Source organism: Triticum urartu, chromosome 6, assembly GCF_003073215.2.
Source record: "Triticum urartu cultivar G1812 chromosome 6, Tu2.1, whole genome shotgun sequence".
Lineage (NCBI taxonomy): Eukaryota > Viridiplantae > Streptophyta > Magnoliopsida > Poales > Poaceae > Triticum > Triticum urartu.
Genome location: NC_053027.1, coordinates 87,928,344 through 88,216,701, shown reverse-complemented (window position 1 = coordinate 88,216,701; position 288,358 = coordinate 87,928,344).

Here is a 288,358-nt window from a genome sequence, read left to right as displayed (position 1 = left end):
GCAAGAAAATCTGATAATTATGCATATCAGTAGCCCCTGAGACTTGAAATAGTTGACACAAATGATTTAAGGATCATTATTTGCGTAGGCTCTTAAGGAGAAGAATACCCAGTTGTCTCAAGAGCTGGAGGAGTGCAAAGCCCAACTACGGGTCGTAGTTGCCGCAATGAAGGAGTCCGCGAAGGCCCCATCTGGTAACACATGTTTCTATCAAAAAAGAAGGATATGTACGAGTTAGTATCCAGCATGTATGCAAATCAAACAATAGATTCTGCAGATGATCCCGGAGTGAATCTGAAGATCGTGCGAGGGGATGCTCAACGACAGCTAGAGGCTGGCGAGCGCGTGCTTACACGGGTTAGGCAGGAGAAAATGATCTCCAAGATGCCAATACCCGGCTGGGCGTCGAACTGAAAGATGTTCAGGCCCAGCTAGCCGACTCCGTAAAGGACAATAAGAGGCTTCGATGCGGCAATTTTAGTAAGTGCTTGAACGACCTTTTATAGAGTTCGGCGAAGAAACCGGCTAACAGAGTTATATCTGTAGGTATGCTGACGGGTCGTCCCAAGGAGGAGATGCCCGGGTCTGCGGGCGATCTTTTGCCAGAGCTCTCACAACTGGACGAACAAGTTTGGCAGGTGATGCAGGGCATTGCCCATGCCTTGTGGCCATCCGCATCCCTACCAGGAGGCATGTGGGAGCTCGTAGAGATGCTCCAGGGAGCGCGGCGGCGCTTCCGATTATGGAAGATATTTGCCTGCCCACAAGGTGCAAGGGAAGCCTAGGCCATGGTGAAGACACAATATACCAAGGCTGACCCGAACCACATGGCCGAGGTCGGACCTGTGGGGTCTGATGGGAAAGATATCCCCATTAGTCTGGTGTATGACTAGGTAAAATTAGCCGCAAAGTATTCCCGATAGGATTGTAGGCTAGACAGCTTGTTGGATGGTATAGAAGAAGAATTTAGTTAGTCTAAGTGATTGTGTACTTCAAGTGACATATATTGTCCCTAGCCGGATTGTAAATCATTTTTCATGGCGGACCTTTTCGCTTCGACCTCCGGACCCGACAGTCCGAAGTGTATCCGAATACCCGCTTAGTTATATAAAAACCGGGGTACGCATGGAAACCAGGCGTAGGGGTCATAAGTGCTTAAACAGACAAGTACCCAACTAGCTATGTTATATTACATGGATAGTAAGAAACATCTTACAGGGATAATAGTTCCGTTAAGGGTTCCTTTCCCTGGGTACGCATGCGTTAATGTGCATGTCCGAACTGCGAAAAGAGACGCAGGATATAAACATCTAGGGGCATGTATTGCAATAAGTAAAAGTCATCTTTTCTTCACCGACCGAATATTCCCTTAAGAACGCTAGCTTTCGGCTTCACCCAGTCTGACGTACACATCCGGCTGACCCGATAGTAACAATCGTAGAGGTGCTCCCCTTATACCCTAGCCGAATTAACGGGAACGTAGGGCATAAACACAAGAGCCAGGCAACCCAGCTTGGCCAAAACTTAAGTCATATCGATGCATATAATGGCGAAGAAAAGGTACATGTGGGAAAGTAACACATGTGGAGGGGGCACAGAACCCGGAACAGAATTATATTATGCTTCTGTATAAGAAGCCCCCAGGTATAATGAGCACGCCTAGCGTGTCAAGATTGTGTAGTTAAGACACAGTTTAACCTTTTAAGGTTGTGAAGAAAAAGGGAAAAAGGAAAGAAAGAAAAGGTAGATAACGGATATATATAAAAAATTAACGGAGATAAGGGGACGAACACAGAGTCCAGCACTAGGCGTAGAATCTTCGGAGTCTGGCTGCGTTCCATGGGTTTGGCTCGAGTCGATTGTCCGATCCATCCCGCAGATGGTACGCTCCACCGGTCAGAACTTTGTCAATAACGAAGGGGCCTCCCCATTTGGGCTTGAGCTTGTTCTTTCTCTTCTCCGGTAGGTGTAGAACGAGTTCGCCAACGTTATAAGTTTTGGCCCGTACTTCTCTGCTTTGATACCGTCGAGCCTGTTGCTGATAGAATGCGGAGCGGGCTTTTGCCACGTCATGCTCCTCCTCCAAGGTGTCCAAACTGTCCTGCCGATCAAGCTCGGCTTATTTCTCTTCGTACATGCACACCCGAGGTGAGCCGTGAATTATGTCACAGGGCAGTACCGCCTCTGCGCCGTACACCATAAAGAACGGTGTGTATCTGGTAGTGCGATTCGGTGTGGTCCGCAGCCCACATAGTATGGAGTCGAGCTCCTCGACCCAGTGCGTATCTGATTCCTTCAAGGATCGCACTAATCTGGGCTTAATGCTGCTCATGATAAGACCATTTGCTCGCTCGACTTGACCGTTAGTTTGTGGGTGATAGACAGATGCGTAATCGAGCTTAATGCCCATGTTGCTGCACCAAGTTATTACCTCGTCGGCTGTAAAGTTCGAGCCGTTATCGGTGATGATGCTGTGGGGGACGCCGTAACAGTGTACAACCCCGGATATGAAGTCTATCACTGGTCCGGACTCAGCCGTTTTAACTGGTTTGGCTTCTATCCATTTGGTGAATTTATCCACCATGACCAATAGGTATTTTTTCTTATGGCTTCCCCCTTTAAGGGGTCCTACCATATCAAGCCCCCAGACCGTGAAGGGCCAAGTAATGGGGATTGTTTGGAGAGTGGTAGGTGGCATATGGCTTTGGTTTGCAAAAAGCTAGAAACCGATGCATCGTTGAACGAGATTCTGTGTGTCTGCCCGGGCCATCGGCCAGTAAAAACCTGTACGGAAGGCCTTGCTTACAAGGGCCCGAGCTGCGGCGTGGTGGCCGCCGAGTCCAGCATGAATTTCTTCCAAAAGTTGTCATCCTTCCTCTTCGGAGATGCACCTTTGAAGCACTCTGGTAATGCTTTTCTTATAAAGATCTCCCTCGTGGACCTTGTAGGCTTCCGCACAATGCAAAGTGCCTCGTTTGGGTCATCAGGGAGTTTCTGCCTAGTTAGGTAAGCCAAGAAGGGTTCTGTCCACGGGGCGATGACAACCATAATCACGTGGGTCGAAGGCGTTATTTCGGGGGCAGAGCCTCCGATTACGTGAGAGTGTTCGGTATCGGGCGTTGTGGCCGGGTCCGAACTATTGTTGCCGGTCTCTCCTTCCCATACCACTGATGGCTTAAACAGCCTTTCCAAGAAGATGTTAGACGGGACAGGGTCGCGCTTAGCGCCGATGCGGCCGAGGATATCCGCCGCTTGATTGTTTTCTAGAACCACATGGTGGAATTCAAGCCCCTCGAACCGAGCTGACATTTTAAGACCGGCGTTGCGGTAAGCCGCCATTTTTGGGTCATTGGCGTCAAATTCTCCATTTATTTGAGATATTGCGAGGTTCGAATCCCCGCGCACCTCTAGGCATTGAATGCCCATGGAGACTGCCATCCGGAGACCATGCAACAGGGCCTCATATTCTGCTGCATTGTTGGAGTCTGTGTATAATATTTGGAGTACGTATTGGACTGTATCTCCGGTGGGGGATGTCAGGATGACGCCTGCCCCCAGACCAGCCAGCATCTTAGAGCCGTCAAAGTGCATGATCCAATTGGAGTACGCGGCATACTCTTTAGGGAGTTCGGCTTCTGTCCATTTGGCGACGAAATCAGCCAGTACTTGTGACTTAATGGCTTGCCGTGTTTTGTATGTTATGTCGAACAGGAGGAGCCCATTTAGCAATCCGGCCCGTGGCATCGCGGTTATTTATTATGTCGTTGAGTGGTACTTCAGAGGCCACCATAATTGAACACTCTTGAAAGTAGTGTCGTAATTTCTGGGATGCCATGAAGACTGTGTATGCTATCTTTTGATAGTGTGGGTACCGTGATTTGCATGGAGTGAGGACAGTGGATACGTAGTATACCGGCTTCTGTAGCGGGAACTTATGTCCGTCCGTTTCTCGTTCGACATCGAGCACTGCGCTTACAACTTGGTGTGTTGCTGCTATATATAACAGCATTGGTTCACAAACATTTGACGCGGCCAAGATTGGGTTGGTGGCCAAGACGGCTTTTATTTCTTCCAATCCGGCCGTGGCCGCATCCGTCCACTCGAAGTGTTCAGTGCGTCGAAGAAGGCGACAAAGGGGTAGTGCATTTTCTCCTAATCGGGAGATAAAGCGGCTTAAGGCAGCCACGCATCCAATTAATTTTTGGATTTGCTTGAGGTCTGTTGGGATAGCCAACTGTGACAGAGCTCGGATTTTAGCCGGATTTGCTTCAATTCTTCTACTGGAGACGATGAAGCCCATGAGCTTTCCGGCGGGCACGCCGAAAACGCATTTTTCCGTATTGAGCTTGATGTCATATGTTCGGAGATTATCGAACGTGAGCCTCAAGTCGTCTATTAAGGATTCTACATGTCTGGTTTTAATGACCATGTCGTCTATGTATGCCTCCACTGTTTTGGCGATTTGTGTTTCTAGGCATGTCGGAATCATGCGTTGATAGGTTGCACCGGCGTTTTTGAGCCCGAAAGGCATGGTGTTAAAATAGAAGGGGCAGTATGGAGTGATAAATGTTGTTGTGGCTTGATCGGACTCCGCCATCTTAATTTGATGGTATCCGGAGTATGCGTTGAGGAAACACAATGAGTCGCGTCCTGCGGTAGCGTCGATAATTTGATCGATGCGGGGGAGGGGGAAGGGATCCTTGGGGCAAGCCTTGTTAAGGTCCTTGAAATTGACACATCGGCGCCAGGATTTGTCCTTCTTTGGTACCATCACCAGGTTTGCTAGCCAGTCCGGATGTTTTATTTCTCTAATGAATACGGCCTCGAGTAACTTGGCTAGCTCTTCTCCCATGGCCTGTCGCTTAGGCTTAGAGAAATACCGAAGAGTCTGCTTGACCGGCTTGAACCCCTTTAGAATGTTAAGGCTATGCTCGGCCAGCCTGCGTGGGATTCCTGGCATGCCTGAAGGATGCCAGGCGAAGATGTCCCAATTCTCGCGCAAGAACTCTCGCAGTGCGGCGTCTGTTGTGGGGTTTAGCTGTGCCCTGATGGATGCTGTTTTTGTAGGGTCCGTTGGGTGGACCTGGAATTTGACTATTTCATCCGTTGGTTTAAAAGAGGTGGACTCGGGCCTTTTATCGAGTACCACGTCGTCCCTGTCCACTATGGAGCACAACGTAGTTAGTTCTTCGGCCGCAAGGGCTTCGGATAACGACTCGAGGGCTAGTGCGGCGGTTTTATTTTCAGCGCGGAGTGCTATGTCCGGATCACTAGCTAGAGTGATGATTCCATTGGGCCCAGGCATTTTGAGCTTCATGTACCCGTAATGGTGTATAGCTTGGAAGATCGCGAATGCCTCCCGCCCTAAAAGGGTGTGGTATCCGCTGCTGAACGGGTCCACTTGGAATGTGATTTCTTCGGACCTATAATTCTCCGGCATGCCGAATACCACATCTAGTGTGATTTTTCCCGCACATCGTGCCTCCCGACTAGGGATGATTCCTCTGAAGGTCGTGCTGCTTTGCTCAATGCGGCTCTTGTCTATTTCCATCTTGCTAAGAGTTTCCTCATAGATGAGATTTAATCCGCCGCCACCGTCCATGCGCACTTTAGTAAGATGGAAGCCATCCACAATTGGACTAAGGACCAAAGAGGTTGGTGCTCGGGCTATTCAGAATTGCGGTTCGTCACTGGCATTAAAGGTTATGGCCATGTCGTTCCATGGATTTATTGCTGCAACGTGGCAGACTTCGGCAAGGCTGCGGAGTGTTCGCTTGCGCCTATTATTTGAGGCGAAGGTCTCGAAGACTGTCAATACTGTATTGTTGTTTTCCACGGGATGGTGCTCTGTTGTATTGTTGGTGAGGATATCCTCGCCGCTCTTAGCCACCTGCCGGAGTATCCAACATGCTCTAAGGCTGTGTGTTGGCATGGTATCCGTTGTACTGTGAATTTTGCATTGCCCATTGAGCCATCCCTCCAATACAGTTCCACACCCTGTAGTGGGCTTTGGCTTCTTTGTAATTTGATCATGTGACTTACGAGAGTACACCCTTTTAGTTCGGATGGGGGGTCTAGTGAGAGCCGGAGGATCCTAGAATTTTGTTTGGGTTTTCCAGGCGCTTTCCATTGCATAGTACTTCTGTAATATGGCCGCCAAGTCCGCGAAGTGTGGTATGTCACGGCGACTTATGGCGTTGAGGATTCCCTTGTCCGTGCAATTTTTGCAAAAGAATGAAATTGCGTCTTCCTCGCGACAGTCCTTGACCTTGCTTATTACAAGGAGGTATCTGGCCCAATAGTGACGTACTGTCTCTTGGGGCTCTTGTCTAATGTGGGAAAGATCACTTATGTCTGGGTGGGTGGGTAGATTTATGTCCAAACCCTGACCCGATCTAAGGCCCAGGGGTGGAGGAGTTTCCGAGCTTAACAGTTTGGGCTCCGGGATGTTGCCCAATAGTTCTAGCCCACTGTCTGATTCTAGGTTCAAAGCTTGGGCCGTGTCCTCCCATGGACGGGTATCCGGCTCGGAGAGCTCAAAAATCCGGACATAGTTTGTCCTCAAAGTAGAGGAAGAATCGCTACATTGCTCCTCCACCACCGCTATCTGATGGGTGACCGGCGGAGAGTTAATCTCCCTTTGGTCGGGTTTAAGCCCGATCCGATCATAGTCTGTAGTGACTCCCAGGGCGGCGATGCGATCCAAGAGATCGTTCAAGGAAGAGAGCTCTATTGGTTCCATCTGCTCGGCGTATACTGAGCCGACGTGGAGGTTGTTTTTGATGACACGAGAAGTCATCTTCGGCGCGACGACCGAACGGGCGGTCATGACGAAGCCGCCTAGTCGGAGGGTTTGGCCTACAGCTAGGGCTCCCCCCGAGGTGATGTTGTCCTTGACAACAAGACGAGCCATCCAGCCTCATCGTGACGGCACAGTGGAACTCTCAATGAAAGCACCAATGTCGGTGTCAAAACCGGCGGATCTTGGGTAGGGGTTCCTGAACTATGCGTCTAAGGCGGATGGTAACAGGAGGCGGGGGACACAATGTTTACCCAGGTTCGGGCCCTCTCGATGGAGGTAATACCCTACTTCCTTCTTGATTGATCTTGATGATATGAGTATTACAAGAGTTGATCTACCACGAGATTGTAGAGGCTAAACCCTAAAAGCTACCCTATGATTATGATTGGTGTTGTCCTACGGACTAAACCCTCCGGTTTATATAGACACTGGAGGGGGCTAGGGTTACACAGAGTCGGTTACAAGGGAGGCGATCTACATATCCGAATTACCAAGCTTGCCTTCCACGCAAAGGAGAGTCCCACCCGGACACGGGACGAAGTCTTCAATCTTGTATCTTCATTGTCCAACAGTCCGGACATCCGAGGACCCCCTAATCTAGGACTCCCTCACCCACCACCTGAAACGCAGCCCTGACATGTCCTCCGGCGCCACCGATCTGTGATTCCAGAGCAATGGATCCCATCTAAAACACATGTGGGTTTCGCTCAAAGGCGGCAGCGCTGCGGGGCGCAGCGAGAGGGAAGCCCGCGGGATCCCGGGATCTAAGGGATTATCCATGGCGGGATCGTCCATGGCGGGATCTAGTGGGCGAGGCGGGGAGGCGAGCCTAGGAGCTGGGAGAGCCCTACGAGGCTTAGATAAAGATAGTACTACTCCACTCTGTCCATATTTAAATACAAAGGCCACCAACAGTAGCCCTGGCAAAAATCGATCATGCTGCCCGCGTCCTGGTTTATTGGCCCCCTTTTTTTGTGCCACTTTTTATGACATGCATAAATATTATGTTACTTACAAATATGGTCAAAAATTGGCACAAAATACGAAGGAGACCAATGGAAGTACTGGCACCCCATGATTTAACTACTCACATGCGCCCAGTGGAGTAGTAATGTCTTCTTCCACCCTACGTCCACTCAATTTTCATGCGTTGTATTAATTGACCATCAATGAAATGAAGGACTTACACGTGTCAAATTATCGCATGGGGTGGATCTTCGTACAAAAATGCGTCACCCCGTGTACCCGCATGTGCGTGCGAGGGAATGAGTGCGCGTGTGGCGGGCGTGCACATCTTCGCTTCGTGCATGTACCGCCAGTGTGGCTCAAAGAGGACGAGTACATTCTTCTGGAAGCAGCAGCATGTCACTATGATCAGTCCACACAGGGAGGTTGCGACAGCTCCTCCACATCTGCCACATGTTGGGGAACGCAGCAATTTCAAAATTTTCCTACGCACACGCAAGATCATGGTGATGCATAGCGACGAGAGGGGAAGAGTGTTGTCCACGTACCCACGTAGACCGTAAGCGGAAGCGTTATGACAATGCGGTTGATGTAGTCGTACGTCTTCATGATCGACCGATCCCTAGTACCAAAAGTATGGCACCTCCGCGATTTGCACATGTTTGGCTCGGTGACGTCCCATGAACTCACAATCCAGTAGAGTATCGAGGGACAGCTTCGTCAGCACGATGGCGTGATAACGATGATGATGATGCTACCAGAACAGGAATTCACCTAAGCACCACTATGATATGACCGAGGCGGATTATGGTGGAGGGGGGCACCACACACGGCTACGAGATCAATGATCAACTTGTGTGTCTATGGGGTGCCCCTGGCCACATATATAAAGGATGGAGGGAGGAGGAGGCCGGCCCTCATAGGGCACACCCAAAGTGTGGAGTCCTACTAGGACTCCCTAGTCCTAGTAGGATTCCACCTCCCACATGGAATAGGAAAAAGGGAAGGGACAAGGAGAAGGAAGGAAGGGGGCGCCCCCTTTCTCTAGTCCAATTCGAACCAGTCCATGGGGAAGGGGGGCGGCCACCCTTGAGGCCTTTCTCTCCTTTCCCGTATGGTCCTTTAAGGCCCAATACGAATTCCCGTAACTCTCCGTACTCCAAAAAATACCCGAACCACTCGGAATCTTTCCGATGTCCGAATATAGCCTTACAATATATCGATCTTTACGTCTCGACCATTTCGAGACTCCTCGTCATGTCCCTGATCTCATCCGGGACTCTGGACTACCTTCGGTATATCAAAACACATAAGCTCATAATACAGATCGTTACCAAATGTTAAGCGCGTGGACCCTACGGGTTTGAGAACCATGTAGACATGACCAAGACACGTCTCCGGTCAATAACCAATAGCGGAACCTGGATGCTCATATTGGTTCCTACATATTCTACGAAGATCTTTAACAGTCAAACTGCATAACAACATACGTTGTTCCCTTTGTCATCGGTATGTTACTTGCCTGAGATTCGATCGTTGATATCTCAATACCTAGTTCAATCTCGTTACCGGCAAGTCTCTTTACTCGTTCCGTAATGCATCATCCTGCAACTAACTCATTAGTCACATTGATTGCAAGGCTTATAGTGATGTGCATTACCGAGGGGGCCCAGAGATACCTCTCCGACAATCCGAGTGACAAATCCTAATCTTGATCTATGCCAACTCAACAAGTACCATCAGAGACACCTGTAGAGCACCTTTATAATCACCCAGTTACGTTGTGACGCTTGGTAGCACACAAAGTGTTCCTCCGGTATTCGGGAGTTGCATAATCTTATAGTCATAGGAACATGTATAAGTCATGAAGAAAGCAATAGCAATATACTAAACAATCAAGTGCTAAGCTAACGGAATGGGTCAAGTCAATCACATCATTCCCTAATGATGTGATCCCGTTAATCAAATGACAACTCATGTCTATGGCTAGGAAACTTAACCATCTTTGATTCAACGAGCTAGTTAAGTAGAGGCATACTAGTGACACTTTGTTTGCCTATGTATTCACACATGTACTAAGTTTCCGGTTAATACAACTCTAGCATGAATAATAAACATTTATCATGATATAAGGAAATATAAATAACAACTTTATTATTGCTTCTAGGACATATTTTGTTCAGTCTCCCACTTGCACTAGAGTCAATAATCTAGTTCACGTCACCATGTGATTTAACACCAATAGTTCACATCTTTATGTGATTAGTTTGCATCTCCATGTGACTAACACCCAAAGGGTTTACTTGAGTCGATAATATAGTTCACATCGCTATGTGATTAACACCCAAAGAGTGATCATGTTTTGCTTGTGAGAGAAATTTAGTCAACGGGTCTGCCACATGCAGAGCCGTATGTATTTTGCAAATTTTCTATGTCTACAATACTCTGCACGAAGCTACTCTAGCTAATTTCTCCCACTTTCAATATGTATCTAGATCGAGACTTAGAGTCATCTAGATCGGTGTCAAAAGCTGGCATCGACATAACTCTTTACGACAAACTCTTTGTCACCTCCATAACCGAGAAACATTTCCTTATTCCACTAAGGATATTTTTGACCGATGTCCAGTGATCCACTCCTGGATCACTATTGTACCCTCTTGCCAAACTTATGGTGAGGTACACAATAGGTCTGGTACACAACATAGCATATTTTATAGAACCTATGACTGAGGCATAGGGAATGACTTTTCATTCTCTTTCTATTTTCTGCCGTGGTCGAGTTTTGAGTCTTTACTCAACTTCACACCTTGCAACATAGGCAAGAACTCCTTCTTTGATTGTTCTCTTTTGAACAACTTCAAAATCTTTTCAAGGTATGTACGCATTGAAAATATATCAAGCGTATTGATCTATCTCTATAGATCTTGATGCTCAATATGTAAGTAGCTACATCGAGATCTTTCTTTGAAAAAATCCTTTCAAACACTCCTTTATGCTTTCCAGAAATTTCTTCACTATTTCCGATCAACAATATGTCACTCACATATACTTATCAGAAATGTTGTAGTCCTCCCACTCACTTTCTTGTAAATACAGGCTTCACCGCAAGTCTGTATAAAACTATATGCTTCGATCACTTTATCAAAGCATATATTCCAACTCCAAGATGCTTGCACCAGTCCATAAATGGATCGATGGAGCTTGCTCACTTTGTTAGCACCTTTAGGATCAACAAAACTTTCTGGTTGCATCATATACAACTCTTCTTTAAGAAATCCAAGGAATGTAGTTTTTGACATCCATTTGCCAGATTTCATAAAATGCAGCAACTGCTAACATGATTCAGACGGACTTTTAAGCATCGATAAGAGTGCGAAAATCTCATCGTAGTCAACACCTTGAACTTGACGAAAACATTTTGTGACTATTCGAGCTTGGTAGATAGTAACACTACTATCAGCGTCCGTCTTCCTCTTGAAGATCCATTTATTCTCAATGACTCACCGATCATCGGGCAAGTCAATCAATGTCCATAATTTGTTCTCATACATGGATCCCATCTCAGATTTCATGGCCTCAAGCTATTTTGCGGAATCTAGGCTCATCATCGCTTCCTCATAGTTTGTAGGTTCGTTATGGTCTAGTAATATGACTTACAGAACAGGATTACCGTACCACTCTGATGCGGACCGTACTCTGGTTGACCTACGAGGTTCGGTAGTAACTTGATATAATGATCATCATCATTAGCTTCCTCACTAATTGGTGTAGGAATCACTGGAACTGATTTCTGTGATGAACTACTTTCCAATTCTGGAGAAGGTACAATTACCTCATCAAGTTTTACTTTCCTCCCACTCACTTCTTTCGAGAGATACTCCTTCTGTAGAAAGGATCCATTCTTAGAAACAAAATATCTTGCCTTCGGATCTGTGATAGAAGGTGTACCCAACAGTTTATTTTGGGTATCCTATGAAGACGCACTACTCCGATTTGGGTTCGAGTTTATTAGTTTGAAACTTTTTCACATAAGCATCGTAACACCAAACTTTAAGAAACGACAGCTTTGGTTTCTTGCCAAACCATAGTTCATACGGTGTCATCTCAACGGATTTAGATGGTCCCCTATTTAATGTGAATGCAGTTGTCTCTAATGCATAACCCCAAAATGATAGTGGTAAATCGGTAAGATACAACATAGATCGCACCATATCCAATAAAGTACGATTACGACGTTCGGACACACCATTATGTTGTTGTGTTCCAGGTGGCGTGAGTTGCGAAACTATTCCACATTGTTTCAAATGAAGACCAAACTCGTAACTCAAATATTCGCCTCCGCGATTAGATTGTAGAAACTTTATTTTCTTGTTATGATGATTTTCCACTTCACTCTGAAATTCTTTGAACTTTTCAAATGTTTCAGACTTATGTTTCATTAAGTAGATATACCCATATCTTCTCAAATCATCTGTGACGGTCAGAAAATAACGATACCCACCGCGAGCCTCAACACTTATCGGATTGCATACATCAGTATGTATTATTTCCAGTAAGTTAGTTGCTTGCTCCATTGTTCTGGGGAACGGAGTCTTAGTTATCTTGCCCATGAGGCATGGTTCGCAAGCATCAAGTGATGCCAAAAGTCCACCGGCATGGAGTTTATTCATGCGCTTTACACCAATATGACCTAAACGGTAGTGCCACAAATAGGTTGCACTATCATTATTAACTTTGAATCTTTTGGCTTCAATATTATGAATATGTGTATCACTACGATCGAGATTCAATAAACCATTCACCTTGGGTGAATGACCCCAGAAGGTTTTATTCATGTAAACATAATAACAATTATTCTTTGACTTAAATGAATAACCGTATTGCAATAAACATGATCCAATCATATTATGCTCAATGCAAACACCAAACAACATTTATTTTAGGTTCAACAATAATCCCAAAGTTAAAGGGAGTGTGCGATGGTGATCTTATCAACCTTGGAATCATTTCAACACACATCGTCACCTCGTCCTCAACTAGTCTTTGTTTATTTTGCAACTCCCATTTCGAGTTACTACTCTTAGCAACTGAACTAGTATCAAATACCAAGGGGTTTGCTATAAACACTAGTAAAGTACACATCAATAACATGTATATCAAATATACCTTTGTTCACTTTGCCATCCTTCTTATCCGCCAAGTATCTAGGGCAGTTCCACTTCCAGTGATCATTTCCTTTGCAGTAGAAGCACTCAATTTCAGGCTTGGGTCTAGCTTTGGGCTTCTTCATGGGAGTGGCAACTTGCTTGCAATTCTTCTTGAAGTTCCCTTTCTTTGTCCTTTTAATTGAAACTAGTGGTCTTGTTGCTACCTCTTGAGCACTGCGTTGGTTTTCCCTCGAAGAGGAAAGGGTGATGCAGTAAAGTAGCGTAAGTATTTCCCTCAGTTTTTGAGAACCAAGGTATCAATCTAGTAGGAGATCATGCTCAAGTCCCACACATCTACACAAACAAATAAGAACCTCGCAACCAACGCGATAAAGGGGTTGCCAATCCCTTCATGGTCACTTACGAGAGTGAGATCTGATAGATATGATAAGACAATATTTTTGGTATTTTTATGATAAATAGAAAAGATGCAAAGTAAAATAAACGGCAATAGAAATACCTAAGTGTTGGAAGATTAATATGATGGAAGATAGACCTGGGGGCCATAGGTTTCATTAGTGGCTTCTCTCAAGAGCATAAGTATTACAGTGCGTAAACGAGTTACTATTGAGCAATTGATAGAATTGAGAAGAGTTGTGAGAATATCTAGGTATGATCATGTATATAGGCATCACGTCTGTGACAAGTAGACCGAAACAATTATGCATCTACTACTATTACTCCACACATCGACCGCTGTCCAACATGCATCTAGAGTATTAAGTTCATAAGAACAGAGTAATGCTTTAAGTAAGATGACATGATGTAGAGGGATAAACTCATGCAATATGATATAAACCCCATCTTTTTATCCTCGATGGCAACAATACAATACGTGCCTTGCTGCCCCTGCTATCACTGGGAAAGGACACCGCAAGATTGAACCCAAAGCTAAGCACTTCTCCCATTGCAAGAAAGATCAATCTAGTAGGCCAAACCAAACTGGTAATTCGAAGAGACTTGCAAAGATAACCAATCATACATAAAAGAATTCAGAGGAGATTCAAATATTGTTCATAGATAAACTTGATCATAAACCCACAATTCATCGGATCTCGACAAACACATCGCAAAAGAAGATTACATCGAATAGATCTCCAAGAAGATCGAGGAGAACTTTGAATTGAGGTCCAAAGAGAGAGAATAAGCCATCTAGCTAATAACTATGGACCCAAAGGTCTGAGGTAAACTACTCACACATCATCGGAGAGGCTATGGTGTTGATGTAGAAGCCCTCCGTGATCAATGCCCCCTCCGGCGGAGCGCCGGAAAAGGCCCCAAGATGGGATCCCACAGGTACAGAAGGTTGCGGCAGTGGAAATGGGGTTTTGGCTCAGAATCTGATGTTTCCAGGGGTATATGGGTATATATAGGAGGAAGAAGTACGTCGGTGGAGCAACGAGGGCCCCACGAGGTTGGAGGGCGCGCCTAGGGGAGTTGGGCACGCCCCCTGGCTCGTGCCTTCCTCGTTGATTGCTTTATGTAGACTCCAAGTCCTCTGGATCACGTTTGTTCCAAAAATCATGTTCCCGAAGGTTTCATTCCGTTTGGACTCCTTTTGATATCCTTTTCCTTCGAAGCACTGAAATAGGCAAAAAAACAGCAATTTGGGCTGGGCCTCTCGTTAATAGGTTAATCCCAAAAATAATATAAAAGTGTATAATAAAGCCCATTAAAAATCCAAAACAGAATATAATATAGCATGGAACAATCAAAAATTATAGATACATTGGAGATGTATCAAGCATCCCCAAGCTTAATTCCTGCTCGTCCTCGAGTAGGTAAATGAAAAAAAACATAATTTTGATGTGGAATGCTACTCAGCATAATTTTCAATGTAATTATCTTATTTCTGGTGTGAATATTCAGATTCGAAAGATTCAAGACAAAAGTTTAATATTGACATAAAAATAATAATACTTCAAGCATACAAACTAAGCAATTATGTCTTCTCAAAATAACATTGCCAAAGAAAGTTATCACTACAAAATCATATAGTCTGGCTATGCTCTATCTTCATCACACAAAATATTTAAATCATGCACAACCCCGATGACAAGCCAAGCAATTGTTTCATACTTTTGATGTTCTCAAACTTTTTCAATCTTCACGCAATACATGAGCGTGAACCATGGACATAGCACTATATGTGGAATAGAATGGTGGTTGTGGAGAAGACAAAAAAGTAGAAGATAGTCTCGCATCAACTAGGCGTATCAACGGGCTATGGAGATGCCCATCAATAGATATCAATGTGAGTGAGTAGGGATTGCCATGCAACGGATGCACTAGAGCTATAAGTATATGAAAGTTCAACAAAAGAAACTAAGTGGGTGTGCATCCAACTCGCTTGCTCATGAAGACCTAAGGCATTTTGAGGAAGCCCATCATTGGAATATACAAGCCAAGTTCTATAATGAAAAATTCCCACTAGTATATGAAAGTGATATCATAGGAGACTCTCTATCATGAAGATCATGGTGCTACTTTCAAGCACAAGTGTGGAAAAAGGATAGTAGCATTGCCCCTTCTCTCTTTTTCTCTCATTTTTTTATTTTTTTTCGTCCGGAGTCTCATCCGACTTGTGGGGGAATCATAGTCTCCATCATCCTTTCCTCACTTGGGCCAATGCTCCAATAATGATGATCATCACACTTTATTTACTTACAACTCAAGAATTACAACTCAATACTTAGAACAAAATATGACTCTATGTGAATGCCTCCGGCGGTGTACCGGGATATGCAATGAATCAAGAGTGACATGTATTAAAGAATTATAAACGGTGGCTTTGCCACAAATATGATGTCAACTACATGATCACGCAAAGCAATTATGACAATGATGAAGCGTGTCATAGTAAATAAAACGGTGGTAAGTTACATGGCAATATATCTCGGAATGGCTATGGAAATGCCATGATAGGTAGGTATGGTGGCTGTTTTCAGGAAGGTATATGGTGGGTGTATGATATTGGCGAAAAGTGCGCGGTATTAGAGAGGCTAGCAATGGTGGAAGGATGAGAGTGCGTATAATCCATGGACTCAACATTAGTCATAAAGAACTCATATACTTGTTGCAAAAATCTACAAGTTATCAAAGCAAAGTATTACACGCATGCTCCTAGGGGGTAGATTGGTAGGAAACGACCATCGCTCGTCCCCGACCGCCACTCATAAGGAAGACAATCAATAAATAAATCATGCTCCGACTTCATCACATAACAGTTCACCACACGTGCATGCTACGGGAATCACAAACTTTAACACAAGTATTTCTCAAATTCATAACCACTCAACTAGCATGACTCTAATATCACCATCTTCATATCTCAAAACTATTATCAAGCATCAAACTTCTCATAGTATTCAACACACATTTTTTTACTAATCTTGGATGCCTATCACTTTAGGACTAAATTTTATGATTAAAGCAAATTACCATGCTGTTTTGTAGGACTCTCAAAATAATATAAGTGAAGCATGAGAGAACAATAGTTTCTATAAAACAAATCCGCAACCGTGCTCTAAAAGATATAAGTGAAGCACTAGAGCAAACACTGTATAGCTCAAAAGATATAAGTGAAGCACATAGAGTATTCTAATAAATTCCAAATCATGTGTGTCTCTCTCAAAAGGTGTGTACAGCAAGGATGATTGTGGTAAACTAAAAAGCAAAGACTCAAATCATACAAGGCGCTCCAAGCAAAACACATATCATGTGGTGAATAAAAATATAGCTCCAAGTAAAGTTACCGATGGACGAAGACGAAAGAGTTGATGCCTTCTGGGGCATCCCCAAGCTTTGGCTTTTGGGTGTCCTTAGATTACCTTGGGGTGCCATGGGAATCCCCAAGCTTAGGCTCTTTCCACTCCCTGTTCCATAATCCATCAAATCTTTACCCAAAACATGAAAACTTCACAACACAAAACTTAACAAAAAATCTCATGAGCTCCGTTAGCGAAAGAAAACAAAACACCACTTCAAGGTACTGTATTGAACTCATTATTTAATTATATTGGTGTTAAACCTACTGTATTCAAACTTCTCTATGGTTTATAAATTCTTTTACTAGCCATAGATTCATCAAAATAAGCAAACAACGCACGAAAAACAGAATCTGTCAAAAACAGAACAGTCTGTAGTAATCTGTAACTAAAGAAAACTTCGGGAACCCCAAAAATTCTAAAATAAATTGATGGACGTGAGAAATTTATCTATTAATCATCTGCAAAAATAATTAACTAAATATCACTCTTCAATAAAAAATGGCAGCAAATATCGTGAGCGCTAAAGTTTCTGTTTTTTTACAGCAAGATCGCAAAGACTTTCCCCAAGTCTTCCCAAAGGTTCTACTTGGCACAAACACTACTTAAAAGCATAAAACCACATCTAAACAGAGGCTAGATTAATTATTTATTACTAAAAAGAATCAAAAAGCAAGTAACAAAGATAAAATTGGGTTGCGTCCCAATAAGCGCTATCGTTTAACGCCCCTAGCTAGGCATAAGATTTCAACGATTCTCACATGAAAGACAAGAATTGAAGCACAAAGAGACCATAATAAAACACGTGACAAAAACATCTAAGTCTAACATGCTTCCTATGCATAGGCATCTTATAGGCAAACAAATTATCAAGGAAAGCAAAAACTAGCATATGCAAGAAGAAGAAAGAGACGATAGCAATCTAATCATGAAGATAGGTATTTTAGTAACATGAAAATTTCTACAACCATATTTTCCTCTCTCATAATAATTACATGTGGGATCACAAGCAAATTCAACAATATAGCTATCACAAAACATATTCTTAACATGATCCACATGTATGCAAAGTTGACACTCTTCCAAAATAGTGGGATTAACATTAACTAAAGTCATGGCCTCTCCAAACCCACTTTTACCAAAAACTTCACAAGATTGAACATTCTCCAAATATGTGGGATCTAAAGTCGACACTCTTCCAAACACACTTTCAATATTATTGCAAACATTATTATCAATTTCATATTCATCATGGGGCTTAAATAAATTTTCAAGATCAAAAGAAGAATCACCCCAATCATGATCATTGCAACAAATAGTAGTCATAGCAAAACTAGCATCCCCAAGCTTGAGGTTTTGCATATCATTGACACAATTGACAGTAAGAGAATTTATGATAACATCATTGCAATCATGCTTTTCATCGAAGGAAATATCAAGTATGGATGTAATAGCAATGATCTCATGTTTAATATAAGGAACTATAGCAAACTCATCTTCATAAATATTGGCATCATGGCCACAAGAATAGCAAGCATCATGTTCATCAAGGGATATTTCAATCAAATCATCGGAATCATAGTAATCTATAGATTCATGCATATCATTATTTTCTTCTGAAGCAACAGTCATTCTTTCAATTAATTCTTTGACATAGACATTATGAGCATAGTTTTCATAGCAATATTTAAGTATGTCAAGATTTTCATATTCATAGAAAGTAATATCATACTTTTCAAACAAAGAAGCAACTTCATAAGCACCCTTAAAAGCAACAAATTCTTCAGTTTGTTCGATATCATAGTAACTATAAACACCCTTTGCATAAGAAGATAATATTTCATTATCATTAAACTCACATAGGTAGGGGAGGTGTTTTTAGGGTTCTTAGAGCAACAAGTAAGATCACAAATTTCACAAAGATTCCAAGCATAACATAGCAATCTGTTTATTTGATCCCATAAGAGTCTCCCTTTTTCAGACAAACGGTGACGCACAAAATGAGCATGCTCATCTAAAGATTTCCCATCAACTAGGCTAGTTGGGGTTTCAGCACGAGTGCATAAGGATCGAAGATGATCCAAGTAGAACACTTTAAGTGGATCCATATCAATAGATTTTTAGCAAGAAAAGATGCAATCAAATAGAAGGCACATGGAAACATGAGCAAATAGAAGGATGAATGGAAAAGGGGCGAAGAAAACGGCAAGGGTGAAGTGGGGGAGAGGAAAACGAGAGGCAAATGGCAAATAATGTAATGCGAGGGATAAGAGTTTGTGATGGGTACTTGGTATGTCTTGACTTGTGCGTAGAATCCCCAGCAACGGCGCTAGAAATGGCTCGTTGTCGGGAGTCAAATCTTGACTTGACTTGGCACGAATCTCCTCGGTAACAGTGCCAGAAATCCTTCTTGCTACCTCTTGAGCACGGCGTTGGTTTTCCCTTGAAGAGGAAAGGGTGATGCCATAAAGTAGCGTAAGTATTTCCCTCAGTTTTTCAGAACCAAGGTATCAATCCAGTCGGAGATCACGCTCAAGTCTCACGCACCTACACAAACAAATAAGAACCTCGCAACCAACGCGATAAAGGGGTTGTCAATCCCTTCATGGTCACTTATGAGAGTGAGATCTTATATATATGATAAGATAATATTTTTGGTATTTTTATGATAAAGAGAAATAAAGATGCAAAGTAAAATAAATGGCAATAGAAATAGCTAAGTGTTGGAAGATTAATATGATGGAAGATAGACCCGGGGGCCATAGGTTTCACTAGTGGCTTCTCTCAAGAGCATAAGTATTACGGTGGGTAAACGAATTACTGTCGAGCAATTGATAGAATTGAGCATAGTTATGAGAATATCTAGGTATGATCATGTATATAGGCATCATGTCCGTGACAAGTAGACCGAAACGATTCTGCATCTACTACTATTACTCCACACATGGACCGCTATCCAGCATGCATCTAGAGTATTAAGTTCATAAGAACAGAGTAATACTTTAAGTAAGATGACATGATGTAGAGGGATAAACTCATGCAATATGATATAAACCCCATCTTTTTATCCTCGATGGCAACAATACAATACGTGCCTTGCTGCCCCTGCTGTCACTGGGAAAGGACACCGCAAGATTGAACCCAAAGCTAAGCACTTCTCCCATTGCAAGAAAGATCAATCTAGTAGGCCAAACCAAACTGATAATTCGAAGAGACTTGCAAAGATAACCAATCATACATAAAAGAATGTAGAGGAGATTCAAATATTGTTCATAGATAAACTTGATCATAAACCCACAATTCATCGGATCTCGACAAACACACCGCAAAAGAAGATTACATCAAATAGATCTCCAAGACGGTCGAGGAGAACTTTTTATCGAGATCCAAAGATAGAGAAGAATTCATCTAGCTAACAACTATGGACCCGAAGGTCTGAGGTAAACTACTCACAAATCATCGGAGAGGCTATAGTGTTGATGTAGAAGCACTCCGTGATCAATGCCTGAAGGAAATATGCCCTAGATGCAATAATAAAGTTATTATTTATTTCCTTATTTCATGATAAATGTTCATTATTGATGCTAGAATTGTATTAACCGGAAACATAATACATGTGTGAATACATAGACAAACAAAGTGTCACTAGTATGCCTCTACTTGACTAGCTCGTTGATCAAAGATGGTTATGTTTCGTAACCATAGACATGAGTTGTCATTTGATTAACGGGATCACATCACTAGGAGAATGATGTGATTGACTTGACCCATTTCGTTAGCTTAGCACTTGATCGTTTAGTTTGTTGCTATTGCTTTCTTCATGACTTATACATGTTCCTATGACTATGAGATTATGCAACTCCCGTTTACCGGAGGAACACTTTGTGTGCCACCAAACATCACAACGTAATTGGGTGATTATAAAGGTACTCTACAGGTGTCTCCGAAGGTACTTGTTGGGTTGGCGTATTTTGAGATTAGGATTTGTCACTCCGAATATCGGAGAGGTATCTCTGGGCCCTCTCGGTAATGCACATCACTTAAGCCTTGCAAGCATTGCAACTAATGAGTTAGTTGCGGGATGATATGTTACGAAACAAGTACAGAGACTTGCCGGTAACAAGATTGAACTAGGTATTGAGATACCGACGATCGAATCTCGGGCAAGTAACATACCGATGACAAAGGGAACAACGTATGTTGTTATGCGGTTTGACCGATAAAGATCTTCGTAGAATATGTAGGAGCCAATATGAGCATCCAGGTTCCGCTATTGGTTATTGACCGGAGACGTGTCTTGGTCATGTCTACATAGTTCTCGAACCCGTAGGGTCCGCATGCTTAAAGTTATAATGACAGTTATATTATGAGTATATATGTTTTGATGTACCGAAGTAGTTCGGAGTCACGGATGAGATCAGGGACATGACGAGGAGTCTCAAAATGGTCGAGACGTAAAGATCGATATATTGGACAACTATATTCGGACATCGGAAAGGTTTCAAGTGATTCGGGTATTTTCGAGAGTACCGGGGAGTTACGGGAATTCGTACTGGGCCTTAATGGGCCATACGGGAAAGGAGAGAAAGGCCTCAAAGGGTGGCCGCACCCCTCCCCATGGGCTGGTCCGAATTGGACTAGGGAGGGGGGATTCCTTCCTTCTCCTTTTCCCTTCCCTTTCCTTCCCTCCTACTCCTACTGCTTGGAAGGGCTCCTAGTTCTACTATGAAAGGAGGAATCCTACTCCCGGTGGGAGTAGGACTCCCCTAGGGCGGGCCATAGAGAGGGCTGGCCCTCCCTCTCCTCCACTCCTTTATATATGGGGGCAGGGGGCACCCCATAGACACAACAATTGATCTCTTGATCTCTTAGCCGTGTGCGGTGCCCCCCTCCACCATAATCCACCTCGATCATATCGTAGCGGTGCTTAGGCGAAGCCCTGCGTTGGTAGAACATCATCATCGTCACCACGCCGTCGTGCTGACGAAACTCTCCCTCAACACTCGGCTGGATCGGAGTTCGAGGGACGTCATCGAGTTGAATGTGTGAAGAACTCGGAGGTGCCGTGTGTTCGGTACTTGATCGGTCGGATCGTGAAGATGTACGACTACATCAACCGCGTTGTGCTAACGCTTCCGCTTTCGGTCTACGAGGGTACGTGGACACACTCTCTCCTCTCGTTGCTATGTGTCACCATGATCTTGAGTGTGCGTAGGAAATTTTTTGAAATTACTACATTCTCCAACAATGGCATCCGAGCCTGGTTTTATGCGTAGATGTCATATGCACGAGTAGAACACAAGTGAGTTGTGGGCGATATAAGTCATACTGCTCACCAGCATGTCATACTTTGGTTCGGTGGTATTGTTGGATGAAGCGGCCCGGACCGACATTACACGTACGCTTACGCGAGACTGGTTCTACCGACGTGCTTTGCACACAGGTGGCTGGCGGGTGTTAGTTTCTCCAACTTTAATAGAACTGAGTGTGGGTATGCCCGGTCCTTGCGAAGGTTAAAACAGCACCAACTTGATAAACTATTGTTGTGGTTTTGATGTGTAGGTAAGAACGATTCTTGCTAAGCCCGTAGCAGCCACGTACAATTTGCAACAACAAAGTAGAGGACGTCTAACTTGTTTTTGCAGGGCATGTTGTGATTTGATATGGTCAAGACATGATGCTAAATTTTATTGTATGAGATGATCATGTTTTGTAACCGAGTTATCGGCAACTGGCTGGAGCCATATGGTTGTCGCTTTATTGTATGCAATGCAATCGCCCTATAATGCTTTACTTTATCACTAAGCGGTAGTGATAGTCGTAGAAGCATAAGATTGGCAAAACGACAATGATGCTACGATGGAGATCAAGGTGTCGCACCGGTGACGATGGTGATCATGACGGTGCTTCGGAGATGGAGATCACAAGCACAAGATGATGATGGCCATATCATATCACTAATATTGATTGCATATGATGTTTATATTTTATGCATCTTATCTTGCTTTGATTGACGGTAGCATTATAAGATGATCCCTCACTAAATTATCAAAGTATAAGTGTTCTCCCTGAGTATGCACCGTTGCGGAAGTTCTTCGTGCTGAGACACCACGTGATGATCGGGTGTGATAGGCTCTACGTTCAAATACAACGAGTGCAAAACAGTTGCACACGCGGAATACTCAGGTTAAACTTGACGAGCCTAGCATATAACAGATATGGCCTCGGAACACGGAGACCGAAAGGTCGAGCGTGAATCATATAGTAGATATGATCAACATGGTGATGTTCACCATTGAAACTACTCCATCTCACGTGATGATCAGACATGGTTTAGTTGATATGGATCACGTGATCACTTAGAGGATTAGAGGGATGTCTATCTAAGTGGGAGTTCTTAAGTAATATGATTTTGAACTTAAATTTGTCATGAACTTAGTCCTGGTAGTATTAGCATATCTATGTTGTAGATCAAAAGCTCACGTTTAGCTCCCCTGTTTTATTTTTGATATGTTCCTAGAGAAAACTAAGTTGAAAGATGTTAGTAGCAAGGATGCGGATTGGATACGTGATCTGAGGTTTATCCTCATTGCTACACAGAAGAATTATGTCCTTGATGCACCGCTAGGTGACAAACCTATTGCAGGAGAAGATGCAGATGTTATGAACGTTTGGCTAGCTCAATATGATGACTACTTGATAGTTTAGTGCACCATGCTTAAATGGCTTAGAATCGGGACTTCAAAGACATTTTGAACGTCATGGACCATATGAGATGTTCCAGGAGTTGAAGTTCATGTTTCAAGTAAATACCCGAGTTGAGAGATATGAAGTCTCCAACAAGTTCTATAGCTAAAAGATGGAGGAGAATAGCTCAAGCACTGAGCATGTGCTCAGATTGTCTGGGTACTACAATCGCTTGAATCAAGTGGGAGTCGATCTTCCAGATAAAATAGTGATTGACAGAATTCTCTAGTCACCATCACCAAGTTAGTAGAACTTCGTGATGAACTATAATATGCAAGGGATAACGGAAACGATTCCCAAGCTCTTCGTGATGCTAAAATCAACAAAGGTAGAAATCAAGAAAAGCATCAAGTGTTGATGGTAAACAAAACCACTAGTTTCAAGTAAAGGGACAAAGGGAAGAAAAGGGAACTTCAAGAAGAACGGCAAACAAGTTGCTGCTCAAGTGAAAAAACCCAAGTCTAGACCTAAGCCTGAAACTGAGTGCTTCTACTTCAAAGGGACTGGTCATTGGAAGCGGAACTACCCCAAGTAATTGGCGGATAAGTAGGATGGCAAAATGAACATAGGTATATTTGATATACATGTTATTGATGTGTACTTTACTAATTTTTATAGCAACCCCTCAGTATTTGATACTAGTTCAGTTGCCAAGAATAGTAACTCGAAACGGGAGTTGCAGAATGAACAGAGACTAGTTAAGGGTGAAGTGACGATGTGTATTGGAAATGGTTCCAAGATTGATATGATCATCATCGCACACTCCCTATACTTTCGGGATTAGTGTTAAACCTAAAATAAATGTTATTTAGTGTTTGTGTTGAGCATAAATATGATTGGACCATGTTTATTGCAATACGGTTATTCATGTAAGTTAGAGAATAATTGTTGTTCTGTTTACATGAATAAAACCTTCTATGGTCATACACCTAATGAAAATGGTTTGTTGGATCTCGATCGTGGTGATAAACATTTTCATAATATTGAAGCCAAAAGATGCAAAGTTAATAATGATAGTGCAACTTATTTGTGGCACTGTCGTTTAGGTCATATTGGTGTAAAGAGCATGAAGAAAATCCATGCTGATGGGCTTTTGGAACCACTTGATTATGAATCACTTGGTACTTGTGAACCATGAATCATGGGCTAGATGACTAAGACTCCGTTCTCCGGAACAATGGAGCGAGAAACAGATTTGTTGGAAATTATACATACTGATGTATGTGGTCTGATGAATATTGAGGCTCGCGGCAGGTATCATTATTTTCTGATCTTCACAGATGATTTGAGCAGATATGAGTATATCTACTTGATGAAATACAAGTCTGAAACATTTGAAAGGTTCAAAGAATTTCAGAGTGAAGTGGAGAATCATCGTAACAAACATAAAAGTTTCTATGATATGATCGCAGAAGTAAAATATTTGAGTTACGAGTTTGGCCTTCAGTTAAAACAATGTGAAATAGTTTCACTACTCACGCCACCTGGAACACCATAGTGTAATGGTGTGTCCGAACGTCGTAACCATACTTTATTAAATATGGTGCGATCTATGATGTCTCTTACCGATTTACCACTATCGTTTTGGGGTTATGCATTAGAGACAGCTACATTCACGTTAAATAGGGCACCATCTAAATCCATTGAGACGACACCGTATGAACTATGGTTTGGCAAGAAACCTAAGTTGTCATTTCTTAAAGTTTGAGGTTGCAATGCTTATGTGAAAAAGTTTCAACCTGATAAGCTCAAACCCAAATCGGAGAAGTGCGTCTTCATAGGATACCCAAAAGAAAATGTTGGGTACACCTTCTATCACAAATCCGAAGGCAAGATATTCATTGCTGAGAATGGATCCTTTCTAGAGAAGGAGTTTCTCTCGAAAGAAGTGAGTGGGAGGAAAGTAGAACTTGATGAGGTAACTGTACCTGCTCCCTTATTGGAAAGTAGTTCATCATAGAAACTAGTTTCTACGACACCTACACCAATTAGTGAGGAAGTTAATGATGATGATCATGAAACTTTAGATCAAGTTGTTACCGAAACCTCGTAGGTAAACCAGAATTAGATCTACCTACGAGCTATGAGGAAGCGATGATGAGCCCAGATTCCGCAAAATGTCTTGAGGCCATGAAATCTGAGATGAGATCCATATATGAGAACAAAGTATGGACTTTGATTGACTTGCCCAATGATCAGTGATCCATTGAGATTAAATGGATCTTCAAGAGGAAGACGGACGCTGATAGTAGTGTTACTATCTACAAAGCTAGAATTGTCACAAAAAGGTTTTCGACAAGCTCAAGGTGTTGACTACGATGAGAGTTTGTCACTCGTATCTATGCTTAAGTCTGTCCGAATCATGTTAGCAATTGCCGCATTTTATGAAATCTGGCAAATGGATAAACAAAACTGCATTCCTTAATGAATTTATTAATGAAGAGTTGTATATGATGCAACCAGAAGGTTTTGTCAATCCTAAAGGTACTAACAAAATATGCAAGCTCCAGCGATCCATCTATGGACTGGTGCAAGCATCTCGGAGTTGGAATATACGCTTTGATAAGTTGATCAAAGCATATAGTTTTATACAGACTTGTGGTGAAGCCTGAGTGGGAGCACTACAGCATTTCTGATAAGTCTATCTAAATGACATATTGTTGATTGGAGATAAAGTAGAATTATTCTGCAAAGCATAAAGGAGTGTTTGAAAGGAGTTTTTCAAAGAAAGACCTCGGTGAAGCTGCTTACATATTGAGCATCAAGATCTATATAGATAGATCAAGACGCTTGATAAGTTTTTCAATGAGTACATACCTTGACAAGATTTTGAAGTACTTCAAAATGGAACAGTCAAAAAGGAGTTCTTGCCTGTGTTACAAGGTGTGAAGTTGAGTAAGACTCAAAACCCGACCACAGCAGAAGATAGAGAGAGAATGAAAGTCATTCCCTATGCCTCAGCCATAGGTTCTATAAAGTATGCCATGTTGTGTACCAGACCTATTGTATACCCTACCCTGAGTTTGGCAAGGGAGTACAATAGTGATCTAGGAGTAGATCACTGGACATTGGTCAAAATTATCCTTAGTGGAATAAGGATATGTTTCTCGATTATGGAGGTGACAAAAGGTTCATTGTAAGGGTTACGTCGATGCAAGTTTTGACACTGATCCAGATGACTCTAAGTCTCAATCTGGATACATATTGAAAGTGGGAGCAATTAGCTAGAGTAGCTCCGTGCAGAGCATTATTGACATAGAAATTTGCAAAATACATACGGATCTGAATGTGGCAGACCCTTGACTAAACTTCCCTCACAAGCAAAACATGATCACACCTTAGTACTCTTTGGGTATTAATCACATAGCGATGTGAACTACATTATTGACTCTAGTAACCCCTTTGGGTGTTGGTCACATGACGATGTGAACTATGGGTGTTAATCACATGGTGATGTGAACTATTGATGTTAAATCACATGGCGATGTGAACTAGATTATTGACTCTAGTGCAAGTGGGAGACTGAAGGAAGTATGCCCTAGAGGCAATAATAAAGTTATTATTTATTTCCTTATTTCATGATAAATGTTTATTATTCATGCTAGAATTGTATTAACCGGAAACATAATACATGTCTGAATACATAGACAAACAAAGTGTCACTAGTATGCCTCTACTTGACTAGCTCGTTGATCAAAGATGGTTATGTTTCCTAACCATAGACATGAGTTGTCATTTGATCAACGGGATCACATCATTAGGAGAATGATGTGATTGACTTGACCCATTCCGTTAGCTTAGCACTTGATCGTTTAGTTTGTTGCTATTGCTTTCTTCATGACTTATACATGTTCCTATGACTATGAGATTATGCAACTCCCGTTTACCGGATGAACACTTTGTGAGCCACCAAACTTCACAACGTAACTGGGTGATTATAAAGGTGCTCTACAGGTGTCTTCGAAGGTACTTGTTGGGTTGGCGCATTTCGAGATTAGGATTTGTCACTCCGAATATCGGAGAGGTATCTCTGGGCCCTCTCGGTAATGCACATCACTTAAGCCTTGCAAGCATTGCAACTAATGAGTTAGTTGCGGGATGATGTGTTACGGAACGAGTAAAGAGACTTGCCGGTAACGAGATTGAACTACGTATTGAGATACCGACGATTGAATCTCGGGCAAGTAACATACCGATGACAAAGGGAACAACGTATGTTGTTATGCGGTTTGACCGATAAAGATCTTCGTAGAATATGTAGGAGCCAATATGAGCATCCAGGTTACGCTATTAGTTATCGACCGGAGACATGTCTCGGTCATGTCTACATAGTTCTCGAACCCGTAGGTTCCGCACACTTGAAGTTACGATGACAGTTATATTATGAGTTTATATGTTTTGATGTACCGAAGGAGTTCGAAGTCCCGGATGAGATCAGAAACATGACGAGGAGTCTCGAAATGGTCGAGATGTAAAGATCGATATATTGGACGACTATATTCGGACATCGGAAAGGTTCTGAGTGATTCGGGTATTTTCGAGAGTACCGGGGAGTTACGGGAATTCGTATTGGGCCTTAATGGGCCATACGGGAAAGGAGAGAAAGGCCTCAAAGGGTGGCCGCACCCCTCCGAATGCGTTGGTCCGAATTGGACTAGGGAGGGGGGCGCCCCTGTAACGCCCCGAGACCGATGTGCTAGGCGTCCTCCGCTTATTTGCTATTGTTGGCTTGTCATTTGCTTGCGTGTTGCATCTTATCATGTCATCATGTGCATTGCATCATCATGTTTTCAAAACCTGCATCCGTCCGGGTTCCCTCAGTTCCGTCCGTTGTCCGTTCTGAGTTCAACCACACTTGCACGCGCCCGCGTCACGCCCGAATATTATTTTAGAAGTGGCCGGAAAATGTTCTCGGAATGGGATGAAAGTTGGCGTGTGGTGTTGTCATGATGTTAGTAGGTCGCCTGCCAAGTTTCATCGCATTCGGAGATCGTTTGATAGCCCAACTGTTAAACTATAGCGACATTATAGTCGGTCTTTTCGTCGGACGTTTTCGGTCTCCGGAAACCATGCCGGGCTGCATCTCTCCCCTCTTCTCTCAGACCAACCCGCTCTCCACAGTCCACTACCTAACCTCAGGTCCTACCTAACCCCTCTCGTCAGCCCGCGGCCCTCCTCGCGCGCGCGTCCGAAAAGTTGTCCCGGACCTGACTTGGTCTGTCGCCACCATTGTGTCCGGATCATCCCCAAACATCTACAAAACATCTCCGTTTTCCTATTTGGACTCCCTAGCCTATTTTCTCGACCGCCCGATTTAAATCGGAGGGTCCGATCTAGCCTCTTTTGGACCTTCTTACTATATATAATCCCACCACCTACCAAATCAACCCAACCCTAATTTCTAGGAGGTTTGTCCCATCGCAGCGCCGCCTCTCCACCAAATCCTCATCGGGATCTCCCCTGCCCGATCCACCCAACCAGCTCGCAGCCACCCACAAATCCATCCAGTCACCGGGACGCTCGTCGGCGCAAGCACCTCCCGTGCCCTTCCTGAGCCGAGCTCCATCTTCCACGCCCTCGTCCGCGAGCACCTGAGGGCCTGCCTCCTCGTTGCCTCACCCCTCCCCGAGACCCACCTCCGTCCCGAGCACCTGCAGATGCTCCCGAGCTGACCGGTCTCCGTCTTCCCGTTCGTGCGAGACGACGAGATGCCCAGGTCACGTCGTCGTTCCCGCACCGCCCTCTTTTCCTTCCTTCTCCCCTGTTTTCTTTTCCCTCGCTCATCGTTATGTTTTTCTCTCTCCGATCAGGAGGAAGCCGCAACTCCGTTGGTGCCTCTGCCTTTGACCAACGCCGTCGCGCCCCAAGCCCTCGTCGGCGAGCTACCGTACCAGCAGCAGGTCCGGGCTGCCCCATGCCTCCTCTTCCTTCCGTCTCCCCGTTTCCCTTTTCTTCTCCCAAGTCTCTTCCTCTCTGAAACTGCCGCGCCACCATTTTTTTCTTCAGGTACTAGCTTCGCCGTCTGCGACCTCTTCTCCGGCAAGATCTGCCCTGCCGGACCCGCTCTTTTCCTGGCCTCCTCGCTGCCGAACCGTAGGTTCTCCTCAGGCCGTCGCTCCCCTGCCATCTCCCTGCGGCCCCTCTTCTTTCCTTGTTTCCCCTCTGAATTTCTTTGTCTTTTTCCTTCAGACAACAGCAGCTTCCATGGCCTTGTAGCTCGCCGCCGGCCTCCACAAGCCAGGCGCCACCGGATCTGGAGGATCCGGGCCTCCCTTGCTTTCCCGTGTCCGTCCCCTGCCTCTCCGCTTGGGCGGAGTCCCGCGCGAGCCAGCGTCGCGAGCACCAACGCCGCTGCTCCTCTGTTTTCTGTTGAACAGAGGGCGACGCGCCCGTAGCCTCCCCGCCTCGCGCATCTGGGCCCAGCCAGTGCCAACTCAGCCTGCCCGGCCTCTTCACCAATGGGCCAAGCCCATGGTGAGCAGCGCCCTCCTGTTCCTCGCTGTGTGCTATTCTGCTATGCTGCGCCCTTCAGTTTCGGCCCATAACCTGTTTTTTTCTGTTCTGCCAATTTCCTAAGTATTCCGGAGACTGCAGTTTTACAGAAAAACCCTCCATGTTCATGCATATATTAACTTAATAACCGTGCACCATATTAAAATGATTTATATATGAAAGTTGCTTAGAATTTTGTGTAGATTCATATTGTGCAACTTTCATCTATGTTTAAAATGATGTTTGTTCATAATTTACCTAATGCCATGCTAAAATGATTTATTTCATAACTATATGACCGCGTAACTCGGATTTTAAATAAATTTTATATGTAAATGGGGTAGAAAAATGCCTAGTTTAACATGTGCACTACTTTGCATGTTTAATAACTCTAAAATTATGTTTAGGGCAGAACAGTACCAAACCTAATATATGCATATGGGATTTACCGGAATTGTTGTTCGTTGCTTCCGGCCTCATTTAAACTTGACTAGATAGGTAGTTTTACTTTGCTTCACCCTCTTGCCATGTTAATCAACATTTAATCTTGTTGGGTACAATAAACGAGAGAGAACTAAATAAGTCATGTAGTGTTTTCTTCAATATGCAACTCCGTTGCATAATGAGCTCCACTTAATTTGTAGGATTGTTTGTGCATTTTGCCATGCCATGCCTCATTAAACCGGACATGCATCATACTCGATTGTGCATCATGCCATGTTCATGTCGTGGTTGTTTACTATATTGTTTGCTTTCTTTCCGGTGTTGCTTCTTCGGGTTGGTTCCGATAACGTCGTGTGTGTGAGGATCCGTTCGACTACGTCCGTTTATCTTCTTCATGGACTCGTTCTTCTTCCTTGCGGGATTTCAGGCAAGATGACCATACCCTCGAAATCACTTCTATCTTTGCTTGCTTAGTTGCTCGCTCTTTTGCTATGCCTATGCTGCAATAACTACCACTTGCTTATCATGCCTCCCATATGGTTGAACCAAGCCTCTAACCCACCTTGTCCTAGCAAACCATTGTTTGGCTATGTTACCGCTTTGCTCTGCCCCTCTTATAGCGTTGTTAGTTGCAGGTGAAGATCGAAGTTTGTTCCTTGTTGGAACATGGAGATGTTGTTCCTTGTTGGAACCTGTTTACTTGTTGGGATATCACAGTATCTCTTATTTAATTAATGCATCTATATACTTGGTAAAGGGTGGAAGGCTCGGCCTTATGCCTGGTGTTTTGTTCCACTCTTGCCGCCCTAGTTTCCGTCATATCGGTGTTATGTTCCCGGATTTTGCGTTCCTTACACGGTTGGGCTATATGGGAACCCCTTGACAGTTCGCCTTGAATAAAACTCCTCCAGCAATGCCCAACCTTGGTTTTACCATTTGCCTTACCACCACCTACTTTTCCCTTGGGAGTCGCTCTCTTGAGGGTCATCTTTATTTTAACCCCCCCGGGCCAGTGCTCCTTTGAGTGTTGGTCCGAACTGAGCTGCCTGCGGGGCCACCTCGGGGAAACTTGAGGGTTGGTTTTACTCGTAGCTAGTCTCATCTGAGTGTGCCCTGAGAACGAGATATGTGCAGCTCCTATCGGGATTTGTTGGCACATTCGGACGGTATTGCTGGATTTGTTTTACCATTGTCGAAATGTCTTGTAACCGGGATTCCGAGTCTGATCGGGCCTTCCCGCTAGAAGAAATATCCTTCGTTGACCGTGAGAGCTTGTGATGGGCTAAGTTGGGACACCCCTGCAGGGATTTGAACTTTCGAAAGCCGTGCCCGCGGTTATGGGCAGATGGGAATTTGTTAACGTCCGGTTGTAGAAAACCTGAAGTTAACCTTAATTAAAATACATCAACCGCGTGTGTTACCGTGATGGTCTCTTTCCGGCGGTGTCCGGGAAGTGAACACGGTGTTGGAGATATGTTTGACGTAGGTTGTTCTAGGATCACTTCTTGATCATAGTTCTTCGTTCGTGCTTTGCCTTCTCTTCTCGCTCTCTTTTGCGAATATGTTAGCCACCATATATGCTAGTCGCTTGCTGCAGCTCCACCTCATACCTTCGCCTTGCCTATAAGCTTAAATAGTCTTGGTCGCGAGGGTGTGAGATTGCTGAGTCCCCATGACTCACAGATACTTCCAAAACCAGCTTGCAGGTGCCGATGAGTCCGTACAGATGATGCAACCCAGCTCAGGAGGAGCTCGATGAAAATCTTGTCCTTTGTGTTGTTTCATTCTAGTTGATCAGTAGTGGAGCCCAGTCGGGACGATCGGGGACCTTGTCGCATTTGGGGTTCTTCTTTTATTTTGGTTCCGTAGTCAGACCTTGATTGTATTTGGTTGATGTAATGCTTTATTCTTGTAATTGTGTGAAGTGGCGATTGTAAGCCAACTATGTATCTCTTTCCCTTATGTATTACATGGGTTGTGTGAAGATTACCTCACTTGCGACATTGCTTTCAATGCGGTTATGCCTCTAAGTCGTGCTTCGACACGTGGGAGATATAGGCGCATCGAGGGCGTTACAACTTGGTATCAGAGCCTTCCCCGACCTTAGGAGCCCCCACTGATTGATCGAATTATCGGCCGAGTTGAGTCTAGAAAAATGTTTTGAGTCATTAGGAATTATATATCGGAGAGTTTAGGAATTCATTTTACTCCCGAGTCCCTTCATCGCTCTGGTAAGGCATCCTGACGTAGAGTTTTGACTCTTCTCTTCTCAAATTTCACTAAAATTTTTTTAGGATCACGCGGGTATCTTGGAATCGTTCCGATGGTTTTGTGACGAGAACATTGTTCTTGGTGCCTCCTGTCATTTAGGGGTTGTGGCAGTGTCCCAGGGAGTTGAGCTCTGAGGTGTTGTCGTCACAATTTTATCGTTGCAGTTCCGGAATACCTGAGTTTAGTTCGTCGACATCGAAAATCTCTTTTATGCAGTTGTTGGTGAGATAACCTCGACGCCACCCAGTACTGGGGCGGGAGTTCGGGAGTATTGCCATAACTCGTATAACGGATGCTTTTCGAAGGTTGAGGTAGACGATTTCTGAAGGTTTCTTGGTTATGTGTTGAAGGATGGATACAACTGGATGTAGGATTTGCTAGTTTTGGGTGAGATATTATGCTTCCCCTGTATCCCCAACACCTGATTGCATAACCGGAAAATTTCGGGAGTTTATAAGTGGGAATTCAAGTAGCTCTTAGGATATCTTTCCGACAGGTGTATGATATGAAATTGGGGTTCGACGTCTAGTGGTCCGCCTATTCACGGTCGGTTTTACAGTGGTCTCGTTGTGTCTTAAAGAGTCCTTGGCTATGCCGACTCGGGGACGCTTCGTATGTCATGTGCACTACCTTGTACATGATGGTGTTGTACGATCGAGCCCGTGTAGGCCCCACCACGAAAACTTCGGACGAAATCTTTATCATATGTTTGTTCCGGCTTATTCTGCTAGCCAATCCTTTGTTTTGTTTTGAGTTGTGGTATTCGAGTTGCTTCAATGTCAAGTGTTGATTCCATACCTTCCCCAAATGGTGTTCTCATATTCCTATGTGAATACTAATCCTTCTCGATCATCGAGTTTGTCATTTCAATTTCTTTTCACCGGCATGTTTCTCTTCAAGTGGATCCGATCATTTTAACATCGCTAGATCACTTCTCGGTTTTCTCAACGGTGTTTGTTTCATCTGTCTCCAAGTTGCCTTTGTTTTTCCCCCCCCCCCCCCCCTTTTTTTTCAAGGACTAAGATTTCTTAATGAACTATCCATATTATTCATGTGAAGCCTCTTCTTTCTATTCAATCAATGTTCTTACCCGGTGATGCTCATGAAGATTTTAACGGAGTTTCTAGTTCACCATTATTCATTCTTTTTTCTTCTCCGATGGAACCAAGTCAAGCTTTGTGGATCATATCCTTTTTATTCGTTTCAAATACCTTTTCTTACCAGTGCACCTCTTTATCATTCCACTTCTCGCTATTTATTGTTCCGGAGTGTTCAAGATATCTCGAAGATTCGTGTTTCCACTCTACATTCATTCAAGCTCTTTCGAGGATGTTATCTCATTCAAGTCATTTAATTCAACCAGTGCAACCTCTATTTTAAATCGTTCAACGGTGTTTCTCTTGAGTGGGCCCTAACCCACAGGTCTTTTCCCAGGATCTTACCTGACTCTTCTTATTTTCCCGGAGCTTTTCAAATTCATTTCAAAGATTGACGTAAGAATGATTGTCATCAGTCTCATGTTTTTTCTCCAAGATCTTTCAAATTCTTTTCATCGTTGGTTCAACTTTTCCATTCTTCATTCCGGAGTGTCTAAATAATTCTTGGTGGCGTTTCACATTGTCATTCTCAACATTTGAAGACCGAAGAAGAGTTCCTCTTTAATCTTGCTCCATTCTCTTCAAGATTCGTGATTCTAGCTTGTTGCCATCCTCCCGTAATTGTTTTGATCGTGAGAATTCTTTTCACCTATCCAGAGAAATTCAAGAGTCTTCTCAGTTTGTTATCCGGAGTCCATCAATTCAGGTTTATTCATTCTCAGCTGTCAGTTATCATTCTCCTATCTTACCGGTGCTTCGTTCAAGTGATCTCTAATCGGCTCGTGATCTCTTCGTTCTCATGTATCTAAATCCTCTCAAGCATTGTCGTTCATTTGCTAATCCTTCCCGGTGTTTCTTCATGTTTTATTCTTTTTTTTAATTCTTACGGCGGTTCATTCAAGATTTCTCTTCCTTTGTTATCATATCAATTTATTCGATGTTCCAATCCTACCGGTGGTTCATCGAAGACCTTCTTAAGTTTGTGCTATATCTATCTTAATCCTTGCTACGAGAATAAGTAGTGTGCCAAATCCGTTGATTGTCATCAATTTAATTGGTGAAGGATAAGCATAATGTAATTCTTATTCTTGTTTCATCGAAGTGAGTAATTCCTTATTCTGGAGGCTCATCAAATTCTCGGTTTCAATTGTTGTCATCTTCTCTTTTTTTTCGGAGTTCCAAGTTCTCTCAATTATTTCATCATGAAGCCCCATCTAAATCATTGCAAGGCTTCAACCTTATTCTTTTCATTCTCCATTTCGATTGCTCATTTCTTTTATTACCGGAGTTCTCATGAAGGCTCTACAAGATGGTTCATCAAGGATTTAATTCTTTCTCAAAGTATTCATCAAGATTCTTTTCAGAGGATCTCTAGCATTCTTCTTCTTGCTATCCGGAGTGCAATTCTTTCTTCCGTATCATTGGTGGTGGTATTATGTCATTCTTGATAACTTGAGTTCATGTTTCATGATTCACATGTTGTTAAGAATGAGGTATTTTAAATCCACCAAGCTCTTCGTTGGAGTTATCTTGGGTTATATTTCACCTAAATCTTTCCATAAGGATTCTTGCTATTTATGGAGCTTATAATTGACCCAAGTTCTTCTTTTATCCTCTCGGTGAAATAGTTTCTCGTCTCTTTGTTCATATCAATCCAAATCTTTTTTTCCGTGAGTGGCAGGTTGTCACCTCATAATTTGAGATGTATTCTGTAAGACCATATCAAGATTGTTCTTTTCGTTGTTGGTTTTCCAACAACTCCGTTCTAGCATTTGTTGTAAGCGTGCTCTCTCAAGATCGTGTTTTCCCTTCGTTCATTCCATTCCATTCTTACTTTTGTTCCGGAGGCATTGTGATGTTGCTCTCTTCAACCCATCTTCTTGTTTTGTCAGGATCATGTTCTTTTCGTGCTTATCCATTTAACCGGAATGTCATGCCTTCTTTTCAACTTCTTCCCATTCTGTCAAGTTTTTCCTATCTTTTCAACCGGAGTGTTGTGCCCTCTGCTCAAATTCCCTCATCTTATCAAGTTCTTATTCAATCCCTTTCCTTTTCAATCGAAGTTCTGCCCGAAGTTGTTCTTCCTTGTTCATCTTTTCTAATGGAGCGTTTTCAACTTCACTTATCTCCGTTGTAATATTTTCTCGAGTTGGCTTAACCTTTTCAAGGTTCTTTGGTTTCACTCTTTTGTCAAAGGAGCAACTTAGTATTACCTCTTCTCTTTCTCTTCCGTTTTCCCTCCGGTGCCATTCTAGATCTCGGGACGAGATCCTCTCGTAGTGGCGGAGTGTTGTAACGCCCTGAGACCGATGTGCTAGGCGTCCTCCGCTTATTTGCTGTTGTTGGCTTGTCATTTGCTTGCGTGTTGCATCTTATCATGTCATCATGTGCATTGCATCATCATGTTTTCAAAACCTGCATCCATCCGGGTTCCCCCAGTTCCGTCCGTTGTCCGTTCTGAGTTCAACCACACTTGCACGCGCCCGCGTTACGCCCAAATATTATTTTAGAAGTGGCCGGAAAATGTTCTTTGAATGGGATGAAAGTTGGTGTGTGGTGTTGTTATGTTGTTAGTAGGTCGCCTACCAAGTTTCATCGCATTCGGAGATCGTTTGATAGCCCAACCGTTAAACTATAGCGACATTATAGTCGGTCTTTTCGTCGGACGTTTTCGGTCTCCGGAAACTCTGCCGGGCTGCATCTCTCCCCTCTTCTCTCGGACCAACCCGCTCTCCACAGTCCACTACCTAACCTCAGGTCCTACCTAACCCCTCTCGTCAGCCCGCGGCCCTCCTCGCGCGCGCGTCCGAAAAGCTGTCCCGGACCTGACTCGGTCTGTCGCCACCGTTGTGTCCGGATCATCCCCAAACATCTACAAAACATCTCCATTTTCCTATTTGGACTCCCTAGCCTATTTTTCTCGACCGCCCGATTTAAATCGGAGGGTCCAATCTAGCCTCTTTTGGACCTTCTTACTATATATAAGCCCACCACCTACCAAATCAAACCAACCCTAATTTCTAGGAGGTTTGTCCCATCGCAGCGCCGCCTCTCCACCAAATCCTCATCGGGATCTCCCCTGCCCGATCCACCCAACCAGCTCGAAGCCACCCACAAATCCATCCAGTCACCGGGACGATCGTCGGCGCAAGCTCCTCCCATTCCCTTCCTGAGCCGAGCTCCATCTTCCACGCCCTCGTCCGCGAGCACCTGAGGGCCTGCCTCCTCGTTGCCTTGCCCCTCCCCGAGGCCCACCTCCGTCCCAAGCACCTGCAGATGCTCCCGAGCTGACCGGTCTCCATCTTCCCGTTCGTGCGAGATGACGAGATGCCCAGGTCACGCCTTCGTTCCCGCACCGCCCTCTTTTCCTTCCTTCTCCCCTGTTTTCTTTTCCCTCGCTCATCGTTCTGTTTTTCTCTCTCCGATCAGGAGGAAGCCGCAGCTCCATTGGTGCCTCTGCCTTTGACCAACGCCGTCGCGCCCCAAGCCCTCGTTGGCGAGCTACCGTACCAGCAGCAGGTCTGGGCTGCCCCATGCCTCCTCTTCCTTCCGTCTCCCCGTTTCCCTTTTCTTCTCCCAAGTCTCTTCCTCTCTGAAACTGCCGCGCCACCATTTTTTTCTTCAGGTACTAGCTCCGCCGTCCGTGACCTCTTCTCCGGCAAGATCTGCCCGCCGGACCCGCTCTTTTCCTGGCCTCCTCGCTACCGAACCGTAGGTTCTCCTCAGGCCGTCGCTCCCTACCATCTCCCTACGGCCCCTCCTCTTTCCTTGTTTCCCCTCTGAATTTCTTTGTCTTTTTCCTTCAGACAGCAGCAGCTTCCATGGCCTTGTAGCTCGCCGCCGGCCTCCACAAGCCAAGCGCCACCGGATCTGGAGGATCCGGGCCTCCCTTGCTTTCCCGTGTCCTTCCCCTGCCTCTTCGCTTGGGCGGAGTCCCGCGCGAGCCAGCGTCGCGAGCACCAACACCGCTGCTCCTCTGTTTTCTGTTGAACAGAGGGCGACGCGCCCGTAGCCTCCCGCCTCGCGCATCTGGGCCCAGCCAGCGCCAACTCAGCCTGCCCGGCCTCTTCACCAATGGGCCAAGCCCATGGTGAGCAGCGCCCTCCTGTTCCTCGCTGTGTGCTATTCTGCTATGCTACGCCCTTCAGTTTCGGCCCATAACCTGTTTTTTTTCTGTTCTGCCAATTTCCTAAGTATTCCGGAGACTGCAGTTTTACAGAAAAACCCTCCATGTTCATGCATATAATAACTTAATAACCGTGCACCATATTAAAATGATTTATATATGAAAGTTGCTTAGAATTTTGTGTAGATTCATATTGTGCAACTTTCATCTATGTTTAAAATGATGTTTGTTCATAATTTACCTAATGCCATGCTAAAATGATTTATTTCATAACTATTATGTCGGTAACTCGGATTTTAATAAACTTTATATGTAAATGGGGTAGAAAAATGCCTAGTTTACCATGGTGCACTCATCTTTGCATGTTTAATAACTCTAAAATTATGTTTAGGGCAGAACAGTACCAAACCTAATATATGCATATGAGGATTATCGGAATTGTTGTTCGTTGCTTCCTGCCTCATTTAAACTTGACTGGATAGGTAGTTTTACTTTACTTCACCCTCTTGCCATGTTAATCAACATTTAATATTGTTGGGTACATAAACGAGAGAGAACTAAATAAGTCATGTAGTGTTTTCTTCAATATGCAACTCCGTTGCATAATGAGCTCCACTTAATTTGTAGGATTGTTTGTACATTTTGCCATGCCATGCCTCATTAAACCGGACACGCATCATACTCGATTGTGCATCATGCCATGTTCATGTCGTGGTTGTTTACTATATTGTTTGCTTTCTTTCTGGTGTTGCTTCTTCGGGTTGGTTCCGATAACGTCGTGTGTGTGAGGATCCGTTCGACTACGTCCATTTATCTTCTTCATGGACTCGTTCTTCTTCCTTGCGAGATTTCAGGCAAGATGACCATACCCTCGAAATCACTTCTATCTTTGCTTGCTTAGTTGCTCGCTCTTTTGCTATGCCTATGTTGTGATACCTACCACTTGTTTATCATGCCTCCCATATGGTTGAACCAAGCCTCTAACCCACCTTGTCCTAGCAAACCGTTGTTTGGCTATGTTACCGCTTTGCTCAGCCCCTCTTATAGCGTTGTTAGTTGCAGGTGAAGATCGAAGTTTGTTCCTTGTTGGAACATGGAGATGTTGTTCCTTGTTGGAACCTGTTTACTTGTTGGGATATCACAATATCTCTTATTTAATTAATGCATCTATATACTTGGTAAAGGGGAAGGCTATGCCTTATGCCTGGTGTTTTGTTCCACTCTTGCCGCCCTCGTTTCCGTCATATCGGTGTTATGTTCCCGGATTTTGCGTTCCTTATGCGGTTGGGCTATAATGGGAACCCCTTGACAGTTCGCCTTGAATAAAACTCCTCCAGCAATGCCCAACCTTGGTTTTACCATTTGCCTTACCACCACCTACTTTTCCCTTGGGAGTCTCTCTCTCGAGGGTCATCTTTATTTTAACCCCCCCGGGCCAGTGCTCCTTTGAGTGTTGGTCCGAACTGAGCTGCCTGCGGGGCCACCTCGGGGAAACTTGAGGGTTGGTTTTACTCGTAGCTAGTCTCATCTGAGTGTGCCCTGAGAACGAGATATGTGCAGCTCCTATCGGGATTTGTCGGCACATTCGGGCGGTGTTGCTGGATTTGTTTTACCATTGTCGAAATGTCTTGTAACCGGGATTCCGAGTCTGATCGGGCCTTCCCGCTAGAAGGAATATCCTTCGTTGACCATGAGAGCTTTTGATGGGCTAAGTTGGGACACCCCTGCAGGGATTTGAACTTTCGAAAGCCGTGCCCACGGTTATGGGCAGATGGGAATTTGTTAACGTCCGGTTGTAGAAAACCTGAAGTTGACCTTAATTAAAATACATCAACCGCGTGTGTTACCGTGATGGTCTCTTTCCGGCGGTGTCCGGGAAGTGAACACGGTGTTGGAGTTATGTTTGAGGTAGGTTTTTCTAGGATCACTTCTTGATCATAGTTCTTCGTTCGTGCTTTGCCTTCTCTTCTCGCTCTCTTTTGCGAATATGTTAGCCACCATATATGCTAGTCGCTTGCTGCAGCTCCACCTCATACCTTCGCCTTACCTATAAGCTTAAATAGTCTTGGTCGCGAGGGTGTGAGATTGCTGAGTCCCCGTGACTCACAGATACTTCCAAAACCAGCTTGCAGGTGCCGATGAGTCCATACAGATGACGCAACCCAGCTCAGGAGGAGCTCGATGAGGATCTTGTCCTTTGTGTTGTTTCGTTCTAGTTGATTAGTAGTGGAGCCCAGTAGGGATGATCGGGGACCTTGTCGCATTTGGGATTCTTCTTTTATTTTGGTTCCGTAGTCGGACCTTGATTGTATTTGGTTGATGTAATGCTTTATTCTTATAATTGTGTGAAGTGGCGATTGTAAGCCAACTATGTATCTCTTTCCCTTATGTATTACATGGGTTGTGTGAAGATTACCTCACTTGCGACATTGCTTTCAATGCGGTTATGCCTCTAAGTCGTGCTTCGACACGTGGGAGATATAGCCGCATCGAGGGCGTTACAACCCCCTTCCTTCCTTCTCCTTTCCCTTCCCTTTCCTTCCCTCCTACTACTACTACTTGAAAGGGCTCCTAGTTCTACTAGGAAAGGAGGAATCCTACTCCCGGTGGGAGTAGGACTCCCCTAGGGTGCGCCATAGAGAGGGACGGCCCTCCCCCTCCTCCACTCCTTTATATACGGGGCAGGGGGCACCCCATAGACACAACAATTGATCTCTTGATCTCTTTGCCGTGTGCGGTGCCCCCCTCCACCATAATCCACCTTGATCATATCGTAGCGGTGCTTAGGCAAAGCCTTGCGTCGGTAGAGCATCATCATCGTCACCACGCCGTCGTGCTGACGAAACTCTCCCTCAACACTCGGCTGGATCGGAGTTCGAGGGACGTCATCGAGTTGAACATGTGCAGAACCCGGAGATATCGTGCGTTCGGTACTTGCTCGGTCGGATCGTGAAGATGTACGACTACATCAACCGCGTTGTGCTAACGCTTCCGCTTTCGGTCTATGAGGGTACGTGGACACACTCTCTCCTCTCGTTGCTATGCATCACCATGATCTTGAGTGTGCGTAGGAATTTTTTTGAAATTACTACGTTCTCCAACAATGCCCCCTCTGGCGGAGCGCCGGAAAAGGCCCCAAGATGGGATCCCACACGTACAGAAGGTTGCGGCGGTGGAAATAGGGTTTTGGCTCCATATCTAATGTTTCTAGGGTATATGGGTATATATCGGAGGAAGAAGTACGTCGGTGGAGCAACGAGGGCCCCATGAGGGTGGAGGGCGCGCCTGGAGGAGGTGGGCGTGCGCCCCTGCCTCGTGCCTTCCTCGTTGATTGCTTTACGTAGACTCCAAGTCCTATGGATCACGTTTGTTCCGAAAATCACGTTCCCAAAGGTTTCATTCCATTTGGACTCTGTTTGATATCCTTTTCCTTCGAAATACTGAAATAGGAAAAAACAGCAATTTGGGATGGGCCTCCGGTTAATAGGTTAGTCCCAAAATAATATAAAAGTGTATAATAAAGCCCATTAAACATCCAAAACACAATATAATATAGCATGGAACAATAAAAAAATTATAGATACGTTGGAGATGTATCACTTGTCAACCATCAACACTTGATGCTTTTTTTTCTTGATTTCTACCTTCGCGGATTTCATCATCATGAAGAACTTTGGGAATCGTTTTCGTTATCCCTGGCATATTATAGTTCATCACGAAGTTCTAGTAACTTGGTGATAGTGACTAGAGAACTCTGCCAATCACTATCTTATCGGGAATATTAACTCCCACTTGATTGATTCTAGTATTCAGACATTCTGAGCACATGCTCACTCGTTGAGCTATTCTCCTCCATCTTGTAGGCAAAGTACTGTTAGAGGTCTCATACCTCTTGACATGGGCATGAGTATGAGATACCAATTTCAACTCTTGGAACATCTTATATGCTCCATGGCGTTCAAAACATTTTTGAAGTCCCGGTTCTAATCCGTAAAGCATGGTCCACTAAACTATCAAGTAGTCATCATACTGAGCTTGTTAAACGTTCATAAAGCCTGCATCTGCTCCTACAATAGGTCTGTTACCTAGCAGTGCATCAAGGACATAATTCTTCTATGCAGCAATGAGGATAATCCTCAGATCACGGACCTAGTCCGCATCATTGCTACTATCATCTTTCAACATAGTTTTTCTCTAGGAACATATCAAAAATAAACGGGGAGCTACATCGCGAGCTATTGATCTACAACATAGTTATGCAAATACTATCAGGACTAAGTTCATGATAAATTAAAGTTCAATTAATCATATTACTTAAGAACTCCCACTTAGATAGACATCCCTCTAGTCATCTAAATGATCACGTGATCCGAATCAACTAAACCATGTCCGATCATCACGTGAGATGGAGTAGTTTTCAATGGTGAACATCACTATGTTGATCATATCTACTATATGATTCACGCTCGACCTTTTGGTCTCCAGTGTTCCGAGGCCATATCTGCATATTCTAGGCTCGTCAAGTTTAACCCGAGTATTCTGTGTGTGCAAAACTGGCTTGCACCCGTTGTATGCGAACGTAGAGCTTACCACACCCGATCATCACGTGGTGTCTCGGAACGACGAACTGTCGCAATGGTGCATACTCAGGGAGAACACTTATACCTTGAAATTTAGTGAGAGATCATCTTATAATGCTACCGCCGAACTAAGCAAAATAAGATGCTTAAAGGATAAACATCACATGCAATAAACATATGTGACATGATATGGCCATGATCATCTTGTGCCTTTGATCTCCATCTCCAAAGTACCGTCATGATCTCTATCGTCACCGGCATGACACCATGATGTCCATCATCTTGATCTCTATCAACGTGTCATCATATGGTCATCTCGCCAACTATTGCTCTTGCAACTATTTCTATCGCATAGTGATAAAGTAAAGCAATTATTTGGCGCTTGCATCTTATGCAATAAAGACACAACCATAAGGCTTCTGCCAGTTGTCGATAACTTCAAAAAAACATGATCATATCATACAACAACTTATATCTCATCATGTCTTGACCATATCACATCACAACAAGCCCTACAAAAACAAGTTAGACGTCCTCTACTATGTTGTTGCAAGTTTTATGTGGCTGCTATGAGCTGAGCAAGAACCGTTCTTACCTACGCATCAAAAACCACAACGCAATATAGTGATTGCTTTTTGATCTTCAGAAAGAACCCTGTTTTTGAATCCGATTCAACTAAATTTGGAGAAACAGACACCCACTAGCCACCTGTGAGTGAAGCACGGTGGTAGAACCAGTCTCGCATAAGCGTATGCATAATGTCGGTCTGGGCCGGTTAATCCAACAATACCGCCGAATCAAGAATCAACTAGTAACGGCAAGCAATATGTATATACTCACGCCCATAACTCCTTTGTGTTCTACTTGTGCATATCACATCTATGCATAGACCTGGCTCGGATGCCACTGTTGGGGAACGCGATAATTTCAAAAATTTCCTACGCACACGCAAGATCATGGTGATGCATATCAACGAGAGGGGAAGAGTGTTGTCCACATACCCTCGTAGACCGTAAGCGGAAGCGTTATGACAACGCGGTTGATGTAGTCGTATGTCTTCACGGTCGACCGATCCTAGTACCAAAAGTATGGCACCTCTGCGATCTGCACATGTTCGGCTCGGTGACGTCCCATGAACTCATGATCCAGTAGAGTATCGAGGGAGAGCTTCGTCAGCATGAGGGCGTGATGACGACGTTGATGATGCTACCGGAACAGGGCTTCGCCTAAGCACCGCTACGATATGACCGAGGTGGATTATGGTGGAGAGGGCACCGCACACGGCTAAGATATCAATGATCAACTTGTGTGTCTATGGGGTGCCCACTGTCCACGTATATAAGGGATGGAGGGAGGAGGCGCACCCAAAGTGTGGAGTCTTACTAGGACTCCCTAGTCCTAGTAGGATTCCACCTCCCAGATGGAATAGGAAAAAGGGAAGGGAGAAGGAGAAGGAAGGAAGGGGGCGCCCCCTTTCCCTAGTCCAATTCGGACCAGTCCATGGGGAAGGGGGGCGGCCGCCCTTGAGGCCTTTCTCTCCTTTCCCATATGGCCCATTAAGGCCCAATACGAATTCTCATAACTCTCTGGTACTCTGAAAAATACCCGAATCACTTGGAACCTTTCCGAGTCCGAATATAGCCTTCCAATATATCGATCTTTACGTCTCGACCATTTCGAGACTCCTCGTTGTGTCCCCGATCTCATCCGGGACTCCGAACTACCTTCGGTACATCAAAACACATAAACTCATAATACCGATCGTTAAGCTTGCGGACCCTATGGGTTCGAGAACTATGTAGACATGAACGAGACACGTCTCCGGTCAATAACCAATAGCGGAACCTAGATGCTCATATTGGCTCCTACATATTCTACGAAGATCTTTATCGGTCAAACCGCATAACAACATATGCTGTTCCCTTTGTCATCGGTATGTTACTTGCCCGAGATTTGATCGTCGGTATCTCTATACCTAGTTCAATCTCGTTACCGACAAGTCTCTTTACTCGTTCCATAATGCATCATCCCGCAACTAACTCATTAGTCACATTGCTTGCAAGGCTTATAGTGATATGTGCATTACCGACAGGGCCCAGAGATACCTCTCCGACAATCAGAGTGACAAATCCTAATCTTGATCTATGCCAACTCAATAAGTACCATCGGAGACACCTGTAGAGCACCTTTATAATCACCCAGTTACGTTGTGACATTTGGTAGCACACAAAGTGTTCCTCTGGTATTCGGGAGTTGCATAATCTCATAGTCATAGGAACATGTATAAGTCATGAAGAAAGCAATAGCAATATACTAAATGATCAAGTGCTAAGCTAACGGAATGGGTCAAGTCAATCACATCATTCCCTAATGATGTGATCCCGTTAATCAAATGAAAACTCATGTCTATAGCTAGGAAACTTAACCATCTTTGATTCAACGAGCTAGTCAAGTAGAGCCATACTAGTGACACTTTGTTTGTCTATGTATTCACACATGTACTAAGTTTCCGGTTAATACAATTCTAGCATGAATAATAAACATTTATCATGATATAAGGAAATATAAATAACAACTTTATTATTGCTTCTAGGGCATATTTCCTTCACCACATAGCTTCATGAACTGTAAGAGAGACACTATGTAGCGTGCCATTGGAATTCTAATTTATGTGTTTGCACATACTTGAAGTACTAGTAAGGTACACGTGCATTGCACGCATCATATTTGGCAACCAAATTATGAATAAATACCACACTATAGCATGTAAGTTCTGAGTCATATATGCCTGATGTAGCCCTTCCTTTAATTCTTATCGTTCATCACATTCAAAATAAATTAGTTTTTATAAAAAAACTAAGGCCTCTTTGATTCATAGGATTTCCAAAACGGAATAGGAAAAACATGGGATTAGAATGGAATGTCATCTTGAATCCTACAGGATTGTACGAGTGTTTGATTGTGCACAGAAAAAAACGCAGGATTCTTTGGTTTGAGTGGATGGGATGTTTCCTATGAAATCTAGTGCAAATGAATCCTATGGAAAAATTTCTATGGTTTAGAATCCTATGAATCAAACAACCAAGATAGGAAAAATTCCTAAGGATTAGAATCCCCCAAAATTCCTTTGAGAATCCTTTGAATCAAAGAAGCCCTTAATCTATTTTATGATTCATGGAGTTGTGCATTGTAAAGCATCAAGTAAAAACAAATAATGGCAATTCAACTAGAAATTTTTTTGGGTAGTTGTGATACGGAAGATTCTAGAACAAAGGAGAAGCATTGGTGTTTTGAGGTTTGTGCATTATGCTTAAGTTCAACCATGGAGTCTGCTAGATTGTACACGTGGAAAAATTGGGTGGGGGCTAGAAGATGGTGCGAGGGGCCAAGTGGAGGGAGACTATGAAGGAGTGCACAAGTGCGAGATCGATATTTGAAGAGAGGGGGCGAGAACGTGCGCTGTTGCGCGCAGTGGCGGAGCCATGAAAAATAAATGAGCTAGGGGCCAAGCATTGCTAATCCTTTATGGGAAGGGTCAATTCATCAACTTTAACCATTTTACCAGCAATTGTCTAATGATCGCATTCATATTAGCCTTGATATATAGTGATGTTAGGGGGGCAGGGCCCTTGCTGCCCCCTGTCTTCGCCGGTGTGCGCGCTTCTAAGAGATGAAGCGAGGGCATGGATGATGAGAGGGGGGCATTGGATATATAATTAATGTGGGTGTATTAGCTATGTAATCCTATATAGAGAGGTATAGATTGATCGATGTGGACGTGGGAAAGAAAGTGAGACCTTACTAGATATATAGATTGATCGGTTTGTGTGGAAAATTGTGAAAGACCTAGCTATATACACACACACATAGAGGAACATCGATCGTTGCGCATGCACGTGAGAGATAAAGAATGCCTGATATGATGGGGAGGGGGAGGTGTGTGTGCATGTGTGACGCGCCAAGACCGGAGCTTCAGATGCCTTCCATGGGTTCCGAGTTTCGCCATGTATTTTGTTTGGTTCGTTGCATTCATCTTTGCATCATGTGCATTGCATCATGTCTTCATGCAACCCGTTTTAAAACTCAACCAAATAAACCGTATGGATCTTCGGTCCATTTAAATCGAGGGAGTTCACAAGGTGAAATTCTCTTTATAACATATAAAAGTATCCTACTATTTTAGGGAGCTATATTGAAATATTCCATTTGTGTGGTACCACCCTCAAACACACTTGCAGTTTAAATTATATATCTTCCATAATTTCCTTTCCAGCCTTCTCCAAACCCTATGCCCAATTATTTCCCTAACCGTTGCTCTTCTCTCTTTTTCTCCTTTCTTTTATTTCTATAAGAGTAGAGAAGTAAGGAGAGAGGGAGCCCAGCTACCAACCCTTTTGGCCAAGGCCTCTCGCAGCCCAGCAGCCACCTCCCACCAGTGGCCTTTAGGCCCATCCAGCCGCCGGCCCATCCTAACCCCACAGCCTTTAGGCCAAGGCCCAGCCGGCACCCCCCATCCTAACCCTAGCCCATCTCCCACACTCCCTCTCGTCCTCCCGTTATCGCCGCCACCCACGCATGCACGCACGTAGCCCCGATCCCATCTCTTCCTCACTCGTCTCCCTCTTCCTCACTCGTCTCCCTCTTCCTCCCGTAGCGCCGCCAGAGGAGTAGGGCAGCAGCGCCTCCTGCCTGATGCCCCAACGCCGCCCCTGCCAGAGTCCCTCGCCTCCACCACACGATCCGGCCGGCCTCTGCCGCCTTTGCCCGTTCCCGGCCGGATCCCGCCAGCAGGGCCCCGTCCCCGCCTCTGTTTCCTCCACCACCATCGCCTCCGGGTGCTGCACCGGTGTTCTACCTCGTCGGAGTAGCCCAGCGGACCAGGACACCCCTGCTGCACCTCTCCTTTTTCTTCCCCTGGTTCCCTTCCTCTTTGACTCTCTCTCTCCCGACTCAAATCCCTCCCTCTCTCGTCTCTGTAATAGGAAGCCCCGAGGAGCCGCCCTCATCCCTAACGACGGCAAGCTCGTTGATGCCCTTGCGCGGCAACACTGGTGCGCCCACCTCTGCACACCCACCTTGTCGGACCCCTGCCCCGGCTCCATCTCCATTCGAAGACCGTCCTCCTCTGCTCATGTCAAAGCTTCACATACAGCTCTGCATCACTTGTGCCTCCTTCCCGGGCAGAGCAGCTCTTGCCTGAGTCGTCCCCTTTGGTCAACCCGGTTGCTACCGCCACTGCCTTAAACTTCCCTGGTGCAGCTCGTTTTCAATGAATGGCGGCCTGAGGTTTACCTCCACGCCAAGTACCACGACTTGCAAGGCCGAGAACGCCAAGCACCCCTTCGAGCTATCAAGACCGCAAGCGCCAAGTAACACGATGACCCTCGAAGACTTCGGATTCGACAAGTCCGATGACACTCTTGTACAACTACGTTGCTGAGACCGGAACCGGCAAGACCGACGACACGGAAACGCCAAGTACCCCTACGCACGAAGACGCCTAAGACCGTTTCGGGTTTCATCAAGTACCACTACCGATGACTCGAACACCTATGAACACGTGTTCCACTACCGTCGCTGAGATTGCGAGAACCTCTACCGACGACCACGGAGCATGAACGACGACCGTTGTCGAATGCCCGTACCTCTACCGACGTCCCGAGAACGCCTACTTCCTCTAGTTGCACCGAACCCGAACCCAAACCGTCCCGCTTGCACGCTTCGAAGGTATAATTGCCGCGAATGACCGCCCGTGGACGAATGCATATGTTGTATGAAATGCTCGCGTTTGCACCGTGCCCAACGTGTTACTTGCATGTTCCCCGTTTCCATGCCGTCGTCTCATGGGAACCCGGTTACCGGGATCACCCCACCTTCTATCGCATGTCACGCTCCCGTCACTTTTCCTTTTGCACCGGTATCTCCGTGAGGTATCGGAACCGGAATGTTGCCATGGCACCATTTCCGCTGTCATTGTCGTGGCACCCCTTTTGTTTCCGCCACGATGACCAATGCTTCTTAATGCTCTTGTCAACTTTCAATAAAAATTGCATAAACTTGTTCATGTCATCCCCATCATGATAATAACAATTAAAATGTTTAAATTGTTGTTGCAATAAATTACTAATGCATATGGGGATTTACCGGATTCGTTATTTGTTATACCCGACCCCATTTAAATTGTTTAGATGGTGTAGTTTTGTTATGCCTCACCTCTTGCCATGCTTAACAACATTTAATATTGTTGACTACCTAACGAGAGAGAACTAAATAAGTCATGTGGTGTTTTCTTCAATATGCAACTCCGTGGCATATTGAGCTCCACTTAATTTTTAGTGTTGTTTGTTGCACTTTGCCATGCCATGTTTCATTAAACTGGACATGCATCATACTTGATTGTGCATCATGCCATGTTTATGTGATGGTTGTTTACTATGTTATTTGCTTCTTTCCGGTGTTGCTCCTTTGGGTTAGTTCCGATAACGTCGCGTTGTGAGGATTCGTTCGACTACGTCCGTTTGTCTTCTTCATGGACTCGTTCTTCTTCCTTGCGGGATATCAGGCAAGATGACCATACCCTCAAAATCACTTCTATCTTTGCTTGCTAGTTGCTCGCTCTTTTGCTATGCCTATGCTGCGATACCTACCACTTGCTTATCATGCCTCCCATATTGTTGAGCCAAGCCTCTAACCCACCTTGTCCTAGCAAACCGTTGTTTGGCTATGTTACCGCTTTGCTCAGCCCCTCTTATAGCGTTGTTAGTTGTAGGTGAAGATGAAGTTGTTCCTTGTTGGAACATGGAGATGTTGTTCCTTGTTGGAACATGATTATTGCTGGGATATCACAATATCTCTTATTTAATTAATGCATCTATATACTTGGTAAAGGGTGGAAGGCTCAGCCTTATGCCTGGTGTTTTGTTCCACTCTTGCCGCCCTATTTTCCGTCATATCGGTGTTATGTTCCCGGATTTTGCGTTCCTTACGCGGTTGGGTTATAATGGGAACCCCTCGACAGTTCGCCTTGAATAAAACTCCTCCAGCAAGGCCCAACATTGGTTTTACCATTTGCCACCTAGCCTTTTTCTTTCCCTTGAGTCGGCCGGCTCAAGGGTCATCTTATTTTAAACCCCCCGGGCCAGTGCTTCTCTAAGTGTTGGTCCAACTGAGCGATATCCGAGGCTACCAAGGGCAACTCTGGGCTGGCTTACCCGACGTCTGGCTCATCCGGTGTGCCCTGAGAATGAGATATGTGCAGCTCCTATCGGGATTTGTCGGCACATCTGGGTGGCTTTGCTGGTCTTGTTTTACCATTGTCGAAATGTCTTCTAACCGGAATTCCGAGCCTGATCGGGTCTTCCCGCTAGAAGGAATATCCTTCGTTGACCGTGAGAGCTTATGATGGGCTAAGTTGGGACACCCCTGTAGGGATTTGAACTTTGGAAAGCCGTGCCCGCGGTTATGGACAGATGGGAATTTGTTAATGTCCGGTTGTAGAAAACCTGAAGTTGAACTTAATTAAAATGCATCAACCACGTGTCTAACCGTGATGGTCTCTTCTCGGCGGAGTCCGGGAAGTGAACACGGTGTTGGAGTTATGCTTGACGTAGGTTGTTCTAGGATCACTTCTTGATCATAGTTGTTCGACCGTGCTTTTGCCTTCTCTTCTCGCTCTCTTTTGCGAATAGGTTAGCCACCATATATGCTAGTCGCTTGCTGTAGCTCCACATCATACCTTTACCTCACCTATAAGCTTAAATAGTCTTGATTGCGAGGGTGTGAGATTGCTGAGTCCCCGTGACTCACAGATACTTCCAAAACCAGCTTGTAGGTGTCGTTGAACCATGCAGATGACGCAACCAAGCTCAAGGAGGAGCTCGATGAAGATCTTGCCCTTTGTGTTGTTTCGTTCTAGTTGATCAGTAGTGGAGCCCAGTCAGGACGATCGGGGATCTGTGTAGCTTTTGGGGTAGTCTTTTATTTTGGTTCCATAGTCGGACCTTGTTTGTATCTGGATGATGTAATTCTTTAATCATGTATTGTGTGAAGTGGCGATTGTAAGCCATCTATGTATCTCTTTCCCTTATGTATTACGTGGGTTGTGTGAAGATTACCTCACTTGCGACATTGCTTTCAATGCGGTTATGCCTCTAAGTCGTGCTTCGACACATGGGAGATATAGCCGCATCGAGGGCGTTACAAGTTGGTAATCAGAGCCTTCCCCGACCTTAGGAGCCCCCTGCTTGATCGAATCGCTGGCGTTATTGATTCTAGAAATGTTTTGAGTCATTTAGGATTATATATATCGGAGAGTTAGGAAATCTTTTTACTCCTCAGTCCCTTCGTCGCTCTGGTGAGGCATCCTGACGTAGAGTTTTGACTCTTCTCTTCTCAAATTTCACTAAAAAAAAATTAGGACCACGCGGGTATCTTGGAATCGTTCCGATGGTTTTGTGACGAGAACATTGTTCTTGGTGCCTCCTGAGATTTAGGGGTTGTGGCAGTGTTCCGGGGAGTTGAGCTCCGAGATGTTGTGTCATCACAATTTTATCGTTGCAGTCCTGGAATACCTGAGTTTAGTTTCGCCGACGTCAAAAATCTCTTTTATGCAGTTGTTGGTGAGATAACCTCGACGCCACCTAGTACTGGGGCGGGAGTTCGGGAGTATTGCCATAACTCGTATAACGGATGCTTTTCGAAGGTTGAGGTAGACGATTTCCGAAGGTTTCTTGGTTATGTGTTGAAGGATGGATACAGCTGGATGTAGGATTTGTTAGTTTTGGGTGAGATATTATGATTCCCCTGTATCCCCAACACCTGATTGCATAACCGGAAAATTTCGGGAGTTTATAAGTGGGAATTCAAGTAGCTCTTAGGATATCTTTCCGACAGATGTATGATATGAAATTGGGGTTCGACGTCTAGTGGTCCTCCTATCCACGGTTGGTTTTACAGTGGTCTCGTTGTGTCTTAAAGATTCCTTGGCTATGCCGACTCGGGGACGCTTCTTATGTCATGTGCACTTCCTTGTACATGATGGTGTTGTACGATCGAGCCCGTGTAGGCCCCACCACGAAAACTTCGGACGAAATCTCTATCATATGTTTGTTTTGGCTTATTCTGCAAGCCAATCCTTTATTTGTTTTGAGTTGTGGTATTCGAGTTGCTTCGAAGTCAAATGTTGATTCCATACCTTCTCTAAACGGTGTTCTCATACTCCGATGTGAATACCAATCCTTCATGATAATCGACACTGTCATGTCAATCCTTTTCAACCGGTGTGCTTCTCTTCAAGTGGATCTGATCACTTCAACATTTACAAGATCAATTATCAGTTCTTCTCAACGGTGTTTGCTTCATCTGTTCCAAGTTGTCTTTGTTTTCTCGCCCACCCACCCTTTTTCTTTGGGGACTCAGATTTCTTAATCAAGTATCCATTTTATTCTTGTGAAGTCTCTTCATTCTTTCCATCAATGTCTTATCCGATGATTTCTCATGAAGATTCTAACGGAGCTTCAAGTTCATCATTCTTCGTTTGTTTTCTTCTCCGTGGTTTCAAGTCAAGCTTTGTTGATCTTACCTTTTCCTCATTTCAATGCCTTCTCATACCGGTGCACCTCATAATAATTCACTTCTCGCTATTCTGTTGTTCCGGAGTGCTGAAAACATCTCGGATGATTCGTTTCCATTCTCAATCTGTTCAAGTTATTTCGAGGATGTTATCTCATTCAAGACTTTTAATTCAATCGGCGCAATATCTCTTTAAATCATCAACGGTGTTTATTTTGAGTGGGCTCTAACCCACAGGTCTTTTCCCAAGATCTTACCTGACTTTTCTTATTTTTCCGGAGCTTCTCAAATTCTTTTCTAAAGTTTGACGTAAGAATGAGTTATCATCAGTCAAATGCCCTTCTCCAAGATTTTTCCAACTCTTTTCATCGTTAGCTCAATCTCTTTGCTTTTGATTCTTCCGAAGTGCCTAAACGATTCATGGTGGTGTTTCTCGTCGTCATTCTCGGATTTTGAAGACGAAGAAGAGCTTTTCCTCTAAATCTTGCTCCATTCTCTTCAAGATTCATGGTTCTAGCTTTGATGCCATCCTCTCTTTATTGTTTTCGATTATCATAATTCTTTTCATCTATCCGGGGCGATTCAGGAGTATTTTCAGTTTGATCATCCGGAGTCCATAAATTCAGGTTTATTCATTCTCAGCCTTCTGTTATCATTCTCCAAATCTTATCGGTGCTTCATTCAAGTGTTCTCTAATCATCTCAGAATCTCTTCGTTCACTTGTATCTAAATTCTCTCAAGTATCTTCGTTCTTTTTATAATTCTTCCCGGTGTTTCTTTATTTTTACTTCGTTCATTTTAGATTCTACCGGTGGTTCGTTGAAGACCTTCCTCAAGTTTGCGCTATATCTATATTAATCCTTTCTATGAGAATAAGTAGTATGCCAATTCCATTGCTTGTCATCAATTTGAATTGGTGAAGAATAAGCATAATGTAATTCTTATTCTTGTTTCATCCATATGTTAATCTTTTCTTCCGAAGTTTGTTCACGATGATTAAAGTCTTGGTTTCAAGTGCTCGTCTTTCTTTCCCGGAGTTCCAAGCTCTAATTATCACGGAGATCCATCTAAATCATTACAAGGTTTCACCTTGTGTTTCCGACTTCTCTTTATTTTCGTTATTCTTTTCGTTTACCGGAGTTCTTCATGAAGGTTCTACATGTTGGTTCATCAAGGATTTATATCCCTTCTCCAAGTGTTCATTGAGATTCTTTTCTAAGGAGCTCAATCATTCTTCATCTTGCTATCCGGAGTGCAATTCTTTCTTCCGTATCATTGAAGGTGGTATTATTTCATTCTTGTTAATTTGAGTCCATGTTTCATGTTTCACAAGTTATCAAGAATGAGATATTTTAAATCCATCAACCTCTGCGTTGGAATTATCTTGGGTTATTTCACCTAAAGCTTTCCCTAAGGATTGTTGCTATTAATGGTGATGATATATGATCCAAGTTCTTCATCTATCCTCCTGGTGAAATAAGTTCTCATCTCCTTGCTGATATCAATCAAATCTTTTCCGTAGGTGGCAAGTTGTCACCTCATATTGTTGAGAGGCCTTCTATAAGCACATGTCAAGCTTATCCTTTTTGTTGTTTGTTTTTCCAACAACTCCGTTCAAACCTTCTCCTAAAGATGCCTTTTCAAGCTCTTTTGTGGCAGAAGTTGGCATTGTCTTCTCCTTTCCCCTATTTCAATTACCTATCTTCTATTCTTTCTTCATCCGGAGGCACTGCGATGTTGTTCTTTTCACTCCTCATCTCGGTTTGTCAAGATCATGTTCAATTTCTTCCATTTACAGTCGAAGTGCTATCCAAATTATATCAGTCTTATTCCTCCTCTATCTTGTTTAACCGAATTGTTGTGCCTGCTGCTCAAGTTCCTTCATTTTTACCAAGCCTTGAATATCTTTCCAACCAGAGTGTTGTTCGAATTGGTTCTTCCTTGCTCCTTTTTCCTAGCGGAGTGCTTTCAACTTCGCCCTTTCTCGTTGCTTTCTTTCTTTCAATTTGTTCAACCTCTCAAGGCTCGTGGTTTCACTCGTTTGTCAAAGAAGCAACTTAGTTTTACCTCCTCTCTTCCTCTCCCTCTTCCTTTTCCCTCCGGTGCCATTCTAGATCTCGAGACGAGATCCTCTCGTAGTGGTGGAGTGTTGTCACGCCCCAAGACCGGAGCTTCAGAGGCCTTCCATGGGTTCCGAGTTTCGTCGTGTATTTTGTTTGGTTCGTTGCATTCATCTTTGCATCATGTGCATTGCATCATGTCTTCATGCAACCCGTTTTAAAACTCAACCAAATAAACCATATGGATCTTCGGTCCATTTAAATCGAGGGAGTTCACAAGGTGAAATTCTCTTTATAACATATAAAAGTCTCCTACTATTTTAGGGAGCTATATTGAAATATTCCATTAGTGTGGTACCACCCTCAAACACACTTGCAGTTTAAATTATATGCCTTTCATAATTTCCTTTCCAACCTTCTCCAAACTCTATGCCCAATTCTTTCCCTAACCGTTGCTCTTCTCTCTTTTTCTCCTTTCTTTTATTTCTATAAGAGTAGAGAAGTAAGGAGAGAGGGAGCCCAGCTACCAACCCTTTTGGCCAAGGCCTCTCGCAGCCCAGCAGCCACCTCCCACCAGTGGCCTTTAGGCCCATCCAGCCGCCGGCCCATCCTAACCCCGCAGCCTTTAGGCCAAGGCCCAGCCGGCACCCCCCCATCCTAACCCTAGCCCATCTCCCACGCTCCCTCTCGTCCTCCCGTTATCGCCGCCACCCACGCATGCACGCACGTAGCCCCGATCCATCTCCCTCCCCCGATCTCATCTCTTCCTCACTCGTCTCCCTCTTCCTCCCGTAGCGCCGCCAGAGGAGTAGGGCAGTAGCGCCTCCTACCTGATGCCCCAACGCCGCCCCTGCCAGAGTCCCTCGCCTCCACCACCCGATCCGGCCGGCCTCCGCCACCTTTGCCCGTTCCCAGCCGGATCCCGCCAGCAGGGCCCTGTCCCCGCCTCTGTTTCCTCCACCACCATCGCCTCCGGGTGCTGCACCGGTGTTCTACCTCGTCGGAGTAGCCCAGCGGACCAGGACGCCCCTGCTGCACCTCTCCTTTTTCTTCCCCTGGTTCCCTTCCTCTTTGACTCTCTCTCTCTCCTGACTCAAATCCCTCCCTCTCTCGTCTCTGTAACAGGAAGCCCCGAGGAGCCGCCCTCGTCCCTAACGCCGGCAAGCTCGCGGATGCCCTTATGCGACAACACTGGTGCGCCCACCTCTGCACACCCACCTCGTCGGACCCCTACCCCGGCTCCATCTCCACGCGAAGAACGTCCGCCTCTGCTCATGTCGAAGCTTCACCTGCAGCTCTACATCACTTGTGCCTCCTTCCCGGGCAGAGCAGCTCTTGTCTGAGCCGTCCCCTTTGGACAACCTGGTTGCTACCGCCGCTGCCTTAAACTTCCCTGGTGCATCTCGTTTTCAATGAATGGCGGCCTGAGGTTTACCTCCACGCCAAGTACCACAACTTGCAAGGCCGAGAACGCCAAGCACCCCTTCGAGCTATCAAGACCGCAAGTGCCAAGTAACACGATGACCCTCGAAGACTTCGGATTCGACAAGTCCGATGACACTCTTGTACAACTACGTTGCCGAGACCGGAACCGGCAAGACCGACGACACGGAAACGCCAAGTACCCCTACGCAGGAAGACGCCTAAGACCGTTTCGGGTTTCATCAAGTACCACTACCTATGACTGGAACACCTACGAACACGTGTTCCACTACCGTCGCCGAGATTGCGAGAACCTCTACCGACGACCACGGAGCATGAACGACGACCGTTGTCGAATACCCGTACCTCTACCGCCGTCCCAAGAACGCCTACTTCCTCTACTTGCACCGAACCCGAACCCGAACCGTCCCGCTTGCACGCTTCGAAGGTATAACCGCCGAGAACGACCGCCCATGGACGAATGCATATGTTGTATGAAATGCTCGTGTTTGCACCGTGCCCGACGTGTTACTTGCATGTTCCCCGTTGCCATGCCGTCGTCTCGTGGGAACCCGGTTACCGGGATCACCCCACCTTCTATCGCATGTCACGCTCCCGTCACTTTTCCTTTTGCACCGGTATCTCCGTGAGCTATCGGAACCGGAATGTTGCCATGGCACCATTTCCGCTGTCATTGTCGTGGAACCCCTTTCGTTTCCGCCACGGTGACCAATGCTTCTTAATGCTCTTGTCAACTTTCAATAAAAATTGCATAAACTTGTTCATGTCATCCGCATCATGATAACAACAATTAAAATGTTTAAATTGTTGTTGCAATAAATTACTAATGCATATGGGGATTTACCGGATTCGTTATTTGTTATACCCGACCCCATTTAAATTGTTTAGATGGTGTAGTTTTGTTATGCCTCACCTCTTGCCATGCTTAACAACATTTAATATTGTTGAGTACCTAATGAGAGAGAACTAAATAAGTCATGTGGTGTTTTCTTCAATATGCAACTCTGTGGCATATTGAGCTCCACTTAATTTGTAGTGTTGTTTGTTGCACTTTGCCATGCCATGTTTCATTAAACCGGACATGCATCATACTTGATTGTGCATCATGCCATGTTTATGTGATGGTTGTTTACTATGTTATTTGCTTCTTTCCGGTGTTGCTCCTTTGGGTTAGTTCCGATAACGTCGCGTTGTGAGGATTCGTTCGACTACGTCCGTTTGTCTTCTTCATGGACTCATTCTTCTTCCTTGCGGGATTTCAGGCAAGATGACCATACCCTCGAAATCACTTCTATCTTTGCTTGCTAGTTGCTCACTCTTTTGCTATGCCTATGCTGCGGTACCTACCACTTGCTTCTCATGCCTCCCATATTGTTGAGCCAAGCCTCTAACCCACCTTGTCCTAGCAAACCGTTGTTTGGCTATGTTACCGCTTTGCTCAGCCCCTCTTATAGCGTTGTTAGTTGTAGGTGAAGATGAAGTTGTTCCTTGTTGGAACATGGAGATGTTGTTCCTTGTTGGAACATGATTATTGTTGGGATATCACAATATCTCTTATTTAATTAATGCATCTATATACTTGGTAAAGGGTGGAAGGCTCGGCCTTATGCCTTGTATTTTGTTCCACTCTTGCCGCCCTAGTTTCCGTCATATCGGTGTTATGTTCCCGGATTTTGCATTCCTTATGCGGTTGGGTTATAATGGGAACCCCGTGATAGTTCGCCTTGAATAAAACTCCTCCAGCAAGGCCCAAAATTGGTTTTACCATTTGCCACCTAGCCTTTTTCTTTCCCTTGAGTCGGCCGGCTCAAGGGTCATCTTATTTTAACCCCCCCCCCCCCGGGCCAGTGCTTCTCTAAGTGTTGGTCCAACTGAGCGATGTCCGAGGCTACCAAGGGCAACTCTGGGCTGGCTTACCCGACGTCTGGCTCATCCGGTGTGCCCTGAGAACGAGATATGTGCAGCTCCTATCGTGATTTGTCGGCACATCTGGGTGGCTTTGCTGGTCTTGTTTTACCATTGTTGAAATGTCTTGTAACCGGGATTCCGAGCCTGATCGGGTCTTCCCGCTAGAAGGAATATCCTTCGTTGACCGTGAGAACTTGTGATGGGCTAAGTTGGGACACCCTTGCAGGGATTTGAACTTTCTAAAGCCATGCCTGCGGTTATGGGAAGATGGGAATTTGTTAATGTCTGGTTGTAGAAAACCTGAAGTTGACCTTAATTAAAATGCATCAACCGCGTGTGTAACCGTGATGGTCTCTTCTCGGCGGAGTCCGGGAAGTGAACACGGTGTTGGAGTTATGCTTGACGTAGATTGTTCTAGGATCACTTCTTGATCATAGTTGTTCGACCGTGCTTTTGCCTTCTCTTCTCGCTCTCTTTTGCGAATAGGTTAGCCACCATATATGCTAGTCGCTTGCTGCAGCTCCACATCATACCTTTACCTCACCTATAAGCTTAAATAGTCTTGACCGCGAGGGTGTGAGATTGCTGAGTCCCCGTGACTCACAGATACTTCCAAAACCAGCTTGCAGGTGTCGTTGAACCATGCAGATGATGCAACCAAGCTCAAGGAGGAGCTCGATGAAGATCTTGCCCTTTGTGTTGTTTCGTTCTAGTTGATCAGTAGTGGAGCCCAGTCGGGACGATCGGGGATCTGTGTAGCTTTTGGGGTAGTCTTTTATTTTGGTTCCGTAGTCGGACCTTGTTTGTTATCTGGATGATGTAATGCTTTAATCATGTATTGTGTGAAGTGGCGATTGTAAGCCATCTATGTATCTCTTTCCCTTATGTATTACATGGGTTGTGTGAAGATTACCTCACTTGCGACATTGCTTTCAATGCGGTTATGCTAAGTCGTGCTTCGACACATGGGAGATATAGCCGCATCGAGGGCGTTACAGCATGCATGGGAGACTGACCTGAAGAAAAAGATTACATGTGTGCGATGGATAATGCTGACTGGTACTGTGTGTGCATGCATGCATGAGAGAAAGTTAATGGTACAATTATAAAGAAAAGATGACTGTGTGGGTGTAAAAGACTAGGTGATGTCATAATCAATGTAAAGTAGAATTCAAATATTTGAATAAGAGATCATGATGTTTGAAACCCATGCATGCATGAATATAACTGAGATATGTGTGGTGTGGTTTGGAAACGAGCATGGTGTACTGTATACACACTGAACAAGGTCAGACGATTTGTATTTGAGATATAGATGGCAGACATCGTTTGGCCACATTGCATCCGTGCATGGACACACTATTCTAATTGGTGATGATGGGTGGCTTTTGCATCACATATCTATATCTATACCCCTATATATATTATATATTTTTTATATAGTGTGCGGATAACTTTAACTTTGAAAGATGGTCATTGGATGAGCCCAATCTGATGGTGCAGAGATGGAAAATTTGAGCATAACTGGCCGTTGGATATCATCTAGATTCCACCAGATTTTGCCACATGTACAATCTAGAAGACTCCATGGTTGAACTTAAGCATAATGCACAAACCTCAAAACACAAGCACTTCTTCTTTGTTATAGAATCTTCTGTATCAGAATTGCCCAAATGTTTTTCTACATGATTTGCCATTATTTGTTTTTTACTTTATGCCTTACAACGCACAATTCCATGAATCTTAAAATAGAATAGATCGTTGATGGCGCGTGTTGCCGCGCCCATCTATTTTACAATAGAATAATTGGATTTTTCAGAATTGATAAGCATAAATGAAGTGTCGAAAGATGGTTATAATTCATTTTATTAAAATATAGAAGTTGCAAATAGTTGAAACGTATTGCACCACTCCAGCGTACAAGATACAAAACCGGAAAAACAACATTAGCAATAAAAAATGAAGCAATATCTGACATAGCAACACTAAGTGGTAACACCCTAACATGACATGCCATATAAAAGAGTAGCAATATGTGCACCTGGTGAAACTAAGTGATACAACTTGGTTCAGGCTCCGTTCTAGTTCACTGGCCATACATCAACCCTAGCATAAAGTATTACAAATCCTACGCAACTACGAATAATAAGATGTGCGTAAGCATGGAATCACATAATTAGTTGGCGTTGTCTACTTTTATGCAAGACCCACAAGAAAGATCTTGTTGTTGTGCCCTTCCATATGTTCAATAAAATGGGAGAAATTTGTATAAATACTTTGAAGCATGAAGCATCAAAGATAAAATATTTGCAACATAAGCTAATTATTCTATTTACAACATAAAATAGAATAGGCTAATGGTTCTGATTCCTGGGTCATACCGGGAAAAACTGAGAAATGTTTAGTACATCAATATTGTTATAACTTCAAAAGGTGGCATTCAATCGAACTCAAGATATCATAGGAGGCCTCCACATCATAGTCCATCCATAATGCCTTATAAGGCAGTGCGGACACAAAACATCGAGGCAATTCACAATAAGAGGTCCTGCTCCTGCAAGATTATTCGATTTGAGTTAGCTCAAGAAACGTGTTTAGTAAACAATGATGTATTACAGTAATGATAAAAAGAAGCTTATATATTTGACCTATCTTATTAGAGAGCATGATTAACTTATATATAGTTAAAAGGCTGATCTAGAACTTGTAAGCAACTTTTGCATATCAGCCGCATTCCATATACATTTCATTGCTTCAACGAGCAAATGAAATCCTGGATATATGAGAATCATGCAGTCATAATATCATAAAAAAATTAACAAACACGTACATCTAGGTGGTGCCATCAGGTGAAGGCCTCCTAAATATAGTAGATCAGAGATGCAAGGACGACGACACTGGTATACTTGTGTTTTTATTGCACTAACAATATCAATTTTGAGGTACTTCTAGAACTCCCGAAGATTATGGTTTTGTGGACCCTCTTGGCGGCTTCACCGCACAAAGGCGTTGAGGATTTGCATTCTAATCTCTTAATTCAGATCATCCCCAGAACACAAATTGTAAGAAAAAACGCTTTAGAGATATAGTAGTCCTGCTACTCCCCACTCATCGAATAAAAAAAAGGCAACCTGGTGCATGTAGCTCCCGCTTGCGCAGGGTCCAGGGAAGGGTCCGACCACTTTGGGTCTATAGTACGCAGCCTTTCCCTACATTTCTGTAAGAGGCTGTTTCTAGGACTTGAACCCATGACCTCATGGTCACAAGGCAGCAGCTTTACCATTGCGCCAAGGCTCCCCACATCGAATACATAATATATTTTCTCCTTCTGTACCTGATGCTTTCAAAAATGAATGAATTGGAGAGCTGCAAGTGAGTGAGCTTATGAGTGCATAAGCATGATGCAGCTACTAAACCTTGAAAAAGAAACTTCAGATTTACAATGCAGCTACTAAACCTTGAAAAAGAAACTTCAGATTTAAGATAGTACGATTTAGAAGGTCTAAAGTGTAGCACTGATGGAAACATTACACTGCAGGCTACCATCATAAATAATCCTGAGTTTACAACAAAATTAAAATCTGAGGATTAAAATGGAAATATATTGTGGAAAATAAAAATTACTTTGTTTATTGGCACCTTATTACAGACTGGTCCTTATTAGGATGGGACGACCTACATGAAAAAAAAGTACATCCAAGTACTAGCATCATTGGTAAATGATAATACAGAGCCTAGTATTGACTGTTGGATGGTATGAATCATTCTATTTTTCAGTGCATATATGATATATCGATAATTGCCTTCTTCTCTTTTTAAATTTGATAATTTTCTCAGTGTAACTGTACTAACTTAACATATCTTCTCACACTAATAATGAGCACCGTATCTTCCAAATTAAAATGATATTTTTCACAATCACAATTGGTCCATCAATCCGTTCCTAAATCCTAATTATGTATAGACAAAATAAAAAGGGAATAAAGCATCTAGAGTACTTACCTGGAGCCCTATAACATTGATTCTGCCACACTGATTCTTGCAAGAGCAGAAGGTGCTAGCCTTTTGAAAGGGGAAATGTGCAAGATAAATAAACCTCAACATGTGTATCAGGAAATGGCAATTCAGAGTTATATTCAGTATTTTGGGTAACAGCAGGTTCCATAGTGTCAGGCAATGCACCATCGGATAGCGTACTATTAAGAAAAGAGCATATTCATCACTTCACTTGATAGATTCAGTCAAGTAAACAAAATTATGAATCCAAGAAAGAAAACATACCTACTACATCCACTGATCCACCAAAACCTGTCAAGAGCAAATACTACCATTAAGAACCAATAATGCTGAATCAACCAAAACCTGTCAAGAGCAAATACTACCATTAAGAACCAATAATGCTGAATCATAAGTACTCAATTATCCCATGAAAAAACGTCAAAATAAGCAATTGGCAACAATTGGTACCCACGGTCCCATTTTCTACTTAAGCTAAACAACTGTGCATAAACGTCAAATGAACATTGTTCGGTACATCCATAATTCTACATCCAAAGTCCTGAAAGTTGTATATGCCAAACTATATCACATAATTCCAATAATAGACTACTCCAACGCCATAGATCGTATCACACGAACGACCAACTCTTCACCCAGAGTTCCGATCTATCAACTGAATCTACCACAAAACCACTACAATTCCACATACCCACAAATCAGAGCAGGAACAATCAAATGAACATGCAACTGATTTGACGTGAGGAGTGAGATCTAAAACGGAGGGAGGAGTCGACTAATTATGTGGGGCGAAGAGGACGAGGCCGTCGTAGAGGTACTGCTATAGCGGTGGGCCGAGAGCTTGGGGTCATCGGTGAGGAGGGATTCCAGATCGAGCACGCGGGCCTGGAGCGAGTAGAAGAAGGCCAAGTGGGGTGAACGGATAACCAGATCGTCGACGAGCAGCAGCAGCTTGCGCCCGTGGGATTCATCGTGGCGACCTCGGCGGAGGCGTCATCCTCTATCCCACAAGTGTTCTTACAGAGTTTAAAGGGCGCAGTCAGGCGCGAGCGCCGCTGCTAGGGTTTTCGCCCAGACCTGGCAACACGGGTGATGCTTGGATTCAGCTCCACGCATGGCGGCGCCGGGGCGGGCGGAGGCGCAGGCGCAGAGGAACGGGCAGATTAGATACGTCGGGAGAGGAAGAATTACGGATTTTTTCCAAGCGTTCTGCCTAAATGGGCTTTACGTGGAAGACAAGGCCCAATTCACCACAGGCCTCCGAAATTTCCACCAGAATAGCTGCCCATAGGACAGCGGGTTCAATTTTTACCCTAATGCAGATCGAGAAAACGCTCCATACATAAGATCTGACGGTCAAAATCGCTGAGGTCGTGAGAGGGCAGAGAAGTGGCTCAGTTTTACTGTCCTTAATTAGCTTTTTTTATAAAAACTAGATGATTCCGAATGAAATTAACTATAAGAATTAAATGAACATCTATATCATGCATATATGACTCAAAGCTTACATGTTATAATGTGGTATTTATTCATAATTTGGTTGTCAAATCTCATGCATGCAATGCACATGTACCTTAATAGTCTAAATGGTGTTTGTGTGTGTGTGTGTTGTGCTTGTTAAACACATTGTACGTAGTATATCATACATGGTTTAGATTCCGAACATCTAGCTAGAGCGTACATGTACTATGATTTGAATTCAACATAAAATCTATACATATATTTGAATTTGAGATCGTATGTACATGTAGTTCGTATTTATATAGGAATTTACTTCTCCTATATTCATGTCATGTGTTGTGAAGATAATATTTAGATGGTTGTATAACTATCCCGAGTACAATCCCATTCAAACAGGGAAAATGTACTCAAATTTAGTCCATATGCTAGACGACACACATTGTTTTTTTATTGTTGAGGGAAGTGCAAATTGTTTTGGTACTGTACACGTTATGTCTGTTGTCCTGATTTTTTTAATTTTCTTGTTGTATTTGAATGCATTTCTAGTAATGTAGTAAAACGGGACATAGCTCTCTCTAGTGATGAGGTGGAATTGTCTTTTTTTGGGTACACGTTAAGCTTGTTCTCCCGAAATTTCAAGTCGCGCCTTGTTATGCCAAAATTTCAAGCTAGCGCCTCTGTCTATCGTGCTGCGAAACTCCCGCCTCTTCAACCCGAGCCTTGTTACACCGAAACATTTAAGATATATCTTTGTCACATTGTGCTCAGACAACTCCCTCCATCTCAACCCATGCCTTGCTATTCCAAAATTACAACGCGCGCGAAAACTCCCACCTCCTGTGAAATCCCGACATGCGAAATGCCTGTGATACCCCTAACCGAAAGAACCGCCTAGCTCAAATCGGTGGGGGTACTTTCGTAACTTACCCCACATTTCGGACAAGCCCGTCCCTAAGCCATGGTTCCCCACTCCTATCCTATACGCCCACCCATTCGTACACCGAGGCCGAGAAAACCCGTGAAGCCCCACACCCTCCTCCGTACACCACCCAACCGGAGCCTCTTCCCCGACGACATCATCCACAGCAACACCTCGACGTCCCTCATCCACCGTACCGGATGAGGATCCGTCGTCGATCTCGTCGTCCCGCCGGTTCAGCCACCCCGTCCTCCACCTCCAAGGAGCTGCCCCGATGTTCCCCTCGTCTTTCGCGCCACCTCCATTCCAACACCGCCATCTTCACCTGCACCACCAGAAGAGCATCATCATCACCGTTTCCTCGGATGAAGCTGAGGCCTAATCGGCGCCACCAAAGAGGTTGTACACTAATTGCCGCATTTTCTTCTTGATTCGATCTCACGGTGCTGCCGACGCTCGGTCCCGAGCCGACACGGCGCGGCTCCATCCACGGCGGCATCGCCGGCCACTTCCTCCACGACATCGCTCCCTCGACGGCGATGTCCACATCAGTAGGATCTGCTGCTGCTTTAGCTCTTGCTCTCGGCCCCCTTCTTGGTCTGCTCTTGCTCTTGCTCGTGATGCTACTCTCGCTCTTGCTCTTGCTTGCGATGCTGCTTCGATTTAGCTACACTTCAGTCGACTGAATCGACTTTCGGGTTAGTCGATTTTTAGGGGGTGGGGGGGCTCGCCGGAGTTAAGGAAGAACCAGCCGCAGCGGGGAGAGGGCTCGCCGGAGAGGTACCCTAGTATCTATCTTAGGGTTCAGGGTGGGGGCGGTGGTCGTGTAACATCCCAAATTTCCAATTTGGAATGTTATACATAGGTCATCATATGCATATCATATTTTATTTACGTTTGGTTTTGTGATCCTAAAATCCTAAGCAACTCAAGGACCCACAGAGAGAGTTGGGGATTTTATTATTTTCATATTTGATTTTTTAAAAAATATTGGAAAAATGGATCATTTTGGTTCTATTATTTTTCTCTCTGAAAATATTTCATATTAAAAGTATATGAGAGGAGATAATATGAATTCTCCAAAACAAATGAAATAGTGGAGGAAAAATGTTAAAATCAAATAAATTATTTGATTTGAATTTTGTTGTTAATTTATTTGGATTAGAAAAATATGCATTTTTCAAAATTGCATTTTTAGGCCAAGAAAATGTTCACTTTGTTCTAAATATTTTATTCAGACGGTGAAAATTTGTTTTGGCATTTTTAGATTTTTATTTATTTAGTTAGGATTTTTTTTCTCGGTGGAACCGTCTAAAAAAGGATCGAACCGACTTATGGGCCGTGCCCGAGCGGGACTCCATCCGGCCAAGCCTTTATAAGGCGAGGCCCAAGGCCACCCCAGCCCACCAGCCGCCACCGCCCAAACCCTAACCCTAGCCGCCAGCGCTGCCGCACACACCGCCGCCAGCCCGCGCCGCCGCCGCCGTTCCCCGCCGCCGCGCCGGATTTTTCCGGAGCCTCCGCCATTAACCCCGTTGACCGGTCGGTTTTCTCTTGGTTAACCCCGGTTTTTTAGTTTGCCGGTTTATTTTCTTAGATCGGTTTTTCGTCGGTTTATTTACTTAACGGACGTTCGTCCGTTCGTTCGTTTTAACGAACGTTGTTCGCCGGTTAGGTTTAGACAGCGAACATTTGTTCGTTAGTCATTTCTTTTTATTTTATTTTTCGGCCAGGGACCTATCTGTGATTATTACTTTTTGCAGATTAGCCCCTGATCTTCAAACCCTCGCCGTTTCTTAACCGTTTGTCCAAATCCAGTGAAACCAACGCCAAAATCTTCGTCTCGAATCCCTTTTTCTGTTTAATCAACTTGAACAAGGTTTTTGACAAATTAAAATTTGGTTGCAAGCAGATTTGTATTCAAAGTTCTTTTGACCGTAGTTTCAGTTCCGTACCTCCGTTTTGTTCGATTCTTTTTGCAAATCGAACCTCTTCAGTTGAACTTTCAGATTTGATCTTCTTATTTGAAGTTTTACACTTGCATATTTGCTTGAGTGCTTATGTATGCTATTGCTTGTTTGCGATAGAATTCCCGGAATGTGCAGCGTGCTACTACGAGTTACTAGGTTTTGCGGATCATCAGCAAGGCAAGTAACACATTGATCATACCCCTCTATTACCCAGTTTTTATGCATTAGTTACAACCCTCAAACATTGCATGAGTAGGATCTCTTAACATGTGGGTTGGGAAGTAGATGATGATGTAGAACCTATTGCCCTTTTATTATCAAACCCTTGGGAGTTACTTCTACGTTATGCTCATATTGCCATGCTATGCTTGTAGACGTGGTTTGAGTTTGAGTGTATCCATGACAGATGTGAGATTCTTAATTAATGGTTTACTTAAGGTGGCTACTGAAATACACATCTGGGTGGATTGGTTGCGAGCACTTGGAGAATCCAGTGTTGTCCTAGGATATCCCAGAGTACTTGTGTGATCATCCTATGGTTCGCCGCCCAGGCTCAAAGGGATCATAAGATTATTCATGCTAGAAACTTCCGTGTGCAGCCACAAGCTATTATGGGCTCTAGAATAGTTGAGTATTGATGACCCACAAGTATAGGGGGGTCTATCGTAGTCCTTACGATAAGTAAGAGTGTCGAACCCAACGAGGAGCAGAAGGAAATGATAAGCGGTTTTCAGCAAGGTATTCTCTGTAAGCACTGAAATTATAGGTAACAGATAGTTTTGTGATAAGATAATTGGTAATGAGCAACAAGTAACAAAAGTAAATAAAGTGCAGCAAGGTGGCCCAATCCTTTTTGTAGCAAAGGACAAGCCTGGACAAACTCTTATATGATGTAAAGCGCTCCCGAGGACACATGGATATATTGTCAAGCTAGTTTTCATCACGTTCATATGATTTGTGTTCGGTACTTTGATAATTTGGTATGTGGGTGGACCGGTGCTTGGGTTCTGTCCTTACTTGGACAAGCATCCCACTTATGATTAACCTCTATTGCAAGCATCCGCAACTACAACAAAAGTATTAAGGTAAACCTAACCATAGCATGAAACATATGGATCCAAATCAGCCCCTTACGAAGCAATGCATAAAGTAGGTTTTAAGATTCTGTCAATCTAGCAACCCATCATCTACTTATTACTCCCCAATGCCTTCCTCTAGGCCCAAATAATGGTGAAGTGTTATGTAGTCGACGTTCACATAACACCACTAGAGGAGAGACAACATACATCTCATCAAAATATCGAACGAATACCAAATTCACATGACTACTAATAGCAAGACTTCTCCCATGTCCTCAGGAACAAACGTAACTACTCACAAAGAATATTCATGTTCATAATCAGAGGGGTATTAATATGCATATAGGATCTGAACATATGATCTTCCACCATATAAACCAACTAGCATCAACTACAAGGAGTAATTAACACTACTAGCAACCCACATGTACCAAACCCGGACTTGGAGACAGGAATTGGATACAAGAGATGAACTAGGGTTTTGAGAGGAGATGGTGCTTGTGAAGATGTTGATGGAGATTGCCCTCTCCCGATGAGAGGAGCGTTGGTGATGATGATGGCGATGATTTCCCCCTCCCGGAGGGAAGTTTCCCCGGCAGACAGCTCCGCCAGAGCCCTAGATTGGTTCCGCCAAGGTTCCGCCTCGTGGCGGCGGAGTCTCATTTGGGAAGATTGCTTATGATTTTTTTCTCATTGAAAGACTCCATATAGCAGAAGATGGTCATCGGAGGGCCACCAGGGGGCCCACGAGGTAGGGGGCGTGCCTAGGGGCGTAGGGCGCGCCCCCACCCTCGTGGGCAGGGTGTGGCCCCCCTGGTGAACTTCTTGCGCTCAGTATTTATTATATATTCTGAAAATGACTTCCGTGAAGTTTCGAGACTTTTGGAGTTGTGCAGAATAGGTCTCTAATATTTGCTCCTTTTCCAGCCCAGAATCCCAGCTACCGGCTTTCTCCCTCTTTATGTAAACCTTCTAAAATAAGACAGAATGGGCATAAATTTTGTGACATAATGTGTAATAATAGCCCATAATGCAATAAATATCGATATAAAAGCATGATGCAAAATGGACGTATCAACTCCCCCAAGCTTAGACCTCGCTTGTCCTCAAGCGAAAGCCAAAATCGAAAAATATGTCCACATATTTAGAGATAGAGGTGTCGATAAAAATAAAATACAGACATGAGGGCATCATGATCATTCTTAGAACAACAACTTATATAATTCTTGTCATATGACCTCTTATGCTAGAGTAACAATTCAATCACAATTTCAAGTATGAATCATAAACTTCATTGAAAACTAAACTATAATCTCAGTCATTAGAGCAATTGCAATTTATCATAACATAGGAAAGAGTCAATATATAAGAGCTTTTCAGCAAGTCCACATACTCAACTATCATATAGTCTTTCACAATTGCTAACACTCACGCAATACTTATGGATATGGAGTTTTAATGGGACACAGAAAAAGATAGGGGCTTATAGTCTTGCCTCCCAACATTTTACCTCAAGGGTAATGTCAACAATAATAGTTCATGAAAACTCACATCCAATTAGCCATATATACTAGGATCTTTCCAACATATTGTGTTTGCCAAAGGATAAAATGTAAAAAGGAAGGGTGAAGATCACCATGACTCTTATGTATGGTAGGAGATAAAAGTAAAAGATAGGCCCTTCGCAGAGGGAAGCAAAGGTTGTCATGCGCTTTTATGGTTGGATGCACAAAATCTTAATGCGAAAGAACGTCACTTTTTATTGCCACTTGTGATATGGACCTTTATTATGCAGTCTGTCGCTTTTATTTCTTCCATATCACACGGTCCTATAAAGCTTATTTTCTCCCACACTAATAAGTCATACATATTTAGAGAGCAATTTTTATTGCTTGCACCGATGACAACTTACTTGGAGGATCTTACTCAATCGATAGGTAGGTATGGTGGACTCCCAAGGAAAAACTGGTTTAAGGGTGTTTGGAAGCACAAGTAGTATCTCTACTTAGTGCAAAGAATTTGGCTAGCATGAGGGGGAAAGGCAAGCTCAACATGTTGGAGGATCCATGACAATATAATTTATCTCAGATGTAAGAAAACATGACCCATTACGTTGTCTTCCTTGTCCAACGTCAACCCTTTAGCATGTCATATTTTAATGAGTGCTCACAATCATAAAAGATGTCCAAGATAGTATATTTATATGTGAAGACCTCTCTTTCTTTATTAATTCCTATTAATTGCAACGATGACCAAAACTATGTTTGTCAACTCTCAACAACTTTTATTCATCATACTTTTTATATGTGAGCTCATTACTCTCCATAAGATCCATATGATCTCTTTGTTTCTTTTTATTCTTTCTTTTTTATTTTATTCACTCAAGATTATGGCAAAACAATCAAGCCCTTGACTCAACACTAATCTTTATCGTATATAGCTCACGGACTCGATTACATGGAAGGATCATAAAGCAAAACTCACAACTAGATCATACTAAAAACTTTATGCTACTAGATCAAGATATTATTCAAAAGGATCGAACTAAGAAAAAGGTAAAGATAGAAGTGATGGTGATATGATACCGGGGCACTCCCCCAAGCTTGGCAGTTGCCAAGGGGAGTGCCCATACCCATGTGATTATGTCTCCTTTGTTGGTGAAGAAGGTGATGGTTTTGTTGATGGCGTAGGCTTGTCGTCCTTCTTCCAAGGCATAGGCTCACCATCATAGAAGGATGATCGAGTCTCCTGAAACCTCAAATCTGCAGCCAAACTCATCCTCTTGAATCTATATTCATACTCACAATTTTGATTTTGCAGGTCATAGATTTGGGCTTGGAGATGCTCGAGTTTCTCATGAAGCTTGAAGATGGCTTCCCCAATGTCCTTGACGTCTAGCTTGTGGTTGTTGGTGAACTCTGTGATCATAATGTGATTGGAATCAAGTCCACGCTCCACCATCTCCTGACACTTGAAAACTTCTTGCTCCAATGCCTCGAGCCTTGCCTCCATGCTTCCGGTCTTCCTTGGTCCCTCAACATCGCGGATGTGCAACAACCCTTCACGCATCTCAATGGTTTGCAGGTGTTGCAGCACTTCCGCGAGGTAGGGGTTGATGACCTTCTCGAAGAACTAGTCCTTGGGGGCACTTGAAGACGACATGACGACCTGGATCTGTCAGAAAAACAGCTTGAAACAAAGACAGGAAATTTTTGCGTGATACGGGAGTCAAAACCTCCGTGAGATTATATAATGAATTTTTATCGACCAAAATACGTGACGTGCAAGAAAACGGAGTCCGGAGAGCACACGAGGTGCCCACGAGGTAGGGGGCGCGCCCTCCACCCTCGTGGAGCCCTTGTGTCCTTCCCGGACTGCTTCTTATTTTTCTATTTTTCTAAATATTCCAAAACGGAAGAAAATTGCCATTAGAACTGTTTTGGAGTCGGTTTACTTACCGTACCACATACCTATTCCTTTTCGGAGTCTGAAACGTTCCGGAAAGTATCCCTTATGTATTCCTCCAGGGTTACGATTTCAAGAACATTGGTTTCAACATTTATAGGGTTACCTGAGATATAATGTTTAATTCTTTGACCGTTCACCACCTTCGGATTTGTGCCTTCGAAGTTGTTGATTTTTATGGCACCGGAACGATAGACCTCCTCGATAACATAAGGACCTTCCCATTTAGAGAGAAGTTTTCCTGCAAAAAAAACTTAAATGAGAGTTGTATAATAATACATAATCACCTACATTAAACTCACGCTTTTGTATTCTTTTGTCATTCCATCTTTTAACTTTTTCTTTGAATAATTTGGCATTTTCATAGGCTTGGGTTCTCCATTCATCAAGAGAGCTAATGTCAAACAACCTCTTCTCACCGGCAAGTTTGAAATCATAGTTAAGCTCTTTAATAGCCCAATAAGCCTTATGTTCTAGTTCGAGAGGTAAGTGACATGCTTTTCCATAGACCATTTTATATGGAGACATACCCATAGGATTTTTATATGCAGTTCTATAAGCCCATAATGTGTCATCAAGTTTCTTGGACCAATTCTTTCTAGATCTATTAACAGTCTTTTGCAAAATTAATTTGAGTTCTCTATTGCTCAATTCTACTTGGCCACTAGACTATGGGTGATAAGGAGATGCAATTCTATGATTAACATCATATTTAGCAAGCATTTTACGGAAAGCACCATGAATAAAATGTGAACCACCATCAGTCATTAAATATCTATGGACTCCAAACCTTGGAAAAATAACTTCCTTAAGCATCTTAATAGAGGTGTTATGATCAGCACTACTAGTTGGAATAGCTTCTACCCACTTAGTAATGTAATCAACAGCAACTAAAATATGTGTATATCCATTAAAGGCAGGAAAAGGTCCCATATAATCAAAGCCCCAGACATCAAATGGTTCAATAACAAGTGAATAATTCATAGGCATTTCTTGACATCTACTAATATTACCAATTCTTTGACATTCATCACATGATACAGCAAACTTACGAGCATCCTTGAAGAGAGTAGGCCAATAAAAACCAGATTGCAATACCTTATGTGCAGTTCTATCTCCAGCGTGGTGTCCTCCATAAGCTTCGGAGTGACACTTGCGTAGGATCTATTCCTGTTCATGCTCAGGTACACAACGTCTAATAACACCATCTACTCCTTCTTTATAAAGATGTGGGTCATCCCAAAAGTAATGTCTCAAATCATAGAAGAACTTTTCCTTTTGCTGGTATGTGAAACTAGGTGGTATAAATTTAGCAACAATGTAATTAGCATAATCAGCATACCATGGAGCAGTATGAGAAGCATTTATAACATTTAATTGTTCATCAGGAAAGCTATCATCAATAGGTAGTGGGTCATCAAGCACATTTTCTAACCTAGACAAGTTGTCTGCAACGGGGTTCTCAGCTCCCTTTCTATCAATAATATGCAAATCAAATTATTGTAGCAAGAGAACCCATCTAATAAGTCTAGGTTTAGCATCTTTCTTTTCCATAAGATATTTAATAGCAGCATGATCAGTGTGAATAGTTACTTTAGAATCAACAATATACTGTCTAAACTTATCACAAGCAAATACAACTGCTAAGAATTCTTTTTCAGTAGTAGCATAATTTCTTTGAGCATTGTCTAGAGTTTTACTAGCATATTGAATAACATTTAATTTCTTATCAACTCTTTGCCCTAGAACAACACCTAAAGCATAATCACTAGCATCACACATAATTTCAAAGGGTAAATTCCAATCAGGTGGCTGAACAATAGGTGCAGAGATCAATGCTTTCTTAAGTATTTCAAATGCTTCTACACAATCATCATCAAAGACAAAGGGTATATCTTTTTGTAATAAATTAGTTAGGGGCCGAGAAATTTTTGAGAAGTCCTTAATGAACCTCCTATAAAAACCGACATGACCAAGGAAGCTTCTTATACCTTTGATGTCCTTGGGACATGGCATCTTTTCAATAGCATCAACCTTGGCTTTATCAACTTCAATACCTCTTTCAGAAACTTTATGCCCCAAGAAAATACCTTCATTAACCATAAAGTGGCACTTTTCCCAGTTCAAAACAAGATTAGTTTCTTCACATCTCTGCAAAACTCGATCAAGGTTGCTCAAGCAATCATCAAAAGAGGATCCATAGATAGAGAAATCGTCCATGAAAACCTCAAAAATCTTTTCACAAAAGTCAGAGAATATAGCCATCATGCATCTTTGAAAGGTAGCAGGTGCATTACATAAACCAAAAGGCATACGTCTATAAGCAAAAGTACCAAAAGGGCAAGTAAAAGTAGTCTTTGATTTATCATTGGCTAACACAGGTATTTGAGAGAAAGCAGAATAACCATCTAGAAAGCAAAAATGAGTATGTTTGGATAATCTTTCTAGCATTTGATCGATAAAAGGTAAGGGATAATGATCTTTTTAGTAGCTTTATTTAATTTGCGAAAATCAATTACCATCCTATAACCTGTAATAATTCTTTGCGGGATCAACTTATCTTTATCATTAGGAACGACAGTAATACCTCATTTCTTACGGACATAATGGACAGGACTTACCCACCGACTATCAGCAACGGGATAAATTATACCTGCCTCAAGAAGCTTTAGTATTTCCTTTCTTACCACTTCTTTCATCTTAGGATTCAGCCGTCGTTGATGATCACGAACTGGTTTGGCATCTTCCTCCAACTTTATTTTGTGTTGACATAGTGTAGGACTAATGCCCTTAAGATCGTCAAGAGTATATCCAATATCAGCACGGTGCTTCTTCAGAGTTTTCAATAATCTCTCTTCTTCATGCTCTGAAAGGTTAGCACTAATAATAATAGGATATATCTTCTTTTCATCAAGATAAGCATATTTAAGAGTATCAGGTAACGGTTTAAGCTGAAACACGGGATCATCCTTGGGTGGAGGAGGATCCCCTAGGATTTCAACAGGCAAATTGTGTTTCAGGATGGGTTCATGTTTAAAGAATACTTCATCTATTTCCCTTCTTTCATTCATAAACATGTCATTTTCATGGTCTAGCAAATATTGTTCTAAAGGATCACTGGGAGGTACGGCAATAGAAGCAAGACCAATAATTTCATCTTTACTAGGCAATTCTTCTTCACGGTGTTGTCTATGAAATTTAGAGAAATTAAATTCATGAGACGTATCATCTAAACCAATAGTAACAACATCCTTTTTGCAATCTATCTTAGCATTAACTATGTTCAAGAAGGGTCTACCAAATATAATGGGACAAAATCTATCTTGAGGGGAACCAAGAACAAGAAAATCAGCAGGATATTTAGTTTTCCCACACAAGACTTCAACATCTCTAACAATTCTCATTGGTGAAATAGTATCTCTATTGGCAAGTTTAATTGTGACATCAATATCTTCTAACTCAGCGGGTGCAATGTCATGCATAATTTCTTTGTATAAGTCAAAAGGTATTGCACTAGCACTAGCACCCATATCACATAATCCATGATAACAATGATTTCCTATTTTAACAGAATAACAGGCATGCCTACCAAAGATCTAGGTTTATCTTTAGCACAAGGTTTAGCAATTCTAGCAGTCTCATCACGGAAATGAATAACATGCCCATCAATATTGTCAGACAATAGATCTTTAACAATAGCAATATTAGGTTCAACTTTAATTTGCTCACGAGGTGTATATGTTCTAATATTGCTTTTACGAACCACAGTTGAAGCTTTAGCATGATCTTTTATCCTAACAGGAAAAGGTGGTTTCTCAACATAAGCAGTAGGAACAATAGGATCATTATAAGTGATAGTATTTTTCTTCAACTTTAATAGGTGCAGCTACTTTTACTTCTATGGGAGGATGGTATTTAAACCACTTCTCCCTAGGGAGATCAACATGAGTAGCAAAAGATTCACAGAAAGAAGCTACTATTTCAGAGTCAAGTCCATATTTAGTGCTAAATTTACGGAAAACATCGGTATCCATAAAAGATTTAACACAATCAAACTTAGGTGTCATACCTGACTCCTTACCTTCGTCGAGGTCCCAATCTTCAGAGTTGCGTTTAATTCTTTCCAATAAATCCCATTTGAATTCAATAGTCTTCATCATAAAAGAGCCAGCACAAGAAGTATCGAGCATGGTGCGATTGTTATCAGAAAGCCGAGCATATAAATTTTGAATATTCATGATTGGGGCATGAATATAACATTGATTTAAGCCTCCCCCAAGCTTGAGCGATGCTTTCTCCTTCGTGAGGCCAAAAATTATATACTCCCTCCATTCCTAAATATAGGGTGTATAGTTTTTGGCAAGAAAATTAAAGAACAAACGTGGAGGGAAAATTTCACAACTTTTGGGCGAGATTTCACCTGACTAATTGACATGGGAAAACAGAAGACTTTGCCTAATATAAGGAAATGTAATCAAATCTCTAAAAAAATTATCCTAATGAGTGGTGCAATGCAATACACCTTATATTTCAGATTTTTTTCTCAAAAATCTATACACTCTATATCAAGGAACGGAGGGAGTATATAATTGCGATCACGATGAACAAGATGCATAGTATAAAACTTCTGATGAAATTCCAATTTCAATCATTTGTAGTTCCATGATCCCATATCATCACATAGCCTATACCATGTCAATGCATCTCCCTTCAAAGATAAAGGGAAGACCTTCTTCTTAATAACATCTCCGGGTACACCTGCAAGCTTAAATAATCCACAAACTTCATCCACATATATTAGGTGCTTATCAGGATGTAATGTTCCATCTCCTGCAAAAGGTTTAGCTAGTAGTTTTTCTATCATACCCGAATGTCGGGGATATACCCCGCGGTGTGATCCGGCCGGAGTTATAACCCGGCTGGGACTTGGTAAACCGGCAGGTGTTACGGTAGGTGGTAAACCGGCAGGTGTTAAGGAAGGTGGTAAACCGGTTGGTGTTAAGTTAGACGGTAAACCGGCGGGTTGTTAAACCGGCTGACAGTTAAGACAGCCAGGTAAAACAGGCGGTTAACCCAGACGGTAAACCGGCAGGTTGTTAAACCGGCTGACAGTTAAGATGGGAGTTAAGTCAGATGATAACTCAGCAGACATTTTTAAACCGGCAGACCATCTTAAACCGGCACTAGTTAACTCCCGGCTGACCATCTTAAACCGACACCAGTTAACTCCTGGCAGACTATCTTAAACCGGCATCAGTTAACTCCCGGCAGGCAGTGGTAACTGGGTTGCCAGGAGTTATGAAGCCCAAGATGTTAAGAAGCCCATGAAGATAAGTCATAATAGTTAAGTCTTAAGTCCGAGTTGAACTCTACATGTAACCCGCCCCTTCAACATATATAAGGAGGGGCAGGGCTCCCCAAAGAGGGACAAGGAATAAGAAACAATATTAAAGGGTTGGGATTAACTGGGAGAGCCAGTTTACGGCGACTTCCTCATGATCATAATGAGAGATAGTCTCAAACAGCACGTAGGGTTTTTACCGGATGATATTTCCCGGGGCCCGAAGCTGTCTAAACCTTTGTCTTGCGTTGCGACCCTCGATTCCACTCAACCCCTCTCAAGCTACCACATAGATGCGTTGGCCTCACGACTAAATCTTCACACTAGGACATCTGCCGTGACAATTCCACGACAGTTGGCGCCCACCGTGGGGCTCGCGCACGGTGGTGTTGAGTTCTTGAAGGAATCTTTCCAAGAATCGAGAAGGTCACAAATTTCCGGATGAAAAGAACTAGTTGAAAGGACCTGCATCAACTTCCGAGAGAATTGAATAATTGCTGCTGCTACACTCGCGGAAGTTACGGTCAGGTATTAGTGGTTGCACGGTTTACGAGATCTGATGGATTTTGGAAAAGTACTAGGTACTACTTCTAGTACATGAGCTCTAAGCAGAAGCAAGTATTGATTGATCAAACTCAGATGCATCACGTAAAGACTCAAGAAGCATCAAGGAGAGATTCCAGCGAAACGATATGGTATAAACCGGCCTAAAAAAACTGGTCCCGACAAGACCGGGTCTCAGAAGAAATCCAGCTTGTCCTGCACGATTGATTGGAGATTAAAAATTTGCTTTTCTAAGTTCGTCGCTCGAGATGGAAAAAGTTCTGCGGCGAGACAAAACTGATATACACCATGTGCAAACGCATGCACGGCGAAGAGTAGCGGCTGGAGATATTCAGATCAGCAGCGGCGACTCACCATACCAATCAGGAGATAACTGTTCTATGCTACAATTAGATGGGACATCTACTAGATAATCTAGTTGTTGGGCAGAGAGATCTAGCTGAATAATACTCGTGAAAAAAACAGGCTATGACCCGGAAGGAGATCTCTACACGGACTCATAGTACGTTGTTGACCCGTCTTGGCTGGTGTCCGGCTCGCTGTTGCCTTCGCTCACACGCCGACCCACCATGGCTGACCCCGAGTCACCACAGAACTTGCTGCCAACACCGATCTTGGTCAAGTCACCACACTTCGCAAGCCTCCCCTCGCTGGAACTTCCCGACGCGGTTGTCAGTACACCTTTCATTACTCTAGCCGAGCCATGAGCCGCCCTGCTGCCTTCACGACACTTGAACCCGCTGCTGTCGGTGTAATCCACACCTGTCGCTTTGACTCGTCATTACGGAGGAGGTGGGTGTGGACACGAACTTGGTCCTGTCCCGAGCTGCCGCCCGCCTTGACAGCAGCCGGGGAAAGCCGCCGCACGCCGGTTCGCCACTGTCCAAGCGCTAACGGCCACGGCCCGACCGCCGAGCCGCGCCAAGCCGTCCCTGAGTGACAGGCCTTTGGTATTGAGTCGCCGTCATTGAATCGCCCCGGATTCGTTCCACGCCATTTCGGCCGTTTCACGCCGCCGCACGTCTCTGTGGTGTCGTTCCGTCAGCGTCAGGTCATCCAGTTTCTGACTTCCGCAAGCTGCTACTGAGCCTTGTTGCGGCCACCGTTTCAACGTCACCACTGAGTCGCCGCCGGGTTAAGCCCCAGCGAGGCCCTATTTATTTGAGCCGCCGGATGCCAAACCGACGTCGCCTGAATCCTGGCCGAACCATATCCCACTGTCGTGGCCGAGTCAACCAGCGACAGCCGGGCAATCGTTCCACCGGCCTCCGAGTTACTTCTCCAATGCATTGACCCAACCTGGCCTCTGCCGCAAGTCACCGCGCCTCACTCTGGTCCGCCTCGCCAAACCGGACTCTGCCTCCAGATTGCCGCCTTGCCACTGCGGGAGTCTAGCGCTGAACGGCACCACGTTGAGTGGTCTCTGCTTGCAAGCCACCGCTGCGCTCAATCCGTTTCATGACGTGGCCACGCCTTCGTCCACAGTGCTCTGCCTCGGCCACTGCGGCCTCGCCTCACGGGCGCCTCTCTGCCACGCTAAACTGGCCAGAGTTCCACTCCACGACCCGGCCTCGCTGCTTTAAACCGGCGCCCCCGAGCTACCTCCACCCGAGGGCCGGGCCGGTCGCCGAATCGCCTCCGCCTCGCTGGATCACTTCATCAACCCGCCGTGTCTCTGGATCGCCGAGTGACTCGCCGCGACCCCTGCGGCATCGCCTCGCCCTTGTCAAACTCGCTAGCAACCCATTGCCGGCCGCCGAGCCGCCGCTGCGGGCCTGCCCTCACCTGTTTTTGCCGTCTCCACGACCGCTTTGACCCGCCGCTGCCGTCTCTGGCCCAGTCACTTTGATCCGCGGAGAGTCACTGTCGAGTGCCATGACCTGCATGTTTCTACTGCAGAAGCCGTCATCGAACGCCACTTTCGGCGACTTCCGTCGCTGCCGTCTTGAAGCTAATAAGACAGTAACACGCCGTTGCGGTGTAATCCGCCTCTACCGCGGGCCTGCAGCTCCGAGCCGCCCCGACCGGTGTTGCGCCTTGAACCGCCGACGGACTCCACTTCAAACCGACGTCAAACCGCCGGACTCTGCACTGCTAGAACGTAGCCCACTGACGGGAGATTGCTGAGCCGCTTTCTTTCGACCTCATTCCCAGAACGCCCTGGCTCGTGTGCTGCGAGAATTTCTGCAACCGCAACACCTGTTGGCTGTAAACCGCCGTTGTGGATTCAACCCGCCCGACCTCCGCTGTTGAATCCATACACGCGTGACCTCGCTTCCGAACCGCCGGTGGCCTCTCTTCTCCTACTGAGGCGCCCGCTTTGAACCGGCGATCACTTCGAGCTGCTTTGCTGGGATCCGCCGCTCAGATTCGCCATCGCGCCTCGCCTCCACCGCTGGTTCTGCCATGGTCAAGCCGCTGGCGCGTTGTTCCGCCGTCAGGTGTCGAATCGCCCTCACACTGCCCTTGAGCAGCCTCAACTGCTGCTACGAACCACTGGTCGTTGACCCGCTGCTCGAGCCTGCGATCTCCAATGTGTCGCGTGTTCGCGTCGTCTCCACTTCAAGCCGCTATGGTCCTGCCCGTGGAGCTGTCCTGGTGTTTGGCTCACCGTCCGTCCCACCGAGCGGCTTCGGCGAGTCAACCCGGCACACTGCGTCTTTTCTCTCTGACCTTGTGTATAGCTCCGCCTCCAGGCATGCGTGCGCGTCGGCTCCAGCAGTCAGCCCCGTCTGTGTTGCTCAGGGAAAGAAGCCTTGAATTGGCTGGGAAGTCGGTTTAAAACCACCGGCTGGCAAGAGGATACAAAAAAGGACAAGGATTCCATCGTTGCGTAGTCAGCTTGTATATGCATGTACGAATGACAAAGCACATTGCATGGGCAAACATATAAACCGGTTGCCATTCCAAATTGTCACTTCCAAGCCACTTTGACCAGGCCTCTGCTACTGTTGAGCTGCCACGGCCGCCCGGTGATTTTTTTTGCTATTGTGAGCCGACCACTGCTACTCCACTGTTCACGTTCATCTGACGAAAATACCAGGTGATATCCATCTAAGTTTACTTTATTAGCATATATTGTTTTTGTCAAAAAACAATTACTTTGGTCTGTGGTATGTTTTCATAGGATCATTATTCATTACAAAGATGTGAAAGGGGTGTGCGCCGAATTATTTTTACACTAGCGTTTGTCCGTACCGTGCTGCTCGACAGACACGTGCGCAAGTCGCGGCCCATGCTGCTCGACAGACACATGCGCAAGTCGCAGCCTCTGCTACATCAACCCAACACGATTGGCTCGCCCGTCCGTTCCGGTTTAAACCGCCGCGGCTGACTCATCTGTCTGCTCTCGCGGCCGACTCGGCCGTGGTTGATTTCAGCTTCACCATGGTGATCATCAAACACCGCGGTAGATATTAACTGGCCTGACATATCAAGTGAAAACCATCTAGTATATTTTTATATTATATATTGCTTTCTTTAAAAAGAGCAATTACTTCGGCTTGCAAAGTTATCTAATGCAGGATCCTAAACCGCCATATTGGTGCAAATTTAAAGGCCGTCGGAAAATTTCCGGCTTAAAAAGAAAGATTCCGGTTTAAATTACGGCTCAAGGGAAAGTTGTCTCCCACAAAGCTTTGAAGCTCTCAATATCTGGTTTAAGAATTTCCGGTTTAAAAAGAGTAAATCTCTCGCAAGTTCGAGTTTTTAGGAAAAATTAAAGGGACCAAAGAGAGTCTGCTGCACCGCACAGCTCAAACATAGGTACCCCTTGAGCACAGCTCACAGTATCATTTGGGGGCTTGGTCGTATTCGAACCATAGCTACACCTCTTGATCCGGCTATCAAGCCAATATTATCATAAGAGCAAAGCTCTGGTTATTTACGTAATCCGGCTATCAAGCCAATATATCATAAGGGGCCAAAGAGAGTCTGTTGCACAGCACAGCTCAAACATAGGTATCCCTTGAGCACAGCTCACAACATCACTTGGGGGCTATGTTCGAACCATAGTCATACCTCTTGATAGGCTTAAGGCCACCAGGGAAATCACTTGGGGGCTCTGGTCGTATCCGAACCATAGCTTATACCCTCTTGATAAGCATAAGGGCACCAGGGAAATCACTTGGGGGCTTGGTCATATCCGAACCATAGCTACACCTCTTGATAGGCATAAGGCCACCAGGGAAATTACTTGGGGCTATGGGTTCGAACCATAGTTACACCTCTTGATAGGCATAAGGGCACCAGGGAAATCACTTGGGGGCTTGGTCGTATTCAAACCATAGCTACGCCTCTTGATCAGCGCAATGCCACAATTATGACTACATGGGGGCTCTGGTCGTATCCGAACCATGGCTTAAACCCTCTTGATCATACATATACATCATCATATATTGCATCATACGTTGCATCATCATTACGTCATCATAGCATGTATCATATGTGCATGGATATACCGGTTTATATGACAGGAATCGGTTTTCAAACCAGGTTATATTATTCAAAATCTTTAATAGCCAACACGGCTGGATTTTATTATGGTTATCAATAGCTAGTATTATGATTAAGGTTTTCAAAATCGCTTTCATGCAATGACTATCATATTATCAATGGATATGATTTATTCTACAATTGAAGGAATAGTCCCGAATCGCTGCAGGCTTACGACCCGGCAACTGGGGGCTATATTATTCAAGTTAAGATTACATCACATACACAAGTCTCATGTCGCTGCAAGCATGCACCATGACACTTGGGGGCTAATGCAAATTCATTGTTGGCTCACCCTATTGAAGACCCGACTCATCACATCGTAATGAGCCGGCCCTTGGGGGCTACCAATTGCTCCTGTCAACAATTCAAGGTACAAAGCTTTTAATCCATTATATTGAAGGGTCCACTGCTCAGTTGGTAAAGCACAAGGCTCTTAACCTTGTGGACGTGGGTTCAAGCCCCATGATGGGGGTTACATCATATAATGTTATTCGCAATGAAGTATATATAAAGTCCCAGCTCAATATTATCTTACTGAGCCGGCCCTTGGGGGCTACATGTTGTTGTTCAAGTCTACATGATTGTATCTATAAAGTCCCTACTCATTATTGCATAATGACCCAGCCCTTGGGGGCTACACTGGTTGAAGTTTTTATAAGCATAAGGCAATTTCAAGTCCCAGGTTGCTGCAAGCATAACAACCCGGCACTTGGGGGCTACATATGTGGAATACTCAGTTCTGACTGGTGATTGACATGAATAACCTGGATTTCTTCAAGCTTGTGACATTCATATTGAAGCAAGTCTTAAGCTGTTGCTATGCTACCTTCTTAAGACTTGGGGGCTACAAGTGATAGGCATATAAGAGGTATATTTTCAAAACTGATGTTAACAAACAGTTCTGATCCGGTGCCGTCAATATTCTTAAACCGGCAATTTTGGCAATGGTAAACCGGTAAAGTTTTACATTCTTAAACCGGCAAGTTCTATATCTTAAACCGGCTGAAGATCAAATGAGTATTTCAAAGGCCAATATTTTTGTTAAGCATTGGGAGCTAAAGTCAAAGGAGTTATTCTTCACAATATTTCTCTGTGACAAACCAATGTCAGCAAATTGATTATGAAGCTGGTCTATTGACTCGAATTTTATAGAAGGAAGTGACAAGGACTTCAGGATAATCAAGATCAGTTTAACATGGATAAATCCAAATTAAACTGGGGGCTAATGTCGGGGATATACCCCGCGGTGTGATCCGGCCAGAGTTATAAGCCAGCTGGGACTTGGTAAACCGGCAGGTGTTACGGCAGGTGTTAAGGCAGGTGGTAAACCGTTTGGTGTTAAGTCAGACGGTAAACCGACAGGTTGTTAAACCGGCTAACAGTTAAGACAGACAGGTAAAACAGGCAGTTAACCCAGACGGTAAACCAACAGGTTGTTAAACCGGCTGACAGTTAAGACATGAGTTAAGTCAGATGATAACTCAGCAGACATTCTTAAACCGGTAGACCATCTTAAACCGGCACCAGTTAACTCCCGGCAGACCATCTTAAACCGGCACCAGTTAACTCCCGGCAGACTATCTTAAACCGGCACCAGTTAACTCCTGGCAGGCAGTGGTAACTGGGTTGCCAGGAGTTATGAAGCCCAAGATGTTAAGAAGCCCATGAAGAGAAGTCATAATATTTAAGTCTTAAGTCCGAGTTGGACTCTACATGTAACCCGCCCCTTCAACATATATAAGGAGGGGCAGGGCTCCCCAAAAAGGGACAAGGAAGAAGAAATAATCTTAAAGGGTTAGGGTTAACTGGGAGAGCCGGTTTACGGCGACTTCCTCATGATCATAATGAGAGATAGCCTCAAACAGCACGTAGGGTTGTTACTGGATGATGTTTCCCGGGGCCCGAAGCTGTCTAAACCTTTGTCTTGCGTTGCGTCCCTCGATTCCACTCAACCCCTCTCAAGCTACCACATAGATGTGTTGGCCTCACGACTAAGTCCTCACACTAGGACATCTTCCGTGACAATTCCATGACACCGAAGGAATTTCAAAGCAGACATTTTCATTTTCATTTTCAGTAGGTTCAGTAGGTTGAGGAGCAACTCTTTGCTCTACTGGTCGGGGTGAAGATACCCGGACAAGCCCCTCAGATGATTAATTTCCATAGTAACAAGTGACAGTAAATTTCAGCACACTATATAATTTTTTTCTTACCAAATTCCACCTACCAAAGGCGCTTCACTCCCCAACAACGGCGCCAGAAAAGAGTCTTGATGACCCACAAGTATAGGGGGTCTATCGTAGTCCTTTCGATAAGTAAGAGTGTCGAATCCAACGAGGAGCAGAAGGAAATGATAAGCGGTTTTCAGCAAGGTATTCTCTGCAAGCACTGAAATTATAGGTAACAGATAGTTTTGTGATAAGATAATTGGTAACGAGCAACAAGTAACAAAAGTAAATAAAGTGCAGCAAGGTGGCCCAATCCTTTTTGTAGCAAAGGGCAAGCCTGGACAAACTCTTATATGATGTAAAGCGCTCCCGAGGACACATGGGAATATCGTCAAGCTAGTTTTCATCATATTCATATGATTCGCGATCGGTACTTTGATAATTTGGTATGTGGGTGGACCGGTGCTTGGGTTCTGTCCTTACTTGGACAAGCATCCCACTTATGATTAACCTCTATTGCAAGCATCCGCAACTACAACAAAAGTATTAAGGTAAACCTAACCATAGCATGAAACATATGGATCCAAATCAGCCCCTTACGAAGCAACGCATAAACTAGGGTTTAAGCTTCTGTCAATCTAGCAACCCATCATCTACTTATTACTCCCCAATGCCTTCCTCTAGGCCCAAATAATGGTGAGGTGTTATGTAGTCGACGTTCACATAACACCACTAGAGGAGAGACAACATACATCTCATCAAAATATCGAACGAATACCAAATTCACATGACTACTAATAGCAAGACTTCTCCCATGTCCTCAGGAACAAACGTAACTACTCACAAAGCATATTCATGTTCATAATTAGAGGGGTATTAATATGCATATAGGATCTGAACATATGATCTTCCACCAAATAAACCAACTAGCGTCAACTACAAGGAGTAATTAACACTACTAGCAACCCACAGGTACCAATCCCGGACTTGGAGACAAGAATTGGACACAAGAGATGAACTAGGGTTTTGAGAGGAGATGGTGCTGGTGAAGATGTTGATGGAGATTGCCCTCTCCCGATGAGAGGAGCGTTGGTGATGATGACGGTGATGATTTCCCCCTCCCGGAGGGAAGTTTCCCCGGCAGAACAGCTCCGCCAGAGCCCTAGATTGGTTCCGCCAAGGTTCCGCCTCGTGGCGGCGGAGTCTCGTTCGGGAAGATGGCTTATGATTTTTTTTCTCATCGAAAGACTCCATATTGCAGAAGATGGTCATCGGAGGGCCACCAGGGGGCCGAGGTAGGGGGCGCGCCCCCATCCTCGTGGGCAGGGTGTGCCCCCCCTGGTGAACTTCTTGCGCTCAGTATTTATTATATATTCTAAAAATGACTTCCGTGAAGTTTCAGGACTTTTGGAGCTGTGCAGAATAGGTCTCTAATATTTGCTTCTTTTCCAGCCCAGAATCCCAGCTGTCAGCATTCTCCCTCTTTATGTAAACCTTGTAAAATAAGAGAGAACAGACATAAGTATTGTGACATAATGTGTAATAACAGCCCATACTGCAATAAATATCGATATAAAAGCATGATGCAAAATGGACGTATCAAGTATGTTGCATGACCTCTTTCAGTGGTGGGCTAGCAGATGTAGGGGAAAGTAGGTGTAACTGTCCACCCAGAGTTAATGGTAAATGTTTCTGAAAGACTGTGTCTCAGTCATCCGTTTCTCAAACATCATGCGGTGCAAGAAATTTAATGGAGGAGATCGAGTCTTGTGGGGGGAAATGCGCAAACCTCTGCAGAGTATACAAACTAATCATGGTTAGCCGTGTCCCCGGTTATGGACATCTTAAGTATCTGGTTCATGGATTATCATGTTGATCTCATCACTCTAAATTAATATGTTAGGTTTAATACTGTTTAATTGGGATTGAGTTGGAAGAACCTTCTCAATGTTTAACAACTACCATGATAGTTAAATAAATATATTCCTTTGTTGTAGGGGAAAATTCGCTTTTCGCAAAAACATTATAACCGTAGAGCCTCCACCAGCCTCATATGCATGTAGTGATAGTCTTTACTTGTTCATTGCTCTACTGTGTTATCTTGCCAGCATATTCCATGTGCTGACCCGTTTCTAGCTGCAACATATCATGTTGCAGACTTTTCAGATGATGAGTAAGGTGCGCTAGGTCGTTGTCATGCACTCAGCTATGCCATTGGAGTTGATGGGCTCACTTTATCTTCCAAGCCTTCCACTATTATCATATTTAGATGGCCTTAAGCCATATTATTGTATTAAGCTCTCTCTTGAGACAATCGATGTAATAAGTGTGTGATTGCTACTCTGTTATAAATCCTTCGAAGTACTGTGTGTGTCAGCATTACCGATCCAGGGATGACACTTATGCACAGAGATTTGACCATTTGAGGTCGGGTCGCTACAAAATGGTATCAGAGCACACGCTGAATGTAGGACACGACCACTAAGATAATCCATAGGTCACTCTTCTCTACCCATTTCTGACTTCTCTCCATTTTCGACTCTATAGGATGGCGGACACGAGGAACAAGTTTGCACAGCCGGATGAAGACACACCTTTTGGACGACACTTGAAGGAAGTCACTAGGTACCTGAACATTGGAATACCAAGATTCACTGGGACCTACACCGCCACTTTACCAGAAGAGGAACGTTGGATGATTCGATTTCAAGTTCCAGGAAGGACATTCACGCCAGTACCTGAGCCCATAGAGTTCTCCTTTGATGCACCCACCCGGAGTCTAGGAAAGAGCATGGCAACCCATATCGCCATAGGACGCATTGGCAAAGTTTATCACAAGGATCTTAAGGACACTATCTACCAGATATGTGGGCGCCGAGATGAGCAATGGGAGATGATCAGCACTAGGAAGGACAGGTCCATTGCAGCTTACATCCAGGAGTTAAACCAGCACATTCGTCGCCAGGAGAACCAAATGTGCGCAAGCATGATAGATCTGAAGAAGTTGATGACTAGGAACATGGAGCTGGAAGAGGAACTCAAGTCTACACGCGACGGATATGAGGAGGAAATCACCATACTAGTGGAGAAGAATGACGACCTGACAAGGAAGCTAGGAGTATTCATGGGAGACCCTGCGCCAGGAGGAGATGACGACCATCCCAAGGACTACATCATCATCAACGACACCGACTCCGACCCCAGTGATGATGATTATGAAGACGAAGCTGGAGCAGATATCATGGAGTCTTCTACCGATAAAAATTTCTAGTAGACCACCATATTATTAGTAGTATTTTCCCCCATGTACATATTAGTAGTCCGAGCACTGTAACGATAGTTAGATTGATTGTATGCCCTTGCTTGAAATTGTTTTGGAGTGATATGTTTGTGTTTGTCTCATGTGCATTTGGGTAGTGTTTTCTCACTAGACCTCATTCTATTCTAATTCTCTCCCCTCTAAACCCATCAGATGCCTCCAAGTCGTGACCCCGGATTTGCTTTCCCACCGGAGCTCACTCAGTTGATCCAACAGCAGAATACACTGATGCAGTTGCCAGTTCAGAATCAGGGCAACCACAACAACAATAACAACAACCCACCGCCACCACCACCAGTTGACAACTTAGCCCGTTTTCTGAGGTTACAACCCCCGGTGTTTTCCAGTAGCACCGAGCCCATAGTTGCAAATGACTGGCTATGCAGGATTGGAAGGGAGTTGATCACTGCAGGTTGCACAGATGCTGAGAAGGTGTATTTTGCCGCACACCAATTGGATGGACCTGCAGCCTCATGGTGGGAGAATTACACAGCCACCTTCCCTATAGCCAATGTTACTTGGGAGCAGTTCTAGCAAGCATTCCGCACTACTCATGTTTCAACTGGAGCTATGAGCATGAAGAAGAGTGAGTTTCGCAACTTACGCCAGGGCAACCATACTATAGGGCAGTATGTGGAGGAGTTTAGCAAGTTAGCTCGCTATGCCCCGGATGATGTGGCCACAGATGCCGTGAAGCAACAGAAGTTTATGGAAGGGCTGAATGATGAGATGAGTGTGTAGTTGATGGTGGAAACATTTAACAACTATCAGGAATTGGTGGATAAGGCCCTCATGATTGAAGGAAAGCAGCAGCAAATTGATAGCCGCAAAACAAAGTTGATACTTCAGGAAGCTCATGACTCGCCATACTCGATACACCCCGGAAACACCAAGATGTATTTGTATTTGAAGGAGCGTTTCTGGTGGACTGGTATGAAGAAGGATATTGCCGAGCATGTAGCCGTATGTGATGTATGTCAAAGAGTGAAGGCAGAATATCAGGAACCAGCATGATTACTGCAACCTATGCCGATTCCCGAAAGGAAGTGGGACAAGCTTGGCATGGATTTCATCACCGGATTGCCCAGAACTCGATCAGGATACGATTCTACTTGGGTAGTGGTGGATCGTTTGACCAAAGTGGCTCACTTTATCCCAGTGAAAACCACCTATACAAGTGCGAACTTGGCCAAGATATATATGACCAGGATTGTATGTCTGCATGGAGTTCCGAGAACCATTGTATTAGATAGAGGAACACAGTTCACTTCAAAGTTTTGGCACCAGCTACACCAGACCTTGGGCACCAGGCTATAGTTCAGTACAACTTTTCATCCAAAGACAGATGGACAGACCAAGAGAGTCAATCAGATTCTGGAGGACATGTTGAGAGCTTGTGCGCTAGATTATGGATCTAGTTGCGATGATAATTTGCCTTATGCAGAGTCCTCATACAACAACAGCTACCAAGCCAGTTTTAAGATAGCACCCTTCAAAGCCTTGTATGGAAGGAGGTGCAGGACACCATTAATGTGGGATGAAGTTGGAGAACGTCAGTTGTTTGGACCCGATTTGATCAAAGAGTCTGAAGAGAAGGTTAAGTTGATTTGAGATAGACTGAAGGTAGCTTAGTCCAGGCAAAAGAGTTATGCAGACTCAAAACGCAAAAAGGTAGTCTATGAAATCGGAGACAGAGCATATCTTCGTGTGTCACCTCTGCGATGAGTTAAACGTTTTGGAGTTAAGGGAAAGCTAGCCCCAAATTTGTAGGACCATACCGAGTTTTGGAATGTATGGGAGAAGTAGCCTACAAGTTGGAATTACCCGAAGGACTGTCAGGAATTCATGATGTGTTTCACGTTTCCCAGTTGAAGAAGTGCCACGCAGAGATGGCTGATATCCCCTGAGAGACACAGTGCCCCTGGAAACAATTCAGTTGGATAATGATCTGACCTATGAGGAGAAACCAGTCAAGATTCTTGAGTTTGCCAGCCGAGTCACACGCGGTAAGGTTATCAAGTTTTGCAAAGTTCAGTGGAGCCACCATACCGAGGATGAAGCCACCTGGGAACGAGAGGATGATCTACGCAAAGACCACCCACACCTATTTTCTTGCCAACCCGAATCTCGAGGGCGAGATTCACCTTAAGGGGGTAGGTTTGTAACATCTCAAATTTCCAATTTGGAATGTTATACATAGGTCATCATATGCATATCATATTTTATTAGCGTTTTGGTTTTGTGATCCTGAAATCCTAAGCAACTCAAGGACCCACGGAGGAGTTGGGGATTTTATTATTTTCATATTTGAATTTTTTTTCAAATATTGAAAAATGGATCATTTTGGTTTTATTATTTTTCTCTCGGAAATATTTCATATTAAAAGTATATGAGAGGAGATAATATGACTTCTCCAAAATAAATGAAATAGTGGAGGAAAAATGTTAAAATCAAATATATTATTTGATTTGAATTTTGTTGTTATTTTATTTGAATTAGAAAAATATGCATTTTTCAAAATTGCATTTTTAGGCCAAGAAAATGTTCACTTTGTTCTAAATATTTTATTTAGACGGCGAAAATTTGTTTTGGCATTTTTAGATTTTTATTTATTTAATTAGGATTTTTTTTCTCGCCAAAACCGTTTAAAAAAAGATCGAATTGACTTACCGGCCATGCCCGAGCCGGACTCCGTCCGGCCAAGCCTTTATAAGGCGAGGCCTGAGGCAGCCCCAGCCCACCAGTCGTTGCCGTCCAAACCCTAACCCTAGCCGCCCGCGCCGACGCCAGCCCGCGCCGCCGCCGCCGTTCCCCGTAGCCGCGCCGGATCTTGTCGGAGCCGCCACCGTTGACCCCTTTGACCGGTCGGTTTTCTCTCGGTTAACCACGGTTTTTTTAGTTTGCCTGTTTATTTTCATAGATCGGTTTTTCGTCGGTTTATTTACTTAGCGGACGTTCGTCCGTTCGTTCATTTTAACGAACGTTGTTCACCGGTTAGGTTCAGACAGTGAACGTTCGTTCGTTAGTCTTTTCTTTTTATTTTATTCTTCGGCCAGGGACCTATCCGTGATTATTATTTTCACAGATTAGCCCCTGATCTTCAAACCCTCACTGTTTCTTAACCGTTTGTCCAAATCCAGTGAAACCAACGCCAAAATCTTCGTCTCGAACCCCTCTTTCTGTTTAATCAACTTGAACAAGGTTTTTGACAAAAACTAAAATTTGGTTGCGAGCAGATTTGTATTCGAAGTTCTTTTGACCGTAGTTTCAGTTTCATACCTCCGTTTTGTTCGATTCTTTTTGCAAATCGAACCTCTTCAGTTGAACTTTCAGATTTAATCTTCTTATTTGAAGTTTTACACTTGCATCTTTTCTTGAGTGCTTATGTATTCTATTGTTTGTTTGTGATAGAATTCCCGGAGTCCGCAGCGTGCTACTACGAGTCACTAGGTTTTGCGGATCATCAGCAAGGCAAGTAACACATTGATCATACCCCTCTATTACCTAGTTTTTATGCATTAGTTACAACCCTCAAACATTGCATGAGTAGGATCTCTTAATATGTGGGTTGGGAAGTAAATGATGAGGTAGAACCTATTGCCCTTTTATTATCAAACCCTTGGGAGTTACTTCTACGTTATGCTCATACTGCCATGCTATGCTCCTAGACGTGGTTTGGGTTTGAGTGTATCCATGATAGATCTGAGATTCCTAATTAATGGTTTACTTAAGGTGGCTACTTAAATACACATCTGGGTGGATTGGTTGCGGGCACCTGGAGAATCCAGTGTTGTCCAAGGATATCCCGGAGTACCCATGTGATCATCCTATGGTTCGCCACCCATGCTCAAAGGGATCATAAGATTATTAATGCTAGAAACTTCTGTGTGCGGCCACAAGCTATTATGGGCTCCAGCGTAGTTGAGTATTTTGCATGACCTCTTTCAGTGGTGGGCTAGCAGATGTAGGGGAAATTAGGTGTAACTGTCCACCCAGAGTTAAGAGTAAATGTTTTTGAAAGACTGTGTCTCGGTCATCCGTTTATCAAACATCATGCGGTGCGAGAAATTTAACGGAGGCGATCGAGTCTGTCGGTGTTCTGGGAATGGGGGTCCCTAGACTTGCCTGCCTGCGTCCCACGGCGTGGCTCTGCGAGCGGGACCGTACGGCCCATCTTCACCAACAAGCATCCAAGACCCTCGTGAGGGGCCAAGCCTCGTGAGGCGGGCGACACAAGACCTCCTCAGGAGCGCCCTCACCAGGCTGGCTCGCGAGGGGCGGAGAGTTCAAGGTAAGGCAAACTTCGCGAGGTTCTCGTGACGTGAGCCATGACGATCAAGATCAGGCGGGCGCCAGTGCGCACAGTGTCCTTGTTTCCTCTTTGGTGCTAAGGGATCAAGCGCAGGCACGGAGTACCGAGGCGTCAAGCAAAGGTTTCCATATTGGTGCAAGAAGAACACGACTAGCAGGACGGCAGGACAGAGGTCATCGTGGAGCCCAAGACGGCGTCACCACCAGAGCCTTTAGCAGCCGAAGACTGCTTTTGTCAGGATCAGCTGTACTAGCTGTCCCCTTTCAAATTGGCGTTGTGGGATCCCTTCCCGCTCAATATTTGGGAAGAGGACCAGGGCCTCTATAAATAGGGCTAGCCACCACCATAGCTAGTCATCTCGTTGCGAGGCAACTAGTCTAGAGCTAGCTCATCCACACACCCTCCAAGCACAAGAACACCTCTCCTCAGGAGACTGTCCTTTCCCTTGTATTGTTCATCCTCAGCCCAAGAGGCAATCCACCACCACCACACTTGAGGAGGGTATTACACCACAACGGTGGCCCGAACTAGTATAAATCTTGTGTCTTTCGCGTTGCGAGTTGATCGAGTTAGCCCTTGAGATCTAGCGAAGCTAGGACGTGGATCGGTAGGGGGAGATCTTCGCACGCACCCCAGTGTTCGAACCTTGAGGATTTTGCCGGAACCCGTGATCCGACAGAGTCTTGTGGGGAAAAGTACGCAAACCTCTACAGAGTGTACAAACTAATCATGGTTAGCCGTGTCCCCGGTTATGGACATCTTGAGTATCTGGTTCTTGGATTATCATGTTGATCTCATCACTCTAAATTGATATGTTGGGTTTAATACTGTTTAATTGGGATTGAGTTGGAGGAACCTTCCAAATTTTAACAACTACCATGATAGTTAAATAAATATATTCCTTTGTTGTAGGGGAAAATTGGCTTTTCGCAAGAATATTATAACCGTAGAGCCTCCACCAGCCTCATATGCATGTAGTGATAGTCTTTACTTGTCCATTGCTCTACTGTGTTATCTTGCCAGCATATTCCATGTGCTGACCCGTTTCAGGCTGCAACATATCATGTTGCAGACTTTTCAGACGAAGAGTAAGGTGCGCTAGGTCGTTGTTGTGCACTCAGCTATGCCGTTGGAGTTGATGGACTCACTTTATCTTCCAAGCCTTCCGCTGTTATCGTATTTAGATGGCCTTAAGCCATATTATTGTATTAAGCATTCTCTTGAGACTATCGATATAATAAGTGTGTGATTGCAACTCTGTTATAAATCCTTCGAAGTACTGTGTGTGTCAGCATTATCGATCCAGGGATGACACTTATGCACAGAGATTCGACCATTTGAGGTCGGGTCGCTACAGGTCGCCGACGATGGTGGGGCAGTGGCGTGGGGATCGCCGGAGAAAAAGCTCAGCACGGGGAGGCCTAGAGGGATGGCCGAGGCAGCGGCGGACCGGCGGTGAGGAGTGGTTTCGGGGCGGGTGGGGCGGCGCACCGCCGGTCGCGGGCGGCGTGGGGCGACTATTTGGCCGGTGGTGGCTACCAGCTCGGGGTAGCCTCACCTGATGCTGCTACACGACCAGTTGCCTCGGCTCTCACACGCGATGCTGTTGCTGCTGCTACTGCTTTTCTGCTACTAGTGCGTTCAGTTTCGATAGAAAAATTCAGTTTCGACAGAAAAATTCAGTTTCGACAGTTAAGTTCAGTTTCGACAGTTAAATTCAGTTTTGACAGTTAAGTTCATAGATGAGCGGATGATGTATTTTACATCTAGCACTTTGTGGTTATGTATTTTATGTCATCTATTGGGGATGCTATTAGAATTCCACTCAGGTTAACGTTGTCTCTCTTGTCATGCTTCGGCCTCGGCGTCGTACAACTCACCGGAGCTGCTCCAACGATGAAATCCTCCATCATAGCGGAGCGGTACCCCGGGCTCCATCTCCAAACGTCTTAGATCTTCTTCCCCTCCTCCGACAGCCAAGTCAGAAGGATCATCCTCACCGACCGACCCAATCACGCTGAGATCGACATGGCTTCGCCAAAGAGGTTGTACACTTGTTACATCTATTTTTTACTCTACATGTTATATATATATATTTATATATATACACACATAAACACTATTCTGATCACGGGATCAGAATAATATTCTGATCACAACCTGACCTGCCCCGCTAGTAGTACGTTGAACTTCCCTGTGAACTAGGTTGAACTTCCGCCAACATTGCCAAAATGGGGCTTGCGATATACCGTTGGAAAGCTATGGACACCAATATCATGACCCAACTTATATTTTTGGCAAAATATAAGCGGTTTAAGAGCAGTTTTGAAAATCGTTTTTTCTCCGCACAAAAAACGTGAATCGTATTTTCGATCGCATTTCTAAACCGTTTATCGGAATAAGGCATATAATATGGCGTTGGAAAGCTGCTGCAAAACCGCTCCTTCCACATGTTGAAAGTTTTCTCTAATTCCCTATGGTTAAAGAGTAATTTGAAAAAACGTAAAATTTCATAAACCGAACAGCTGAGTTCGTTTTTTCGATGTCATTTCTAAACGGCTAATCCAATGGAGGCATATGATATGGCGTTGGAAAGCTTATGAAAATGCGCTACTTTTTCATCTTGAAAGTTTTTTTCTAATTTTGAATGGTTTAAGAGTAATTTAGAAAATGGTCCAAGTCCTACCGAGTTCGTATTTTCGAGCTAATGTTTTAACCGTGCGTCCGAATGCAGCAAATGATATGGCGTTGGAAAGCTTGAACAAATGCGAAACTTTTTGGTATGTATTGTTTCTCCCAATTCTTTACGGTTTTAAGTCAGTTTCGAAAATGGCGAAAAACGTATTTTTGCCATTATTTCTACAAACTTTATCGGAATTGGGCAAATAATATACCGTTGAAAAGCTACGGAAAATGAGAAACTTTTTCATGTTGATGGTTTTCTCTGATTCTTAGCCGTTTTCAAGTAATTTCGAAAACGGCAGGATCATTCGTTCTGCCTCTATCGCGAAACAGATTCTTTGAAAATGCACCGCGTGAAGAACCTGAACTTCTTGGCGCATGTACCTAAACTTCACTCTGTTTTTCACGTGATTTTTTTGCTCGTAGGTCTCCTTCCACTGCTCATAACTCTCCATCCACTCACCGGAATTGAGCAAGTGATATACCGGTGGAAAGCTGTTGTAAGCACATAACTTTCCCGTGTTGATCGTTTTTTCATGCTCGCGATGGTTTTAAAAGTTTTTCATCTGAAATTCATTCAGCGTAGTAGTTGAACTTCATGCTGTTTTCACGTTGAACTTCTGTGACGTATTTTCGTTTGTAATTTTCTCATACATTTCGTCAGTGCTACAAAAATGATATTCCTTTTATACAAACCCCTCACAATAAATTTTTTAACTTTCTCCGACCGAGGACTTGAACTTACACAAATGATATTCCTTGTCGTTTTGAAGTAATTAGAGAAATGGTGAGATCATGATTTTTGCCTTCATTGCGAATGGGAATGCACTGCGTGAAGTAATTAAACTTCTCGGGCATGTCTGTTTGAACCTCACTCTGTTTTTGACGTGTTGTTTTTTGCACTGCGTGAATTAGTTGAACTTCTGGGGCATGTCTGTTTGAACTTCACTCTGTTTCACTTTATTGTATTTTTCTTATATGAAATACACACCGTGTAGTACGTGAACTTCCGGTTGTTATCACTTTGAACTTCTCTCTGGTTTGAGAGAATTATTTTAAAACACAAAAAACTACATTTTTTATGTATTTTGGACATCTAAATATACGGTGAACCTCTCTCACAAGAATTTTTTGAACTTCTCCTCACCGAGCACTTGAACTTCTAGCAACCATTTTTTCGTTTATGAGTTGTTTTTAAAAGTGCAAAAAAATGGCGTTGTGTTTTTTTATATTTTGAATAGGTAAATCCTAGGTTTTAATAACCTCCGAACTTCTCTGTTATTTCAATATGAACTTCACCTTTTTATATTTTGAGTAAAGAATTGTATTTGATTTTTATACGGAAAAAATCGAACATGGAAATACAAGGTGAACCTCTCTCGCAAGAATTTTTGAACTTCCCCGGACAGAACACTTGAACTTCTTTCAACAAACCTTTTAAGCTTTTTTTCTATGCTTTTATTTCTCACCTAAAATGCATTTCTTGCAGTACTTGAACTTCTCTGTTATTTTAATTTGAACTTCTTAGTTTTATTCTTTAGTGACGAGGAAAATCGAGTTTTTTGAACTTCTATGTTTTAAAAATATAACTTCTTGGTTTTTTTAATATTGTGAAAAATCCGATTTTTTTATAAACATCGAACTTCACCACTTTTAAAATTTGAACTTCTTAGTTTTATTGGTTAGTAATAGGGAAAATGTTTTTTTATATAAACAATGATATCGCGTCGTTATTTTAATTTGAACTTCTAGTTTTTATACAATGGGGAAATCAGTTTTATACAATCTTTTTGAAATGCTACTCTTTTTTAATTTGAACTTCTCTAATTTATTTACAAACGGGGAAAATCCATTATAAAGATTTTTAAACTACTTTTTTTAACTTCTTTTGCTCAAATTTTTTGAACTTCAAATTTGTCTTTTAGATATTAAAAACTTCAATTTTTTTAACGTTGACCTGCTTCAGTTTTTTAATTTGAACTTCTTATAGAATTTTGTCACGATATTGTATGCATTTTTTGCTTTTTCGATGAAATGGCCTAGGCGGTCGCTTTTTTCAATTGATCATTTTTCTTCTGTACGTGATACACGTGAACTTCGAAATTTCTGAAACATGAACTTCGCGTGCTACTGAAAATCAAGAAAATTACACACAACAAAGCACATACACTTCGTGTGCTACATGCACAACCAACACATCAGCAAGCATTGTACCATCAAAATCAGTTTTTTCACAAGGATAAGGCTGATTTTTTTTACAAACATTCAAACTTTTTTTACAACAATTAATGCACTTTCTCAAACTTGACCTTCTCAGACACAACATTTTTGAAACTTTGGCAAAAACAACAATATACACTCACTAATTCGCCATGAAACCAAGTAATACACTTTTTGCTCTCCGACACATAGCCTCCGTTAATTAGCTCAATAATTCGGAATGGAACCACAAAGCCATAGCTTTGCTTTTTGAGAGTGTTAGTGTTCCAGAAAATATACTTAACATACTTTTGACCTTCTTGAACAAAACATTTGACCTTCGACCACTTTTTCTGTTCCAACAGGCGAGTGAACTAGAGAACAACATATAATGTTTCTTTTTTGCAGCTAAACTAACATATAATGCTCATTCAGTTGCTTTTTTTAGTGGAATTGTTTTTGCCGAGAAGAATTGAAAAAAATATGTTACAAAACACATGGGAGAGAGATGCATATGAGTTCTTCCTCGGCAGCAATACACGAACTTCACGACACATAATTACTTTCCTTTCACATAAACATGTGCATATTTGTTTTTGGCAAATAAATCCTACAAGGGGTGCAGCAGCATACAAATCCAGAATGGCAAGGCTGTTTACCGGGTCAGCCGAAAAATAATTTAGTTCCAGTCAGATTTTTCAGGGATTTAACATCCATTTTTTAATCACTCTCTTTTTGTTGACAAACTAGATGAACAACAAGAAGAACAACAGGAATCGAAATAGCAACATCAATATGAAACAACAACAGCAAGAAGACACGTGTTGGTGCTCCGTGTCTGTGCCGACGAAGCAGGAGCGCTAGAGGAGGGTACGCCTGAGGAAAGGGCAGGCCGCGCCGGAGCAGATGGAAGGTCGGGTCGTGCTGGTGGGCGGCGGTGGGCCGGGGTCTTGGTAGTAGTGGGCGGCGGCACTGCCGGATCGAGGCCGCGCCTGGGCGGTGGCGGTGACGCGTAGCGGAGGAGGGAGAAGGAGGCGGCCGGCATGGAAAAGGCACGGGCTAGGAGGAGGCAGGGGCGGAGGCGCCAGGAGGAGGCAGGGTCGGAGGCGCCAGGAGGAGGCAAAGGCGGTGCGTCAGGGGAGGCGGGGCGGGGCGGAGGCGCGCCGGGAGAAGGCAGGGCGGTGGCGCGCCGGGAGGAGGCGGTCGGCGGCCAGGAGAAGGCGGGGGTGGCGGCGCGCCTGAAGGAGCCGGGGTAGGCGGCGGCGGTGGATCGGGAGGATGTGGTGGGTAGCGGGTGGATCGGGGGAGTTGGGGAGAGGTACGGTAGTGGGGTAGGTGGTTTTGGATTTTTATCGAGTGCGTCGGTTCCGGTATGTGTCCATCGGACCATATATATAAGGGCACCGTGATCCATATAGTTATTCTAATCCTGAGATTAGAATAGTGCTATCCTATATATATATATATATATATATATATATATATATATATATATATATATATATATATATATATATATATATATATATATAGGGTCACGCTATTCGTCACCCTGGGTGAGGAATAGTTATTCTTCACCCCTTTTATTTTACCATCAATGCACCATAATTTTACGTTCCGTAAGTTTGTCTTATTTCCGACACAAAAAGGGACCGTAAGAAAATATATAATTGCCTAAAAAATATTTTATGTATGTAAAATTACAAACATAAAAACATAGTCTAAAATACACATAAACTGTAAATTTTCTTGTCTTATGACCTATATTTTTATTTTCTTATGTCAAATTTTACGTAGTGAATCAATAGGAATGTAACTATTTGAATTCGAAATGTAATTTAATTATGAAATGATCGTAAGATTACCTCAGATGAAGAATAACTTATTCTGCAGCCTGGGTGATGAATAGTAACACTATATACATATATATATATTGTCCATTGAGCACATGCAGTAACGTCAAATACGATTAGTTTCTCCTACTATATGACAAGCAGTGAGGTACCAGGCAATTTAGCTATCCGTGATGGACTCTCTTGAACACGATCATTATTAATCTCTGCGTGTTTGAGCTGTGCATTTGTCGATGGGCCTGGGAGTTGAGCTAGTAGGGCAGTGGCCTGGGTCCAAAGTAATAGAAGTAGCACAAAGACATTTTTTGAGTGTAGGCTTTTCCTTGCTCAAGCCGGCCTACTAGAATCGCTAGTGCTTGAAAGGAAAAGTGAAGGAAAAACATAGAAATTGAAAAGTTTCCTATGGTACTACTATTCATGAATTTGGTTTAAAGGAATGGAGCAAAGGAAAACTGTAGGATTTGTTCCTTTAGTGTCTCCTTGAAAGAAAAACCGTAGGAATTTTAATTTCCACTTGTCCTCATTTTCAAATTCTTATTCATGAAGCACAAGACTAAGAGATAGTAGCATAATAGCATTATAACCGTACATTTTCTTGTGGTTTGACCTAATCTCACCTTGCTTCTTTGCATCTTGTGATCTCCCAATTCTTGTGAATCAAACACCCAGATTAGCATAAATCCTGTGTTTTTAAATTCTCTGTTTTGCACGTGCATTCCTATTCTATTCTTGTCTATTTCCTATCCCTGCATTGTAGAATCCTCAAATTCAAACAAGCCCTTACACAATTACTTCTGTTCCAGATATGTGTCAAAGAAAACCTTGTGTGGTTTGCCCTGCTCCTGCTGTGCTCTGTTCCACCCCAGCTTAGCTGCTCCAACGACGGAAGGGTTCACCACGGCAGGGATCCGCTCTCCAGACTGTCTTTCGCCGCCTCAGATCTTCTTCCCCAACGCCTGCAGCCACGACAACTGCATTACCATCATCAACTGAGCAGATGACCTTGAGGACTACACGGGTCCGCAAGAGAGGTCGCACTCTTCCGTGTCTGCTTACGTTATGCATCGCTTAATATGATGGCATGCTACTTTATCGTCGTGTTCACCTATTAGACTCCGAGTCAAGTCCAAACTAATGCTGAAACTTGAGTTTTTAAATGGTTGTGGGGTACATATTGGGGTAGCAATCAGTACTATCTGTCTACTATCTGGTTAATCTCGTGTGTCTACTATGAGTTTCATGTTGGGTGCAAACAAACATTAAAGGAGCCATTATCTTTATTTTTTAACTAAAGCTATTATCTGCCTGCTATCATTGGTTTTGGGTCTATCCACAGTTTGCTACCATCATTCTAGATTTGTGCATGCACTCCTTACATAATCTCACTATGTTTTATTCCTATGCATGTCAGTTATTGTACACAATGGAACTAAACATGTAGAGCAAAAGAGACGAGCCTTACGTGGCAATAAATTTCATGCAGACGTCGCTCCATGGTGAGCACAAAGGCATCCCCCCTCCACCCATTTCGGATCGTAATCAAGAGGAAGATAACTGTTCTAAGGGGGATTCAGAAGGAGAAGACCACTCCTATTTACCCCCTGAGGTCTTCGCTCTAACTTGGCATGCTGATGTTGGTAATATCATGCATATAGTGCCTTGCATTGCTTATTGGATGCATCAAATATGTCATATGCTTAGTTTAGACATGCTTTGTGTTAATGCCATCTGTTTAGTTTCTTTATCGTATATGTGAATCACGCAATGCCATCTTGTTCAGCCAGGCATCATATATGTGAATTTTGCAATGCCACCATGGTTAGCCAGTCATCTTATATGTGAATTATATCATGCCATCATTTTTTATTATGTGTTAAATTTGTCGACAATTTTAGTACATTCAATTACTCTTCCTGTGCATGAGCCATTCGGCATGGTCATGGAAAAATCTGTAGTGGAAACAAGGTCTTCAGAGGAGACAATGCTATCTGACGAAGCGCATGTCTTGCTAGTTACGGATAGCTCCTCACAGGAGGATTCAGAGATAGATGACTAGTCCTATTCCCCCCCACCCCCGAGGTGCATGCTCTAACTTGGCAGGGTTATGTTGCTCATATCGTGCGTATGGTATCTTGCATTGCTATGTCATTTGCTTAGTTCAGACATCCTTTGTGTGAATGCCACCTGCTTAGTGTCTAATTACCATATATGTGAATTATGCGATGCCATCTTGTTGCAAGACATTATATATGTGAATTATGCAATGATATCTTGTTGCAAGGCATTATATATATGAATTATGCAATGCCATGCTGTTTAGCCAAGCGTCATATATGTGAATTATATCATGTCCTCCTTCTTTTTGTATTTCTCGTTGCATTTGTCGACAATGTTTGTATATTCAACTACACTTCCTGTGCATCAACCATTTGAATTGGTGATGGAGAAATCTGGAGTGAAAACAAGGTCTTCAGAGCAGACAATGCTACCTGCTGAAGCAGATATCTTGCTGGTTACAGATAGCTCTTCAGAGGAGGATTCAGAGGCAGATGACCAGTCCTATTATCCCCCTGAGGTGTATGCTTAAACTTGGCAGGGTTATATTACTCATATCATGCATATGTTGTATTGCAATACTTAGTTTTTACATCATATGCACAATATTGAATGCCATCTCCTTAGTTGACACATCATATATGCGATTGCCCTCTGCTCACTTGCTTACTATATAAATCATATATTTGAATTATATAATGCCAAGATGTTTACATAGACAGCATGTATCTGAATTATGGCATGCCAACCCATTTTCTAAAGACATAATATAGTTATATCATCTCATCCTGTTTACATAGTCATCATATTTTGAATTATGTCATTCTATCCTGTTTAGTTAGCCATCATACATTTGAAATTGTGTCATGCTATCCTGTTTAATTAGCCATCATATATGTGAAATTATGTCATGTTATTCTATTTGGTTAGACACATAAATGTGAAATATTTCATGCCCTGTTTTCTTCCCTACTATCCATTACACCTGTCTATCTTACAATGTCTGTACATTCAATTACTTTTCTTGTTTATCAGTCGTTTCAATTGGTGGGGGTGATGACAGTATCTGTGGGAGTAAAAACATGGTCTTTAGAAAAGATTGTGCTACCTATCGATGCAGATAGAACCACGGTTGTACTTGCCCAAGAACCAGCGCCACCACACATAACTCAGACTCATGCAGATTGTACCCCTACCCAGTTGGACAGAGAACCAGCTACACCCCTTCTAACCCCAACCCCAGCAGAAAGTAACCCAGTTCCAGTTGACACAGCACCGTCTCCACCATAGAGCACCCAAACACGAGCAGTTAGTAAGGCAACTACAGTGCCCAAAGCACGAGGACCACCACTCCGAACCCCAAGTCAACGCTTAAAGCAGAAGAGGAATTGTTCTTAGGTCAGGTTCCGTAGCTATGGTTCATTTTACTTTGCTCTTGCATCACTGTATTTACTCATACCAACTAATTTCTAATTGAAGGATGCAATTGAAACTCCAATGGCGCAACAGGTATGTTTTAAACCTGTTTCTTTAACGTGTTTGCTGTTGTAACTTGCTCTATGTTGATTTCAGTTTCAATTGAATAAACAGTTATGTTCTCATGCCATGCACATTACAAGTGTTGTTATTGTTGTGTAGTTTCCCACACTTATATTCTGTCTATGCTCCTTTGTCTTAAATAGATATGATTCAAACTGTTTCTATCTTGATTTGGCAACATAAACTAGAATGATATAGACCATATAGTGACCATACTACATAGATATATGTTTGTTTCATGTTGTTATCCTGTCCACCTTACTACTGAACTGGTTTACCAAAATGAGTTTCATATGCTACATTGTAAACCTGTGATGTGTTTGTTTGTTTCTCTTTTAGAACGCGGATAAAATATTGGAGAAGAGTACCCCGTTATGCAATGGTAAAGGAGGTAATGCAAATAAGGTTCAAGATAGTGAGACATCCCTATTGGAAGAAAGCTGATAAAAACTATATTGAAGACACTGAGACAACCCCAAAGTCCTGTCTTGATGTAGTGTTCGAGTTACTGGCTACTACAGTTGGCACCAGCTCTTCAAACTCGCTGCCTGAATCAGTTCGGCTTCTTGAATCTCAACTTCAAGTTGAATAACATCGATCAGATGTTATGCGACAGGAAGCAAAAGGACTGAGGAAGTCCTTGCAGAATTCAGATGCATACCTTATGGTGCAACAGCAAGTGCTGGAGGATTTAAGCGCCAAATAAGAGAAAGTTAATAAGCTTGCTAAGCATCTTGCCAGCATTATGGGTACCCAGGATATTGTTTCTTGAGCTCTTCTGAAGAGGTTTCAGTTCTGGACTTGTTTTGTTGCGGCGTTTATTTGCACTGGTCGCCAACTTTGACAACCAGTGTATATGATATGCTGCTTTGTTCCCTATATTTGCACTGGTGGTGAACTTTGATGCCCAGTGGATGTAATATGTATAATAGTCGTGATAGCCTAGCGTAAGTTGCTTGCTTATTTATTTCCTTGTTGTCTTGTTTATTTGTTTGCTTGTAGTCAGTGCAGTTCTTTTTCCGTGGTTTGCTAGTGGCCGCAATAACCTATTTTTTAAAACTAGGCCACAATAACCATGGGCTACATACTTACTGTAGTTACCATGGGCCTCCTACGGGCCGTAGAAACAATGGCCCTTCTTAGGGTCGTAGAAAGAATGGGCCTTCTACGGGCCATAGCATCAATGGGCCTTCTACAGGCCGTAGCATCAATGGGCCTCTTACATGCCGTATGATCGATAGGCCAAACATGGGCCAATAACAGAGCGCATTATGGGCCGTAAACGGGCTAGATTTGGAATCATCCATTCATGGGCCGACAATAATAAGTCGTCGTTAATCGGCCATATTTGATGATGTTATGAAAATGTCCCAACGGAGTAATGGGCCGCAAACAGGCCGATTGTAACCGCGGGCTGAATTTGGCCCACAGGCAGAAAAGGCCAATGACGGGCCGTAAGTAACCGAATGCTGGAAATGCGCCCAGGAATAAATGGGCCCTGAGAAGGCCAAAAGATAACACAGGTTGGAAACGGCCCAATGGAATAATGGGCCGTTAATGGGTATAAAGGGGTCCACTGTTCATTGCGGGCCAGATTCATCACGGGCCGTTAATGGACCAAGAGTTACAAATGGTCTCGTATGGGCCGAAAGACATCATGGGCCATACATGGGCCGGAAGTTACAACGGGCTGGAATCATATTGGAAGGCCCAGATGAAGCTACTGGGCTTAATTCGAATAGGCCGTAATGGGCCGTGAGTTAGCGGGCCGTAAATGGGCTATATACGAACAGGCCATTAACCAGCTTTCCATGGGCCGGCCCGTTACCTCTTGACCAAGTCAAACGGGCCGGCCTTTTCACCGGAATGGGCCTCTGTTGGGCCGTGCCACGTGTTGACGTATCATAGGCGCCTCCTGTCCAATGAATGGATGACATCTGTCCCAACGGTGAGCCAACACGTGTTTCCTCTGGCCAATGAGAATTTTACACGTGGAAAATCCTCATTGGTCCAGGCTGTTAGTGGGTTATCGGATCCAAAACCGGACCCGATAGCTTAACGGCGTCTCTTTACGGTGGATGCCACATGTTGGTCACCCTTGACGAAAGCACTTCCATGACGTGTGATTTATCGTCATGGAAGTGGATACTTCCGTGATGATAATTTTGGTAATGTCATGGAACACTTCTACGACAGCACAAGTATGACTATCTTGATTCTGTCATAAATTTGTCATGGATGTACATGCATGATAGAAAACGTGACCTACTGTGACAAACACGTATCATCACGGAAATGTCTTTTTTTGTAGTGGTGGGCAGTGAGGCCTGCAAGACAGCACAGCCGGCCACGGGAGGCAGGAGTAGGCGGTCCCGCCGTCGCTGGTTTGGGCGGCTAGAACATGAAGATCAAAGATTGAAGAAGCACGACGGCTGTTGGATTGACATCTAACGGTCTGATGCTAATAGAGTCGATTCTTGACTAAGTTTTTTTTAGAAAACTTGCATACACATCAACTTAATAGGCCCACAAGTCAACCTCCAAATATGCAATAGACAACATACAACTCATTAGCTATTTTTTAATAATTTACAGCCCATTTGCTAATTCTTAAGAAATTTATTATAGTATATTTTTGGCCCTGTTCCACGGTTAAAAAGTTCAAGTAATTTCGCATATTTCGATGGAGTCCGAAATATTTAAATCCAGAAATTTTGAGTAACAAACAATCTAATTAGAAAATATATAATTTGGTTAAAATGTAAATATGTAAAATCTAAAAATCCGAAGAAAAAGCTGAAACTTGAAACAAATTCCTAGTTTTTTAAGGGGTAATTGTCAGCTTGCTGTGTTTTTTACATTTACAACCCATTTCTTAATACTTATTACAAACCATTTCCTAATACTTATTACAACCCATTTTCTGGGAAAGCTGAATGCATCACTTCTTGTCTTCAAAGATTTGCAGCCCAGCAATTTGCAAAAAAAATAAAGATTTGCAGCACAGCACGGCTGGATCGAGCAATGTTAAAATAAACCTGGTGTGGGAATTTTATTATGAAGGTAGATAATTTGCACGTGAGTTGCGATGGGAGAAAAATGAACATTCTAGTAGATTGAGACGTCATTGCACGTCTATTATTACATTGGTCCATAAAATCTTAACACGTTTTATAATGATTTTTGTACGTAATCACCATGATTTACCTGCCAACTTATAATGATAAACAATTATTTTTTAAGAAGTTATATATTGATTTACCAAATAAAATATTTTTTAATTCCCAGTCAAAGAAAATATTTTTAAATTTTCATAAGGTAATAAAACGTGGGACAATTGAGTTGGTTTTAGAAAACACCAGTGATGAAAACTCAGGGATGTGAGGGAAAACAACAAAAATATATAAGGAAGTAAAGGTAAAAATGGAACTTTACGTGTTTTTAATATAACAATGTATAAATTGATAAAACTATAAGTAGAGGTTAGGAAACGAAAGTTGGACATGGTGTTTTTAGAGAAAAAATAGAACTGGCATTGTGTTTTTTTCGTAAAAAACTGGCATGCAAATGTTCTAAGAAAAAATAAAAGTAAGGTTGGGCGACGCAGAGGCGAGTTGATACCTGTTGGATCTTTGTGTCCGCATGTCTTCTTGGGTTGGGCCTGTTAAAAACAAAAGCTAGCCTGGGCAGTCTACAGCCCAGTTGGTACTTGCTCGACCTAAAAAACCCGCTGGATCCCAGTTGTCAATCTCTCCTTGTAGAATTCTTTTGTTTATTGACTACGTTGAAAATTTCATGGGTCTCACCGTCTCTGAGGTCAGCATTTTTTTTCGTTGTGATAATAAGTGCATGCACTTGCTTGCGTACAACCATGGACTTGTTGGGTCCGTACGGTTAGGCTCTACATGGACATCCCTCTTGTGGTTCCACATACAAGTTTCATGCAAACCAGATGATTTTCATTGAAAGTTGTGCCAATTCATTACATTTTACATATTTCTTTTTCTTATGGAACATTTATATATTTTAACTAAACAATAGCCTGCTAGGCCTTTTCGATCTAAAAATGATCACCAGAAGCGGCAGCACTCGTTTCCCACGCCTGTTATAAAATTTTGTTAACTGAGAACTCAAACAAGATAACATGTCGTATTTGGGTTTTTTCGGCGGTGGGAGGTGGCATGGGAGGCGCTCCACGCGATCGAGGTCCCGACACTTAACTGATCTTGAAGGCCCAAATCCATCGCTCCCGTCTTTAACAATTTGTAGCTGGGCTTGGCGTGCCACAGCCCAGTCCTCACAAGTTGCGTGCAACTGTCAGCCTATGTGCTGATGGATCCCATGTGTACTCAAAGATGTTAAAAAATAAGGTTCCTGAAGATTCGTTTCACAACAATTGATTTAGCTATATATCCACGTTGATCCTCGACATGATGGTTGGAAGCAAATGCCAAGTTCATACCAAAAGATTCTTAACAACAACAAGACCAGGTAGAACAAGTACCAAACTAACTTATAATATTTTTAGTCCTGGCCCTCGTGTTCTTCTGGTAGAAGATCTTGCACACGCCCAGCTCCCGCTCCTTCTCTTGCTCTAGGTCCCTGAGGTAGTACTGATTCATCACCTAGTTGGTCTGCTACTAGTCGAATTTCTTGTTGGTGTACATCACCAGAACCTTTTTTACTGCTCATCTGCCGTCTGTTGACCATCACCGGCATGGTATTGTCGGTCCTTGTGCCACATAGTGTGCATGCTGCATTCCGCTTGTATCTTGCGACGCATCCGTGTGGCCGTTTTGAATACCATGGAGTTGCGCTGGAAGAAATGCTTACTTAGGCCACTTAGTGTGATACCTGCAGTATTGACGAATATAAGTAGTAGGTTACATATAAATAGGTAGTACGAGTACTAGGTATTACTGGCAAGAAAGTAATCAAAAGTAGGAGTACTACGTAACGTGGGGTCAGTTCTCAAGATTAGGTGGGGTCACTTCTTAATTGAGGGGCAAATTAGTCATGAGGGTAATCCACTCACAATGCGCCGCCGCTCTCATCCAATCCAAAACCGTCGCCCTCTACTCCTCTTCATTGCAACACCGCCGACGCTCCTCTCCTCTTGCATTCGAAATCCACCACTACTCCTCTCGTTTTCCATTCAAACCAACACCGCCAATTGATAACCCACAAGTATAGGGTATTGTTTGTAGCCTTCTTCGATAAATAAGAGTGTCGAACCCAACGAGGAGCTAAAGATAGAATAAATATTCCCTCAAGTTCTATCGACCACCGATACAACTCTACGCACACTTTGAAGAAATTATGCCCTAGAGGCAATAATAAAGTTGTTATTTTATATTTCCTTATTCATGATAAAGGTTTATTATTCATGCTAGAATTTTATTGATCGGAAACCTTGATACATGTGTGAATGCATAAACAAACACCATGTCCCTAGTGAGCCTCTACTAGACTAGCTCGTTCATCAAACATGGTTAAGGTTTGACATGAGTTGTCATTTGATAACGAGATCACATCATTAGGAGAATGATGTGATGGACAAGACCCATCCGTTAGCTTAGCATAATGATCGTTCAATTTTATTGCTATTGCTTTCTTCATGTCAAATACATATTCCTTCGACTATGAGATTATGCAACTCCTGGATACCGGAGGAATGCCTTGTGTGCTATTGTAACATCCCAAATTTTCAATTTGGAATGTTATACATTAGATCATCATTGGATATCATATTTTATTGCATTTTGGTTGATCCTAGGAATTCTACGCAACTCAAGGACACACGGAGAGAGTTGGGGATTTCGCTATTTTCATATTCGAGTTTTTCTCGAATTTTGAGAAGAGGATCATTTGATTTTAATTATTTACTCTTTGATTATTTCTTTTACAAAAATAAAAGAGAGAGGATAAAATGACTTCCTCAAAATATAGAAATATCAAAGATTTAATATTAAAATCAAATAAGATTTTTATTCGGAGTTTTATTGCTATTTTATTTGAATTAGGAAAAAAGTGCGTTTTTCAAAATTGCATTTTAGGCCCAAATAAATGTTCACCTTGTCCACCTTATTTTTAGAGGACGGGGAAAATTTATTTTGGGATTTTTGGAGTCCGTTTAGTATTTTTTTTATTTTATTTTTTGAGCGTCGGATTTTTTTTTTAAAAAGAGGCGAACTGACTCCGGGCCGGCCCTTATAAGCCGTGGCCCCGAGGCCCTGACCAGCCCAAGCCGGCGCCGCACCCTAACCCTAACCCTAGCCCCGATCTGCCGCCGCCGCTTGCGCCGCCTGCCAGCCGCCACCGTGCCACGCCCCACACCGCCGCGCCGGAGCGCCGGACCCTCGCCGGACATTCACCGGACTCGCCGGACCTCGAGGTAGTTGCCTCGGTTTTCATGAGAAAACCGTTTGGTTTTTTTCGAAAACCCTAGATCCATTTTGTTATTAGATCTGGTTCGGTTTATTTTTTCTTTCGGTTTAGTTATTTAGCGAACGCCCGTTTTTACGTTCGTTTTAACAAACGGTTTTCAACGTTTAGCCATAGACATCGAACGTTCATTCGTTAGCCTGATCATCAGTTTTTCTTTTTCTCGGATTTTCCGCGATTATTTTCGATCGCGATTTCTGATCCGATTTTCGTTTTAGTATATCTTTTCGCTCGTTTGTCGGAATCACGTGATTCAAACGCCCAGAGTTTCGTCTCGAAACCCTCTTTCCGTTTAATGAACTTAAACAAGTTTTTGCTACTATAAAATTTGACTTTAGTCCAGATTAGTAAACGAGGCCTGTTTCTTTCGCCGTTTGAGTTTTGTTGCTTCGTTTGATTTGATTCTTTTTGCAAACCGGAGTTCTTAAGTTGAACTTTCTGGTTAGATCTCTTATTCAAGTTTTACCCGTGCCCTTTCTTGATTCCTTATTGTATGCTTTTTTGATTGTGATAGAACACCCGGAGTGCGAAGCGTGCTACTACGAGTCTCTTGGTTTCGTGGATCATCAGCAAGGCAAGTAACACTTTGATCATATCCCCTTTCATACCCAGTTTTATGCATTAGTTTCCACCCTCAAACATTGCATGGTTAGGATTTGATAACATGTGGGTATTGGGAAGTAGTTGATGAGGTAGGAACCTATTGCCCTGCATTCAAACCATGGGAGTTACTTTTAGTTATGCTATTATTGCCATGCTATGCTCGTAGACATGGATTGGGATTGAGTGTATTCCATGACAGATGTGAGATTGTTAATTAATGGTTAACTTAAGGTGGCAACTTTAATACACATCTGGGTGGATTGAGGCACCTGCAGAATCCAGTGATTGCCTGTATTTTTTGGAAATCCCGGGGTACCGTGTGATTCTCCTATGGACTGCCACCCAGGCTCAAAGGGATCATAAGATTATTCATACTGGAAACTTCCGTGTGTAGCCACATGCCATTATGGGCTCTGGCATAGTTGAGTAAGTTGTGGGATACCTTTCCATGATGGGCTACCAGATGTAGGGGATTGTAGGGGTACCGTCCTATCTATCGGTTAATGGGACCTCTTCGGAAAGACTGTGTCTCAGTCATCCGTTTCTCAAACATTATGTAGTGCGAGAAATCCAATGGAGGAGATCGAGTCTTGTGGGGAAAAGTGCACAAACCTCTGCAGAGTGTACAAACTAATCATGATTAGTCGTGTCCCCGGTTATGGACATCTTGAGTATCTAGTTCTTGGATTATCAGGTGGATCTCATCACTCTTAATTATATAATTTTGTTTGGGTTAATGATTACTTTTAATTGGGATTTAGATGGGGTTTACTATTCTCAATGTTTTCAACAAACTTTGTAGTTAAATAAAATATATCCCTTTGCAGTAGGGAAAAATTGGCCTTACGCAAAACATATCAACCATACAGCCTCCACCGGCCATATATGCATATAGTGATAGCTTTATTCTGTTCATTATTCTCTTGTGGTACCTTGCCAGCATATTCTATGTGTTGGCCCGTTTTCGGGCTGCAACGTATCATGTTGCAGACTTTTCAGACGACGAGTAAGGAGCCTTAGGTCGTGGTCTTTCACTCAGTGATGCCGTTGGAGTTGATGGACTCACTTTATCTTCCAAGCCTTCCGATGTTATCGTATTAGATGGCTTTAAGCCATATTTATTGTAATAAGTTCTCTTTTGAGACATTCGATGTAATAAGTGTGTGATTGCCACTTTGTTATAAATCCTTCAAGTACTATGTGTGTCAGCATTACCAATCCAGGGATGACACTTATACACAGAGATCAGATTGTTTGAGGTCTAGTCGCTACAGCTATCAAACGTCACAATGTAACTAGGTGATTATAAAGATGCTCTAAAGGTATCTCCGAAGGTGTTTGTTGAGTTGGCATAGATCGAGATTAGGATTTGTCACTTTGAGTATCGGAGAGGTATCTCTGGGCCCTCTCGGCAGTACACATCATAAACTTGCAAGCAAACGACTAAGGAGTTAGTCACGAGGTGATGTATTACGAAACGAGCAAAGATACATGCCAGTAACGAGATTGAACTAGGTATGAAGATACCGACGATCGAATCTCGGGCAAGTAACATACTGATGGACACAGGGAATTACGTATGTTGTCATAACAGTTCGACCGATAAATATCTTCGTAGAATATGTAGGAGCCAATATGAGCATCCAGGTTCCGCTATTGGTTATTGACCGGAGAGGTTTCTCGGTCATGTCTACATTGTTCTCGAACTCGTAGGGTCCGCACGCTTAACGTTCGTTGATGATATAATATTATATGAGCTATGTGATTTGGTGACCGAATGTTGTTTGGAGCCCCGGATGAGATAACAGACATGACGAGGAGTCTCGAAATGTTCGACAAGTAAAGATTCATATATAGGACAATGGTATTCTGACAATGAAAGTGTTCCGGAAGGTACCAGGTGCATATCGGGTCAACGGAAGGGGTTCTAGGCACCCCTGGCAAAACTTATGGGCCTTATGGGCCAAGAGGGGAAACACACCAGCCATAAGGGGCAAGTGCACCCCCATATGGGCCGAACCAGAGGATAAGGAAAGAGGGGAAGGGAGAAGGAAAGGTGGGATTCGGCCTCCCCCTTCCTTCCCTCCCCCTCTCTTTACTTCCCCCTCCGGCAAATAAGGAAGGGGGACGCGCCACTTGGGAGGACACCAAGTAGGATTCGGCCTACTTGGAGCGCCCTCCTGGATACTCCCTCCTACCCCATATATATATATCACCATATATCAGCATTACCATTCTCAATGTTTTCAACAAACTTTGTAGTTAAATAAAATATATTCCTTTGCAGTAGGGAAAAATTGGCCTTACGCAAAACATATCAACAATACAGCCTCCACCAGCCATATATATATATGTGTGTGTGTGGGGGGGGAGGGGGGTAGGGGCGCCTAGCACACCCAGACAATTGCATACCCATGTGCGGAGCCCCCCTCCACCGTTTACTTCCCCGGTCATATTTTCGTAGTGCTTAGGCGAAGCGAGATCACTTCACCATCACTGTCACCACACGTCGTGCTGACGAAACTCATCTACTACCTCGATGACTTGCTGAATCAAGAAGGCGAGGGATGTCACCGAGCTGAACGTGTGTAGAACGCGGAGGTGCCATGCGTTCGGTACTAGATCGGTTGACGTGAGAAGAAGTTTGACTACATCAACTACGTTGTGAAACGCTTCCGCTTACAGTCTATGAGGGTACGTAGACACACTCTCCCCCTCGTTGATATGCATCTCCATGGATAGATCATTCCGTGTCCTTAGAATTTTTTTTGCCATGCAACGTTTCCCTATAGTGGCATCATGAGCCAGGTCTATGCGTAGATGATATGCACAAGTAGAACACAAAGAGTTGTGGGCGGTGATAGTCATACTACTTACTGATACGTCTCCAGCGTATCTATAATTTATGATGTATTCATGTTGTTATTTTATCATTCTTAGATGTTTTACAATCATTTTATAGCAACTTTATATCATTTTGGGACTAACCTATTGACCAAGTGCCTAGTTCCAGTTGCTGTCTTTGCTTGTTTTTTACATCACAGAAAATCAATATCAAACGGAGTCCAAACACCGCGAAACTTTTTGGAGAATTTTTATGGACCAGAACACCCAAGATGGGCCAGAGCAGCACCTGGGGGTGCCCCGAGGGGGGCACAACCCACCAGGGCACGCCTGGGGGTCCAGGCGCACCCAGGTGGGTTTTGCCCACCTCGGTGGCCTCCCGCACCCCCTCTTTACCCTATAAATTCACAAATATTCCAAAAACCCTCGGGGTTAACCTAGATCAGAAGTTCCGCCGCCGCAAGGCTCTGTATCCACGAGAAACCAATCTAGACCCTGTTTCGGCACCCTGTCGGAGGGGTGAATCATCTCCGGTGGCCATCTTCATCATCCCGGCGGCCACCACGATGAGGAGGGAGTAGTCCACCCTCGGGGATGAGGGTTTGTACTATTAGCTATGTGTTTAATCTCTCTATCTCTCTCATGTTCTTGAGGTGTGACGATCTTGATGTATCGGGGGCTTTGTTAATATAGTCAGATCATATGGTGTTTTCCCCTCTCTATCTTGTTGTGATGAATTGAGTTTTTCCCTTTGAGATTTCGTTGTTATCGGATTGAACACTTTTATGGATTTGAGAACACTTGATATATATGTCTAGCAATTGAATACTCATGGTGACAATGGGGTATCGTATTGATTCACTTGATATATGTTTTGGCACTCAACCCACGGATTCCTGAGGTGACATTGGGGTAATCTATGCATAGGGGTTGATGCACGTTCTTGTCTTTGTTTCTCCGGTAGAAATCTTGGGGCACTCTTTGAAGTTCTTTGTGTTGGATTGAATATTATGAATCTGAATTTGCTTTGGTGCTATTTTAGTACGAACTCTTGGTTAGATCGATCGGAAAGAATAGCTTCGTGTTATTCTAGTACGAACTCTAGGATAGATTGATTGGAAAGAATAGCTTTGAGGTGGTTTCGTACCCTACAAACAATTCCGTCTTATGTTCTCCACTAGATAGGAACTTTGGAGTGATTCTTTGTTGCATGTGGAGGGACGGTTATATGATCCAATTATATTAGCACCGTTGAGAGATTGCACTAGCTAAAGTACGGACCCTAGGCCTCAATTTCAAGCATTGCAATACCGTTTTGGTGCCCATTTACTATTTGCTACCTTGCTATTTTATTTATTCGGATTATAAAAATATATTTCTACCATCAATATTACACTTTTATCACCATCTCTTCGCCGAACTAGTGCACCTATACAATTTGCCATTGTATTTGGGTGTATTGGGGACATAAGAGATTTCTTGTATTTGGTTGCAGGGTTGTTTGAGAGAGACCATCTTCATCCTACACCTCCCACTGATTGATAAACCTTAGGTCATCCACTTGAGGGAAAATTGCTACTGTCCTACTAAACTCTGCGCTTGGAGGCCCAACTCATGTCTACAAGAACAAAGTTGCGTAGTAGACATCAAGCTCTTTTCTGGCGCCATTGCTGGGGAGGTGAGTGCTTGAAGGTATATTTTTAGATCTTGCAATTGAATCTTTTAGTTTCTTGTTTTATGACTAGTTTGGTTTATAAAAGAAAACTACATAAAAATGGAATTGAGGTTGCATCATATTATTGATCATCTTTATAATATCTTCAAAATGACTGTAGCGACCCGACCTCGGACGATCAAGTCTCTGCGCTTAAGTGTCATCCCTGGATCGGTATGCTGACACACACAGTACTCGAGGATTTATAACAGAGGTAAATCACATGTATAAAGTATCGTAAATACTATTACCTCAATCCAAATAGCGGAAGTAACAACAAGGTTGTGGATTCCCATCAACACCAACGGCAAAGTTGAGTGTAGAAATCATAACCCTAACGTACTGGCAAAGGAAACCCTAACGTACTCGTTGTAAGAATCCTGCAACATGAGACGTTGCAGCCACAAAGGGCCGGTACATTGAATGTACTGGCAAATTCACACTATAGGACAAGGATGAATAATAGCTATCACTACATGCATATTTGGCTGGTGGAAGCTCTATGGTTATAATGTTTTTTCGAAAAGCCATTTTTTCCTACAACGAAGGAATATATTTTATTTACTAAAAAGTTTGTTGAAAACATTGAGAAGGTTCCTCCAACTCAATCCCAAATTAATAATCATCAACCCAATCAAATTAATTAAATAAAGTGTTGAGATCAACATGATAATCCAAATACCAGAGACTCAAGATGTCCATAACCGGGGACACGGCTAATCATGATTAGTTTGTACACTCTGCAGAGGTTTGCGCACTTTTCCCCACAAGACTCGATCTCCTCTGTTGGATTTCTCGCACTACAGGGAGTTTGAGAAACGGATGACCGAGACACAATCTTTCAGAAGTGTTTACTCTCTACTCCAGGCAGACCGGTACACCTACACAATCCCCCTACATCTGCTAGTCCACCTCTTCGAGAGCTCACGCAACTTACTCAACTATGCCAGAGCCCATAATGGCTTGTGGCTGCACACGGAAGTTTCTAGCATGAATAATCTTATGATCCCTTTGAGCCTGGGTGGCATTCCATAGGGTGATCACACGGGTCCTCCGGGATCCCCTTGGGTAAACATTGGGTTCTCCAGGTGTCCGGGCAAACCACTGGGTGCTCCAGGGTGCCCCTACCATTCCACCCAGATGTGTATTAAAGTAGCCATCTTAAGTTGAACCATTAATTAACAATCTCACATCTGTCATGGATACACTCAAACCCAATCCACGTCTACGAGCATAGCATGGCAATATAAGCATAACGTAGAAGTAACTCCCAAGGGTTTGATATAAAGGACAATAGGCTCTACCTTATCAACTACTTCCCAATACCCACATGTTATCAATCCTACTCATGCAATGTTTGAGGGTGAAACTAATGCATAAAAACTGGGTATAAAAGGGATATGATCAAAGATGATTCGCACTCATAAGCAATCACTCAAAAGATCGGGAAGAACGAAGAAGACAATTTGCACTCATAACTCCTGATAGTTCGCACTCATACCTCCTGATAGTTCACACTCATAACTCCTGTTTGAGGGCGAACTTGCCTTGTACAGTTGACGAAGATGATTCACACTCATAACTCCTAATAGTTCTACTCGTCACACTCCGTTCAATCTATCGTAAGCAAGCAATAGTAACCACACATAAGCAATCACTCAAAAGATCGGGAAGAATGAAGAAGACAGTTCAGAAAACATCAAAACCAAGCAAATAACACTTGTAACATAAAATAATTTCTAACAGTACCCAAATTATGTGAATTTGGCCTTGTTAGAAAGTTTAGGTCAAAAGCTTTGATTTGCAAAAATAATCAATTAAATCGGAGTTATAAAACTCAAGTTATGATCAAAAGAAGTTTGAATATGAATCTGAACAAATTTCGAAATTTGAAAATTTCAAAAAGTTGATGTGACAGGTTCACTGGATAGATGAAAACAAGAGAAAACTATAGACGATGGTTTCATCTAATTTGGATGAACGAGTAAAAAGTTATGGCTATTTGAAAAATGAGGGCCAAACTGTTTTACGGAATAAAAAAATAGCTACGGCTTAAAAAAATCTAGGTTTAATGTATAAATATACTAATTGATAATCTAATTATTCTGTCGTACTAGTCTAGAAATAATAAACTACGGAAGTATAAAAAGAAAAAACAAAGAAAGATACCTTCATAAGGCAGAGAAAAGACGACTTCGGAGAGAGTAGACAATTTCAGAAGTCCCGTCGAAAGAGGAAAAAAATATTTTTCTTTATTAAATCTAGTCAAACCAAAATATTGATTTAACCCAAATCGGTTGATTTTTGAAGGCTCTATGGGTCTATATTTATAGATGGAAAAGAGGCTTAAAGGTCAAAGACTAGGCAATGTGGGACTAAACGTATATGTACGTAGATGAAATTTAAAAAGAGATCATGGGCTAAAAGTTAGGCTCGGCCGCACGCGCTGTAGTTTCTTTTTTTAAACAAAATTCGGTCAAATAAGGAAAAAAATGGCTGGTCCTGGTCCATGTAGGAGAGAAGAGAAAAAATATGATGGAGCGCCCGAGGCCACTATGCTGCGCACGTAGGCGACAGTTAGTTCCAGGCGCAGGTGCAGTTTATTTTTGTCTAGTCAAATTAAATCGAGAAAAATTCAAATAATTCAAAGAGTGCTACTTCCCTACTAAAATCCAGTAAAAATCATTTTAAAAATACCAAAATGACTTAAAATTTATTTATCTCCAATTTTCTGATGTAGGGAATCATGTTATCCGATTTTCTATATATTTTTATTTTGGAGAAAAATAATTTGAATAAAACCCAAATAACTCTAAATTGAAAATAATATCAAAAGGACTTTGAATTTAATTCTCTTAGAACTTCCAACTCATATTTCATATGTTTTGAAGAAGTCATTTTATCTTCTCTCATGAAAGTCATAGAGTTGCATAAAGTTTCTGAGTTTGAAATATTTTCCAATGAAATTCAAATATTTTCAAATACCCTTTTCATTTAAATGGAAGAAGTCATGTTATCTTCTCTCCAGGGTTTTGTGATGAAAAGTATTTGAATTCATGGAGATCGTAAAATGCAAAATGAAAGTTTGGGAAAGTCCTTTTATTCCCTCTCATTAATCTTTCAAAAAGTTTCGAATTACACTCAATTTCACTCAAGCAATCACACCACAATCAAACAATCTATCTATTTATTATAAATTTCAAAATTTAGAATTTTGGGATGTTACAAACCTACCCCTTAAAATGAATCTCGTCCTTGAGATTCGGAGAGGCTAGAAAGAAATAGGTTAGGTTTGAGGGACTTCTCAAAATCCATTGACCATCACAGGGGGTCTGGGGTGCTACCACCCTTAAAAGCATGGTTACAGTTCGATCAAAACTCATATACTCCATCCTTAGTGTTGACAGTGTCGGTCTTCTCAAATTCTCGAGAAAATTCCTCCTCTGGCTCTTCCGGTAGTGGCATAACCTTTTCCTCAATTCTTCTGTCCTTTCATCTTGGTAGGGTTATTCCGAGACTGGGTCTTCTTAGCTGACAGATCTGGCACCAATACTAAACAACTATCGAGATCTCATGGTGGTCAACAATTTATGGTTTCTCCTGCAGGAAATGGGTCTGGGTTGAAACTCACCATATGACCTACGGTTGGCAGCAGCTGCCTTGTACAAGGGAAAATACTTATACCATTCTAAGGTTCAAACAAGGTTTAATATCGCTGTCTCTCTACTGTAGGCAAGTCACTCAGATTTACCATCCCACATAGCAAGGCGAATAATAAGAGTTAGTCAGTATGGTGATGAATCCATCCCGCACCCAAATCATTACCTTGTATACGGTTTAGTGAATATCGCATTCTAACACTCGGTCATCCTCACAAGCATTGCAGAATTTCTCTTGTAGACGAACTAAGTTTGGATAAATCCATTTATTCTACAAGCCAAACCAACATCTATCATTCCTTCACAACTCTCAGATTTTGCGTTACTCCTATAAGATCGTCTATCGATAAAAATCGTAACTTCTTCCAGGGTTTTTCCTTCAGCAAGAGTGTGCTTGCTTCTTGGCAGGTCCTGGAGCCTATGGGTTATGGCCCATCTCATCACTTGTAAACCTTGAAATCATCATCGGGGAAAACTAATCATTACTCCAACATCCAGCTTCCCAACATTCTTAAATCCATCCAATTGTACTATCTCTCTTCCTTCCATTTGTACCAAACTAAGACGTGATTACTCCGAATCATCATGGAGTTACAATTGCTCCATAACCAACATTCTACCTCCTTTATATCCAAAGTACTTTATCCCTTCATATTCTTGGGGTATTCCACATATCGAGACAAAACTCGTACGTATTTTGTCCGAAGTCCACTCTGTGGAATATCATTATCATTTCCAGGGGTCAAGGGTTCTCACAGGGTACTACCACCCTTAAAATGCTCCAATTCTTCCATAGACCATATTTCTCATATCCTCGAAAATGGTCAAAATCTTTCTTCATAGAGTAACAACTCATAAAATCCAAATCAGTACCAATGATGCTAACTTTATTGATTCTCGAATTACTTCAATCTCCTGCAATTTCCATTACATGCCTCAACTCAACACCTCAATAATAAAGGAAATGCTCTCACTACTATACTTCTTCTCACAGACACAACTAATTACCACAAGTCTCCTTCTCCTTGGGACAATCTCTGGCAAAGTGCCCTGCTTCATTACAAGAAAACATATTACTTCTGACAAGTCCCGAGGTTTCCTTTTTGGGCAACTGCTGAGGTAGTGCCCTGACTCCTTGCACCTGTAACAGGTGATATGACTTAGGTCCTTCCTGGAATCCAATCTACTTCTCTTCCTGGACTTTTCCATTCCAATCAGGGTTTCTATTTCCTGTGGGTCATATTCTACTTCCTCTGTCGGAAATTCTACTAGATCCCCCTTCAAACAATTCTGGGAGATGTGTCCTTCTTCTCCACATGAATAGCATGACTTGGCGCAGGGTTCAATTATGTTTCCTCTATGGGTGTCCTCGACATCTTCCTTCATCACCGGTTCTTCTACAATTTCTATGAGGGCTCCTTTCATTGCTTCTTTCTTTTGCTGGATAGTTCTTTGTACCATGGGGTAAATATGACACTAAGCAGGGTAGTGGGTAGTCCCTTCACACAAGAAACAAGTGATCTTCCTAGTTGGGTATTCTTTAGCCGGGTGACTTCCTTCACATTTAGGGCATTCATCCTTGTGTTCTTTATGGTTGTGTCCTATTTCTCCATAGAGCTTGCATGCACAAGTTTTCTTCATATCATTTCCATAAGGCTTCAATTTCTGGGACACAAACCGAGACTTTGGCAAAGTCAACTTAACTTCTTTCCAAGTGGTTACTCCTTGCCATCCATTGATGGTTTGGTACATCCTCCACCAAGTAGCAGCACCTCTTTCAAAGCACTGAAGAGCATGCTGGGTCATATCCTTTCCGGCTATAGGGTTATTCTTCATGCGATCTTCCATGTTCTGAATCCATCAGTCCGTCTCCAATTGACTTATCGGTCCAGAAAATGGGAGTTCATTTCCATTCATCCTCTATTGGCTCCAAGGGTGTTGGGGTGAAAACAAAGTTGTTATCTCAATTCATCTTCCATCGTTATAGAAATTTGTTGACTATGAAACAAAGTTGCTATCTATGATGATTATGGTGATGACATGTATGCTATAAAGAATAATGATAACCATGGAACTTGTCATCATGATTTTAATTTTCACTCCCATGATAGTTATTTTGTCGAGTTTGCTCCCACTACTATTGATGAAAATAAATTTGCTTATGTGGAGAGTAATAAGTTTTCTATGCTTTTGTGTCATGAAAAGAATGCTTCACGTGAAGGTTATATTGTTGAGTTTCTTCATGATGCTACTGAAAATTATTATGAGGGAGGAACTTATGATTGTAGGAATTTCAATAATATCATGTTTCCTCTCTATGTGTTGAAAATCTTGAAGCTGTGTTTGTTTTGCCTTCCTATCCTATGCTAGATGATTCTTGTTACCATAAATTGTTTTCTCATAAAATCCCTATGCATAGGAAGTGGGTTAGACTTAAATGTGCTTGCCATGTGTTTCATGATGCTCTTGTTATGTTTCAATACTTATCTTTTATGTGAGCATCATTGAAATCATCATGCCTAGCTAAAAAGGCATTAAAGAAACGCGCTTGTTAGGAGACAACCCAACACTTTTACCTATTGTTTTTGTGTGTTAACATAATTAGTCTACTGTAGTAATCATGTTTTATTGCTTTTGTTTCAATAAAGAGCCAAGTAAGACCTTTGGGATGGCTTACGGTGATAGTTGATTTGATCATGCTAAAAAAACAGAAACTTTTGCGCTCAGGAAAACAATTCTCATTTTTAACACAAGCATGGTAAAATGCTGATTCTTTTGGAGAATATTAATAGACAAATTACCCAGGTTTTCCTATTTTTAAAAGAATTTTTGGAGTAGCAGAAGTATGGTTGGAGTACAGATTACTACGGTCTGTTCTGTTTTTGACATATTCTGTTTTCAATGCATAGTTTGTTTGTTTTCTAGTTTCTATGGCTTATATTTCTCAATATAAATTATGGAAATGATATGCTACAGTAGGCATTGTGTGGAAACAATTATGAATCTTGTCTTTGACAGTACCAAAGTGAAATGGTTTGCTCTTTATCATACTAACCTATCTCACAAAGTTCCGTTAAGTTCTGTGTGATTGAAGTTTTCAAGTTTTGGGTGAGATGTCGATATGAGGAGAATAAGGAGTGAAAAGACCCTAATCTTGGGGATTACCAAGGCACCCCAAGGTAACATTCAAGGAAGATCCAAGTAACTAAGCTTGGGGATGCCCCGGAAGGCATCCCCTCTTTCGTCTTCAACGTTATCGGTAACCTCACTTGGAGCTATGTTTTCATTCGTCACATGATATGTGTTTTGCTTGGAGCGTCAATTTATTTTGTTAGGATTTTCTTTATGTTATTTATAATAATGTTTTGTATCTTTTATTTCAATAAAAGTGGCAATGATAGCCTTTGTCATGCCTATTTTGCAAATACATGTTGCTGTTTGAAAACAGAAAGTTTACCGCTGTTGCAAAAATTCCCTAGAAAATCCAGAATGTGATAAAATGTTGAAACTTTTTGCACAATAATCTCTGATAAAGTTTCTTCAGTTTGGTAAAAAATTCATAAATTTTGGAGTTAGGGAAGTATTGATACTCTTGCATTATTTACAGACTGTACTGTTTTGGCAGATTGCTGTTATGTTTGCATTGTTTGCATATGTTTGCTTGTTTAATGATTCTATTTGAGTATAGGAGTATTAAATATGCAGAGGCATTTATTATGAAATTTTTTATAATAATTTTAGTGATTTTATAGAGTAGATAATGATAAGGTTTTTGTATTGGTTTATACTAACTTATCTCACGAGTTCTTGTTGAGTTTTGTGTGGATGAAGCTTTTGAGATTTAGGAAAACCGTTTTATGAGAATAATTAAGGAGACATAAAAGCTCAATCTTGGGGATGCCAAAGGCACCCCAAGATAATATTTCAAGAAGTCTCAAGCATCTAAGCTTGGGGATGCCCAGTTAGGCATCCCACCTTTCTTCTTCAACAATTATCGGTTAGTATCGTTTGAGCCTAAGTTTTTGCTTCTTCACATGATGTGTGATATTCTTTGAATTTCATTTTGTTTTTTTCTTGCTGTTTTAATAAAATATTTAGATCTGAAAGTTTTTAAATAAAATAGAGTCCTAAAATAGTTGCCAGGGAGGCTAAGTAAGCGGCATTCACATCCCGTCAACGAAGCTCTTTTCTATGGAATTGCTCTAGTGCTTCACTTATATCTTTTTGAGCACGATGTGCTTTAGCATTTTTGAAGAAATTATCCCTTGCTTCACTTAAATTAATTTGAGAGAAAGAAATATTATGCTCATGATCTTCACTTTTATCTTTTTAGAGTAGCTTGTCATTTATTCTCGTGCTTCACTTATATCCTATGAGTAAATTGTTGAATAAATTGAATGTCATGAAGTTGAAATCATATCATGCCTAGTGGTAGCTTCACACTGGGTTTAGAAAGTGAAATCTTTTGAGGCTTGACAATCATAATATTGGTCATACAAGCAATTCACGAATAATTAGTATAAGGAAGAGAACTTTCACATGAAAATACACTATCATGGAAATCTTTTGTGATTGTGAGCCCTCATTCAAAATATTATATGCCAAAATTGTTGATGTTGTACAAGGAAGACAACGTAATGGTTTATGTTTGTTCATATTCACATAGAAGTTATATTGTCATAGATCCTTCAACATGTGGTGCTTGCCCCCCATCTTTGCTAGCCAAAAACTCCGCACCAAGTAGAGATACTACTTGTGCATCCAAAAACCCTTAAACCCAAATCTTATTTTCAAGAGTCCACCATACCTACATAAGGATTGAGCAAGATCCTTCAAGTAAGTTGTCACCAGTGCAATAAGGCAATAAAAATTGCTTCTAAAAGTGTTAGATCATTTAGTGTAAGAGAAAATTGAGCGTTGTACGAACTTGTGATGGCAAAGAATAAAAGCGACAGACTGCATAATAAAGGTTGCTATCATAAGGGGCAATACAATGTGGCGTTCTTTTGCACTAAGGGGTCGAGCATAAAAACATATAAGCGCATGGAAACCTCTACTTCCCTCTGCAAAGGGCCTATCTTTTACTTTTATGTATTTACTTTTATGCGAAGAGTCAAAGTTCTTCTCTCTATTCCTTTTTATGTTTCTCTTTTGGCAAGCATCATGTGGTGAGGAAAGATCTAGGCACATATATCCAGTTGGATATGGGTAGCATGAGTTATTATTGTTGACATCACCCTTGAGGTGAATACATTCAGAGGCGAAATTATAAGCCCCTATCTTTCTATGTGTCCGGTTGAAACGTTTTGCTCATGTGTATGAGGTGAGTGTTAGCAATCATAGAAGACTATATGATGGTTGAGTATGTGGAGCTCTTACTTAAACTCTGTTGAATAAGTTGAATTGCAATTGCTTGGTGACTCAGAACATAGGTTGTTGGGTTTCAAGAGAATTCATCGCTTGAACCTTAACATGTGAATTGGTTGCTACTTTAACATGAGAAATTTTATAAGAAAGAGTTGTTGTCATGATGCTAGGAAAAGTGATTGAAATTATCATTGATCAAACTTATGCACTTTGCTAGAATTCACACTTCATAAATTATTTCTTTTACCATTTACCTACTTGAGAGTAGGAGTTAAGCTTGGGATGCTAATACGTCTCCAACGTATCTATAATTTATGAAGTATTCATGTTGTTATTTTATCATTCTTAGATATTTTACAATCATTTTATAGCAACTTTATATCATTTTTTGGGACTAACCTATTGACCCAGTGCCCAGTGCCAGTTGCTGTTTTTTGCTTGTTTTTACATCGTAGAAAATCAATATCAAACGGATTCCAAACACCGCGAAACTTTTTGGAGAATTTTTATGGACCAGAACACCCAAGATGGTCCAGAGCAACACCTGGGGGTGCCCCGAGTGGGCACAACCCACCTGGGCACGCCTGGGCCCAGGCACGCCCAGGTGGGTTGTGCCCACCTCGGTGGCCTCCCGCACCCCCTCTTTACCCTATAAATTCACAAATATTCCAAAAACCCTCGGGTTAACCTAGATCAGAAGTTCTGCTGCCGCAAGGCTCTGTATCCACGAGAAACCAGTCTAAACCCCGTTTCGGCACCCTGCCGGAGGGGGGAATCATCTCCGGTGGCCATCTTCATCATCCCGACGGCCACCACGATGACGAGGGAGTAGTCCACCCTCGGGGCTGAGGGTTTGTACCAGAAGCTATGTGTTTAATCTCTCTCTCTCTCATGTTCTTGAGATTTCATGATCTTGATGTATCATGGGCTTTGTTAATATAGTCGGATCATATGGTGTTTTCCCCTCTCTATCTTGTTGTGATGAATTGAGTTTTTCCCTTTGAGATTTCGTTGTTATCAAATTGAATACTTTTATGGATTTGAGAACACTTGATATATGTCTAGCAATTGAATACTCGTGGTGACAATGGGGTATCGTATTGATTCACTTGATATATGTTTTGGCACTCAACTCGTGGATTCCCGAGGTGACATTGGGGTAATCTATGCATAGGGGTTGATGCACGTTCTTGTCTTTGTTTCTCTGGTAGAAATCTTGGGGCACTCTTTGAAGTTCTTTGTGTTGGATTGAATATTATGAATATGAATTTGCTTTGGTGTTATTTTAGTACGAACTCTTGGTTAGATCGATCAGAAAGAATAGCTTCGTGTTATTTTAGTACGAACTCTAGGATAGATTGATCGGAAAGAATACCTTTGAGGTGGTTTCATACCCTACAAACAATTCCGTCTTATGTTCTCCGCTAGATAGGAACTTTGGAGTGATTCTTCGTTGCACGTTGAGGGACGGTTATATGATCCAATTATATTAGCACTGTTGCGAGATTGCACTGGAGAAAGTGATACGTCTCCAACGTATCTATAATTGTTTATTTTTCCATGCTGTTTTATTATCAATCTTGGATGTTTTATAATCATTTTATAGTCATTTTATATAATTTTCTGGTACTAACCTATTGACATAGTGCCAAGTGCGAGTTGCTATTTTTTCCATGTTTTTTACATCGCAAAAAATCAATATCAAACGGAGTCCAAATGCCACGGAACTTTACAGAGAATTTCTATGGGCCAGAAGGAACACAACGGGCCCTGGTTGCGCCTGAGGGGTGCCCCGAGGGAGGCACAACCCACCAGGGCGTGCCAGGAGGCCTAGGCGCGCCCTGGTGTGTTGTGCCCACCTCGGGTGCCCCCCAGACCGCCTCTTTGCTCTATAAATACCCCAAAAATCCCAGAACCATAGGGATGTTGACGAAATATTCATCCAGCCGCCGTAGAGGCCAGAACCACCAGATCCAATCTATACACCATCACAGAGGGGTTCACCACTTCCATTGGTGCCTCTCCGATGATGCGTGAGTAGTTCTTTGTAGACTTTCGGGTCCGTAGTTAGTAGCTAGATGGCTTCATCTCTCTCTCTTGATTATCAATACAATGGTCTCTTGGAGATCCATATGATGTAACTCTTTTGCGGCGTGTTTGTTGGGATCGATGAACTTTGAGTTTATGATGAGATCTATCTTTTTATATCCACGGAAGTATTTAAGTTTCTTTGATCTCTTTTATGCATGATCTCTTATAGACTCATATTTCTTCTCTGATATTTGGGTTTTGTCTGGCCAACTTGATCTATTTATCTTGCTATGGGAAGAGGTGCCCGGTAGTTGGTTCGATCTTACAGTGCTTGATCCCAGTGACAGAAAGGGAACCGACACGTATGTATCGTTGCTACTAGGGATAAAAAGACGAGATCTATATCTAGCGCCATATAGATAAATGGATCTTGTCTACATCATGTCATCGTTCTTATTGCATTACTCCATTTTCCATGAACTTAATACACTAGATGCATGCTGGATACCGATCGATGTGTGGAGTAATAGTAGTAGATGCAGGCATGAGTTGGTCTACTAATCTTGGACGTGATGCCTATGTAATGATCATTGCCTGGATATCATCATAATTATTTGAGGTTCTATCAATAGCCCAACAGTAATTTGTTTACCCACCGTTTGCTATTTCTCGAGAAAAGCCACTAGTGAAACCTACGGCCCCGGGGTCTTCTTTCTTATATATTTGCTTTTGCGATCTACCTTTTTATTTGCTTTTATTTTCATATCTATTAAACCAAAAACCCAAAAATACTTTGCTGCACTTTATTTTATTTGCGATCTATTATTCAATCTATTACAACTTTATCTCCCGTCACACGCCGTTTCTGGCGCCGTTACCCGAAAGGGATTGACAACCCCTTTAACACGTCGGGTTGCGAGGGTGTTGTTATTTGTGTGCATGGGCTGTTTAGTTGTGTTACTTGGTTCTCCTACTAGTTCGATAACCTTGGTTTCATATCTGAGGGAAATACCTACCACCGATGTGCTGCATCATCCCTTCCTCTTGGTGAAATACCGACGTAGCTTCAAGCGACATCAAAAGGAATTTCTGGCTCCGTTGCCGGGGAGGATCTTCAACATAACCAGGTTCCTAATCACAAATCTCATCTCCTTGCAATTTACATTACTTGCCATTTGCCTCTCGTTTTCCTCTCCCCCACTTCACAAAAATATGCCATTTTATTTGCCTTCTTTTTCGTTCGCCTTTTTCTCGTCGGATCTCATGTTTGCTTGTGTTGCCACGTACCCTCTATTTGCTTGCATCTTTTCTTGCTAAAAATCTATTGATATGGATCCTCATACACTTGCTAATCTTTTCAAAAGATCCAATTATGATGTACAATGCTAGTGATTTGAGTGCACTAGATTATTGCTATGAAGTTTTGCTTGAAATTCGTGAATCTGAAAATTGTGACAAAGTGCTAAAAGAAGAAATTTATGAAGTGATTGACAATAGCTCCTTGAATGAAAAGCATGGTTGCAATGATGTTACTATAAATTCTATTAGTATCAATTGTGCCAATAATATGCAAAACCCCAAGCATGGGGATGCTAATATTGCTATGTCCACTACTTATTGCAATGATCATGATTGGGGTGATAATGATTCTTATGATCTTGAAAATTTATTTAAATCTCATGATCAATATGCTTGCGATAATACTATAATTAGGTTTGGAAGAGTGTCAACTTTAGCTAAAAATAATCCCACTATTTTGGAAGAGTGTCAACTTTGCATGCGTGTGGAACATGAAGAGAAATTTTTATATGATAGCTATATTGTTGAATTTTATTATGATCCTACATGTAATTATTATGAGAGAGGAAAATATGGTTTTAGAAATTTTCATGTTACTAAATTACCTCTCGTTATGTTGAGATTGCTATTGTTTCATTATTCTTCCTTGCATATGCTAGTTTTTGCTTGTCTTTCTAATTTGTTTGCTTATAAAATTCCTATGCATGGGAAGTATGTTAGACTTAAGTGTGTTTTCACATGTTTTATGATGCTCTCTTTATGTTTCAATTATTATCTTCCATGTGAGCATCATTGAAACCTTATGCCTGGCTAGGGGCATAAAACGATAGCGCTTGTTGGGAGGCAACCCAATGAATAAAATTTATTTTTACTTTTTGCTTCCTGTTTTTGAGTGTTAACACAATTATGCTACTGTTATGATTGTGTTTTTTATGTTTTAATTAGTGTTTGTGCCAAGTAAAGCCTTTAGGATCTTCTTGGGCAATAGTTGTTTGATCTTGCTAAAAAAAGAAAGTTTTACGCTCACAAAATTAATTTTCATTTTTTACCAGAGAGCGATGAAATACCCATTCCAATTTCAGTAGATGAATATACAAATTTCTCAGGTCGTCCTAATTTTTCATAGTTTTTCGAGTTACAGAAGTATTCGGAATAGTCAGATTGCTACAGACTATTCTGTTTTGATATATTCTGTTTTCTTTGTGTTGTGTGCTTATTTTGATGGCTCTATGGTTTTCTTTGATGAGTTTTTGCCATAGAAAAGTTGTAATACAGTAGATATAATACCAAGACAAAATATGAATTAGTTTGATACAACACTTATAGTAGTGATTTATTATTCTTATACTAACGGATCCCACGAAGGCTTTGTTGAGTTTTGTGTGATTGAAGTTTTCAAGTTTTGGGTTGTCTTACAATGGATGAAGGAAGGATGTAAGAGCCTAAGCTTGGGGATGCCCCGGAATCCCAAGCTATTATCCAAGAATGATCAACCAACTAAGCTTGGGGATGCCCCCGAGTGGCATCCCCGCTTTCTTCCAACCACTATCGGTATTTTACTCGAAACTTTATTTTTATTCGTCACATGATATGTGTTTTGCTTGGAGCGTCTTGTATGATATGTGTCTTTGCTTGTTTTATTTTGTGTTTTAAGTCATCAATTCTTGCTGGACACACCTATTTGAGAGAGCCAAAATTATGTCATGACTTGTTAGAATTGCTCTCTATGCTTCACTTAAATCTTTTATGAGCGAGGACTTGCTCTAGTGCTTCACTTATATCTTTTTGAGCACGGTGTGCTTTAGTATTTTTTTGAAGAAATGCTCTTTTGCTTCACTTAGATTTATTTGAGAGTTAGTAAAATTTTGAAGAAATTCTCTCTTGCTTCACTTAAATTATTTTGAGAGAAACAAAATTTGTTATGCTCATGATCTTCACTAATATTTTGTTTGAGCTTATGAAAAGCAACACATGAAAATTAGTCCCAAAGTGGTAGATATCCAAGAAGGAGAAAAAAAGAAAAATTTCATGAAGATCATTGGATAAAATAAACTTGATTCCTAGTAATAGTTTTTGTTGGGGAACGCAGTAATTTCAAAAAAAATTCTAGGCACACTGTCGGGGATATACCCCGCGGTGTAACCCGGCCGGATGTATGACCCGCCCGGAGCTTGGAGACTCACGAGTAACCCGCCCGATCATGGCGACTCATTAATAACCCGGCGAGCGGGTCAGACAGACGACAAGGCCCAAGGCCCAGAAGGCCGGCTCATGTTATGGTGGGCCGGCTTAAAAGGAAGGCATAAAGAATATTCCCTTACAAAGGAAGCAAGACTAGGACTCCACTTGTAATAGAGTAATCCTAATCCTACTAGGACTAGTCATGTAACCCGCCCCTTCAACATATATAAGGAGGGGCAGGGCACCCCAAGAGGGACAAGCAACAAGAAACATTCTCTAGGGCTAGACACAAAGGAGGAGCCGACTTATGAGACGACTCTCTCATGAGCATAATGAGATCACGACCACAAACAACATTTAGGGCTATTACTGGATGATGTTTCCCGGGGCCCGAAGCTATCTAAATCCTTGTCTTGTGCGTTGATCCGCCCTGCGTCTCTCATCCCGATCAACCCCTCTCAAGCTACCACAAAGATGCGCTGGCCTCGCGACTAAGTCCTCACACTAGGACATCTGCCGTGACAATTCCACAACACACACGCAAGATCATGGTGATGCATAGCAATGAGAGGGGAGAGTATTGCCTACATACCCTCGTAGACCATAAGCGGAAGCGTTATGACAACGCAGTTGATGTAGTCATACATCTTCATGATCGACCGATCCTAGTACCGAAAGTACGACACCTCCGCGATCTGCACACGTTCGGCTCGGTGACGTCCCACAAACTCACGATCCAGCAGAGTCTTGAGGGAGAGCTTCGGCAGCACAACGGCGTGATGACGGTGATGATGATGCTACCGGAACAGGGTTTCGCCTAAGCACCGCTATGATATGACCGAGGTGGATTATGGTGGAGGGGGGCACCGCACACGGCTAAAAGATCAATGATCAACTTGTGTGTCTATGGGGTGCCCCCCTCCCCTATATTTAAATGAGTGGAGGAGGGGGAGGGCTGGCCCTCCTATGGCGCGCCCCATGGGGAGTCCTACTCCCACCGGGAGTAGGATTCCCCCCTTCCCTAGTTGGACTAGGAGTGGAAGGAAGGGGGAGAGAGGGGAAGGAAAGGGAGGCCGCCCCCCGCCCAATTCGGATTGGGCTTGAGGGGGACGCGCCCCCTCCTAGGTCTCCCTATATTCTCTCCCACTATGGCCCAATAAGGCCCATATACCACCCAGTGGGTACCGGTAACCTCCCGGTGCGCCGGTATATGCCCGAACTCACCCGGAACCATTCCGACGTCCAAATATAGTCATCCAATATATCAATCTTCATGTCTCAACCATTTCGAGACTCCTCATCATATCCGTGATCATATTCGGGACTCCAGACTACATTCAGTACATCAAAACACATAAATTCATAATACCGATCGTCACCGGACGTTAAGTGTGCGGACCCTACAGGTTCGAGAACTATGTAGACATGACCGAGACACGTCTTCGGTCAATAACCAATAGCGGAACCTGGATGCTCATATTGGTTCCTACATATTCTACGAAGATCTTTATCGGTCAAACCGCATAACAACATACATTGTTCCCTTTGTCATCGGTATGTTACTTGCCCGAGATTCGATCGTTGGTATCTCAATACCTAGTTCAATCTTGTTACCGGCAAGTCTCTTTACTCGTTCCGTAATGCTACATCCCGTAACTAACTCATTAGCTACATTGCTTGCAAGGCTTATATTGATGTGCATTACCGAGAGGGCCTAGGGATACCTCTCCGACAATCGGAGTGACAAATCCTAATCTCGATCTGTGCCAACTCAACAAACACCATCGGAGACACCTGTAGATCACCTTTATAATCACCCAGTTACGTTGTGACGTTTGGTAGCACACAAAGTGTTCCTCCGGTATTCTTGAATTGCATGATCTCATAGTCATAGGAACATGTATAAATTATGGAGAAAGCAATAGCAACAAACTAAACGGTCATTGTGCTAAGCTAACGGATGGGTCAAGTCAATCACATCATTCTCTAATGATGTGATCCCGTTAATCAAATGACAACTCATGTCTATGGTTAGGAAACATAACCATCATTGATTCAACGAGCTAGTCAAGTAGAGGCAAACTAGTGACACTCTGTTTGTCTATGTATTCACACATGTACTAAGTTTCCGGTTAATACAATTCTTTCATGAATAATAAACATTTATCATGATATAAGGAAATATAAATAACAACTTTATTATTGCCTCTAGGGCATATTTCCTTCAGTCTCCCACTTGCACTAGAGTGAATAATCTAGATTACATTGTAATGATTCTAACACCCATGGAGTCTTGGTGCTAATCATGTTTTGCTCGTGAGAGAGGCTTAGTCAACGGGTCTGCAACATTCAGGTCCGTATGTATCTTGCAAATCTCTATGTCTCCCTCCTTGACTTGATCGCGGATGGAATTGAAGCGTCTCTTGATGTGTTTGTTCTCTTGTGAAATCTGGATTCCTTTGCCAAGGAAATTGCACCAGTATTGTCACAAAGATTTTCATTGGACCCGATGCACTAGGTATGACACCTAGCTAGATCGGATATGAACTCCTTCATCCAGACTCCTTCATTTGTTGCTTCCAAAGCAGCTATGTATTCTGCTTCACATGTAGATCCCGCCACGACGCTCTGCTTGGTACTGCACCAACTGATAGCTCCACCATTTAATAAAACACGTATCTGGTTTGTGACTTAGAGTCATTCGGATCAGTGTCAAAGCTTGCATCGACGTAACTGTTTACAATGAGCTCTTTGTCACCTCCATATACGGGAAACATATCCTTAGTTCTTTTCAGGTATTTCAGGATGTTCTTGACCGCTGTCCAGTGATCCACTCCTAGATTACTTTGGTACCTCCCTGCTAAACTGATAGCAAGGCACACATCAGGTCTGGTACACAGCATTGCATACATGATAGAGCCTATGGCTGAAGCATAGGGAACACCTTTCATTTTCTCTCTATCTTCTGAAGTGGTCGGGCATTGAGTCTGACTCAACTTCACACCTTGTAATACAGGCAAGAACCCTCTCTTTGCCTGATCCATTTTGAACTTCTTCAAAACTTTATCAAGGTATGTGCTTTGTGAAAGTCCAATTAAGCGTCTTGATCTATCTCTATAGATCTTGATGCCCAATATATAAGAAGCTTCACCGAGGTCTTTCATTGAAAAATTCTTATTAAAGTATCCATTTATGCTATTCAGAAATTCAGTATCATTTCCGATCAACAATATGTCATCCACATATAATATCAGAAATTCTACGGAGCTCCCACTCACTTTCTTGTAAATACAGGCTTCTCCAAAAGTCTGTATAAAACCATATGCTTTGATCACACTATCAAAGCATATATTCCAACTCCAAGAGGCTTGCACCAGTCCATAAATGGATCGCTGGAGCTTGCACACTTTTTTAGCACCTTTTGGATCGACAAAACCTTCTAGTTGCATCATATACAACTCTTCTTTAAGATATCCATTAAGGAATGCAGTTTTGACATCCATTTGCCAAATTTCATAATCATAAAATGCAGCAATTGCTAACATGATCTGGACGGACTTAGGCATCGCTACGGGAGAGAAGGTCTCATCTTAGTCAACTCCTCGAACTTGTCGAAAACCTTTTGCAACAAGTAGAGCTTTGTAGACAGTAGTATTACCGTCAGCGTTAGTCTTCTTCTTGATGATCCATTTATTCCCTATGGCCTACCAATCATCGGGCAACTCAACCAAAGTCCATACTTTGTTCTCATACATGGATCCCATCTCATATTTCATGGCCTCAAGACATTTTGTGGAATCTGGGCTCATCATCGCTTCCTCATAGTTCGTAGGTTCGTCATGGTCAAGTAACATGATTTCCAGAACAGGATTACCGTACCACTCTGGTGCGGATCTTACTCTGGTTGACCTATGAGGTTAGGTAGTAACTTGATCAAAAGTTTCATGATCATCATCATTAGCTTCCTCACTTATTGGTGTAGGAATCACTGGAACTGATTTCAGTGATGAACTACTTTCAAGTAAGGGAGAAGTTACAATTACCTCGTCAAGTTCTACTTTCCTCCCACTCACTTCTTTCGAGAGAAACTCCTTCTCTAGAAAGGATCCATTCTTAGCAACGAATATCTTGCCTTTGGATCTGGGATAGAAGGTGTACCCAACAGTCTCCTATGGGTATCCTATGAAGACACATTTCTTCGATTTGGGTTCGAGCTTATCAAGTTGAAGCTTTTTCACATAAGCATCGCAGCCCCAAACTTTAAGAAACGACAAGTTGGGTTTCTTGCCAAACCACAGTTCATAAGGTGCCATCTCAACAGATTTAGATGGTGCCCTATTTATTGTGAATGCAGTCGTCTCTAAAGCATAACCCCAAAACAATAGCGGTAAATCAGTGAGAGACATCATAGATCACACCATATCTAATGAAGTGCGGTTACAATGTTTGGACACACCATTACGTTCTGGTGTTCCAGGTGGAATGAGTTGCGATACTATTCCGCATTGTTTCAAATGAAGTCCAAACTCATAACTCAAATATTCACCTCCACGATCAGATCGTAGAAACTTAATTTTCTTGTTACGATGATTTTCCACTTCACTCTGAAATTCTTTGAACTTTTCAAATGTTTCAGACTTATGTTTCATTAAATAGATATACCCATGTCTGCCTAAATCATCTGTGAAGGTGAGAAAATGACGATATCCGCCATGAGCTTCAATGTTCATTGGACCACATACATCAGTATGTATGATTTCCAATAACTCTGTTGCTCGTTCCATTGTTCCGGAGAACAGAGTTTTAGTCATCTTGCCCATGAGGCATGGTTCGCAAGTACCAAGTGATTCATAATTAAGTGATTCTAGAAGTCCATCAGAATGGAGTTTCTTCATGCGCTTTACACCAATACGACCCAAACGGCAGTGCCACAAATAAGTTGCACTATCATTATCAACTCTGCATCTCTTGGCTTCAATACTATGAACATGTGTATCACTACTATCAAGATTTAGTAAAAATAGACCACTCATCAAGGGTGCATGACCATAAAAGATATTACTCATATAAATAGAACAACCATTATTCTCTGATTTAAATGAATAACCGTCTCGCATCAAACAAGATCCAGATATAATGTTCATGCTCAACGCTGGCACCAAATAACAATTATTTAGGTCTAAAACTAATCCCAAAGGTAGATGTAGAGGTATCATGCCGACGGCGATCACATCGACTTTGGAACCATTTCCCACACGCATCGTCACCTCATCCTTAGCCAATCTTCGCTTAATCTATAGCCCCTTTTTCGAGTTGCAAATGTTAGCAACTGTACCAGTATCAAATACACATGCACTACTACGAGCATTAGTCAGGTACACATCAATAACATGTATATCAAATATACCTTTCACTTTGACATCCTTCTTCTCTTCCAAATACTTGGGGCAGTTCCACTTCCAGTGACCAGTTCCTTTGCAGTAGAAGCACTCAGTCTCAGGCTTAGGTCCAGACTTGGGTTTCTTCACTTGAGAAACAACTGGCTTGATGTTCTTCTTGAAGTTCCCCTTCTTTCCTTTACCCTATTTCTTGAAACTGGTGGTCTTGTTGACCATCAACACTTAATGCTCCTTCTTGATTTCTACCTCTGCAGCCTTTAGCATTGCGAAGAGCTCAGGAATCTCTTATCCATCCCTTGCATATTATAGTTCATCACAAAGCTCTTGTAGCTTGGTGGCAGTGATTGAAGAACTCCGCCAATGACACTAGCATCAGGAAGATTAACTCCCAGCTGAGTCAAGTGGTTGTGGTACCCAGACGTTCTGAGTATATGTTCACCGACAGAACTATTCTCCTCCATCTTGCAGTTGTAGAACTTATTGGAGACTTCATATCTCTCAATCCGGGCATTTGCTTGAAATATTAACTTCAACTCCTGGAACATCTCATATGCTCCATGACGTTCAAAACGTCGTTGAAGTCTCGGTTCTAAGCCGTAAAGCATGGCACACTGAACTATCGAGTAGTCATCAGCTTTGCTCTTCCAGGTGTTCATAACATCTGGCATTGCTCGTGCAGCGGGTTTGTCACCTAGCAGTGCTTCCAGGACATAATTCTTCTGTGCAACAATGAGGATAATCCTCAAGTTACGGACCCAGTCCCTGTAGTTGCTACCATCATCTTTCAACTTAGCTTTCTCTAGGAACGCATTAAAATTCAACGGAACAACAACACGGGCCATCTATCTACAACAACATAGACATGCAAAATACTATCAGGTACTAAGTTCATGGTAAATTAAAGTTCAATTAATCAAATTACTTAAGAACTCCCACTTATATAGATATCTCTCTAATCATCTAAGTGATCACGTGATCCATATCAACTAAACCATGTCCAATCATCACGTGAGATGGAGTAGTTTTCAATGGTGAACATCACTATGTTGATCATATCTCCTATATGATTCATGCTCGACCTTTCGGTCTCAGTGTTCCGAGGCCATGTCTGCATATGCTAGGCTCGTCAAGTTTAACCTGGGTATTCTGCGTGTGCAAAATTGGCTTGCACCCGTTGTATGTGAACATACAGATTATCACACCCGATCATCACGTGGTGTCTCGACACGACAAACTGTAGCAACGGTGCATACTCAGGGAGAACACGTATACCTTGAAATTTATTGAGAGATCATCTTATAATGCTACCGTCGAACTAAGCAAAATAAGATGAATAAAGGATAAACATCACATGAAATAAATATAAGTGATATGATATGGCCATCATCATCTTGTGCCTTTGATCTCCATCTCCAAAGCACCATCATGATCACCATCGTCACCAGCTTGACACCTTGATCTCCGTCGAAGCATCGTTGTCGTCTCGCCAACTGTTGCTTCTATGACTATCGCTACCGCATAGTGATAAAGTAAAGCAATTACATGGCGATTGCATTTCATACAATAAAGCGACAACCATATGGCTCCTGCCAGTTGCCGATAACTGTGTTACAAAACATGACCATCTCATACAATAAAATGTAGCATCATGTCTTGACCATATCACATCACAACATGCCCTGCAAAAACAAGTTAGATGTCCTCTAATTTGTTTTTGCAAGTTTTACATGGCTGCTACGGGCTGAGCAAGAACAGTTCTTACCTACGCATCAAAAACCACAATGCGGTATAGTGATTGCTTTTTGATCTTCAGAAAGAACCCTGTTCATTGAATCTGATTCAACTAAAGTTGGAGAAACTGACACCCACCAGCCACCTGTCTGCGAAGCACGTCGGTAGAACCAGTCTAGCGTAAGCGTACGCGTAATGTCGGTCTGGGCAACTTCATCCAACAATACCGCCGGATCAAGAATCAACTAGTGACGGCAAGCAATATGTATACACCCACGCCCACACCTCCTTTGTGTTCTACTCGTGCATATAACATCTACACATAAACCTGGCTCGGATGCCACTGTTGGGGAACGCAGTAATTTCAAAAAAATTCCTACGCACACGCAAGATCATGGTGATGCATAGCAACGAGAGGGGAGAGTATTGTCTACGTACCCTCGTAGACCGTAAGCGGAAGCGTTATGACAACGGAGTTGATGTAGTCGTACGTCTTCACGATCGACCGATCCTAGTACCGAAAGTACGACATCTCCGCAATCTGCACACATTCAGCTTGGTGACGTCCCACAAACTCACGATCCACTAGAGTGTCGAGGAAGAGCTTCGTCAGCATGACAGCGTGATGATGGTGATGATGATGCTACCGGAACAAGGCTTCGCCTAAGCACCGCTACGATATGACCGAGGTGGATTATGGTGGAGGGGGGCTCCTCACATGGCTAACAGATCAATGATCAACTTGTGTGTCTATGGGGTGCCCCCTCCCCTGTATATAAAGGAGTGGAGAAGGGGGAGGGCCGACCCTCCTATGGCATGCCCCATGGGGAGTCCTACTCCCACTGGGAGTAGGATTCCCCCCTTCCCTAGTTGGACTAGGAGTGGAAGGATGGGGGAGAGAGGCGAAGGAAGGGGGGGGGCGACCCCCCACCCAATTCAGATTGGGCTTGAGGGGGGCGCGCCCCCTCCTAGGCCTCCCACTATTCTCTCCCACTATGGTCCAACAAGGCCCATATACCTCCCGGGGGGTTTCGGTAACCTCCCAGTGCTCCGGTATATGCCCGAACTCACCCGAAACCATTCTGACATCCAAATATAGTCATCCAATATATCGATATTTATGTCTTGACCATTTTGAGACTCCTCGTCATGTCCGTGATCATATACGGGACTCCGAACTACCTTCAGTACATCAAAACACATAAACTCATAATACCGATTGTCACCGAACGTTAAGCGTGCGGACCCTACGGGTTCGAGAACTATGTAGACATGACCGAGACACATCTCCGGTCAATAACCAATAGCTGAACCTGGATGCTCATATTGGTTCCTACATATTCTACGAAGATCTTTATCGGTCAAATAGCATGACAACATACGTTGTTCCCTTTGTCATCGGTATGTTACTTACCCAAGATTCGATCGTCGGTATCTCAATACCTAGTTCAATATCGTTACCGGCAAGTCTCTTTACTCGTTCCGTAATGCTACATCCCGTAACTAACTCATTAGCTACATTGCTTGCAAGGCTTATATTGATGTGCATTACCGAGAGGGCCCAGAGATACCTCTCCGACAATGGGAGTGACAAATCCTAATCTCGATCTGTGCCAACTCAACAAACACCATCGGAGACACCTGTAGATCACCTTTATAATCACCCAGTTACGTTGTGATGTTTGGTAGCACACAAAGTGTTCCTCCGGTATTCTTGAATTGCATGATCTCATAGTCATAGGAACATGTATAAATTATGGAGAAAGCAATAGCAACAAACTAAACGGTCATTGTGCTAAGCTAACGGATGGGTCAAGTCAATCACATCATTCTCTAATGATGTGATCCCGTTAATCAAATGACAACTCATGTCTATGGTTAGGAAACATAACCATCATTGATTCAACGAGCTAGTCAAGTAGAGGCAAACTAGTGACACTCTGTTTGTCTATGTATTCACACATGTACTAAGTTTCCAGTTAATACAATTCTTTCATGAATAATAAACATTTATCATGATATAAGGAAATATAAATAACAACTTTATTATTGCCTCTAGGGCATATTTCCTTTAGTTTTGACATATGATGATGTGATATGCGAGTCATCTTGATGAGTAATTATGCTTTAGTAGGAATACTGGTGTTAAGATTTGTGATTCCCTATGCATGCACGAAAGTCAATAATCATTCAATGAAATTATATCCTACTTGTGGTGCATTATTCGGTGTTAATTATGCTTAATGCTTGCTTATGAGATTATTCATTTCTTGGTTGGTTGCTTCCCAATCTTTTGCTAGCCTTCATTTTGCACCAAGTATGATCTCTACTTGTGCATCCTAAATCCTTCAAACCAGTTTTGCCACATGAGTCCAGTATATCTACCTATATGCAGTATTCTTTTGCCGTTCTAAGCAAATTTGCATGTGCCTTCTCTAATTTAAAAAATAAACTTCTCTTTTGAGTGTTTGTTTCACTCGCGGAGCGGTGAGGGGTGAGTGTTTATTTTCCATGCTAGATGTGTTATTCTCAAGATGAGTGTTTATTCACTTGTCATTGCACGAGAGTAAGGCAAAGGTATTAGGGATGCCCAGTCCCAAAATGCAAAAATAAATGAATTTACTTTATGTTGTCAAATAATAAATTTCTTGGGAAGTGTTGGTATGGAGGGCACTCGTGGATACGGTTAGCCATGGAAAGTGAAAGTTATGGTGGAAAAAGGAATAAACTTTATTTTTTGTTTGGGAACCGCCTATGATATATGTATGCATGGAAAGTATTGGGAACTCTAAGTCGTTTTCGTTGGTGGGATGGATTCACCTCCCAAAATGTTTTTACCTCAAATTTTTCGCTTTGAGCTCTGGCACCTCTACAAATCCCTACTTCCCTCTACGAAGGGCCTATCTTTACTTTATGCAATTTTTATTTTGAGTCTCCATCTTATCTTATAAAAGCACCAACTATGAGGCAATATGATTGTGCTTAAGTATTGGGTGTGGTTAATATTCGAGTGTGTTTCATGAATGGATCAATGTGTGAGCATGATGGGCTAGGGATAACTCATTTTAGCGTTGCTATTTGGAAATACATGGTTGCTTGTTGATATGCTTGAGTATCTAAATTATTATGTCAAAACTAGACTATTGCTTTGAATCACATAAAAGTCCAATTGTCCATGCTATAAGGAAAAGAATATGATATGACATGATGAACAACACTCCACATCAAAAATTCTATTTTTATCACTTACCTACTCGAGGACGAGTAGGAGTTAAGCTTGGGGATGTTGATATGTATTCAACGTATCTATAATTTTTTATTGTTCCATGATGTTATATTATCAATCTTGGATGTTTTATAATAATTTTATAGTCATTTCATATCATTTTTTGGTACTAACCTATTGACATAGTGCCAAGTGCCACTTGCTGTTTTTCCATGTTTTTTACATTGCAGAAAATCAATATCAAACGGAGTCCAAATGCCACGAAACTTTACAGAGAATTTTTATGGGCCAGAAGGAACACAACGGGCCCGGACTGCCTCTTTGCTCTATAAATACCCCAAAAATCGCACAACCCTAGGGGAGTCGATGAAATATTCATCCAGCTGCCGTAGAGTCCAGAACCACTAGATCCAATCTAGACACCATCACGGAGGGGTTCACCACTTCCATTGGTGCCTCTCCGATGATGCGTGTGTAGTTCTTTGTAGACCTTCGGGTCTGTAGTTAGTAGCTAGATGGCTCCATCTCTCTCTATTGATTCTCAATACAATGGTCTCTTGGAGATCCATATGATGTAACTCTTTTGGTGTGTCTTTGTTGGGATCGGTGAACTTTGATTTTATGATTAGATCTATCTTTTTATATCCGTGAAAGTATTTGAGTTTCTCTGATCTCTTTTATGCATGATCTCTTGTAGCCTCGTATTTCTTCTCCGATATTTGGGTTTTGTCTGGCCAACTTGATCTATTTATCTTGCAATGGGAAGAGGTTCCCGGTAGTGGGTACGATCTTACGGTGCTTGACCCTAGTGACAGAATGGGAACCGATACGTATGTATCGTTACTACTAAGGATAAAAAGACGAGATCTATATCTACTGCCATATAGATAAGCGGATCTTGTCTATATCATGTTATCGTTCTTATTGCATTACTCCGTTTTCCATGAACTTAATACACTAGATGCATGCTGGATAGCTGTCGATGTGTGGAGTAATAGTAGTAGATGCAGGCAGGAGTCGGTCTACTAATCTTGGACGTGATGCCTATGTAATGATCATTGCCTAGATATCATCATAATTATTTGAGGTTCTACCAATTGCTCAACAGTAATTTGTTTACCCACAGTTTGCTATTTTCTCGAGAGAAGCCACTAGTGAAACCTACGCCCCCCGGGTCTTCTTTCTTATATATTTGCTTTTGCGATCTACCTCTTTATTTTCTTTTATTTTTATATCTATTAAACCAAAAACCCAAAAATACTTTGTTGCACTTTATTTTATTTTAAATCTATTATTCAATCTATCACAACTTTATCTCCCGTCACACGCTGTTTTGGCGTCGTTACCCGAAAGGGATTGACAACCCCTTTAACACGTCGGGTTGCGAGGTGTTGTTATTTGTGTGCAGGGGCTGTTTACGTTGTGTTGCTTGGTTCTCCTACTGGTTCGATAACTTTGGTTTCATATCTGAGGGAAATACATACCGCCGCTGTGCTGCATCATCCCTTCCTCTTTGGGGAAATACCGACGTAGCTTCAAGCGACATCAAAAGGAATTTCTGGCGCCGTTGCCGGGGAGGATCTTCAACATAACCAGGTTCCTGATCACAAATCTCATCTCCTCGCAATTTACATTATTTGCCATTTGCCTCTTGTTTTCCTCTCCCCCACTTCACAAAAATTTGCAATTTTATTTGCCTTCTTTTTCGTTCGCCTTTTTCTCATCAGATCTCATGTTTTCTTGTGTTGCCATGTTCCTTCTATTTGCTTGCATATTTTCTTGCTAAAAATCTATTGATATGGATCCTGATCCGCTTGCTAATCTTTTTAAAAGATCCAATTATGATGTACAAATTGCTAGTGATTTGAGTGCACTAGATTATCGCTATGAAGTTTTGCTACTGTCCTACAAAACTCTGCGCTTGGAGGCCCAACTCGTGTCTACAAGAACAAAGTTGCGTAGTAGACATCACTTACCACCAACGTCTTATTTTGATTCGGCGTATTGTGGGATGAAGCGTCCTGGACCAACCTTATATGTCCACGCACATGAGACCAGTTCCACCGACAGACATGCAACTAGTTTTGCATAAAGGTGGCTGGCGGGTGTCTGTTTCTCCTACTTTAGTTGAATCGAATTTGACTGCGATCGGTCCTTGAAGAATGTTAAAACAACAAACTTGACGAAACACCATTGTGGTTTTATGCGTAAGTAAGAATGGTTCTTGCTAGAAGCCCGTAGCAGCCATGTAAACTTGCAACAACAAAGTAGAGGACGTCTAACTTGTTTTTGCAGGGCATGTTGTGCTGTGATATGGTCAAGACCTGATGTGATAAATGTTATTGTATGAGATGATCATGTTTTGTAAGTTATCGGCAACCGACAGGAGCCTTATGGTTTTCTCTTTATTGTATGAAATGCAAATGCCATGTAATTTCTTTACTTTATCACTATGCGTTAGTGATAGTTGTAGAAGCAATAGTTGGCGAGACGACCACGACGCTACGATGGAGATCAAGGTGTCGTGCCAGTGACGATGGAGATCATGACGATGCTTTGGAGATGGAGATCAAAAGCACAAGATGATGATGGCCATATCATGTCACATATTTTGATTGCATGTGATGTTTATCTTTTATGCATATTATTTTGCTTAGTATGGCGGTAGCATTATAAGATGACCCCTTCACTAAATTTCAAGGTAAAAGTGTTCTCCCTGAGTATGCACCATTGCTATAGTTCGTCGTGTTGAGACACAACGTGATGATCGGGTGTGATAGACTCTACGTTCACATACAACGGGTGCAAGACAGTTTTGCACATGTGGAATACTTGGGTTTAACTTGACGAGCCTATCATGTACATACATGGCCTCGGAACACTGGACACCGAAAGGTCGAACTTGAATCATATAGTAGATATGATCAACATAGAGATGTTCACCATTAATAACTACTCCATCTCACGTGATGATCGGACATGGATTAGTTGATTTGGATCACGTATCACTTAGATGACTTGAGGGATGTCTGTTTAAGTGGGAGTTCTTAAGTAATTTGATTAATTGAACTTAATTTATCATGAACTTAGTCCTGATAGTATTTGCATATCTATGTTGTAGATCAATGGCCCATGCTACCGTACCCCTGAATTTTAATGTGTTCCTAGAGAAAGCTAAGTTGAAAGATGATGGTAGCAACTACATAGACTGGGTCTGTAACTTGAGGATTATCCTCATTGCTGCATAGAAGAATTATGTCCTTGATGCACCACTAGGTGAAAGGCCTGCTGCAGGAGCAGAAGATGATGTTTTGAACATCTGGCAAGCTCAATCCGATGACTACTCAATAGTTCAGTGTGCCATGCTTTACGGCTTAGAACCGGGACTTCAAAGACGTTTTGAACGTCATTGAGCATATGCGATGTTCTGAGAGTTGAAGTTAATATTTCAAGCAAATGCCCAGGTTGAGAGATATATGAAGGCTCCAACAAGTTCTATAGCTGCAAGATGGAGGAGAACAGTTCTGTCAGGGAACACATACTCAAAATGTCTGGGTATTATAATCACTTGACTCAGCTGGGAGTTGATCTTCCAGTTGATTATGTCATTGATAGAGTTCTTCAATCACTTCCACCAAGCTACAAAGGCTTCATGATGAACTATAATATGCAAGGGATGGATAAAACAATTCCTGAGCTCTTCGTAATGCCTAAAGCCATGGAGGTAGAAATCAAGAAGGAGCATCAAGTGTTGATAGTTAAACAAGACCACTAGTTTCAAGAAAAAAGCAAGGGAAAGAAAGGGAACTTCAAGAAGAATGGCAAGCAAGTTGCCACTCCGGGAAAGAAGCCCAAAGCTGGACCCAAGCCGAAAACTGAGTGCTTCTACTGCAAAGGGACTGGTCACTGGAAGCGGAACTGCCCCTAGTATTTGGAGGATAAGAAGGATGGCAAAGTGGACAAAGGTATATTTGATATACATATGTTATTGATGTGTACCTTACAAATGCTCGTAGTAACGCCTGGGTATTTGATACTGGTTTGGTTGCTCATATTTGTAACTCAAAATAGGAGCTACGGATTAAACGAAGATTGGCTAAGGACGAGGTGGTGATGCGCATCTGGAATGGTTCCAAGGTCGATGTGATCTGTCATGGCATGCTACCTCTACATCTACCTTCAGGATTAGTTCTAGACCTGAATAATTGTTATTTGGTGCCAGCGTTGAGCATGAACATTATATCTGGATCTTGTTTAGTGCGAGACGGTTATTCATTTAAATCAGAGAATAATGGCTGTCCTATTTCTATGAGTAATATCTTTTATGGTCATGAACCCTTGAAGAGTGGTCTATTTCTATTGAATCTCGATTGTGGTGATACACATATTCATAATATTGATGCCAAAAGATGCAAAGTTAATAATGATAGTGCAACATATTTGTGGCACTGCCATTAAGGTCATATTGGTGTAAAGCACATGAAGAAACTCCATGCAGATGGACTTTTGGAATCACTTGATTATGAATCATTTGATATTTGCGAACTATGCCTCATGGGCAAGATGACTAAAACTATGTTCTCTGGAACAATGGAGCGAGCTAATGACTTATTGGAAATAATACATATCGATGTATGCGGTCCGACGAGTGTTGAGGCACGCGGCGGGTATCGTTATTTTCTAACCTTCGGAGATGATTTGAATAGATATATGGGTATATCTACTTAATGAAACACAAGTCTAAAACATTTGAAAAGTTCAAAGAATTTCAAAGTGAAGTGGAGAATCATCGTAACAAGAAAATAAAGTTTCTACGATCTAATCGCGGAGGCGAATATTTGAGTTACGTGTTTAGCCTGCATTTAAAACAATGTGGAATAGTTTCACAACTCACGCCACCTGGAACACCATAGCGTAATGGTGTGTCCGAACATCGTAACCGTACTTTATTAGATATGGTGCGATCTATGATGTCTCTTACCGATTTACTACTATCGGTTTGGTGTTATGCATTAGAGACACCTGCATTCACGTTAAATAGGGCACCGTCTAAATCCGTTGAGACACACGTATGAATTGTGGTTTGGCAAGAAACCTAATCTATCGTTTCTTAAAGTTTGGGGTTGCGAAACTTATGTAAAAAGGCTTCAGCCTGATAAGCTTGAACCCAAATCGAAGAAGTGCGTCTTCATAGGATAACCTAAGGAAACAATTGGGTACACCTTCTACCACATATCCGAAGGCAAGATCTTTGTTGCCAAGAATGGAACCTTTCTAGAGAAGGAGTTTCTCTCAAAAGAAGTGAGAGGGAGGAAAGTGGAACTTGATGAGGTAATCGTACCTTCTCTCGAATTGGAAAGTAGCACATTAGAGAAATCCGTTCCCGTGATGCCTACACCAACTAGAGAGGAAGCAAATGATAATGATCATGAAACTTTAGATCAAGTTACTACTGAACCTCGTAGGTTAACCAGAGCACGATCCGCACCAGAGTGGTACAATAATCCTGTTCTAGAAGTCATGCCACTGGACCATGGCGAACCTATGAATTATGAAGAAGCTATGATGAGCCCAGATTCCGACAAATGGCTTGAGGCCATGAAATCTGAGATAGGGTCCATGCATGAGAACAAAGTATGGACTTCGGTGGACTAGCTCGATGATTGGCAGGCCATAGAGAATAAATGGATCTTCAAGAAGAAGACTGACACTGATGGTAATGTTACTGTCTACAAAGTTTGACTTGTCGCAAAAGGTTTTTGACAAGTTCAAGGGGTTGACTACAATGAGACCTTCTCACCCGTAGCGATGCCTAAGTCCGCCCGAATCATGTTATCAATAGCCGCATTCTAAGATTATGAAATCTAGCAAATGGACGTCAAAACTACATTCCTCAATGGATTTCTTAAAGAAGAATTGTCCATAAGGTTTTGTCAATCCTAAAGGTGCTAACAAAGTGTGCAAGCTCCAGCGATCCATCTATGGACTGGTGCAAGCATCTCAGAGTTGGAATATATGCTTTCATGAGGTGATCAAAGCATACGGTTTTATACAGACTTTCGGTGAAGCCTGTATTTACAAGTGAGTCAGAGCTCTATAGCATTTCTGATATTATATGTAGACGACATATTGTTGATTGGAAATGATATAAAATTTCTGGATAGCATAAAAGGATACTTGAATAAGAGTTTTTCAATGAAATACATCAGTGAAGCTACTTATATATTAGGCATCAAGATCTATAGAGATAGATCAAGACGCTTGATAGAACTTTCATAAAGCACATACCTTGATAAAGTTTTGAAGAAGTTCAAAATGGATCAGTCAAAGAAAGGGTTCTTGCCTGTGTTACAAGGTGTGAAGTTGAGTCAGACTCAAAGCCCGACCACTGCAGAAGATAGAGAGAAAACAAAAGTCATTCCCTATGCCTCAGCCATAGGTTATATCATGTATGCTATGCTGTGTACCAGACCTGATGTGTGCCTTGCCATAATTAAGTCTGGCAGGGAGGTACCATAGTAATCTAGGAGTGGATCACTGGAGAACGGTCAAGAACATCCTGAAGTACCTGAAAAGGACCAAGGATATGTTTCTCATTTATGGAGGTGACAAAGAGCTCATCGTAAATGGTTACGTCGATGCTAGCTTTGACACTAATCCGGATGACTCTAAGTCACAAACCGGATACATATTTATATTGAATGGTGGAGCTGTCAGTTGGTGCAGTTCCAAGTAGAGCGTCATGGCGGGATCTACGTGTGAAGCAGAGTATATAGCTGCTTCGAATCTTGGCGTAATACCTAGTGCATCGGATCAAATGAAAATCTTTTGTGACAAGACTAGAGCAATTGCCTTGGTGAAGGAATCCAGGTTTCACAAGAGAACCAAACACATCAAGAGACACTTCAACTCCATTCGTGAACAAGTCCAGGATGGAGACATAGAAATTTGCAAGATACATTGGATCTGAATGTGGCAGACCCGCTGACTAAGCCACTTCCGCGAGCAAAACATGATCAACACCAAGACTCCATGGGTGTTAGATTCATTACAATGTAATCTAGATTATTGACTCTAGTGCAAGTGGGAGACTGAAGGAAATATGCCCTATAGGCAATAATAAAGTTGTTATTTTATATTTCCTTATTTATGATAAAGGTTTATTATTCATGCTATAATTGTATTGATCGTAAACCTCGATACATGTGTGAATACATAAACAAATACCGTGTCCCTAGTGAGCCTCTACTAGACTAGCTCATTGATCAAAGATGGTTAAGGTTTCCTAACCATGGACATGAGTTTTCATTTGATAACGGGATCACATCATTAGGAGAATGATGTGATGGACAAGACCCATCCATTAGCTAAGCATAATGACCGTTCAGTTTTTCTGCTATTGCTTTCTTCATGTCAAATACATATTCCTTCGACTATGAGATTATGCAACTCCTGAATACGGAGTAATTCCTTGTGTGCTATCAAACGTCACAACGTAACTGGGTGATTATAAAGATGCTCTACAGGTATCTCTGAAGGTTGGCATAGATTGAGATTAGGATTTGTCACTCCGAGTATCGGAGAGGTATCTCTGGGCCCTCTCGGTAATACACATCATAAGCTTGCAAGCAAACGACTAAGGATTTAGTCACGAGGTGATGTGTTATAGAACGAGTAAAGAGACTTGCCAATAACGAGATTGAGCGAGGTATGAAGATACCGATGATCGAATCTCGGGCAAGTAACATACCAATGGACAAAGGGAATTACGTATGTTGTCATAACTGTTCGGCCAAAAAAGATCTTCGTAGAATATGTAGGAGCCAATATGAGCATCCATGTTCCGCTACTGGTTATTGACCGGAGAGGTGTCTCGGTCATGTCTACATAGTTCTCGAACCCGTAGGGTTCGCATGCTTAACGTTCGTTGATGATATAATATTATATGAGTTATGTGATTTGGTGACCGAATGTTGTTCAGATTCCCAGATGAGATCGCGGACAGGACGAGGAGTCTCGAAATGGTCGAGAGGTAAAGACTGATATATTGGACAAGGGAACGGATCCTCTAACATTATGAAGGGATGTCATGAAGCTACAGTGCAATCCCAGTGCAAAAGGAAGAAGGGATGTCACGGGCACTGTAGCGAAGATAATGTGCGCAATTACCGTTCATAGAAAATAAAATCCGAAATTAATTTTATTGCACCATAATTTTGTTTGTATGTAATTTTTGTAAATGTATACAGTAGATTTGTAATTTGCAAATTAATTTAAGTCATTTTAGGCTTAATCATATGGATGTGAAGAAGGGATGTCAGGGTACTGTAGCTTCCCTAACATCCTTTCATGATGTTAGAGGATCTCGTTCCATTGGACGATGGTATTCGGACACCGGAAGTGTTCCGGAAGGTACCAGGTACATATCAGGTCAATGTTGCGGGCACCCCTGGCAAAAGATATGGGACTTATGGGCCAAGAGGGGAAACGCACCAGCCACAAGGGGCTGGTGCGCCCCCCATATGGGTCGAACCAGAGGAGTGAAAGAGGGGAAGGGAGAAGGAAAGGGGGATTCGGTCTCCCCCTTCCTTCCCTCCCCCTCTCTTTCCTGCCCCCTCCCGCAAATAAGGAAGGGGGCGCCACTTGGGCGGACCCCAAGTAGAATTCGGCGTACTTGGGGCGCCCTCCTGGCTGCTCTGTGGGAGGGAGGTGCCTAGCACACCCAGACAATTGCCTAGCCGTGTGCGGTGCCCCCCCTCCACCGTTTACTCCCGCGGTCATATTTTCGTAGTGCTTAGGCGAAGCCCTGCGGAGATCACTTCACCATCACCATCACCACACCGTCGTGCTGACGGAACTCATCTACTACCTCGACGACTTGCTGGATAAAGAAGGCGAGGGACATCACCGAGCTGAATGTGTGTAGAACGCGGAGGTGCCGTGTGTTCGGTACTTGATCGGTTGTCGTGAGAAGAAGTTCGACTACATCAACCGTGTTTTGAAACGGTTCCGCTTATGGTCTATGAGGGTATGTAGACACACTCTCCCCCTCGTTTCTATGCATCTCCATGGATATATCATTGCGTGTGCGTATATTTGTTTTGTTTTCCATGCAATGTTTCCCTACACACTTAACGTTTGCTTTACCTAGAACAAGAACAAAGCTAGAAGTACGTTTGTAGGTGTGATAGGTTTGCAAGATAATAAAGAATGTGAAAATAGAAGTTAGGTGCTGTTTAGATAAAGAAACAATTAAGTTTAGTAAAACGAGTGTGGATTAGTGGTGGTAGGATTTGCGGAATTGTCCCTTAGCAATTGACTACGTTGCTAAACCGATAGCAAGTTTTTATGTGGAAGAGGCCACTGCTAGCATGCCGTCCCTTAGTTGGAATTCTATGCACTTATGATTGAACTATTAGCAAGCATCCGCAACTACTAACATTCATTAAGGTAAAACACCCAACCATAGCATTAAGATATATATTGGCCCCCCTTCAATCCCGTACGTATCAATTGCTTTGTTTAGGCTTGCTGTCACCCTTGCCCTCCAATTCATAGTCCTATCAACATACAACTAACCTATGGTGTGATCCACGCACGTGCTCATATGATGGGCATTAAAGGACATCAACATAACCACAAGAAAATTAAACCAACCATAGCAATTCACCAATTACCGATAGGACAACAAATCTACTCATACATCATAGGGTGGCAACATATCATTGGATAATAGTATAAAGCATAAAGCACCATGTTCAATGTAACACCCCGGATGTAACTTCCCTATTTTGTACTCCAACTCTTGCCGTTTCCGGCGTTAAGTTATATTTATTTCTCGGGTTCGGGTCTTTGTATCTGTGTGTTGTTTTCGTTTTCATGCATCTCATATCATGTCATCATGTGCATTGCATTTGCATACGTGTTCGTCTCATGCATTCGAGCATTTTCCCCGTTGTCCGTTTTGCATTCCGGCGCTTCGTTCTCCTCCGGTGGCCATTTCTAGCTTTCTTTCGTGTGTGGGGATTAAACATTTCCGGATTGGACCGAGACTTGCCATGCGGCCTTGGTTTACTACCGGTAGACCGCCTGTCAAGTTTCGTATCAATTGGACTTCGTTTGATACTCCAACGGTTAACCGAGGGACCGAAAAGGCCTCGTGTGTGTCGCAGCCCAACACCCCTCCATTTTGGCCCAAAACCCACCAAACTCTGCTCCATGTCCTAGAGCGTTCGATCACGATCGCGTGGCCGAAAACCGCACCTCATTTGGACTCTCCTAGCTCCACTTATGCCTATATATACACCCCCTCGAAAATCCCTGGTCTCTACCACCCCTAACCCTACATCCATCTCTCCCGCCGCCGCCGGACGAAACCACGCGAGCCGGACGTGTCCGGATAGCCCGCCGCCGCCACGTGTCGCGTCTTGATTCGCCCCGCCGCCCGGTCCACATCGCCGCCGCCTCCCACCGATGCGGGCCCGCAGGCCCAGCGCCGGCCCGCTCCCGCGCCCGGCCGGGCCACCCGCCGCCGCCTGGCTCCCGAGCGCCCCACCGCCTTGCTCTCCTGCCGCGCCTCCCCGCCGCCTGCCGCGCCACCCCGCTCCGGCGAGCAGCCGCCGCCCCGCGCCGCCAAGCCCGACGCCGGAGCCACGCCGCCGCTCGACGCCGGCCGCCTCAGCCGCCGCCCAGCGCCGCCTTCTCCTCCTCCGGACGGCCTCCTCTCCACTCCGGCGTCCGCTCCGGCGAACGGCTCCGGCGTCCTCGACTTCCGTGCCCCGGCGTGAACAGTGTCGCGCCCGATCCAGATCTGACCCGGGATGAACAGTAAACCCTAGGTGAAATTCGTCTAAGTCCCAGATTTTTTAGTCCAAGTTGCTATGTTCGAGGCCCCGTAACTTTGCATCCGTAGCTCCGTTTTGGACATATAATATATCAAATTGTTCGTCCCGAAGAGTACATCATTTCATTCCATAGAATCATTTTCATTTGAGTTCATCTTGATGTCCAAAATGCTGTTAGAAGGAGGCTTCGTGAGTTAATTGCCAGATCTGCTAGTTCATCTTAGACTTTTGTCATTTTTGCCATGATTATTGTGTGCATGCCATGCCTGTGAGTCCTTCATATGTTTTGTTAAGCATTTTGTCTTCTTTCCAGAGGTGCAACCCATGAATTTTTATGATGTTTTTGGTGACTTGTGCAAGCTTGCAAAGTGAGGCACCCGGTAAATCTGTTTTCAGGGACTTAGTTGTTTTCACTAAGTCTGGGATATTTTAGTTCATGATGCCATATGTTCAGCTTGTTTCCTAGTGATCCGTGCCTCTTTTGAGGATGATCAGTAAAGGAGTTTTGTTAATCATGTTATGCTCTATCCATCCATGTATTTCTTTGCAATTATGGAGCACCATAGCTTGAGTCAATCGAGCTCTACTTTTGCTTCGTGGTGAATCTGGGCAGATCGTCAACTCGTTTGCGATTTTGCCGGCGTTGTTGTAGTTGATCCGTGCATGCTATGCCATTGTTCTTGCCATGTCTAGCTTGTATTTTGTGCCTTCTTAATGGATGTATGCTTGCCTTGCTGTGACTTGCACCATGGTGAGTGCATCGAGCTCGTTTAACTGATTGTGTTTTATGCTATGTTCGTGTGCCCGTTAATATATTTTGTGAACCCTTTTGGCCCCAGGTCACTTTGGGTCTTTTGTTAAGCTTGTTGAGTAGCTCCATTCCGTGTTCTTACTTGTCATGTTCAGGTCATGTATCATGTTATTTTGCTGCTCCGAAGAGGGCTTCGTGATCTGAAATTTCAGACTAGTGTTAATTTCACTAAGTCTGGAATCTGTTTTGCATTTGCGTTTTTGCCATGCTTGTTTGAACCTCTTAATGGATGAATTGGCCGTGGCTCAGTGCTAGTCTTTTGTTAAGCATCTTGTGTGAATCCCTGCCATGTATTTTGTTGTCTTGTTTGGTGGCCGTAGCATGTTCATTTCGTTGCATTTAGATGCCTACTTGCTGTAAATCGCAGACCGGTGTCATATCTTAAAACGCTTGCCATTTCCAAACCGTAACTCCGATTCCAATGATCTTTATATCGTTTTCAAGCGATTTCATTCCTCTATCCAGTGGCACCCTTGGAATTCCAAGTTGAGGCCAGGTTCATGCATTTCCTGTCATATCTTGCATTTTGCATCCCGCATCGCATTCCATATAGCATATCATCATTTCATCATATTGCTTGGTCTTGCACGTGGTTGATTGTATTCTTGTTGCTTGCTTGTCTTGTTGGGTAGAGCCGGGAGACGAGTTCGCTACCGAGGAGCCCGTTGAGTTTGCTTGTGAGGATCCAGTCAACTCTGACAACTGTGCAGGCAAGATGATCATACCCTCGAAGTCACTACTATCTTTGCTATGCTAGTTTCCTCGCTCTTGCTATGCCAATGCTACGATGCCTACCTTTTGCTTGTCAGCCTCCTAATTGCCATGTCAACCTCTAAACCACCTTGTCCTAGCAAACCGTTGATTGGCTATGTTACCGCTTTGCTCAGCCCCTCTTATAGCGTTGCTAGTTGCAGGCGAAGATTGGAGGCCGTTCCTTGTTGGAACATCTTTTATTTACTTGATTGGGATATCATTATATTGCTATGTTATCTTAATGCATCTATATACTTGGTAAAGGGTGGAAGGCTCGGCCTCTCGCCTAGTGTTTTGTTCCACTCTTGCCGCCCTAGTTTCCGTCATATCGGTGTTATGTTCCCGGATTTTGCGTTCCTTACGCGGTTGGATTATAATGGGAACCCCTTGATAGTTCGCCTTGATTAAAGCTTTTCCAGCAATGCCCAACCTTGGTTTTACCATTTGCCACCTAGCCTTTTCTTTCCCTTGGGTTCTGCAGACTCAAGGGTCATCTTATTTTAACCCCCCCCGGGCCAGTGCTCCTCTGAGTGTTGGTCCAAACCCGTGAGCCGCCGGTGGCTACCAGGGGCAACTCTGGGCTGGCCTACCGGAAGTTTAGATAATCTGAGTGTACCCTGAGAAAGAGATATGTGCAGCTCCTATCGGGATTTGTCGGCACATTCGGGCGGTGTTGCTGGTCTTGTTTTAACCTGTCGAATTGTCTTGTTGTACCGGGTTACCGAGTCTGATCGGTGTGTCTCGGGTGGAGGTCTATTCCTTCGTTGACCGTGAGAGCTTGTCATGGGCTAAGTTGGGACTCCCCTGCAGGGATTAAACTTTCGAAAGCCGTGCCCGCGGTTATGGGCAGATGGGAATTTGTTAATGTCCGGTTGTAGATAACTTAAACCTTAATTGATTAAAATGAATCAACCGTGTGTGTTGCCGTGATGGCCTCTTCTCGGCGGAGTCCGGGAAGTGGACACGGTGTTGGAGTTATGCTTGCGCAGGTTGTCCTTCTAGATTCTCGCTCGCGCTTTGCCTCCTCTTCTCGCTCTCTTTTGCGTATAATAGCCACCACATATGCTAGTCGCTTGCTGCAGCTCCACATATATTTGCCTTATCCATTCCTATAAGCTTAAATAGTCTTGATCGCGAGGGTGCGAGATTGCTGAGTCCCTGTGGCTCACAGATACTATAATTCCAGATGCAGGTCCAGGTGATTTCCGCTCCAGGTGACGAGTACGAGCTCAAGTGGGAGTTCGACGAGGACTCTCAGCGTTATTATGTTTCCTTTCCCGATGATCAGTAGTGGTGCCTAGTTGGGGTTTGATTCAGGGCCTTGTCGCATGTTGGGTTCTTTTCTATTTTGGCGCCGTAGTCGGGCCATGAGTGATTGTTTGATGGATGTTATTTATGTACTCTGATGTGACGTGGCGAGTGTAAGCCAACTATGTATCTCCCCCTTTTATTACATATTACATGGGATGTTGTAATGATTGCCTGACTTGCGACATTGCTTTCAATGCGGTTATGTCTCTAAGTGTGCCTCGACACGTGGGAGCTATAGCCGCATCGAGGGCGTTACAAGTTGGTATCAGAGCCTTCCCCGACCTTAGGAGCCCCATTGCTTGATCGTCTTAGCAGCCGAGTTGTGTCTAGAAAAAAAATGTTTTGAGTCACTTAGGAATTATATATCGGAGAGCTTAGGAATTCTTTTTACTTCCCAGTCTCCTCATCGCTCTGGTAAGGCATCCTGACGTAGAGTTTTGACTCTTCTCTTCTCAAATTTCACTAAATTTTTTTTTTAGGATCACGCGAGTATCTTGGAATCGTTCCGATGGCTTATGATGAGAACACTGTCTTGGTGCCTCCTGTCAGGGGTTTAGTGGAAGTGTCCCGGGGAGTTGAGCTCTGAGGTGTTGTCATCATAATTTTATCGTTGCAATTCTGGAATACTTGAGATATGTTCGCCGACATCGAAAATCTCTTTTATGCAGTTCGTTGGTGAGATAACCTCGACGCCACCCAGTACTGGGGCGGGAGTTCGGGAGTATCGCCATAACTTGTATAACGGATGCTTTTCGAAGGTTGAGGTAGATGGTTTCCGAAGTATTCTTGGTTATGTGTTGAAGGATGGATACAGCTGGATGTAGGATTTGCTAGTTTGGGTGAGATATTATGCTTCCCCTGTATCCCCAACACCTGATTGCATAACCGGAAAGGTTCGGGAGTTTCATAGGTGGGAATTCTAGTATCTCCAGTTCTTCTTCCACGGATATCGGTTTGATATTGGGATTTCTTACCGATTATTCGTTCTTGATCCGTACCTTGTTGATTTATTTCTCTACCTTAATTCTACGTGGCTTCTCAATTTATGGATATGTGACCATTTGAAGAGGAATGCATTCGTTCATTTTGTTCGGATGTGAAGACTATATGTTGCAATTTTCATTCCGTTGGTTTCAGCTTCATTTATCTGTCTATGTGCTAACGGTGGTCAACCTCTTCAGGATGGCTCCCGCTAAGAGCACCAGTCAGAACCAGAATCAAGATCCGCCACCTCCTCTAGAGGCATGGCAAGCTGTGATGGCCGCAACCAATGCAAACACTCAGCTGATCATGCAAATTCTCCAAGAGCGCAGTCAAGGCAGTCAAGGGAATCAAGGCAGCAATCAGAGTCACTTTGCTACACTCAACCAGTTCCTTGCTAACGGGCCAAAGACTTTCAGCAATTGTGTCGAGGCAACCGATGCTGACGATTGGCTTGTGGATCTGTGTAAGCATTTCGAGTGCAGCAACGTCAGGCCTGAGGACTTTGTCAAGTTCGCTTCCTTCCAACTCAAAGATCAAGCTGCAGAATGGTTCCAGCAGTACAAGGATTCCAGAGGTGGACGTGTTATCACTTGGGATGATTTCCGTCAAGATTTCCGAGCTCATCACATTCCGCAGAGCGTGGTTGAAAGCAAGCGTGAGGAATTCCGCAATCTGAAGCAAGGCTCTTTGTCTGTCTATGACTACAACAAATTGTTCCAGAAGCTTGCCCGCTTTGCCAAGCAGGACGTGCCTGATGAGAAGAGCATGATATATCAGTTCAGGGGTGGTCTCAGAGAAGATATTCAGCTCGCTCTTGTTCTCTTCGAGCCCTTGAGATACGATGAGTTCTACAACATGGCACTGAAGCAAGAGGCTGCTCAGTTGAGGTGTGATGCTTCCAGGAAGCGAGTCAGAGATGTTACTCCTTCTTCCTCTACTCAAGTGGCCAAGCAGCAGAAGTTTTGGCTTCCTCCTCCTCCGTTCCGTCAGCCGTATCAGCAGAAGAGCAAAGGTGGCAGTGGTTCTTCCCACCCACCCAACCCAGGCTTTCAGAACAAGGCTTCGTCTCAAGCTCCAAGATCGAGTACTCCGTATCACCGTCCGCTTTCAGAGGTCACGTGCAACAAGTGCCAACAGAAGGGTCACTATGCCAACAAGTGTTTCAACCAGAGGCGCCTTCCTCCTCCTCCTCCTGTGAGATCGGCAAGTACAGCTGTGGTCAAGCATAACCCCAAGTACGTCAAGGTCAACATGGTGAATGCAGCTCAGGCAGAGGACTCGTCAGATGTGATCATGGGTAACCTTCATGTTAACGATGTTCCTGCAAAAGTTCTTTTTGACACGGGTGCATCGCATTGCTTCATTTCCAGACCTTTTGCATCTAAGCATGGGTGGTTTTCTCAAGTTATGCATAAGCCATTAGCAGTCGTCTCTCCGGGTAGATGCTTGCTTGCTAACTACGAAGTTCCGGATATTTCTATCATGATGGGCGATTTCAAGTTTCTGGCTTCTCCAATGATTCTTGGTAACTCGGATATTGATCTTATTCTCGGGATGGATTGGCTTTCCAAGCACAAGGCTCAGCTTGATCGTGCAGCCAGACAGATTCAGTTGACTCATTCGTCTGAGGATGTAATTGTCTTTGCCGCTCGGGATAATACTATCCGTCTGTTTTCTCTCAATGAGAAGGGTGAATTGGATGCCATCTCTCAAATTCCAGTCGTTTGCGAATATCAAGACGTCTTTCCAGAAGAGCTCCCAGGAATGCCTCCACACCGGCCAGTTGAATTCGTTATTGAACTTGAGCCTGGCACAGAACCTGTGTGCAAACGTCCTTACAAGCTCAGACCTGAAGAGTTGAAGGAGCTGAAGAAGCAACTCGATGAGCAAGAAAGATTGGGTCTCATCCGACCTAGTACTTCTCTGTGGGGTTGTGGTGTTCTTTTTGTGAAGAAGAAGGATGGAACGGACCGACTTTGTGTTGATTATCGTCCAGTGAACAAGAAGACCATCAAGAACAAATACCCACTTCCCAACATCAATGAGCTGTTCGAACAACTCAAAGGTGCCCAAGTATTCTCCAAGCTTGATCTCCGTATGGGTTATCACCAGATTCGCATTCGTGAAGAAGATATTCCCAAGACAGCATTCAGAACAAGCTTTGGTTCATATGAATACACTGTCATGTCTTTTGGCCTCGCCAACGCTCCTCCGACGTTCTCTCGCATGATGAATTTCATCTTCAACGCCTACACTAATGACTTTGTTTTGGTCTATCTCGATGACATTCTGGTTTTCTCGAAGAACAAGGAAGATCATGCCACGCACTTGCGTTTTGTTCTCGATAAGCTCAGGATACATCAGTTCTACGCCAAGTTCTCCAAGTGTGAATTTTGGCTCGATGAGGTTCTTTATCTTGGTCATATCATCTCTGCCAAGGGCATTGCCGTGAATCCCGAGAAGGTTTCTGCAATTGTGAATTGGGAACCTCCTTAGAACGTGAAGCAACTCCGCAGTTTTCTCGGTCTCGCAAGCTACTGCCGAAGATTCATTGAAAACTTTTCTAAGATCGCGAAGCCTCTCTCAAATCTTCTTCAGAAGCACATCAAGTATGTTTGGTCTCCGGAGTGTGATATTGCTTTCAACACTTTGAAAGAGAAGTTGATCACTGCTCCAGTTCTGACTCCACCTGATGAATCCAAGCCGTACGAGGTCTTTTGTGATGCCTCTCTCCAAGGTCTTGGCGCAGTATTGATGCAAGAGAAGAAAGTTGTTGCTTATACATCTCGCCAGTTGAAGCCTAATGAGAAGAACTACCCCACTCATGATCTCGAGTTGGCGGCAGTTGTGCATGCTTTGTTGACTTGGAGACATCTTCTATTGGGAAGAAAAGTGGACATTTTCACTGATCACAAGAGTCTCAAGTACATCTTCACTCAGCCTAATCTCAACCTAAGGCAAACTCGATGGGTCGAAATGATTCAAGAGTATAATCCGAGTATTGAGTATACTCTAGGCAAGGCCAATGTGATTGCTGACGCTTTGAGCAGAAAGGCCTACTGCAACAGTCTGATTCTTAAGCCTTATCAACCTGAGCTTTGTGAAGCTTTCCGCAAACTTAATCTGCAAGTTGTTCCTCAAGGTTTCCTCGCCAACCTTCAAGTCTCTCCTACCTTAGAAGACCAGATTCGCCAAGCCCAGCTTCTTGATGCTATGGTGAAGAAGGTGAAGATTGGGATTGCTAAGAGTCAGTCCAAGTACAAGTGCTACCGCCTTGATGACAAGGATACTCTCTTCTTCGAGGATCGTATTGTTGTGCCCAAAGGAGAACTTCGTAAAGTGATCATGAACGAGGCTCACAATTCTCTCCTCTCCATCCACCCTGGGAGCACGAAGATGTATCAGGACCTCAAGCAAGCTTATTGGTGGACTCGAATGAAGCGCGAGATCGCTCAATTCGTGAATGAATGTGATGTCTACAGAAGAGTGAAGGCAGAACACCAAAGGCCAGCTGGTCTCCTCCAACCTCTTGCCATTCCAGAATGGAAGTTTTACCACATTGAGATGGACTTCGTGACTGGGTTTCCAAAGTCCAAGAGTGGCAATGATGCTATATTTGTTGTCATCGACAAGCTCACCAAAGTGGCTCACTTTCTGCCTATCAAAGAGTCGATCACTGCAGCTCAATTGGCGGAACTCTATACCTCTCGCATTGTCTCTCTGCACGGTATTCCTCAAGTGATATCTTCAGACCGTGGCAGCATCTTTACCTCCAAGTTTTGGGATTCTTTTCAAAAGGCCATGGGCACTAACATCCGCTTCAGCACTGCTTTCCATCCTCAAACAAGCGGTCAAGTCGAGCGTGTCAACCAGATTCTTGAAGATATGCTCAGGGCTTGTGTGATCTCCTTCGGCATGAAGTGGGAGGATTGTCTTCCTTATGTTGAATTCTCTTATAACAACAGTTTTCAAGTAAGTTCGGGCAAGGCCCCATTTGAAATTCTGTATGGCAGGAAGTGCCGTACCCCTCTCAACTGGTCTGAAACCGGTGAACGTCAGCTGCTGGGTAATGACTTAATCACAAAAGCAGAAGAAATGTGCAAAGTCATTCGTGATAACCTCAAAGCAGCCCAATCCCGCCAGAAGAGCTACTATGATAGTAAGCACCGTGATTTGGCTTTCGAGATCGGAGATCATGTTTACCTCCGCGTCTCTCCCATGAAAGGTACTCGTCGCTTCGGTATCAAAGGGAAGCTTGCCCCTAGATACGTGGGACCTTTCAAGATTGTCAGCAAGAGAGGCGACCTCGCCTATCAACTCGAGCTTCCTTCAAACTTTGCAAATGTTCATGATGTGTTCCACGTCTCTCAGCTTCGTAAGTGCTTCAAGACTCCTGACCGCACCGTCAACTTCGAGGACATTGAGCTCCAAGAAGATCTCTCCTATCATGAGCACCCAGTTGCTATTCTTTAAGAGACTGAACGCAAGACTCGCAACAAGTCAATCAAATTTCTCAAAGTCAAGTGGTCACACCATTCTGACCGTGAAGCTACCTAGGAACGCGAGGATCACCTCCGTTCTGAGTACCCGGAGTTCTTTCAGTCCTAGATCTCGGGACGAGATCTTTTCGTAGTGGTGGAGTGTTGTAACACCCCGGATGTAACTTCCCTATTTTGTACTCCAACTCTTGCCGTTTCCGGCGTTAAGTTATATTTATTTCTTGGGTTCGGGTCTTTGTCTCTGTGTGTTGTTTTCGTTTTCATGCATCTCATATCATGTCATCATGTGCATTGCATTTGCATACGTGTTCGTCTCATGCATTCGAGCATTTTCCCCGTTGTCCGTTTTGCATTCCGGCGCTTCGTTCTCCTCCGGTGGCCATTTCTAGCTTTCTTTCATGTGTGGGGATTAAACATTTCCGGATTGGACCGAGACTTGCCATGCGGCCTTGGTTTACTACCGGTAGACCGCCTGTCAAGTTTCGTATCAATTGGACTTCGTTTGATACTCCAACGGTTAACCGAGGGACCGAAAAGGCCTCGTGTGTGTTGCAGCCCAACACCCCTCCATTTTGGCCCAAAACCCACCAAACTCTGCTCCATGTCCTAGAGCGTTCGATCACGATTGCGTAGCCGAAAACCGCACCTCATTTGGACTCTCCTAGCTCCACTTATGCCTATATATACACCCCCCTCGAAAATCCCGGGTCTCTACCACCCCTAACCCTAGATCCATCTCTCCCGCCGCCGCCGGACGAAACCGCGCGAGCTGGACGTGTCCGGATAGCCCGCCGCCGCCATGTGTCGCGTCTTGATTCGCCCCGCCGCCCGGTCCACAACGCCGCCGCCTCCCACCGACGCGGGCCCGCAGGCCCAGCGCCGGCCCGCTCCCGCGCCCGGCCGGGCCACCCGCCGCCGCCTGGCTCCCGAGCGCCCCGCCGCCTTGCTCTCCTACCGCGCCGCCCCGCTGCCTGCTGCGCCGCCCCGCTCCGGCGAGCAGCCGCCGCCCCGCGCCGCCAAGCCCGACGCCGGAGCCACGCCGCCGCTCGACGCCGGCCGCCTCAGCCGCCGCCCCGCGCCGCCTTCTCCTCCACCGGACGGCCTCCTCTCCACTCCGGCGTCCGCTCCGGCGAACGGCTCCGGCGTCCTCGACTTCCGTGCCCCGGCGTGAACAGTGTCGCGCCCGATCCAGATCTGACCCGGGATGAACAGTAAACCCTAGGTGAAATTCGTCCAAGTCCCAGATTTTTTAGTCCAAGTTGCTATGTTCGAGGCCCCGTAACTTAGCATCCGTTGCTCCGTTTTGGACATATAATATATCAAAATGTTCGTCTCGAAGAGTACACCATTTCATTCCATTGAATCATTTTCATTTGAGTTCATCTTGATGTCCAAAATGCTGTTAGAAGGAGGCTTCGTGAGTTAATTGTCAGATCTGCTAGTTCATCTTAGACTTTTGTCATTTTTGCCATGATTATTGTGTGCATGCCATGCCTGTGAGTCCTTCATATGTTTTGTTAAGCATTTTGTCTTATTTCCAGAGGTGCAACCCATGCATTTTTAGGATGTGTGTGGTGACTTGTGCAAGCTTGCAAAGTGAGGCACCCGGTAAATCTGTTTTCAGGGACTTAGTTGTTTTCACTAAGTCTGGGATATTTTAGTTCATGATGCCATATGTTTAGCTTGTTTCCTAGTGATCCGTGCCTCTTTTGAGGATGATCAGTAAAGGAGTTTTGTTAATCATGTTATGCTCTATCCATCCATGTATTTGTTTGCAATTACGGAGAACCATAGCTTGAGTCAATCGAGCTCTACTTTTGCTTCGTGGTGAATCTGGGCAGATCGTCAACTCGTTTGCGATTTTGCCGGCGTTGTTGTATTTGATCCGTGCATGCTATGCCATTGTTCTTGCCATGTCTAGCTTGTATTTTGTGCCTTCTTAATGTATGTATGCTTGCCTTGCTGTGACTTGCACCATGGTGAGTGCATCGAGCTCGTTTACATGCCTTCGTGAGTTATATTTCAGCATGTCTCAATTTTCACCAAGTCTGAAAACTGATTGTGTTTTATGCTATGTTCATGTGCCCGTTAATATATTTTGTGAACCCTTTTGGCCCCAGGTAACTTTGGGTTTTTTGTTAAGCTTGTTGAGTAGCTCCATGCCATGTTCTTACTTGTCATGTTCAGGTCATGTATCATGTTATTTTTCTGCTCCGAAGAGGGCTTCGTGATCTGAAATTTCAGACTATTGTTAATTTCACTAAGTCTGGAATCTGTTTTGCATTTGCGTTTTTGCCATGCTTGTTTGAACCTCTTAATGGATGAATTGGCCGTGGCTCAGTGCTAGTCTTTTGTTAAGAATCTTGTGTGAATCCCTGCCATGTATTTTTTTGTCTTGTTTGGTGGCCGTAGCATGTTCATTTCGTTGCATTTAGATGCCTACTTGCTGTAAATCGCAGACCGGTGTCATATCTTAAAACGCTTGCCATTTCCAAACCGTAACTCCGATTCCAATGATCTTTATATCGTTTTCAAGCGATTTCATTCCCTCTATCCAGTGGCACCCTTGGAATTCCAAGTTGAGGCCAGGTTCATGCATTTCCTGTCATATCTTGCATTTTGCATCCCGCATCGCATTCCATATAGCATATCATCATTTCATCATATTGCTTGGTCTTGCACGTGGTTGATTGTATTCTTGTTGCTTGTTTGTCTTGTTGGGTAGAGCCGGGAGACGAGTTCGCTACCGAGGAGCCCGTTGAGTTTGCTTGTGAGGATCCAGTCAACTCTGACAACTGTGCAGGCAAGATGATCATACCCTCGAAGTCACTACTATCTTTGCTATGCTAGTTTCCTCGCTCTTGCTATGCCAATGCTATGATGCCTACCTTTTGCTTGTCAGCCTCCTAATTGCCATGTCAACCTCTAACCCACCTTGTCCTAGCAAACCGTTGATTGGCTATGTTACCGCTTTGCTCAGCCCCTCTTATAGCGTTGCTAGTTGCAGGTGAAGATTGGAGGCCGTTCCTTGTTGGAACATCTTTTATTTACTTGATTGGGATATCATTATATTGCTATGTTATCTTAATGCATCTATATACTTGGTAAAGGGTGGAAGGCTCGGCCTCTCGCCTAGTGTTTTGTTCCACTCTTGCCGCCCTAGTTTCCGTCATATCGGTGTTATGTTCCCGGATTTTGCGTTCCTTACGCGGTTGGATTATAATGGGAACCCCTTGATAGTTCGCCTTGATTAAAGCTTTTCCAGCAATGCCCAACCTTGGTTTTACCATTTGCCACCTAGCCTTTTCTTTCTCTTGGGTTCTGCAGACTCAAGGGTCATCTTATTTTAACCCCCCCGGGCCAGTGCTCCTCTGAGTGTTGGTCCAAACCCGTCATTCGCCGGTGGCTACCAAGGGCAACTCTGGGCTGGCCTACCGGAAGTTTAGACAATCTGAGTGTGCCCTGAGAAAGAGATATGTGCAGCTCCTATCGGGATTTGTCGGCACATTCGGGCGGTGTTGCTGGTCTTGTTTTAACCTGTCGAATTGTCTTGTTGTACCGGGTTACCGAGTCTGATCGGTGTGTCTCGGGTGGAGGTCTATTCCTTCGTTGACTGTGAGAGCTTGTCATGGGCTAAGTTGGGACTCCCCTGCAGGGATTAAACTTTCGAAAGCCGTGCACGCGGTTATGGGCAGATAGGAATTTGTTAATGTCCGGTTGTAGATAACTTAAACCTTAATTGTTTAAAATGAATCAACCGTGCGTGTTGCCGTGATGGCCTCTTCTCGGCGGAGTCCGGGAAGTGGACACGGTGTTGGAGTTATGCTTGCGCAGGTTGTCCTTCTAGATTCTCGCTCGCGCTTTGCCTCCTCTTCTCGCTCTCTTTTGCGTATAAGATAGCCACCACATATGTTAGTCGCTTGCTGCAGCTCCACATATATTTGCCTTATCCATTCCTATAAGCTTAAATAGTCTTGATCGCGAGGGTGCGAGATTGCTGAGTCCCTGTGGCTCATAGATACTATAATTCCAGATGCAGGTCCAGGTGATTTCGCTCCAGGTGACGAGTACGAGCTCAAGTGGGAGTTTGACGAGGACTCTCAGCGTTATTATGTTTCCTTTCCCGATGATCAGTAGTGGTGCCTAGTTGGGGTTTGATTCAGGGCCTTGTCGCATGTTGGGTTCTTTTCTATTTTGGCGCCGTAGTCGGGCCATGAGTGATTGTTTAATGGATGTTATTTATGTACTCTGATGTGACGTGGCGAGTGTAAGCCAACTATGTATCTCCCCCTTTTATTACATATTACATGGGATGTTGTAATGATTGCCTGACTTGCGACATTGCTTTCAATGCGGTTATGTCTCTAAGTCGTGCCTCGACACGTGGGAGCTATAGCCGCATCGAGGGCGTTACATTCAAGTAGAGGGTACATCGGGTTGCGGGAGAGTGGACCGCTAAATATAGATGGGGGAAGGTGATGAAGATGTTGGTGAAGATGACAGAGTTGTTGGAGTAGATCGCCGTCACACGATGATTGCCCTAGCAGCGTTCCGGCACCACTAGGACAGAGGGGGAGAGAGCCCCCTCCTTGTTCTTGTTCCTTCGCCTCCCACCTATATGGGAGGAGGGTTCCCCCTCTAGTCCATGGCCTCCATGGTGGTGGAGGGGCGAGACCACCTCCGAGATTGGATATGTCTCTCTGTTCTCTTCTATTTCGCGTTCATGTGTTCTGGCCCTCCACCATTTCTTAAATCCCTGGAGATCCGTAACTCCGATAGCGCTGAAATTTTTACACGATTTTTTTCCATAAATTTTCTTGCACCCGAAGAAGGGCCCCAACCGACTTACGGGGAGGGCACAAGACACATGGGTGCACCAGGGGGTGCCCGCGCCCTGGTGGGTTGTGGAGGCCATGGGCCTCCATTTGTGTTGATTCCACCTCCTAAAAATCACAAATATTCCAAAATAATTCTTCATAAATTTTTATGGCGTTTGGACTTTGTTTGATATGGATATTCTGAGAAACAAAAGAACATGCAACAAACAAGAACTAGCACTGGGGACTGGATCAATAGGTTAGTCCAATAAATCATATAAAATGTTGCCAAAAATATGTGAAAGTTGTATAATATTGGCATGAAACAATCAAAAATTATAGATACGACGGAGACGTATCGGCATCCCCAAGCTTAATTCCTAATCGTCGTTGAGTAGGTAAATGATAAAAATAATAATTTTTGATGTGGAATGCTACCTAGCATAAACTTGATCATATATCTAATCATGGCATGAATATTAAGACACGAGTGATTCAAAGCAATAGTCTATAACTTGACATAAAGAAATCAATACTCAGGCATCCCAACAAACAATCGTGCCTTGCAAAATATCAATGCTAAAGAAAGCTATCCCTACAAAATCATATAGTCTTGTCATGCTCTGTCTTCTTAACACAAAGTATTTATCATGCACAACCCTGATGACAAGGAGAGAAATTGGTTCATACATTTTAATGCGCTTCAGCTTTTTCAACCTTCACGTAATACATGAGAGCGAGCCATGGATATAGCACTATGGGTGGAATAGAGTATGATGATAGGGGTAAATATAGAGAAGACAAAAAAGTAAGAAAGTCTCACATCAATGCGGCTAACCAACGGGCTATGGAGATTCCCATCAATTGATATCAATGCGAGGAGTAGGGATTGCCATGCAATGAATGCACTAAGAGCTATAAGTGTATGAAAGGTCAAAATGAAAACTAAGTGGGTGTGCATCTAATCCTATAATGAAAAATGCCCACTAGTATATGAAAGTGAAAACATATGAGACTCTCTATATGAAAAACATGGTGCTACTTTGAAGCACAAGTGTGGAATTAGCATGCCCCTTCTCTCTTTGTGTTTTTTTCTTTTCTTTCTTTTTCTTTTTTCTTTTTTCTTTTTCTTTTTATTTTCTCTCTCTTTTTCTGGAGTCTCATCCCGACTTGTGGGGGAATCAGAGTCTCCATCATCCTTTCCTCACTAGGGAAATGCTCTAAAAATGAATAATGATGATCATCAGACTTCTATTTACTTATAACTCAAAAGAAATAAAAATTACAACTCGATACCTATAACAGGGTATGACTCTATATGAATGCCTCTAGTAGTGTACAGAATGTGCAACGATCTAGCATAACAACGATATCAAAAAAGGACAAGCCATGGAAATATCATGCTAGCTATCTGATACGTCCATTTTGCATCATGCTTTTATATTGATATTTATTGCATTTTGGGTTGTTATTACACATTATATCACAATACTTATGCCTTTTCTCTTTTATTTTATAAGGTTTACATGAAGATGGAGAATGCCGGCAGCTGGAATTCTGGACTGGAAAAGGAGAAAATATTAGAGACCTATTCAGCACAACTCCAAAATTCCTGAAACTTCATGGAGAATATTTTTGGAATATATAAAAAACATGGGCGAAGAAAGCACTAGAGGGGAGCCCTACCCCCTGGGTGTCGGTGTCAAAATCGGCGGATCTCGGGTAGGGGGTCCCGAACTGTGCGTCTAGGATCGATGGTAATAGGAGACGGGGGACACAATGTTTACCAAGGTTTGGGCCCTCTCTATGGAGGTAATACCCTACTTCCTGCTTGATTGATCTTGATGGATATGAGTGTTACAAGAGTTGATCTACCACGAGATCGTAATGGCTAAACCCTAGAAGTCTAGCCTATGAGTATATGGTAATGAACCTGTCCTATCCGGACTATGCTCTCCGGTTTATATAAACACCGGAAAGGTCTAGGGTTACATGAGGTCAGTTACATAAGAGGGGATCTTCATAGTCGGTCGCCAAGCTTGCCCTCCACGCCAAGTAGAGTCCAATCCGGACACGGGTGTAGTCTTCGGTCTTCATGTCTTCACAGCCCATCAGTCCGGCGCAATAGATAACAGGCCGGACGCCCGAGGACCCCTTAGTCCAGGACTCCCTCAGTAGCCCCTGAACCTGGCTTCAATGACGAGGATTCCGGCACGTAGATTGTTTTCGGCATTGCAAGGCGGGTTCCCCTTTTTCCGAACTCCAAGATGGTCTTTAGATGTAATGATTGTATCCGGACCTGTCACACACCATGCACAATCGCAGAGAGAATATACATATTTTTACATGAGTCTAACCTGCTGACAGCTTTTTGCAACGTAACATTATGTCCGCCCGGTCATAATTTCGAACCGTTGTCCCACGTTTCAAAGCGCGGTTGCCATTTGCACGTCTTGTCGAAGCAGAGATTGTGTCCCCTTATTGTGGGATTCTCATTAATGCGGACATGGGTAACCCAACCATGCCGTTTACACAGCCCTTGGGAATAGGCGAATCTCAAGGCGGGTGAGGAGGCGTTTAATATTGGCTGTCTTTATAAGGAGATAAGGATTCCCCCTTCCTCTTCTCACTATTTCTCTCTGTCTCTGCCTTCCCGATCTCGAGCTCCGGTGCCCAAGTTCCAATCTCCTTTCCACTTAAGCAAACATGTCCGGATTGGATGGTCAGAGCAAGTGGATGGTCTCCCTTGTCACGAAGGAGGGCATTACTGAGCTCCGGGCGGCCGTATATTTGGCGAAGGGAATCGCCCACCGCTTGCCGGCCGAGGGGAAAATCGTTCCCACGCCGGAGCCCAACGAGAGGGTAGTATTCCTCCCTCATTTCTTCCGCGGGCTGGGGTTCCCAATCCATCCCTTTGTCTGTGGGCTGATGTATGATTATGGGGTGGATTTCCATGACCTGTCCCTGAATTCCTTCCTCAACATCTTGGCGTTCATCGTCGTGTGCGAGGCCTTCCTCCGCATTCACCCCCACCTAGGGCTATGGCTCGAAGTCTTCAACGTGAAGCCGAAGGTGGTAGATGGCCAGCACGTGGAGTGCGGAGGAGCCATGGTGCGCAAGCTGCCCAACGTTTCCTGGCCGAAAGGCATTTTTGTGGAGACAGTGAAGGAGTGGTAGAGACAATGGTTCTATATCACAGAACCCTGCGGCACCTCCTGGGCCGCGGCTGCCGAATTCCGTTCCGGTGCTCCTACGCAGCTCACCTTCTGGGTCGAGAAGAGTCTTGACTGGGGTTTGTCCGATGAGGTAATAGTGTTGCAGAAGCGTGTTCAAAGCATGATGGACAAGAACGTCAAGCTCATAGATGTAATCCAGGTGATGTTAGTTCGCCGGATTCTCCCATGCCAATGCCGAAGCCGCCCTTTGTGGGAGTTCAATCCGAAGAAGCACCAAACTTTGGTAAGCCTCTTCGAGACTAATTATGAAGACGCATGGAGGTTGCTCTTTAAGGGAAATGAAAAACCGCCGGCCGCGGATTCAGATCACGGACACGACGCTAAGCATCCTGCCAGTGAGGTATGTTTTTTTAATGTATCCTCTGACTGTTTATTGCAAGGACAATGCCTGAGCTTTTATTATTGCCCTTTCAGGACTGGATGAAGAGGGCGGAGCGGATCCAGTGTCCGGCTTCGTTGCCTGAAGAACCCGTCATCCCTCGTCTAGCAAAGATGCTGGTGCCGGCGCCATATAAGGCGTCGGAGAAGAAGGCCAAGAAGAAGGCCAAGGGGAAGGCCAAGGAGGCCAAGAGTGGCCCCCGCCGTAAGGGCGCTTCCAACACACCGTCCGAAGACGACGAGACCCATTCCTCCGTCCTGAGGACGATAACGAGGCAGGAGATGAGGAAGAAGAAAACAATCCTCCCCTGAGGGGGGAAGAAGAAGAAGAAGAGGACAGCTTCGGCGCATCTGCAGGTGGAAGCGCCCAAGAAGGGGAAGGGCGTCCCAGCGGCTAACACCGCATGGGATGTTGATAGCAGTCCAGAACGACGCCCCCGCACTAAGCCTCGGGCCGCCTCATGAGTGACACAGCTTATCGATGCGCACATCAGCTCTTCCTCTTTATTATTTTAACATGGTTAACTACACCATGCAGTCCGGCTCGTGATCTTATCCAGCAATCCTCCTCTGGAGGTTCGTTGGCTTCATCGGAGATGGCGATCAGGTCGCCACCGCCTGCTTACTCCCCCGGGGCCGGGGACGACACCGAGCGCTGTCCTGGAGGACCGCTCTGAAGGGAGGAGCCTAGGACGTTGTTCGGGAGGCGCCACAAGGCGAGACCTCCACCGCCGGACACATGGGGGATCCAATCCCCATGGAGACTGGCGAAGAGGGCCGTATCCAGATCGGCCCTTAGCCAAATATGGTTCCGGAGGCCCATATGGCTCCGGAGTCAGGTGAGCAGCTCCCTTTGAAGGACTCTTGTCCATCCAGGAGCGTCGGATGATCTAATGGGGGCACTACAAAGCGCCTCCGTTGTAGACGAGCACCGTGTCCTTATGGGCGCGGTGATCGAGAAAGTTTAGTCTGCCAAGAGCGGACTGAATGAGGCATGTGGCAGCCTGTTAACAGGTTTTGAGGTAAGTGATGTAGAAAGAGGAAAAATCCCCGTGTAGTCAGTAGCCCTTGAGACACTGTCCGGTGTTCGGATAGAAGAACTGGATAGAGGATCAATCCTCTTCTGTAGGAGACTAACGTAACATGTATGCATAAGCAGGTATCGCTGTTGGCCGCAACCTCGCATGCTGTCGAAGTCTCTGGATTAAAGCAGAGGGTGGAGCGGACCGAGAACGAGCTCGGTGAGGTTATAATGCGGGTTCAGGAGAAGCAAGGTGAGTAACATCTTGCAATGTGTTCAGAAAGAACAATCGTTACGTACTGACCGTAATGTCGGAATATGTGCAGGAGCCGCAACCGAGGTCGAGGCCCTAAAAAGGGCTCTGGCCGAAGCCGAGGGGAAGGCCGTCGAGCAGTAAACTGCTCAGAAAAAGCTCGAGGCCCGTGTCGGTGTCAAAACCGGCAGATCTCGGGTAGGGGGTCCCGAACTGTGTGTCTAAGGTGGATGGTAACAGGAGGCAGGGGACACAATGTTTTACCCAGGTTCAGGCCCTCTTGATGGAGGTAAAACCCTACGTCCTGCTTGATTAATATTGATGATATGGGTAGTACAAGAGTAGATCTACCACGAGATCGGAGAGGCTAAACCCTAGAAGGTAGCCTATGGTATGATTGTATGTTGTCCTATGGACTAAAACCCTCCGGTTTATATAGACATCGGAGAGGGTTAATGTTACATAAGGTCGGTTACAAAGGAGGAGATATCCATATCCGTATTGCCTAGCTTGCCTTCCATGCCAAGTAGAGTCCCATCCGGACACGAGACGAAGTCTTGAATCTTGTATCTTCATAGTCCAACAGTCCGGCCAAAGGATATAATCCAGCTGTCCGAAGACCCCCTAATCCAGGACTCCCTCAGTAGCCCCTGAACCAGGCTTTAATGATGATGAGTCTGGTGCGCAGTATTGTCTTCGGCATTGCAAGGCGGGTTCCTTCTCCGAATACATCATAGAAGAATTTGAATACAAGGATAGTGATTGACCCTGCAAAATAAGTTCCACATACCACCGTAGAGAGAATAATATTTTCACAAATCTAATTTGCTGACTTGTTTTGTCAACATGACATTATGCCATGGCCCGGTGATTATTCGAACCGTTTCCTTTAACTAGCCCCGCACATAACGCGAGGCAGTTTTTTGACACGTCTTGTCAAAGCAAAGATCGTGTCCCCTTATCACGGGATTCTCATCAATACGGGCATGGGTAACCCAACCGCGCCATTGATTACGGCGCTTGGGGGATAAGCGAGTTTTACCAGGCTAGTGGGGACGCTTAGTTTCGTCCGCCCATATAAAGGGATAAGGATTCACATTTTCATCCACGCCTTCTTCCTTCTTTGCTCATCCGTTTTCGCACACTCGAGCTCTAGCGCCCAAGTCCGCACTTCCCACCTCAACCTTCTCCAACCATGTCCGGAGCGGGAGGCAGGTGGATGGTCTCCTCCGTCACGGAGGGAGACATCAAGAAGTTGCGCGGAGCCGGATAATTACCCGCGAATATCGCGCATCGGCTGCCCGCCGCGGGGCAGATCGTCCCTACCCCAGAACCTCACGAGAGGGTAGTTTTCCTCCACCACTTCCTCCGCGGATTGGGGTTTACCCTCCATCCATTCGTCCGTGGTCTCATGTTCTACTACGGGCTGGACTGATCTGGCCCCGAATTTCGTCCTCAACATTTCGGCGTTCATCGTCGTGTGTGAGGCTTTCCTCCGCATCCGACCCCACTTCGGCCTGTGGTTAAAGACCTTCAATATCAAGCCGAAGGGGGTACGAGGCCAACAAGCAGAATGCGGCGGAGCCATGGTGGGCAAGATGCCCAACGTTATATGGCTTGAAGGCTGCTTTGTGGACACAATAAAGGGATGGCAATCGGCATGGTTCTACATCAACGAGCCACGCAACGCCAAATGGGCGGCAGCCCCTGAGTTTCGATCTGGATTCCCTACATGGCTCACTTCCTGGAAAGAGAAGGGCTTGTCGTGGGGTTCATCGGTGGAGCTGGATGGACTCCAGAAATGTATCCAGAGTATGGCAAGCAAGAAGCTCAAGCTTGTCAACATAGTCCAGGTTATGCTCATCCGCCAGATCCTCCCGTGTCAACAACGGGATTTTAACTTGTGGGAGTTCGACCTGGCCCGGCACCAGACTCTGAGTGAGCTCTTTGATACGATGCACAAGGATGTCTGGAAGGTGCTGTTCAAGGGTGCCAAGGTCCCTCCTTCTCTCGCCGAGGACCGCGGACTAAGCGCAAAGCGCCTAGCGCGTTCGGTGAGTTCAATACGTCCCGTAGGACATTTATTTCCCCTAGCTTAATTATATGTGGGGTCTAATCTCCATGCCTTTGGCAGGACTGGGTGGAGACGTTGGGGCAGATTAACTGTCCGGCCCCTTTGCCCGAAGACACTCCGGGCGCTCTCCTGACGGAGATGCTGACTCCGGCTCCTTACAAGGTGCCGGAGAAGACCAAGAAGGTCAAGGGAACCCGAAAGAGTTCCCGGCGCCAGGTGTTATCGGACTCATCGTCCGATAACTCTGCGGCACACTCCTCCCTCGAAGACGAGGAAGAAGAAGAAGATGCTCCCCCTCCAGTTGAGGGAGATAAGAAAAGGAAGGCCGCCCCGACTGGGGGGGCCGAAAGGTCCAAGAAGGGGAGAACTCTCCTTCCGGGCTACTCTACCACCGCCGCCAACGGCGAAGACGAGTGGCTGCCCAGGGCCAAGCCCCTGGGGAAGTCGTAAGTATTCGGATACCAGAGTAATTCATAGTATTGCTTTGCCGCACTACTTTGCCTAACGCCGAAATATGATTATGCAGGCCGCCCCAAGCCCGTATCGATGTATCATCGGACGGCTCCCTGCGCTCGTCGGACATGGATAGCGATCCAGTTTCGACCGCCACCTCCCCCTATCCTACGGACGACGTCGAGGTGCTGTCTCACGAGGCACCGGGTCGAGGGGAGACAGTCTCGGAGGCGCCTCAAGGCGGCCTCCCGGACTCCGGGAGTCGAGGGGACAAGGCCCCTGAGAGCTCTGTCAGAGTAATTGGACACGGATACCTCGAAGTCGGCGAGACAAGAATTCAAGATATCGGGGCTAGCAAAGCCCCTCAGTCCAACTACCTGTCCGACGGCTGACTGCTGGCTGCTGACTGCTCCACCAGGCCGACTGCTGACTACTCGCTGCTGACTGCTCCACCAGGCCGACTGCTAGCTGCTGACTCCTCCATCAGGCTGACTGCTAGCTGCTGACTCCTCCATCAGGCTGACTGCTGGCTGCCGACTCCTCCGCCAGGCCGACTGCTGGCTGCCGACTCCTCCACCGGGCCGACTGGAGGCTGCCGACTCCTCCGCCAGGTCGACTGCTGGCTGCCAACTCCTCCACCAGGCCGACTGGTGGCTGCCGACTCCTCCACCAGGACGACTGCTGGCTGCCGATTCCTCCACCAGGCCGACTGCTGGCTGCCGACTCCTCCACCAGGCCGACTGCTGGCTGCCGACTCCTCCACTAGGCCGACTGCCCGAAGTCAACTGCAGCCGGACGCGACCCCGACGTGATGACCGTACCCGGCACTGTTCACGTGACACCCCAGCCATCATGTACAGTGTCCCTTGTCCCTGGGCACTATTTATGAAGTGACCCAGGGGACAAGGATGACACCCCACCATGCCACTAGCTAGCTAGCTACCATGCCTACATGACTTACATGCTAAGCTAGCTCCCACTACATATAGCTAGCCATCCACCCATCCTCACACACACGCATGAGCATACACATGCTCACGGCCATGAGCCATGAGCATGGCCGACCACTAGAGCATGCCACATACATGCATATATGAAACCAGATGCCTGTGGCACTGCTTTCAGATACAGCTCCAGGAGCAACTCTGTACCAGATATACCAGATATACTCAGACGTGCAGGAGTAGGGGTGTTATCTCTCCGGAGAGCCCCGAACCTGGGTAAACTACCGCGTGCTATTCGCATACCCGCTCCCGGGCCTATCAACAGCAGTCTTGCCCTCACACGAAGCCACCTTGTGGCATATGTCGTCTTGCACCCCCCCGTGAGAATACCACGACATTTGGTGCCCACCGTGGGGCAGTACTATGCTACCGCGCTGCTGCTGGTTTCGCAGTCCGAGCGGGACCATCGTCATCATCTCCGCCACGGCGTTGCGCCGTCTCTCCGGTAGATCTCGGGGGATCGACTTCGACCCGCCCCCAGAGCGGCCGCGCGGGACGGCGCGTCCTCGCCGTCGGCCTCGCCGCCTTCGTCATCACCACTGTTGCGACGCCGGCTGTCCGTCCGCGCGAGCCGCGCGTGGGGCCTCGCTTTGTCGGCTGTGTCCGTTCGCGCGCCGCTTGCGTCTGCCCCTCTCCGCGCCGCGCCTTGCTCTGGCTGGAACGCGCTTTGGCTCCTCCATATTTCGTCTATGCTAGCTAGCTAGACGCGAGTCAAACAATGGTCATACTCAGCCCATACACATCCCAGACTATGGTCGTACTCTCATATGCTAGCCATACACTATCCATTCGCTAGCCAGATGCAAGTTGGATGATTCCTGTATATTGGTCAGACAGTGGCCATGCATCAGTCAAACAATGGCCAGACAATGGCCTGGCTCGGCCCGACGCCCAGCCGGCTCGTCCCCACGCCCAGCCCCGTGCTGTTGCTGCAGGCAGCGCTCCACCGCGCGCGACCGTCGTCGCGGTCACCGCGGTCGGCCTCCCGTCGCTGCCCCGAGCCCGCGCAGACCGGCTCCCGCTCCAGCCTCTTCCATGCTCGGCCGCGCGTGGCTCCGCCCGTGGTCACCCCGCCGCCTCAAGCTCACGCGCCAGCGGGCTCCCTGCAGCTCCCGCACACTGCTCCAGCCCCGGGATCTCCTCCTCTGTGCCCGTAGGGCCGGCCCCGGCCTTCCGCGCCGCCTCCTTCACTCCGCGACCGGCTGCGTCGTCCACGCGCCGCTCGCTCCGCCTCTACATCCCGCAGCGCGTACGCGTTCGCCCGCGCCGGCTCCGCGTCGCTGCTCCGGCCTCCGCGTCGCCTCGTCTCCGACTGCGCCTCGCGCGCGCATCCGCGCCGGCCGCAGCCCCATCCCGGCCCGGCCGACTGCCGCCCATGCCGGGTTCCCTCCCGCGCCGCCTGTGCATGACTCCACGTCGGCGCTCACGGGCTCCGTCCCCCCTCGGTCAGCTGCGCCCCTGTGCCAGCTTGCCGCGGCCGACTGCGCCACCGTCCCGGCCGGCTCCAAGTGCCCGCCCCGCGCGATCCGGCTCCGTCACCCGGCTCCGCGTCGCCCGCCTTGCCCTGGCCGGCCTCCGCTTGGCCGCCTCACCAGTCGCCCAGTCGACTGGCCCTGTTTCCTCATCCGCGCCTCGCTAGGTGCGCCCACGGCTCCGCCTGCATCCGGCTGGTCCTCCCACAGTCGGCCCCAGCCTCCCGAGCCGTCTGCGCTCCCGACCCCGTTCCGCTCCCGGCGTCCGGGTCGTCGGCTCCTCCGCCTGCCACCTACCGCGGCCGCCTGCGCTGGCTCCCGCGACCCAGCCCCGCGTCTTCTGCGGGCAGCGCCGGCTTCCCGCCCGTGCTACCTGGCCGCCTCGCTCCGCTCCTGGGCACCCTCACGACCGGGTGCGCGCGCCCGCACGCCGGCTTCCTAGTCCGGCTGTTCGTAAAGAAAAAGAGAAGGGTCTGGCTCCCCGCGTGGAGTCGGAAAGAAAGAGAAGATAAGAAGAGGCCGACTGCCCGCTAGACGGCTGAAGAAAAGTCTTCGGGTCAGCTGAAAAAAAGGGAGATGCACGTCCGACTGCCCGCACCCGGCTGAAAATTGGGTCTGACTGCCGGATGAGCGTCTGACCACCTGCTGTGAAGAAGGTGCTGACTGCCCAGTCGGATGAATAAGAAGTGTCCGTCCGGCTGTGTTGGCGGACAAAGAGAAGAAGAAGAAAGACAAGGTAGTTGCCGGGAGATCCGGCCCGACTGCTCAGCAGTCGGCCCAGATCTCGGGGGCTACACCCAGCGGGTGCGCTGACGCGCCCGCGCGGAGAAGAAAACAAAGTAGTTGCCGGGAGATCCGGCCCGACTGCTCAGCAGTCGGCCCAGATCTCGGGGGCTACACCCAGCGGGTGCGCTAACGCGCCCCCGCGAAGAAGAAAACAAAGTAGTTGCCGGGAGATCCGGCCCGACTGCACAGCAGTCGGCCCAGATCTCGGGGGCTACACCCAGCGGGTGCGCTGACGTGCCTCTGCAAAGAAGAAGACGGAATAGTCGCCAGGAGATCCGGCCCGACTGCTCAGCAGTCGGCCCAAATCTCGGGGGCTAGACCCAGTGGGTGCGCTGGCGCGCCCCCACGGAAGAGTGCAAATAAGAGAAGAGTTTTGTCCGGCTCCGAGCAGCCGGCAGAAGAGAAAAAGAAGAAGATAGGCGCTACAAGATGCATCGCCGCCTGGCCGGTCGAGCCTGACCGGCCGGGACCCCTTCGAGCACCCGGAGGCTCAACCTCCATCTCGACTACACGAAAATCAGTGTGAGTTCCTCACCCGCATATTTTTTGCACTGCAAGAGCAGGGATAACCCCGAGCGATGCTCGGGGGCTATCTCCGCATTTTATTATAGTTACATCACTGTTCACCCCGGCGCCAACCAGAGTTGGCCCGGGGGCTGGCCGCTTGGCCTGAGACGTTAGTTCCCGCAGACGGCTTAGTACCATGCGCGGTACCAAAGGCCCACTCTTAGTCAAAGACCGCAGAGCGGCTGTCCAACTAGCAAGAGTGAACGCTGGAGGCCACCCACGCGAAAAATGTCCGGGAAGAAAAACGGTTCGGGCGACCCGGTCGTTTGCTTTACAAGTATTTGCTCGGTTAAATCCACCCTAGAGTCTGAGTACTGTACACTCCACTTTGCGGCCCACTCTCAGCCACAGACCGCAAAGCGGCTGTCCGGCGAGCGAGAGCACAAGTCAAAAGGCGGAGGGAACACGAAAAAGATTGAAGGGGGCTCAAACGAAACCGAGTCGGCACCCTCCGCATAAAACAAGCAATGCTAAAAGCAAACATTTGATATATCTACGTGGACTAACTTTGTCTTTTTCATGATCATTTCCATGAACACTTGCCAAAAAACCTCCGCCCAACTTTGCCAAGTTGCCCGGAGGCTTGGGGGCTACTGTCGGAGTAATTGGACACGGATGCCCCGAAGACGGCGAGACAAGAATTCAAGATAGCGGGGCTAGCAAGGCCCCTCAGTACAACTACCTGGCCGACGGCTGACTGCTGGCTGCTGACTGCTCCACCAGGCCGACTGCTGGCTGCCGACTCCTCCGCCAGGCCGACTGCTGGCTGCCGACTCCTCCGCCAGGCCGACTGCTGGCTGCCGACTCCTCCACCAGGCCGACTGGTGGCTGCCGACTCCTCCGCCAGGCCGACTGCTAGCTGCCGACTCCTCCACCAGGCCGACTGGTGGCTGCCGACTCCTCCACCAGGACGACTGCTGGTTGCCGACTCCTCCACCAGGCCGACTGCTGGCTGCCGACTCCTCCACCAGGCTGACTGCTCGAAGTCAACTGCAGCCGGACGCGACCCCGACGTGACGACCGTACCCGACACTGTTCACGTGACACCCCAGCCATCATTTACAGTGTCCCTTGCCCCTGGGCACTATTTATGAAGTGACCCAGGGGACAAGGATGACACCCCACCATGCCACTAGCTAGCTAGCTACCATGCCTACATGGCTTACATGCTAAGCTAGCTCCCACTATATATAGCTAGCCATCCACCCATCCTCACACACACGCATGAGCATACACATGCTCACGGCCATGAGCCATGAGCATGGCCGACCACTAGAGCATGCCACATACATGCATATATGAAACCAAATGCCTGTCGCACTACTTTCAGATACAGCTCCAGGAGCAACTCTGTACTAGATATACCAGATATACTCAGACATGCAGGAGTAGGGGTGTTATCTCTCCGGAGAGCCCTGAACCTGGGTAAACTACCGCGTGCTATTCGCACACCCGCTCCCGGGCCTATCAGCACCAGTCTTGCCCTCACACGAAGCAACCTTGTGGCATATGTCGTCATGCACCCCCCCGTGAGAATACCACGACAAGCTCCGAGTTCGGCCCTCAGCCGGACACCGCGCCGGAACCTCCAGTGGTTCCAGGCTCGGGCAGGCGGCCTCCTTCTAAGAGGGGCAAGACGCATGTGCCGGTGACCTCTGTCCATCCAGAGGCGCCGGACAATCAGCTGGAAGCGCTCCGCAGCGCTTCCATCGACGAGGAGCACCGTATTATTATGAGTGCGGTGGTCCAGAAGGTTCAGTCCGCCAAGAGCGGATTGACTGAAACCTGTGCCAGCCTTCTAACAGGCTTTGAGGTAAGTGTTTTAAAATATAGGAAAAATATTACCGCATAGACAGTAGCCCCGGATGCTTTGTTCGGTGTTCACAAAGAAAAGCCGAACAGAGGATCAAATAATATTGCAGGAGTCTAATATAAGAATGTCAATATGCGTATGCAGGCCTCGCTACTAGCGTCCGCTGCACTGATTGCGGAGGTCGCCGTACTGAAGCAGGACCTCGAGGGGTCCAAGAAAGAGCTCGGCCTTGCCAAGAGGTAGCTCGAGGAAAACAAGGGTAAGTAATGCCCTGTCTGTAGATATGTATATACATAAAAGAAGACGCGATTGCAAAATGACAGGATCATCGTATATTTGCCAGGGGCCATGATCGAGGTGGTCACCCTGAAGCAAGCGCTAACCAAGGCCGAAGATAAAGCGGCCAAGGAGCGTACCGAGCGGGAAAAGCAAGAGGCTCGGGTGGGCGAGGTGCAGCAAGAGCTCCAGGCTCTCGTGAGGAAGCATGAGGCGTTGGAGCTTGACTCGAAGACGCGAGAGTCTGAGCTTGCCGCGGCCCTTGAGAGCGCAAAAAATGCCAAGGCTGAAGCCCAAAAGGCCCTCTAGGAGATTGATGCAATGAAGAAAATAGCGACGGGTAAGGCATTCTATATGCAAAGCAAGCATGTAAAAGTAAATTACCGATCACTTACCCAAATTCGGAGCTCTCCAGGAGCATTCGCAAATTTGCCCTGCAGCGTGTCGGATGTCGCACAGTTTTACCAGGCCGAGGAGGGGAGCTCAACGGAGAAGCTGTTCTGGTCTCAGTATACTGGGACCGAACACCCGATGCCTCTAAGCGACCAGCTAAAGCAGTTGGTCGAGCTGCACAAGGTGGCCGAACAGGCCATGAAGGGCCTTATAGTCCGGCTGTGGCCTGGCGACGCCCTTCCGAACAGCTACTTCGGCCTCGTGAGGTAGCTTGTGGATGCCTGCCCACGGCTGGAGGTCGTCAAGCGGTCCGTCTGCATCGAAGGTGCACGTCGGGCTTTCGCCCGTGTGAAGGTGCAGTGGGCCAAGCTAGACGCTGTGAAGATGATCAAGGAAGGGTCGCCGCAGGGCAAGGAGCATCGCACCCCCGAAATTTATTATGAGGGTGTCCTGAATGGTGCCCGTCTTGTAGCGGACGAATGTTCCAAGGATGTAATATTTGAGTAAACTTGCTCGTGTGATCATGTATGATGAAAACTTGTTTCATATGCGCTATGCAATGCTTGTGTGAATTTAAAATATTGCCTTCTGTTTGGCTGTTTATCCAATCTGAGAGATGGCTAGTCCTCGGCTTCTGCCCCCATGCCCCGAGTGCTGGGGTGTTCGGGATAAACCTGAGCACTCTTGTTCCCATGTTTGGGTCCTTCGAGGGAGGTGCTCAGCACAACGAACAAGGAAACCGGACTAATAATGCTTTATCACTCTCACTTAGCGATAGAATTCTATAATTTTAAATTTAGGCGAAGCCCCTGGTATTCGGAAGGCCGAATTCGGGGTGCGATACACGCCTTTAAGCCGAACAGGGCCGGCCCCTCGCCCTAAGCGGCATAAGTCTTTAGGGACTCGAAAACCTCGCCGAACAACGACCAATCTCTCGCCTTATCATGACAGTCAGCTTTAGCTTTCTCTACTGAGGTGCTAAGCCCGGCAGAACCGGGGCACAATCGCACTAGTTCTCCTAGCGCTACCTTAGCCGATAGAGCGGAATGTAAGGTACCAAAACATAAGGCCGGGCAAACCCAACATTTGACCAAAGACATGATTCGGAGCTGATGCATATAATGCTATAAGTTCGGAGTGCCGCACTTGTGAAAGTGTTTGGACTTTTCACACCATATTGTGGGGTACGTAAGCCCCTGGTATATTGGCCGTACCAAAGTGTACGGTTGCAAGGTGTCGTTAATGAACACACACACACATATATATATAACAAGAATGCAATAATAGTCGTGATGTTATGCATTGTTTATTCAAAAAGGTGCGTTAAAGCAGAGTGATATAGATAGTGCGATAAGCAAAGAGTGGGACTACGTCCCTTCCAAGGGCAAGCTGAGGAATAGTATTAAATCAAATATTTCGCTCGTTATTGTAATCCACCTGGGAATTCTGGGGTGTGACGTAGCTTTCTGCCTCCTTGGTTGCTGCATCATGTGTTTGGCAATAGTGCTGCCGGACAGGGTTTCCAGAGATTAAGGTCCTAAAAAAAGAAAAAAATAACCAAACGGGAAGCCCCTAGTGTGGTTTAAGCCGTGTCTTGGGGCGTGCCGCAGTGTGCCCCCCTCCCCACCTGTGCCCATCATATTTTTAATGCATAATTATGTACGCGTGGCACGAGCTTCGCCATTTGGCTGGGACTGGGGTGGTGGCCGCATTGCTACGCGAGCTCAGATCGCACCAGGCGGTCTATTTGCCGATTGCTCCGAGCGCGCTTGAATGTGTCCGGTTCTTGAAACGCCGAACTGGTGGATTGCCTTGAGAGGCTGTTTTGCGCTTCTGCTGCGAGGGCCGCAGTGTGCTCCTCTGTTCGGAGAGAGCGCTCTGTGTTTCCATTGACTGTAATAACCCCGCAAGGTCCTGGCATCTTGAGCTTGAGGTATGCATAATGCAGTACCGCATTGAATCTCGCAAATGTGGTTCGCCCGAGCAGTGCATGATAACCACTGCGGAACGGGACTATATCGAAGATTAACTCTTCGCTTCAGAAGTTATCCGGGGATCCGAAGACCACTTCCAGTGTAATTGAGCCTGTGCAATGGGCCTCTACGCCTGGAATGACGCCCTTAAAGGTCGTTTTTGTGGGTTTGATCCTTGAGGGGTCTATACCCATTTTTCGCATTGTGTCCTGATAAAGCAGGTTTAGGCTACTGCCGCCATCCATAAGGACTCGAGTGAGGTGAAATCCGTCAATGATTGGGTCCAAAACCAGTGCGGCGAATCCGCCATGATGGATTCTAGTGGGATGGTCCCTGCGATCGAAAGTGGTCGGATAGGAGGACCACGGGTTGAACTTTGGGGCGACTGGCTCCAACGCATATACGTCCCTGAGCGCATGCTTCCGCTCCCTCTTGGGGATGTGGGTTGCGTATATCATGTTCACCGTCCGCACTTGTGGGGGAAACCTCTTCTGTCCTCCGGTGTGTGGCTGCCGGGGCTCCTCCTCGTCATCGCTATGTGGCCCCGTGTCCTTGTTTTCGGCAATTAACTTGCCGGCCTGCTTGAACACCCAACAATCCCTATTGGTGTGATTGGCTGGCTTTTCTGGGGTGCCGTGTATTTGACACGAGCGATCGAGTATACGGTCCAAGCTGGACGGTCCCGGCGTACTTTATTTGAATGGCTTTTTCCGCTGACCGGGTTTAGAGCCTTTGAATCCGGCATTGACTGTCGTATCCTCGTTATTATTGTTATTAATGCGGCGCTTATGTTTGTTGCGACGTGACCTGCTATTGCCGTCCTTGGTATCCGAAGTACCATGGTTCTTTGATATGTTATTACTACGAGCCAGCCAGCTGTCTTCTCCCGCACAAAAGCGGGTCATGAGTGTCGTGAGGGCTGCCATAGATTTCAGCTTTTCCTGATGAAGGTGCCGGGCTAGCCATTCGTCTCGGATGTTGTGTTTAAAAGCCGCTAGGGCCTCTGCATCCGGACAGTCGACAATTTGATTTTTCTTTGTTAGGAACCGAGTCCAGAATTGCCTGCCCAATTTTTTTGGCTGCTGGATTATGTGGCTCAAGTCATCGGCATCTGGTGGCCGCACATAAGTGCCCTGAAAGTTTTTGAGGAATGCGGCTTCCAGATCTTCCCAACAGCTGATGGACTCGGCTGGCAAGCTGTTAAGTCAATGTCGCGCTGGTCCCTTGAGCTTTAGTGGCGGGTATTTGATGGCGTGTAAGTCGTCACCGCGGGCCATGTGGATGTGGAGGAGGAAATCCTCGATCCATACTGCGGGATCTGTTGTGCCGTCGTATGATTCAATATTTACCGGTTTGAAACCTTCTGGGATTTGATGATCCATTACTTCGTCTGTGAAGCATAAGGGGTGTGCGGCGCCTCTGTATTGGGCTATATCGCGACGCAGCTCGAATGGGTCTTGCCCGCTATGTTCGGCCCGGCCGGATTTGCTTTTACTGTGTCCGGCGTGACGTTTATCGTCTCGTAGAGTGGCACGCCCTCGTGATCCGTAGATCGATCGTGCATGCTTTGCTTTGTCCTCCAATACGTCTCGCAGGTCTGGCGTATCTCCCCGTGCCTTTTTATTTGAATGGCGTCGGGGTGGAGGCTGAGTTTTTGGCTAGAATGCCTCTCTATCGCGGCCACGAGGTGGCCGATCAGCCGTAGCAAATGCTTCTTCCTCCAGTCGAGGTAGCAACCTGCACTTTGGGTAACTCTTGGAGGGGCGTTCGAGTTTATATTCCTCAGCCGCGAGGACTTCACTCCATCTGTCAGCTAGCTGATCCTGATCAGCTTGAAGCTGCTGCTGCTTTTTCTTAAGGCTATTTGTCGTGGCTATAAGCCGGTGTTTGAAGCGCTCTTGTTCGACAGGATCCTCTGTCACAGCGAATTCGTCGTCGCCGAGGCTTGCCTCGTCTTCGGAGGGGGGCATGTAATTATCATCCTCCTCTTCTCCATCTGCCGCTCTCTCAGGAGGGCTGGCTCCTCCATCCTCCTGCTCTAAATCTTGCTGGAGGGGATTGTTGTTGTCTTCGGCACTATCCGGAGTATTATTATCTCCTGTGTCGGTATCACCACTTTTGCTTTGGCGGGACTTAGAGCGGCGCCGCTGACGTCGGCGCTTGGGTTGCTTCTTGGAGGGGTCATCCTCCGCTATCTCGTCGCCATTGCCTTCTTTGGGTGTATCCACCATGTATATATCGTATGATGAGGTGGTTGTCCAGTGCCCTGTGGGCGGTGGTTCCTCTTCGCCTCCTGCATCTTCGTCCATACCGTCGATGTCTTCGGAGTCGAAGTCAAGCATGTCAGTTAAGTCATCGACATTGGCTACTAAGTGGGTGGTGGGTGGGCCTCGAATTTCTTCGTCGTTCGCATCTCAGTCCTGCCGGACATAGTTCGGCCAGGATCCTCCTGACAAGGAGAGAGACCTTAATGAGTTCAGTATGTCGCCAAAGGGCGAGTGCTGAAAAATATCCGCGGAGGTAAACTCCATGATCGACGCCCAATCGGATTTGATAGGAACGGGCGCAGGCGGTTCGGAGTCCGTGGCCGGAGAAGGATCCGGCAGTTTAACAGCACGGCTCTCGTGCAAGGTAAGGTCGATGTTTGGCTTGATCGCCGCTGAGGGTAAGGCCTCCGTGGCGGGGTCCATCCACCCGTCCGCGGAAGGCGCACCTGGCTCCGAATTGAGGGTCGGAGCGGCTGCCAGTGCGATCTCTTGAACACTATCCGATGGTAGCGCTAAACCGCACTCATCGTGACCGCGTGACGCACAAGGTAGAGGTTCGAATCCGTCGAAGATCAAGTCTCCACGGATATCGGCCGTGTAGTTTAAGCTTCCAAACCTGACCTGGTGGCGAGGGGCATAACTTTCAATCTGCTCTAGATGGCCAAGCGAATTGGCCCGCACTGCAAAGCCGCCGAATACGAAGATCTGTCCGGGGAGAAAAGTCTCACCCTGGACTGCATCGCCATCGATGATAGTAGGAGCCATCAAGCCTAACAGCGACGACACAGAGGAACTCTCAATGAAAGCACCAATGTCGGTGTCAAAACCGGCGGATCTCGGGTAGGGGGTCCCGAACTGTGCGTCTAAGGCGGATGGCAACAGGAGGCAAGGGACACAATGTTTTACCCAGGTTCGGGCCCTCTTGATGGAGGTAAAACCCTACGTCCTGCTTGATTAATATTGATGATATGGGTGGTACAAGAGTAGATCTACCACGAGATCGGAGAGGCTAAACCCTAGAAGCTAGCCTATGGTATGATTTTATGTTTTCCTACGGACTAAAACCCTCCGGTTTATATAGACACCGGAGAGGGTTAGGGTTACATATGGTCACTTACAAAGGAGGAGATATCCATATCCGTATTGCCTAGCTTGCCTTCCACGCCAAGTAGAGTCCCATCCGGACACGAGACGAAGTCTTCAATCTTGTATCTTCATAGTCCAACAGTCCGGCCAAAGGATATAATCCGGCTGTCCGGAGACCCCCTAATCCAGGACTCCCTCAGCCCGAGTCAAGGAGGTCCAATAGGAGTTCCAAGACGCAGTGAAAAAATGTGTGACCTTGGAGAATGATGCATCGGTTCAAAAGGCCGAACTCTCCAAGGCTCTTTAGAGCGCGGAGACCGCACGGAATGAGGGCCGAGCTGCCCTCCAGGAGATCCAGGAGGCTAGGAAGATCATCGCAGGTAAGGCTTTTAAGATGCAAAGCAAGTATGCGGAGAAGCAATACCTTTAACTAACCCGGGTTCGGAGTTCCCCAGGGGCTTTTGCGGATTTACCATGTAGCGTATCAGACGCTATAGAGTTCTACCGAGCCGAAGGAGGAGGATCAACGGAGAAGCTATTCTGGATGCAGTATGCGACGCCAGAGCATCCTGTGTCCTTCACCGATCAGCTGAAGCAGCTGGTGGAGCTGCACCGGGTGGCCGAACTAGCCATAAAGGATTTGACAATCCGGCTATGGCCAGCCGAAGCTATGCCCGGCGGCTACTTTGGACTCGTGAGGCGGCTAGTGGAAGCCTGTCTGCGGCTGGACGTCATCAAGCATTCTGCCTATATTGAAGGTGCCTGTATGGCCTTTGCTTGCTGCAAGATGTGGTGGGCGAAGATGAACACTGTTGAAGTTGCCAGCAGGCCTCCGGAGGGCAAGGAGCACCGCACACCCAAGAGATATTTTGCGGATGTCATAGAAGGGTCTCGACTTGCGGCAGCTCAATTTTCGAAGGACATTATTTTTGAATGGATGTATTCATGTTGCCCGTGCATTGTATTATGGAAACAAAGCCTGTAATGTAATATTATTATGCTTTAATTGTTTCCTCCTGTGCGGCCGTGTTGTTTATAATATAAGAGTTGGCCATCATCGGCTTCTGCCCTCACGTAGGTAGTACGGAGGTGTTCGGGATGGGATCTAAACAATCTTGATCCAATTATATGGTTCTTTGGAGGAGTTGTTTAGCGCAATGAACAAGGCAATTAGACTGTATGGCTTAAACTCCCTCACTTAGCCATAGGAGTTTTATAATTAAGCACGTGTGCAGCCCCTGGTCCAGGCCAGGGTGCTGTCAGCATCTGATCGGGAAGTGCCAATCCTTCGCGTGATGCGGAGGAAATCTCCAACGATTTTTTTACCCTCGAACAGCTGACCGGCTCTCGCCGTATCATGGCAGTCAGTTTTCGGCTTTCTCTACTGAGGTGCTCATCCGGTCAAGGCCAAGGCACAATCGCAATAGTTCTCCCTTTACTTCCCTAGCCGATAGAGCGGAACGTAGGTTAGCAAGCACAGGAGCCGAGCAACCCAACTATTGAGCAAAGACATGATTCGGAGTCAATGCATATAATGCTAAATTCGGGGTGCCAAACTTATATAAAAAGTGTTCGAACTTTGCTACCGTATTGTGGGGCGATAAGCAGCCCCTGGCGAATATGAGGCATACAAAAGAGTATCGATGCGGCTGATAAGCAGATCGAGATGAAATGAAGTAAAAAGCGAAAAACCACAGAACCTGGGCCGCAAATCATTTTTATTATAACTGAATGGATACGTCAAGGTGTATCTTATACAAATAGTGCAATAAACACCGGGACTATTTAACATGCCGGAATCAAGAGGGAGCAGGGTGCAGGTTTCTGGATAATAAGTAAAAAATACCGTCAAGAAGAACATATGGAGGGTACCCTGCACGCCTATGCTGCATGCCCCCCTTGAAGGGACTGGAGATCAGGCTCGCGGGAAAAGGAACCTGAAACAGAAAGGAAAAAGTGTGTCCGGGGTGGGTCTAGCCGAACTGTAGATCCCAGGTTAGCTTGTGCCTCCGTCGATGTCCATGGAATTTTGAGTGCGTAAGTATGTACACATGGTACAAATGTCACTACTTCATCAGGACTGGGACGGAGGCCGAATTGCTAATCGAGCTCTTGACGAGCCGTGCTGTCGTGCTGCAGCATGGTTCAGAACATTTTGATGGTGTCTAGGGGCTCGGCAGCCGCACTATGGTGCTGCTTGAGAAGGCCGCTCTGTACCTCTGCTGCTAGAGCGGTGGTGTGCTCCTCTGTTCGGAGGGAGCGTTCCGTGTTGCCATTGACTGTGATGACGCCGCGTGGGCCGGGCATCTTGAGCTTGAGATAAGTGTAGTGTGGCACTGCGTTGAATCTAGCAAACGATGTTCGTCCGAGCAATGCGTGGTAGCCGCTGCGGAAGGGGACGATGTCGAAGATTAACTCCTCGCTTCGGAAGTTGTCCGGAGAACCGAAGACCACTTCCAGCGTGATTGAGCCCGTACAGCGGGCCTCTATGCCTGGAATGACTCCTTTAAAGGTGGTCTTCGTTGGTTTGATTCGTGAGGGGTCAATGCCCATCTTCCGCACTGTGTCTTGATAGATTAGGTTGAGGCTGCTACCACCGTCCATCAGGACTCATGTTAGGTGAAACCCATTAATGATTGGGTCTAGGACTAGTGTGGCTGAACCGCCATGGCGGATGCTAGTTAGGTGGTCTCGTCGATCAAAGGTGATCGGGAATGACGACCACGGATTGAACTTTAGGGCGACTGGCTCTACCGCGTAGACATCCCTGAGTGCTCGCTTGTGCTCCCTTTTGGGGATGTGTGTAGCGTATATCATGTTCACCGTTTTGACTTGGGGGGGGGGGTTCTTCTGCCCCCAGTGTTCGGCTGCCGGGGCTCTTCGTCCTCGTCCTCACTTTGTGATCCCTTTTCTTTATTTTCGGCATTTAACTTGTCGGCCTGCTTGAAAACCCAACAGTCTCTGTTGGTGTGATTGTCTTGCTTGTTCGGGGTGCCATGTATTTGGCACGGATGGTCAAGTATGCGGTCCAGGCTGGAAGGTCCTTCATTGTTTCTTTTGTAGGGCTTCTTCCATTGGCCGGACTTGGAGCCACTGAATCTGGGGTTGACTGTGGTGTCATCGGTGTTGTTGTCATTGCTTCGGTGTTTGTGCCTATTGCGCCGGAGCTTGCCAGTGCTATTTTTTGCCTCAAAGGGGCCTGTCTCCCTGGCTGTGTTGTTACTACGAGCCAGCCAACTGTCCTCTCCCGTGCAAAAGTGGGTCACGAGTGCCGTGAGGGCTGGCATGGACTTCGGCTTTTCTTGGCCGAGGTGGCGTGCTAGCCATTCATCACTGATGCTGTGTTTGAAGGCTGCTAAGGCCTCGGCATCCGGACAGTCAACGATCTGGTTCTTTTTGGTTAGGAACCTAGTCTAGAATTTTCTGGTTGATTCTCCAGGTTGTTGAACTATGTGGCTTAAGTCATCAACGTCAGGTAGACGGACATAAGTTCCTTGGAAGTTGTCCAGGAAAGCTTGTTCTAAGTCCTCCCAACTGCCGATAGAATTTTCAGGCAGGCTGTTTAGCCAGTGCCGAGCTGGCCCTTTGAGCTTGAGTGAGAGGTATTTAATGGCGTGGAGATCATCTCCTCGAGCCATGTGGATGTGGAGGATGAAATCCTCGATCCACACTGCGGGATCGGTTGTGCCGTCGTATGATTCCATATTGACGGGCCTGAATCCCTCGGGGAATTCGTGATCCAGTACTTCATCTATGAAGCAGAGAGGGTGTGCAGCACCTCTGTACCGGATTGCGTCGCGGCATAGCTCTGATGGAGTCTGTCTGCGGTATTCGGCCCGGGCGTGGTTAGGCTTGTCACGTCCTAATATGTAGCCTTCGTCGTGCCTCGAGGCACGTCCTCGTGATCCGTATATCGATCTTGTATGTCTTGCTTTACTGTCCAGGGTCTGCCGAAGGTCGTACGTATGATCCTGAGATGGTTTGTCCCTATTTTTGCCAAGCGGTGGGGCAGGCTGCTATTCGGCCTGGTTTGCCATTGTGTCCCGACCACGGGGTGGTCGGTCTGCCGCTCTATCCCAACCATGTGATGGCCAGTCTGCATTGCGCAAGGGACGTGTGGGATCTGGTGCCTCCTCATCAAACTGAGGTAGCAGTTTGCATTTTGGGTAGCTCTTGGCTGGGCGCTTGAGGCCGTATTCTTCAGCTGTCAGGACATCAGTCCATCTGTCGGCGAGCAGATCTTGTTCAGCTTGAAGCTGTTGTTGTTTCTTTTTCAGGCTCCTTGCAGTGGCTATGAGTTGTAGCTTAAATCGCTCCTGCACCAGAGGATCCTCGGGCATGATGAAACCGTCGTTGCCGAGGCTTGTCTCCTCCTTGGAGGGTGGATGATAGCTATCGTCCTCCGGGTCATCTTCTATGGCCTGTTCATCAGGGTTATCCTGCTCGTTGTCGTTTTCCTCCTGTTCGGACGTAGCTCCGATAGGGTCTTCATTGTTTTCGGCATCGCCCGGAGTGCTATTTTCTCCGGTGCCAGTGTTGCCATCCTTTGAGCGACAAGGCTTAGAATGGCGTTTGGGGCGTCGGCGCTTGGATTGTGTCTCAGAGGGTTTATTCGCGTCTGGCTTTTCTTTGTCATCGCCAGATCCTTTGGGTGTATCAACCATGTACACGTCATACGAAGAGGTGGCCGTCCAGTGTCCAGTAAATGGCGGGTCTTGGCCTTTCTCCTTGTTGGCATCGTCATCCATATCGTCGATGTCTTCGGAGCCATAGTCAAGCACGTCGGTTAAATCATCGACGGTGGCTATGAAGTGGGTGGAGGGTGGGAAGCAAAATTCCTCGACATCCGCCTCTAGCTCGAACCGAACATAGTTCGGCTGTGAGTCTTCCTCCAAGCACAATTTCTTCAAGGAGTTTAGTATGTCACCCAAAGGCGAATGCTGGAAGATGTCTATGACGCTAAATTTGAAAATCAATAATTGATCCAGCTCAGTGTCCGCAGGCGCATCTGGTCCGGAACATATGGCCGGATACGAGTCCGAAGTTCCATTGACGCAAGCATTGCAGGATGTCGAGTCCGTGTGCGGCTCCAACACCGTAGGCTTCGTGGCCTCAGAGGGCACGATCTGCTTTGGTTCTGAGGCCGTTGCAGCAACAGGATCCATCTCCTGGACGTAGTCCGATAACAGATTTAAGTCGTGTTCATCGGAGCACGGGGAAGCAACTACCGTGGTCTCAAATCCAGTGAAGATCAAGCCTCCACGGATATCCGCGATGTAGTTTAGGCTTCCAAATTTAACCTGGTGGCCAGGGGCGTAGCTATCTATTTGCTCTAGACGGCCAAGCGAGTTGGCCCGCAGTAAGAAGCCGCCGAACACAAAGATTTGTTCGGGGAGGAACGTTTCTGCCTGGACGGCATCATTACTAACGATCGAAGGGGGCATCGAGTCCTTTCGTCGACGGCACAGTGGAACTCTCAATGAAAGAACCAATGTCGGTGTCAAAACCGGCGGATCTCGGGTAGGGGGTCCCGAACTGTGCGTCTAGGATCGATGGTAACAGGAGACGGGGGACACAATGTTTACCCAGGTTCGGGCCCTCTCTATGGAGGTAATACCCTACTTCCTGCTTGATTGATCTTGATGGATATGAGTGTTACAAGAGTTGATCTACCACGAGATCGTAATGGCTAAACCCTAGAAGTCTAGCCTATGAGTATATGGTAATGAACATGTCCTATCCGGACTATGCTCTCCGGTTTATATAGACACCGGAGAGATCTAGGGTCACATGAGGTCGATTACATAAGAGGCAATCTTCATAGTCGGTCGCCAAGCTTGCCCTCCACGCCAAGTAGAGTCCGCCAATCCGGACATGGGTGTAGTCTTCGGTCTTCATGTCTTCACAGCCCATCAGTCTGGCCCAATAGATAACAGGCCGGACGCCCGAGGACCCCTTAGTCTAGGACTCCCTCACTGGGCGCGCCCTCATCCTTGTGGGCCCCCGGAAGGCCCCCGACACCCATCTTCTGCTATATGGTGTGTTTTGACCGGGAAAAAATCAGAAGGAAGCTTTCGGGACGAAGCGCCGCCGTCGCGAGGCGGAACCTGGGCAGAACCAATCTAGGGCTCCGGCGGAGCTATTCTGTCGGGGAAACTTCCCTCGGGGAGGGGGAAATCAAAGCCATCGTCATCACCAACGATCCTCTCATAGAGTGGGGGTCAATATCCATCAACATATTCACAAGCACCATCTCCTCTCAAACCCTAGTTCATCTCTTGTATCCGATCTTTGTCTCAAAACCTCAGATTGGTACCTGTGGGTTGCTAGTAGTGTTGATTACTCCTTGTAGTTGATGCTAGTTGGTTTATTTGGTGGAAGATCATATGTTCAGATCCTTAATGATAATTAACACTCCTTTGATTATGAACATGAATATGGTTTGTGAGTAGTTACATTTGTTCCTGAGGACATGGGAGAAGTCTTGTTATAAGTAATCATGCGAATTTGGTATTCGTTCGATATTTTGATGAGATGTATGTCGTCTCTCCTCTAGTGGTGTATATCTGGCAGTGCAAAGTAATCATTATTTGGGCCTAGGTGAAGGCATTGGGAAGTAATCAGTAGATCATGGGTTGCTAGATTGATAGAAGCTTAAACCCTAGTTTATGTGTTGCTTCGTAAGGGGCTGATTTGGATCCATATGTTTCATGCTATGGTTAGATTTATCTTAATTCTTCTTTCGTAGTTGTGGATGCTTGCGAGAGGGGTTAATCATAACTTGCAGGCTTGTCCAAGGAAGGGCAGCACCCAAGCACCGGTCCACCCACATATCAAATTATCAAAGTAATGAACGTGAATCAAATAACCATGATGAAAACTAGCTTGACAGCAATTACCATGTGTCCTCGGGAGTGCTTTGCTTTATACAAGAGTTTGTCCAGGCTTGTCCTTTACTACAAAAAGGATTGGGCCACCTTGCTGCACCTTTTTTACTTTTTTTACTTGTTACCCGTTACGACTTATCTTATCACACAACTATCTGTTACCGATAATTTCAGTGCTTGCAAAGAATACCTTGCTGAAAACCGCTTTTCATATCCTTCTGCTCCTCGTTGGGTTTGACACTCTTACTTATCGAAAGGACTACAATAGATCCCCTATACTTGTGGGTCATCACTATCTTACGACCATACAAAGCAATATGACAATAAATGCACAAGTCATCAAAACGGAAGCGGTGGAAGTTGCATGGCAATATATCTCGGAATGGCTATGGAAGGGCCATAATAGGTAGGTATGGTGGCTGTTTTGAGGAAGATATAATAAGGCTTATGTGTGATAGAGCGTATCATATCACGGGGTTTGGATGCACCGGCGAAGTTTGCACCGACTCTCAAGGTGAGAAAGGGAAATGCACGGTACCGTAGAGGCTAGCAAATTGCGGAAAGGTAAGAGTGTTGCTATGTCTCCAACGTATCTATAATTTTTTATAGTTCCATGTTGTTTTATTATCAATCTTGGATATTTTATAACCATTTTATAGTCATTTTATATCATTTTTGGTACAAACCTATTGACATAGTGCCAAGTGCCAGTTGTTGTTTTCCATGTTTTTTACATTGCAAAAAATCAATATCAAACGGAGTCCAAATGCCACGAAACTTTAAGGAGATTTTTTATGGACTAGATGGAAGATATTGGGCCCTGGTTGCTCCTGGGGGAATCCTGAGGGGGGGGACAACCCACCAGGGCGCGCCAGGAGGCCCTGGCGCGCCCTGGTGGATTGTGCCCACCTCGCGTGCCCCCCGGACCGCCTCTTTGCTCTATAAATACCCCAAAAATCCCAGAACCCTAGGGGAGTCGACGAAATATTCATCCAGCCGCCGCAGAGTCTAGAACCACCAGATCCAATCTAGACACCATCACAGAGGGGTTCACCACTTCCATTGGTGCCTCTCCGATGATGCGTGAGTTGTTCTTTGTAGACCTTCGGGTCCGTAGTTAGTAGCTAGATGGCTTCATCTCTCTCTCTCTTGATTCTCAATACAATGGTCTCTTGGAGATCCATATGATGTAACTCTTGCGGTGTGTTTGTTGGGATCGATGAACTTTTAGTTTATGATCAGATCTATCTTTTTATATCCATGAAAGTATTTGAGTTTCTTTGATCTTTTTTATGCATGATCTCTTATAGCCTCCTATTTCTTCTCCAATATTTGGGTTTTGTTTTGCCAAATTTCTTTATTTATCTTGCAATGGGAAGAGGTGCCCGGTAGTGGGTTCGATCTTACGGTGCTTGATCCCAGTGACAAAAAGGGAACCGACACGTATGTATCGTTGCTACTAAGGATAAAAAGAAGGGACCTATATCTACCGCCATAGATAAACGGATCTCATCTACATCATGTCATCGTTCTTATTGCATTACTCCATTTTTCCATGAACTTAACACACTAGATGCATGATGGATAGCGGTCGATGTGTGGAGTAATAGTAGTAGATGCAGGCAGGATTTGGTGTACTAATCTTGGACGTGATGCCTATGTAATGATCATTGCCTGGATATTGTCATAATTATTTGAGGTTCTATCAATTGCCCAACAGTAATTTGTTTACCCACTATTTGCTATTTTTCTGGAGAGAAGCCACTAGTGAAACCTAAGGCCCTCGGGTCTTATTTCTCATATATTTGCCTTTGCGATCTACTTCTTATTTGCTTTTATTTTCAGATGTATTAAACCAAAAACCCAAAAAAAACCTTGCTGCAATTTATTATATTTGGCGTTCGATCTATCAATATTTACAACTTTCTCCCGTCAACACGCCATTTCTGGCGCCGTTACCCAAAAGGGATTTGTCGTGGATTTGTCACGGCAGATGTCCTAGTGCGAGGACTTCGTCATGAGGCCAACGCATCTATGTGGTAGCTTGAGAGGGGTTGATTGGGATGAGAGGCGTGAGGCATATCAACACACAAGACAAGGATTTAGACAGCTTCGGGCCCCGGGAAACATCATCCAGTAATAGCCCCATATGTTATTTGTGGCTAGGTCTCATTATGCTCACGAGGGAGTCGCCGCATAAGCCGGCTCCCCTTTAGTTGTGTCTAGCCTTAGAGATTATTTCCTCCCCCCTCTTGGGGCGCCCTGCCCCTCCTTATATAAGTTGAAGGGGCGAGTTACATGTAGAGTCCTAGTCGGATTAAGAGTTAAACTATTCTCACTTCTCTTCATGGGCTTCTTAACATCTTGGGCTTCTTAACGTCTCAGGATTATTAACCCCAGGCGACCCTCTCTGCTGGGTTATGACTGTCCGCCGGTTTACCATCTTGTTTATCATCTGCCAGTTTACCACCTGTCAGTTTACCATCAGGTTTATCATCTGCCGGTTTACCATCTGGTTTATCATCTGCCGGTTTACCACCTACCTTAACCATCTGTCCTAACTGTCTGCCTTAACCAACTGTCTTAACTCTCTACCGGTTTACCAAATCCCAGCCGGGTTATAATTCCGGCCGGGTCATACCGCGGGGTATATCCCCGACATTAGCCCCCGGTTTAATTTTGTAAGATCCCAAATTTTCAATTTGGAATGTTATACATAGGTCATCATATGCATATCATATTTTATTTGCATTTTGGTTTGGATCCTAAAAATCCTAAGCAACTCAAGGACCCACGGAGAGAGTTGGGGATTTTATTATTTTCATATTTGAATTTTCTCAAATATTGAAAAGAGGATCATTTGGTTTTAATTATTTTCTCTTCGAAAATATTTCAATAACAAAATATATGAGAGGAGATAATATGACTTCTCCAAAACAAAAGAAATATTGGAGGAAAAATATTAAAATCAAATAAATGATTTTATTTGGATTTTATTGCTATTTTATTTGAATTAGAAAAATATGCATTTTAGGCCAAGAAAATGTTCACCTTGTTCTAAATATTTTATTTAGACGGTGAAAATTATTTTGGCATTTTTAGAACTTTTTTTATTTATTAGGATTTTTATCGGCCGAATTGTTAAAAAAACTTTCCCGGACCGACTGGGCCGAAGCCCAGCCGGCCCACTCCCTCGCGTCGCCGCCTTCCCCACCGCCGTGCCGCGCAGGGTCACCAAGGGGAGTCCGAGCCGGACTCCTCCCCGGGCCGGCCCCCTCCCAGGGCCACGCCGCCGCCCGCCCCTTTATAAGCGCAACCGGGCCCCCCTAGAGCCCCAAGCCGCCCCGCCGCCGCCTGCCCTCGCCTGCGCCGCCGCATCACCGCCGCCGCGCCGCGCCGCGCCTTCAGCCACCCACTGCCGCCCCGCAGCCGCCCGACGCCGTCGACCGCCGTCTCCGCCGCCGCTGATCTCACCGGAGCCGCCGCCGTTGACCCCGTTTGACCGGTCAATTTTTCTCGGTCAAACCCCGTTTTTTAGTTTTCTTGTTTAATTTCTTCGATCAGTTTTCGTCGGCTTATTTTATTTAGTGGACGTTCGTCCGTTCTTTCGTTTTAACGAACGTTTTCGCCGGTCAGCTTCAGACAGCGAACGTTTGTTCGTTAGTCTTTTCTTTTTTATTTTATTTTCGGCCAGGGACTTATCCGCGATTACTTTTATCGCAAATTCGCCCCTGTTCTTCAAACCCTCGTCGTTTCCAAACCGTTTGTCCAAATCCAGTGAAACCAATGCCAAAATCTTCATCTCGAGCCCCTCTTTCTATTTAATCAACTTGAATAAGGTTTTTGACAATTTAAAATTTGGTTTCAAGTAGATTCGATTTCGAAGTTCTTTTGACCGTAGTTTCAGTTCCGTAGCTCCGTTTTGGTTGTTTCGTTTTGCATATCGAAGCTCTTCAGTTGAATTTTTTAGTTTGGATCTTCTTATTTGAAGTTTTACCCGTGCATCTATGCCTGAGTGCTTATGTATGTTATTGTTTGTTTGCGATAGAATCCCGGAGAGCACAGCGTGCTACTACGAGTCTCTAGGTTTTGCGGATCATCAGCAATGCAAGTAACACTTTGATCATATTCCTTCATACCCAGTTTTTATGCATTATCTACAATCCTCAAACATTGCATGAGTAGGATCTCTTAACTTGTGGGTGTGGGAAGTAGATGATGAGGTAGAACCTATTGCCCTTTTATTATCAAACCCTTGGGAGTTACTTCTACGTTATGCTTAATTTGCCATGCTATGCTCGTAGACGTGGATTGGGTTTGAGTGTATCCATGACAGATGTGATATTGTTAATTACTGGTTAACTTAAGGTGGCTACTTAAACACACATCTAGGTGGATTGATTGTGGGCACCTGGGGATATACCAGTCCTGTCCTTTTTGGTTCACCACCCAGGCTCAAAGGGATCATAAGATTATTCATGCTAGAAACTTCCGTGTGGAGCCACAAGCTATTATGGGCTCTAGCATAGTTGAGTATGCTGCATGACCTCTTTCAGTGGTGGGCCAGCAGATGTAGGGGAAAGTAGGTGTAACTGTCCACCCAGAGTAAAGAGTTAGTGTTTCTGAAAGACTGTGTCTCGGTCATCCGTTTCTCAAACACCATCTAGTGCGAGAAATCCACCTGAGGAGATCGAGTCTTGTGGGGAACAGTGCGCAAACCTCTGCAGAGTGTACAAAGTAATCATGGTTAGCCGTGTCCCCGGTTATGGACAATTTTGAGTATCTGGTTCTTGAATTATCATGTTGATCTCATCACTCTTAAATAATCTGTTGGGTTGTTAATTACTTTTTAATTGGGATTGAGATGGGGATTTACCATTCTCAATGTTTATCAACTACCATGATAGTTAAATAAAATATATTCCTTTGTTGTAGGGAAAAATTGGCTTTTCGCAGAACATTATAACCAGAGAGCCTCCACCAGCCATATATGCATGTAGTGATAGCATTTATTCTGTTCATTACTCTACTGTGTTACTTTGCCATCATATTCCATGTGCTGACCCGTTTCAGGCTGCAACATATCATGTTGCAGACTTTTCAGACGAAGTGTAAGGTGCGCTAGGTCGTTGTCGTGCACTCAGCTATGCCGTTGGAGTTGATGGGCTCACTTTATCGTCCAAGTCTTTCGCTGTTATCTTATTTAGATGGCCTTAAGCCGTATTTATTGTAATAAGTTCTCTTTTGAGACATTCGATGTAATAAGTGTGTGATTGCAGCTCTGTTATAAATCCTTCAAGTACAGTGTGTGTCAGCATTACCGATCCAGGGATGACACTTATACATAGAGATTTGACCGCCTGAGGTCGGATCGCTACAAGATGGTATCAGAGACACACTGATTGTAGGACACGACCACTAAGATGAGCCATAGGTCACTCTTCTCTACTCATCCTCTCCATTTTCTACTCTATAGGATGGCGGATATAAGGAACAAGTTTGCACAACCGGATGAAGACACACCTTTTGGGAGACACTTGAAGGAAGTCACTAGGTACCTGAACATTGGAATACCAAGATTCACCGCGACCTACATCATCCATCACTTTATCAGAGGAGGAGCATTAGATGATTTGAGATCAAGTTCCAGGAAGGACATTTACGCCAGTCACTGAGCCCATAGAGTTTTCCTTTGATGCACCAACCTAGAGTCTAGGAAAGAGCATGGCAGCCCACATCGCCATAGGACGCATCGGTGAAGTTTATCACAAGGATCTTAAGGACACTATCTACCAGATATGTGGGCGCCGAGATGAGCAATGGGAGATGATCAGCACCAGGAAGGACAGGTCCATTGCAGCTTTCATCCAGGAGTTAAACCAGCACATTCGCCGATAGGAGAACCAGATGTGTGCAAGCATGATAGATTTGAAGAAGGTGATGACCAGGAACATGGAGCTAGAAGAGGAACTCAAGGCTACACACGATGGATACGGGGAGTGTCAGGACCCCGATTCCAAGTCACATCGATCTAGCTGGTAACACCTCATATCACTTTGCGGCCTCACGCACGGTATCCCACGGGTGTCGCCTTACCATGGCCCGGGACCGTTTGCGCCTTTTGTCTCACGTATATGATAGTGTCGCTAGCATCCATATGACAGAGAACCCGGGCCGACATGGCTAGTCGTGAACCCAAAGCGGCACAGACCTATGGAGACAGGCATACATGAATCACATCGAACATGTCGGTCATCAACGAGTGATTCTGGGCTGTAGCACTGGGCTAACAGGACTCCGAGGAACCCCGGGCTGTAGCAGGCTAGGCAGGACTCCGGAAGTCACCGTGTGACATTTCCCCGAAGGGACAGACATAGGGACGAAGTGAAACACATGCCGCCCAGTCAAGTGTCCTGAACAGTAGTGCTAGGCTAGCAGGACTCCGGTGAACCGGGCTGTAGCAGACTACTATGGCTCGAGGAACACTAGACTACATTTCCCCATAAGAAAGGCTGCCAAGGATAAACAACTAGATTGTCGGATCCCACTCATACCAAGCATTTCAATCATACACACAATATGCCCGATATGAGTACAATACAACATGGCATCACAACAAAACTCTACAACTCAAGTACTTTATTTAAAGGCTCCAGAGAGCCATACATAACATGTTCATACAGATAGGGGTCACATGACCCGACACTCAAGTCATACAAACATACAAGCACATGCGGAAGCAACTAGTCTGAGTACAGACTCTAGAAAGAAAGAAGGCTTCTCGAAGCCTGTCTATCTACATAGGGCCCTCCATGGCCAGGATCACCACCTGGGTGGCTAGTCACTCGTCGACGTCAAGGTCTACATAAAACCCATCGGAGGGGGCAGTGTTGTCGTCTGAAAACAATAAATAAGCAAACATGAGTACAAAGGTACTCGGCAAGTCTTACATCAGAACCTACTATACATGCTTATTCTCAAGAAGGCGGTGGGGTTGATGCAGCAAGCCAGCTTTGACTCTTGGCAAAGCTATCCTACGGAACTCCACCAGTAAAATAGTTTTCGCACACGAGTCCACTACTCACCAACACAATACTCCACCGGGGATCCTCCCTCGTCATCCTACAAGAGGGCCATCCTCGGTACTCACACTTTTCTTGAGTCTTTTAGTAGTATCCATTAACTTGTCTATGAACTGTATAGGCAACCAAGTAGTCCTTTACCGTGGACGTGGCTATTCGAATAGTTTATACCCTGCAGGGGTGTACTTCGTCATACACGCTTTCACCACTTACCGCCGTTTACACGACATGTACTCGGCAACCTTCAAGCGGAAGCCCAGCGAGGGTGTCGGCCACGGCCTACCTAAACACTTAAGTCTCTAGTCCAGGTTTATCGCCTATCCAGGTTCCATCCGCAGGGAGTCCGGCCGAGGTTTCCACATACGGCCCCGAACGATGTGAATAGGGTTCCCGAGACACCAAACGGGTGACTCGGTACACCGTGCCACCGTGTATCTACCGCAACATAGCCCACCCCTAGGGTCAGCGCTACGCACGGCCGCCAACACATAACCTACAAACACCAAAAACTAATTGCAACTCCTGGACAAAGTACTAGGGTGATTAAGAAGCCGAGAGGGTCCATTGGTTTCGGGCCCAATGTACGGTAGTAACTGCATCTTAAATCACACATACAGATCTCAGTTCTTATGGACGGCCTCAATGAAACAACCCACCATGTACTCCTACATGGCCTCTCATCGATACCCTTACCAAAACATGTTCAATACATCCCTCATATTACCGACATAAGCATTTCACTCTAGCTCATCACCCAGATGAACCAGACCTGACTCAACTCTAAGCATAGCAGGCATAGCAAGGTAGGAATCACATACATGGCTCAATCAACTCCTACACATGCTAGTGGGTTTCATCTAGTTACTGTGGCAATGACAGGTCATGCAGAGGATAAGGGTTCAACTACCGTAGCACACAGCAGTTTGAATCGCGATGTCTTAATGCAGTAAACAAGAGCAGGAGCGAGAACATGGGTTGTATCGGAATGATCAATGGTTGCTTGCCTGATGGAGTGGTAACGGGATACTGCCCTTCAGTTGGATACTCGTGAATATCCTCGGAGGCAGAACCTACCACGAAGAACACATCGGAACACAATCAACACATGACGATATGCAACAATATGATGCATGCTATGACATGGCAATATGATTGTGTTTTGGCCTAATGCAAGCTAAAATAGGAAGGGATGAACCCATTTGAACCAAAAATTCAAATATTAGCTCATTAAACATGGCATTTATAGTGCATTTCCTTATTCTGCTTAAACAGCAAGGTAAACTTGTTTTGTCATGCATGAAACCATTACAGATGGATAGATTGAATTTTTCTGATAATTTTTCATATATAATTTATCTCATTTGGAGCTATGGTTGAATTTCTATGAATTTTTGAAGTTTGAACTATTTTCTGGAATTTCCTGAATAAGAATAAATCCAGAAAATCAATTACTGCGTCAGCAACGCGTCAGGGTGACGTCAGTAGGTCAAAGGCGCCAGTCCAGGTCAAACCTGACTGGTGGGGTCCACTGGTCAGTGTCTCTGTGCACTAACTACGTTTAGTTAGCCTAATTGACTGGCAGGGCCCACTAGTTAGTGACTAAACTAATTAACTAACCTATTTAGTTAGCACTAACAGAGTAATTAGTCGGGCGGGGCCCGCATGTCGGTGAGAGAGAGGGGGGAGGTCAACCCACGTCAGCAGGTCAACCTCGCCAGTCAGCGGGTCAAAACCTGCCGGCGTTTAGCCGCCGGCGAGGCCAGACACGGTGGCGCGCTGCGGAAATCGCCCACAGGGCACCAATTATTGCGCGGAGAGCAGCTACGGGTAGCTGGGAACGAACCGCGGCGTTTGGTGGTGGTGGTTGGGCTCGGGGTGGCCGGAAACGTTGCCGGCGACGAGCCTTGCGGTCGCCGGAGTCGGGCGAAAGTGAGCGCGAGGCTACGGGGCACGGCGAGGCATGTGGTGAGGTGCGTTGTGCCCCTAGGGATGCAGTGAAGTAGTTAGACTAGGTGGCGTGGCCGGTGTTTGGCCGGAGACACGTCGGCGACGAGCTCCATGGCAGTGCGTGCGGGTGAGCTTCGTGTGCTTGTTGTGGTGCACGAGAAGAAGAACGGGGAGGATGGGGAGGTGCAGCAGCTCACGGCGATCACGTAGAGGCAGACGGCACGGTCGGGGACGAGTCGATGCGGCGGCGACGTCGAAAGGGATCTCCGGCGATGCTCGGTGAAGATGAGGTCGAAGAAGACGTTGCAGAGCGTGTGAGCGCTCGGGGCTCAGCTGCTCGACGGAGTCGACGATGGCGGAGAGGATGGACACGGTGGTGCAACACGGGGACGACGGTGGACGCGGTTTCATGGTGGCGCGAGCATGGCAGCGTCGGCCATGGCGGAGGAAGAGCGATGGAGAGGGACCAGGGGGAAAGTGCGGTGTCTGTGAGGTCGGGGGATGCAAGGGAGTTCGTCCCACGTCGACAGGTCGATGAGGGGAGCGGCGAGGCGGCGGCAGCTGCATGGCGTGCATGCGGTGCTCGCCGTCGAGCACCTGCCTGCTTGGCCAAGCCAAGCTGCTCGCTGGCGGGGTGGCTGGGCTGGGCCGGCAGGTGGGCCTGGTAGGTGGCGCCAGGTAAGTTTTTCTGTTTTTTTGTTTTCTTTTCTATTTTTTTCTATAGCTTTAGGGCTTTATTTAAAATACCTAGGCACTTTCTAAAATCCTGAAAATAATTGTGGGCTCTGTTGGGATTATTCCTAACAGCCCTGACTTAATTCTAGAATTATTTGAACATTTAAAATATTTATTAGCATTTAAATGTCCAAAGGCAACATACATATGATTTAATCCAGTGACCTTTTGTTGACCTAGAAAATTGTGCACCTATTTTGCCAGAGGTTCTAACCCAAGGCAAAGAGGGTGAACATTTTAGAGGGGCATTTCAGGTTCATTGAAATTATTTTTAGTAAACCCTAGTTGATTTCAAGAGGGGAGCTCGGGGTTCTGCCTTCCCCATTTCAAGTTTCTGATGAAAAATAAACATGATGCACACTCTAATGCATGGACTAGCTAGGGTGTGACAACTCACCCCCACTCAAAAGAATCTCGTCCCGAGATTTAGGATCCTCTGGGAAGAAGGTGGGGTACTCGAGTCAAAGACGATCCTCCCTTTCCCAAGTGGCTTCTTCCTCGGAATGATGTGACCATTGAACCTTGAGAAACTTGATATTATGACGTCGAGTGGTACGCTCGGCTTGATCAAGGATACGAACGGGATATTCCCGATAAGAGAGGTTATCTTGTAGATCAAGCGTTTCGTGGTCCACTCCACGGATAGGATCCGCGAAGCAACGCCTGAGTTGTGAAACGTGGAAGACATCGTGAACTCTGGAAAGATGCGGAGGTAGTTCCAATTGGTAGGCAACTTCTCCTTGTTTAGCAAGAATGCGAAAGGGTCCAATGTAACGAGGAGCCAATTTGCCTTTGATACCGAAACGATGGGTTCCCTTTAATGGGGTAACCCGAAGGTAAGCCTTCTCGTTGACTTCATAAGTCATAGGCTTATGTTTACGATCATATTGACTCTTTTGACGAGATTGGGCTGTTTTCAATTTCTCACGAATAATGCGAACCTGCTCTTCTGCTTCCTGAATCATATCCGGGCCAAAGACTTGTCTTTCCCCGGTTTCTGACCAGTTAAGAGGCGTTCGGCATTTTCGTCCATAAAGAACTTCGAAAGGAGGTTTGCCCAAGCTAGCTTGATAACTATTGTTATAAGCAAACTCCGCGAATGGAAGGCATTTCTCCCAACTCATTCCGAACGAGATAACAGAAGCTCGGAGCATATCTTCCAGAATTTGATTGACTCTCTCTACTTGACCACTTGATTGGGGATGGAAGGTGGTACTAAAGGAGAGACGAGTTCCCATAGCATTTTGGAAACTTTCCCAAAATCGAGAGGTGAAGATACTCCCACGGTCTGAGTTAATTTCCAATGGAACACCATGAAGAGACACTATTCGGGAGATGCATAACTCAGCTAGCTGGCTAGCGGTGATACTCTCACGAACAGGTAGAAAGTGGGCTACTTTGGAAAGTCGGTCGATCACAACGAAGATGGCATTATTCCCTCTCTTGGTCCTGGGAAACCCAGTGATGAAATCCATACTGATTTTATCCCATTTCCATTCAGGAATAGCCAAAGGTTGAAGGGTGCCAGCAGGCCATTGATGCTCTGCTTTAACACGACGACAAACGTCGCAATTAGCAATGTATTGAGCGATTTCTCTCTTCATCCTAGTCCACCAAAACCTCTGGCGTAGGTCTTGATACATTTTGGTACTACCAGGATGAATGGTGAGAGGGGATTCATGAGCTTCCTTAAGGATCAGTCGCCTCAGGTTTCGCGCCTTTGGAACCGCTAGGCGATTCCCAAAGTATACGACACCTTGATCATCAATGGAGAAATAATTCGCGACTCCTTTCTTAATGTTTCTCTTAATACAGGAGATTCCCGGATCTACCTTCTGTGCCTTGATGATCTGATCCTTAAGGGTAGGTTCCGCCACCAGGGTGGATAGGAATCCTCGACGAACAATGTGAAGGTTTAGCTTACGAAATTCCTCATGGAGAAGTGGTTGACTTTGTTGTAACATCAGGTTGTTACAATAGGACTTACGGCTTAGCGCATCAGCCATGACATTGGCTTTGCCCGGGGTGTAAGTTATTCCTAAGTCGTAGTCCGAGATCAACTCGACCCAACGTCTTTGCCTGAGATTCAAATCTGGTTGGGTGAATATATATTTCAAACTTTGGTGATCGGTGAAGATCTCGCAACGATTATCGAGAAGGTAATGTCGCCAGGTTTTAAGTGCATGGACTACAGCTGCAAGCTCTAGATCATGTGTAGGATAATTTTCCTCATGTGGGTGTAATTGCCGTGAAGCATAGGCAATTACCTGACGATCTTGCATGAGTATGAAACCTAGTCCTTGTCGCAAGGCGTCGCAATAGATAATAAAGTCCTTGGAGAAGTCTGGTGGTACCAGTACGGGGGCAGATGTCAGGCGTCTTTTCAGTTCTTGAAAACTGATCTCACACTGTGGAGTCGACTCGAACTTTTTATCTTTCTTGAGGAGTTCAGTTAGAGGTTTAGCAACCTTGGAGAAATTTTCGACGAAGCGGCGGCAATAGCTCGCTAAGCCAAGGAAGCTCCGAACTTGCTTGACCGTCTCAGGTGGAGTCCAATCAAGGACGGCTTGAACTCGCTCGGGATTGACAGCAATACCCTTACCAGAGATTACATGGCCTAGATAGGTCACTTCTGGCAACCAAAATTCACACTTGGAGAATTAGGCATAAAGGCGATGCTCTCGAAGTTTCATCAATACCAGCCTTAGATGTACGGCATGTTCCTCTTCATTCTTGGAGTAGATGAGTATTTCATCGAGGTATACTACGACGAATTTATCCAAGCACTCCATGAAGACCGAGTTCATTAACCGAGAGAAGGTAGCCGGGGCATTGGTTAAACTGAAGGACATGACGGTGTACTCGTATTGGCCATAACGAGTAACAAAGGCCGTTTTGGGTATGTCCCCATTTCTGATTTTGATTTGATGGTAGCCCAACCTCAAATCCATCTTGGAGAAGACTGAGGATCCAGCGAGCTGATCATACAGATCGTTGATCCTGGGAAGCGGGTATTTGTTCTTGATGGTGACCAAGTTGACAGGTCGGTAATCCACAACCATTCGATCCGTTCCATCCTTCTTCTTGACAAAGAGGACGGGGCAAGCCCAAGGAGAGGAACTTGGACGGATGAAACCCTTGTTCAAGGATTCATCGAGTTGGTTCTTAAGCTCGGCTAGTTCTAGGGGTGCCATCTTATAGGGTCTTCTAGAAATTGGAACGGTTCCTGGAACAAGGTCTATCACAAACTCAACATCCCTGTCAGGTGGAACACCTGGCAGTTCTTCTGGAAAGACATCCGGAAAGTCTCGGACTACCGGAACATCTTCAAGGTCTGGAAGGGGTTGGCATTTAGGGAGTAAAGTTGGCGCTTGGCCACTCGAGTTAAGACATCAACTATCTTGCCCGAGGGGTGGGTAAGTTGAACGGTTCTAGTGGCACAATCGATCTTAGCATAATGAGCTGACATCCAGTCCATACCCAAGATGATATTTATGTCGGAGGACTTGAGAGCTATTAAGGATGCAAGGAAGACAAGTCTATCGACAAGATTTCGTTCCCATGGCTTACTCTAGAAGTTTGCCATTTGGAACCCGGAGTTTGAATTACCATGGAAGTGGGCATGTCGCAGAATGTCATGTTATGCAATCGAGCATAGTTCTCGGATATGAATGAATGAGATGCTCCAGTATCGAAAAGAACAGATGCCGGATGGCAGTTAACAAGGAGCGTACCAAGGACGACGTTAGGATCCTCATGAGCCTCCTCGGCTGAAACATAATTGACATGGCCACATGCAGTGGTGGCCGGCTTGGCGTAGAAAGTCTTTCCCGCTGGCTTACCACGGCCAACGGACTTTCCAGTTTGATTGGGGTTGTTGTTCTGGGGACACTCTCGGCTATAGTGACCCGGCTCTCCACACTTGAAGCATGTCATCACATTGGGGCGTGGAGCAGCATTAGCAGCGGGGCCACCATAGGGCTTGGGCGGTGCAAATTGTTGGTTGGGATGAGGCGCCTCAAAGGATGGCCTCGGGGTGAACCTAGGTGACAGTGCCGTGCTTGGAATCCACACCCGGCACTTCTGAGCTCCAGAGCCGGATGAAGAGCCAAAATCACGGGAGTGCTTGCGTGAAGCGTCATAATCAGTCTGGCCTGTCTCGGCACTGATGGCTTTATTGACCAACTTCTGAAAGGATGTGCACTCGTGCAGACGGAGATCGCGGCGAAGCTCAGGGCTAAGTCCCTTGCGGAACCTTGCCTGCTTCTTAGCGTCAGTAGAAACCTCTTTAGGGGCATAGCGTGCCAGATTCCCAAATTCACGACTGTAAGCATCCACAGTCAGTCTTCCTTGGGTGAAGTTGCAGAACTCCTCCCTCTTGCGATCCATGAGACCTTCCGGAATGTGATGCTCACGGAAAGCCTCACTGAATTCAGCCCAAGTAGTGATTTGACCGACCGGGCGCATAGCTTCGAAGTTTTCCCACCAAAGGCTAGCAGGGCCTTCGAGGTGATAGGCAGCATAAGTAACCTTGTCGGCTTCGGCTACGTTGGCAGAACGTAGCTTGTGGGTGACGCTGCGAAGCCAGTCATCCGCGTCGAGGGGCTCGACGGAATGGTTGAACTTTGGTGGGTACAGCTTGATAAAGTCATTGATTGACACCAAGTCATTTCACGGGTGGCGTGCAGTGTTCTGCTCAATCCGCTCCAGCAGGCGGTTAGTCTCACGCTTGTTTCTTTCCGCCTCTAGCATCACTTCGGCCAGAGAAGGCGGGTGAGGCAGATTTTCACCTCTAGCTGCACTGGCTTCCCCCTGCTCCGGGACAGCAGGGTTGCCGCGGGTGTTGACCATCCTAGGAGAAAACAAGACAACGGTTTAGACAAGGATGGCTCAAACTTAACAAGGAAGTGAAGAATGTAATGGATAACACATAATGCAGAGATGTTCATCCGTATGTCATGGTAATATAAAACTGCCATATATATACCAACGGTCATACACATCATACATAGTTTAGTACAAGCCCAGGCTACAGTACAACTATGATGAAAGACGTTACATCTCATCGGAGGCATTCCAAGCTCCTATACATTATTTGTCTACACCTCCGGAATCGATTACACGCCAAGTCATATTCCACAAGTCACGCAGGACAGTGGAGATACAACTACTACAATACTAGTGGTATTACTACTAACTCAGACAGCTCCGTAGTAGTCCTCATAGAAGTCACCTCCATAGCCTGGAAGTTCAACGTGACCATCCGGAAACAGACGGTCCTGAGGAGCCTGTGGACCATAGGGGCTAGGATGAGGTCTTGGACCAACAAACGGTGGCCTGCGGGGACCACGGGGTGGGGTGATGCCTCCCACATCACGCCAATCCACCATGTCTGGCAGAGCTGATCTCACAGGATACAGATCCCTTGTATCCATACATCCAGCTTGCACCGCAGGTGCAAACCGAGTCAATGTGGCCCAATGATCAGCACGGGTATTGAAAAGCTCCAACCTCAAGGCCCGATTCTCTCGGTCCTTATCTTCGAGCATCTCGGTAGTGGTACGAGTTAATGAGTCCTCCTGAGTGGAGTCGGCATAGATGGCCTGAAGATACCCTTGCGCTCCCGGAAGTGAAGCTGGCATGTAACGGAAGTCGGTGTTCCGAAGCAGGCCAGTCCGGACTCGCATGATGGTCATCATGGAATAGGCAGCATCCTGGACAGCCATCTCAACGGTAACCCCGAGTCCATAGGAACAGTGAAGGGGCTCGGTAGATCCAGGATAAGAAGGAAATATCCTGACGGTGCAGAAATACTGGCTTTGGTTAAAGTCGCGGAACTGCTCTTCGACAGTGTATTCGGGATACCAACGGTAACCTGTCTCGATCATGACCCGGACTAACATAGCAGTATGACCGGGCACGTCGAGGCACCTGGTCAGGCGAACCACTTGGTTTTGAGGACGGTTGGCCATCTGAAAGCACAACCACAATGCAAAGACATTAGAATTTCTAGGGAAAATTGGACAGCATAACGGCTGTAAATGCTCAGAAAATGTTTTGAGACATCCACAACAGTTCACAATACCACTCAACAACATCATATCAAGGTTCTGATTCAATTAGCAACATACTAAGAATAGTAGAAACTAAACTGGGACTTGTAACAACAATCCTATAAGCTACTACGGATTAGTAACACGTGAACCTGATAGAGGAAGAGAGCCTAGTCCTTAACCCACGTTGAATGAGGAGAGAATGACTCAGATCAGAGGCATAGGTAAAGGAGTAAAAGAACCTTACGTTCCCTCCCACAATCAATTCCCCTACATATAACTAGAGCATTTCTAGACTCGACATCGACCAGTTTGGCTCAACGAACCTACAGGCAGTCCGGCTCTGATGCCAACGCTGTCAGGACCCCGATTCCAAGTCACATCGATCTAGCCGGTAACACCTCATATCACTTTGCGGCCTCACGCACGGTATCCCACGGGTGTCGCCTTACCATGGCCCGGGACCGTTTGCGCCTTTTGTCTCACGTATATGATAGTGTCGCTAGCATCCATATGATAGAGAACCCGGGCCGACATGGCTAGCCGTGAACCCAAAGCGGCACAGACCTATGGAGACAGGCATACATGAATCACATCGAACATGTCGGTCATCAACGAGTGATTCCGGGCTGTAGCACTGGGCTAACAGGACTCCGGGGAACCCCGGGCTGTAGCAGGCTAGGCAAGGACTCCGGAAGTCACCGTGTGACATTTCCCCGAAGGGACAGACATAGGGACGAGTGAAACACATGTCGGCCAGTCAAGTGTCCTGAACAGTAGTGCTGGGCTAGCAGGACTCCGGTGAACCGGGCTGTAGCGGACTACTATGGCTCGAGGAACACTAGACTACATTTCCCCATAAGAAAGGCTGCCAAGGATAAACAACTAGATTGTCGGATCCCACTCATACCAAGCATTTCAATCATACACACAATATGCCCGATATGAGTACATACAACATGGCATCACAACAAAACTCTACAACTCAAGTACGAGAGCCATACATAACATGTTCATACAGATAGGGGTCACATGACCCGACACTCAAGGCATACAAACATACAAGCACATGCGGAAGCAACTAGTCTGAGTACAGACTCTAGAAAGAAAGAAGGCTTCTCGAAGCCTGTCTATCTACATAGGGCCCTCCATGGCCAGGATCACCACCTGGGTGGCTAGTCACTCGTCGACATCAAGGTCTACATAAAACATCGGAGGGCAGTGTTGCCGTCTGAAAACATAAATAAGCAAACATGAGTACAAAGGTACTCAGCAAGTTACATCAGAACCTAATACATGCTTATTCTCAAGAAGCGGTGGGGTTGATGCAGCAAGCCAGCTTTGACTCTTGGCTAGCTATCCTACGGAACTCAACCAGTAAAAATAGTTTTTCGGCACACGAGCTCCACTACTAACCAACACAATACTCCACCGGGGATCCTCCTCGTCATCCTACGAGAGGGCATCCTCGTACTCACACTTTATTGAGTCTTTTAGTAGTATCATTAACTTGTCTATGAACTGTATAGGCAACAGTAGTCTTTACGCGGACGGGCTATTCGAATAGTTATACCCTGCCAGGGGTGTACTTCGTCATACACTTTCACCACTTACCGCCGTTACACGAATGTAACTCGGCAACTTCAAGCGGAAGCCCAGCAGGCTGTCGGCCGCTACCTAACACTTAAGTCTCTAGTCAGGTTTATCGCTATCCAGGTTCATCCGCAGGGAGTCGGCGAGGTTTCCACATACGGCCGACGATGTGAACAGGGTTCCCGAGACACAAACGGGTGCTCGTACACCCGTGCCATGTGTATACCGGCAACAATAGCACCCTAGGTCAGCGCTACGCACGGCCGCAAATAACTACAAACACAGAAACTAATTGCAACTCTGACAAGTACTAGGGTGATTAAGAAGCCGAGAGGGTCCATTGGTTTGCGGCCCAATGTACGGTAGTAACTGCATCTTAAATCACACATACAGATCTCAGTTCTTATGGACGGCCTCAATGAAACAACCCACCATGTACTCCTACATGGCCTCTCATCGATACCTTTACCAAAACATGTTCAACACATCCCTCATATTACCGACATAAATTCACTCTAGCCCATCACCCAGATGAACCAGACCTGACACAACTCTAAGCATAGCAGGCATAGCAAGGTAGGAACATACATGGCTCAATCAACTCCTACACATGCTAGTGGGTTTCATCTAGTTACTGTGGCAATGACAGGTCATGCAGAGGATAAGGGTTCAACTACCGTAGCACACAGCAGTTTGAATCGCGATGTCTTAATGCAGTAAACAAGAAGCAGGAGCGAGAACATGGGTTGTATCGGAATGATCAATGGTTGCTTGCCTGATGGAGTGGTAACGGGATACTGCCCTTCAGTTGGATACTCGTGAATATCCTCGGAGGCAGAACCTACCACGAAGAACACATCGGAACACAATCAACACATGACGATATGCAACAATATGATGCATGCTATGACATGGCAATATGATTGTGTCTTGGCCTAATGCAAGCTAAAATAGGAAGGGATGAACCCATTTGAACCAAAAATTCAAATATTAGCTCATTAAACATGGCATTTATAGTGCATTTCCTTATTCTGCTTAAACAGCAAGGTAAACTTGTTTTTTCATGCATGAAACCATTACAGATGGATAGATTGAATTTTTCTAATAATTTTTCATATATAATTTATCTCATTTGGAGCTATGGTTGAATTTCTATGAATTTTTGAAGTTTGAACTATTTTCTGAATTTCCTGAATAAGAATAAATCCAGAAAATCAATTACTGCGTCAGCAACGCGTTAGGGTGATGTCAGCAGGTCAAAGGCGCCAGTCTAGGTCAAACCTGACTGGTGGGGTCCACTGGTCAGTGTCTCTGTGCACTAACTATGTTTAGTTAGCCTAATTGACTGGCAGGGCCCACTAGTCAGTGACTAAACTAATTAACTAACCTATTTAGTTAGCACTAACAGAGTAATTAGTCGGGCGGGGCCCGCATGTCGGTGAGAGAGAGGGGGAGGTCAACCCACGTCAGTAGGTCAACCTTGCCGGTTAGCGGGTCAAAACCTGCCGGCGTTTAGCCGCTGGCGAGGCCAGACGCGGTGGCGCGCTGTGGAAATCGCCCACAGGGCACCAATTGATGCACGGAGAGCAGCTACGGGTAGCTGGGAACGAACTGCGGCGTTTGGTGGTGGTGGTTGGGCTCGGGGTGGCCGGAAACGTCATCGGCGACGAGCCTTGCGGTCGCCAGAGTCGGGCGAAAGTGAGCCCGAGGCTACGGGGCACGGCGAGGCGTGTGGTGAGGTGCGTTGTGCCCCTAGGGATGCAGTGAAGTAGTTAGACTAGGTGGTGTGGCCGGTGTTTGGCCGGAGACACGTCGGCGACGAGCTCCACGGCGGCGCGTGCGGGTGAGCTTCGTGTGCTCGTTGTGGTGCACGAGAAGAAGAACGGGGAGGGTGGGGAGGTTGGGATTATTCCTAACAGCCCTGACTTAATTCCAGAATTATTTGAACATTTAAAATATTTATTAGCATTTAAATGTCCAAAGGCAACATACATATGATTTAATCCAGTGACCTTTTGTTGACCTAGAAAATTGTGCACCTATTTTGCCAGAGGTTCTAACCCAAGGCAAAGAGGGTGAACATTTTAGAGGGGCATTTCAGGTTCATTGAAATTATTTTTAGTAAACCCTAGTTGATTTCAAGAGGGGTGCTGGGGGTTCTGCCTTCCCCATTTCAAGTTTCTGATGAAAAATAAACATGATGCACACTCTAATGCACGGACTAGCTAGGGTGTGACAGGGAGGAAATCACTATACTAGTGGAGAAGAATGACGACTTGATAAGGAAGCTAGGAGTATTCATGGGAGACCCCGCGCTACGAGGAGATGACGACCATCCCAAGGACTACATCATCATCGACAACACCAACTCTGACCCCGACAGTAGTGATGATGATTATGAAGACGAAGCTGGAGCGGATATCATGGAGTCTTCCACCGATCAAAATTTCTAGTAGACCACCATATTATTAGTAGTATTTCCCCCATGTATATATTAGTAGTCCGAGCACTGTAACGATAGTTAGATCGATTGTATGCCCTTGCTTGAATTGATTTGGTGTGATATGAATGTATTTGTCTCATGTGCATCTGGGTAGTGCTTTCCCACTAGACCTCATTCTATTCTAATCTCTCCCCTCTAAACCCATCAGATGCCTCCGAGACGTGACCCCGGATTTGCTTTCCCACCGGAGCTCACTCAGTTGATCCAACAGCAGAATACCCTGATGCAGTTGCTAGTCCAGAACCAAGGCAACAACAACCCACTGCCACCACCTCCAGTTGACAACTTAGCCCATTTTCTAAGGTTGCAGCCGCCGGTGTTTTCCAGTAGCACCGAGCCGATAGTTGCTGATGATTGGCTACGCAGGATTGGAAGGGAGTTGACCACCGCAGGTTGCACAGATGCTGAGAAGGTGCGTTTTGCCGCACACCAAGTGGATGGACCTGCAGCCTCATGGTGGGAAAATTACACATCCACTTTCCCTATAGCCAATGTTACTTGGGAGCAATTTCAGCAAGCATTCTACATTGCTCATGTCTCAACTGGAGCTATGAGCATGAAGAAGCGTGAGTTTCACAACTTGTGCCAAGGAAACCGTACTGTGGGGCAGTACGTGGATGAGTTTAGCAAGTTAGCCCGCTATGCCCCGGATGATGTGGCCACAGATGTCGCAAAGCAAGAGAAGTTTATGGAAGGGCTGAATGATGAGATGAGTATGCAGTTAATGGTGGCAACATTTAACAACTACCAGGAGTTGGTAGACAAAGCTCTTATGATTGAGGGGAAGCAGCAGCAGATTGAGAGCCGCAAAAGGAAGAATGGACAAGGGAAGTACAATTCAGGAGCTCAGCAGAAGCCTCGTTTTACCCCAAACTCGGGAGGATATGCCCACAACCATGGAGGCCATACCAACAATGGAGGAAGTTCACATAACCACAGTGACCCCAAGAATGGTAATGGGAATGGAGCAGGCAGCAGGCAGAACCGCTCTAACCCAGCCACACCCGCCAAGAAGGATCAAAGTCACATTAGTTGTTTCAAGTGTGGGAAGACTAGACACTATGCCAATGAATGTCCTGAACTCAAGAATGGAAATGGCAATGGAAACTCTGGGAAGAAGCCCAACCCTTTCAATAGGGGATAGGTGAACCACGTGAACGTGGAGGAGGTTGAAGAGCAGCCCGATGCAATTATAGGTAAGTTTTTGGTTAAGTCATTTACTGCAATCGTTCTTTTTGATACTGGTGCATCGCATTCATTCATTTCAAGGGCATTTGTGGATAAGTATAAGTTGCCCACCAAAGTTCTTAGGACACCTATGTTAGTAAGCTCGCCAGGAGCGGAGTATATGGAAAGCCAAGGATGTTTTCAGATGCCATTAACCATAGGTAGGCATGTTTTCCCCTCATACTTGACAATTTTGGAGTCACGAGGATTGGATGTGATACTAGGGATGGATTGGCTACCGATGTATGGAGGAAACATCGATTGCGCCACTAAGTCAATTCTGCTCACCACACTGGAGGGAAAAAGGATCAAGTATGTATCCAGGCATGCGCCAAGGAGAACCCAAGTAAATTCCCTCTCAGGAGTTGTTCAGGAGGAAGTGCCTATAGGGAAGGATTAGTTGGATGTATTTCCAGAGGAGTTACACGGCATGCCACTGGATCGAGACATTGAGTTTTTGATAGAAATGTTGCCAGGCACCGGGCCAATATCGAAGAGACCGTACCGGATGCCCGCAAATGATCTGGAGGAGATTAAGAAGCAGATTCAGGAGTTATTTGAGAAAGGTTACATTCGACGAAGTTCGTCACCATGGGGAGCCACAATGCTCATGGTTGAGAAGAAGGATGGATCCTTGAGAATGGTTGTTGATTATCGTGCATTAAATAAAGTAACGATTAAGAACAAGTACCCTCTGCCAATGATCAATGATTTGTTCGACCAGTTGCAAGGAGCTAAAGTATTCTCCAAGATCGATTTACGATCAGGATATCACCAATTGAAGATCTGAGAAATGGATATACCTAAGACGGCCTTCACCACAAGGTACGGGCTATAGACGGTTATGTCATTTGGATTGACTAATGCCCCTGCCTATTTCATCAGTATGATGAATAAGGTGTTCATGGAGTTCTTGGATAAGTTTGTTGTGGTGTTCATTGATGATATTTTGGTGTACTCGAAGAGTGAAGAGGAACACAAGGAGCATTTGTGTTTAGTTCTCGAGAAGCTCAGGGAACATCAGTTATATGCCAAGTTCATCAAATGCGAGTTTTGGTTGAAGGAAGTTGGGTTTCTTGGACATGTTAGATCAGGAGAAGGTATAGTAGTAGACCCTACCAAGGTTCAGTCTGTCACTGATTGGCTAGCACCCACCTCAGTAGGAGAGATCCGCAGTTTTCTTGGACTCGCGGGATACTACCGGAGATTCATTGAGAATTTCTCTAAGATTGCGAAGCCCATGACAGAGTTGTTGAAGAAGGATACCAAGTTCAAATGGACAGATGAATGTGAGCCAAGTTTTCAGGAGCTGAAGAAACGTTTGGTTACAGCCCCAGTGTTGATTCTGCCGGATATACGCAAGGATTTCCAAGTGTATTGCGATGCTTCTCGCTTAGGACTTGGAGGTGTACTTATGCAGGACGGAAGAGTTGTTTCATATGCCTCACGTCAGCTTCGACCGCATGAGTTGAATTATGCCACCCATGATTTGGAATTAGCAGCTTTAGTTCATGCGCTCAAGACCTGGAGACATTTTCTTATTGGGAATCGTTGTGATGTGTACACGGATCATAAGAGTTTGAAGTACATTTTCACACAGAAGGAACTGAATCTCAGGCAAAGGAGATGGTTTGGAGCTTATAAAGGATTATGATATGAAGTTGCACTATCATCCAGGCAAGGCCAATGTCGTAGCAGACGCTTTGAGCCGGAAGAGTTACGCCAATACCCTCATAAGCGGAGGATTGCCAAAGGAGTTAGACAAAGATCTCAGGGAGCTTCATTTGGAGATAGTCCCTAGAGGTTTTGTTGCAGCATTGGAATTTCAGTCGATATTATTGGGAAAGATTCGAGAGGCTCAGAAGGATGATAAGGAAATTGATGAGATAAAGGAGAAGATGAGCAAAGGAAAAGCCAAGGGTTTTCGTAAGGATGAGCACGACACATTGTGGTTTGAGGACCGTATTTATGTACCCAATAGTGCAGAGATCAGGAAGTTGATACTTCAGGAAGCTCATGACTTGCCATACTCGATACATCCCGGAAACACCAAGATGTATTTGGATTTGAAGGAGCGTTTTTGGTGAACTGGTATGAAGAAGGATATTGTCGAGTATGTAGCTGTATGTGATGTATGCCAGAGAGTGAAGGCAGAACATCAGAAGCCAGTAGGATTACTGCAGCCTATGCCGATACCCGAATGGAAGTGGGATAAGCTTGGCATGGATTTTATCACCGGATTACCCAGGACCCGATCGGGATATGATTCTATCTAGGTAGTAGTGGGTCATTTGACCAAGGTGGCTCACTTTTTCCCAGTGAAGACCACTTATACGAGTGCGAAGTTGGCCAAGATATATATGACTAGGATCGTATGTCTGCATGGAGTTCTGAGAACCATCGTATCAGATAGAGGAACACAGTTCACTTCAAAGTTTTTGCATCAGTTACACCGGACTTTTGGAACCAGACCGGAGTTTAGTACAACATTTCATCCGTAGACAGATGGATAGACCAACAGAGTCAATCAGATTTTGGAGGACATGTTGAGGGCTTGTGCGCTAGATTATGGATATAGTTGGGATGATAATTTGCCCTACGAAGAGTTCTATTACAACAACAGTTATCAAGCCAGTCTGAAGATGGCACCTTTTGAAGCTTTGTATGGAAGAAGGTGCGGGACACCGTTGATGTGGGATGAAGTTGGAGACCGCCAGTTGTTTGGACCAGATTTGATTAAAGAGTCCGAAGAGAAGGTTAAATTGATTCGAGGTAGACTGAAGGTAGCTCAGTCCAGACAGAAGAGTTATGCAGACTCAAAACGCAAGGAGGTAGTCTATGAAATTGGAGACATAGCATATCTTCGTGTGTCACCTTTGCGAGGAGTTAAACGTTTTGGAGTCAAGGGAAAGTTAGCCCCGAGATTTGTAGGACCATACCGAGTTTTGGAACGTATGGGAGAGGTGGCCTACAAGTTGGAGTTACCCGAAGGACTGTCAGGAGTTCATGATGTGTTTCATGTTTCCCAGTTGAAGAAGTGCCACGCAGAGATGGCCGATATCCCTCTCAGAGACACAGTGCCCATGGAAGCAATTTAGTTGGATAGCAATCTGACTTACGAGGAGAAACCTGTCAAAATTCTCAAGTTTGCCAGCCGAGTTACCCGTAGTAAGGTTATCAAGTTTTGCAAAGTTCAGTGGAGCCACCATACAGAGGATGAAGCCACCTTGGAACGAGAGGAAGATCTACGGAAAGACCACCCAGACCTATTTTCTAGCCAACCCGAATCTCGAGGGCGAGATTCACCTTAAGGGGGGTAGGTTTGTAACATCCCAAATTTTCAATTTGGAATGTTATACATAGGTCATCATATGCATATCATATTTTATTTGCATTTTGGTTTGGATCCTAAAAACCCTAAGCAACTCAAGGACCCTCGGAGAGAGTTGGGGATTTTATTATGTTCATATTTGAAATTTCTCAAATATTGAAAAGAGGATCATTTGGTTTTAATTATTTTCTCTCCGAAAATATTTCAATATCAAAATATATGAGAGGAGATAATATGACTTCTCCAAAACAAAAGAAATATTGGAGGAAAATATTAAAATCAAATAAATGGTTTTATTTGGATTTTATTTCTATTTTATTTGAATTAGAAAAATATGCATTTTTAAATTACATTTTTAGGCCAAGAAAATGTTCACCTTGTTCTAAATATTTCATTTAGACGATGAAAATTGTTTTTGGCATTTTTAGAACTTTTTTTATTTATTAGGATTTTTCCTGGCGGAATTGTTTAAAAAAAACTTTACCGGACCGACTGGGCCGAAGCCCAGCCGGCCCACTCCCTCGCGTCGCTGCCTTCCCCACCGCCGTGTCGCGCACGGACGCCGATGGGAGTTCGAGCCCGACTCCTCCCCGGGTCGGCCCCCTCCCCAAGCAACATGCTGCCCGCCCCTTTATAAGCGCGCTCGGCCCCCTGGAGCCCCAAGCCGCCCCGCCGCCTCCTGCCCTCGCCTGCGCCACCGCATCGCCGCCGTCGCGCCACGCCGACCTGCCGATGGCGCCCCGCACCCACAGCCACCCACCGCCGCCCCACAGCCACCCGACACCGTCAACCGCCGTCTCTGCCGCCGTGGATCTCGCCGAAGCCACCGCTGTTGACCCCGTTTGACCGATCGGTTTTTCTCAGTTAAACCCTGATTTTTTTAGTTTTCCGGTTTAATTTCTTAGATCGGTTTTCATCGGTTTATTTTATTTAGCGGACGTTCGTCCGTTCATTCGTTTTAACATTGTTCGCCAGTTAGGTTCAGACAGCGACCGTTCATTCGTTAGTCTTTTCTTTTTTATTTTATTTTCAGCCAGGGACTTATCCATGATTACTTTTATCACAGATTAGCCCCTGATCTTCAAACCCTCACCGTTTCCAAACCTTTTGTCCAAATCCAGTGAAACTAACGCCAAAATCTTCGTCTCGAGCCCCTCTTTCTGTTTAATCAACTTCAACAAGGCTTTTGAGAATTTAAAGTTTGGTTTCAAGCAGATTTGTTTTCGAAGTTCTTTTGACCGTAGTTTCAGTTCCGTAGCTCTGTTTTGGTTGTTTCTTTTTGCATATTGAAGCTCTTCAGTTAAATTTTTCAGTTTGGATCTTCTTATTTGAAGTTTTACCCGTGCATCTATGCCTGAGTGCTTATGTATGTTATTGTTTGTTTGCGATAGAATTCCCGAAGTGCGCAGCGTGCTACTACGAGTCTCTAGGTTTTGCGGATCATCAGCAAGGTAAGTAACACTTTGGTTATATTCCTTTGTTACCTAGTTTTTATGCATTAGCTACAATCCTCAAACATTGCATGAGTAGGATCTCTTAACTTGTGGGTTTGGGAAGTAGATGATGAGGTAGAACCTATTGTCCTTTTATTATCAACCCCTTGGGAGTTACTTCTACGTTATGCTTAATTTTCCATGCTATGCTCGTAGACGTGGATTGGGTTTGAGTGTATCCATGACAGATGTGAGATTGTTAGTTAATGGTAAACTTAAGGTGGCTACTTAAACACACATCTGGGTGGATTGGTTGTGGGCACCTGGTGATATACCAGTGCTGTCCTTTTTGGTTCGCCACCCAGGCTCAAAGGGATCATAAGATTATTCATGCTAGAAACTTCCGTGTGCAGCCACAAGCCATTATGGGCTCTAGCATAGTTGAGTATGTTGCATGACATCTTTCAGTGGTGGGTGTAATGTTGGGGAACGTAGCAGAAATTCAAAATTTTCTACGCATCACCAAGATCAATCTATGGAGTAATCTAGCAACGAGGGAAGGAGAGTGCATCTACATACCCTTGTAGATCGCTAAGAGGAAGCGTTCAAGTGAACGGGGTTGATGGAGTCGTACTCGTCGTGATCCAAATCACCGATGATCCTAGTGCCGAATGGACGGCACCTCCGCGTTCAACACACATACAGCCCGGTGACGTCTCCTACGCCTTGATCCAGCAAGGGGAGAAGGAGAGGTTGGGAAAGACTCCATCCAGCAGCAGCACGACGGCATGGTGGTGGTGAAGGAGCGCGGGACTCCAGCAGGGCTTCGCCAAGCACTACGAGAGACGAGGAGGGAGAGGGGTAGGGCTGCGCCAAGAAGGAGAGGAACTCATCTGTTGGCAGCCCCAAGTCCTCAAGTATATATAGGGGAGAGGGAGGGGTGCGCCCCACCTAGGGTTCCACCCTAGGGGCGGCGGCCAGCCCCAATCCCATCTAGGGTGGCGGCCAAGTGGAGGGGGAGAGGGAGGCGCACCAGGCATGGGCCTTAAGGCCCATCTGCCCTTAGAGTTTGCCCCCTCTTCCCCTTAGGCGCATGGGCCTTGGTGGGGAGGCGCCCCAGCCCACTTAGGGGCTGGTCCCTTCCCACTATTGACCCATGTAGGCCTCCGGGGCTGGTGGCCCCACCTGGTGGACCCCCGGACCCCTCCGGTGGTCCCGGTACACTACCGGTGATGCCCGGAACACTTCCGGTGGCCAAAACCATACTTCCTATGTATTAATCTTTACCTCCGGACCATTCCGGAACTCCTCGTGACGTCCGGGATCTCATCCGGGACTCCGAACAACATTCGGTAACCACGTACATACTTTCCCTATAACCCTAGCGTCATCGAACCTTAAGTGTGTAGACCCTACGGGTTCGGGAACTATGCAGACATGACCGAGACGTTCTCCGGTCAATAACCAACAGCGGGATCTGGATACCCATGTTGGCTCCCACATGTTCCACGATGATCTCATCGGATGAACCACGATGTCGAGGATTCAATCAATCCCGTATACAATTCCCTTTGTCTAGCGGTACGATACTTGCCCGAGATTCGATCGTCGGTATCCCGATACCTTGTTCAATCTCGTTACCGGCAAGTCTCTGTACTCGTTTCGTAACACATCATCCCGTGATCAACTCCTCGGTCACATTGTGCACATTATGATGATGTCCTACCGAGTGGGCCCAGAGATACCTCTCCGTTTACACGGAGTGACAAATCCCAGTCTCGATTCGTGCCAACCCAACAGACACTTTCGGAGATACCTGTAGTGTACCTTTATAGCCACCCAGTTACGTTGTGACGTTTGGCACACCCAAAGCACTCCTACGGTATCCGGGAGTTGCACAATCTCATGGTCTAAGGAAATGATACTTGACATTAGAAAAGCTTTAGCATACGAACTACATGATCTTGTGCTAGGCTTAGGTTTGGGTCTTGTCCATCACATCATTCTCCTAATGATGTGATCCCGTTATCAACGACATCCAATGTCCATGGTCAGGAAACCATTACCATCTATTGATCAACGAGCTAGTTGACTAGAGGCTTACTAGGGACATGGTGTTGTCTATGTATCCACACATGTATCTGAGTTTCCTATCAATAGAATTCGAGCATGGATAATAAACGATTATCATGAACAAGGAAATATAATAATAACCAATTTATTATTGCCTCTAGGGCATATTTCCAACAGTCTCCCACTTGCACTAGAGTCAATAATCTAGTTCACATCAATATGTGATTAACACTCAAGGTCACATCCCCATCTGACTAACACCCAAAGAGTTCTGGGTTTGATCATGTTATGCTTGTGAGAGAGGTTTCAGTCAACGGTTCTGCAACATTCAGATCCGTATGTTCTTCGCAAATTTCTATGTCATCTTGTAGATGCAACTACTACGCTACATTTGGAGCCATTTCAAATAACTGTTCTACTTGGAGCTATTCTAAATTGTTGCTCCATTATACGTATCCGGTATCTCTACTCAGAGCTATCCGGATAGGTGTTAAGCTTGCATCGACGTAACTCTTTACGTCGAACTCTTTATCACCTCCATAACCGAGAAACATATCCTTATTCCTCTAAGGATAATTTAGACCGCTATCTGGTGATCTACTCCTAGATTACCTTTGTACCCTCTTGCCAGATATGTGGCAAGGCACACATCAGGTGTGGTACTCAGCATGGCATACCATATGGAGCCTATGAAAAAACATAGGGGACAACCTTCGTCCTTCCTCTTTCTTCTGCCGTGGTCGAGCTTTAAGTCTTAACTTCATACCTTACAACTCAGGCAAGAACTCCTTCTTTGACTGATCCATCTTGAACACCTTCAAGATCATGTCAAGGTATGTGCTCATTTGAAAGTTCCATTAAGCGTTTTGATCTATCCTTATAGATCTTGATGCTCAATGTTCAAGTAGCTTAATCCAGGACTTTCCATTGAAAAACACTTTCCAAATAACCCTATATGCTTTCCAGAAATTCTACGTCATTTCTGATCAACAACATATATTCATCAGAAATTCTATAGTTCTCCCACTCACTTCTTTGGAAATACAAGTTTCTCATAAACTTTGTATACACCCAAAAACTTTGATCATCTCATCAAAGCATACATTCCAACTCCGAGATGCTTACTCCAGTCCTTAGAAGGATTGCTGGAGCTTTGCATACTTGTTAGCATCTTTCAGGATTGACAAAACCTTCCGGTTATATCACATACAACCTTTCCTCAAGAAAATCGTCGAGGAAACAATGTTTCGACATCCTATCTGCAAGATTTCATAAATATGCAGTAATCGCTAATATATTTCCAACAGACTCTTAGCATCGCTACGAGTGAGAAAGTACCATCGTAGTTAACTCCTTGAACTTGTCGGAAAACATCTTAACAACAAGTCGAGCTTTCTTAATGGTGATACTTACCATCATTGTCCGTCTTCCTTTTAAAATCCATATGTACCTAACAGCCTTATGACCATAAAGTAGCTCTTCCAAAGTCTACACTTTGTTTTCATATATGGATCCTCTCTCGGATTTTATGGCCTTGAGCCATTTTGGAATCCAGACCCACCATCGCTTCTCCATAGCTCGTAGGTTCATTGTTGTCTAGCAACATGACTTCCAAGACAGGATTACGTACCACTCTGAAGTAGTATGCATCCTTGTCATCCTACGAGGTTTGATAGTGACTTGATCTGAAGTTTCATGATCACCATCATAAGCTTCCACTTCAATTGGTGTAGGTGCCATAGGAACAACTCCCTATGCCCTGCTACACACTAGTTGAAGTGACGGTTCAATAACCTCATCAAGTATCCACCATCCTCCCACTCAATTGTTTCAAGAGAAAATTTTCCTCGAGAAAGGACCCGATTCTAGAAACAATCCCTTATTGCTTTCGGATCTGAGACAGGAGGTATACCCAACTGTTTTGGGTGTCCTATGAAGATGCATTTATCCGCTTTGGGTTCGAGCTTATCAGCCTGAAACTTTTTCACATAAGCGTCGCAGCCCCAAACTTTTAAGAAATGACAGCTTAGGTTTCTCTAAACCATAGTTCATACGGTGTCATCTCATCCGAATTACGTGGTGCCCTATTTAAAGTGAATGTGGTTGTCTCTAATGCCTAACCCATAAACTATCGTGGTAATTCGATAAGAGACATCATGGTATGCATCATATCCAATAGGGTGCAGTTATGGTGTTCGGACACACCATCACACTATGGTGTTCCAGGCTGTATTAGTTGTGAAACAATTTCCACAATGTCTTACTTCTGTGCCAAACTCGTAATTCAGATATTCATCTCTATGATCATATCACAGATATTTTATCCTCTTGTCACGACGATCTTTCAACTTCACCCTGAAATTACTTGAACCTTTCAATAATTCAGACTCGTGATTCATCAAGTAAATATACTCAACATCTACTCAAATCATCTGTGAAGTAAGAACATAACGATATCCACTACACGCCTCAGCACTCATTGGACTGCACACATCAAAATGTATTACTTCCAACAAATTGCTTTCTAGTTCCATTTTACTGAAACGAGGCTTTCAGTCATCTTGCCCATGTGGTATGATTTGCATGTCTCAAGTGATTCAAAATCAAGTGAGTCCAAATGGTCCATTTGCATGGAGTTTCTTCACGCATATACACCAATAGACATGGTTCGCATGTCTCAATCCTTTCAAAAACGAGTGAGCCCAAAGATCCATCAACATGGAGCTTCTTCATGCGTTTAATACCGATATGACCTTACGTGGCAGTGCCACAAGTAGGTGGTACTATCATTACTATCTTATATCTTTTGGCATGGCATGTGTATCACTACGATCGAGATTCAATAAACCATTCATTTTAGGTGCAAGACCATTGAAGGTATTATTCAAATAAACAGAGTAACCATTATTCTCCTTAAATGAATAAACGTATTGTGATAGACATAATCCAATCATGTCTATGCTCAACGCAAACACCAATCTCGATGGTAGAGGGAGCGTGTGATGCTTGATCACATCAAGTTTGGGAAAAACTTCCAACACATATCGCCAGCTCACCTTTAGCTAGTCTCCGTTTACTCCGCAGCCTTTTATTTTGAGTTTACTAACACTTAGCAACCGAACCGGTATCTAATACCATGGTGCTACTAGGAGTACTAGTAAAGTACACATTAACACAATGTATATCCAATATACTTCTATCGACCTTGCCAGCCTTCTCATCTACCAAGTATCTAGGGTAATTCTGCTCCAGTGGCTGTTCCCCTTATTACAGAAGCACTTAGTCTCGGGTTTGGGTTCAACCTTGGGTTTCTTCACTAGAGCAGCAGCTAATTTGCCGTTTCATGAAGTATCCCCTTTTGCCCTTGCCCTTCTTGAAACTAATGGTTTCACCAACCATCAACAATTGATGCTCCTTCTTGATTTCTACTTTTGTGGTGTCAAACATCGCGAATATCTCAAGGATCATCATATATCTCCCTGATATATTATAGCTCATAACGAAGCTCTAGCAGCTTGGTGGGAGAAACATCACTATCTCATCTGGAAGATCAACTCCCACTCGATCAAATGATTGTTGTACTCAGACAATCTGAGCATAAGCTCAACAATTGAGCTTTTCTCCTTAGTTTGCAGCTAAGAAAAATCGTCGGAGGTCTTATACCTCTTGAACGTGGGCACGAGCTGAAATCCAATTCAGCCCTCGAACATTTCATATGTTCTGCGATGTTTCAAAAACGTCTTTGGTGCCTTAATTCTAAACCATTTAGCATTACGCACTGAACTATCATGTAGTCATCAAAACGTGTATGTCAGATGTTCGCAACATCCACAGACGACGTTCGAGGTTCAACACACTGAGCGGTGCATTAAGGACATAAGCCTTCTACTGTCTGCATAATTGCTACTATCAACTTTCAACTAATTTTTCTCTAGGAACGTATCTAAACAGTAGAACTGAAGCGTGAGCTACGACATAATTTGCGAAGACCTTATTGAGTATGTTCAGGATAATTAAGTTCATCTTATGAACTCCCACTCAGATAGACATCCCTCTAGTCATCTAAGTGATTACATGATCCGAGTCAACTAGGCCGTGTCCGATCATCACGTGAGACAGACTAGTCATCATCGGTGAACATCTTCATGTTGATCGTATCTACCATACGACTCATGCTCGACCTTTCGGTCTTTCGTGTTCCGAGGCCATGTCTGTACATGCTAGGCTCGTCAAGTCAACCTAAGTGTTTCGCATGTGTCCCGAGGCCATGTCTGTACATGCTAGGCTCGTCAACACCCGTTGTATTCGAACGTTAGAATCTATCACACCCGACCATCACGTGGTGCTTTGAAACAACGAACCTTCGCAATGGTGCACAGTTAGGGGGAACACTTTCTTGAAATTTGAATGAGGGATCATCTTATTTACTACCGTCGTTCTAAGTAAACAAGATGCAAAAACATGATAAACATCACATGCAATCAAATAATAGTGACATGATATGGCCAATATCATATAGCTCCTTTGATCTCCATCTTGGGGCTCCATGATCATCTTGTCACTGGCATGACACCATGATCTCCATCATCATGTCTCCATGAAGTTGCTCGCTAACTATTACTTCTACTACTATGGCTAACACGTTTAGCAATAAAGTAAAGTAATTTACATGGCGTTTCTCAATGACACGTAGGTCATACAAAAAATAAAGACAACTCATATGGCTCCTACCGGTTGTCATACTCATCGACATGCAAGTCGTGATTCCTATTACAAGAACATGATCTCATACATCACATATATATCATTCATCACATCCTTTGGCCATATCACATCACAAAACACTTGCTGCAAAAACAAGTTAGACGTCCTCTAATTGTTGTTGCAAGTTTTTACGTGGCTGCTATAGGTTTCTAGCAAGAACATTTCTTACCTACGCCAAAACCATAACGTGAATTGCCAATTTCTATTTACCCTTCATAAGGACCCTGTTCATCGAATCCGATCCGACTAAAGTGGGAGAGACAAACACCCGCCAGCCACCTTATGCAACTAGTGCATGTCAGTCGGTGGAACCGGTCTCACGTAAGCGTACGTGTAAGGTTGGTCCGGGCCACTTCATCCCACGATGCCGCCGAATCAAGATAAGACTAGTAACGGCAAGATAATTGACAATATCGACGCCCACAACTACTTTGTGTTCTACTCGTGCATAGTAACTACGCATAGACCTAGCTCATGATGCCACTGTTGGGGAACGTAGCAGAAATTCAAAATTTTCTACGCATCACCAAGATCAATCATTGGAGTAATCTAGCAACGAGGGAAGGAGAGTGCATCTACATACCCTTGTAGATCGCTAAGAGGAAGCGTTCAAGTGAACGGGGTTGATGGAGTCATACTCGTCGTGATCCAAATCACCGATGATCCTAGTGCCGAATGGACGGCACCTCCGCGTTCAACACACGTACAGCCCGGTGACATCTCCTACGCCTTGATCCAGCAAGGGGAGAAGGAGAGGTTGGGGAAGACTCCATCCAGCAGCAGCATGATGGCGTGGTGGTGGTGAAGGAGCGCGGGACTCCAACAGAGCTTCGCCAAGCATTACGAGAGACGAGGAGGGAGAGGGGTAGGGCTGCGCCAAGAAGGAGAGGAACTCATCTGTTGGCAGCCCCAAGTCCTCAAGTATATATAGGGGAGAGGGAGGGGTGCACCCCACCTAGGGTTCCACCCTAGGGGCGGCGGCCAGCCCCAATCCCATCTAGGGTGGCGGCCAAGTGGAGGGGGAGAGGGAGGCGCACCAGGCATGGGCCTTAAGGCCCATCTGCCCTTAGGGTTTGCCCCCTCTTCCCCTTAGGCGCATGGGCCTTGGTGGGAAGGCGCCCCAGCCCACTTAGGGGCTGGTCCCTTCCCACTATTGGCCCATGTAGGCCTCCGGGGCTGGTGGCCCCACCTGGTGGACCCCCGGACCCCTCTGGTGGTCCCGGTACACTACCGGTGATGCCTGGAACACTTCCGGTGGCCAAAACCATACTTCCTATATATTAATCTTTACCTCCACCGGAACTCCTCATGACGTCCGGATCTCATCCGGGACTCCGAACAAAATTCGGTAACCGCGTACATACTTTCCCTATAACCCTAGCGTCATCGAACCTTAAGTGTGTAGACCCTACGGGTTCGGGAGTCATGCAGACATGACCGAGACAACTCTCCGGTGAATAACCAACAGCGGGATCTGGATACCCATGTTGGCTCCCACATGTTCCATAATGATCTCATCGGATGAACCACGATGTCGAGGATTCAATCAATCTCGTATACAATTCCCTTTGTCTATCGGTACAATACTTGCCCGAGATTCGATCGTTGGTATCCTGATACCTTGTTCAATCTCTTTACCGGCAAGTCTCTTTACTCGTTCTGTAACACATCATCCCGTGATTAACTCCTTGGTCACATTGTGCACATTATGATGATGTCCTACCGAGTGGGCCCAGAGATACCTCTCCGTTACACGGAGTGACAAATCCCAGTCTCGATTCGTGCCAACCCAAAAGGCACTTTCGGATATACCTGTAGTGTACCTTTATAGCCACCCAGTTACGTTGTGACGTTTGGCACGCCCAAAGCACTCCTACGGTATCCGGGAGTTGCACAATCTCATGGTCTAAGGAAATGATACTTGACATTAGAAAAGCTTTAGCATACGAACTACATGATCTTGTGCTAGGCTTAGGTTTGGGTCTTGTCCATCACATCATTCTCCTAATGATGTGATCCCGTTATCAACGACATCCATTGTCCATGGTCAGGAAACGTAACCATCTATTGATCAACGAGCTAGTTGACTAGAGGCTTACTAGGGACATGGTGTTGTCTATGTATCCACACATGTATCTGAGTTTCCTATCAATACAATTCTAGCATGGATAATAAACGATTATCGTGAACAAGGAAATATAATAATAACCAATTTATTATTGCCTCTAGGGCATATTTCCAACATGTAACGCCCGGGTAATCAAGCTACAGTAATCCCACGCTAATGGTGCCACGTCACCATGGTTACTGGTGCTAATCTATCGTTAGATCAAAACCGGTCAAAAATTCAAATTCAAAGTTTGGTAAATAATAAAAGTTTTCAAACATTAAAATAAAAATGTTCGGTTTGTACTAAATATTACATAGATAAATATGGTGTAGTAAACACATTTTTATAAAATGCCTTAATAATTTAAAATTATTTAAAACAGAAAAGTAAATAAATAAAAAGAAAAGAAAATACAAAAGAGAAAAACAAAACTAACAAAAAAACAAAAAGGAAGCACCCCCCCCACTAGGCTCCGGCCAGCTGGCCTGCCCAACTGGGCCAAGGCCCATCCTTATCTCAACAGCGACACAAAGCAACACGTCCCCCAGTCAACCACCGACACCCCTGTTGGGGAACGTAGTAATTTCAAAATTTTCCTACGCACATGCAAGATCATGGTGACGCATAGCAACGAGAGGGGAGAGTGTGTCCACGTACCCTCGTAGACCGAAAGCGGAAGCGTTAGCACAACGCGGTTGATGTAGTCGTATGTCCTCACGATCCGACCGATCCAAGTACCGAACGTACGGCACCTCCGAGTTCAGCACACGTTCAGCTCGATGACATCCCACGAACTCCGATCCAACAGAGCTTCAAGGGAGAGTTCCGTCAACACAACGGCATGATGACAGTGATGATGATGCTACCGAAGCAGGGCTTCGGCTAAGCACCGCTACGATATGATCAAGGTGGATTATGTTGGAGGGGGGCACCGCACACGGCTGGGAGAGATCAACAGATCAACTTGTGTGTCTAGAGGTGCCCCTGCCCCCGTATATAAAGGAGCAAGGGGGAGGAGCGGCCGTCCTAGAGGGGGCGCGCCAAGAGGAGTCCTACTCCTACCGGGAGTAGGACTCCCTCCCTTTTCCTTGTTGGACTAGGAGTGGAGGGGGAAAGAGGAGGGAGAGAGAGGAAGGAAAGGGGGGGCGGCGCCCCCTCTCCTTGTCCTATTCGGACTAAGGGGGGCGGGGCACGCGGCCCTGCCCTGGCCGCCTCTCCTCTTCTCCACTAAGGCCCACTATGGCCCATTAAGCTCCCGGGGGGTTCCGATAACCTCCCGGTACTCCGGTAAAATCTCGATTTCACCCGGAACACTTCCGATATCCAAACATAGGCTTCCAATATATCAATCTTCATGTCTCGACCATTTAGATACTCCTCATCATGTCCGTGATCACATTCGGGACTCCGAACAACCTTTGGTACATCAAAACATATAAACTCATAATATAACTGTCATCGAAACGTTAAGCGTGCGGACCCTACGGGTTTGAGAACTATGTAGACATGACCGAGACACGTCTTCGGTCAATAACCAATAGCGGAACCTGGATGCTCATATTGGCTCCCACATATTCTACGAAGATCTTTATCAGTCAGACAGCATAACAACATATGTTGTTCCCTTTGTCATCGGTATGTTACTTGCCCGAGATTCGATCGTCGGTATCTCAATACCTAGTTCAATCTCGTTACCGGCAAGTCTCGTTACTCGTTCCGTAATACATCATCCCGCAACTAATTCATTAGTTGCAATTCTTGCAAGGCTTAAGTGATGTGCATTACCGAGAGGGCCCAGAGATACCTCTCCGACAATCGGAGTGACAAATCCTAATCTCGAAATACGCCAACCCAACAAGTACCTTCGGAGACACCTATAGAGCACCTTTATAATCACCCAGTTACATTGTGACGTTTCGTATACACAAAGTGTTCCTCCGGTAAACGGGAGTTGCATAATCTCATAGTCATAGGAAAATGTATAAGTCATGAAGAAAGCAATAGCAACATACTAAACGATCGAGTGCTAAGCTAACGGAATGGGTCAAGTCAATCGCATCATTCTCCTAATGATGTGATACCGTTAATCAAATGACAACTCATGTCTATGGTTAGGAAACATAACCATCTTTGATCAACGAGCTAGTCAAGTAGAGGCATACTAGTGACACTCTGTTTGTCTATGTATTCACACATGTATTATGTTTCCGGTTAATACAATTCTAGCATGAATGATAAACATTTATCATGATATAAGGAAATAAACAATAACTTTATTATTGCCTCTAGGGCATATTTCCTTCAGTCTCCCACTTGCACTAGAGTTAATAATCTAGTTCACTTCGCCATGTGATTTAATACCAATAGTTCACGTCACCATGTGATTAACACCCATAGTTCACATCGACATGTGACCAACACCCAAAGGGTTTACTAGAGTCAATAATCTAGTTCACATCGCTATGTGATTAACACCCAAAGAGTACTAAGGTGTGATCATGTTTTGCTTGTGAGAGAAGTTTAGTCAACGGGTCTGCAACATTCAGATCCATAAGTATTTTATAAATTTCTATGTCAACAATGCTCTGCACAGAGCTACTCTAGCTAATTGCTCCCAGTTTCAATATGTATCCAGATTGAGATTTAGAGTCATCTGGATCAATGTCAAAATTTGCATCGACGTAAACCTTTACGACGAACCTTTTTGTCACCTCCATAATCGAGAAACATATCCTTATTCCACTAAGGATAATTTTGACCGTTGTCCAGTGATCTACTCCTAGATCACTATTGTACTCCCTTGCCAAAAACAGTGTAGGGTATACAATAGATCTGGTTCACAGCATGGCATATTTTATAGAACCTATGGCCAAGGAATAGGGAATGACTTTCATTCTCTTTCTATCTTCTGCCGTGGTCGGGCTTTGAGTCTTACTCAGTTTCACACCTTGTAACACAGGCAAGAACTCTTTCTTTAACTGTTCCATTTTGAACTACTTCAAAATCTTGTCAAGGTATGTACTCATTGAAAAACTTATCAAGCGTCTTGATCTATCTCTATAGATCTTGATGCTCAATATGTAAGCAGCTTCACCAAGGTCTTTCTTTGAAAAACTCCTTTCAAACACTCCTTTATGCTTTGCAGAATAATTCTACATTATCTCCGATCAACAATATGTCATTCACATATACTTATCAGAAATGCTGTAGTGCTCCCACTCACTTTCTTGTAAATACAGGCTTCACTGCAAGTCTGTATAAAACTATATGCTTTGATCAACTTATCAAAGTGTATATTCCAACTCCGAGATGCTTGCACCAGTCCATAGATGGATCACTGGAGCTTGCATATTTTGTTAGCACCTTTAGGATTGACAAAACCTTCTGGTTACATCATATACAACTCTTCTTTAATAAATCCATTAAGGAATGCAGTTTTGTTTATCCATTTGCCAGGTTTCATAAAATGCGGCAATTGCTAACATGATTCGGACAAACTTAAGCATGGATACGAGTGAGAAACTCTCATCGTAGTCAATACCTTGAACTTGTCAAAAACCTTTTGCGACAATTCTAGCTTTGTAGATAGTAACACTACTATCAGCGTCCGTCTTCCTCTTGAAGATCCCTTTAATCTCAATGGCTCGCCGATCATTAGGCAAGTCAATCAAAGTCCATACTTTGTTCTCATACATGGATTACCATACCACTCTGGTGCGGATCTCACTCTGGTTTACCTACGAGGTTCGGTAGTAACTTGATCTGAAGTTACATGATCATCATCATTAGCTTCCTCACTAATTGGTGTAGTAGGCAAAAGAACAGATTTCTGTGATGAACTACTTTCCAATAAGGGAGCAGGTACAGTTACCTCATCAAGTTCTACTTTCCTCCCACTCACTTCTTTCGAGAGAAACTCCTTCTCTAGAAAGGATCCATTCTCAGCAATGAATATCTTGCCTTCGGATCTGTGATAGAAGGTGTACCCAACATTTTCTTTTGGGTATCCTATGAAGACGCACTTCTTCGATTTGGGTTTGAGCTTATCAGGTTGAAACTTTTTCACATAAGCATTGCAACCTCAAACTTTAAGAAACGATAGCTTAGGTTTCTTGCCAAACCATAGTTCATACGGTGTCGTCTCAACGGATTTAGATGGTGCCCTATTTAACGTGAATGTAGCTAATGCATAACCCCAAAATGATAGTGGTAAATCAGTAAGAGACATCATAGATCGCACCATATCTAATAAAGTACGGCTACGACGTTCGGACACACCATTACGTTGTGGTGTTCCAGGTGGCATGAGTTTTGTGAAACTATTCCACATTGTTTTAATTGAAGGTCAAACTCGTAAATCAAATATTCGCCTCTGCGATCAGATCGTAGAAACTTTATTTTCTTGTTACGATGATTTTCCACTTCACTCTGAAATTCTTTGAACTTTTCAAATGTTTCAGACTTACTGTCGTGGAATTGTCACGGCAGATGTCCTTAGTGTCAGGACTTAGTCGCAAGGCCAACGCATCTATGTGGTAGCTTGAGAGGGGTTGAGCGGGACGAGAGACGCGAGGTTTTTACCCAGGTTCGGCCCCTCACAGTGGAGGTAAAAGCCTACGTCCTGCTTCATTGATATTGATGATTATGATCACGGTTACAAGAGTGCTCTATCTTGAGAGCTATTGTCTAAACCTAACTTGTCCAACTTGTGGAACTTGTGAATCTTGTGAATCTTGTCCCCTTTTGGGGAGCCCTGCCCCTCCTTATATATATGTTGAAGGGGTGGTTTACATGTGGAGTCCTATTAGGATTAGGACTAGCCTATCTCTAATACAAACCGGATATAAGTCCAGGTCTTAACTCCTTGTAAGACAAATATTCCTTATGCCTTTCCTCTTAAACCGGCCTATCATTAAACGTGAACCGGCCTTCTGGGCCTTGGGCCTTGTCATCCGTCTGCCCCGCATGCCGGGTTACTAGTGAGTCATAATGACCAGGCAGGTTGCTTGTAAACCGCCAGGTCAGGGCGGGTCGCCAGTAACTCGCCAAGTGTCAGCGGGGTCTTCAGATAAACCGCCAAGTCCGGCCGGGTTAACTTCCGGCCGGTTTAGACCACGGGGTATATCCCCGACATTAGCCCCCAAGTTTAGCTTGGATTTATTCATGGTAAACTTATACTGCAAAATAAACACAAGAACAAATTTGACAGGTTATGATCCGGGTTAAGAATTTTTGTAAACCGGTACCTGATTATCCTTAAGTCTTTGTTATTTCCTCCTTCTTGGAAATCCGGGTCAACAGACCAGCTTCATAATCAATTTGCCGACATTGGTTTGTCACTGAGAAATATTGTGAAGAATAAATCCTTTGACTCAGCTCTCAAAGCGTCGGTTTAAGAAATATGGGTCTGAAAATACTTATCTGACTTTCAACCGGTTTGAAGATGTAAAACTTGCCGGTTTAATATTACCAAAATGGCCGGTTTATAAATATTGATGGCGCCGGGTCATAATTGTTGTCGACACCGTGTCATGTAATTGATCTTCCTGATTTGCTCAAAACTGATAAAATGAAGATGTTCCTTCTTTATATGCATAATACCTGTAGCCCCCAAGTCTTAAGAGGAGAACATAGTGATAACTGAAGACTTGCTCCAATAAGTGTTTCAACCTTGAAGAAATCCGGTTTGTTCATCTCAATTATATAAACTGAATACTCCATATATGTAGCCCCCAAGTGTCGGGTTGTCATGCTTGCAGCAACCTGGGACTTGTAATTGCTTGTAAAAACTTCAATCAGTGTAGCCCCCAAGGGCCGGTTCACTAAGATAATATTGAGCTGGGACTTTATATATACTTCATTGAAAATAACATCATATGATATAACTCCCATTATGGGGCTTGAACCCACGTCCACAAGGTTAAGAGCTTTGTGCTTTACCAACTGAGGAGTCGACCCTTCAATATAATGGATAAAAACTTGTGTGCCTTGAATTTTTGACAGGAGCAATTGGTAGCCCCCAAGGGTCGGCTCATTACAATGTGATGAGTCGGGTCTTCAATAAAGTGAGGTAAAATTATTTTGCATTAGCCCCCAAGTGTCATGGTGCATGCTTGCAGCGACATGAGACTTGCATATTTGATGAAATCTCAATGTGAATAATGTAGCCCCCAAGTGTCGAGTCGTAAGCCTGCAGCGACTCGGGACTATTCCTTCAATTGTAGAATAAATCATATCCATTGATAATATAATAGCCATTGCGCTAATGCGACTTTGAAAACCTTAATCATAATACTGGTTACTGATAACCATAATAAAATCCAGCCATGTTGGCTATTTAAGATAACATAATCCGGTGAAAACCTTATTCATTCAATATCATAATGAAAATTCAGCCAAACTTGGCTATTTGAATAATATAACCCAATGATTTATGAGCGCATGATTCCAATGGCGCAATCCAAATATATATATACTGGCGACTTATAGTCCAAAGCCAGGCCGGTTTAACAAACCTGTTTCTGCATACAACAAGTTTAAAGTGTCCTGGCAGTTTACCGTCGGACAGGTCATAATGCCCAACATATAACCCGGGTTTATAACCAAGGCTTCACTAAATAATAATCAAATATGGAATATATCATACTTGTGATATTGAATCACATTGTTGGTTTTACCAACTTTTTATAGTAAGGGTGATAACCCAAATCTCGAGTACTGATAACTCCTTCCATATTGTGCCGGTTTATGATAAAACCGTGCCGGGTTGTGATAAACACCGTGTTACTCCATAAGAGGATGTTAACAACAAGGATCAAACCAGGCAAATAGTCTCCGGATTGACGTGAACTGTGTTCCGTCAATTGATTGGTTGAAAACTTTGTCGGTTTAAAAAACGCAATAAAAAAGAAAAAAGTATCTTGCAAAGAAAAGTGCGAAGCAAAAGCAATGACAGAACCGTTTGCAAAAAGGTTTATTTGAGCTGATCAAATGGCGTTACCATGGCCGAACACAACCAAGCTCCCGTTAGGTGTAACTATGGTTCTAGTCAGCCAGGTCCCCAAATGAAACCGTGGCATTTATGCCGATCAAGTGGCATGGCAATGGTTCGGGTTCGACCAAGCCCCCAAGTGATTCTGTGGCCTTAGGCCGATCAAGAGGCATGACTGGTTCAGACGTGACAAAGTCCCTAAGTGATCTGGTGGCTCTCGCCTATCAAGAGGTATGGTATTGGTTCGGACACGACCAAACCTCCAAGTGATATAACATGATGCTTTTAAAAAGCTAACTCAAGGGGTAAACCGGAGGCCGCTTTAGAACAACTCCGTGTAACCACACATAATGTAAAAGAACAGAGACCCCGCTTTATGAAGCAGAAGCCCCCATGTGATCAATAATATATCAGGCCAGTAAGGCGGGATACCCATGTTTGAACCGCGCATCGTGGCAGCAAGTCCTCTTCGGCAATTTTTAACTTTTTGCAAGAGATAAATTCTTCTTGAACCAGGATCTTGAACCGGATATTGAGAGCTTCAAAGCTTTGTGGGAGACATGTTTCCCTTAAACCGGATTTTAAACCGGAATCTTCATTTTCAGCGGAAAATTTTCTGACGACCTTTAAACTTGAGTTTGCGAGAAGTTAATTCCTTTTTGAACCGGACATTGTTAAACCGGATTTGAGCGCTCCAGAGCTTTGTGGGAGAACAGATTTCCCTCGAACCGGACTGTAAACCGGATATTTGAGAGCTGCAGTCAGACTGACTTCCCTTGAGCCAGATTTTAAACCGGAATCCTTTCTGATGACCCGGATCTTCTTCATTGAGCCGGGATTTTGTAACTGTCATATACTTTCTAAACCGGAAATTTTCTGACGGCCTTTAAACTTTCATCAATATAACAGTAGCCTCCAGGACTGGGTTATCTTTCCCTCCATCATCCTGGGGTTCTTAAACCGGCTGAAACTGGCAAGATTTGCTAAGTCATGTCATCGTAGCCCCCGAGTCTCAGAGGTGACTCAAGGAGTTGGCTTGAGACTCTCCATATTTGACCGTGATATAAACCGGCATAACTTGTATATCATTGGCGTTGATAGCATGATGTGAATCCGTAAAAGGTTGAGGTGACGGCGGCGGGTTGTAAATGATCCCATATGAGCCGTGTCAGCAACTCGGCCAATGGTTCCTTCCAACTGGCTCCTTGAAGTTTAACCAAACTATAGTGGCGGCGACTTGTGTGCATGTCCATTGAACCATCCAGTGCAGACGACGGCTGATAATACATAATAATTGCCTCCAAAATGTTGAAAGAAAACCGAGCTTCCCAAGTAGTGACTTGCTCATAGTCAATAAACAGCTCTTCCAGACAAGTGCGGCCCAGTGCGTTGATGTAGACCAGGCCGCGAGAGACAGACGGTAAAAAACGACCGCCGCATCAGAGGTGGCCCAAAACAGATGAGTCGGCCGCAATGCTGTAAACCGGCGCGGGTGAGTCAACCACATTATCCTGCATCAACAGTAGTGCAGACCAAGGCAAAGATAAACTGCTCTTTGACAACAATAATATATGCCAATAAAATATATTTTAGATGGATATCACCTAATGTGCCAGGCCGGAAATGATCCGCCATGAGATTGATGATCGCTTGGTGAAATTGAAGTCGCTCACAGATGAACCGGTGCGGATGGGTGAGTCGGCCGCGACGTTTGTAAGCCGGCATGGACAGCGAGTCGATCGCGGCGTTTATAAACCGGTGCGGGTGGGAGAATCGGCCGCAGGGGCGAACAATAAGTCAATTGCGTGTGCTGATGTAGCGGGGGTAGCAACCTACGCAGGATGAGCGCTAGTGCAAAAAATAATATCTGCTCACGCCCCTTTTGCAAGACCTTTTTAATGAATAATAGTCATGCGAAAAAATAGCACAGACCAGAGTAACTGTTCTCAAACAATTTAATATGCATTGATAACATATATAGAAAAGATAGCACCTGGTATTTTTATAGGATGACCGTGGATGCTGATGAATAATGCTGAACACAGTCTGATGATTTATGGAATACCACACCCGCTTGGTTGTCTTTTTGCATTCCCTTGGAGTAATCATTGCCTTGGGATACGTGTCATACCAAATTGAAGCCTTGCCACAAGTAGTAGTAGTACTTGGTCGTATGCGTGCCACCATAAGCACTCCACTTGACACATTAGCAAACTTTCGTAAGCCGGCTGATTTACTTTATCTCCAAATTTACTAGTCTGAATCGCGCAAGACCACTTCTCTGTTATCATGGTGTTGGCAACAGTGTAGCCAATATTGACAGCTCTAATCGTCCAAAAAGAATCGCAGACACAGGCGTCCGAAGCAAGACGGCGTCTTAGAGACGAGCAGAGGCGAGTCGAGGCCACAGCAGCAGATCGAATCGAAGCAAGGTAGCCTGCGGCAGGCGGGTCAGAGGCTGATTAGGTCCTGGCCATGGCGGAGGTGACTCGCCCGCGACGGCGACTTGCGGCAACCGTGGAAGAAGCGGCGCGAGGCCGTGGCGGGCTTGGGAGTGCGGCACCGCGGAACAGGAACCGGCCCTCCATGAACGGCGGTTCAAGGGCGCAGTTGCGGGGACGACGGCAGTGGAAGCTGGTGGCGAGTCGGCGCCGCGGCCCGGAGGCTAGGTGACCTGCGGCCAACTTGGAAGCGCCGATCGAGACGGAGACGTGTCCTTCCCATAGTAATCTTCCCCGATGGATCCAAACGGAGTTGACAAAGAAAAAGACCGATTTGGTCTCAGATGGCGTTACCGATGATGCACTAGTACTCGAAACCCTTGGATGCGATGAAACAGTGTTCTTGCTTATATTTTTTGACTTGATCGCTCGACGGAGACTTGGCCTTGCGCCTGTTGGCGACTTGCATCCATCCGACCCGGCGAATACTTGTTGAACCAAAGAAAAATTCTCATCTTCCGAAATCTTCTCTGATGATCTTGCCAAACGAACCGGTGAACACCATCAATAAAAAATCTCTAGTGAACTTTAACGTTGATGCAGATCCTTCCAAGAAACCGGTCTTTTCCTCATCTGGATGCAAACTTCTCAAACCCTAGATAAAATCCCTCCAAGAACTCAACATCACCGTGCGCAGGCCCCACGGTGGGCGCCAACTGTCGTGGAATTGTCACGGCAGATGTCCTTAGTGTCAGGACTTAGTCGCGAGGCCAATGCATCTATGTGGTAGCTTGAGAGGGGTTGAGCGGGATGAGAGACGCGAGGTTTTTACCCAGGTTCGGCCCCTCACGGTGGAGGTAAAAGCCTACGTCCTGCTTCATTGATATTGATGATGATGATCACGGTTACAAGAGTGCTCTATCTTGAGAGCTATTGTCTAAACCTAACTTGTCCAACTTGTGGAACTTGTGAATCTTGTGAATCTTGTCCCCTTTTGGGGAGCCCTGCCCCTCCTTATATATATGTTGAAGGGGCGGTTTACATGTGGAGTCCTATTAGGATTAGGACTAGCCTATCTCTAATACAAACCGGATATAAGTCCAGGTCTTAACTCCTTGTAAGACAAATATTCCTTATGCCTTTCCTCTTAAACCGGCCCATCATTAAACGTGAACTGGCCTTTTGGGCCTTGGGCCTTGTCATCCGTCTGTCCCGCATGCTGGGTTACTAGTGAGTCATAATGACCAGGCAGGTTGCTTGTAAACCGCCAGGTCAGGGCGGGTCGCCAGTAACTCGCCAAGTGTCAGCGGGGTCTTCAGATAAACCGCCAAGTCCGGCTGGGTTAACTTCCGGCCGGTTTACACTGTGGGGTATATCCCGAACACTTACGTTTCTTCAAGTAGATATACCCATATCTGCTCAAATCATATGTGAAGGTCAGAAAAATAACGATACCCGCCGCGAGCCTCAACACTCATCGGACCTCATACATCAGTATGTATTATATCCAATAAGTCAGTTGCTCGCTCCATTGTTCTAGAGAATGGAGTCTTAGTCATCTTTGCCCATGAGGCATGGTTCTCAAGCATCAACTGATTCATAATCAAGTGATTCCAAAAGCCCATCCGCATGGATTTTCTTCATGCGCTTTACACCAATATGACCTAAACGACAGTGCCACAAATAAGTTGCACTATCATTATTAACTTTGCATATTTTGGCTTCAATATTATGAATATGTGTATCACTACGATCGAGATTCAACAAACCATTTTCATTGGGTGCATAACCATAGAAGGTTTTATTCATGTAAACAGAATAACAATTATTCTCTAACTTAAATGAATAACCATATTGCAATAAACATGATCAAATCATATTCATGCTCAACGCAAACACCAAATAACACTTATTTAGGTTCAACACTAATCCTGAAAGTGTAGGGAGTGTACGATGATGATCATATCAATCTTGGAACCACTTCCAACACACATCGTCACTTCACCCTTAACAAGTCTCTGTTCATTCTGCAACTCCCGTTTCGAGTTACTACTCTTAGCAACTGAACCGGTATCAAATACCGAGGGGTTGCTATAAACACTAGTAAAGTACACATCAATAACATGTATATCAAATATAGCATTTGTTCACTTTGCCATCCTTCTTATCCGCCAAATACTTGGGGCAGTTCCGCTTCCAGTGACCAGTCCCTTTGCAGTAGAAGCACTTAGTCTCATGCTTAGGTCCAGACTTGGGCTTCTTCACTTGAGCAGCAACTTGCTTGCTGTTCTTCTTGAAGTACCCTTTCTTTCCCTTTGCCCATTTCTTGAAACTAGTGGTCTTGTTAATCATCAACACTTGATGCTCTTTCTTGATTTCTACCTTCATCGATTTCATCATAATGAAAAGCTCGGGAACCGTTTTCGTCATCCCTTGCATACTATAGTTCATCATGAAGTTCTACTAACATGGTGATTGTGACTAGAGAATTCTGTCAATCACTATTTTATCTGGAAGATTAACTCCCACTTGATTCAAGCGATTGTAGTACCCAGACAATCTGAGCACATGCTCACTGCTTGAGCTATTCTCCTCCATCTTTTAGCTATAGAACTTGTTGGAGACTTCATATCTCTCAACTCAGGTATTTGCTTGACATATTAACTTCAACTCCTGGAACATCTCATATGGTCCATGACATTCAAAACGTCTTTGAAGTCCCGATTCTAAGCCGTTTAAGCATGGTGCACTAAACTATCAAGTAGTCATCATATTGAGCTAGCCAAACATTCATAACATCTGCATCTGCTCCTGCAATAGGTTTTTCACCTAGCGGTGCATCAAGGACATAATTCTTCTGTGCAGCAATGAGGATAAACCTCAGATCACGGATCCAATCCGCATCATTGCTACTAACATCTTTCAACTTAGTTTTCTCTAGGAACATATCAAAAATAAAACAGGGGAGCTAAACGCGAGCTATTGATCTACAACATAGATATGCTAATACTACCAGGACTAAGTTCATGATAATTTAAGTTCAATTAATCATATTACTTAAGAACTCCCACTTAGATAGACATCCCTCTAATCCTCTAAGTGATCACATGATCCATATCAACTAAACCATGTCCGATCATCACGTGAGATGGAGTAGTTTCAATGGTGAACATCATTGTGTTGATCATATCTACTATATGATTCACGCTCGACCTTTCGGTCTCAGTGTTCCGAGGCCATATCTGTTATATGCTAGGCTCATCAAGTTTAACCTGAGTATTCCGCGTGTGCAACTGTTTTGCACCCGTTGTATTTGAACGTAGAGCCTATCACACCCGATCATCACGTGGTGTCTCAGCATGAAGAACTTTCGCAACGGTGCATACTCAAGGCGAACACTTGTACCTTGATAATTAGTGAGAGATCATCTTATAAAGCTACTGTCGAACTAAGCAAAATAAGATGTATAAAAGATAAACATCACATGCAATCAAAATATGTGACATGATATGGCCATCATAATCTTGTGCCTTTGATCTCCATCTCCAAAGCATCATCATGATTTCCATCGTCACCGGCATGACACCATGATCTCCATCATCTTGATCTATATCAATGTGTCGTCACATGGTCGTCTCACCAACTATTGCTCTTGCAACTATTGCTATCGCATAGCGATAAGGTAAAGCAATTATTTGGCGCTTGCATCTTATGCAATAAAGAGACAACCATAAGGCTTCTGCCAGTTGCCGATAACTTCAACAAAACATGATCATCTTATACAACAACTTATATCTCATCATGTTTTGACCATATCACATCACAACATGCCCTGCAAAAACAAGTTAGACGTCCTCGACTTTGTTGTTGCAAGTTTTACGTGGCTGCTACGGGCTGAGCAAGAACCGTTCTTACCTACGCATCAAAACCACAATGATAGTTTGTCAAGTTAGTGCTATTTTAACCTTCTCAAGGACCGGGCGTAGCCACACTCGGTTCAACTAAAGTTGGAGAAACTGACACCCGCTAGTCACCTGTGTGCATAGCACGGCAGTAAAACCAGTCTCGCATAAGCGTACGCGTAATGTCAGTCCGGGCCGCTTCATCCAACAATACCGCCGAACCAAAGTGTGACATGCTGGTAAGCAGTATGACTTATATCGCCCACAACTCACTTGTGTTCTACTCGTGCATATTACATCAACGCATAAAACCTGGCTCTGATGCCACTGTTGGGGAACGTAGTAATTTCAAAAAATTCCAACGCACATGCAATATCATGGTGATGCATAGCAACGAGAGGGGAGAGTGTGTCCACGTACCCTCGTAGACCGAAAGCGGAAGCGTTAGCACAACGCGGTTGATATAGTCGTACGTCTTCACGATCCGACCGATCCAAGTACCGAGCGTCTGGCACCTCTGAGTCCAGCACACGTTCAGCTCGATGACGTCCCACGAACTCTGACCAGCAGAGTTTCGGGGGAGAGTTCCGTCAGCACGACGGCGTGATGACAGTGATGATGATGCTACCGAAGTAGGGCTTCACCTAAGCACCGCTACGATATGATCGAGGTGGATTATGGTGGAGGGTGGAACCGCACACGGCTGGGAGAGATCAACAGATCAACTTGTGTGTCTAGAGGTGCCCCCTGTCCCCGTATAAAGGAGCAAGGGGGAGGTGCGGCCGGCCTAGAGGGGGCGCGCCAGAAGGAGTCCTACTCCTACCGGGAGTAGGACTCCCTCCCTTTTCCTTGTTGGACTAGGAGTGGAGGGGGAAAGAGGAGGGAGAGAGGAAGGAAAGGGGGGCACCGCCCCCCTCTCCTTGTCCTATTCGGACTAAGGGGGGAGGGGCGCGCGGCCCTGCTCTGGCCGCCTCTCCTCATCTCCACTAAGGCCCACTATGGCCTATTAAGCTCCCAGGGGGTTCCGATAACCTCCCGGTACTCCGGTAAAATCCCGATTTCACCCGAAACACTTCCGATATCCAAACATAGGCTTCCAATATATCAATCTTCATGTCTCGACCATTTCGATACTCCTCGTCATGTCCGTGATCACATCCGGGACTCCGAACAACCTTCGGTACATCAAAACATATAAACTCATAATATAACTGTCATCGAAACGTTAAGCGTGCGAACCCTACGGGTTCGAGAACTATGTAGACATGACTGAGACACGTCTCCGGTCAATAACCAATAGCAGAACCTGGATGCTCATATTGGCTCCCACATATTCTACGAAGATCTTTATCGGTCAGACCGCATAACAACATACGTTGTTCCCTTTGTCATCGGTATGTTACTTGCCCGAGATTCGATCGTCGGTATCTCAATACCTAGTTCAATCTCATTACCGGCAAGTCTCTTTACTCGTTCCATAATACATCATCCTGAAACTAACTCATTAGTTGCAATTCTTGCAAGGCTTAAGTGATGTGCATTACCGAGAGGGCCCAGAGATACCTCTCCGACAATCGGAGTGACAAATCCTAATCTTGAAATACGCCAACCCGACAAGTACCTTCGGAGACACCTGTAGAGCACCTTTATAATCACCCAGTTACGTTGTGACGTTTGGTAGCACACAAAGTGTTCCTCCGGTAAATGGGAGTTGCATAATCTCATAGTCATAGGAACATGTATAAGTCATGAAGAAAGCAATAGCAACATACTAAACGATCGAGTGCTAAGCTAACGGAATGGGTCAAGTCAATCACATCATTCTCCTAATGATGTGATCCCGTTAATCAAATGACAACTCATGTCTATGGTTAGGAAACATAACCATCTGTGATCAACGAGCTAGTCAAGTAGAGGCATGCTAGTGACACTCTGTTTGTCTATGTATTCACACATGTATTATGTTTCCGGTTAATACAATTCTAGCATGAATAATAAACATTTATCATGATAGAAGGAAATAAAAAATAACTTTATTATTGCCTCTAGGGCATATTTCCTTCAACCCCCACTCCCCGCAAAATATCCCCCCCTCTCCCTCGATTGGATCGGGATCGAGGAGGGGAACCGGCCACCGCTAGCCGCCCGACGCTGCCTCGCCCTTGCCGCACGACCACATCACCGGCGCCTCCTCCTCGCCGGACTGCTCCTCTCTGCCACGCACGTCGTCCCTGACTTCCTCCCCGCACCCCACTGCCCCGAACCCTACAACCACGGTGAGGCCCTCGGCCTCCTCCTTCCCCTCGCCCGCATGCCCGACGGCGAGCTCCTCGCGTCGCGTCCCGCAGCCGCCTACCCTGGCCGCGCCCAATGCGTGCGTGCTTCGTCCCCCCCCCCCCCCCCCCCCCCCCCCCCCCCCCCCCGCGCGCCCGTGGCTCACTCGCTCTGCCGCTGCACTCGGTGCCGTGCAGCCCCGATGGCCACGCCTGCAGCCACGCTCCGCGTGCCGTCGTTGTGCTCCGCGCCTCGCCTCTGCCACCCGCACGCGCTGCTCCTCCCCACTCACCTCTGCTCGCGCCGTCGCGTCCCTGCCCTCACGCCCCAGGCCGCTCTCTGGCTGTGCCCGCCAGCCGCTGACCGCATGCCCCCACGACCGCACCTGCCTGCGCCCTCCTCCCCGCGCATCGCGTCCGTCCCGCTGCAGCCGTGCTGCTCTGCTGCCACAGCTCTGCTCCGCTCCGCCAGCGCCGCCGACTGCCTGCGCCGCTGCCGCCTAAGACCACGCCCGGCTGCCCCAACCACTTGCCCCGCCATGGCTCCCGCTCCACTGCTGGCCTGTGTGCCACAAACCTCGCCTTGGCGCTCCCCTGGAGCCACAGCCATCGTCGCTGCCGCTGCTTCTTCTATGTTGCGTTGGCGCTGCCGACTGCTGCCCCAGCGCCGCTCAGGCTTCCTCTGCCCGCTGCCTCCCCGTCATGCTGCGGCCGCGCCCAGCCCCTCATCGCCGGCCCCAGGCCACCGGCCTCCCCCTGCTCCGGCGGCCCGCGCGCCCCTGGGCGTGTGCCTGCTCGGTGATACGTCTCCAACGTATCTATAATTTATGAAGTATTCATGCTATTATATTATCTATTTTGGATGTTTATGGGCTTTATTAGACACTTTTATATTATTTTTGGGACTAACCTATTAACCCAGAGCCCAGTGCCAGTTTCTGTTTTTTTCCTTGTTTCAGAGTATCGCAGAAAAGGAAAATCAAACGGAGTCCAATTAACCTAAAACTTCATGGAACTTATTTTTGGACCAGAAGAAGCCCATGGAGTATCGGAGATGGACCAGGAGAGTCCCGGGCTGCCCACGAGGGTGGGAGCGCGCCCACCCCCTAGGCGCGCCCCCTGCCTTGTGGACAGCTCGGAGGTCCACTGACGTACTTCTTCCTCCCATATATACCCATATACCCTGAAAACTTCGGGGAGCAGAATAGATCGGGAGTTCCGCCGCCAGAAGCCTCCGTAGCCACCGAAAACCAATCTAGACCCGTTCCGGCATCCTGCCGGAGGGGGGAATCCCTCTCTGGTGGCCATCTTCATCATCCCGGTGCACTCCATGACGAGGAGGGAGTAGTTCTCCCTCGAGGCTGAGGGTATGTACCAGTAGCTATGTGTTTGATCTATCTCTCTCTCTCTCGTGTTCTTGAGGTGGCAAGATCTTGATGTATCACGACCTTTGCTATTATAGTTGGATCTTATGATGTTTCTCCCCTCTACTCTCTTGTAATGGATTGAGTTTTCCCTTTGAAGTTATCTTATCGGATTGAGTCTTTAAGGATTTGAGAACACTTGATGTATGTCTTGCGTGGGATACCCGTGGTGACAATTGGGTATTCTATTGATCCACTTGATGTATGTTTTGGTGATAAAATTGCGGGTTCCGTGACCTTGGGAATCTATGCATAGGGGTTGGCACATGTTTTCGTCTTGACTCTCCGATAGAAACTTTGGGGCACTCTTTGAAGTACTTTTGTGTTGGTTGAATAGATGAATCTGAGATTGTGTGATGCATATCATATAACCATACCCACGGATACTTGAGGTGACATTGGAGTATCTAGGTGACATTAGGGTTTTGGTTGATTTGTGTCTTAAGGTGTTATTCTAGTACGAACTCTAGGATAGATCGAACGGAAAGAATAGCTTCATGTTATTTTACTATGGACTCTTGAATAGATCGATCAGAAAGGATAACTTTGAGGTGGTTTCGTACCCTACAATATTCTCTTCGTTTGTTCTCCGCTATTAGTGGCTTTGGAGTGACTCTTTGTTGCATGTTGAGGCATAGTTATATGATCCAATTATGTTATTATTGTTGAGAGAACTTGCACTAGTGAAAGTATGAACCCTAGGCCTTGTTTCAACGCATTGCAATACCGTTTGTGCTCACTTTTATCATTAGTTACCTTGCTGTTTTTATATTTTCAGATTACAAAAACCTTTATCTATCATCCATATACCACTTGTATCACCATCTCTTCGCCAAACTAGTGCACCTATACAATTTACCATTGTATTGGGTGTGTTGGGGACACAAGAGACTCTTTGTTATTTGGTTGCAGGGTTGCTTGAGAGAGACCATCTTCATCCTACGCCTCCCACGGATTGATAAACCTTAGGTCATCCATTTGAGGGAAATTTGCTACTGTCCTACAAACCTCTACACTTGGAGGCCCAACAACGTCTACAAGAAGAAGGTTGTGTAGTAGACATCAAGCTCTTTTCTGGCGCCGTTGTCGGGGAGGTTAGTGCTTGAAGGTATATCTTTAGATCTTGTAATCAAATCTTTTAGTTTCTTGTTTTATCACTAGTTTAGTTTATAAAATAAAACTACAAAAAAATATGGAATTGAGTTTGCCTCATACGCTTCATCTTTTTAATATCTTTTGTGAGTATGATGGAAAGGAAAATTGTGCTCAAGTGCTAGAAGAAGAATGCATTAGAATGTTTGGAACTAAATATTTGAATGATGAGCATGATTGCAATGTTGTTAGTATGAATTCCTTGAATATGCATGATGCTAATGATATGCAAAGCCACAAGCCTGGGGAAGCTATGTTTGATGAAGATGATTTTTTTGTCCCCCAAGTTTTGATGAGCAAATATATTATGATGAAAGCATGCCTCCTATTTATGATGATTATTGTGATGACGTGTATGCTATAAAGAATAATGATATCCATGAAACTTGTCATCATGATTTTAGTTTTCAATTGGATTATGCCTCACATGATAATTATTTTGTTGAGTTTGCTCCCACTATTATTCATGAGAAGAATCTTGCTTATGTGGAGAGTAATAAAATTTCTATGCTTGTAGATCATGAAAAGAATGCTCTAGGTGCTGGTTATATTGTTGAATTTATTCATGATGCTACTAAAAATTATTATGAGGGAGGAATATATTCTTGTAGGAATTGCAATAATATCAAGTTTCCTCTCTATGTGCTTAAAGTTATGAAGTTATGCTTGTTTTACCTTCCTATGCAAGTTGATTCTTGTTCCCATAAGTTGTTTGCTCACAAAATCCCTATGCATAGGAAGTGGGTTAGACTTAAATGTGCTAGTCATATTCTTGATGATGCTCTCTTTGTGTTTCAATTCTTATCTTTTGTGTGAGCATCATTGAAATCATCATGCCTAGCTAGGGGCGTTAAACGATAGCGCTTGTTGGGAGGCAACCCAATTGTATTTTAGTTTCTTGATTTTTGGTCCAGTTTAGTAATAAATAAATAATCTATCCTCTGTTATGATTGTGGTTTTATGCTTTTAATTAGTGTTTGTGCCAAGTAGAACCTTTGGGAAGACTTGGGGGAAGTCTTTGCGATCTTGCTGTAAAAATCAGAAACTTTAGCGCTCACGAGAATTGCTGCCATTTTTTACTGGAGAGTGCTATTTAGTTAATTATTTTTTAATATGATTAATAGACAAATTACTCAGGTACACCAATTTATTTGAGAATTTTATGAGTTCCATAAGTATACGTTTGATACAGATTACTACAGGCTCTTCTGTTTTTGACAGATTCTGTTTTCTATGTGTTGTTTGCTTATTTTGATGAATCTATGAGTAGTATCAGAGGGTATGAACCATAGAGAAGTTGGATTACAGTATATATTAAAACAATATGAATTTAGAATGAGTTCACAACAGTACCTAAGTGGTGATTTATTTTCTTATACTAACGGAGCTTACGAGTTTTCTGTTAAGTTTTGTGTTGTGAAGTTTTCAAGTTTTGGGTAAAGATTCGATGGACTATGGAATAAGGAGTGGCAAGAGCCTAAGATTGGGGATGCCCAAGGCACCCAAGGTAATATTCAAGGACAACCAAGAGCCTAAGCTTGGGGATGCCCCGGAAGGCATCCCCTCTTTCGTCTTCGTTCATCGGTAACTTTACTTGGAGCTATATTTTTATTCACCACATGATATGTGTTTTGCTTGGAGCGTCAATTTATTTTGTTAGGATTTTCTTTCTGTTATTTATAAAAAAAATTGCATCTTTTATTCCAATAAAATTGGCATTGATAGCCTTTACTATGCCTATTTTACAAGTCTTCATGTTGCTGTTTGAAAACAGAAAGTTTACCGCTGTTGCAATAATTACCTAGAAAAGTCAGGATGTGATAAAATGTTGAAACCTTTTGCATATTAAGCTCTGATAAATTTACTACAGTGGGAATTTTCTTTCATAATTTTTGGAGTTAGGGAAGTATGGATCTTGCTGCACTCTTTACAGACTGTCCTGTTTAGGCAGATTGCTGTCATGTTTGCATTGTTTGCATATGTTTGCTCCTTTAATGGTTCTATTTGAGGATAGGACTATTAAATATGCAGAGGCATTTAGTATGCAATTTTGAATAATAATTTTAGTGATTTGCTACAGTAGAGTGTGATAAGGTTTTTGCAATGGCTTATACTAACTTATCTCACGAGTCCTTGTTGAGTTTTGTGTGGATGAAGCTATTGAGATTTAGGGAGACCATGATATGAGAGGAATTAAGGAGACACAAAAGCTCAAGCTTGGGGATGCCCAAGGCATCCCAAGATAATATTTCAAGAAGTCTCAAGCGTCTAAGCTTCGGGATGCCCCGGTTGGCATCCCACCTTTCTTCTTCAACAACTATCGGTTAGTTTCGGTTGATCCTAAGTTTTTGCTTCTTCACATGATGTTTGCCATTCTTAGAATGCCATTTTATTTTGCTTTGCTTGCTGTTTGAATAAAATATCAAGATCTGAAATTATTAAATGAGAGAGAGTCTTCACATAGCTACATAATTATTTAACTACTCTTGATCTTCACTTATATCTTTTTGGAGTAGTTTGTCATTTACTCGTGTGCTTCACTTATGTCCTATGAGTAAATAGTTGAATGAGTGAATATCATAAATCTGAAATTATATATGTTTCATATGCTTATCCCATGGGGAGTAATGACTTCACATATAAGAAGTAGAGGTGGTAAATTTATTGAAGGTTAGCAAACATTGTATTGGTCACTTGAACAATTCATGAAAGAATATTGAAGGAAGAGAGATATCACATATAAATATACTATCTTGGACATCTTTTGTTGTTGTGAGCACTCATTAAAATATGACATGCTAAAAGGTTGATGTTGGACAAGGAAGACAACGTAATGGGTTATTTTTCTTATATCTGAAATAAAGTATATTGTCATGGATCATCCAACATGTTGAGCTTGCCTTTCCCCCTCATGCTAGCCAAATTCTTTGCACCAAGTAGAGATACTACTTGTGCTTCCAAACATCCCTTAAACCAGTATTGCCATGAGAGTCCACCATACCTACCTATGGATTGAGTAAGATCCTTCAAGTAAGTTGTCATCGGTGCATGCAATAAAAATTGCTCTCTAAATATGTATGATCTTTTAGTGTGGAGAAAATAAGATTTTACGATCTTGTGATATGGAAGCAATAAAAGTGACGGACTGCATAATAAAGCACTACAAAAAAATACACTTCCGTGATGATACGTGTTTGTCACAGTAGGTCGCGTTTTTTGTCATGCATGTACATCCATGACAAATTTATGACAGAATCAAGATAGTCATACCTGTGCTGTCGTAGAAGTGTTCCATGACATTACCAAAATTATCATCACGGAAGTGTCCACTTCCATGATGATAAATCGTGCGTCACAGAAGTGCTTTCGTCAAGGGTGACCGACACGTGGCATCCACCGTAACGGAACGTCATTAAGCTATCGGGTCAGGTTTTGGATCCGATAACCCGTTAACAGCCCCGACCAATGAGAAATTTCCACGTGTAAAATTCTTATTGGCCGGACGAAACACGTGTCAGCTCGTCAGTGGGTCAGATAGGCGCCTATGATACGTCGACACGTGGCACGGCCCAACAGAGGCCCATTCCTGTGAAAAGGCCAGCCCGTTTGACTTGGTCAAAAGGTGGCAGGCTGGCCCATGTAAAGCCTATTAATGGCATGTTCGCATATTGCCCATTTACAGCCCGCTAACCCAAGGCCCGTTATGCCCTATCCGAATTAGGCCCAGTAGCGTCATCTGGGCCACCCAATATGATGCCAGCCCATTTTCACTTCTGGCCCATGTATGGCCCATGACGTCTTTCGGCCCATATGAGGCCCTATGTAACTCTTGGCCTACTAACGGCCCGTGGTGAAACTGGCCCGTAATGAACAGTGTATCACTTTACACCCATTAACGGCCCGTGGTGAAACTGGCCCATAATGAATAGTGTATCACTTTATACCCATTAACGGCCCGTTATTCCATTGGGCCGTTTCCAGCCCATGTTATCTTTCGGCCTTCTCAGAGCCCATTTATTCTTGGGATCATTTCCAGCATTCGTTTACTTACGGCCCGTTACTGTCATTTTCTTCTTGTGGGCCAAATTCAGCCCGTGGTTATAGTCGGCCCATTTGTGGTCCGTTAATACGTTGGGCCGTTTTCATAGCGTCATCAAATACGGCCTATTAACGATGGCCCGTTATGGTCGGCCCATGAACGGACGATTCCAACTCTAGCCCGTTTACGGCCATAATGCGGCCTATTATTGGCCCATGTTTGGCCATCGATCATACTGCCCGTATAAGGCCCATTGATGATACGGCCCGTAGAAGTCCCATTGTTTCTACGGCCCGTAGAAGGCCCATTGTTTCTACGGCCCGTAGAAGGCCCACTGTTTCTATGACCCGTAGGAGGCCCAGTGTCACTACAGTAAATATTAGCCCATGGTTATTGTGGTCTAGTTTTAAAAAATAGGTTATTGCAGCCACTAGCAAACCGCGGAAAAAGAACTGCAATGACTAGAAGCAAACAAATAAACAAGACAACAAGGAAATAAATAAGCAAGCAACTTACGCTAGGCTATCACGGCTATCACACATATTACATCCACTGGGCATCAAAGTTCGCCACCAATGCAAATAAACACGCCGACAAAAGAATATACAAAACTGAGAGCACTCCAGAAGGCACTAGGCCTGGCCAGGTCGGGCCCCCCCAAACAGCTGAAGAAGCTGATTAGACCTCAGTTGTGTCAATGATAGATGCATCAACACTATATTTAAGGCATGATGGTGCGAACGGCAGTCCTCTGACAACTTCATTGCATCTTTGACTTCAACTCGGAGCTGAGCTGAAGCAAGCCTTTCCGCTTTAAGTTGAGACTGAAGAAGTCGAACTGATTGAGGCAGCGACTGCACAGAGGTTATCTCACACCTGCTGGTGAGTAGCTTCAACTCACTGTCTTCATCAAGACAGGACCTTGGGGTCATCTCGTTGTCCTCAAGATGGTTTGGCTCACTATCTTCCCTAAAGTTCTGCCTGGCGTAAGAGATACGAGTCTGAAAGAGAAACAAGGAGACACATAACAGGTTTCACAATTATATAAGCAAATAAATGGATTTGTTCTACATAAGGAACATGTTTTTACAACTACAATTTGAAACTGGTAGTTGTTGCAAACATCCAATCAGATGTAAATAGCAAAGCAAACAACAGTGGAGGAAGTGATGCCTATCCAAATCTATACTAGAACAAAGTTTGAAGGCTTGAGAAGGATGAACTTACATTACATGTTAACACGGGCTGGACAAAGCCCTTCTCCATGTTGATGGAAGGATAATTCAATAAATTCCCCAAAGAAAATTCTTTATAAGTGTTTCCATTATTCTACATTTTGCAAAGAGTAAATATAGATCAAATAATATTGGAAGAAATAGAGGATAATGAAGCTCAGGTGAAGACTGATGGTACATAATCAAATAGCAATTAATTAAGTACAGCGTTACAAGGCAAAAGGGAGAGAGGTACTGACAAGAGCAATGTAGAGCCCATTATTGTTTTGAGATCGTATGATCCTTTGAGCAAGGAGATTCATATGAAATTAGTTTTCATACAAGAGAGAAGGCAAGGCACAAGCAGAAATTTAGGAGTTCAAATTTTGAATTGATATCATAGACAGTACCTGACGCTGGGCTCCCAGCAGTTCTAATAGGGGTTTGGCCACTAGAGTAGGGGTAAAGTGTGGTACACTTGGGCCTGTGTTTTCTGTGGCTGCTGATCTATCTGATTTAACAGGTATCACTACATTTTTCAAATACCTAGTTTGTACTCCTTGACGACCTGCACTCACCCTCTTCCTTTGGACACCTATTACGAAAGAACAACATTTGACTGGAAAAACATAGTGTGATGACACATGGAATAGGTACAGAAAATGGATAGGTATGGCATATACTCATATATGATGCTTAAACTAAGCAGATGGTGTAACAAAGTAGAAGTAATGCAAGAGGTCAGAAGCAAAATATGTGCGACCAATACAACTTTGCAAAGTTAGAGCAAGCACCTTGATGGGTGAATAAGATAGGCCATCCTCCACCATGCCAAGTTTGTTAGGCAGTGGATCATTCCGCAATATTCCTCTCGTGCGCCCATTCTCATATTCATTTTGATAATGTTCAATATCTGACATGCATTAAAACATAAAAACAAGTGAGATTTTCTTTGTAATGCAGAAGTGATTCTAATCCAATACTGCCTCCCTGTAAACCCCTTTGTGCTATCTCTGCAATTCTTCTAAAAGATGCCATGAATGCTGTAATTTGTTGTGTGCATTAATATAATGTGGCCTACTACTCAAAATATGAGAACTCCAGAAGTGATGACACTTCGCAGATGATAGCTTCAACATATAGTAAAGAAGAACAAGTCGACCTGACCTGACAGATTCAAAATATACTAAGGGAGAACAACTCGACCTGACTAGTCGACCGCAAGAGAAGAGTATCATCTTAAAGAAGAGCAGAAGAGCAAGCAGATTGAAGATATTACAAGTCTTTTAATACAATGTCGGTTGGCCACCCATGATGAACCAAAGCGCACAGAGAAATACTATTCTTTCCGGTCTCTCCATATGTGGCTCACATGCATTTCGAAACTAAAGTAGGAAAATTTAGCTAACCAATTAAACAACTCTCAGTTTTACTAATATCAGCAATAATATCATATATGAATTTGTACAACTAAGCTTGTTTAGCTCGATGGGTGGAGCAGTGCTATTACGACACGAACCACGTAGGCTGATTGTGGTCATCATAAACTGGGGAAAACATAAGCATGATGAGTACAGTGTTGACCGTGGCAGTGGGATGGCAGATCTGAAGCTGCAAACCGTGCAAAGGGTAGTTAGCAACCGATGTTTGCTTTGAAATAACAACTAAGATTTGGTATGGACAAGAAAGTACGGTCAACAAGTGACAAAGAAATGTAATTATGCTGTCTCTCCATATGTCGCGACATGCATTTGGAAACTCAAGTGGGACCTTTAGCTAACCAATTAAATGTGTCGGTTAACTAATATCAGTATCATATCACAATCATATTTGAACAACTAAGCTTTCGAATTCTGAGTGTTGTGTTGTTTAGCTTGAATGGTGGAGTAATGCTAGTACGACAGAAAGCACCTACGCAGATCATAGTAGAGTAGATAAAAGGAGAAAACCCTAAGCATCAAGAGAAAAATCAGGAAAGTGGAACTAGCTGGACCAGTGGGTGGCGCACATGCTTTTCGAAACGAATATAGGAACATTAGGTGACCAATTAAAAGTTCTCTGTTTTAGTGATATGAGCATCATATCAGATTCGTATTTCAACACGTAAGCTTTGGGTTGAGGTCTTGAGGAGCAGTGCTAGCACGACACGAAGCACCTACGATAATGGTAGTAAATATAAAGGGGGAAACATAAGCTTTACGAGTATAGTGCCCATGCCATGGCGGATCTGAAGGTGCAAACCGGACAAAGCTACTTCGCAACCAATGTTTGCTTTCAACTAGCCACTATGATTTGGTACGGACAAGAAAAGTATAGTAAACAAATTATGATCTATTTTCCAGGTGAGATCAAGAACTTAAGCACATATGGAAGAGTACCACCTCTCTTGCGACGCCGTGTAGGCCTATGCTGATACGTTGAGGGTGCTGCGGGTGCGATGGGTGTCGGCGGCGGGGAAGAAGACTTTAGATGGCAGACGGCCGGGTCGGGGGATATATCCTATTTTCGTGGACGAGGCAGTCGTAGGAGCGGCAACGGCAAGGTGGACGACAGAGCCGATGAAGCGAGAGGAGGCGATGAAAGGATCCTGGTCCAGCGCCGTGGATGAGAGACGTCCATCTGTTGCAGTGGACGACGGGGTAGGGGTAGCGGCTCCGGTAAGGGTGTTTTGCCGCCCACGGTTGGCGCCCACGGTGTATGAATGGGGCTGACAGGTAGGGCGGTTGTGTCACGTCTGATGGAAGTTACACATCTGCCCCTATTTAAAATATAAGCCTACATCGATTTCGGACGAGGAGAGTTTGTTTTGCCACCCACCGTGTATGAATTGGGAAATGGAGGAAGAGACACATGTCTTTCGGACGAGCTTGAATCAAATGTGTTTTGCCGCCCACGTTTGGCGCCCACCATGTCTGAATGGGCTCAGAGGCCGTCGTGTCACGTTTGATTGAAGTTACTAGTCTACCCCTATCGACAGCAGTGTAAATCCTGTCAATAAGGATGTCAAGTGTCAGGGGTAGACAGTAATTTCCATCTCGCAAACACTTGCTTCGAGCAGCCCACAAATTATAGTGGGTGTTTAGCCGCTTCGTTCAAAACTTGGGAGAATTAGCATTCACGTTTGCCCTGGGACCTGGCAAACTAAATTCAAATCCAATTTGTATTCGATTACGAATATCCACAGATAATTATATGTTTTGTTATTTATTTCTTCAAAACCACAACAAAGATTTATTCCACCTTTATATATGATTATGATTTACAAATGTTGTGATCTTCGAATTCAGTAGGTTGGATACACTCTGAGTCAAACAGTTATTTCATCCAATACAATATGCTCACACAACAAACAGTTCACCTTATGTCAATCATACAAGTTCTGAGGATTACCTCACCTAAAAAATTCGGATCATTACAACACATGGACAACATAGGGGGTCTTGCAACATAATCCATTCAGAGACATGACACAACATGCAAGTACAATAATCTAATGAAAATTTCAACTGGTATCTAAAGAAGAACCGGGATTATCTTGGGCTTCAGATAGCAGAAACAGCAGGACCTCCTCCATCTTCAAATGCAACATTCTTACTTCCTCCAATTCTTGGGTTGCTTGCATAATGTGTGCCGCTAATTCTGTAATTTCCAGCCTCAAGATAAATATTACCTCATTCATGGCAGCCACACCATCTCTTTCTGCCTCTAGCAGAGCCTCAAGCACTATAATATTTGTGCTCGGACTGCTCTCCGACGGTGTTGCCTCTGAACTGCTACCATCTGGTAACATGGATGGCGCGCTGCTTCCACAAATAGATTCTGGGGTTGTACATTGTGTCCTAGTGTGAACGGCATCCTGAAAGGTTTCCGCTGGACATCAGTAAGAGATAGTTATCGTATGATCCAGGCAGTAAGCTTACATGGTAAACGACGGACGAATTATTGCCGAGCATGGCAAACTATATTTAAATGGTTCGAAGCAGCATCAGCCGAAAAGAAATTAAAATGGTAAGATGAAACTAGGGATGTAAGTGGAAAATAAACGAAATCCGCCAGTCCCATCTAGTTAGTTTTTGCTACCTCCCTAGTTCATTTTCCTCAAAAAAACAAAAACTCTTTTGAACTATCATACCACTAGTGGACTTTAATCGGGATTAAACCAGACCCAGTTGACATCCCTAGTTGAAAGGGAGTATACAACCGCTATATTTAAGTTGCCAAGGCATCTAAGTAGTTGAAATAATCTGAGAAAGCACTTAATAGTGTGGCCTCATACAAACTACGAAGACAGTCTTGTGATGAAGTTGAGAGGAAAAGTTAAGGACTCAAATGAAATAGGCATGCATTTCTTTACGATAGTACAGTAGGCACTGCTGACATATTGGACAACTCAGGTATAGCGTAACAACAAATAAGCATTCGAATCAAGCAATACAGCAAAGCAGACAACTGAACTATTTGTAATTCGGTAGGATTACACGTTGAGGCCACAAGCCAAGAAAGCAGCCCACTCGCATTACATTTCACATGTGCTAAAACACACTGGCTTACCATATGTTGCTGTGAAGCCTAGCTGCTGTTGCAATGTTCTTTGAAGATATCGTCATCATCCCGTGGTTGCAAATCTAGTTGTTGTAGTTTATTCTGCACCATCTATTTAGGTAAAATTAATTTCAATCGCATGCACTGGTCTGAATTGATCATCAATGGTTCATCTAAACTAATGAAAGAAGGGTGTGTGCATACACGACAATACTCCCTCCGATTCTTTTTACTTTGCGTATAACTTTTTCTCAGTTTTCTCGTATTAGTCTGCGCGTTGCCGATTCCTAGCGTTGGTTTCCTTTTGTGCCCCGCCCCATCCGCCTCTGCCCTAATTAATTGGCAAATTAGTCCAGAAAAATTAAACCAGTGCCCTCCTTGGTATGCGGGTCAAGAGTTATGCGCAGAGTAAATAGAATCAGAGGGAGTATATCTGCTTCCCTCTATTTTTATGCTTGTTCGAGGTGCCAGCCCCAAAAGAACAAATATTTTGCTTGATGGGGTTGGCAGCTCCATAATTAATAGAAGCATCAAATTAGTCATGCAACTTGGGAAGATCAAGAATACACAAACAAGTAATGAACAAAGGCTCGGAGTAGTGATGTAATAGCTAGCATCAGAAAATGTAGGGTAAAACGAACAAAAAGCAGCGGAACCACATGCTAGTTTGCTGATGTGTAATTAAGCATAGAGAACATTAAGCAGTCTGATGGAACCAACAGGTGGCATTAGAACAAAACTAAAGCATATTAACTATATGTGCACTGGTATGTAATTTAGCACATGTAACATGTTCACTGCCAGAAGTATGGCCCTACAGGTGCAAGAAGAATAACGCGTCTCATGAAAAACTGAATGATGCCCTGAAGAAACTCAAAGGTGCAGTGCTTATGCTAGGAAAGTGAACATAGGCGCCGACCATTGGATAATAGTACATGATTCTCGGTGGCGTATGGGTATTGTTGTCATACTTGGTAGCTAAGGATCGTCGATGGTGCTCGTGTTGCGGTTGAGTTTGGGCCGGCTGTCGCCGTCGCTGAAGCGGCTCCGGTGCTACGGTTGCGGCGCCTGTCGACATACAAGAAAGCTCATCTGTGGTAAGTGAACAGTTGCATGATAAAGAGAACAACCGAAGGAGTACAAATCGAAATAACCTGATGAGGCTACGGCGTCGGTAAAGCAGGGCCAGTGGAGTTGAATATGGCGTCCGTGGAGCGGTTCCGGTGCAGTGGACAAAGGCTTCGGCGGGCGCGTTGAATAGTGCTTTCGGTGAGGCGGATCTGTTGCGGCAGATGAGGGCTTGTATGAAGGGCCAGCGAAGGGGCGAACGAGGGAGTCAGTGAAGGGCCTACGCTGTGGTGGACGAGGGCGCCGGTTAAGCAGATCTGGTGTGGTGGACCATGATGGCGGTCAAGGAGATCTGGAGCGGTGGACAAGCCAGTCGCTGGAGCGGCTCCGGTGAAGTGGTGAGTTGGCAGTTGGGGGTTCCAAGGTGCGGAAGGTAGATCCGACGGGGTGTGAGGTCCACCGTTGTGGCGGAGGACTAGATTCGGCGGCTTGCCGTGGTTGAGGGGTCGGGGAGGGGAAGGGGAGGGGCTCTGGGGAAGAATGTTGGGGCCAAAGAGGGGAAAACAATGGAGTTACCAAAGCAGCCCTTTTCCGTTCTTGTGGCAGGGGTAAAACAGGAATATCGCAGGGCTAAACTTTCGGGCGCGTGATATATCGATGTGAGCGGGAAGTTTGAAAGCTTTTGGCACCTAAAATTATAAGTATTCTGCTCTCGTACGGCCGACTATGATATCATGGCCGACAATTTGTTTGTTTTACACGCAAAAAAATGTGCAAGTTTTGAAAATCAATGTCTCCAACTCGAAACTTAGATTATCCATTCAATTCAAATATGGATCATTGAGCTACTACAAGCAAATACCATCATACGGTCCAATTCAAATGAAATTCCAAATGTGTTTATCCTAAATATGATGACAAAAGCAAAAATGTGTATGTGTATGAATAAAGTGGATGATTATAAAGTTTGAACATGCCTGTATGTGTATATCTCTAGGTTTGATATATGAATTTGAAATCACGAAATCCCGGCTTAAAAAATGTACCTCCGTTTAAATGAATTACAAAAGCTAATGGTGGAGTCGAATTCCAAAATTCTAATCTTAGGTTTGTAATTCTCGTACATCAAGGTATATCACGCATGTTCAAAAGTATCGTTATCTCATAGTACAAACTGTGAAACAAATTGATCAACCATGAGTGCACAATATCTCAATTACGCTAAAGTCCCTCAAATATAGACACCTCACTCTTTATCTGAAGTCAACCCCCCCACCACACACACACACACACAGGGAGAGAAGTCGTTCTCTCCCCCCAAACACCAACACACGGGCACATTAACACCCCTCTCTCTTGTAAAGTCCGGACCCCAACATAGGTCTCTATCACTTTGTCTCTCGGGCATGCACACATCTCTTCCCTCACTCTCTAGGTCTCCCGCTATCTCTCTTACCCAAGCACACGCACTATGTAGAGTGTATATTTCCCATACACACAAAACGTCGCCCCCAAACGTCTATTTCCCTAGTTATGTGGTTCTCGCGCACTCACCTCACACACCACCCCCACTGCAAACATGCACACTTTGTCTCCTTGTGCACCACTCTCCTCTTTCTATCTCTCCCACATGCGGACCCGCCCCAGCTCCTTCCTTGTATACATATATGTCGTGACTCTTTGCATAGCTCCCTAATGTATAATCGTTCTCGATTTCGCACATTGTTCTCTACACCATCTATTCTAGCTCTCTCATGAAGTCCCTATCACACACACGATGACTCGCTTCCCTTGCGTCTCCGTTCATAGGCCAATTTCGGACACATCAACATTGTCTCCCTATCTATACGCCATTTATGGACACAAACGACCCCTCTCGCCCCCTCTCTTTCTCTCTCTCTCTCTCATCGTCGCTAGCTCTCTCTTTCTCTCGCTCTCACACCCCTCTCCCACACACACACTCGATGTCTCTTCCAAATAGTCTGCTCCCCCCGCCCGCACCCGTGCTATCTCGCTACTACACATGTCACACCATTCCCCCTTCCCTTATACTAGGTTTACATCATCAGTGGTCTCTCTACTCCACATACACTCTCTCCCTCTCACACACAAACGCGTGCACAAACACACACAGACACGCACAAACACCCATTTACCTGGATCCTCATCTCTCCTCATGTCTGCATGTGTATCTCACACACTCACTCTCTAATTATGTAATGTGTCTCCACGTTACACAACACAAAGCCCCATGTACATGTCTCTCTCTATCCTCCACACACATAGACACAAAGAATCTATTATCATTGTCTCAGTCTCTAACATATCACACATGCACTCTCTCTCTCTCTCGCAAACATGCTCAACAAGGGTTTCCCCGTGAATAACTTACCGTCTATTCATGAACAGTCGTGGCAGTACGGCGAACATGAGACGTGAAAAATAATAAATCTACACGTCCTTAGACCACCTAGTATGACTACTAGGACTAGAGCAAGCCAAAAAGCGCGCTGCCGTCACCCCCTCCTTGTCGGCGACGGGAAAATCTTCGTTTTACACAGTCGAGAAGTCATTGTGCTAAGGCCCCACATGCCGAGGCGTTGAATAGAATGTAGATGCTAGTTTACGGAAGCAAGTATCGATAATATGTTTGTATCTCCATACTTATATTTCTTCTCTTATAAAAAACCGAGTTGGTGATGATGGTACGTGTGCCATCTTGCAATATAGACCGTCTGATCTATATCTGACGGATGGAAATTAAACTAAAAGATACCCGCACCCCTCTCCCATTTGTAGACAAGGCCTTCCCTCGTTCATCCTTATCTCTAACAAACCTCATTATTGAGCAATTAAGAAAGGAAGCCTCTGGAACAAACTGGCCTGGTGGCCGCTGCCGGCGTCGTCAATCCCCATGCCTTCACTCAGTTCGACCACCAACCACCACCACACCCCACTCCTCTTCACCTTATCTCATATTTCTCAAGATATCATTAGTTTTTACACATGGGATTACTCCCGCAAGGGTCAATCACAACAAGTGTTTTATAAAAAAATGCATCTTGATGTTCCGTGCAATGCACGGATCTTGCTAGTACTCCTACACAAGACTAAGTTGGTGATGCTGGTGTGTCTGCCATCCATCGTTTCTGACCATTAGATCTACATCTAACGACTGTGAGGTAAGTTGTTGCCTTTTCTCACCAACATCCCACTTGTCTACCAATTTGCAGAAAAACCCATAATTAGTATCTTAAAACCAACCACATCCCTCCCTGACCTCACCAAAACAGCCCAAGGAATATATTCTAATTGAAACATAATATATCTCTAGTGACATATGTATATCAAAATTAGAGTGTTTTGTACCAAGTTTGTGAATAAGTATTATTCTAATTATGATTCGTTGCAACGGACATGAACATTGCTAGTATTTCCAACCATGCATTTCTTTTCCTAGTATTCCATAGTTTCGAGTTTTCCATCAAGATATTAGTCACTCATGGTTGATATTTACTTTCAATCATGTACACATATGCACTATGTAACTAGCCTTGCTTATTGGCTTCCAAAGCTTAACTTTCACTCCTACTTACAATATGTAGAGTATTTAACAAAAAACTACCACTTTCAACCAGCCCTAGGAGGAATCTATTGTACAAAAAATAGCAAAAACATACCCAAAATTTCTTAATCCACGCCAAAAACTACCTAGTACTCCTACCGATTAGGTTCGTTTAAACCCATTTATGACAGGGTTGGCCCACATGTCCGTGCTGACGAGGCAGCTCAAACCAACACATTTTGTTTGACTGTTGACACGAGGGACCCACATCTGACCTTCTATCATATTATTCCCCCTCAAATCATTATTTTTCCTGAACATTACTTCAAACAGTATTGATGCGTGTTCGTCGGTGGCGCCGGTGATGAGCGAGTTGGCCGCCGCTCTGCCGGACGGGCCGGACGCCGCGCTGGCCTCTGCACGGGTTGGCAGGTTGGCCCGAGCATGACTCATGAGCAAGCAAGCCGCCACGCTGGCCTTCGCTCGAGCCAGATGGCTGGCCTTAGCGCGGCGCACGCGAGCAAGCTGCCGCGCTACCTTGCCAATCTAGCTAGCAAACCTTGCAGACAAGCAGCTGGACGGAGCTATCTTGGCTAGCTAGCAGCCGCGAGCGCCGGATGGAGCTGGCATCTGGGCTGCCGCGACATGGGCTCCGCACCACCGGCGGTTTTGACCTCGCCTTCTGCCGGCGGCGGTAGCTGCGTCCCATGGCCGAGGATGACTAGGTGGACGGGCCGGAGGTAGGAGGTCACTCGAGGATTTTTGTTGGTAAGAGCATGTACAATGGTTGATAAGGTAGTCTCATCTTAAGTCTGCCACGTATGCAAGTGGTAGTAGTTTCTTGGCATTTTAGTGGTTTCTTGCATTATTAGAGCAAGTATAACAAAGCTGAGTCAGCGGGCTATAAGAAATAAACTACTACTACATGTTGGCTATAAGATGGGCTGTAGATGACATGGCACTGGCTTATAGCCAGCAGCTGGCTATACTATTAACCATGCTCTTAGGGGTTTCTTGTAAGGAACAATGTACGTACTACTAGCGACAAAAGGCGATTCTAGGTTGCGTTGTACTCCAACGAGTACTACTAGTGGTCGCGAGAGTGTATACCTTGCTTTGTGGGTTCGATCCCGGCCGAATGCACGGCGGCCTTATTTTTTAAAAATAGTACTACTACACTTCGCTGCGAGCCAATATTTTACACGGGTAGTTTGAGTTTTGAAGTCAAACGGACGTGCGTCCCCACAATCTGGGTGCACTGGACAGCCTAGCCACGTGAACGGGTTTTCCTTCCCAGCATCCCATGGCTCGCGTGCTCGCCCTAGCCGCACCTCGCTTGCAGCTTCCAGCTAGTACCATATTTAAACTAGCGCCTCCCAATTAAGCCCGAGGAGCCGGAAAAGCCTGGCGGGGCATTGGGAACTGTGCAATATGGCTCTGTACGTAAAGTGCTATACTACTACTCTATAGCTTGTGGCGTTGCATGCATGGACTTCACTCCATTATCGGCTCTACTATAAAAGAAATTCCTCTTGCCATTTTTTTTTGAAACGGAGGCAAAAGCTTTGCTTCATCTCATTCATAAAGAAGGAACTACTAACAAAGTTCGACGAGATCGATTACACCTCTACAAATGGAAGTGAAAAGCCTAGTCTCGTTATATCAAATAACTCAAATGTTCTGCCCTCGCAGTAACCATCGCTGATAAACAGGCTGCTAGTGTGTGCATGAGAGGAGCGGCTGAGTAGGCCAGCTACGTGAGAGGAGCGGCTGAATAGAGCACCGAGAGTACCCACTAGGCCACTATGCAGGTGTACTTCCCCTGCATTGATAGTACAGCGATGGTTCTAGAGAATAGTAGTACCCTCCACTTCCAACTGTAGCTCCTTGGCCCTGAGATTCAAGAGTTCAAAACTGGTGCACTATACTAGACTAGACTAGAAGTACAGTACATCGCACTACTAGTTGAGAAAAGTAGTACTAGTACTGCTACAGTACGAGTACGTACTCCTCCGTCACATAATGTAAGACGTTTTTTGACACTAGTTGGCGTGTACAAAAAATGGCAAAAACATACCCAAAATTTCTTAATCCACGCCAAAAACTACTACCTAGTGCCAAAAATTTCTTACTAGTGCTATTATTTACAGTATAATGCAATCCCATAACGTTCCATAATCCCTTTCTTTCAAAAAAATCTCTTCCGGAGAGAAGATTGCTATCTCCACGCGAGCTTCTCATAGGCTAGTGCCACCGCATGTAGACATGTGAGAGAGAGGGAGACATCCATGCAGCATGCAGAGAGAGGAGAACGCGGGCGGACAGCCAATGGGCTGCATGGGGCATTTATAGCTGCTAACTCCTCCCATCCATGCGTCAGGGGTATTTCCGTCCAGAAAGCATGCAGCGAGCCCCTGCCTTGGTATCCGGGTCTGCTCTTATGCGAAGAGTAAAAAGAATCGGAGGGAGTACTAGTAGTAAATAATAGCCTCACCCCTTCGCTGAGGAACGATCTACAGTTGGAAGGGACGAGGCCCTGCGGTTACTACGCTCTTATCTCCTCCTCGCCAGTTCCCCTCCTCCCGAAGAGAAGGCAGTTCGTCACTGCTCCCATGGATTCGCCAGGCGGTTCTCCTCCTCGTCGGGGCTGGGAGACCTTGGATGACGATCCTGTGGGAGAAATCGCACGCCGCTCCGACGTTCTCACCGCCGCAAGACTTGGTGCTTCCTGCACCAACTTTTTCAAGACGCTGCTTAAACAGGCCATGCTTGTTGGTCTTCCATGCATCCTCGAGGAGAAGGTTCTTCTATGGGACAATCCTTCGAACAGTCCACCGCTCCCTGGCCATGGTTGCACATTGACTCCGCTAGAGTTGCCGACGTTGAGAGGAAGTCGGATTTTGTCCGATGAGCAGGTCAGTAATGGAGTTTGATCATGTAGTACTTAGTTATTCCATTTCCATCCCATAATTTCTCCGCTGCCCACCGTCTTATATATAGGTCTGGGTCGGTGCCAACAAAGATTGGCTTGCATACCTCTGGCCGGATACCACCATCATTTTGCACAACATCCACAGCAGTGCGGCCATTCCGGTAGACCCCTTGTCCACCATTGGGATCGGTCTTCCGGACTGGCTGGGCAAGAATACATATGATGATGCCTACATGAGATTGAAGAAGATAGCAATTGCAGACCCACCGACAAAGCGACGCGGCTACGACGATTACTATCACATCACGGTGTTCGACATAAGGATTGCCATCAATGCAGGAGGCAGTAACGGTAGAGGCTGGCGCATGTTGGCGGCGGCAGATTTGTACCCCTACACGTTCGAAGACGTCGTGCGCCATCTAGGCCGCATCTTCGCGGTGACAAGCCACGGGACTTGTTTCATCTGGTTGACATCCTACGGTATGGGAGATTACAAACGGAATGCACAAACCATCATTTGCATCCCTAACGGTACTCCATTATTTTGCAGGGACCAGTCATCCCCCGATCAAAATAAGATCACCGATCCTGGATGTGCATTTGCATCCGCGATTTGGTCTAACCTGGAACCATGTAGCTGACTTTGGCATATTGGGATCAACTATCTTAGCAGTCGTTACCCATGGTACCACTGATGTGCAACATGGTCACATAATCTACCACGATCGGACCGTCACCATCTACCCAGGTATTCCATTTTTAACCCTCTCGCCTTCTCTTTCATTGTTGTACTAGTAGTATACTTTGTAGTACTAGTAGGAGTACTTTTTACCTTGGAGGACGCGTATAGCTAGCTAGGCCCTTGAAGACTTGAACCCACTAGCTGCCACCATTTTTGTTTTTCCATGTCTTACTATCTCATCCATGTAGCCAAGAGTGGCTACATATAATAAGCTGGTTATTTTACTTCCTCTATACCGGAGTAGTACTATTTGCTGCACAGTATTACTGACCGCCACATTTGAGCACAACATTATTATGCATGGACCTTGACTATGTACGTCACCATGTGTCCAGATCTGGGATGCCGCGTGTACCAGATGAACGGCGCCGAGTTCGAACCCCGTGATGCTACGTGGGTGCCGAGGAACACTCTTGGAGAGTACTCGCTTTTCATCGGGGACAGCTACCCCATTGTGAAGCAGATGCCACCTTCTGTGCACGACACGGAAGGCCTGCCGTTCATGAAGCATGGTTGTGTCTTCAGTGCGCACCGCCGGATGAACGACATGCTGGGACACGCTATCCCTGATTTATGCCGCTTCAGCTTGGATGAGTCTCCATCGTGTGGAACCGGACTAGAAAGCTGCGAAAATGATTCCCATTGCCCACCGCTATGGATTGTGCCATCCATGAAGAACACCTGGGATTGGAACCTGGACGAGGACATGTAGCCCATCTATAACGTGTAAGTGGAGTACGGTAATTGTGAACGGTAGCGCTGTGACTATATGTAGACTAGTCGTGCACAAATTTATCACATGAGTTGGAGATGAACTTGTGTGGCATACTGGCATTTGTCCTTTAGAATTTATTACTAGTAAATGTGTTATGTGTATGTGCAACTTGTGTGGTTGTTGCACGGGCTCCAACACGCTCTTTGAGAAAAAAAGGTGGCACAGCTTTGGATATACATGACGTGGCGGCATCATACAGTAGCATCGTTCGCTATAGTTGTACTAGTACACTCCTACTAGGACGACAACTCCTATAAAACCTTGCGCTTGGCTCTTTGCCTCTTCGGGGGGTTCAACATTTCGTACTCGTGTGAACCTTGCACTTGGCTCTTCGCCTCTTCGGAAGGTCCAACAATGATGATACTATAGTACAATATGCTTTTGGCAATCTGACACCGATTGAACTTCTGCACATCCACCGCGAGGGTGAGGGCGAGGGAGAGGGAGAGGGCGCTGTAGTCAAAACCCTCTCGTCGTCCTACGAATCACCGCGCGCGTGGGCGAGGGAGAGGCGTAGTAAGCAAGCTTCTCCTCGTTCGGCGAGTTGACGGGACACATGAAAGCAGTACTAGTACTAGTAGTAGTAGTCCATACTGCATCCTTTCCGATTAATATGGCTTAATTTGAAACGAGAAAATACACTGGCGGTCAATGTATGTAACAGTACGCTCTTTACGGTCACTATATATAGTTTTGCGGCGATTATGCGATCACTAGCTGATCGTAGAGCACCGTATTGCACCCTACTGACCGGCCACATAGTCGACGTGGCACTTTATTGACTGGTTAAATTGTCACCTGGTTTCTGGGTCCCACCTGTCAGTTGGCAGAGCAAAGAAATCAGTTAAACAAAACTTTACGCAGGCGCGACACGAGTCCAACCCTTGAGCGCGAACCGCCCTGGCTGTGTATGTGAGTGCATGCACGTGTCCTCCCTCGGTCCAACAAAGAGTGTACTACATGATGTACATCTATACTTCCAATGCATTTAGCCTTTAATCTAAATCGATATTGATTGACTAATGCACCAACTTGTGCTGTAGGTATAGGCTACATGTCTATCCTTAATTACAGCATGCAACGGCCTTCATTTAATCTTCTTATCTCAATGGTCGCATGCACACATAAGTCTGCTACTTTTGGGCGTTAATTATGCCCTGGTCAATGTGTAAATCTCTAAATGTACAGTCTTTCACGGACGTAGGGAGTAGGTTGAGCACTTGAACGTGAGCGTGTGTGTTGCGTCGTGTGTTGTGTGCCGCATGGGTGTGTGAGTGTTGCGTGCGTCCATGTCTACATGTGAGTGTTGCATGTTGCATGCATGCATGGGGCTTACTCCCTCCCATTGACATGTTCATATTTCAAGCTTCCTCTGTTCCCTCCATATGGTGATACTCCCTCTGGTCCCAAATAGTAAGGAGTAAAAGCCTCCCTCTATTCCCAAATACGGGATATTTGTCTTTCTACAGATTTCAACAAGTGACTAGGTACGGAGCAAAATGAGTGAAGTGAGCGTAGAGGCATAGGGATACTGTAGAAAGGAAGTCCTCGCGATCCATTTATTCCCCATCTCGGTCAGAGAGAACTATTCAACTAGTCTCTTCTTCTTCCTCCTCTCTTCTTCTTCCTCCTCTCTTCTTCTTCCTCCTCTCTTCCCCATCGTCGGCCGCACACCATTTACCCCCGCTCACTTCTCGCCCGCCCGCGCCATCTTCCATGGTAGCTCGCGCGTACCATATCCCCCCGCTCACTACTCGGCCACACGAGGAGAAGCTTCTTCGCTCGCCCGCCCGAATCCACTTCCCCGCTGGCTCGCAGGCACCGAAAACCCCAATGGCAAAACCGACTGACACGCAGAGCCGCGATTGGAATTCCCTCCCCGATGTTCTCTTGGAGCAGATCTGTAGTCGTATGGACCTACTCAGCACCGTCCGTCTGGCCGCATGCTCGGTGTCTTTGTACCTTCTACTCATCTGCAACCGGCCGGCTCTTTTCAAGACACCCTGCTTGCTGATGCCCGATCCTCGCAGGTGGCCCAGACACCGACTTGACGATCATACGGAGGTTGCCGTGGTGCCCCTCGACGTGCTACCACTGTCGAATTTCGGGTTCCGGCAGACCCTTGAGGTTCGAACACTGGGGTGCGCGGGGAGATTTCGCCTCCTACCTACCTGCACCCCTCCGCCTCGCTAAGATCTAAGCTATGAAAGGAACAACACAAGGGACACAGGGTTTATACTGGTTCGGGCCACCGTTGTGGTGTAATACCCTACTCCAGTGTGTGGCGTGGTGGATTGCCTCTTGGGCTGATGATGATGAATGATACAAAGAAGAACAGCCTCGCGAGGGTCTGTTCTTGGCTGGGGTGATGAACTGCTGGGAGGAGTTCAGCCACACTTCTCTCTCTCTTTCTGACCGAAACCCCCCCCACTCCTCTGTGGGTGGCTGGTCCTATTTATAGAGGCCCTGGTCCTCTTCCCAAATATCGAGCGGGAAGGGAGCCAACAATGGCGGGCTAATTTGAAGGGAGACAGCTAGTCCTAGCTACCCTGACAAAAGTAGTCTTCGCCTGCACAAAGCTCTGGTGGTGATGTCGTCTTGGGCTCCACGATGACCTCCGTCTTGCAGTCTCCCTGGTCTTGGTCTTGTTGCACCGAAATGGCAACCTTTGCCTGATGCCTCGGTACTCCGCGGCTGCGCTTGCCCCCTTTGCACCAAAGAGGAAAGGAGGACACTGCGCGGGCTGGCACCCGCCTGGCGCCCTTGGTCGTCATGTCTTGCGTCACGGGCACCTCGTGAGGTACCCCGCCTTGATCTCTCCGCCTCCTCGCGAGCCAGCCTGATGAGGCCGTGCCTGAGGAAGCTCCGTGTCGTCTGCCCCGTGAGGCTTGGCCCCTCGCGAGGGTCTTGGGTCTATGTTGATGAAGATGGGCCGTGCTGGGCCCCCTTTTGAGCCACGCCGCAGGCCGCAGGCAGGCAAGTCTAGGGACCCCCGTTCCCAGAACGCCGACAGTAGCCCCCGGGCCCAAGGCGCGCCCGGACTTGGCCGTGCAGGGAGGCGGAAGGGCAAGAGCAAAGCGCCGCGGGCCCTAACAGCCTGCGGCCTTGGGCGCCGCGTGGCGGTTGATTGGACGTGGGCGGCATTGTTCCCCCACGCCCTCCTTATTTTGCTCCATGCTAAGCGGACTCGTAGTCGTACACAGCCGTTCCCCTTTCTGTTGCTCGAGCGCCCTCTGTCCTTCCTCCGCTCGAACTCCGGTTTCTGTTTTCAACCCAATCTTGAACCTCCCCCCCCCTCCCATCGCCATGGCTCCGACGAAGAAGGGAAGAGGGAAGAAACCCGTGTCTCCGCCTTGCCCGCCGCCGTTGGCGGCCCCCGCCGAGGGCTTGGGCAAGGTCAGCTCGGCTCTGGCCACTATCTTCAACGAATGCGGGAGGACGACGGCCTGGCCTGCATCCCACGTCTCCATCGACAGGATAGTCACCGAGGTCCCGTATTTTGCCGACGCCCTGTGGGCGGGTCTGGTTCCTCCCTTTTCTGATTTCTTCAATGTCGTGCTTTCCCACTATCAGATCCACATGATGCATCTGGGTCCTGAATCCATCAATCTCCTTTCGGTCTTCGCCTTTGTTTGCGAGCCTATGATGGGCATCCTTCCTTCGGTTGCCTTGCTGCGCCACTTCTTCTCGCTGCGCCTTGTTGACCCTACCCAATGCTGGGTGTGCGTGAGCTTCGTTGCCGCGTCTGAGACAGCGGCCTCTGGGATTGACTTCAAGCTCCCTCCGCCCGCGGCTGGGTTCCGCGAGCGGTGGCTGTATATGGATGCTAGGGTGCCCAGCCCCCTGCTGTCAGAGCCAACTTCGCCTGCTGTCCCCAATTCGGGCTGGGGCCAGGAGACGCTTGAGAGCCCCCGGCTCGTCTTCGTCTGGCACCACTTCACGTTCTTGAGGTCGCTTGGCGTGACAGCGCCCAAGGTGGTGAAGGAGTTCCTGCTACGCCGCGTTGCTCCTCTCCAACGCCACTCCCGCCGGGTGTGGGCCTTAAGCGGGCGCGATGATCGTATGAGGCTCCAGGAAGAGGACCTGACGCCTGAAGTGCTGAGGACGGCGCTCTTGACCCTGACTGGCGACCCCAACCCTGGCAGCATCCAGCAGGAAGGGGCCTTGTTGTACCTCTGCCAGAGCAGGGGCGATTTTGTGAGGCAGATGCCTATCTTCGATGAGTGGGGGCCGCGCCCCGCCGGCCTCCAGGGGCCTCACGAGAACCCAGTGGTGGTGACTGCCCTTCCAGTCGGCCAAGGCGACTCTTCCTCAAGTGGCGGAGCAGGGAGGCATGAGGCGCCAGAGGCCGAGGGGGCTCCCGGCGGGGTGACAGCGCCGGGCGATGCTCATGAGGAAGCAGTTATTGGGGCCCATGCCGCTGAGGCTGAGGTGACAAGCAGCTACCCTCCGCGCCTGCGACTGAGGCCCCTGAGGCTCCGGCGGCTTCCCTTGGCGAGGCGATTGGTAGCGCACATCAGGCAGGCGCCCCTGACGCAGATCGCCTTGACGCTCCATCTTCGTCGCAGGTTGATCCCTGCGCCCAACTCTTAGGCCGCTTCCGCGTGGACTTTGAGGCCCTCCGGAAGAGAAGGGAGGCCCTGGGCGACGATTACCCTTGTCTCCTGCTGAAGCGTAGGAAGTACTTCGCCACTGATGAGTAAGCCTTCTCCTTTCCCAGCTCCCGATCCTTCTGTTGCTCTTACTAACCCTTGCTCCGCAAACCCCTTCCAGCCGAGCTTGCGGAGACGGCTGAGGAGCCGTCCCTCTTGGCTTCGCCCCCTCCACCGTCTCGAGGTGTATCCTGGCCCTGCGCACCTCGCGATCCTCCTTCGCGGGCCTTCTCGTGGCATAGCCAGCCTGCCGTGGGCTTCTCGTCTGGTCGTGGACTGCGATTGGCTGAGGCGCTCCCTGCGCTCTTCACCTGGGGACGGGCTGGCCCTAGGCCGGGCTTCTGACGCAGCGTGCCCGGTCGTCGCGAGGGTGCCAGCCCCCAGTCCGGAGGGGGAGTGCTGACTCGTGGCCCCTGGCGCTTGCTTGGGGCAGATGATGGTGTGGAAGACGTGCTCGAGCGTGCTTGGGAGCGTCGCGCTCTCCGCCAAGGATTCCTTCGAAGGGCGGCTGACGCGGTAAGCCTGCTTGGTGAGGAGCTTGCCGATGAACACGCGCACCTTGAGGCCGAGGGCTTGCGCCTGGCTGCAGAGAGGCACGAGCTGGAGGGCACCATCGCCCTTGCGCGCCGTCAGCGCGATCTTGACGACGCAGAGGCCAAGGCGTCGCTAGTGGCCTCTCGGGAGGCCCGATCTTGGGCCGCTGAGGAGGCTCGGGAAGCTGACCGGCGGCGAACGGCGGCGGAGGAGCGGGCTCGGGAGCTCCTGGCCTGGTGCCACTCACTGGAGGAGCAGGTGGAGCTGCGCGAGGCAGCCCTCGCGTCGATGAAGGTGGCCTCCAGCTACTCAGCAGAGCTCCAGAAGCGTGAGGAGGCGCTGACGCTGGAAGCCGCTGAACGTACCTGCGAGTACGAGCGTCTGGAGATGAGGGAGCGCTTGGTGACGCAGGCGGAGGATGATGTCGCTGCACAGGAAGCCCGCGTCCTGGAGGAGGTCGGACGTCGAGTGGCGATTGCGCATTTGAACCTCGAGCACGAGTTCGAAGAGAAGCTGGGGTTGATCCGGGCCGAAGCTGAAGGCAGGACTGCTGCCTTGAGGGCCAAGCTGGAGGAGGCGACGCGGCAGGCCGATGCTTTCCGGGCCGCCCTTGAGGTGGCGCAAGGTGAGTTAACCACCTCCCAAGCCGAGGTGCTCCTTCTCCGCCAGCGGGTGGAGGAGGCTGAGGTCGTCGCGTGCCAAAACGCGGACGAGATACGTCAGCGGCGGATCCTGGAGCATGAGCACGGCCCCATGCTCACCACACTCCGGGAAAGAGCCAACACAGCCTTGGGCAACATCTGCGAGGCGGTTGTTGGCGAGCCGCACGCAGTCAACTATGCTGGCAATCTTCAGTTCTTCATGGACATGGTGACGCAGCTGGAGGCGCGGTCGGTCAGGGCTGACGGGTTGGTGGAGGAGAGGATCCGCGCCCTGCTTGGGCGCGCCTTTTCCCGCGTCTTCAGCCATCTCCGGAACATGGATCCCCACTTTGATTTCGACGCCGCCATCGCCCCAGTCCCCCAGGCCGTCCGAGGCGATATGGCACACTGGGTGGAAGACAATGTGGATGCTCTTATCAGGGCCTTCACTTCTGACAACGACGGCGTGATCGTGGCGGCTGACGAAGACGGCGTGGTGAACGGCCCTGACGCCGCTGGCGGCAACGCGGACAGTGATGGCAAGTTCAGCGACGCCAGCAACGGCTCGGCTGGTGCTCCTGAGAACGCATTGGGGGATTTGTCCGACTGATTATGCATCGTTCCTACTTCCTTACCCTACATGAACAGAACTCAGGTTTTGGCCTGATGGCAGTGAGAGCATTTTGGAGGGGGAGCCCCTTATGTAAAACTTGTGTTCATCGTATTAGTAGACGCTACATTGCCCATGCGCCCGCGCCAAGTGGTTGGCCTAAGCGACGCGCTGGTCGGCTAGTTTACCTTTGTCCCGTGCTGGCCCTGAGGTAGCCTGTGGGAGGCTGTGGTGTCTCGAGTGTTCCCTGATTGGACCTGTAGGATCTGCAGTAAAACACCCTCCTGAGAGGACACGTCGGCGGCAGTCTGGGCTGCGCGCAAGCTAAGCCTGACCCGGCTCGCAAGGGGCTCACGAGGGGAGGCAGCTGAGGCGAAGTGGTAACCAAAACGCGAGAAATTGCTCGAACGAGACTAAGCAACCCTTCCCCGAACACACGCAAATCTCAAATTCGAATCCAACTTGAATCCAGCGGGGGAAAGCGACAACCAAAGGGAAAAGCAACGAAAGCAGACAAAAGGCCGCGTCCGGCACCTAGTCTAGTCTTGGACGTCTTCTCACCAGCGCGGAGCTAAGTGCTGCCACTGGGCGTGGGAGGGAGCCCCAGGGCCTGAGGTCGGCACCCCTGAGACTCTGGGGCGTGTACAGCCCCACTCATTATTACGTGGGAGTGTCACGGGGCGGCGAGCTTCACAGGCACTGGGCCTTCTTCATAGGTACTGGCCTTGCTTCATATCGCCAGATGAGGGCCCCGCCTTGCGCCACACTCTAGTGCCATCAACGATGACTGGAAACCAGGACGCTGCCGATGGGGTAGAGCGCTCGCCAGCGGTTCCCCCGACGACCACGGGTCCTCCGCCGGGGGCAGGCCCTGAGGCACCTCCCCAGCGGAGGGCCTACCTCCTGAGAACACCTTGCTCTGAACGCCGTAGTGGTGATGTCGGATCCCGGCCCCTCTCCTGCAGCCCCCTGCGCCCTCCTCCCGAGGGGTAGGAGGCTGTGGGAGTGGGGCAGCTGCTCGCTGTGGCGACCTGCACCTCCTGCGATCCATGGTTAGCGTATGCCTTCTCCTGAAGAATTAGCAGTACCCGATAATCGTTGCCTCCAGCGTTGCCAGTGGGACCGTCCCGGGGCTCCTGGAAAGGCTCAGCTTCTAGCGCCTCGTCCCCCCAGCTTGGGCTGAGGAGCGAGCCTTGTTCGCTCTCATGAGGGTGTCCTTGGTCCATCATGAGGGGCACGTATTCCTCTGGCGCCGCCATCCCGAAGGCCACGCCATAGTGCCCCGCGTGCCACGCGGTCCTGCCTGACGCGCCCACCGTGGGGTAGCAGCGCGGCTGTCCATTGGGGCCGCGGGTCATGTCGAGTCCTTCTTCACGGACTGGGAGCGGGGGCAGCGCCGCCACCGGTCCGGTCCTGACAGCTTCGCTGGCGTTGGAGTAGCCTTGGAGCCCGTGGGCGCGCGCGGAGCCCCCGCGCGGGCCGCCCTGGGCTTGAGATGGGAGCTGGGTGCTGAAAGGGTGAGCCCCTGAGGCGGCGAAGCCCAGGAGCTCCGCCACCCACTCCAACAGCACGTCACGGCCGCCCTCCAGCAGCCTGCACTGCAGCAGCTCTCTGGCCACCGTGAGCGCGGCCCTCGAGTTCGCCTGCTCCCGGCGGGTATACGGTGTCGTGGTCGCGGCGTGATTGGAGGCCCTTGCTGTTGACCGCGCCTGCCGCGGTGTGGGAGCTGTCGAAGCCTGTCTGCGTCGCCCGTGGCCCACAGCGCCCTGCGGACCGCGAGCTGCCTAGGGCATGGGGTCGCCCGAGGCGAGCGGTTCTTTGCGGGCGGGCCACGCCGCCCATGGATCTGGGTTGCCCGCCTGGTTGCCGGACATGATGATGACGACGCGACGGGGCACGAAGCGGTAGAAGGTGGATTCCGGCGCACCCCTACCTGGCGCGCCAAATGTCGGATTTCGGGTTCCGACAGACCCTTGAGGTTCGAACACTGGGGTGCGCGGGGAGATTTCGCCTCCTACCTACCTGCACCCCTCCGCCTCGCTAAGATCTAAGCTATGAAAGGAACAACACAAGGGACACAGGGTTTATACTGGTTCGGGCCACCGTTGTGGTGTAATACCCTACTCCAGTGTGTGGCGTGGTGGATTGCCTCTTGGGCTGATGATGATGAATGATACAAAGAAGAACAGCCTCGCGAGGGTCTGTTCTTGGCTGGGGTGATGAACTGCTGGGAGGAGTTCAGCCACACTTCTCTCTCTCTTTCTGACCGAAACCCCCCCACTCCTCTGTGGGTGGCTGGTCCTATTTATAGAGGCCCTGGTCCTCTTCCTAAATATCGAGCGGGAAGGGAGCCAACAATGGCGGGCTAATTTGAAGGGAGACAGCTAGTCCTAGCTACCCTGACAAAAGTAGTCTTCGCCTGCACAAAGCTCTGGTGGTGACGCCGTCTTGGGCTCCATGATGACCTCCGTCTTACAGTCTCCCTGGTCTTGGTCTTGTTGCACCGAAATGGCAACCTTTGCCTGATGCCTCGGTACTCTGCGGCTGCGCTTGCCCCCTTTGCACCAAAGAGGAAAGGAGGACACTGCGCGGGCTGGCACCCGCCTGGCGCCCTTGGTCGTCATGTCTTGCGTCACGGGCACCTCGTGAGGTACCCCGCCTTGATCTCTCCGCCTCTTCGCGAGCCAGCCTGATGAGGCCGTGCCTGAGGAAGCTCTGTGTCGTCCGCCCCGTGAGGCTTGGCCCCTCGCGAGGGTCTTGGGTCTGTGTTGATGAAGATGGGCCGTGCTGGGCCCCCTTTTGAGCCACGCCGCAAGCCGCAGGCAGGCAAGTCTGGGGACCCTCGTTCCTAGAACGCCGACAACCACTACCCGTCCACCTGTCCTTCATGCGCGGCCACTACTGGGCGGGCATGAAGGCCAACTGGATTGTCCTCATCCACCACACCGGTAGTCCATGGCGTCTCATGGATATCTACACCCAGCGAGAGATCACCCTTCCATCGTTGGATACCGCCGCCATCGAGCCTCGCGGCCCGCCTGACACTCCTTCCTACTACGCACGAGACGCGTCAAGCTTTTGGCTCGACCTCTGTTTGCAGAAATTTGTAATCTGCGAAGTACCCACACCATCAGAAGACTACATGGATTACAAGCTCATTGCCTTGTTCAACAAGGGATTAGCCTATCTGGAATCCGGTCGCCATACATGGTTATGGATCATCATCAATCCTGTTGAGGAAACATTTCTGTCTGATGTTATAGTGCATGATAGCATCATTTACGCGGTCGATGCACAGATTGGCTACCTATATTGGTGGAATCTATCGTCGTGTAATTGTTCTATCTCATCTCATCTTTACCTTATGAATACGACTGCCTATTCATTTGTTACAAATTTAGAATGCATAGCATGTCTATAACCACATCATTGCTATAAGTTCCTCTCATTTCCTAGATTTTTATGACCACACATGTTATTGTTAGAGTTGATATGAGAACAATTGGCATCTAATGATTGTTAGAATACATATTATGAGCATAACATCATGATTGCTATATGTTACTCTCGTTTACAAGATTTTTATAACAACGCATGTTATTGCTTAGAGTTGATATGAGAACAGTAGTAGTAACTGCTATGGTAGAATATGAGTAGGCGCTGTCATAGCTGTTTTCCTCTCATTGTTACATGATGTTTGAACCATGACATATTGCTAGAATATGAAAGCCATTGGCTTATTTTTTTAACTTGGGGTATGATTATGACCATGGCATTGCAATTCTCTGTCTATGATATGTGTCACTGTTATAATAATCTTAATTCCACACATACTCTGAACATGACTGTTTATTTTTGTCCTTTTGGTCTCCAATTTGAATTGTTGCAGCAGACGCAAATGCGCTGGCCTTCATGATTCCAGGACCTGGAATCATACCAGCCGATGGGTGGTGGTTTATCGCTCGTTTAGCTGACGGCGGTCATTTGATGATCATTCGCACGTACCAAATTGACCAAACCATTACATCAAACCACATGCAGTACAATGCATGGGGCGTTCGTGACATTGATGGCTATGTCTGCTTCGTGTTTGAGAAAGATCCCAGCTCCGTCGGGCCAGGCGTATTCAACTGGAGGCGGGTTTACAGCCTCGGCAACCACTCCTTGTTCCTCGAGCTCAATTATCCGATCATCCAACCAATCATCGATCATATCACCGGCGATGATTACTGTGCTATGCAACTTCCATTCGCGAGGGGGGGCTGTGTTTACACATCATACCATGGGTTTCATGAATCACCATATCCAGAGATTCGTCGACACAGCTTGTTGCCAGATAATCTTCAGTGTGTGAAAGGCATCAAGCTTCCATGCGATGGATGGCTTTTGCAAACCCGACATGCGGCGATGTGGTTCATGCCAACAGCAAATATGCACAACTTGATTCGTGCTGATATCTAGACTGAGCCATGTTTTCTGCTGCTGTAGCACGACCCTCTTTTGTTGGATATTATGTATTGTTGTTAGTTTGAAGCACTCCTCTGGTTTGAAGGATAGATACCTTCCTGGGATCAAGTGCATCCTAACTCACCTGCGTAGGATGTACTGATAATGATGATGGAGATGTTGTGCAGAAGCCATATATATCAGTTAGGCTTCAAGTGTGTACTTGTTAGTTAAACCTATGTATAAATTGTGACACTAAATACGACTAGTAAGTAGTACAGTAGCAGTACTAGCATACGTCGGTCAAATTATCCATCATGTCCACACATTGAATTGATGTGACAATACGCTGCGCGTGAGGTGACATAAGGATCCCGGCAGCGTGTTCGGGAATTCTGGACTTCAGATTTGGAGTACCACTTATCTGTCGAAATCTTTCATCATTCACTTAAAACAGTCGATTGATCATACATTGAGTACCATATAACTGGAATTACCAATGCAAGTCGAAGAAGGATTGGCCCGTGCTGCCGGCTGGCGTCAAGTTCGATCCCACGAATCAGGAGCTGATCGAGCACCTTAAGGCCAAAGTGAGTGCTGACAGTGCGAGATTTCAGTCTCTCATCGATTTGTTCATACCAACCATCGATAGCGAGCATGGCATATGTTACACCCAACCTGAGAAACTTCCAGGTAAGACACTGATTGGCCGTCTACTTGCACAAACATATTCCTTTGTTTATAGCTCTATTTTTCTTTTTAGACGCAGACCTGGTGAAGCAATTACAATTTGACAGTTAATAAAAAGTGAAACAAGTGACTGCAACATGCCAAAGATGTTATGAAAATGCCAACTAGGTACACTAAAACCTGTATTCCACAATACTGCAGGTATCACACTGAGTGGCCTAAGGAAGCATTTCTTCCAGCACAATTCCAGGGTGTTCAAAAGGGGGGCGTGGACGCGTCGCAAGATACAATCGGAGTGCGGCATGCACGCGATGTGGCACAAGACCGGCAATACCTTGCCGGTGATGGTCAACAACCGGCAGACGGGCAGCAAAAAAAGGTTCTGGTGCTGCACACCAACAAGAACTTCGACCAGCAGAGGACCAACTGGGTGATGCACCAGTACCACCTCGGGGACCTGGAGCAAGAGAAGGAGCGGGAGCTGGTCCTCTGCAAGATTTTCTACCAGACGAACACTAGGGCCAGGAGTAAAAAGATTATAAGTTAGTTTGGTATTGGTAGTTGTACTACCTTGTCGTCCGCAAGTTGGTATTGTTGTTAACGATCTTTTGGTATGAACTTGCATTTGCTTCCAACCATCATGCCGAGGGTCGACGTGGATATAAAGCTGAATCATTTGTTTCGAAACGAATTTTCAGGCACCTGATTTTTATTTGATGGGTAGCATAAGCACCCGTCGTTCGAATTCCCAGTTCTCCAATTTTTTTGAAACAAGTGCATGCACTTATTATCACGACAAAAAACAATATCTGTGTTGCATCCCAGTTATCAGTCTGTACTTGCAGAATTCTCTCGTTTATTGAGCACGTATATTGTTTTTCGGGTCGAGCAAGTTTCAACTGGGATGTAGATTGCCCAGGGTTGTTTTGTTTTTAACAGGCCCAGCCCATGACGACAACGGGGCACAAAGATCCAGCAGGTATCTACTGGCTTCTAGCCCGCCAACGTTAGTTATATTTTGTCTTACAACATCCGCAGGCAGTTTTTTTACTGAATCAAACACACAGCCCAATTCTATTTTCCTCTTGAAACGCGTGTCCTACATCAGTTTTCTAATCTCTACCTATAGTTTTACTAGTTCATATACACGTATCATTATATTGAAAACACATAAAATTCCATTTTCATATTTACATCCTTATTTTTGTTGTTTTTTCCAACCCAGCGCTGATTTTTTTACCACTGGTTTTCCCTTAAACCAACTAAATTGTCCCACGTCTTATTTGCTTAACAAAACAAAATGATTTTTTTGGCAAATCAATAATTTCTTAAAATTATCATTTCAGGATTACAACAGTTCGGACTCCACCGAAATATGCAAAATAAGGTTGGACTTTTTTACCGTGGTCCTGGGCAGAAAATGGGCTGTAATAAATTACTTAAGAATTAGCAAATGGGCTGCAAATTATAAAAAAATAGCAAATGGGCTTTATGTTGTCTGCCACAGATTTGGAGGCTGACTTGTGGGCCTACTAAGTTCATGCGTACACAAGGTTTCTCAAAAAAGAAACTTAGTCAACAATCGAATCTATCGGCGTCAGACCGTTAGATGTCAATCTAACGGCAATCGTGCTTCTTCAGTCTCTGATCTTCCTGCCCCAGCCGCCCAAACCAGCGCTGTCGGAACCGCCTGCTCCCGCCTCCCGTGGCCAACAGTGCTGCCGGGAAGGTCTCACAGCCCCATCATACTCGCATCCCTAGCCTGTCTATCCCTCTACTCACCCACACCTCCTGTTATTTTCTGGCGACGGCAGCCGAACCAGTCAATCCTCGTACTCTCCACCGCGTGGGCAGCCACTGCCGTGTCTTCCCTGGCTCCGTGTCGTTCCCTTCATAGGCCTTGCCGTCGTCCACCGCCCTGGTGCTCTCGGCGCGGCGTGGTCAACGATGTCCATCCAACGGCCGTACTGCTTCTTCAACCTCTAGTCTTCTTGCCCCAGTCGCCCAAAGCAGCGCCGGTCGTGCCGCATGCTCCTGCCTCCCGTGGCCGGCTGTGCTGTCGCGGAGGCCTCACCATCCCCATACTACTCCCACCACCGTGGTCCTGGGCAGAAAATGGGCTGTAATAAATTACTTAAGAATTAGCAAATGGGCTGCAAATTATAAAAAAATAGCAAATGGGCTTTATGTTGTCTGCCACAGATTTGGAGGCTGACTTGTGGGCCTACTAAGTTCATGCGTACACAAGGTTTCTCAAAAAAGAAACTTAGTCAACAATCGAATCTACCGGCGTTAGACCGTTAGATGTCAATCTAACGGCAATCGTGCTTCTTCAGTCTCTGATCTTCCTGCCCCAGCCGCCCAAACCAGCGCTGTCGGAACCGCCTGCTCCCGCCTCCCGTGGCCAACAGTGCTGCCGGGAAGGTCTCACAGCCCCATCATACTCGCATCCCTAGCCTGTCTATCCCTCTACTCACCCACACCTCCTGTTATTTTCTGGCGACGGCAGCCGAACCAGTCAATCCTCGTACTCTCCACCGCGTGGGCAGCCACTGCCGTGTCTTCCCTGGCTCCGTGCCGTTCCCTTCATAGGCCTTGCCGTCGTCCACCGCCCTGGTGCTCTTGGCGCGGCGTGGTCAACGATGTCCATCCAACGGCCGTACTGCTTCTTCAACCTCTAGTCTTCTTGCCCCAGTCGCCCAAAGCAGCGCCGGTCGTGCCGCATGCTCCTGCCTCCCGTGGCCGGCTGTGCTGTCACGGAGGCCTCACCATCCCCATACTACTCCCACCGCTGGCCAGGCCATCCCTCCACTCACCCACTCCCCCTGTTATTCTGCGGCGACGGCAGCCTCACACCGCAGTCGAACCAGTGAACCCTCATAGTCCTCTCCACGTGGGCATCCACTGTCGCGCCTTCCCCGGCTCCGCGTCATCCCCTTCCTAGGCCTCGCCGTCGTCCACCGCTGTGGTGCTCTCGGCGCGGCGTGGTCAATGTGTTCAACGACCGACTTCCATCGGAAGAGTACTGTACATGGAGAGGCTGACAGTTGGGTCCACGGCAGCCGCAAGGAAGTGCCTCCTTATTACGCGCAAAATAATTATTCCTCCACCTGACAGCAGGGACCCATCGGACAGGCCACCAGTATTTCGCGGAAAAAACGTTTCCCCCCTGACTGCTGGGACCCACCGGACGGGCCGCCACCGTATTTCGCGAAAAAAACGTTTGCCCCTGACTGCTGGGACCCACCGGACGGACCACCGTATTTCGTGAAAAAAAACGCCCCCCCCCCCCCCGCTCTGTCAGCTCGGACCCACCAGAAGTGCCTCCTTATTACGCACAAAAAATGAATACTCCCTTGCTAGCTGGGACCCACCATGGTGGGAGGCTGACTTGTGGGCCTACTAAGTTGACGAGGATGGAGGGCTTTGTCAACTTAGTCAATATGAACGATTCTAGCTCCAGTGACCGTACGATGTCCATCCAACGGCCGTAGTGCTTCTTCAACCTCTGGTCTTCTTGCTCCAGCCGCCCAAAGTTGCGCCGGTCGTGCCGCGTGCTCCTGCCTCTCGTGGCCGGCTGTGATGCCGCGGAGGCCTCATCGCCCCCTACTACTCCCACCGCTGGCCCATGCTATCCCTCTACTCACCCACACCCCCTGTTATTCTGCGGCGATGGCAGCCTCACGCCGCAGCCGAACCAGTGAACCCTCGTACTCCTCTCCACGTGGGCATCCACTGCCGCGTCTTCCCCGGCTCCGCGTCGTCCCCTTCCTAGGACTCGCCGTCGTCCACCGCCTTGGTGCTCTCGGCGCGGCGTGGTCAATGTGGTCAATGACCGACTTCCATCGGAAGAGTATTGTACGTGGAGAGGCTGACAGCTGGGTCCACGGCCACAGCCCAGTTTTTTGTGATTTGCCAAGTAAGTCGCTTTGTCAGGCCTGTTGGGCTGCAAATCTTTCAAGACGAGGAGAGCTTCATTTGGCTGGCCGAGAAAATGGCCCATCAGTAATGAGAAATGGGTTGTACATTTTTAAAACACATCAAACCGGCAATTAGTTTAAAATATCTTTTTTTCATTTCGGGATTTTAAATTACATTAATTTTTATGCATGGAGAATTTGTTGGATTTTATATTGATATACATTTATTTTTTAAATCAGTTTGAAAGTGAGTCGAAATTTTGGGATTAAAAACAGTTCGGACCGCACCAAAATATGCAAAATTTCGTTAATTTTTTAACCATGGCCACAATATGGGCTGTAATGCTAACAAAAAGAATATGGGCTCCAAAAAAACCTTAAGAATTAGCAAATGCGCTGTAAATTATTAGAAATAATGGCAGATGGGTTGTATGCTGTTTTCCACAGATTTGAGGCTTTCCTAAAAAAAGGTTGACGCACAAGCAGTGACTGTTGGATGTCCATCGAATGGCCGTCGTGCTTCTTCAATCTCTGCTCTTCCTGCTCCAGCCGCTCAAACAAGCGCCGGCGGGACTGCCTGCTCCCTCCTCCCCGCGGCCGGTTGTGCTGCCGCGCAGGCCTCACCGCCCCACCGTACTCCCATCGCTGGCCTAGCCATCCCTCTACTCACCCACACCTGCTGTTATTCTCCGGCGATGGCAGACGAACAAGTAAACCCTCGTACAGTCGTACTCCCCTCCGTGTGGGAAACAACTGCCGAGTCTTCCCTGCCTCCATGTCGTTCCCTTCCTAGGCCTCACCGTCATCCACCGCCCTGGTGCTCTCGGCGCGGCCTGGTCAACATGGTCAACGACCGACGTGCATCTGAAGTGGACTGTACGTGGAGAGGCCGACAGCTGGGTCCATGGCCGCACGCAAGGAAATGCCTCCTTATTACGCGCAAAATAATGATTTCTCCACCTGACATCAGGGACCCACCGAAAGGGCCTCTGTATTTCGCGAAAAAATGTTACCGCCGCTGACAGCTCAGACCCACCAGCTATATCTTCGCACGCAAGGAAGTGCCTCCTTATTATGCTCAAAAAAATGAATACCCCCCTGCTAGCTGGGACCCACCTTGGTGGGAGGCTGACTTGTGGGCCTACTAAGTTGACGAGGACGGAGGGCTTTGTCAACTTAGTCAATATGCACGATTCTAGCTCCAGTGACCGTACGATGTCCATCCAATGGCCGTAGTGCTTCTTCAACCTCTGGTCTTCTTGCTCCAGCCGCCAAAACCAGCGCGGGTCGTGCCTCGTGCTCCTGCCTCCCGTGGCCGGCTACGATGCGGCGGAGGCCTCACCGCCCCCTACTACTCCCATCGCTGGCCAGGCCATCCCTCTACTCACCCACACCCCCTGTTATTCTGCGGCGAGGGCAGCCTCACACCGCAGCGAACCAGTGAACCCTCGTACTCCTCTACGCGTGGGCATCCACTAGCGCGTCTTCCCCGGCTCCGTGTCGTCCCCTTCCTAGGCCTCGCCGTCGTCCACCGCCCTGGTGCTCTCGGTGCGGCGTGGTCAACGTGGTCAAGGAACGGCTTCCATCAGACGTGGACTGTACGTGGAGAGGCTGACAGCTAGGTCCACGGCCGCAGCAAGGAAGTGCCTCCTTATTACATGCAAAATAATTATTCCTCCACCTGACAGCGGGGACCCACCGGACGGGCCACCGTATTTTGCCCCCCATGACTGCTGGGACCCACCAGCTACATCTTCGCACGCAAGGAAGTGCCTGACAGTCGGGACCCACCTGGTCGAAGCGTACGTAGCATTGTCATTCTGGTCGCGAACGTGTACGTACATATATACTGGTCGATGTAGAGGCGCGCATGTGTCGTAGTAGAGGCGTGCACGTAGCATGTACACGTACGTACAGCGGCCAGGGTGCAAGAAATAAAATACGGCCACGTATGTGTACATACAGGCGGGGTCTAGAATGCCTACTCGCGCATACGTACGACCAGGGCTCGTGTACATGGCTGGTTCGGAACGGAGAAACAATGTCGTCGTCGTGTTCATGGGGAGGCAACGGAATGCGTCGTGTTCATTGGGAGGCAACGGAATGCGTCGTGTTCATGGGGAGGCAATGGAATGCGTCGTGTTCATCGGGAGGGCTTGGACAGAACAGGCGATGGAAACGAGCCCTGGCGTACCGCAGAACGGAGGAAACGGCCTTGTGTTCGACCGGCCACGTTCAAAATGGGGTTCTGTTCATCGGGAGGGGTCTGGCATACCGCAAAACGGAGGAAAAGGACCTCCTACGGTCGAAACGGGGATCCTGTTGATCGGGAGGGGTGTGGTGTACCGCAAAACGGATGAAACGGACTTGTGTTGGAGCGCTACGGTCGAAACGGGGGTCCTGTTCATCGGGAGGGGTGTGGCGTACCGCAAAACAGGACTCCATGGGATACTGTTCATCTCCACCGTCAACCCCCTCCAGCCTCCACGAGCTACTGTTCATCCACCGTCGACCTCCTCCAGCCTCCACCTGCGACTGTTCATCCACGGGCTCCTGTTCATCCAGCCTCCACCGCGCGCTATTCCATCGGCTACTGTTCAACCAGCCCTCTCCACGGGCTCCTGTTCAACCACCCCTCCACGGGCTACTGTTCATCCTGCCCTCCACCGTCTACTGTTCATCCTGCCCTCCACGGGGTGGTCCTGTTCATCCAGCCCTCCACGGGGTCCTGTTCATCCAGCGGCTTGATCGATCGGGGTACTGTTCATCCAGCAGCAATAGCCTCTACTACCACGGGTTCCTGTTCATCCAACCCCCACCGGGAACTGTTCATCCAAACCCCCCAACAACACTCGCTGTTCATCCAGAGGCAGCATCGATCGGCTTCAGTTAGCAGCAGTAGCGAAGGAATCGCTCGATCGGGTTCAGTTAACAGCCATCGATCGATCGCTCGGGTTCAGTAATGCGTAGTCTGCAGTGCAATCGCTCGGGTTTAGTTAGAGCCCAACGCCTCGCTCGGGTTCATTTAGAGCCAACGCCTCACACACACGCGCGTATGTGTACGAGAGAAGCGCGCATCGCTCAGCCCCCGACCTCCCACCGTAACCGGGAACTCCCCAAAATTTTCCTCCCCCTCGCTTCTACCACAGTTTTTCCCGTCATGGACGGCCCAAAGAATGTCATGCAGCTGCGTCTCCGGCCCGCCCAGGACGAAAAGCCCATTTTCTGTCATGATTTTTTGTCATAGAAGTAGGAGCCCACCACATCTATGATGATACCGGGTTTTGTCACAATTATCATCATAGAAGTGTCATATGTATGACAGAAAAAAAATTCGTTCGGCCCAAAATGTCACGGATGTGTCTTTTTTTGTAGTGAAGGTCCCTATCACAGGGGGCAATATAAAGTGACCGTTCTTTTGCATTAAGATTTTATGCATCCAACTATAAAAGTGCATGACAACCTCTGCTTCCCTCTGCGAAGGGCCTATCTTTACTTTTATCTTCTGCCCTTATGCAAGAGTCATTGTGATCTTCACCTTTCCTTTTTACATTTTATCCTTTGGCAAGCACATTGTGTTGGAAAGATTCTGATATATATATATATATATATATATATATATATATATATATCCAATTGGATGTAAGGCATCATGAACTATTATTGTTGACATTACCCTTGAGGTAAAAGGTTGGGAGGCGAATCTATAAGCCCCTATCTTTCTCTGTGTCTGATTAAAACTTTGAACCCATAAATATCGCGTGAGTGTTAGCAATTGTGAAAGACTACATGATAGTTGAGTATGTGGGGTTTGCTAAATCAAAGCTCTGACATAGACTCTTCCTAAAAATAAGATGAATTGCAATTGTTTGATGACTGATAACACGGTTTGTTAGTTTTCAAGAAAGTTTATGATATATACTTTAACATGTGAATAGATTGTTACTTGATCATGAGAAGCTTTATGAGATGAGCTATTGTTATGATATATAATGATGCTAGAAAAGGTGGTTGAAATTATCATTGATCAAACTTGTGCACCTGCTAGCATTCACACTTCATAAATTATTTCTTTTATCATTTACCTACTCGAGGACGAGCAGGAATTAAGCTTGGGGATGATGATATGTCTCCAATGTATCTATAATTTATGAAGTATTCATGCTATTATATTATCTGTTTTGGATGTTTATGGGCTTTATTAGACACTTTTATATTATTTTTGGGACTAACCTATTAACCCAGAGCCCAGTGCCAGTTTCTGTTTTTTCCTTGTTTTAGAGTATCGCAGAAAAGGAAAATCAAACGGAGTCCAATTGACCTGAAACTTCACGGAACTTATTTTTGGACCAGAAGAAGCCCACGGAGTATCGGAGATGGACCAGGAGAGTCCTAGCCCTGCCTCATGGACAGCCCGGAGGTCCACCGACGTACTTCTTCCTCCCATATATACCCATATACCCTAAAAACTTCAGGGAGCAGAATAGATCGGGAGTTCCGTCGCTAGAAGCCTCCGTAGCCACCGAAAACCAATCTAGACCCGTTCTGGCACCCTGCCAGAGGGGGGAATCCCTCTCCGGTGGCCATCTTCATCATCCCGGTGCTCTCCATGACGAGGAGGGAGTAGTTCTCCCCCAGGGCTGAAGGTATGTACCAATAGCTATGTGTTTGATCTCTCTCTCTCTCTCTCTCGTGTTCTTGAGGTGGCACGATCTTGATGTATCGCGAGCTTTGCTATTATAGTTGGATCATATGATGTTTCTCCCCCTTTACTCTCTTGTAACGGATTGAGTTTTCCCTTTGAAGTTATCTTATCGGATTGAGTCTTTAAGGATTTGAGAACACTTAATGTATGTCTTGCGTGGGATACCCGTGGTGACAATGGGGTATTCTATTGATCCACTTGATGTATGTTTTGGTGATCAACTTGCGGATTCCATGACCTTGGAAATCTATGCATAGGGGTTGGCACACGTTTTCGTCTTGACTCTCCGGTAGAAACTTTGGGGGCACTCTTTGAAGTACTTCTATGTGGTTGAATAGATGAATCTGAGATTGTGTGATGCATATCGTATAACCATACCCACGGATACTTGAGATGACATTGGAGTATCTAGGTGACATTAGGGTTTTGGTTGATTTGTGTCTTAAGGTGTTATTCTAGTATGAACTCTAGGATAGATCGAACGGAAAGAATAGCTTCATGTTATTTTACTACGGACTCTTGAATAGATCGATCAGAAAGGATAACTTTGAGGTGGTTTTGTACCCTACAATAATCTCTTCGTTTGTTCTCCGCTATTAGTGGCTTTGGAGTGACTCTTTGTTGCATGTTGAGGCATAGTTATATGATCCAATTATGTTATTATTGTTGAGAGAACTTGCACTAGTGAAAGTATGAACCCTAGGCCTTATTTCAAAGCATCGCAATACCGTTTGTGCTCACTTTTATCATTAGTTACCTTGCTGTTTTTATATTTTCAGATTACAAAAACCTTTACCACTTGTATCACCATCTCTTCGCCGAACTAGTGCACCTATACAATTTACCATTGTATTGGGTGTGTTGGGGACACAAGAGACTCTTTGTTATTTGGTTGCAGGGTTGCTTGAGAGAGACCATCTTCATCCTACGCCTCCCACGGATTGATAAACCTTAGGTCATCCACTTGAGGGAAATTTGCTACTGTCCTACAAACCTCTGCAAGTGGAGGCCCAACAACGTCTACAATAAGAAGATTGTGTAGTAGACATCACTCGGGCAGAGCCCCGCCAGCCTCGCCCCGCTGTACTCGCGGGCTAGTACCCGTTTGCCTGTGCCCGTTTGGCCTACGGGCCCATGACATGAGGGGCCCAGCCCCTGAGAACGTTTAAAAAAAGGAATTAAAAAATATAATAAAAATAAATAAATAAATATTAATAAAAATAAATAAATAATTAATTAATTAACCTAATTAATTTTGATTAATTAAACTAAACAACTAATTAAACTAATTAAACATTAGTTATCTAATTAACCTAATTAGTTAATTAGCTAATTAAATAGTCAATGACAGTGGGGCCCACCCCTAATTAATTCTGATTAGGTTAATTAAAATTGGATAATTAAAATGTGTCACTGACCAGTGGGACCCACTAGTCAGGTTGACCAGTCAACCCTGTTGACTGCTGACGTCATGCTGACGTCAGCGTGCACTGTTTTGGATAATGTTGAATTAAATTAATTAAATAAATGCTAAAATTGATTTAAATCTTTTAAAATCAATATAAAATAAACCGTAGTTCGGTTGCAAAAACTTTGTACACTAGTCGTGAACAAGTGCACTTGCACGGGCTAGTGGTTTAATAATTTTAATATTCTTGGTACTTTCCATGTATCATGTTGAAATGCCCTTTTGCCTTTTTTGAACATGTTTACCACAAATATAGTTCAACCATTTGATCTAAATAACTATTGAATAATTATGTTTTTGTTGTTCAAATAGTTCGCAGAACTGTATTAAATAGTGATTGGTACTTAATTAACTCTCCCCTAATGCCAATTTATGTTAGCCATCATAGCATAGTAATGCAAAAAATAACTGGATTAGATGGATTGACATATCTTTTATCATTTTTATTTTCCATTGATCATAAGAATTTATTAAGTATGTAATTAAGAATATGTCATTCATGTATTTGACCTATCACGTTAAAGTGGACATGTTCGTCAATCAATGCAGTCGCCAGGGCTACAAAATCCTTTTTGAAGAAAAAATCTGATTGATTTTACTTGAACTTTGAGATTTATCAAAAAACAGGTTGTTGCCTTTTTACCAGTTCGACTTTGGTAAAGGAAGAGCAAGTGGTTTATCTTAGTGTGCTAGCTGCTGCTTCATTTAGTAAAAAGAACTCAAAAGTAGTTTCCCTAATGCAAAAAGGACTTGCAAGTTCTGTAAAAAAAGAACTGCCAATATTTATAGTATACACAATTTATTTGCCTCTTTATTATTTTCTTAGGTGACAACTGCATAATTAACCTTAAGTGACTAATTAAAAAATATCTGGAAAACATAGTCTAAAGCGTGATGAGTTAGGGCGGTTTCAACTCTAGAATATCGAGCCAGTATAGGAAAAGAATTCTCTTACCATCTACACCGTAATAACTCAGTCCCATCGGATGAACGACTCTAATTATCTGATTAATGTGGTAATTTCTAGGGAGTCCCATTCATACGCATGGGGCAGTTATGTAATTTTTTTTCTTTCAATCTATATTATGAAAAAAGTTCTCATTTTCTGAAATAAACCACTATACTGCTCATTTTTGTGAAGGATATACCTTCAGAAACACATATAATTACATAGAATGTATGCATATATGTTAGATGGAATCATCATCTAATGCCACTGCTAAATTTTTTTTGATAACATAGTATCACATTATTTAATAAAGTTACTAAATGAAGACAAATCATGCGTGAAAAATTACCCTAATCATATGTTTGTTGGTCTCATTTGGGAACGATGTAGAACCGCCTAATACACTTCTGATTTTCTTATGCGTATGGTGCGACCTTTTATACATGTAACTATTTAAAATATGCTTAAACAACACAAATTCCTGACTGTTAAGCAATTTTTTTCCATTTCCCCAAATATTTGGCATGTATGTTAATATATCTTGAATGATATATAATGCAATTTTTAGTCTTATAAACTTTAGAACAATAGAGTTTCTATGCAGCATCTTGTAATTAATGGTTGGCACATATAAAACGTGCTTGTAAACTTGTCCAAAGCATCAACTGTTTATATATCTTTTTTCAAAATGGCCAAGTGTATTGTAAAATTTTCCCGAAGAATAGTTTTGTAATATCATAACTATATAATTGTTTTTCAACATTTTTTAATATCAATCATCAAATTAAACTATTGTTTTATTGTTTGAAATTAAACTATTGTTAATGGTGACTATGCATGACGAAAATGTTTATAAATAATCTACTTAAAATATGATATTTTTTAAGCCCGTGGTAACTAATTGGACTTTTGTCGCTATGATGATGATGATCAAACATCTAGCAGTGTGCTGAACTTTCATAGCATAAAAAATAAGGCAAATTTCAGCCGGCCAGAAGAAGGCAAAACGATTTACATGATTGACAAACCCTATAAACACAATGAACAGATGGACTCCCTAGAAACTATAGTAAATCATTCGAGGATGAAAGTGAAATAATATCGTATTGTACGTTAACAATGTAAAAGAAACATCACAATAGTGCCTTCAAAACTGCATAAAGAAATTATGTTTAGTTGTGGAAAAGGTTCCATCGAGCCAAGAAGAAAGGGAGGTATTTAGAAATCTCAGAATCAGTAGCCATACAACACGATGCCTTTAATAGAAAATTAGTGTGCTACCTAAATGAAAATACTGGCATATGTTAGATGAGCTCCTCACTCACATCTGAGATAACTAAGGAAATACAACCAATGTGATTTTCTAATTGTTATCTTTGATTAAAGAAATCTTACTGGGGCACACAGGAGTAGAAGTACGTTGAGAATCTTATTATCTCATAATTACAGTGCTACATCAAGTTTGCTACGCAGAAGAGGAGCCTGCAATGGTAACATGTTCGTGCGTATCATCTCTAACTAGCGAAATTGGTAAAATCCACCTTACAATAATATCAATTATATTATCCCCCATGAAATTAAGAAAGGCATAAGAATTTATTGACATGATTCATGTGATGTAAGATCAAAAGGAAGGAGGAAACCAAGCTCTGCTTAAGGAACTATGTGTGAGCTAGGGCCATGAAAACAAAACTAAGTTTCCCCATTCAAAAACTAATAGTGGTACTAACAAAAACATATCAACACATAATTGAGTTTATAACCATCTCCTAATCAAGCGGCAATTAGTCAATGCATCCCTACGAAACATTACCCAAAAGCCGTGCATTTTACATGCATATAGAAGGCAAAAGCAAATAATTAAAACTATTTCAGATGATGTATATGCATGCACTTCAGTCCAAAAGCAAATATAGCTCCAGTCTATCAGCAAAGAAATCAGAAAAAATAATGCAAACATTTCTTTCAGTAAAAAATATCAAAATACCGGTGCAATATAACAAACCTCTGGTTGCCGGAGCACTCCATGGTCGAGGTACCATTTATTCTGACACTGATCAAAATAAACTTTGAAATTTCAAAATCTAATCACTGTGCATATAGCATGCAAAAACCTTCAGGAATAAAATCAGTCATAGATGCAGGCTACATGAACCCGTAAATAATAGGCATATACAGCTTTATCCTAGGGATAACTAAAACGTGATTGATTAAGATGGAGTCTGGACACAATACATATACATATGCCTTTCAACTCTTTCTTTTTTGCATGGCCTTAATTTGTCGACAACTCGTTCAAGTGGTAACCAAAGATACAAATCTGAGTTCTCTCTGGTTGTACTTGTAGAGTACATACACATACAGACTGGTTTGACTGAACCTGGAACGCCCCACTCTATGGCAAATAGTATTGTGACCTCTAGTGCGTGTACTTTACTGAGCTGATCAAAGGGATTAACTTCATATAGATGTATCTCCCCATGGAATCGATCTAGCAGCCTGTGCTTCTGTACATGCATGAATTCGGCCATATATTTTCGTCTCGTCCCAACACCAATCGGCTGCGAAGTAATCGAGCTAGCCTTGTACATCTATATCGCCGGGACGCAGCACCTGGCTGTATCGTCTGCATGGCCTTTGTCGACAACTCCTTCAAGTGGTAACCAAAGATACACAACTGATTTCTCCCTCGTTGTACTTGTAGACTACGCACACGTACAGGCTGGTTTGACCGAACCAAACACATCCGACTCCATGGCAAAAAAAATTGTGACCTCTTGTGCATGTACTTTACTGAGCGGAACGAAGGGATTAGCTGCATATACATGTGTCTTCCCGTGGAATCGATCCAATAACCTACACTTCTGTACATGCACGAATTAAGCCATATATTTTCGTCTCCTCTCAACACCAATCGGCTGGAAAGTAATCAAGCTAGCCTTGTATGCCGAAAGCAGCACCTGGCTGTATCGTCGAGGTTGGGCATGCTCCAACATTGGATTAATATTTGATACTGAGCCCTGCAACATTGGTAATCAGCAAGCAAACTGGCTTATATTATCGAGCTTGCGGAGGAGGTGTGTTTGGTTGTACCTTGTACGCCTACATAGCAAAACAGTTTGGATGGCATAAGATCTTTGGGCGCACCTGATCCATGCCCCAACCTACTTACTTCCGCTTGAGAGAGACGACCTGCAATTATTATGGTAGGAAGAACTTGATCGAGATGAGAAAAACAGTTTTCCGATGGAATAAGATCTTTGGGCACACCGAATCCATACCCCAACCTGCTTGCTTCAGCTTGATAGAGACGATAGAAATCCTATGGGAGCACGATGGACTCCATGGCAGAAGAGAGAGAAGCAATTTCCATCCGTAAAAGATTGGAAGAGGCCGTGGAGTTATAGATAGGTCGTGGAGTTATTTTTTTTGAGGGGTTAGTTATAGATAGATTGAGTTAGCAGTTTCTCTTTCAAATTAGACGTGCAGTCGTGGATAAGTTGAGTTAAGAGGTTTTTACTTCTATTCATATGACGGTGAAAGCAATATGTGGGCCTTTGGAGTGCTTTTTTTGCCAAGGGTATTATAATTAATCTACACCGTTATAATTCGGTCCCACCAGATTAACGGCCCATAAAATCTAATTAACATGGGAATTTCTTGGGAGTCTATAATTAGTATCACCAGATTAACGGCCCATAAAATCTAATTAACATGGGAATTTTTTGGGAGTCTGTAATTAGTATAGGTATAGATAGATAGATAGATAGATAGATAGATATAGATAGATAGATAGATATAGATTAAAGTTGCTCAGAACGACGAGACGAATCCGGATACGCAGCCCGTTCGTCCGCCACGCATCCCTAGCATAGCGAACACGTAACTTTCCCCCTCCGATTCATTTGTCCGGAAACGCGAAACACCGGGGATATTTTCCTGGATGTTTCCCCCCTTCACCAGTATCACCTCATACCGCATTAGGGCACCCCTAGCACCGCTACTTGTCATGTCATGCATCGATATGCATCTGTTTGCATTGTATTCATTGTTTCTTCCCCCTCTTCTCTCTGATAGACTTTGAGACTGACGCCGCCGCTGCTACCCAGTACGACTACGGTGTTGATGACCCCTCCTTCTTGCCAGAGCAACCAGGCAAGCCCCCCCCCCCTTGATCACTAGATATCGCCTATTCTCTCTCTACTGCTTGCATTAGAGTAGTGTAGCATGTTACTGCTTTCCGTTAATCCTATTCTGTTGCATAGCCTGTCATTGTTGCTACAACTGTTGATACCTTACATGCAATCCTACATGCTTAGTATAGGTTGCTAGTACTTCATCAGTGGCCCTACATTCTAGTCCATCTGCCATGCTATACTATCGGGCTGTGATCACTCGGGAGGTGATCACGGGTATATACTTACATATATACATACTATACAGGTGGTGACTAAAGTTGGATCGGCTCGTTGAGTACCCGCAAGTGATTCCGATCTTGGGGGCTGAAGGGGCGGGTGGCTCCATCCCGGTAGAGGTGGGCCTGGGTTCCCGAAGGCCCCCGACTGTTACACTGTGGCGGAGCGACAGGGAAGGTTGAGACCACCTAGGAGAGAGGTGGGCCTGGCCCTGGTCGGCGTCCGTGGTTATTTCAAAATAACACGCTTAACGAGATCTTGGTATTTGATCTAAGTCTGGCCACTGGCCTATACGCACTAACCAACTACGCGGGAACAGTTATGGGCACTCGACGTCGTGGTATCAGCCGAAGCCTTCTTGACGTCAGCGACTGAGCGGCGTGCGCCGGGTTGGACTGGAATGCCTGCTCTTGTATAAGGGAGGCTAGGTCTGCTCACCGGCCGCGTATGCAACGTGTAGGTGTGCAATGGGCGATGGGCCCAGACCCCTGCGCCATAGGATTTAGACCGACGTGCTGACCTCTCTGTTGTGCCTAGGTGGGACTGCGACGTGTTGATCTTTCGAGGCCGGGCATGACCCAGAAAAGTGTGTCCGGACAAAGGGGATCGAGCGTGTTGGGAAATGTGGTGCACCCCTGCAGGGAAGTTAATCTATTCGAATAGCCATGATCTTCGGTAACAGGACGACTTGGAGTTGTACCTTGACCTTATGACAACTAGAACCAGTTACTTAATAAAACACACCCTTCCAAGTGCCAGATACAACTCGGTGATCACTCTCTAACAGGGCGACGAGGAGAGGATTGCCGGGTAGGATTATGCTACACAATGCTACTTGGTGAACTTACCTTCTACTCTCTTCTACATGCTGCAAGATGGAGGAGTCCAGAAGCGTAGTCTTCGACAGGACTAGCTATCCCCCTCTTATTCTGGCATTCTGCAGTTCAGTCCACATATGATACCCCTTTTCCATTTGATACCAATGCATACATATGTAGTGTAGCTCCTTGCTTGCGAGTACTTTGGATGAGTACTCATGGTTGCTTTGCTCCCCTTTTCCCCCTTCCTATACCCGATTGCTGCGACTAGCCGATGGAGTCCAGGAGCCAGACGCCACCGTCGACGATGACTCCTACTACTCTGGAGGGGCCTACTACTACGTGCAGGCCGCTGACGATGACCAGGAGTAGTTTAGGAGGATCCGAGGTAGGAGGGCTGCGCCTCTTTCGATCTGTATCCCAGTTTGTGCTAGACATCTTATGGCAACTTGTTTAACTTATGTCTGTACTCAGATATTGTTGCTTCCGCTGACTTGTCTATGATCGAGCTCTTGTATTCGAGCCCTCGAGGCCCCTGACTTGTAATATGATGCTTGTATGACTTATTTTATTTGTAGAGTTGTGTTGTGATATCTTCCCATGAGTCCCTGATCTTGATCGTACATGTTTGCGTGTATGATTAGTGTATGATTGAATCGGGGGCGTCACAGTGGGCTAGCAGATGTAGGGGAAAGTAGGTGTAATTGTCCACCCAGAGTAAAGAGTTAGTGTTTCTGAAAGACCGTGTCTTGGTCATCCATTTCTCAAACACCATGTAGTGCGAGAAATCCACCAGAGGAGATCGAGTCTTGTGGGGAAAAGTGCGCAAACCTCTGCAGAGTGTACAAACTAATCATCGTTAGCCGTGTCCCCGGTTATGGACAATCTTTAGTATCTGGTTCTTGAATTATCATGTTGATCTCATCACTCTTAAATAATCTGTTGGGTTGTTAATTACTTTTTAATTGGGATTGAGATGGGGATTTACCATTCTCAATGTTTATCAACTACCATGATAGTTAAATAAAATATATTCCTTTGTTGTAGGGAAAAATTGGCTTTTCGCAGAACATTATAACCATAGAGCCTCCACCAGCCATATATGCATGTAGTGATAGCATTTATTTTGTTCATTACTCTACTGTGTTACATTGCCAGCATACTCCATGTGCTGATCCGTTTCGGGCTGCAATGTATCATGTTGCAGACTTTTCAGACGA